Below are 274801 nucleotides of genomic sequence, written 5' to 3' on the forward strand. Positions count from 1 at the left end.
GCCATTGAATGTCCGCCGTGGTGATTCGTGGGTCATAATGTGATGGGCGTTGTTCTGTTGGCGTAACGGTGTGGGTGTGGATACCGCCAGTTTATCACTGACCTTTGGGCTGGGGGAATTGTGTATGTGGCTGAATAGTGACAGATTGGTGTGTGTGTGTCATAATATTTTGAAGTGATATCCGCGGCGCGGCAGTATTTTGGTGGCATTCAGCATGGCGGTATGTGGGATTTACCGCCAATGTCATAATGAGGGCCTATATATTTTTCTAAACACTGTGTGGTTTATTTTTGTGGTGTTCTACTGTGTCATTGCATGATTATTGCACAAATACTTTACACATTGCCTTCTAAGTTAAGCCTGACTGCTCAGTGCCAAGCTACCAGAGGGTGGGCACAGGATAATTTGGATTGTGTGTGATTTACCCTGACTAGAGGCATGGTCCTTGCTTGGACAGGGGGTAACCTGACTTCCAACCAAAGACCCCATTTCTAACATTGGTGGCAGCGGTGGGATAGGGCTTGTATTTGTGCAGTAACATACAATAGCTATGTGTTCACTACCACACATAACAATTTCAGGACCTCACTGTTGAAATGAGTTTCTTGGTCTGACTTTAGAGAAGTTGGAAATCTGAATCACAGAATCAATTCCCTACGTAACAGCTTTGCTACTGTAAGGCTATCATTTCTCTTAGTAGGGTAGGCTTCAGCCCAGTGTGAAAAAATGCATACAGTGACTAAGACATATCTCAGTCCATTGCACTCAGGCAGTTCCATGAAATCTAGGTGTATCCTGTTGAATGGTCCTCCTGATCTACCTATGTGAATCAGTGTAACTACTGTGCGTTTTTGTACATTTATTTGTTGCCATGTGACTACTCTGAATCAAGGATTAAATCAGGTTTGTCTAAAGGTTATGATTATTGCATCCATTCCTACATGTGTCTGTTCATGATAGTGTCTAGCCATAGGTGACACCAAGCTATTTGGTAACACTGCTGTTCCATTACTTGAAACCTAATATCATCTTCATCTCTCTTGAAACAACCTGCTTTGACCCAACTTTGCTGCTTTTATTCCGTCCCTTCTTCCTGCAATCTCTAATCGTCCCCCCACATATCAACAACAGTTATCAAGAATGTTGACTTGTCTCATCATTTTTCTTATTATTCCATACCTCCATTAAAGAGGTACGACTGAGGGCCCATTAGCTGGCCACTTCTTCTGCATATGTATTACCTAAGGTTTTATAATCTGTAGATTTCTTGTGCGCAGTGCACTTGAAGAGAGCAATTTTTGCAGGCAGCTGTAATGCATTCAACAGATTGTAAATATTATCAGTGTTTCTAATAGGGGATCCAGAGGAGATCAGAAACAGCCTCTGGACCACAACTGTCCGAAATCATGAACGATACCAAACCATACTGACTATTAGGGAAATTTGTCACTTTAAGCTGTTCAGATACACAGCATGGTCTAGTAAGAGCAACCAATTTGGCTACTTGGGCAGAAAAGACTCCTTGAAGTCAGGAGGCTTCAGTTGTACCTGCGACTCTGCAAACTGCATAACCAGCTCTTAGGGTGCCATCTTTGTCTCTTAAACAGGAGCCATCAACAAACATGACATAGTCATTTTTTTTAAAGGGACATCTTGAATGTCAGATCTGGGTTTAGTTCACAATTCAGTCACATTGAGACAGTCATGCTAAACCTCATCATCAGGTCATTTACATTTTCAACTGGATTTGACAATAACGTAGCAGGATTGAGAATAGTACACCTTTTGATATTACCATTGGGAGATGCAAGGATAACTTGCTAAAAGCAGATTAAATGTGCACTGGTCAAATAGTGTGTTTTTGTTCGGGTTTACAATATTTCCACTGAGTGAGGAATAAAAACATTCATGGGATGACCCATAACAAGGCATTAACATTGAAGGAACCTGGCTTCAAACAGCCAGGCAGTGCTGAAGCAACAGTATCATGTGCGGCAGAAAAATAAGCCACAGGCTTATAATCAGGCATTCCCAGAGCTAGGGCTCAGCATAAGCTTTCTCTCAGCTCTGTGAAGGCATGTATGCAGTTGTCATCCAATGGTACTGGATCAGACACATCCTTGTGTGTCAGCCTCTGTAAAGGCTTGACCAAAAGGGAAATATTTGGAAATACACTGGCAACAGTTGCCAACCATTCCCAGAAACATTCAAACTTCTTTCTGTGTGGCAGGGGGATTTATTTTCATGATTGCTGAGATTCTTTCTTGTGACACATTCCGCACACCTTTCTCAATGTGGTGACCTAAGTACAGGACTTTCCTTTTGCAATACTGGAATTTTGCCAGGGAAGCTATATGACCATTCTCTCCTAAATGATTCAGTAGAGCAATTGTGTTTGTCTTGCATGCTCCTCAGGTGTTTGATGCAACAGGTAGATCATCACTGTACTGCACTAAGACTGAATGATAGGGCGTTTTAAGGATTCCAGATTCTTCTTCAAGAGCTGGTCAAAAATGGATGGTGACTCTGTGGGACGCGGCACCATGCCAAAATACAATTGCCGAATTTGAATGCAAGGAGGAATAGACGTTCCTTACGTAATGGTATGGAGAAAACAGCATGACAAAGATCGATCACTGTAAACCATTCTGCTTCACATGGAATTTGAAATAAAATCACTGCAGGATTCAGTACCACTGTGTAATGCTAACTGTATTTAACCTCCAGCCCCTTCTTCACCACTGACTCCATTTTGTTAGCTGCAAATGCTATCACATTAGTGGCACAGGTATTTTTCCGTGCACAGCTTGTGAACTTGTTTTCGCTCTTTCTTACCAAGGTGAATATAACATGGGGGAGTACGGGAGGTAAGGATGTAGCAGGCTGAGAATGTTTTTGGTTAAGCAGGGTACAGCTCAGTCTTGGAAGTACACCTTGGGATTTGGCCAGTCTCTAATGTACTCTTTCAACATTGACCTGGTACGGCCAGCATTTGAACAACAACTTACCTGATGGGAGGGGGGTTTCTAGAACCTTTCTCTTAAGTTTGTGTAAAGTACATAAGTTAGCGGAAGCTTGATGACTAGGTAGAAGGAAGTCATCTGAGAAGGGACCCCTTGCTCAGAAAATAATCCAATTGCGGGTGTTCTCCCTCTTTTCAGTTGTCCGGGTTCCACAACCTGAAGTTAGCAGACAAAGGGATGATGTCAGTGTCAAGCCCTACGGTGAAGCAAAATCCTTATTTTTAGCTTTGCGTTGTGCATGCATGAATATGTAATATATATATATATGAATATCATATCCATTATTGAAGGATTATTCTACTGCTGTGAGTATTTTTAGAATTGCAGGTGTGTTGCTGCACTTGAAAGAAAAGCTCACGCTATCCTTTCCGTGTATGAAACTTGGGAAGTGCGTTAATAAATTCATTACTCAGACTAAGAGTGCTGCATTCTTTGCATTCCTTTCACTGCGTTCCCTCTCAGTCTGAAGCAGAACACACGAGACAACATGGAACAACAATCTCATTTACCTTTCTCAAGTTCTGGACTATGCGGTACTTTCCTTTGGGCTTCCACAGTCCTAAAATGGGTGAGTTACATGGACTTTCCATATCTCTTTCAGGATACCAGTTCAATCAATGTATTAAATGAGTTATTCCAGCAATTGCCTCTGGAGACATATTATATGGGAGTGTTTTGGGATACACTGGATTTGGATTCACTGTTATTTTAATAGGCTCATCTACTTTGAGTCCTATTTCCTTTCTTGAAAAATCCCAAACTTCAGGTGTCACTATGACTTTTAGTTCTTCCGGCAATTCATTACTGTCAGCATTAGTTGCAGTTTGACACTTGGATACTGCTCCACAGTTTTATATGGTGCATCTTCCTCGTTTGTTTGAATTGTGATTCCTCGAGACATGTAGCTAATTGAACAGTTTATCTTACGTAGCAGGTCGCATCCATGCAAACTTAAAGGACTTGAATCACAAACCACAAATCGGCACTCATCTTCAAATGAACATATTTTTACAGCAACATATTCTGTCACAGGGTTGGTCAAGTGCTTATTTGCGACTCCTACAACCTGGATTTTGTTTCCTGAAAAAGGCAAGTTAGGCACTTCTGCTGTTCTAACAGTATAACATGTACCTCCTGTGTCAACTAGGAATGACACATCAAGACCCATAACATTGGCATTTACATAGGGACCACGTTGAAGTACTTTTAAGGCTGCTTCTAGCATGCTATCCTCATCATCAGAACTATCACGCTGAAGAATTACTGAAAATTCCTCATCACTCAGGTCCATTAGCGGAAACTGTGATGCTATCTGATTCACATTTGAATTTGCAATTTGATTTAAATTCGGTTGAGGAACAACCTTTGCTGTTGAGTCATCGGGGCTTGGGGTACCTGCATCTGCTGTTCTGGGGACACATTTGCATTTTGCAGTCAGGGCCTTTGAACTCCTTGGATTTTAACCTGATTATTGCCTTGCACTTGAGCAACTCCAGCATTCTGCACCCGATTATTCACTTTGTTAAAGGGACACTCCTGGCGCCAATTACCAAAATGTCTGCACAGATGAGACGGATTCGTTCTCTCCAAAGCCTGAACATCAAGAAGACCTCACTTTGATCTACTTGAGCACCACGTCCTCTACCTCTAGGCTGGACAACACTTGTCACCCACTGTGGCACTCCTTGCATAACACCAGTGCTCCCCATCATCTCCGGACTCTGACTAGCTTTCTGTGAAGCTTTTAATTGGATGACCATCACCTTCTCTTTCAACTTTTTCTGCTTCAGTTCCAATTCATCACTAGAATACTTTGAATATTGCATACTTTCACCAATCAGTTTATTCTGCTAACAATTCAGATGCTGCTGAATCATTTCACTTATGTTTGGCTTCAATCCTCGCACAAAACTGAACACAAAATTACCCATATTTTAAGCTCATATTGTCTCTGTACCACTATGCTGTTTGAAAGCTTCAGCAATCTTTCATAGTAGGCATGCATCAACTTCTTTTGACTCCTGAGCTGTCCTTTCAATCTTCTGCCAATCAATATCTTTTGAGGACACCTTGTTTTTCAATAATTCATTCACTTTATAATACTTTTTCATCACCTCTTCAGATGATGCACACGTTACTGGGTCTTTCTGCGGTTCACTGTCAGGCCATTCGACATTCATCTTGCATTCAGTCCACTAACCAGTCGGAACAACAATGTTAAACAACGTATTTAAATCCTCTCACAGGCATTTTGAACTTTCACAAATTTACATGACCATAACCTCCATCTAGTGTCTCTCTCATGGGCATCATTTTCACATTGTCCTTGGCTTGATTTGCTCCTGCCTGAGGCCCATTTGGCTTTGCTTTCTTCGGACCTCTTTAGCTCCTCCATCTACCTTCCCACTAATCTATAGCTCCCCATTTTTGAGTTTATGCAGTCAAGTCTTTAATTTGCAATTTCATTCCAGGGGATCTAATGTTGACTGTATCTTTTGCATTGAATTTCAATCTGTAACTTCTCTTTAAGGGCTTTGATTTCTCTAAATCCACATCATATTTCTCAGCTACTTTAGCTAATCTCTTATAAGCCTGTCCTGCACGTTGAGTAACATCTTTGCACATGAATCGTAGTTCATCTTCAATGTAGGTTTCAAATAAGGCTGTGTCTAACGTTCCCAATATCATTTAATTAAATTCCAATTTCAATCTGAGCATATTTAAAGGTTTCTCTCTCTCTGGTGTCTCTTCTGCTCTAGCATTGCAGTTTCTCATGCCTTTCCCACCCTGGGGACGTAAATTGTTTAAGCAATATGTCAGCTGTTGTGCTGTAAAACTTCGCAAACCTATGTTATTATTCTGTGGTACTTCTGCTCTTAATGGTACTACAGTCTATCAATTTGCAGTATTAAAGTTTGACATGTTCTCTGGTGTGTTAAAGGATACTCCTTCTTGCGGAGTGCTGCAATTCAAATTCGGGATCTAATCTGGTCTGGGCACAAAATAAGGCGAGGCTCCTTGAGGAAACTTTGCATCAGGAGTAAAGCCTGTCTGACTTGCCATCAGTTTTGGGTCTGCAGTACGTATTGGGGTCAAGGGTCTCACAAGAGAAGCTGTTCTCTCCATCTCTGAGTTGTTAGAATGCACTGATCTCTGCATACCAATTGGTGATACCCCAGCAGTGGTAACTGGTGTATCAGGAACAGTCGGGACATTTATCGAATGAGCATTACTTCCAGACATACCTGAAGCATAAAAAACAACCACTTGACCTACAGTTACGGGAACTGTTAATGCATCTGGACCAATATGATTCGTCTGATTCAGAAAAATTGTCATTCCTACACTGTCCTGCTAAGACAGTACTGAAACTTTGGGGGTTATTACAACTTTGGAGGAGGTGTTAATCCGTCACAAAAGTGACAGTAAAGTGACGGATATACCACCAGCCGTATTACGAGTTCCATAGGATATAATGGACTCGTAATACGGCTGGTGGTATATCCGTCACTTTACCGTCACTTTTGGGACGGATTAACACCTCCTCCAAAGTTGTAATAACCCCCTTTGTCCTGTTTTGACTTGGGGTACCATTTGGCTTTGGCTGAACTGGACTAATCATTGGCACAGGTTGATTTGGGGTACAACTTTCCACAGGCACATTCACATAAGGTAATTACACCATCTGATTCACATTAGAATTTGTCACAACTTGATTCTCAATGGGACTTGGTAAAGGCAGTACTGCGTTAAAGCTCTGAACTGGTTGACTCGCTTTAGGAACTTGGGTCACTGAACTTGCAGGGGTACTTTGTACTATCTGATTCAGGGTTTGTGCAACTGGAGCAGTTGTCACCTTTGGGGTTACACTTTGGGCTGCTTCACTTCTTGCTCCTATCTCAACTGAGTAGTATGGAGATGGACAATTCATCAGGATCTGATTTATAAACTCATCATCTGCCTCACTCTCATATGCCACCGTCTTTTGGCCTCAGTTTCGGTTACATGTTGTGCCTTTCATGTCTTTTTCTTAGCATTAGGTTTAGGGGTTTCTCCATCTTCATTTGAAATTGCTGGATATATGCTGTCTCCCTCAATTATGTCAGATCTCCAAACTTTCTCTTCTGCATCCCATCTAGCCCCTGAAAGTGCCTTAATTGCTTTCTGCATTCTGTTCTTGTACTTGTTTATCATTTTCTCTCTTGCATTGAGTTCCCAGATACTAAGGGCTTCAAATTGTGTGGGTCCTGGGGGCAGTTTCATCTCATACAGTATTCGCCTCAAATTGTCTAAAATTCTCAGATTAAAAGTTCCATAATGGGGAAATGCTAATGCTCCGTATTTCTCAGTAATCTTACACCAAAGTTCAAGCCACAAACATGTATAGAAATCCTTTTACAGATGATACATAATGACCTAGAGTTCCTTTGGGTGGTGTCCCTGTACCCTTTCTAACTGGAATAAAGGCATCTCCTCTTAACGTACTCTTTAAAACTTTGAAGAACTTCATTTTAACCAAATTCAGTTAATCACAATAAACTTTAGATTGAATCAGGAAGTAACTTCAATCCCACAATTCTTTTCTCTCAATGTTCTTAAGCAATAGCAACACGGCACTGTCCACCAATACCAGCATGGCTTCACATCAACCAGCCTATACCAGTGCAGCACACAATTACGTCACACTCACTTCTTTTAGCAATGCAGTCGCTTTGCAATTTTCTTTCACACAATCGCTCACACTCACCTAATGCGAAGTATTGCGAGTAAAAACCATCAACCTGTCTGCACATTACATGATAGGAACTCAAACACTTCAAAGCTGTACGGAGATACACTTTCGGGCTGCAGCTTTCACAATCACATAGTGGGTGAAACTTGACCAGCAATTCTCACTCTGGTTGATACAGATCCTCCATGTGCACTCAGGATTCACTTAATGCCAACCAACTCACACTCATTCACGAAAAACTACAGGCACTGTCAATGACATCTCTTGACAAGTACCTCACTGCAAGTGATAAATTAACCAAGTGTCTTCTACACAAGGGACCCGTCAACAACAACAACTACAGACATTTTTTAGCAAAAAGTACCACAATCAAATGAGTACGATGACTCCACAAAACACTTTACAACATCATACTTTGCCACAATCTTCAAGCCAGAAGCAATGCAAACGCAAAACCGTATTAGCACTCACACATCCGTCTCTTGTAGACATGACACCGGAGCTTCAGCATTCTTCAGAACGGACCATGGAACAGAATTTGGGGTGGGAAAATGTAGGACTGGGCAATCGCATGGGACCAGTTCTATCTCTCTAGCACTACACTTGAATGGTTCTCCATTCTCGTGGGACAAATCATTCCTTTGCTACCAGATCTTCTGGAGCATTTTCATCCTTTGCAGTAATCAGTGCTCATCGAGGTTGATGGGTTTTGGACCCTGCATAGGGTGTGGTAGAACTGTACCACAGAATTTCAATACAGACCAATTAGGTTACATAGTATGACCAATTTGGCCATACAAGGAAAACTCCAGTCAAGAATAAAGTTAAGGGATTGATTACAAGCTCAGAGTCATGTAGACAATGATCAAAACAATATTAAAATGATACAGAATCACCAAGGGTTGGGCAATGCGATAAAATAAGTTCAGACGAACTAAACATTTGACAAAGACAACACATAACATCAATAGGAAAATTTGAGATACAGAGAATAAATGTTGCTCAGTTTTCATTAACATCAAAACAGTCTCAAATCATCAAAGTTCAATTTAGCTGGGCCTTGGGGAACCCTATAGGGAAAGGTATGTGTGGGGCAGAACACATGAGGAGAAAAACAAAAAGAATAAAAAGGACAAAAAGTATTTGGAAAAAGGTAATCCCGGGTAACAAATTACTAACTAAAGTGAGCAAAAGATAGGTAAAAGGAGACGCATCAGCATGATAGAAGCTCAGTCAAGAGACTTCTGGAAGTGCTAGGAAGAAACTCTCTCAGCAAGGCATTTCGAAGGAGCATATCAGTCAATCAGTCAATCAATATTTGTAAAGCGCGGCTACTCGCTCGTGAGGGTCTCAAGGTGCTGGGGGGAGGAGACAGGCCTCATCCAAAGAGTAACATCATGAAGGTTCTTCCTGAAGATGGTGAGCGACAGGCTTTGTCTGAGGTGCAGGGGGAGGTTGTTCCAGCTCTTTGCTGCAGTGTAGGTGAAAGATTGTCCTCCGGTGGGTGCTGCTCATGATGTTGACTGTTTCCTCTGTGGTAAGCGTGGACCAGTCGTGGATGGGCATAAGCAGAAAGGAAGATACCTTTCTAAGGAGCTTAGCGGGGCTCTTCACCTGCAAGGGTTCTGGTGGGATTCTTCTCTGGGGTCTGACCGAAGGAAAATCTGACCAAAGTCCAACCTAATCTATGCTAAGAACATTCAAGAACATCATACCCAGCTCAAGAAAGTTGTTCAATGCATCCATGACTCTGGTCTCACCCTTCACAAGGAGAAATGTGAATTTTTGAGAGAGGAAATACAGTCCTTTGGGTACACATTTTTGTCAAATGGGGTTGCACCTGACCCTAAAGTGGCAGACATAAAGAATTCTCTCCCCCGACGGCTGTGACTGAAGTCCGAAGCTTCTTGGGCATGGTGAATTACTGCGGTCGCTTTATCAAGGACCCCACGTCACTAACCAAACCCCTGAGGGACCTCACCAAAGCCATGACGGTCCTGGGGTCATGGGGTCCGGCGCAGGAAAATGCCTTTCAAACGACGAAAGAGGCGTTGTCGGCAGATACCTCACTGCGATACTTCAACCCCCAACGGGAGACCACAATCACAGTAGATGCCAGTCTGACGGGCTGGGGGCTGTCGTCCTCCAGAATATTCAAGCAGAAGAATGGGCTCCAGTAGCATACGCAAGCAGGTCATTGACAGACACTGAGAAGGTATTCCCAGATTTAGCGAGAAGCGTTCACCATTCATTGGGGGTGCAAACATTTTCACCTGTATGTGTATGGGCTCCGGTTCATTGTCACCACTGATCATAAACCACTCATCCCGTTATTCTAAGGCACTGCTTCCAAGCCGCCACCGCACATCGAAAAATGGATGCTACAGTTGCAAGAATACAACTGCAAGGTGGAGTATCGCCCTGGCGCAGGTAACCCGGCGGATTATCTCTCAAGACACCCCAGGCCGGCCACCCCTGCTGAAGAAGGTGAAGCCCTAGAGACCGAAGAGTACGTGAAGTGTGTGGCAGAGAGGTACAGACCCCTGCCCATCTCGATGGAAACTATAAGGCAATCTACTGAGGCAGATGACAACATCCAGCGAGCGGTGCACACCGTGAAGAATAACGCTTGGCATGCTGGGCAGAAACAGTGTCGGTTTCTCACCCCTGAAGCAAGATGACCATGGAAGGGCTGCACAGAGTTCGACAAGAATTGACAGTCAGTGATGATGGGTGCCTTCTTTGAGGTCACCATTAGTTATCCCTTCCAGCCTCGCTAACTGAGTGGTTCAGCTAGCTCATGCTGGCCAACAAGGAATGGTAAAGACCAAGAGCAGATTAAGAACCAAAGTGTGGTTTCCGATGATGGATGAGACTGTCGAAGAGTTGGCACGTTCCTGCCATTGGTGTCAAGCGACCGGAGAACTTAATGCACCTGTCCCAATAGAGACAGAGAAACGACCTCACAAGCCTTGGATATCAGTCAGTCTTGACTTTGGAAGCTTACCCAATGGAAATCACATGATGGTAATGATTGACGACTCTTCTCGCTACCCGGAAGTGGAACTAGTCAGAACCCTGACAGCAGCCGAAGTGATCCGTACTGCAGTAGCCAAGAGTGAAACACCGGAGAGGGCAGTGTATTCTTTTCTCTGTGGTTATCCCATGACCCCACACTCCACGACCGGAGTAGCTCCTAGTCACCTGTCGATGGGCCTAGTGGTGCAGATGTCGTACCACATCATGAGTCTTGGAAGCCCATCCCTATGAATGAAGACCGAGGTTATTCTAAGAGGAAGCGATCTAACGAGATGGCGAGCAGTCACAGGCGATCACGTCCGTCGAATGTCCGCGTTGGAGATTGTGTACTTGTCCGAGATAGGTTCCCTGGTACCAAATTGCATTTGCCATTTGAGGATAAACCCTGGACAGTTACTAGGCGCCAAGGATCCCTAGTGGTGGCGGAAAGAGGATCAGAGCAGATTGCTCGAAATGTCTCCTCGTTTAAAACTTTTCAACCTCCTGTGGTGGCACCTGGTAACGACTTAGTAAAGGATTCCTGTATGGCAGAGCTTGAAGAGGCTGTGGAGGACAATGAACCCGAGAAATCTCAGACCGATAATGACTCTGGTGATAATGACCAGGTACCATGGAGGCCAGATGATACACCAGTCATCAGCCTGGGTGAGTTGCTGTCACCTAAGGGGCGAGCGCCCCAGTCACGATTTCGGTTGAGAAGCAACCCCACACCTTCTACGAGGCTGCAAGATCATTTGGTATAAAGAAGTGAGGATTGTGAATTTTGTTGTTTCAGAAATGTTTTGCTTTACTTTGTTTTGCAATTTTGGGAGGGATGTAGTGTTGCGCCGGTGACGAAACGAGGGCACTGCTATTAAAGTATTGTAGCGTGGCCCAAAGGTCACGTGACATACGTAATAAACGGTGCTCGAACGAGAGATGTGGTCAGTAGAGAGTCGGGTCGGAAGAGCATGAGACCACGACCATCCGTTTGAGTGCCAGCACCATAAGCAACCGTGTGTATGTCTATTTCAGCGCCGCAAAGCATCGTGTGTTTAGACACGACACCACACCCCACTTATTATCACACCTAAATCCTATTAACATAATCTACCACAAATAAGTGATTGGATGATGAGAGTGATTGGATCAAGAGGTTTGATCGAGTGCAGAAGACTAAACCCATAACTAATAACAATAAACTGTGAAATACCACTGACCTTGGGACCCGGAACAGCGTTCATTCAGCCTGGCCTAAAGTACATCAGTGCCTCCTCAGGGTTAGTAAGCGCAATATAAATAGAATTACAATACAATATAATTCAAAATACGACGTTTAAAATAATTGTTTTACTTTCTAGATTATTTCAATGTTCCAAATATAACATTTGTTTCTAATCCTATACTGCCATCTGGTGGCTTTAATTATTATTACCGCCTGATTTTTTAAAATCTATATTATGTCATTGAAATTGATTACTAATAACGTTATAACGTTTGCCTAGAAACGCCTCGAGTTATAGCTAAACCTCTTAACAAAAATACGTGTCTAAAGTGGCGTTCTAAGTCAGGGTCCTTAGCTGAGGAGTTTTTTTTAAGCAGGGGGGAGGGGGGGAGATATGGGCTAATGGCCATAACTGTCGACTTTGGACCTGATGAACAATGATCGAGTTCCAGTGTTTGCTCACCATCCTGTGATTCTGGGCAAAATACTTAATCTTCCTGTACCTGAAAACAAAACGAATCTGACCTTGTGTTAAGTAATGTTGTGCTCGGGTAAAGAAGCGCTTCAATACTTTTAGGCAGAATTTGAGCAATTGTGGCCACTTTGAAGGACTTTTAAGTTGTGACACGGCTACACTGACAATTAGGGGCTAAGGCCTACATGATAGCGTCCACAGTTAACATACAGAGACGATCCTGCCCTCGAACCAGCAGGGATTTTATTTATCTACTTATTTTTGTATTTATTTATGAGGCACTTTTTCACTTGTGAGCATCTTGGCGCTATAAACAAATGATAACTAAGGTTGTGGAAAGTGGCTAGTTTGGCCAAGGGCGAAAATGCTGTTGTAGGACACACGAGGAAGGTTGATTCAGAAAGAAGGTTGATGCAGAAAATCTGCAGCAATGGAGAACAGTATTGATAACTTCAGCGCTCCTAGTAGAAATGTGCAAACTGCTTACGCCGTGTTCCCATCCTCTTATGGATCCATGAGCAAGAAGTGCAGTGCTGAGATGTCCCAGCCTTATAGCTGGTCCTGTGGTAAGGCAGTGTTGACAAGGTGGGTGTTGACTTTTGAACTGCTCTGTTCCCCACACGTATTGGGTACAGGCTGGTGCTCACAGGAGCCGAGCATCACTTGCATGAAAGAGGAGGAGACCACGTGACCTCCAACTTCATGTAATTGAGGCCCTGGTTTACTAAGGACTTGCATTGTCCTTGCATCACAAAAGGCCATGCATGACCATAAGTCAGAATTACTAAGCCACTCAAAGCCACCCTGTGTGGCTTAGTAAATCTAGAGTAATGCAAGCCAGTGCAAGTCACTGCCTTAAGTTATTCTGTGTTGCTCAGGTGTTCCATGGGTGGAGTGCTGGTGTTCCCATGTATCTACCCATGGATTTTAGTGCATTCCTAGATTTACTAAGAATAGAAGAGCTGGGAATATGTCAAAGTGGTACGCCATCCCAACAGAGATGTAGCGAGAAGATTCTTTTTCCATGTGCTCCATTCTGCGTTTGCATCTTTTTACGTGTGCTACATGCTGTGTCAAATGGAGAGTGCAGGAATGCATCATATTTAATGTATTCCTGCACTCACCATTTCATAAAGCACAGCAAGTTGACTTGCTGCATTGAGTCAAATATTAGTAAACCTGGGCCTGAGTTTACCCCTTTTCATCGCCACCTCTTTAAACGGACATCAGAGCATCCCATCATTTGGAGGTAATTTGTACAACATATGCCCACACTGCAGCCATTACACACATGTAATTACATTGTCCTATTCACCACAGTGACTACCCAAAAAGGCTACCAAAGTGCTTTACATTTCTCAGGCTTTAGCTCAGAGTGTAATTTCCCACAGTATATACATGTGCCACCTCTTCCCATCTTGAAAACAAACAAAATCAGGACAGGTACAGAGACAAGCCTTTCACCACAATAAGTGTCCCTCAAACCCCTGGCGACCGACCCTGCACTGGGTGGACACATTAGTGGGAGATCCCGGTCCATAACCTGGAGGGCAGCTTGGTGTGCAGGCTGAGTTGAAGCTATCAATGGTGCAGCAAGTGCAGTAGTGCTGCAGCCAAGGGATCTGAGGGTCCATACACACCCCAACTATGGCTGCATTCCATATTATTTGTAGTAGGAGGCTCGTTGTGCTAGGTTGCGCTAGGGCCCCTAGCATCCTTGCTGCAGCATTGTATGTAGGCTCTCACTACTGTTAAGCAGGCACCAGTGAGCAGTGCTTGGCAAGAAACTACACTGCAACCCAAAAGTGTGCCTTCTACCCTCCTCCATGTGTCTACTATACATGAGCTACTGAGTCAGCGACCACAGTTGTGTCCACCAGATGTCCGCAGCATCTCCAGCCTCTGCTTCCTGCTTCCCCAGTGTAGCTGGATCAAGTGGAAGGGCCACATCCCCATGTAGTCTCAGCATCCTCTCAGTGTTACCGTCCACGGATACCTGGCCAGTGCCTGATGCATCTCGAGGGCAGGTATGCAGTGACCTACAGGCAGCTTGCCTACGGATTTTAATGTCATGGTGCAGTGTCTTGGCAGTTGGATCAGTGAAGTAACAAAGGCACCCACAGTCCCCGCGGTGTGGGGAGGGGCGAGCTCGAGGGGTCCGCCTCAGTACAGAACACCAGTTCAGGGGGTGGGGGACTCCTCTAGGTACTTTGCAGGGGCCCCCCTCAAGTTTTGTTACGCCACTGAGCAAGATCTCAAAATACTGATCTCCTTTGTTATCTGTTGCTTATAAGAAACCATGCCCAGATTTAACCATACTAAACACTCTGGTACAAGAAGAATGCATATATAAAACAATTCACATATTCCAATTATTCACTCCTTTGTTGAAGCTACCCAAGTAAAAACACATTACTAGGCCATTAATGCATGCATGTATGGGGCCGCTGACAGAATTGACTTAGATTCTTTTTAGCATGCTTTATGTGTGTCACTGATAGCCATTACTTGCCCAACGGCACATTAAAGCTTAAAAATGCCCATCATATGACACCTTAATAGTTGGTTATAATGAACATTCTGACGTAAGCTTTGGTTTCCTGGTTGCCTTGTTCTGTAATATACCATGGAACAAACTGTTTCTGCTCATGGTCGTCTTACACAGGGACAGCTTTAGTGCTCGTTCAGTGCGACAATCTTTGTTGGCACCCCCAACCAAAAACCTCCTTCTCCATGAATTCCCTCACATCACCTCATCTCTCCATAGCCCCTCTCTCACATACATTTAATTTAATTTATAGAGCTACTCATACCAGTGTAGTGTGTTGGGGCACTTTACATCACATACACATTATATAGAGCCACAGAACCATGTCTGTGTAAATCAGTCTATAGTAAATGTTATATGAGAGAATGAGGATCACAAGGTGTAGGAATCAGATGTCATCCATACTAGTAGCCTGTATAGTTTATGTTTGCGGCCTTACGAACTAGAATGTATTTCTACCGAAATTAACCTTTTTTAGCAACATTAGGATAATGAAAGACGGGGGAAAGACATGGGCCCCATTATGACCCTGATGGTCAGTGAAAAAGTGGCAGTAATACCGCCAACAGGCCAGTGGTAACTACCATCAAATTATGATCATGGCGGAAAGATCCCCGAAAGACAGCCAATGTACCACACCGACCGCCAGGGTGGAAACAACAGGAACCATGGTGGTAGCCACCTACAGCCAGGCGGAAGTCAAAGTTCTGCCCACCATATTATGACCAGACAGTCTGCCACCTTTTCCGGGGTAGTACCAACGGCATCAAAAGCCTGGCCGAAACAGAGCTCAGAAGTGAAAGGACTCACCATTGGAGACACAAGGAAGAACCACGCCACCATGGAACCAGAACTGCATGTATTTCCGATGATATTCTACGTTCTGCTCCACCACGAACACCAACGCCGGTGAAGACGACGACGGTGAGTACAGCTACCTAGCACACAAGGGAGGGGGGAGGAAAACGAGAGTGACACACACTCGGACAACACACACCCCATACACCCACACCATACACACAACCAGCTGCACAAGACAACAAGTTAATCCCCCTAAATCGGATGGATAATGCAAGGACAACAGGAATGTACCAAGGTGATTGTAATAAGATCAACACAGTATAAATAATAATTTAGCCAATGCTACAGATATTTACAAATATACAGAAAAAGGGACACTGCCCAGTCCTCATTTTGCGTAGGCCACATGGCCACAGGGCAAAGTCCAAGGCCCCACTTTTCACCTGCATCAATATGGAGAGAATACTGCAGGGGCATCAGTTGGCAAATAGGCAGGAACCTCGAGGGGGGCACCTCAGCCGGAAGCCGAAACAAGACCACTCGTTCTGGAGGGGGGAACATGCCCATTACTTTGTCCTGGGGAGTGCAAGGGCAGAGTCTCTCAAGTAGGTGTCTTCCCCACCGGTTCTGGAGGGGGCAGTATGCCCTGTGATTGGTCCTGGGGAGTGATAGGCAAGTCTTTCGAGTGGGTGTCTTCCCCACTGGTTCTGGAGGGGGCAACATGCCCATTAATTTGTCCTCTGGAGTGCAAGTGCACATTCTCTCAAGTGTGTGTCTTCGCCACTGGTTCTGGAGGGGGCCTGGGGAGTGATAGGCCACAGTCTCCGGAGTGGGTGTCTTCTCCACTGATTCTGGAGGGGGCAGCATGCCCTGTGCTTGTTCCTGGGGAATGATAGGCCGCAGTCTCTGGAGTGGGTGTCTTCCCCACTGGTTCTGGAGTGGACAGGCCGCACAGCAGCCCATGGAGGCAGGATCACATTGCGTCCGCCAGCGGTGACGGTTGCACTGTGATGGTGCTGGTGGTGGTGGTGGGAGGCTCCTGCACAGCTCCTGCACCCTTGAATGGCTGCACTGTGCTGGTGTTAGTGGTGGGAGGCTCCTGCACAGCCCCTGCACCCTCGGATGGCTGCACTGTAGAGGTGCTGGTGGTGGAAGGCTCCTGCATAGCCCCTGCACCCTCGGATGGCTGCACAACCACGGTTGGTGGTGGGGGCTCCGTGACAGCTGCTGGTGCAGGCTCCTTGTCCTTCTTGTCTGTTGTTGTAGGCTCCTTGCCCTTCTTGCCTGCTGGTGCAGGCTCCTTCCCCTTCAGAATATGAGGCCTGGAATCCTTTACACCACGAGTAGATGCGGATGGAATTGGGCCCGTGGACTGTGTGGTTGAGGTGCTTGGCTGGGTTCGTGATACCCTGGCCATATGTGCAGGACGGGGGGAGGAGTAGGGAAGAGGTCAATGGTGGAAAGGAAAAGCTGTTTAGGGACATTGGGGCGGGAAGAGGGAGAAGTAATGGGAGTGGATGATGAGGGAGTGGTTGTTGGAGGTGTTTGTCGGCTGGATTTGGGTGCAGGTGCGTGGGCTGTAGGCTGTTGTGAGGTGGATGGCTGTGGGATTCTGAGTGCTTGTGTTTGTGTACTTTAGGAGGGGGGACAGACACAGTGGGAGAGGACATAGGGGACGTATGCATGGCTGTTGTGGAGGTGTCTGCCAGTGAGGTGTGCGTTCTGCTGTGTGTTGTGATGATGCAGGTAGTGGATAATGATGTAGTGCATGCAGGTGTGAGTATGGACGTAACTGGGTGGGAGGTGGAGGTGGAGGAGGAGGAAGAGGGGGAGACAGTGGAAAGAGGGGATGCTGTGTGTGCAACTGGATGGTGTTTGTGTGAGTGCCTGTGGGATGAAGTGTGGTGCTTGTGTTTGCCTGTCACACTCTTTGGTGTTGTCCTGTGTGCATGCTCGTCTGGCTGTGTGCTTGGGATGGGTTGGGGCTCAGGGGAATGGGACTGGGAAGTGGTAGTTGGAGGGGGGACGGTAGAACCAGGGACAATGGCTGCCATCAGAGAGGAGGCCAGAGCCTGGTTCGATCTCTGTTGGGCTGCCAATCCAGTGTGAATGCCCTCCAGGAATGCATTAGATTGTTGCATCTGGGCTGTCAGCCCCTAGATGGCATTCACAATGGTTGATTGCCCTACAGAGATGGATCTCAGGGGGGCAATAGCCTCCTCACTCAGGGCAGCAGGGCAGGGCCTGAGGTGCCTGGGGCGAAGGAGATGCCCACCCTCCTAGGTGAACGGGCACGGGCAACTTGAGGGACTGCAGGGAGGGCGGAGCTGCTACGTGGGGTTTAAACACATGGAACAAGCCTACGCACTATGCATTGCACCACCATTGATATTGCTAGCCACCAAGGCATGAGGAGGGGCACACACCAACAACTGCAGCACACCTGGGACCCATGCAGCCCTGACCAGTAGTGGATGGTTACAAGCTAGGTATGCATGATTATCCCTTCAGAACCCTAGCCACCAGAGGACCTACACTGCTATGTCAGGCCTGGCCCATGGGCACCCACTAACACACATCCGCCACCCGGATACCACCCCACCAGCTGTAAGTTGTAATGATAGCCACTGTACTCACCCCCTTGTGGCTGCTGTGATGCACTCAAGCGCCCATCCAACTCTGGATGGGGCACTGCCAGTATGCGGGCCATTGGGGGGTTAGGGTTCGACGGGCACCCCTTCCTCGTTGGGAGGCCATCCCAACTGGGCCTCCGCCGTCTTCCGTGCCCAGCGTCTTAGGTCCTCCCACCATTTGCGACAGTGGGTGCTCCGCCTGCCGATGGCACGCCATATAACCTTCTTTTGATGGACGCTGACCGGCAGAGGCAATACACACAGGAAAACACCATTAGACAAACAGTCCAGCCAGTTACACATATGGCCCACCATACCCGTTTCCATGACCATTGGCACACACTTAGCCCAGCACACAATATGTACACAGCAAAGAGGACATCCACCCACCCGCCTTACACAATGCCTTCACACACACCTCAATGCATTCATGCAGCATGAATCTTGCCCACAGTGTACTCTGTTGGTTTGGAGGCCCATACAGCAGTCCATACTGGGGTAGGACCCCATCCACCAGTCTCTCCAACTCCTTCGAAGTGAAGGCTGGGGCCTTTTCCCCAGTCACACGGGTCGTGGTAGGTTCCAGACACAGGTCAAGGCAGCACATGCAGTGTAGGTCCTCTCCTATGGAAGGTCAGGTAACAAGTGAGGATTATGATAGAAAATGGTGGTCACATCCGCAGCGCTGCATACCGTCACCGCCGGTGTAGATCAGCATTGGCCACTGTACCCCATAGGGCCCAATATTAACCAATGAGGAGTTGCACGGTGGTTCCTGACCGCCTCCCACCACAGCGCACATTTACCTCACTTCCACCTGTCCCTCCACATAGGACAGACGGACGCCATTTCATGGGTGGGGGCAGCCCTATGGAATCATGCTGCGTCACAGGAGAAATCAGGACATACTAGAGAAATCACACTGACCCATTACATGTTTACAGGATGCAAACTACTGTTGTGGCTCCAATGTTCAGTTTGTGACAGCCTCCTCACTCTTGTGTCCCTTAGATACCTACCGCTGCGGATGAATAGGAGATGGAGACATACCCCCATGTACAGACCCCTGGTGGACTTGGCTACACTGGAGGACAGGCTCATTATACTCACCTATAGACCGGACAGGGCCACAATCACAGAGCTGTTTGCCCAATTGGAGCCTGACCTGATATCTGCTATCCATCACCCCACTGGGATCCCCCCTCTTGTGCAAGTGCTATCTGTACTCCATTTCCTGACAACTGGTTCTTTCCAAGTGACAGTGGGCTTGGCAGCAGGTATGTCACAGCCAATGTTCTCAAACGTGCTGACAAGAGTGTTGTCTGCCCCGATAAAACATGTGCTGCTACATTGTTTTCCCCCAGGTTGAGAATTTGACCACAGTGAAGGCCGAGTTTTATGCAATGAGGCATATCCCCAACATAATTGGGGCGATTGATGGTACACATATTGCATTTGTCCCCCCCACCCCCGGCAGAATGAACAGGTGTTCAGGAATCGTAAGAGCTTCCCCTCCATGAATGTTCAGATGATGTGCTTGGTGGACCAGTACATCTCCCAAGTCAGTGCTAAGTTTCCTGGGTCTGTGCATGATGCATTTGCCCTGAGGAATAGCAGCATCCCAAATGTGATGGCCCAACTACAGAGGCACAGGGTGTGGCTAATAGGTGAGCCCTGGGTCCCACCCAGTAGATGTTGGTGTATGCCTGTGGTGTTGGCCATATAGGATAGTGTGTGGCTAAATGTTGTCCCTCAATATTTGCAGGTGACTCTGGTTACTCAAACCTATCATGGCTGCTGACCCCTGTGAGGAATGCCAGAACAAGGGCAGAAGAACGTTTTAATGAGGCACATGGGCGAACCAGAAGGAACATTGAGAGAACCTTTGGCCTTTCTGAAGGCCAGGTTCTGGTGCCTCCATCTAACAGGTGGATCCCTGTGCTACTCACCCAAGAAGGTCTGCCAGATAGTAGTGGCATGCTGCATGTTGCACACCCTGGCCCTCAGACGCCATGTCCCTTTTCTGCAGGAGGAGGAGACTGGAGATGCCCCTGTTGCAGCAGTAGACCCTGCGGACAGTGAGGATGAGGAGGCAGAGGAGGAGGATGAGGACAACAGAACATCTGTGATCCGTCAATACTTCCAATGACACACAGGTAGGACAGTGTAACTTTACATTTCAGTGACTTTGGTTGTAATCTGTGTGGCAATGGCATGCTGATATTTCCCACTTCTATGCCCACTTAATGTTCCCTCTGGCAATTCATTTTGCAGATGTTGGTGAATTGACAAATACTTCTGGTGTGATCACTACAGCCAGCTACAGGTCATCCATCTATGTTCATTCTATGTACAGTTAATTTGCAATGTTGTACCGGTTTCAAAGAATACATATTTGATATACATGATATGCTCCAAATGGATTTTTTTCAAATGGTGTTTACTTGAAGTGCTAATATATATGGGGAAAGTGCAATGGGATGGGGTGATGCTGGTAGAAGGTCCAGGGCATTGTCCCAATCTGTTTGTAGCACAGGTGCATTGTCCAAGGGGACATAGGAAGGGGAGCAATGGCAATTCAAGGTGGACAGGGTGACTGAGTGGGACACAAGGGGGACATTCAGGAGAGTCTCATTTCCTGGCGGTGGTCTTGGCAAGTGTCTGTGGCTTCTGTCTGCAGGGGGAGGGGAGCTGTTGGTCTGTGAGTCCTGTGGTGGGGCCTCCTGGTCACTGGCGGCAGCGGAAGTGGAAGGCTGTTCAGATACCTGGCTACTGGCAAGTGCCCACTGGTGTGAGACTGCCTCCCTCATAATGTTGGCCATGTCTGCCAGCACTCCTGCTATGGAGATCAGGGTGTTGTTGATGGCCTGCAAGTCCTGCCTGATCTCCTGGTACTGTCCCTCCTGCAGCCGCCTATTCTCCTGCACGTTGTCCAGGATCTGGCCCATCGTGTCCTGGGAATGTTGGTAGGCTCCCAGGATCTCGGAGAGAGCCTCCTGGAGAGTCGGTTCCCTGCACCTGTCCTCCCCTGCTGAACAGCAGTCCTCCCAGTTTCCCTGTTGGCCTGTGCCTCTGTCCTCTGAACCGTGTGCCCACTGACACTGACCCCAGGTCCCTGATTGTCTTGGGGGTGAGGTGTGGCCTGGGGTCGCTGTAGAGGTGGACACATTACTGATTGACATGTCCTCGGGACAGAGGTGTGGGTACACTGGGTGGGTGCTGTAGTGGTGTTTCCAGATGTGGGAGGCTCTGTGGTGGTGTGTGACTGGGCTTGGGTAACCGGCTGTCCAGTGGTCCCTGATGGGCCAGGTAGATCGCCAGATCCTGAAGACCAGAGTTACTGTCATCACTGTGGGTCTCTTCTGTTTGGGGACTGGATATTGTTGGAACCTCCTCTCCGCTGACATTGGTTGGGGTACCTGTGGGGATGTAAATGATGTGTTATGGTTTATGTGTATGACGTATTGTACATCCCTGGCTTCACCTCTATGGTTGGATTTGCCCTGCCAGCTTTCACTTGTGTATGTTAGTGTTTGGTGGGATTGTTAGTTCTGTATGCTGTGTATGCTTTAGTGATGAGTGTCCATGCAGGGCTGTGAAGGGTGTCCATGCATTGGTACAGCATGCAGGGCTTGGCATTGGAATATGTGAGATGTGATGGTGGAGTGTGTGGGATGTAGTGGAGTGATGGGAGTGAGGGTGATGGTATGTGGTGGTATGCAGGTAAGGGGGTGATTATGGTAGAAAGTTGACTTAACAGAGTCCAGTCCTCCTCCGACTCCGGCCAGTCCCTCCGGATGCAGTATTGCCAAGACTTGCTCCTCCCATGCTGTGAGCTGAGGGGGAGGAGGTGGGGTGTACCGCCAGTCCTCTGTATAGCGAGCTGGTGTCTTGCTGCTATGGAACGTGCCTTCCCCCGTAGGTCGGTCCACCTCTTCCTGATGTCAACCCTAGTTCAGGGGTGCGGTCCCACGGAGTTGACCCTGTCCACAGTTCTCCACCATAGCTCCATCTTCCTGGCTAATGATATTGGCTGCACCTGTGCTCCAAATAGCTGTGGCTATACCCTGACAATTTCCTCCACCATGACCCTTAGCTCCTCCTCTGTAAAATGGGGGTGTCTTTGTGGTGCCATGGGTGTTATGTGAGGTGTGTTAGTGAGGGTGTGTTGGGTAATGTGTTGGGATGTGTAATGTGGAGTGCGTGAGTGGTGTATAGGTGTGAGTAATGTGTGGCTCTAGTTGTCTCAGTGGTCTTGGTGTCTCTCCGGTGGAAAAGCTTTGTAATCGTAAAGGGTTGTGGGTACTGTGGGTGTGTGTTCTATAGTGGTGTGGGTGTGTGGGTGTGGTGTGTGTATGGGTGTCAGGTGTGTGTTATTTGAACTGTCCAATGTGGGTTTGTTTTGTCTGTGGGTGTCCATTCTGAGCACGGCGGTGTGTACTGCCAATGGTTTACCCCTGTTGAATGTCCCCCGTGGTGATTCGTGGGTCATAATGTGGCATAACGGTGTGGGTTTTGATACTGCCAGTTTATCACTGACCTTTGGACTGGCGGATTTGTGTCTCTGGCTGAATTCTATCAGAGTGGTGTGTGTGTTTCATAATATGGTGAACCGATAACCACTGCCGCGGCTGTAAGTTGGCAGCCGTCAGCGTGGTGGTCAGCAGGATTTACTGCCAATGTCATATTGATGGCCACAATATTCTAACCTATCCCATGCAGTTTGCTTGCAGCTCTTTGATGGCAGTTCATAAGCCACTGTGCTAATTTAGGGTTGTAACTTATGAACTGTAAGGAACAAAAGGATCTCTGTGATAAAAGCAGTAACCTACTGAACGATGCACATAACATACAGTTCGCTGATTGCATGGTACACGTTATTTCCAGCAGGCACCCTCTGCGCTACTTTATCATGAGTGGAAACTGCCACTAGACAAAACTCAAATCTATCTCCAGCAGAAACATTAATCATCAGAGTTATCTTGACATTTTCATTGTTGCCTGAACGCTGCTGGATACACAAGGAACTCTGCAGCAGGTGTGTTTTAAATCTGTGTTATTTCTAAACACAAGGGCCCCGAGGCCAGCGCCAGGTGCGGCTGCACCGGTCACACCACCTTAGAGCCGGCTCTGATCTTACATCATATAGTCCTGAGTTTGTTCTAGATCTTCCAAAGGCCATTCTAACGTCAGGCTGTGTGTGGGAACCATCATGGGCTTTCCCTTCCAGGTATGAAGGAGTCTGTTGATGCAGGAACTTCACAGTGACCTTCATATTCACCAACATATCATCTCCCTGCCACTTTTGTTTCTTGCTTCATGAATATCTATTGTGTCCATATAGTGCAGACATAGCTGGGAAACAAATGAATCATACACTAACGGTGTGTGTTGGAAGATGATACAAGACTACACATATCAAATGGGGATTTTGAATTGCACAATGACAGCACATTTCATAATTAAATGAGTACTACTGGAGTAATTCTTGATGTACTCTAAAATTCCTTTATGGACAGGCCTCTAAGAGATAAAGGGGCAGACATATTAGATAATTTAGGGGGTCATTACGACCCTGGCGGCTGGCGGTAAACAGTGTTCCGCCAGTGTATATTATGACCGTGGTGCATTAGCCACGGCCATACCGCCGGCCCCTCCACTTGACCGCCAGGCTTCTGCCAGGCGGTTGTAATGCAAGCAGCACTGCCCTGGGGATTATGAGTCCCCAACCGCCAGCCTGTCCATGGCGGTAAATGCCGTAAATATTAAGAAACAAACTGGATTAATAAAGAACGCATCAGACCGGATGCCAGCCTATATAAACACTATGCAAACGTTACATGGAATTTAAACTGCAGATTACATGTAGGCTAATGTAGACATGAAAACGTTTGGTGACTCAGTCGTCACGTTTCTCACCTAACAAGCATTGTTTGAAAAACATTGAATCAGTGGTAGGCCTAAGGAGTGACGTACTTGCTTTCAAAGTCGGTAACAGTGCGTACATACTGAGAGTCAGTTGCTTCACTAGTACATTACTAGAATAGCCAGTGCAGTACAGTGCACTCTTTCTTTCGATGAAAACCGCACTAAAGACCCTGGGTCCTTGAACCGAAAGCCGTTCTGCAGAATACCTTTGCACCTGAGCACATTGTAGGCAGAAGCCTGTTGGCATGGTTTAAAACCACAAAGGGTTTGGATTTTATACTTAAATAAACACTTTATACAGAGTGATATTTACTACATTCCTTGCCTGCGTACTTTTCTCCTGACATGGGCACTCGCCCTTTTAAGGGCCAGCGCCCAAGTGCTCTGATGTGTTGTAGTCTCTCTGTGGGGTTTTAAATATGCCCACCACACACCCATCACTATCACTCGTTCATGTACTTGTCTTTCAAAAATCCTTTATTATCATTGGTAAATGCTTTCCGTTTGTCCCTTCTTGGGGAGGTTTTGTTACCGCCTTGGACACCGACCTTGTTACATGGATAATTGCACGATTGCTGATACGTTTGACTGCAAGCAAACTTCATTTTCCTTTTTTGTCTCTCCTTTGCGCTTATGGTGGCCGTGCCTCTTTTGAATCAGCTCGCTTAAGTCAATTGTTTTACTTTTCATTTTCAATTTATGTGGCAAGAAACATCCAGTTTGGAATTTACAAAGCTAATAGCTCTAACTCGAGCAAACACAAGTCCCATTGCATTGCAAATGCTTGTTAAGTCTGGCTACAGACAGTTTTAACTCTACGGCAAACATGTGTTTACATATTTATAAAACTGTATTGAGGGAGGGCTCGGGAGGAGGACTTTCCTCTCACCACTATGCCACTGGCTGTTTGGTGTATCACCCACCCTCCTAGTGAGTGCTTCCATTACAATGCATTAGCTGTTTTTTTTCCAGAACAGCAGCAGATGGCAAAGACTACGGAGAAATGATCTTGAAAATAAGGATTTCCCCACTGAAACAAGACGTTTCATGCGACAAGTGCCTAACTGAAGTATGAAGTACATAAGGCTGTAAACTCTCTATATAGTTGAGAAAAAGGTCCTCAAAAATATATTTTTTAATTATGTTATAGAAAAGTGGCTGCAAGTATGATAGCGTGCTTACGTGTTTACTTATCTTATTCCGAATAAATATTTGTTTATATATTTATATGTATTTGTTTATTTTTAGTGCAGGTCTTTAGTGTGGTTGTTTTTGATGTTGCAAACCACCCTTCTGAGGTGACTTTGTTGTTTCTCCAGTTGTTTTTTTTTATTTACTTCATCCTTTTGATCATGACCTAGACTTGTGGCTTATTCCAAGAAGACCACTGTAGCACCTTTTGTTATTGTCTAGTTGGGATGGCCAGGCTTCAAGATGGCCTTTATTCCAATCATGACATTTCCTCCTCTTTTGTTAAGAGATCTTTGATGCCATAAGAGAATGCAGCTAGCCTACACAGACTTTTCCTGTTGGACATATTGCACTCTTTTCCATGTAACCACCACCTCTCGATTTTTCTCTAACCAGTTCTGCTGCCAATTGTCCGGCTCTTTGCAATTTTGCCTCAGCGCCAGCCACCGCTGCATCCACTTGCTCCCTTCCCACAGTTCCCTCTAACATGGGATTATTTTTTAACGCCCCACCCCTCGCTCCCAGCTGTGCTAACGGGTATCTCTCTCTCCACATCCCAGGCTCCAGCTGCGCTGAAAGACTGTCACTTGTGCTTGCCTTTATGTATTTCTTCCTCCTTCTTTTTCTACCATAGGCACAGTTTCCTAGCAGTAAGAAAGGCTAGATTTTATTAAAGACAGGGAGGCAAATATTTCTTGCGTTAATTGAATAGCACCCAGGAAGTAAAGAAGAAACTACATTACCCAGAAACCCTGGGAACAGAACTAGCCTTTTCTACACCAAAATCTAAATTTTATTTCAAAACCAGGGGCTCCTATAATGTATGTTTAAAGCTTTGAAATCACAGTCAGACAGATGAGTGATAGGTGTGCAATAAAACATTCTGAATGTATTAACATTCGATGAATCTGCAGATTTCAGAATGTCGTCCGGCTCCAGCTCAGAAAGCCTCAGAGGCCATAGCCCATCTGGGAGAATGGGCTCCAAAGAAATCAGTATTAATACCAGCTAAATACAATATATTTAACCCAATGGGCTAAGGTTGGAAACTGATTTTTGAGGTTTCTGAAATGAAATGATCAATTGAGAGGCAAAGGGCGTTCTCACTTCCGCAGTCCTTAGAACATAAGATTTCAAGCAATCCCCCATGCACAACATTGGTTTAGAAGGAAAAAACGGATAATGAGCAGACATCAAACGTGTTTTAGCACATCTGTGAACCTGATAAGAAATGCCTAGAGGAAAACATTGAATAGGGGGTACCTAAAGTGCTCTGACATCTGAAACACGCTTCAAAGAAATTAAGCACAAAAGCACTTTTAATTTTGCAGACACATGTTTGAGAGAACGGCCATATTATTTTACTAAGAGTTCAACATATTTAACAATAGGTTTAACATCCAACATGATATTATATTTGGGAACTGAAGGGTTAGAAAATCTTACTCCCTTTAAAAGACCAAAGGGTGTTGTCGGATAGGTTTTACTTCCGCTCTGACATATTTAGCAGAAATAGCTGATCTGTAAGTGTTGATTGTTTGATAAGCTTTCCCCTCTGTGGCCAAAGGAGCCAGGAAGTTGACGACCAGGGTTTCATTTGCTGAAAGGGAATCTGAACCCTTCACCAAACACCAGCTACTCCAAGCCAACCAGGCTGATTTGTAAAGTTTTGTCGCGCCAGGAGCCCAGGATTGTTAGCTAAGTTGGACAGCTTCCACCAAAATTCCTGGTGTTCTCTAGGAAGACCTGAAATCCTCCAAACGATGAGGAATAGATAATCATTTCGAATTGATGGAGGAAGCTGGTTCTGTACATACCATATCAAAGTCCAGAGTCCAGGGTTCTCCAGAGGCTCAAGAGAGGCTAAAGTAGATAATACTAAAGCTCTCTTTTGTGGTAGTGTGGTTGACTGGTTAGGCTTATCAGAGGGTAGTGCAAAGCATTTCTTGTACACACACAGACAATAGAAGAGGCACACACTCAATGACTTAACTCCAGATTAATGGCTTTTATATATCAAAAATATATTTTCTTAGTTTATTTTTAGAACCACAAGATTCAAGTTGCAGGTAAGTACTTCAACAGATTTGTATTTCACACATGTATCAACAGTACTTTCTTTGAAATCAATAAATTATACAGTTCTTGAATTATTAGCAATAATCTGTTATACACACTGTAATTTTCAGAAACAGTTCCTGGGGGGAAGAAATGTTAGTCCGATTTGCAGGTAAGTACAACACTTACGGTTTCAGTCTCTGGGTTTTAGGAAGTCCACCGGTTGGGGTTCAGGTTAACCCCAAACACCCACCAACAGCAACACGGGGATGGCCGGGTGCAGAGGTCAAAGGTGAGCAATTTTAACATGGGCTTCTATGAGACAGGGGGTACTCGGAATCAGGTCTGCTGGCAGGTAAGTACCCACGACGCGGAGGTCAGACCAGAGGGATTGAAGGAGCACTGGAGGGGCCACAAGTAGGCACCAAACACACACCCTCAGTGGCACAGGGGTGACCGGGTGCAGGGTGCAAACAGGACGTCGGGCTTCCAATGCTGGTCTATAAGGGCACCCCGGGGGTCACTCAGAGGCTGCAGACGAGGGCCAGGGGGGTGTCTCAGGCACACCACTGGGTGGACAGGGAAGAGGGCTGCCTGCTGAATGTTGCTGCACCGAACGTCGGGTTCTTAAAAGCCTGGGAGCTGTGGGTGCAGTGTGTCTTTAGGCATTGGAAATCTTCGTCCAGAGCTTCTCGGTCAGGGAGGTCCTCGGGATTTCCTCTACAGGCGCCGTCATGGAGGGGTCAACCCAGGGTGGGCACTTGCTCGCAATTGCCTAGGGACCTTCTGTAGCTGGATGGACCACCTGGACACAGGCCGTTTTGAAATGATGGTAAACCACAAAGTTGTTGAAAGTCTTTAAATTGATGGCAAAACGTTTTGTTTTTCTTCTGCACTAAAAATATGGTACTGAAAAAACCTGAAGGATTGAAAGAGGTGTACTCTATCACTTGCTTTGTGAAAGGAGACTGTGGCCTTCATTACAACCCTGGTGGTCAGTGATAAAGCGGCGGTAAAACCGCCAAAAGGCCAGCAGTAGCGAAAATGGAATTATGACCACAGCGGAAACCGCTCAGACAGCCGCTTTAACAAACCGACCGCCACGGCGGAATCAACAAGCACCACAGCGTCAACCGCCAACAGCCAGGCGGAAGACAGTGTACCGCCCACACTATTACGACCGCCTTTTCTGGGGCGGTAACAACTACATCAAATGCATGGGGGAAACACTGCACCGAAGTCAAAGGACTCACTTGTGGAGACTCAGGGAACAACCACAACGCCATGGAGTCCGAGCTGCACATATTTCCGATGCTCGTCTACCTTCTGCTGCATTATGAATATCAATGCCGGTGAAGACAACCATGGTGAGTACTGCCGCCTAGCACACAAGGGAGGGGGAGGAAAGAGAGAGTGACACACACACGCAATACACACACCTCTACCCCCAACACCATACACACAACCAGATGCACAAACATTACATATTCACCCCATACCCCTCAGGAATAATGCAAGGACAAAATGATTTGAAGAAAGTGAGTGTAATACGATAAAATAACATGAATAAGTGCACCAAAATCCAAATGTATATACATATTTACAAATGTTGGGACACTGCCCAATCCTCAATGTCTGTGGGCCACAGGGCCACAACACATAGGCCAAGGCACCTCAGGGGGACGGGCAATGGGGGGGGCACCTCAGCCGGAAGATGGTACAACACCACTGGTCCTGGAGGGGGCTACATGTCCTGTGCGATGTCCTGGGGAGTTCCAGGCCACAGTCTCTCAAGTGGGTGGTTTGCCCACTGCTTGGTCCTGGGGAGTGCAAGGCCACAGTCTCTCAAGTGGGTGGGTTGCCCACTGCTTGGTCCTGGGGAGTGCAAGGCCACAGTCTCTCAAGTGGGTGGTTTGCCCACTGCTTGGTCCTGGGGAGTGCAAGTCCACAGTCTCTCTAGTGGATGGCTTCTCCACTGGTTCTGGACTGGGCATTGTGCCCAGTGTGCTTCATCCTGGGAAGGATCGGGTGGGTGGATGGCTTCTTCCACTGGTTCTAGAGGGGGCATTGTGCCCAGTGTGCTTCGTCCTGGGAAGGATGGGGTGAGAGGATGGCCTCTTCCACTGGTTCTGGAGGGGGCTTTGTGCCCAGTGTCCTTCATCCTGGGAAGGAAGGGGTGAGTGGATGGCTTCTTCCACTGGTTCTGGAGGGGGCATTGTGCCCTGTGATGCAGATCTTGGGTAGTGCAAGTCACAGTCTCTCACCTAGGTGTCAAACACACAGGATTTGCAGGGGCCAGGATGCTCAACAGCCCATGGAGGCAGGACTATACACTGTCCACCGGCAGTGATGGCTGCTCAGTGGTGGCAGTGGCGGGGCTGGTGTCGGTGTTGGCAGTGGTGGGGGAGGCTCCAGCCCACCTCCTGCAGCCTCAGACGGCTGCCCACTGGGGCTGCTGCTGCTGGCAGTGGTGCTGGCAGTGGTGGGGGGAGGCTCCAGCCCATCCCCTGCAGCCTCAGACGGCTGCCCACTGGGGCTGCTGCTGCTGGCAGTGGTGCTGGTGTCAGTGCTGGCAGTGGTGAGGGGAGGCTCCAGCCCATGACCCTGCAGCCTCGGACGGCTGCCCACTAGGGCTGTTGCTGCTGGCAGTGGTGCTGGTGGTGGTGCTGGCAGTGGTGGGGGGGAGGATCCAGCCCATCCCCTGCTGCCTTGGACGGCTGAACCACCATGGTTGGTGGTGGGGGCTCTGAATGAGTCCCAGCACCAGGCCTCCTGTCCTTCCTGCCTGCTGGTGCAGGCCCCTTGCCCTTCCTGTTAGCAGCCGGGGATTGCCCCTTGCCCTTCCCTCCTGCAGCTGGTGGTGCCTCCTTGCCCTTCCCTGTCACAGCTGGTGGTGCCTCCTTGGCCTTCCCTGTTGCACCTGGTGATGACTCCTTGCTCTTCCTTGAAGCACCTGGTGCAGGCACACTTTCAGTGTTGCTGCCTGGTGCCCGGGACCCTCTCCCACCTACACTAGATGTTAACACTACTGTGGCCGTGGACTGGGTGGCTGAGGTGCTCGTCTGGGTTCTGATCACCCTGGCCCGATGTGAAGGACGGGGGGGAGTGGTAGGGAAGAGGTCAACGGTGGAGAGGAAAAGCTTCTTAGGGGGCGGGAAGAGGGTGAAGGTTTGGGAGTGGAGGAAGAGGAAGTGGTTGTAGGAGGTGTTTGTCTGCTGTGTTTGGGTGCAGGTGCATGGGCTGGATGCTGTTGTGAGGTGGATGGCTGTTGGGTGTCTGAGTGCTTGTGTTTGTGTACTTTGGGGGAGGGGGCACAGACACAGTGGGAGAGGACACGGGGACATGGATGTGGGGGTGGTGACTGCAGAACTGTACTGATAGGTGTGCTGGTGATGGAGGTAGTGGATGAGGATGTAGTGCATGCAGGTGTGAGTGTAGACGCTACTGGGAGGGAGTTGGATGACGAGGAGGAGGGGGACACAGTGGAGGCAGTGGATGTTGGTATGTCTGCATCTGGATGGTGTTTGTGTGAGTGCCTGTGGGATGATGTGTGGTGCTTGTGTTTGCCTGAACCACTCCTGTGTGTTGTCCCAGGTGCATGCTGGTCTGCCTGTGTGCTTGGGATAGGCTGGGGTTGAGGGGAATGGGATTGGGTAGAGAAAGTTGGAGAGGGGAGGCTAGAAACAGGGACAATGGCTGCCATCGGGGAGGAGGCCAGAGCCTGGATTGATCTCTGTTGGGCCACCATGCCAGAGTGAATGCCCTCCAGGAATACATTTGTTTGTTGCAAATGGGCTGCCAGCCCCTTGATGGCATTCACAATGGTTGACTGTCCAACAGAGATGGATTGCAGAAAGACAATAGCCTCCTCATTCAGGGCAGCAGGTCTAACTGGGCAGGGCCCCCCCTCCTGGGTGAGTGGGCATGGGAAACATGCTGAGGGACTGATGGGAGGGCGGTGCTGGTACGGGGTGGTGGCTGTACCTGTAGTTGGGGTGGACACAGAGGTGTCCGCCACCACCAGGGAGCTTCCATTGGAGGAGGTATCACTGTCAGAACTGTCCCCTCCAGTCCCCGCCGTGGTGCTCCCCTTGCCCTCTGTCCCACTGGTGCCCTCACCGTCGGTGGATTTGGCCTCCTGGGTCCTGTGGGATGTAGCTCAGCTCTCCCCGTCTTTGGTGCCTCTGCTCCTCTGCCAGATGATGCTAATGCACATAAGGACAGGGTGACAAAACAAAAAGGGGGGGGAGAGACAAAGGATACACTTGGTCAATGGCGGCAACAACACCACCGTTGGCGTACACGACACTCACACAGGGAATAGCCCTACGCACTAGGCAATGCACTAACAGTCACAGTACTAGTCATCAGCAGCCCATGGACAGGGATTCCTAACGCCAATTGCAGCATACCTAAGACCCACAGAACCCTGCCCAGTAGTGGATGCCTAATAGGTTGGTTGGAGGAAGTTTACATCAGACCCTGCCCAACATAGGACCTACCCTGCAATGTCCGGCCTGGCCTAGGGGCACCCACAGGCCCACATCCCCCACCTGGATGCCACCCCACCACACCACACGCAAGTAGTATATTGGGGCACTGTACTCACCCCCTTGTGGCTGTTATAATTCCCCCCAAGTGCCCACCCAGCTCCGGATAGGCCACTCCAGTATGCGGGCCATCAGGGGGGTCAGGGTTCGACGGGCAACCCTTCCTCGTTGGGAGGCCATCCCCAGCTGGGCCTCTGCCGTCTTCCGTGCCCCGCGTCTCAGGTCCTCCCACCGTTTCCGACAGTGGGTGCTCTGCCTCCTGTAGACCCCCAGGGTCCGCAAGTCCTTGGCGATGGCACGCCATATACCCTTTTTTTGATGGGCGCTGACCTGCAGAGAAATACACATAGGAAAAGGTATCAGTCAGACCGTCCTGCCTGTTACACTCATGGCCCACCATAGCCCTCACATCCCCTTACGCACAGACATTGCCCACCATATATGCAGCAAGCTGCCCTGGGCCCTTCCACCAACCCCCAGACATACGAGGCATTCACACACAGCACTCCGTGCATTCATGTCCCATGCATCGTGCTCACAGTGTACTCACCTGTTGGTCTGGAGGCCCATACAGCATTCGGGAATGGGGTAGGACCCCATCCACCAGTCTCTCCAACTCCACAGTGGTGAAGGCAGGGGCCCTTTCCCCAGTGACACAGGTCACAGCAGCACTTGCAGTGTAGGTCCTCTCCTGTTGAAGGTCAGGTAGAAAGTGAGTGAACAGATAGAAAATGGCGCTCACGTCCGTGGTGGTGCGTACCGTCATTTCTACATGTCCCTCCATATAGGACAGGCAGACGCCAGTTCAGGGGGGGCAGGCCATGGCACCTAACTGCATCACAGTACACATAGGCACCATTTGGGCCTATCCAACAATATACTGTTACAGTCACAACATGCAATGCAGTGTAGTGCTTGTAAATATGGAATACTGACCAGCTGATTACCGTTTTGCCCCCTAGATTCCAACCGGTGCGGATGAATAGGAGATGGAGACATCCCCCATGTACAGGCCCCTGGTGGCCTTGCCCACAATGGAGGACAGGCACATTATCCTCACCTATATACTCAACAGGGCCACAATCACAGAGCTGTGTGTCCAATTGAAGCCTGACCTGATAGCTGCTATCCGTCAGCACACCGCAGTCCCCCCTCCTGTGTAAGTCCTATCTGTGCTCCATTTCCTGGCAACTGGCTCCTTCCAAGTGACAGTGGGCTTGGCAGCAGGAATGTCTCAGCCAATGTTCTCAATAGTGCTGACCAGAGTGATGTCTGCCCTGATTAAACACATGCACAGCTACATCGTTTTCCACCAGGTTGAGGATGTGGCCACAGTGAAAGCTGATTTCTATGCAATGGGACATATCCCCAACATTATTGGGGCCATTGATGGTACACATATTGCATTTGTCTGCCCCCAGGCGAAATGAGCAAGTGTTCAGAAATTAAAAGAGCTTTCACTCCATGAATGTGCAGATAGTGTGCCTGGCGGACGAGTACATCTCCCATGTCAATGCAAATTGTCCTGGGTCTGTGCATGATGCCTTTATCCTGAGGAATACCATATGTGATGGCTCAACTCCAGATGCACAGGGTGTGGCTAATAGGTGAGCCCTGGTTCCCACCCAGTAGGTGTTGGTGTATGGGTACGGTGTGGGCACTAAGGGTTAATGTGTGTCTAACAGTTGTCCCTCGATATTTGCAGGTGACTCTGGTTACCACAACCTCTCATGGCTACTGACCCCTGTGAGGAATGCCAGGACAAGGGCAGAGGAATGTTACAATGAGGCACGTGGGCGAACAAGAAGAATCACAGAGAGGACATTCGGCCGCCTGAAGGCCAGGTTTTGATGCCTCCATCTAACAGGTAGATCCCTGTACTACTCACCGAAGAAGGTCTGCCAGATCATCGTGGCATGCTGTTTGTTGCACAACCTTGCCTTGCGTCGCCAGGTGCCTTTTCTGCAGGAGCAAGAGGCTGGAGATGGCTGTGTGGCAGCAGTGGATCCTGTGGACAGTGAAGATGAGGAGGCAGAGTATAAGGATGAGGACAACAGAAGTGCAATAATACGACAATACTTCCAATGACACACAGGTAAGACACTGTAACTTCACTTTTCAATGACAGTTTTGTGTTTGACATTGTCACTGGCAGGCTGATTTTCCCACTTCTGTGGCCACTTACTGTACCTTTTGGCATCTCTATTTTCAGATATTTGTGCCCCACTATCACTCCTGGTGTGTTGACTGCAGCCAACTACAGGTCATTTCTATGTATACATTACTGTACAGTTGTATTGCAGTGTTTAAAGCTTTTTAAACGAATACATAGTTCAAACATTTGACAGACTCCATACTTGTATTTATTCAAATGGTGTTTATTTAAGTGCCAATAAGTAGAGGGGGATGTGCAATGTGCTGGGGTGATGGTGGAGGAATGTCAGGATAGAGTCCAGTCTATGTGGATCACAGGTGCATTGTCCAAGGGGGCATAGGAAGTGGAGCAATGGCAGTTCAAGGTGGGCAGGGTGGGACACAAGGATGACAATCAGGAGAGTCTTATTTCCTGCTGGGGGTCTTGGCAATAGTCTCTGGCTTCTGCCTGGATCACAGGGGCTGTTTGCGGAGTGGTTCTCCTTCTGAAGGGGGAGGGGTTCTGGTGGACTGTTGGTCCTGTGGCGGGGCCTCCTGTCCACTAGCGGCAGCGGAGGTGGAAGGCTGTTCCTCGGTTTGGCTAGTGTCAGGGGCCTGCTGGTGTGCCACTGCCTCCCTCATGGTGTTGGTCATGTCTGCCAGCACCCCTGCAATGGTGACCAGGATGCTTTTGATGTCCTTCAAGTCCTCCCTGATCCCCAGGTACTGTCCCCTTCTGCAGCCGCTGGGTCTCCTGCAACTTGTCCAGTATCTGGCCCATCATCTCCTGGGAATGGTGGTATGCTCCCAGAATGTTGGTGAGTGCCTCCTGGTGAGTTGGTTGCCTGGGCCTGTCCTCCCCTTGTTGCACAGCAGTCCTCCCAGGTTCCCTGTTGTCCTGTGCCTCTGTCCCCTGAACTGTGTGCTCACTGCCACTGACTCCAGGTCCCTGATCGTCCTATGTTTGTTGAGTGGCCTGGGGTCCCTGTAGTGGTGGACACAGTGCTGATTGACGTGTCCTGGGGACAGAGGTATGGGCCCGCTGGGTGGGTAATGTGCTGGTGTTTCCTGAGGGGGAGGCTCTGTGGTGGTATGGGACTGTGCCTGGGTAACCGACTGTCCGGAGGTCCCTGATGGGCCAGGTTGGTCATCCAGATCCAGGCGTCCAGAGCTGCTGTCATCACTGTGGACCTCTTCTGTGGGGGGGACTGGATGTTGCTGGCACCTCCTCTCCGGTGAAGTTGGGTGGGGGACCTGTGGGGATGTAATTGCAGTGTTATTGTTTCTGCATGTGACATCTTGTGCATGGGTGTGTTGCCCTCAATGGTTGTTATTGCCCTGCCAGCTTTGCCTTGTGTGGGTAGTTATTTGGTGGGCTAGGTGATTCTCTCTAATGTGCATGCTCTAGTGATTGGTGTCCATGCAGGTCTGTGATGGAGGTCCGTGCATTGGTGTTACATGCAGGGCTTGGGATTGGGAGGGGTGGGTTCTGATGGTGGGGTGTGTGTGGGGTGGTGGAGTGATGGGAGTGACGGTAAGGGTGGGGGTTTGTGATGGCATGTAGGTAGGGGGGTGATAGTAATAGATATTTGACTTGCCAGAGTCCAGACCTCCTCATACTCCTGCTAGGCCCTCAGGATGCATGATTGCCAAGACTTGCTCCACCCATATAGTTAGTTGTGGGGGAGAAGGTGGAGGTCCGCTGCCAGTCATCTGTACAGCTAGTTGGTGTCTTGCTGCTGTGGAATGCACCTTCCCCCGTAGGTCGTTCCACCTCTTCCTGATGCCATCCCTTGTTCTGGGGTGCTGTCCCATTGTGTTGACCCTATCCACGATTCTATGCCATAGCTCCATCTTCCTTGCAATGGATGTCTGCTGTACCTGTGATCCGAATAGCTGTGACTCTACCCGGATGATTTCCTCCACCATGACCCTTAGCTCCTCCTCTGAGAACCTGGGGTGTCATTGTGGTGCCATGCGTGTAGTGTGAGGGTGATGTGTTGGGGTGTGTGATGTAAGGTGCGTGGATGGTGTGTAGGTGATGGTGGTGTGTGGCTGTGGTCTTGTCTGTGGTCTTACTATCTCTCTTGTGGCAATTGCTTTTAGTCGTAAAGGGTTGTGGGTAATGTGGGTGTGTGTTTTATAGTGGTGTGGGTGTGGTTTGTGTATGGGTGTCAGGTGTGTTATTCAAATTGTCCAATGTAGTGTTGTTTTGTTATTGTGTGTGTATTTTGAGCGTGTCGGTATGTACCTCCAATGGTTTAGCGCCATTGAATATCCGCCGCAGTGATTCGTGGGTCATAATGCTGTGGGAGTAGTTCTGTTGGTTTAACGGTGTGGGTTTTGGTACCACCAGTTTATCACTGACCATTTGGGCTGGCGGACTTGTATGTGTGGCTGTATAGTGACAGATTGCTATGTGTGTGTCATAATATGGGTAGCGGTAATCCACTGCGGCGGCAGTCAGCATGGCGGTAAGCGGGACTTACCTCCTATGTCATAATGAGGGCCTGTATCTCATCATGGACTGAGAACAGTAGAGGCTGGGGTAAGTGAAGTTGAACAGGATTTTGATAAAGCTCTATGCAGTAGTCTTGACTTGTTTGAATCATCTGCTGTGGGGGAAAAGCAAGCAGTTAGACATAAGAACAAACCTCCTCCAATGAGCGGATGCCCAGAAATGAACAGTCCTACCTGAGTATTGGTCTTCTTTTTTTCCTGTTTCCCCTGTTCTGGGTGCCTCAGTGGCGACATGGGTAGAAATGTGGCCTGTAATCCTGGTAGTCATCTTGTTGGGATCTTTGATTGAAGGAGCCTCTATTATTGGCATTTTCCCTTGAGGGATAGCGGTCAGCAATGCAACTCCTTCCTTTGCCGGCCCTGCCAAAAACACAAGAGGAAAAAAATCTTTTTTAGGAGAACTGAACCTTGTCAGTGGTGGCAAACGTGTAAACATACTTGCCCATCTCATTGATAAAGGCTTCACCAAACAAAAGCAAAAAAGAATAGATGATGGACGGAATCCTGAACAATGTCAAACATTCATCCCCAGTCAAAGATCTGGGCATACATTTTTAGTTTTTTCACTCACCGGGCCATTCCAGTTTGGACCCAACCATGTGCAAATAAGTCTTGACCATGTTCCCCATGGCTGCCAGGCCAGATCCTCTCTAGACTGGAAAACGAGCATTCTGGGATTCAGTTACAGGGTATCACCCCATATCAGCCAAGCTAGCGTATCTAGCATTTTTGAAGATATGTGGCTATTTTCTTTTTTTTCCATAATACTGGGAGCCTTTGGGTGTTGTTTCACCCTAGTTGGTAGTTAATATACACTAAATTCCTGCATTTACCATCTGCTATTCTGTAATTGCTATATTGCACTTGACTACCGCTACAATATGGCATGTGCTTCATATTAAAAAGTGAGGATTCACACTGTGGCTTACACTTTGTACATTTGTATAACCCTAATAGGTCTTGTCTGAAGTATATATCAAGCTCCAGGTGGTGCGCATGGGGTCACATAAATAATTGGTGGCTGCTATCCGCTATGATTCTTATGTGATTTATTTACGTAGCGCCTTGTCGATAAGTCAATTCTGTGAAATAAGTTGATTGTCTTTCATTGGCAACACAATGAGTTATATGGCATTTGGCCTTTTGTTTGGTTCCCTGGGGGGGAAGGGGGCATTCTCAATGGGGCCAAGTACTGCTGTGTAATTCATTTATCCATGGTTTAGGCCTTGTTGAAATGACATGACATTTGTACAAGGCTCTGATTCATATTTCTTTCTTTTAGGTGCTTCCTACTGTATTTATTGGTCCTTACGATGACCCGTTGGTAATTATCTACAGTTGGAGTCGAAACATTGACAATAATTTAATGTGGACTATTGATAAATACATAGTTGTTGATCAAGGAATCCTTTGACAGGCCCGTTTTTGCGTGTATATACCTGTAAATAACACTGGAGCACTTTATGTTCATTTACTCACTTTTGCCCTGTGCCGTTACCTTGTAGGAGCACCTTATTCTCATTCTTATGTTTTAAGAGTTTTATGATTACTTTGGATGTTGTGTGTTGTGTCTGTTCTTGATGTGTATTATTATCATTTACAAACAATTTACCAAGGAATTCGATTTTCATAATACAATAAAAAGAAGCATTTTTTAAATAGAATCAATCCATATTAACCTTACCTTCTGGGAGGGTGAATTTTGCTGTGGAAGTCAAGGCTGACACTTTCCCCACACAGACCAATTTTTGTTCAGAAATACTTTCAGAAAGTGGGCATTTCTCTACTCTTACTGCTCTGTGTGCCTTTCTGCCAGTCTCCAATACACGTCTAGGTTAGGTGATAGCTATACTTTATGTATTCCCTCTAGACTGCCACAAACACAGGAAGGGTAGGTGTCACAGAGAATTCATCTGCATTCTGATGGCTCTACCTGGGTAGGACGACTGGAGGGGGCTGACACGTACACCTGAATAGGCAGTGTCCTGTGTCCCACACAAAGAGCTGATTACCTCCCCTACTGATAGTCTAGAGCCAGAGTTGGAAAGAAAGGTGGCAAGCTATGCACTTCTAGGGCCTGCTCTGAAGTCACCCCCACTTCAAAGGCACAACTGGGTATAAGTACTGGGCATCTGACCCAACCAAGACAGGACCTGTGAAGAACTCTGCCAGGAGTAAGGACGTCTGTGCTATATGGATTGGCACTCTGCTGGGCTGCTGCTCTGGAAGGAATGCTTTTTGATTTTCTGAGCTGCCCTGCTGCCTGCTGATCTTTGCCCTGCTGAGGACAAGGACTGGATCCATCTCACCTGAACCCAGAGTGACTCCAAGGGCTTGCTGGCTTTAACCCTGTTCTTCTGTAGTCTCAGGTCCATCAAAGACTGCCTGCAACTCTCCAACAGCATCTGGGGTCTGCCATTTGTGAGTCCTGCCCTGCCAAGTGGTGCCAGTACAGCCCTGGGCACTTGAAAATGAGGTTTTCTGTACAGCAACTCTTGACGCTGACGCATCACCACAGTTACTGACACATTTCGAACCCGCCAACAATGCATTGGCCATCTATAGTGCTGCTCGTTGCTGAAGCGTCCGAGTGTGCAGCTAAATAACAATGCATCGCCATGTTCAGTTCTGCTCGGCGCCAAAGCTTTCTCCAAGTGCACGGCTCAATGATGACGCATCATTTACGAATCCTCTGGATCGACAACCATGCATAAGCGGGCTAGGGCTGGTCCCTGTATTCGACCCGGTCGCCATCGCAGTTTGCCTGAACTTTTGGATTTACCCCATTCCAGTGTGACCTCAAGTAACCGCTAAGCACTATTGACTTCTAAGCACTACTTTTTGATTTATTCTTTAAAAAATCATAACTCCTGTTCTACTAATTGGATTTTCATTGTTTTGGTCTTGTTTTACTGATAAAGATATTATCTGTATTTTTAACTCTCTGTGGAGTATATTTGTGGTGTTTTCATTGTGTTACTGTGTGTATGTTGCACAAATACTTTACACATTGCCTCTTTAGATAAGCCAGACTGCTGTGTGCCAAGCTACCAGAGGGTGAGCACAAGTTATCTTTAAGTGTGTACCAAGCTTACCCTGACTAGATGGGGTGGGTCCTGCTTGAACAGACTGCATACTCCAACAACCAGAAAACCCATTCCTAACAATAATAATTTCTCGAATATCAAGGCCATGGGTCACAAAAGCAGTGCTATGGATTTCAAGAGGCTAAGGAAGGGTCGCATGTACGACCCTTAACTGACATCCATTAATACCGGCAGGACTCTGATTCTAGCAGAAAATGCTTATCAATGAGACATTTCCACCTCAAACTAGCTCTCACCTGAGGGTGCGCTACAATGGAATGCTGTAAAGTAAACATTTTGTTGAATTGCCTAATACAAAAAATTCTACCCTCTAGTAGCCCATGGCAGAATTAGAAACGGATGTTGTAGAACAAACAATTATGTGAAATTACATCATAGGAAACAGACTGAATTTGTAAATTTTGCGTACCATACATTTTGCAGATTTACTTCACATTTTGTAAAGGCCAATAACCTCGCTTACTCAGCAGCTCTACTCCTGACAATTGTCATTTAGGCCCATATTTATACTTTTTTGCTCCGAGTTTGCTTCATTTTTTGACACAAAAGCAGCGCAAACTTACAAACTACAATTGTATTTTGTAAGTTTGCGTCGTTTTTGCATTAAAAAATGACGCAAATGTGGTGCAGAAAAAGTATAAATATGGGCCTTAGAATCCTAATGTCAACACCTTGATGAGTCCCTTAAGACACTATTACTTCTGATTAACATGTGGGAAAGAATCAGACTCCCAGAATGTCACTCTTTTACCAAAAGACTTGTGCTGGCTCCCAGTATCAGAAGGCCATTTTGGAGTGATCTGTTCAACAAAGTGTTCAGTAAATGTATCTCGGCCCATATCATTTTAAAACTATTTAAATGAAGGTCCACACAAAAGGCTAATTAATGAGAAAATGTTTCACTACTACCCAAAGTCCTCCATCTGCACAGGCATAGGGTGATCTGAGTTTCGTGACCTCACTCCTACAACACACTCGCCAGACATGTAGAGGAGTCATTAATTAACTTTTATTGTTTGATGACTTGTTGCAGTTTATATTATAGAATTAATATTATTTCCGTAAGTGGATGAAGAGTCACACAATTGCACTGAAGACAATCCAATTAGAATCATTTAAGAGGGTCAGTGAATAGGATCAGGACTGAGTCATCATAAGACTGTGCCCAAGCCAATTAAATAAACTTACGTGAAACAAAGTTCCAAGTTAACTCACTATAGGTTTAGTCAAAATTAAGATCATTGCAGAAGGCATAAAGTGGTTTGGTAATCAAAAGCAAACAATGCCTTAACAGTAAATCAAAATCAAATATTAGGAAAGGATCAACATAAAGTCTGCCTCTAAAGAAAGCAAGCAGCCACAACGAAGTATAGCTCAGCAAGCGGACCAACACAAAGTCTGCCTCCAAAGGTAAGCCAGAAAAGACTAAGGGGCCATAGCGCCATTCCAATGCCACATTAGTATAATTTGTTTTACATTAATGTGTCTTTAGAAGGCCAAAAAACGCTGCGCTATGTATACAAAGTGGCGCAATGCATGCATACAATGCATGCATTGCGCCACTTTGTAACCCTTTGCTCTACATTATGCCTATGCCAGGCATAATGTATGCAAAAGGGGTGTACCCCCATTAGGAGGGCAGCAAAAATGACGCAAGGAAATCCAACAGATTTCCTAGTGTCATTTTTTTCGGCACTGAGCAGGCGTTAAAAGGGGGCATGCCATTGAATACAATGGGCCCCTATGTACTCTGCAGGAGTAGCACCAAAATGTTGGCGCTACTCCTGCAGAGTAAATCAATAGCGTATTGCCCCTACCATGCTCCATGGTGCACTGTATTTTAAATATGGCGCACACATGTTGGGGGTAGCAGGGTGCTAAAGGGCGTTAAATATGCCCCTAAATATATCAATCAAATGGTTGACTATGTGGCATGTGCACAGTTAGAAATGCCAAGAAAGTTATGAAAGGCAAGGACGTCTAGGAAGTCAAAGAAAGTCTGTTGCATATCCCAAAACATCATCTTTTATAGGCCTTTAGACAGAAAAGCCACACACATTCAGAATGAGATGTGACATAATAGGGTTGAACTAGCAATGTATCATTCTAGTGAGCCAATGAATATTCTAATATATAAAACATATTTACTAGGATATATACAGAAACACCTACTTCTGCTGCATAATAACGAATGAGGAGTGCATAGCAAAGGAAGGAAATGCCATGAAGTTTAACTAATGAATGGCCCATAGGAAAGTCTCACAGCAAAGAATCTTGAGAGTTACAAAGGCAGAAACATTCTGGAGATGCCTTCCTTGAGAGGAACACAAACAAATGCAATTTAATAATACAGAGACCATGGATTAGGCTTCTATTTCTCAGATTTTCTGAAGTGGAAAAGAATACAGAGAAATACATATACATGGAAAAGCTGGTACACATAAAATAAGTAGACGACAACCTAAGGTTGCCACGGCCTAGTCCTTCTAGTATTAGCTTATCTAAATGCAGGATTAGTTTTCTTTTTTTAAATATATTTCTTTATTAACATTTTAAACAATTGCAGTATTGTTATAGCTGCTCCTCCACTCCGACAATGGTTACAGTCATAATCAACATGAATTATTATCTATCCATGGAGCGGAGCAGTGGAGGGTAGGTGGGAAGAGTGGGTGGGGGAGAAACCCCGGCGGTCCCGATGGAAGATTGTGCTAACCCTCCGAGAGGCATCTGCGACAAAAGGCTACACCAGCATAGTCAGAATGGCATATCACCCACAGGGGGGTTTGACGTGTGGCTGGGAAATTCTCCCAGATAATCCATCCTCTTTTCTCCCTTCCCCCAAAACCTCCACCCCCGGTCCACCATGTCATTCCACATCTCCAGGTCCCTTCCCATGTGTGCATCAGTGTGGACTTTCTGAAGACATATTTCTTCCTCTATTGCCCACGGTAGCACATCTGTCCTCTACTTGTCTCGTGTTGGGGGGTGCCGCACGTGCCCAGTGGATAGCAATATGGCATCTCGCTAGTGCCAAGCCTAGAAGGGAAAACCTGTATCTTATTTTCTCGCCCTCTTTAAGGAGTAGTAAAAGGCCCAAGAGGCAATCTCCGGCCATGTGGTTGAGCCGTGTTCCTGTTATCTGGGTCATCAAATGTATTACCTGTGTCCAGTACGAGTGCAGTTTACAACAGCTCCACGTGACATGGATAAAATCAGCAGGGGTCTCACCGCAAGGTAAGCAGTCAACTGACTGCATAGTGTAGATCCTGCAGATTCTCTGTGGGGTTAGGTATGCTCTGTGGAAATAATAAAATTGTGCTAGCTTGAATCTAGCATTGCTAGCAGTCTCCTGTACTTGTGCCTTGGCTCGCTTCCACTCGTCCTTCATTAGTGGAGTATCGAGGTCTCTGTCCCACTGAAGACGCCCCAATATTTTATCAATCTACCTGGCACATTTCTGGGCAGCATATAGCCTGTAAATGAGGACCGTATGCAAGCCTGTTTTCAGCAACACCTTCATCACGTGATTCATCCGTCTCATTCGGGAAGATGGTCTATATTTGTGAGATGTGTGGGATATACCAGTGTACTGCAAAAACTGTCCAGGGCCAACACCCAACAGCTCACTCACCTCTGCAAGAGTTATAAACAAACCACTTCAGTATAGATCCCCCCCTCTCTCGCAACTTCCATCCACCCATGGTGTCATATCCATGAAGGCCCTCATACAAAGGAAGGGTGTGAGACACCAAAGTGGGAGTAGGGACGCATAGGGTGCATGTTTCAATACATATGTTATCACCCTTTCTCAGGCCAGAGCGACCTGGTGTGCCCTTTGGAGTTCTTCGCCCGCCCCATTAGGCGTTTTGGAATTTCAGTGGTGGGCACCAATCCTTCCAGTAGTTTCTTTTTTCAATTAGGGCCCTCCTCATACCACAATGCCGTGTACTGAAACAATCCTTCTAGGTAATACAACTGAAGAGCTGAGAGCCCTAGGCCACCCTCCTTCAAGTCTAATTTCAAGATCTCCAGTCTACACTTGGCATCCCAGATTTATGAGACTAACATTTTATTGAGCTGTCGAAATAGTGCAGTTGGCATAATACAAAAGGAATTCTACATTACATAGAGACATCTGGGCAGCAGTATCATTTTACTAAGGGCCACCCTACTTATAATAGATAGTGGTAGGGTCTTTCAGAATGCAGCAGAACTAGTAGGCCTTCTACAATTTACCACATGTTCAAGTCATATTACATGTGTTTGTTGTGCATTATTTGAATCCCAAGGTACTGAAAATGATTTGTTTCCCTCAGGAGTCCCACCTCTGGGAGGCCACTGCTGCCCAGAGAGCCAAGGATGCCATAGGAAGTAATGCCGTCTGTTGCCTATTGACATGGAGACCCAACACTTCACGGAAATCTGCCATAAGTCGCAATAGATGCTGCACCGATTTTTCAGGATCGGACATGTAAAGGAGTGTCATCTGCATACATGGACACTATGTGGGTTGTGTCTCTCATTCAAATTTCCCCATCACAAAGTTTGTCGATCAGATAAATTGAAAGTGGTTCCATGGTGAGCACAAAGAGGAGCAGTTACAGAGGGCACCCCTGTCTTGTGTCCCTCCTGATGTTGAAGGCATCTGACACCACTTGGCCAGTGCAAACTGTTGCCCTGGGCTCTATATATATAATGGGCACACCCAGGACTAGTATTGTGGACCAAGTCCCATTCTCTGCAGTGCCTCCCATAAGTTCATCCAGGAGAGAGTGTCAAAGGTTTTTTGTACATCTAAAGCCACCAGAGCAGCCTTGTCTCTCACAGTCTGGGTGACATGCAGGACATGCAAGAGCTTCCACAAATTCATGTGGGTGCCCCTCCCTGGCATAAACCAACATTGATAAGTATGCACCAGTTGGGTAATCACTTGGCTCAGACGCTTCGCCAGGACCTTCATTGCAGCTTGACATCTACATTGAGCATAGATAATGGGCGATGCAATCTAGGGTCTCTATGGTCTTTACCAGGTTTTGACAGTTTAATTTTAAGTGCCTCCAACATGTGTTAAAGCAAGATACTGTTCGGGTCAGCCTCCTAGAGGGTTTCCAGGAGTTTAAGAAAGAGATCAGCCGAGTACACCGGAGCATCTGCCCCTAGCCATATCTCAGAGGGCCTCCCATAACACGTCCAATTGAATCTCTCCCTCCAGGTTCTCCCTACACTCGGCTACCAGCTGAGGGATCGCGACCCCATCAAGGAACATATCTATTTCGCTCAAACGGTTGCCCTAGAGGGCTGTGTTTTTATCTGCCAATTGCTCACGCAGAGTCAAGTTGATTTATGCTTGACCCATAACCACCTGCCCATCTGCCCTGGTCAAGGAGAGGATCACAGGGGAGCGGAGGGCGGGGTGGCTGGCTTTCCCGTTTCAGAAGGGTGGTCCAAAATACTGGCATTTTGTTTATGTTCATCCGTGAGATCTGCTGCATCCTCCTCCTATCCCATTATCTGCAGTTGGCGCCCTATTGCGCACTCCTCATCTCTGTAGAATTCCAGTTATTTTCATAAGAGCCCTGCAGTGCCAGCTTTATATCCACTTTAAATTCTGAGTCTCCCAGAGACTCTGGCCGGAAACTCCACAAAGGTACACAAGGTCTGTGTCTCCACATTGTAATACAAGGGGGATGTGAACTGAAAGAAATTGTACATGGAGAAGTGTGGCACAATGGTTAGAGCGGCAGACCCTGAAGCAGAGATCTGGCTCAAGACCAGGGTTCAAGTCCCGCTTCTGCAGGTCTTGGGCTCAATTCCCTTGGACCAGATAATTCTTGCCTCGGTGCCTAATCTAATAAATGAGTCCCACTCTGCAACTCTGGGCAATAGCTTGCTTAATCTCCACAACGGCCCCAACAGCGCTTGGATGCCTGGCTTCACCCTGGGGGTGCCCAGGAGTGGGCACCTCACAGGGAAAAGCCAGGAGGGGTTCCATAGCGGTATGAGTACAGCATCTTGAGACCCTGACGGGTGAGTAGTGCGCTATACAAGTTTACAGTTTATCTGGTAACTCACCTTGCAGACATTCAACGCTATGTCTGTAGTAAGAGAAATTGGTCAAGCCTACTATGCGCAAGGTGCGTGGGGGAGTAGCAAGAACACTCCATATTCAGCAGGTGGACCACACGCCATATATTAATCCACTGCAGTCTGTGTGTAGTGTCACATAACGTGTAAGTCAGGTTGGGTTTAGTTCCAAAATGGGGCAGGTGCCTGTCCATTGTACCATCAATAACGTAATTGAATGGAATTGAAATCCCCCCACCCAAACAGTGGCCATGCCCACGTACTGTAAAAGCTCATCCTCCAGGGATGCAAAAAAGTCACCATCATCTGTATTGGGAGCGTAGATGTTAAGGAGGCACATCCATCCAACCGACCATGTAACAGGACATACCTCCCCTGTATGTCTGCTGTGTGATTAAGCTGTTGAGATAGGAACCCAGACGCCACCCAGATGGAGAGCCCCCTGGCATTTGAGGGATAAGTCAATGAGTACAACTGCCCCTTCCACTTTTTCTACAATATCTGCGCCTTCCTGTCCTTCAGGTGTGTCTCATGTAACATTGCAATGTCGATTCCCATACTTCTCAAGCAGGTGTGTCCTGTATTGTTTTACAAAGGAGCCTAGGCCTCTCACGCTCCATATGAGAAAACAAGTGGAGCTACCCATCTGAAACAACCAGGAGCCTGAGCCCAATGCAACCCCACCCTCCTTGACATCTCTAGAGCAGAGTATACCACATACTGCAATAAATAACAAATTAACAAATGACAAATACACCTCCCCTGCCCACCCCCGTGTAAACTCACTTAAACTGAACATGTCTTCCCATCTGCAATATACCCAACCACCCGAATGTGAATCAATGAAAACTCGCATTTATGTATCAGAGCTGTCCCTCTCTATTTAACTTATAATATATCCCAAGGGTGGGTTGTGTGCTGGGCCCCCACATAGCGACCCAGGCTGCTCATACAGTCTCCTATTAACATGTTCACTCCTCTCACTTTTCACCATGATCCGGAGGGAAAAGGGGAATAACACTCACACCACAGGGAGAGGGGAAGGGGAGTAACAATCAGGCCATAGCCAGAGTCTAGGCCCACACAATAGTCCCTCCCAGAATGTCTGAGCCTCATTCAAAACAGATAATGGGCCAGATGTATCAAGGTTTTTTGCATTCGGAAACGGTGCGAATGCCTGTTTGCGAATGAAAAAAGCCAGTTCAGAATGTATGAAAGACATTCTGAATGCAATTTTAAGGAATCGCAAAAATAGCGATTCCTTAAAATTGCGACCCTGTTTAGAGAGTCGCAAATTACGACTCTCTAAATAAGAAATTGCAAATAAGGATTCCTTATTTGCGATTTCTTAGCACATGTAAGAAGCAATTCCTAAATGAGATTTGGGCATTTAGGAATCGCTATTTCTCACCAGGTTGAACCTGGTGGTAACCATGTGCAAATTTTAAAAATGCATTTAAAATGCATTTTTAAAATGTACATGTAAAGCACACATGCCCTTTTGGCATGTGTGCACCTTACATGTCCCAAAAAGAAAATGTGGGGTGCAGCAGAGGGGGCCTTAGGCCCCCAGCACCCTGGGGTTTTGCATTTCCAAAATTGCGATTTCTGGTTAAGAAATCGCAATTTTGGAAATGCAAATAATTCGCAGATATGGGCCAATAGGCCCATAGGTGCGAATGGGGACAAATTCTCTATTTGCGATTCGGTAATAGCATTTGCGATTTTTAAGAAATCGCTATTACCGAATCGCAAAAATCATACATACCTTTTTGCATTTCTGAAATTGCGATTTCTTAAAAATCGCTATTTGAGAATCGCAAATCGGTTGTAGGATACATCTGGCCCAATGTCTCTATACAGGAATGTCTCAAATCAAAATCGGGGTCTAAACATGCACCCCCAAGGCAACTGTTACATGTTGGCCTCATATAATACATATATTCTAGGCGTACGTCAACAGTAAAAAGGATACTTCACTGACCATTTTCCTCTGGTGGGCCCCAGGAGACAGGGAGTGCCGGCTCAAGTGTGATATCAGTTCAAAGTAAGTTCAGTGTCAGGAATCAGCGTCTCCTCCACTAAGTCCAATCTGCTCCCGGTCGAGTCAGCCGATTTGACTGACTCCATCAGGGCCATGGTCCGTTCTCATTCCTGACATTGTTGCTCCAAGTCCAGAGTGCCATCTTGCTGCACCACCACTCTGGCGCCAGACCTGGAGGGCTGCTGTCATCTGCTTCTCTTCCTCAATGTCAATCCTGTCTTCTGCTCCCCTCCAGGTATTCCTCTGGTGCCCCCTCCACCCCCCTCATCTGGCTAGATCAAGCCATCTCCGTGGATTTCTAACCAGCCCCAGACATCTTCCAGTTTTATGAAGATGTGTGAGTGATCTCCATGTAGCTCTTTCAGCTTCGCTGGGTGGAGGAGCATATACTGGAGGATCATAGCCTTTAACTTCTGATTGACTCCACTGAAGGTTTGGCGTTGTTGTTTGACAGTTTGTGTGTATTCTGGAAATTTCCTGATCACATGGTTATCTTAGGTAGATCGCCCCTCCGGCGCACTCCCTGCAGGACTGCATCTCTGTCTCTCTAGTTAAGGAGCTATGCAATAATAGTCCTTGGATCACCCCCCAGTGGCAGCAGGGGAGCCAGTGACCTGTGGGCTCGCTACACCACAAAGAATTGTGACAAACCAATACCTGGGAGCTCTGCTCTTATCCAGTCCTCCAGAAACAGTTGCAGCGTGGAGCCTTCTGCTTTTCAGGAAGTCCCACAACACCAGAGTGCACCTACGAGACCTTGCTTTGCCATCTTCTGCTCTCATTTCCAGTTTTCGCATCCGAGCTTCTAGTGTTGCCTCCATGGCTTTTAGAGTTTTAATTTCCGTCTACAGATGGCAGACCTGCCACTCTGTGGCAATGGTCCTCTCTGTCACTTTGCAAATGTCAAAGTGTAGTATTGTAGTGAATCCTAGTTCGTTTTAATGGGATAACAGGAGTTAGCTTAGCCTCTGGCTTGTAGACTCTTGCCCCCGTCACCTAGTGTTCGTTTTAATGGGATAACAGGAGTTAGCTTAGCCTCTGGCTTGTAGACTCGTGCCCCCGTCACCAAGTGACTTTTAACCTACTTAGCTTGCTCGGTCTTAGCCCAATTCATTATTTATTTCTTCTAAGATGGCTGCCTTGTTTATAGTTAGGCCACTTGTTATGAGTTACATTTTCAGTGTCACCGCACCAAGGTGTCAAGATCAAGCACCAAAGACAAACAAACAGTAGGTGTTCACACTTAGGGATTTTCCCTCTCTATACTTTCGAAGGATTGTTGATATTAATTGCCGTCCCAAGCATGCCTGTTATCTATTGTTTAGGAATACACCTACGTCAGGGGACCTTGTAGATTTGTATAAATACATCACACTTTAGACAGATAATCAGAGGGATTCCGACCAGAGGGCATCGCCACCATCGCTGATACCAATGCTGCAGTCATCTTGACGCTGACCTAGTCTTCGTGTCCCTACGGAGTCTGAGATAGAGACCTCATTCCAAGGTAACAAGGGTTGGGGGCTCCTCTCATGGACACGGCTTTGGCAGATTAGGTTTACCAAACCCAGCTCTCCTTTAGGTAGGAGGTTAGGCCTATTCACATTAGGGTATTAGGGCATATTCCATCTTATATATCTCTTTCATGTATTGCAAAATGGTGGGGGTCTTCATAACAATTACTCTCTTCTTCACAATACTGTTACTTGCTATATTCATTATCCTAATCATTGCAGTCCATGCAACTTATCGCAAATTGCAGATATGTTAAATAAAAACTATTATAAGTTCACTGCATCTGTGTTATTGCCTTTGTTTGTATGAGACATAATATATCTGTGAGAAAAGGGTCATCTCCGTTTAACCACGACATTCCCTGAGATATCTTATTTTCGAGTCCATGCGTAAACGGCTGCCATAAATCACCTTTTACTATTGTGTTTCTGGTGAGGTGCTGCTAGTGAGCCGGTAAGGTTGGGACAACAGTTGCGACTTCTTGTAGGAAAGACGCAGCCACCTACAAACAAAAGTAATGTCATCCTTAAACCAGCAGTCTTGCTCAGAGCAAGAGTCCAAACTACGACAGTATATTTACATCCAGGGCAATGGCTTCAATTTTTGCCTGCATCGCCGTGCTTGAGGCCTCAATGGATTTGTTCTCCCGTTAGGCCTTGTGACTCCTGAAATGCATCTGGGCTGTCTACCTGCTGGCCCCTCGTCAAGCTGTTGGCCGCAAACTGGTCTATTGTTGTTTGCTACAGGTTCCTAGGTTTCCGGTCTTTAACCCTTTTGACCCCTGGGTGCAATCTATCCATAAAGTTTCAACAGTAGGTTCTGGTTGACCGGCAACTAGTGTCTCCACCGCAAAGCCATCGGGATGCACTCTGTCAGTCTCAAACAGAGGCCAGCTGAAGGAATCAGGCAACAAATTTGGTGGTATAGAAAGTTACTAACATACAGTGCCAACCTCCCCCCACCAGGCCTGCACTGGATGTCTTCTGTGGCTTAGAATCCCATACATGGACTCCCAGGGCTTGCCACCTCCCCCCAACCACAAGGCACCAGATAGTCCCTTCTGTGAGGTGAGCTCACCTCACCTTTTGTACTCGGTTCACCGGTGGAGGGGGAGGGTTGAGAGTCTGCAGGTCCCATCAGCAAGGGGTCCAATCAGCGATTTTCACAGAGCCAGTGAAGAAAAAGTAAAAAGAAGGGAGGGCAGCAACTCAGTCCAGCCAGTCTCTCCCCCAGGTAATCATCAAGGTCCAATCGGGGTCGAGGGCAGGACCCCGGCTGCAAAGGATAGCAGTCCTTGCAGTAGGCGATGGTTACAGGGGACACTCGTTGTCTCCACCACCATCCCCTGTGTTTCCTCAATGGCAGTTTGTGTTCCCTTTTTTCCCTTTTTTTGTTGTGGGCTATAGTTATCATCAAGTTGTTGTCAGTGGAGTTGCGATGTTCTCAGTCGTTGGGAGCTCACTTCTTCCCGGGGGGCCTTTGTCCCCACAGCTCCCATGTCTTAGTCCCTCTCAGCCCCTGGAGATGCAGCAGGCTCAAGTCGATGCCTTGGTGTCCAAGGAGCGGAGGGGGGCAGGACAGGCGCCGCCTCTAATTATGGACATACCAGTGCCTGGTATGCAAACTGCAGGGGCCCTGACCTCCACAGCATGGGCTCAGGGTATTACATCTCCCAAGTGGGCTGGCCTCCGCATGCTGTGGTCGTAGATCAAGTCGTTGCAGCTCAGACCACCGCCGCAGTGGCATACAGACACTCCACTGGCTGATGCACGCCTCCTGTGCAATACAGGGTAGGTCTCCCTCCTCCGAGATTGAGATCAGCATCCACTAACAGGGACAGACACAGAACACCATGCTCCCGACTGAATATCTCCAGGCCTTCGCTCACTCAGCGACCCGTAGGATCAATATCGGGAGGCAGGGAGCGCAAACGAGCCCCAATGCATCCCCTCCAGGTGTACTGTTCAGGTCTCAGACAGGCTGGTGCTCATATGGGCTCCTGGACGGGAGGATCTTTCATGTTTCCCTCAAGAGGCTAAGAGCACTGGTTTAGTGGGACCGAACGGCCATCTTGCCGGCCACGACCCTCAGGGTTATGGTGGTTACTACAAGCGGCGGTAAGACCGCCAACAGGCCGGCGGAAAAAAAAATTGGAATTACGACCGTGGCGGAAAACTCCAACAAAGACAGCCACTTTAACACTCCGACCGCCACAGCGGTACAAACAAACAGCATGGCGGTCACCGCCAACAGACAGGCGGAGGACAATGTATCGCCCACAGTATCACAACCTACCAATCCGCCACCTTTTCCAGGGTGGATTTACCGCGAACAAAAACACGGCGGAAACAGGACTTCGAAGGGAAAACGCTCACCTCTACACACTCCACGAGGAACCAGGACGCCATGGAACCAGAGCTGCACATTTTCCCAGCCCTTATCTTCCTGCTCCTCTACCAGGAGCGCGAACGCCGGCGGCGAGGACCATGTTGAGTACTGCACCTACGACACAGGGGAGGAGGGAGGGAAAAAACAGGGACACACACACGCAACACCCCCACCCTCACCCACTACAACACACACACACTATTACAGCATGATACATTACAGTTACACCCCCCAAATTCCCCGGAAGAATGCAAAGACAAAAGGAAATGAGTGTAACCATTGTAATATATTAAAATCCAGTACGCAAAAATATATATACACTATTAACAAATATATACACCAAGAATAGTAGTCCAGATATAGCTCCATTGAAGTCCCTGGAACACTGGGCCCGCACGGCATGGGCGAGGCCCACACTCAATACCCGAACATGAAGGAGAGAACACTGCAGGGGCATCAGATAGCAATAAAACAGGCAACTCAGGGGGAAGGGAAAGGGGGGGCACCTCTGCCGGTTGAGTGCACGATGCCAAATCCACGAGGGGGCCCCATGCCCACTGTTCAATCCTGGGGAGTGCAAAGCCACAGTCTCTCAAGTCTCTACAGTGGGTGGTTTGCCCACTGTTCAGTCCTGGGGAGTTCAAAGCCACAGTCTCTCAAGTCTCTACAGTGGGTGGGTTGCCCACTGTTCAACCCTGGGGAGTGCAAAGCCACAGTCTCTCAAGTGGATAACAGTCTCCACTGGTCCTGGAGGGGGCTTTGTGCCTAGAGTGCTTCATCCTGCCAAGGACTGAGGTAGTGGATGCCTTTCTCCACTGGTTCTGGAGGGGGCTTTGTGCCCAGAGTGCTTCATCCTGCCAAGGACTGAGGTAGTGGATGTAAATCTCCACTGGTTCTGGAGGGGGCTTTGTGCCCAGAATGCTTCATCCTGCCAAGGACTGAGGTAGTGGATGTAAATCTCCACTGGTTCTGGAGGGGGCTTTGTGCCCAGAGTGCTTCATCCTGCCAAGGACTGAGGTAGTGGATGCCTTTCTCCACTGGTTCTGGAGGGGGCTTTGTGCCCAGAGTGCTTCATCCTGCCAAGGACTGAGGTAGTGGATGTAAATCTCCACTGGTTCTGGAGGGGGCTTTGTGCCCAGAGTGCTTCATCCTGCCAAGGAATGAGGTAGTGGATGTAAATCTCCACTGGTTCTGGAGGGGGCTTTGTGCCCAGAGTGCTTCATCCTGCCAAGGACTGAGGCAGTGGATGCCTTTTTCCACTGGTTCTGGAGGGGGCTTTGTGCCCAGAGTGCTTCATCCTGCCAAGGACTGGGGTAGTGGATGCCTTTCTCCACTGATTCTGGAGGGGGCTTTGTGCCCAGGGTGCTTCATCCTTCTCGTGGCGGACACAGTAGCGTCAGTGCCTTTGGCGCTCATGGGCCAGTGGTGCTTGTGGCGGCGGTGTCCTGTTCAGGTGCTTGTGGCGGCGGTGTCCTGTTCAGCGGTGCTTGTTGCGGCGGGGTCCTTGGCAGCGACTCAGCTGTTGTCTGGCCCAGCGGGGCTGGTGTAGGCAGTCCTTTCTGGCCCAGCGGGGCTGGTGCTGGCGGTCCTTTCTGGCCCAGCAGGGCTGGTGCTGGCGCTCCTTTCCGGCCCAGCGGGGCTGGTGCTGGCGGTCCTGTCTGGCCCAGTGGGGCTGGTGCTGGCGGTCCTTTCTGGCCCAGCTGGGCTGATGGCGGTGACCTCCTAGGCAGCGGGGATGAAGGCAGTGGCCTCCTGGGCAGCGGGGATGATGGCGGTGGCCTCCTGGGCAGCGGGGATGATGGCGGTGGCCTCCTGGGCAGCAGGGATGATGGCGGTTGCCTCCGGGGCAGTGGGGCTGATGGCGGTTGCCTCCGCCGTGCTGCTCTTCCCAGACTTGCTGAGTTTCTTGTACCCCTTCCCCACCTTGGAAGGTGTCGCAGCTGACTCCACACTCCCACCTGTACCCCTGGGAGCGGCTTTGGTGGCTGGAGTCTTCCCCCTCTCCCGCCGGGCACTAGCCAACTTTTGATGCTTGATAGGTGGGGGACTGTCCGTGCTGTGGCTCCTTGCCACACTGGCTGCCCTGCTGCCTGGTGCACTCCAGAATCCGGTGACTACTGGCACCACTGGTCCCGGAGAAGCTGTGGCTGAGGTGCTAGGTTGGGACCTGGAGAGTCGGGCCCTAGGAGACTGACGGGGTGGGGGAGGTGAGGGAAAGAGGTCAAGGGTGGACAGGAAAAGTTTCTTGGGAACATTGGGACGGGTAGCTGGAGGGGGTTTGGGAGTGGAGGAAGAGGTTGTTATTGTAGGAGGTGTTCGTTTGGTGTCTTTGGGTGAAGGTGCATGCACTGGAGGCTGTCGTGAGGTGGATGGCTGTTGGGTGGGTGTGTGCCTGTGTTTGTGTATCTTGGGAGGTGGAGTCACAGACACACTGGGAGAGGACACGGGACGTGTGAATGGTAGTGGGGGTGGTGACTGCACATGAGCGGGGTGTGGTGGTGTGTGTGCTGGTGATGGAAGTAGTGGCTGTAGATGTAGTTCATGCAGGTGTGAGTGGAGACGAGACTGGGAGGGAGGAGGGAGACGAGGAGGAGGGGGACACAGTGGAGGCAGTGGATGTTGGTGTGTCTGCATGTGTGTGATGCTTGCGTGAGTGTCTGTGGGATGTGAGGTGCTTATGTTTGCCAGACCTTCCATTGTGTGTTGACGTGTGTGCATGCTGGTCTGATGGTGTGCTTGGGGTAGGCTGAGGTACAGGGGTGTGGGTCTGGGTGGAGGAAGTTGGAGAGGGGAGGCTAGAGACAGGGACAATAGCTGCCATCAGTGCTGAGGCCAGAGTCTGAAAAGCTCGCGGAAGGGCTGCCTGACCAGAATGAATGCCCTCCTGGAATGAATTTGTTTGTTGCAACTGCCTCTCTACACCCTGGATGGCATTCAAAATGGTAGACTGCCCAACAGTGAGGGACCTGAGGCGGTCAATGGCCTCCTCACTGAGGGCAGCAGGGGTGACTGGGGCAGGGCCTGAGGTGCCTGGGGCGAAGGTGATGCCCACCCTCCTGGGTGAGCAGCGGGACGGGGCAAAGGCTGAGGGGCTGCTGGGAGGGCGGTGCTGGTAGGGGGGGTGGCAGCTGTACCTGTAGATACGGGGGCACAGATGTGGCCGCCACCACAAGGTAGCTCCCATCAGAGGACAAGCCCGTATCACTGGTCTCAGCTCCTGTCCCCGCCGTGGAGCTCCCCTCGCCCTCCGTCCCACTGGTGAGTTCTGAGTCCGTAGTCTCGCCCTCCAGGGCCATGTTGGATGCAGCTCCCTCCTGCTCTGGTGTCACTGCTCCTCCGCCTGAGGATGCTCATGCACACAAGAACAGGGAGACCACAAAAAGGGGGTGGAACGACAGAAGAAAGACATGTTGAGTGCATGCATTATGGCTACCGTTGGCGGACACGACAGACACAGAAGCCCCCTGCACTACACTGCGCACTTGGGGTCCACTGTTCAATCCCTGGGACATGGCCTACAAGGCTATGGCTGACATCTGCACACGTGGATGTCACAGGAGCCTGACTAGGTGTAGTTGGCACTGTACACAGGTGGGGTGGGGTGGCACAGGGTCTGCCAGAAGAAGGGAACCTAACTAGCAACTCACCCTGGCCTAGGGAATCCCACAGCCCACCTGCCCACCCAGACACCTCCACTGCACGCTGAATCAGCTGAATGAGAGTGTACTCACCTCCTTGTGGCTGCTGCTGTTATGCCCTCAAGCGCCCATCCAACTCCGGGTACGCCACCGCCAGGATCCTGAACATCAGGGGGGTCATGGTGCGACGGGCACCCCTCCCATGTTGGGAGGCCATCCCCAGCTGGGCCTCCGGCATCTTCCTGCTCCAGTGGCGAATGTTCTCTCATCTCTTACGGCAGTGGATGCTCCGTCTGTGATAGACCCCCAGGGTCTGGACGTCCTTGGCGATGGCACGGCAAACATCCTTCTTCTGGTGGGCGCTGACCTACAGGAATTGTACAGGAGAAAAAGAAAAGTTATTACCAACTGCACCGTCACAGTCATTGGCCCCCATCCCTACCCTTGCCATGTGGCACATGCACTCACCATCGTTTCATGCACGCCTCAATCTCCCCCCCCATCTTTCATCCACCACACTCCACAGAGGCATAGCCCATACAGCATGCTCCCAGTGTACTTACCTGTTTGTCTGGAGGACCGTAGAGTAGCGTGTACTGGGGGAGGACCCCATCCACGAGTTTCTCCAACTCCTCCGATGTGAAGGGAGGGGCCCTTTCCCCAGACGCACGAGCCATTGTCTCTTCCAGACTGAGGTCATAGCAGCACTTGCAGTGTAGGTCCTCTCCTGTTGAAGATCAGGTATCGAGTGATTAAACAGATAGAAAATGGCGGTCACGTCTGCGGCGGTGCGTACCGTCACCACCGGCGTACATCCTCATTGGCTCCTGGGACCCATAGGGTCCAATGTTAACCAATGCAGAATTTTGCTGCGGTCTTCGACCGCCTACCGCAACGGTGTACAACGCCAGCGCAGTTACCTCACATCCCATTGTCCCACTTTACAGGTCAGGCAGCCGCCATTTCAGGGGCCCACATGGCTTTATTTTTAACTGCGTCACACATACCTAGGCCTTGCCTCAACACTCATACATGCTTATTTCGGATTATGAATCGTGTACTGTTTAAGCTGTGGGTACGCACCTCTGAGTTGCTTGACTCTGTGCTCGCTGTTGTCCTTCATAGGCACCGTCCGCTGTGACATGTGAGGAGATGGCAGCATCCTCCGGTGTACAGACCGCTGGTGGACCTGTCGACAATGGAGGAAAGACATGTGATAATCAACTACAGGCTTGATCGTGCCACAATCCTGGAACTGTGTGCCAAGTTGGAGCCAGACCTTATGTCAGCTATCCGCCATCCCACAGGAATCCCCCTCTAGTGCAGGTGCTGTCAGTACTCCATTTTCTTGCAAGTGGGTCATTTCAAACAACAGTGGCCATAGCATCAGGGATGTCCCAGCCTATGTTTTCCAACGTGTTGTCCAGAGTGTTGTCTGCCCTGCTTACACACAGGCGGAGCTACATCGTTTTCCCTCAGGTGGAGGATTTGCCTACAGTGAAAGGTAATTTCTATGCCCTGGGACATATCCCCAACATCATAGGTGCCATTGATGGGACACATGTGGCTTTGGTACCCTCCCGCAGGAGTGAACAGGTGTACAGAAACCGGAAGAGTTATCATTCGATGAGTGTGCAGATGGTGTGTTTGGCCGACCAGTACATCTCCCATGTTAATGCCAAATTCCCTGGCTCAGTGCATGACGCTTACATTTTGAGGAATAGCAGCATCCCTTATGTGATGGGGCAACTCCAGAGGCACTGTGTGTGGCTATTAGGTGAGCACCTGGAAGCAAGTCAGTGGGAATGGTTGTCTGGGTCTGGGGATATCCCTACAGGTTAGTGTGTGTCTAACAGTTGTCCCTCGCCATTTGCAGGTGACTCTGGTTACCCCAACCTGTCATGGCTACTGACCCAAGTGAGGAATCCCAGGACAAGGGAAGAGGAACGCTACAATGAGGCCCATGGGCGAACTCGGAGGATTATAGAGCGGACCTTCCGCCTCCTGAAGGCCAGGTTCAGGTGCCTCCATATGACAGGTGGATCCCTATTCTACTCACCAAAGAAGGTGTGCCAGATCATCATAGCCTGCTGTATGCTTCACAACTTAGCTTTGCGACAACAGGTGCTTTTTCTGCAGGATGATGGTCCAGATGGAGGTGTTGTGGCAGCTGTGGAGCCTGTGGACAGTGAAGACGAGGAAGCAGAAGAAGAGGACATCAACAACAGGAACTCTGTGATCCTGCAATACTTCTAGTGAGACACAGGTAAGAATACAAACCTGCCTACTACATGTACTTTAACACTACTACCTCTCTACTGTCTGTCGTTTTCACCGAGTGTATGGTCACTGAGTTGTCACTTTCCCTTACGATTTTTAGATGTGGGTCCCACTGTGTGACATCTGCTTTGTTTCCTCATGGACTAGAGCTGTGTGACATAGGTATGTTGACATTACAATTGAAAGAGCATTTTGACATAGTGCATGTTTTTGTGCATTATTTTATCATACTAATGTCTATCCTTGCTCCTCACTTCTCATTACAAAGGAGTCTGGTGCAGTGCCAAAGTCACTTTGAAGACAACCAAAGCTTAGGGGTCCCCGGAACTGTGTGTTCTTCCTACACTGAAGATGGCGCAGTCATTAAGCACCTGCATTCAACATTAAAACCACCAACTGCATTAATTGCAGGTCTGTGCACTATGGAATTTCACAGATCTTAGGGGTTGTTTGGTTGTATGTATTTCGGCGTATTTATATAACACATTCCTATCTGGAAAGCAACGGGGAGCTGAACAGAGGTGCAAGAACAGAAAGAACATTTTAAAGAACGTTTACAAAGAGGCAGAAATGAGGAATAGCATGGTGGGGTGTGAACTTGAGTGAACGGATGTGTAGGTGGTTTCTTTAGGTCTGATTTTAGCCGAGACCTAAAGACATAGGCCCTCATTACGAGGCTGGCAGTCAACAGACCGCCAGCTTCACTGTGGCAGTCGTACCACCTCGGACCTGGTGGTAAAGACCGCTGCATTACAAGTTGTAGAGTTTGGCAGATGCCAAACCACTGCAACGCCGCGTGGCCTGCCGGTGCAGTCACACCGACGCAGCTGGCGATGAGCTCTGCCTGACGGCCAGATTACAAGGTTGCAGGCTTTCCATGGCGGTCACCCCGCCACGAAAACCCTGGCGGTAATGCACCTGTCAACAGGATTCCCCATTCCTATCACCAGCGCATGCACACCCACGTGTCCACACACATGCACACATGCACCCACACACATCCACACTCTTACAAACATGCACCACACGCAGTCGCTACATACATCCCCATTCATTCGCAGACACACACTCAAACACGCACACTCAAACACGCATTTGAGCACTTACACGCACTCAGGCACACCCATGCACACAAACACCCCATTCATGCACACACACGCACACATTCAATCGCATACATGCACACATTTACCACCCCCTCCACATACTCACACTCATACTACAACCCCCTCCGCATACTTGCACTCACTCATGCACTCACACATGCAGATGCTTCCCAACCCACCGCATTCAAACTACCACACACGCACTCACACATGCAGACACCCCCACATTCAAACTACCAAACACACACTCACACATGCAGACACGCACACACAGACACCCCCGCATTCAAACTACCACACACACACTCACACACGCAGACACGCACACACAGACACGCCCTCCCTTGTCGGACGATCATTTACCTTTTCTGTCGAGGAGGTCGTCCAGGAGGGGATGAATCCTCACAGTTTTGCACCGCCACCACCACCATGCCAGTAAGACTCTGCCGAGCCATATTACAGCTTGAGATACGGCGGGCGGAGTCTTGCTGGCGTGGCGGTGCTGGTGATGTAACTCCATCAGTCAGACTTCCACCCATAAATGGGCAGAAGTCTACACACAACTCCAAATATGGAGGTCAGTATACCACCAGCACTGGCAGAGGGTTCGGCGGTCTCTGAAAAAGACTGCCAAAGTCATAATGAGGGTCATAGTGTTCAGACGGAGCATTTTGTGTTTTGCCGATAACTTTTGTGCCACATGATGAATCTTCACAAAAGTTTCAAAACGTATACATTAGTCAGTTCAGCTGATGTCTTGAACTTTTGGGGTGATCCATCAAGCGGGGCCGAAAGAAAGGAGGGGGGTCCCAAAACTGTAGTGCGCAGCTTGGGTTTGGGTGCATGCAGGAGGGTTGGCTGCTGGGCCTAACCATAGGCCAGGCCCTGTGGCCAACCCCACTGCGCATGGCCAAAGGCATGAGCGGGATGTTTATATTTCTGACTGTCCATGCTAAACAAAAATACATAGAAATTCACTGAAAAAACAAAGGTTACGGGGACGTTATAGTTAGGTTCTGAATTTACTCACACAAAACCTTAGAAATTCAACAATTATAGTTATGGTTAACTCAAATAACTATAACTTGCGCCTTCGCCATGTACAGCTAATTACTCCACATATTACATCATGATGACACCTTCTATGGCTTCATTCATATTATTACTGCAACATCTGCAATACAATTATTGATGAGAGAACTGTGCATTGTGAGGGCGCAAATTATAGTTAACTTAGGGTGCGAGTTATAGTTACTTGAGTTAGCCATGACTATAACTGCTGAATTTCTAAGGTTTTGTGCGAGTAAATTCAGAACCTGTAACTTTTGTTTTTTTAAGTGAATATGGGCTATAGTGAATATAGCCAGCCCTATACATCTATTGGTCTATTGTTGTGCCATTCACATTTTTAATTCCACCCACTAACGCATACATCATGGGGCAGTTGGTCATTCTTCGGCAGTTACCGGCCAAGTTCACTGTGAGTGATGCCATTCTGCTCTTTCATTAAGAGCACATCCTCACACGTACTTTCCATCACTATCATGGACTGAAATGATAAAGTGGGCCTTTGAGAGGCCAAATAAATATTTTACCTTTTTGTAAATGTTTATGTTTTGTATTTGTGAGGGCTAGGCAGACCATCAAAAATAAAGTTTTACAAAAACCTTGGCAAAACAAAACAAGCATTGACAAAGCTAAAATGCTAGCAGCCAATCCAAGACCTACTGGTTTTGCCAATGTTTGTTTTGAATTGTAGGAGGCTTGGTGAAAGCCTGCAGCACCCAGAGACGTCAGCACCCAGAGACGCATTTATGGACGAACGATCCAAGATAGGTCTTCCTCTCACGAGAGCATCAGATACCTTTATCAGACTTTAAGCAATCACGTTCTCGTCCGTAATCAGGAGGTAAACATCCCAAGACACACGTTTTATAACGGCATTATTCCCACAGCTGGTATACTTTGAGCTTTCAAAGGACAAGGGTCAAGAGCATGGGAATGAGTAATTTAAAACCCCATTGTTTGAAAGAACAATAATTAACTGCAAGGATTGAGTATCTGGCAACTGAAAGGACAGCAGCCTGAAACCTCTCTGTAACTTGAGAAGATTTGCATGAGCACATAAATTCCGCAAGCGCTAAGGGAGACATCAGGTTTCCTCGGACCCAGGTGTATATTCCTGCTCCAGGAACAGGCAAAGGAGGAGGTGGCGCATGCTTAACCAATATCTCCCAGAGTGATAAAACAACCGTGGAAACTCCCTGTCCGCATATGCACCTCCAAGGATAGCTGGAAAGGATCATGGTGGGGAGCTGTTGATGACAAGGCAAGCTCGGGGTGGGAGGTGACGGCATCAGGAAGCACATCTCAGACCCCTGAAGAAGCTTTGCCTGGTTCCTCCTTCTCCAGCACGAACCACAATGATTGCCTCTAAGCACTGCGAGGTTCTGAGGACGGCAGCCGGAGTGGGGGTCTTTGTCGCAGTTTGCATAGCCATCACGGTTGTGTGCCTGACGGTGGGCAGGAAGCCCAGCACAGGTACCGTTTGCATCTCCTTCACACTTTCTCTCTGTGCCTTTCCAGTTTCCTCAGAGTGGTGTTTTATTTTAAATATCTTCTCAATTTATTTATAGTTTTAAGTGGGATTGTGTGATCTCTAGTTAGTTGGTGGATACTGGAAAGAGGCACCCAATCCAGCCCCTTCCCCCAACCACAGTTCTCCTGTGCTCCACGTGCCATTGGAAACTGCTCTCTTTATTGTTTTTTCATCTTAGAGCCAGAGACACAGAAACTCTCTTTAAAAACGACCGAGTTTAAAGTAATCCTTGTCCCACACCTGTTCTTTCAGACGCCCCACTTTGCTGGCGGTGGTGGTACTGTGTGTGCTGACTTACTAATTCATAGAATGGCTGAGACCACCAGACTGATTTCATAGTTCAGTGCACTGACTCAAGCTCCTATAGGTTCATACCAAGGTACCATTTTGTGTTGAGTCACATGTTAATTGTGTTTCAAAGCACGCTGTGGTTGTATTCTCGTATGACAACAAAATCACAAGTGGGCACAGGTTATCCACCACAGATGGGGCAGAGAAAGGCACATCTCTTGTACTTAATATATGTCGAGCGAGTCCAAGAAAGGTAGGGTAGATTTACTAGGTTTTTGAAGAATCTCAGCAGTGCAACAAACGCTGCTGCGCTGAATTGCTCGAAAGGAGGATGGCAGAACGTGCCATAACTACTAATATATGGTGCTCTTTCTCTCTCGTCCTACACAGGTGCACTTTGGTTTTCACCACAGTGAAGGGTAGGTGGGTGATGTCAAGTATAGGGCTTTCTGAAGCTTAGATATAGTTTTAAACACTTTCCCCACTTTGTTTGTGTCCACACATGCAAGGTTGAAAACGTTTTCAGAAAAGTAAACATTTCTCAGACTTTACACCTGCCTCGAGTAGATGTAAAGTTTTCTGTCCAAGTCCTGTCTACCTTTCTAGTACATCGTTTTTTTTTGTCAAAATCCATGGGTAGTTGAATGAAGAATGCCAATGTACCATCTACAGAAAGCCCAGTGATACAAAGTAGCACAAAGCGCTACTGTGTATTACTTTAGGGTTACTTCCCAGTGCAAAGCAGGTTCGGCGTTAAAAAGTAAATCCCGAAACCACGTTTTGCAAACTGCCGCAAAGTATTAGTAATTCCGCGTCGTATTCTCAGTATTCTTGTGTCTGATTCTGTATTTATGTCCTCACCTAATTTAGTCTGAGCAGCGGGAATGTGTATGCGGTATTCATGGTAAGAGATCGTTTCTGGCTTTACACTGGTAGCGGACATCAAAATACATTTAGTGCACATCTTGCCCGTAAGACAGGCGAGTTAGGAGCGTGTAATAGAGGAAACATTTCTCACTGAAAACATCAAGTGCACACTTATGCATAACTCAACATGCTTTCTTATAGTAACGGCGTACCACGCACATTTGTCTGCAAAATATTGCTATACCAAGAGGAAACCCCTCGGCCCCTCCCAGGAGTATATAAGTTTGGTCAGTTGCAAAGCAATGCTTAACAAAGAAAATGTATCTCACTCGATTATTGTATTGTTTTCAGCTCCTTGGCAGGTCCACATTCAACCTATCGTTTGCTTGTTAACAGTCCGATAATCAATTCTATCCAGTTTCCTTATGATGCGTTGGACTACTATCCATGCAACCCAGAGCGACTAGTGCCACTTTGTAAATCAATTCATTTATTATGTAGTTAGTTGGACAAATGTGTACACACCCATATCATTGCGACCTTAAAAGTGACATTGTGAAGAAATGTGTGTGTGTGTGTTCCCACAGTGCTCCAGGAAGTCTAAGTATGGAAACCTTTCACAGGGTTTCCATGCTGTAAGAAGAGGGAGTGTGGGGCTACCAGAAACTGTAAATTAGCTGCAGGAGACTTTGCCTCCACCCAGATCAAAACACAGATACCCTCCACCACTTCCCAACAAGGCCGCCAGCACGATTACCTATTTATTACAGGGGTAGCCATAAGACTAGAGGGCAGTGGCCAACATCAGCTATGCAGTGCGAAAACCGCCACGCTAAGGTCAGCCACCACTGTCTGGCTGACGGCCTCTGAGTTCCAGTGGAACCATTTAAATTCCCTCAGGCAGTACTCCACACTCACTGCAGTAAGGAACATAATTCCAGGGATTGACCAGAGTGTTGGACATTGGTGATTCCTAGGATTAGTTTTTCCTAGAGAAGTCTAGCACACTGCAGCCAAACAAAAATCAGCAAGATCTGTTCCATGTACCACACACACATGCACTGTACTTGTGACAGTATTGTCAGCACTTCCTTTTTGCGGAGGAGTATATTAACATCCCCTGAAGCGAATCTTCAGTACTACTCTGGTACCATGAGATGCTAGATGGATTTTCTCCTCCCTTAATTTTTGCGAGTTTCCGAGATTTACAGCACGGAATGACTTGGAAATGGAAATGTTAGTGATTTTGTTTTAGCTCTTAGAAGGAGAATACATGGGAAAGGTTATTAAAAGCTCAGCGCTGGTGGTCTCCCTTACCACCATGCCTACTCCACACATGATCATGTTGGAATAGGGCAGTGAATACTGCCATTACATACCTGATGGGCAGACTTTCATGGGTTGATGACAGAGATAGTGATTCCACCATCCAATGAAATTGAGAACTCTATCCCCATATTGTAATTGACAGTTTAGGTTGAATGGTAGTATTTTGGCAGAAAAGTTATTATTTGTCAGGGCATAGATTAAGGCAGTAATCTTTTCTCCTGACTTCATAATATCGTTATAATATGTGTTATGTTATCAACTCCTTGTTTGTTTCTATGGGGATTGCGATGCTTGAATATTTTATGTTCACATTTGTAATTTCCGGTACCTTCAAGTAGTTTATGGCACTTAGGGCCTGATTCTAACTTTGGAGGACGGTGTTAAACCGTCCCAAAAGTGGCGGATATACCACCTACCGTATTACGAGTTCCATAGGATATAATGGACTCGTAATACGGTAGGTGGTATATCCGCCACTTTTGGGACGGTTTAACACCGTCCTCCAAAGTTAGAATCAGGCCCTTAGTGTTAGCTTTAATAACAATAAATATAAAATTACAAATAAAAGAATAGAACTCTAATTTTAAGGCCTTGATTTAGGGCTTAGAGAGGACGGGACATCTACCACAAATTGCCAAAAGACCAGTCCACCCTATTTAGACTATATTAAAATGTATAAGCATTGTATATAGGGACTGTGGGACTTCTGCCAATTTTTTGCAGATGCCACACATCCACAAGATGCTAATTCAGGGCCTCAGATATTGATTAAGGCCAATATCTTATACAGTTTTATTTCCCCATGCAATCCTTGCACTGGGCCCATTTTCCATTTTTTACATTCTAAAGATTCACTTCATTTTCCCCAATTGCCTACAATGCACATATATGTGTTGAGGGTGTTTCTCTATTTTGTAACATAAATTAAGATCTTCTGGAGTCTGATCAAAAGAACACAAGATTCATCACTGAATCCAGAAGAGTATCACCAAAAGCACAATAATGTATCTAGTTTGCAAGCCCTTTCCAATATAAATATGTCTATAGTGAAAGCTTTATGGCACCCCAAGGGTTAGAACAAAAGGGTCAAGCTTTGTTAGCATCAGGCGTGGAAGTTCAAGTCTCAGAGACGTGTTCCAGATAACCAACTTGAAGTGATCAAAGAGAGGCTACTCTGGGTAAGTGTAGGAGGCTGGCCTGGTTTGTAGTGGGTACCAAGGGGTACTTACACTCTGCACCAGGTCCAGTTATCCCTTATTAGTGTAGAAGAGGTGTTCTAGCAGCTTAGGCTGATAGAAAAGGTAGCTTAGCAGAGCAGCTTAGGCTGAACTAGGAGACATGCAAAGCTCCTACTATACCACTGGTGTCATATGCACAATATCATAAAAAAACACAATACACAGATATACTAAAAATAAAGGTACTTTATTTTTATGACAATATGGCAAAAGTATCTCAGTGAGTACCCTCGGTATGAGGATAGCAAATATACACAAGATATATGTACACAATACCAAAAATATGCAGTAATAGCAAAAGGAAGTAATGCAAGCAATGTACAGTCACAATAGATGGCAATGAGAGCACATATATATAGGGGCAACACAAACCATATACACCAAAAGTGGAATGCGAACCACAAATGGACCCCAAACCTATGTGAGCTTGTAGAGGGTCGCTGGGACTGTAAGAAAACAGTGAGGGTTAGAAAAATAACCCACCCCAAGACCCTGAAAAGTAGGTGTAAAGTGCACCTATGTTCCCCAGAGAGCACAGAAGTTGTGATAGGGGAATTCTGCAAGGAAGACCAACACCAGCGATGCAACAAAGGTGGATTTCCGGATGAGAGTACCCGTGGAACAAGGGGACCAAGTCCAAGAGTCGAGACAAAGTCGAGATTGGGCAGATGCCCAGGAAATGCCAGCTGATGATGCAAAGAAACTCCACCGGATGGTAGAAGCTGTGGATTCTGCCAGAATGAAGAGGACTAGGAACTTCCCCTTTGGAGGATGGATGTCCCACGCCATGAAGAAGCGTGCAGAGGTGTTCCCATGCAGAAAGACCGCAAACAAGCCTTGCTAGCTGCAAGGGTTGCGGTTAGGGTTTTTGGATGCTGCTGTGGCCCAGGAGGGACCAGGATGGCGCCAATAGCGTGAGGAGACAGAGGGGGCACCCAGCAAGATAGGGAGCCCTCACAGAAGCAGGCAGCACCCGCAGAAGTGCCAGGACAGGCACTATGAAGAAGAGTGAACCGGAGCTCACCCGAAGTCACAAAAGAAGATCCCACGACGCCGGAGGACAACTCAGGAGGTTGTGCACTGCAGGTTAGAGTGTCGGGGACCCAGGCTTGGCTGTGCACAAAGGAAATCCTGGAAGAGTGCACAGGAGCCGGAGCAGCTGCAAATCACGCGGTACCCAGCAATGCAGTCTAGCGTGGGGCGGCAAGGACTTACCTCCACCAAACTTGGACTGAAGAGTCACTGGACTGTGGGAGTCACTTGGACAGAGTTGCTGAGTTCCAGGGACCACGCTCGTCGTGCTGAGAGGGGACCCAGAGGACCAGTGATCCAGTTCTTTTGGTGCCTGCGGTTGCATGGGGGAGGATTCCATCGTCCCGCAGGAGATTTCTTCAGAGCTACTAGTGCAGAGAGGAGGCAGACTACCCCCACAGCATGCACCACCAGGAAAACAGTCGAGAAGGCGGCAGGATCAGCGATACAAGGTTGCAGTAGCCGTCTTTGCTACTTTTTTGCAGTTTTGCAGGCTTACTGAGCAGTCAGCAGTCGATTCTGTGGCAGAAGGTGAAGAGAGAGATGCAGAGGAACTCTTATGAGCTCTTGCATTCGTTATCTAAAGAATTCCCCAAAGCAGAGACCCTAAATAGCCAGAAAAGGAGGTTTGGCTACCTAGGAAGGAGGATAGGCTAGCAACACAGGTAAGAGCCTATCAGAAGGAATCTCTGACGTCACCTGCTGGCACTGGCCACTCAGAGCAGTCCAGTGTGCAAGCAGCACCTCTGTTTTCAAGATGGCAGAGGTCTGGAGCACACTGGAGGAGCTCTGGGCACTTCCCCTGGGAGGTGCAGGTCAGGGGAGTGGTCACTCCCCTTTCCTTTGTCCAGTTTCGTGCCAGAGCAGGGCTGGGGGATCCCTGAACCGGTGTAGACTGGCTTATGCAGAGATGGGCACCATCTGTGCCCATCAAAGCATTTCCAGAGGCTGGGGGAGGCTACTCCTCCCCAGCCCTGACACCTTTTTCCAAAGGTAGAGGGTGTAACACCCTCTCTCTGAGGAAGTCCATTGTTCTGCCTTCCTGGGCCAAGCCTGGCTGGACCCCAGGAGGGCAGAAACCTGTCTGAGGGGTTGGCAGCAGCTGCAGTGAAACCCCGGGAAAGGTAGTTTGGCAGTACCCGGGTCTGTGCTAGAGACTCGGGGCATCATGGAATTGTCTTCCCCAATGCCAGAATGGCATTGGGGTGACAATTCCATGATCTTAGACATGTTACATGGCCATGTTCGGAGTTACCATTGTGACGCTATACATAGGTAGTGACCTATGTATAGTGCACGCGTGTAATGGTGTCCCCGCACTCACAAAGTCCGGGGAATTTGCCCTGAACGATGTGGGGGCACCTTGGCTAGTGCCAGGGTGCCCACACACTAAGTAACTTAGCACCCAACCTTTACCAGGTAAAGGTTAGACATATAGGTGACTTATAAGTTACTTAAGTGCAGTGGTAAATGCCTGTGAAATAACATGGACGTTGTTTCACTCAGGCTGCAGTGGCAGGCCTGTGTAAGAATTGTCAGAGCTCCCTATGGGTGGTAAAAGAAATGCTGCAGCCCAAAGGGATCTCCTGGAACTCCAATACCCTGGGTACCTCAGTACCATATACTAGGGAATTATAAGGGTGTTCCAGTATGCCAATGTGAATTGGTGAAATTGGTCACTAGCCTGTTAGTGACAATTTGGAAAGCAAAGAGAGAGCATAACCACTGAGGTTCTGGTTAGCAGAGCCTCAGTGAGACAGTTAGTCATCACACAGGGAACACATACAGGGCACACTTATGAGCACTGGGGCCCTGGCTGGCAGGGTCCCAGTGACACATACAACTAAAACAACATATATACAGTGACATATGGGGGTAACATGCCAGGCAAGATGGTACTTTCCTACAGTAAGGTCAATAGAAACCAGATTGTGTGTGGTAAACCTGGCATCCTTTGCATGGCTTCCACCCCTGACTTTTTGCTTTCAAACCTTTTGTTTTGCTGATCTCATTTTTGCTGGCTTTAGAACTCTGTACACTTTACCACTGGCAACCAGTGCTAACATGCTTGTGCTCTCTCCTTACAATCTGACAGAATTGGCTTATACCCAATTGGCATATTTAATGTACTTAGAAGTCCATAGTAAAGTGGTATTACCTGTGCCCATGGCCTGTAAGCTAAATGCTACTGGTGGGCCTGCAGGACTAATAGTGCCACCTACTTGAGTAGCCCTTTAAACCTGTCTCAGGCCTACCATTGCAGCCTGTGTGTGAAGTTTTAAACTGACATTTAGACCTGGCAGAAGAAACATTTTACCAGGCCAATACCTTCCTTTTTAATACATTTAAGCAACTCAGAGGACAGGGTGCAGGGTATTTAAAAGCTTGGGCATGTGCTTTTAAGTTTTGCATGACTTGGTAGTGAAAAACTCTTAAATTTGTTTTCTACTACTGAAAAGCCGACCTCTCCTGTAGGATAACTTTAGAGTTATCTTATATAAGCTGTAACCTCCAAATGGGAACAAATAACCAGTTCATGTTTGGTGTCTTTGGAATTGTAATGTAAAATCCTCTCTTAAGGTAATGTTGGATTTTATATTACAATCTTAAAAATGCAACTTTCTGAAAGTTGACATTTTCCTACCTTAGCCATTTCGTGCCTTCAGCTTTCATCTGGGTCATATGGCTGGATGTAGGTGACAGTTTGACTTTGTCTATTCCTCCTAGACAGCTACACACAATAGAAAGCATAGGTGTGCCTGGATGGGCCATCACTGGCAGGGTGGAAGTGTGAACCCTACTCAAACTTGAATAGGTTATGTTCTACCTTCACACAAAGGGCTGCATACCCCTTGTAGTTAGTCTGGAGCCAGGTCAGGGGAGTCAGGACACCTGTGCACTTCGAAGGAAAATCTCAAGAAGCTTTTCCCACTTCACATGAGGGACCTGGTATAAATATTGGACTTCAGAAACAACTTTTCAGTACACGTCTGGACCTGTGGACACTCTGCCAGGAAGGACTCTTTTGCTGCTGAAAGGACTGCGACTGCTGCAATGCTGCCCTCCTGCCTTACCGGAATGATGTTTTGATGGATTGCTGCCTTACTGCCTGGCTGCCCTCCTGTCTGAGTCCAAGGGATGGGACGTGCACCTGAACCCAGGACTCCCAGTGTGACTCCAAATGCTAGTCTGCTGGCCTCCTGTTCAGAGCCACAGGGACATAACAGGGTCAAAGCCCCTGAACCAGCACCCAGATCCAGCTGAGTAAGCACCTGACCCCCAAGTGGTGCTCCTGAGGTCCTGGACCCTTAGTGTGGCTTCAGTGGTGCTGAACTGAAGTTTGTGGGCTCTTCATGACCACAAATGGGTCCGTTGGTGCCAAAACCTCATCACTTGCACTGCCCGCCAATGTGAAGTTACGTAAACCTAACCGTTCGCGCTGGCGCATCCACCACTTGCAGGAAGTGCCACTGCGAAGCTCTGGCTCAACTGTTTGTGACAACAACAGGATCCTCACTGTACAGCAACAACTGTCCGTGATGGCAGGCTTGCTCTTTGAGTTACAACGATGATTGTCAGTGACGCTTCCTTGTTCCTCGTGGCCCCCTCATCCGCGAACAGGACTCTTTGCGTTGGACTGAGAAGGTTACTTTTCAGCTGGAATAAGCTGGTGCCTGTATGTGACCTGTGCTCTATCGTGATTGGCATGAACTTGTGACTTTCGCCAAGACTCGCACATCCAGATTGCCTCAAGTAGTACCAGGGATTTTTGGTGCGATTTTCACCTAAATCTTTAAAATTGCATATTTCCCATTCTACTGATTGGATTTTTATTATTTTGGTCTTGATTTATTTAATATATTTTGCTCTAGTTTTCTAAATTGGTGTCGGATTTTTCTTGTGTTGTGTTTTCACTTTATTATTGTTTGAAGTGCTACACACTTCCTCTAAGTTAAGCAGAGATGTTTCAAGGCATGGGAAAGTGAGCTGTAGATGATATGGGAGAACCTTATTACAGACATTTTGTAGAAAAATGACCCTGTGTCATGCAATATCCATAACAAAAAGTTTCTTTTAGATCAAAATAGGACCTCACACATGAGAAATTGGAGGGTGTCGCAGAAATTATTTGCAGTAATATTAGTGAGCTGCTACTGTGTTACAATATTGAAAAACACATGCCACTATCCTTGAATACTAGTTGTAAACACATTAAGAATTTGGACAAGTGTGCCAGTGCACTGTGAGTGACCTGGACAGAGAGGGCATGAAACAACTGAAATTTGATCATAAATTCAAAGCTTTTCCGACCACGGGTCCCCAAAATGCTTAAGATGGCCCCGAACTTCTCAAGATGGCCCTAAAGTTAAGCCTGACTGCTCTGTTTACAGCTACCACGGGTCTAGGCACAGGTTAATTTGGAGTTTGCTTCTGCCTCACCCTGGCAAGGATTGTGGTTGCTGCTTGAGCAAAGGTTTCACCCCTCCTCAACCAATAACAATTTATTACAGTGAGTTATCGCATATATTACATAATTCTGTATTTTGGGAACCGATCAATCTATAAACCTCATCAGCAGAGTTTTAGGAGCTATAAATGTGTAGCATTTGTAACACATCATCTTGAAGACACTTTACACGTTTTGTCCAATAATATATTTAACAGTAGATGGTTCCCATAACAGTAGTCGTCTTCGTCACAGTCCTTTTCTTTCTTTTTCTTAAGAGGGATCATATGGTCTCTATGGGACATGTTTATTTGGTGCAGTTAGCATGAACACCAGGATTTTAAACTAAGAGTTGACTGTTTATTGAAAACAGTACCTGAGATACTGAGTGGTACAAATAATAAAATCCCTTTTCCTATGAAGTTCAGAATTTGCATTTTTAGTAAAAAAACAAATTGGTTTATTGAAAATCACACCTTGACAGTGAAACTGAAAGCGTTTGAGAATTCTTTCTGCGCGGTACAGATAACAATGTGCCCAAATGCCAATTAGAGTGCCCAGGATTTGTTTAGATTTCATGTAACGAATTCTGATGAAACAAATGACACTGGCAAATCTTAGCGGAGTTGTTTGTGGATGTCTAAATGCACTGTCATGCTTAAACACTAATTAGCTGGAGCAGGGTAAATTGACCCCCATTGCATGAAATTTACATTTTAAAGGAAGAATGTCATTATCAGGCTGACACTATCACTTGAATTTCACCAGAAAATTGTGATTACCACAAAATAACATAATATCCTTTGAAAATATGGGGGTTTAAATAATTACTTTGTGTGCAATAAAAAGAACCACAGCTGTAACTTTGTATATGTATTCCATCAAAAAGCATAGTTAAAATCATGTTATAGTTACAGTGCAAAACTTAGAAACCACTGAAATTCTCTATACTAAGCTAAGGAAAATAGAACGCACTTACCTACCATGCACTTTTTATGAGCTTTTGATTAGCCTGAACCCTCTCTCTTCTTTCTCCTGTGTGTCACAGCGCCAATATATACTTGATTGTAGTGCGTAACATAACATGAGCTCACATAAGACTCCACTGCTGACATCATTGATGACATTAACCAGGCATTCTCCTGTCAAGCGCTGAGACTATGCTGTAGTCTACCAATAGACTTACGACTCAGCCTAAACCTTCTCCCATTCAGAAAAGACCTAAAAACTCACCTTTCAAAATCCACCTAACCAGTTAAGGCCCTCGTTACAAGCAGCTCCTGAAATCCCAGTTTGGGCAGTAAATATGACTGGATGTTGGGTATGCTTTCCCAGCAGAACATACTCCATTAATGGAACATTATTCTTCAATTTTTTTAATATTTCAAAATCATTTTGGCTGTTAAGTTTCAATTTCATTTAATATGTTTAAAATGTTTATTATTGAACTCTCCTAACTTGACTGAATTCAGATAGAGCAGTATAAGTCTCTACATGTTTTCGGGGAAATCCCTACAAATCCATTCCAGTGAGTGGCGTTGAATATTAAGAATTTGGAACATATTAAAGGAAACTGAAACTTAAATGTGTCAATGATTTTGAACTTGTATTAATTAAATGGTGTACATGCTGTTGGAAAAGTAAACCCAGCATCCATATTTACCCGATTAACCACCCAGAAAAATCAAAAAGCTCCTGCTAGTTAAACAGAGCATGTGCAGACATTTCTTTTCCAGGTGTGCTTCCTCAGTTGTTTTAAAATTTGCAATCACTTCAAAATTTCTGGTTGTGGTAACCAGAATTGTGGAATTACCACATAACATAGTGCAAAAAAATGATGGGCCAACTCTGAGGACCTGATTTTAGAAGTCGGTAGATGGGTTACTTTGTCACAATGGTGACGGATGTCCAACCTGCTGAAATCTAAATCCGGTTAGATCTATAGCTATATATTTGGGATTTAGATTTCGGTGGACGGGATATCTGTCACTGTTGTGATGGAGTAACCCATTTGCCGAGTTCTAAATAAGGCCCTAAGTCTTTAACACCACGTCCAATCTGACCTCACAAATGCTAACATATTCTTAACATCTGAGTACTCTCCTCTACTTGGAGCTGTTACCTGAGTAGACCCTATAATGCCTGTTGATAAACAATTAAATCTCTACATTCCTTCATATCACCTCCTGGCTGACCTCACAGACATTAAACAAGCTGATGTTGCCCTACCTTCATGTAAAGCCCACTCTGGCTGATCTCACAAATATTACTGAGCAAGAGACTGTTTTTACACATCGCATATTATTATTTTTATATTGTCATTATTACTATAAACATTTATAAAGCACATCTTTCACCTCAAGGGTATCTTGGCCCTTGCCTTTTAAAAACAATTAATTAAGCCAGAGGTAATTTAATCTGTTAAATCAGTTTATGCGGGGAATAGCCAGGTTTTAAGTGTTTTCCTAATTTGAAGCCTATACTAGCTCTCAAAGGGGCTGGTAACTTATTCCAGAACTGTGCAGCCCTTACTGAGAAAGCAGGCCCTCCTGTCTAGCCTTCTGAAATTTAGGGATGCAAAGGAGGTTTTCAGTTGAGAAGCATAGATTGCTTGATGGTATATATATCGCTTGAATTTCCTTTGAAGGGGTATGGGGTCATAGGGGCATTTTTCAGAATTACCCTAAAAACTACATATAAAGATTTAAATGCAATCCTTTCCTTTACTGCCAGCCAGTGGAGCTCTAGATGGGAGGTAACAGAAGTAAACATTTTGTTACATTACGGAGCAGTGTGAACCACGTTGCTGCTGTCTTATTGGCCTGGTTCTCCAAAAATAGCTTATTGTCAAATAAAACCCCAGGATTAGGGACCATCAGTGATACTTCTAGGTTACTACTGTTTGTCCATGGCCAGAAATTGAAAGGGATTCCATTGGAAGATTTATTGGCTGAGAATTTCTGTTTTATTCCCATTGAATGTTAGGGATTTGTTGCTCAGCTAATTCGCAACATCTCTCAGACAGGTATGAAATGACTTCAATGATTCTGGACTAGCATTATCTAAAGAGAGAATCAACTGGGTATCACCTGTATAATTAACAAAATGGATACCATGAAATCAAATGAGGGTCTTTAGAGAGTGCAGATAGATATTAAAAAGAATAGGGCTTAGGGCTGAACCCTGGTCTACTCCAGAATCTATGACTTTGAACGCAGAGCGAAAAGGGGGGAGTGAGATCACTTGATTCAATTTTTTAGATACAATTTGATCCATTCCAGTACTTGCACATCAACTCAAATGTTTGCTAATCTGTACAATAAGCTTATGTTTAACCATGTCAAACGCTGCTGATAGTTTGAGTAATAACAGAACACTGTTTGACCTCTACCCACTGCCATCTACAGCGCATCCATGGCCAAAACCAAGACTAATTCAGTGACATGGGCTGGTCTGAATCGAGATTGCTCTTTTTCTAAGAGATTATGGTATTCCAGATATGTTGATAATTTCTTGCTAACGTATCATTGCAGAATTTTCACTGGGATCTGTACTTGATATATATGTCTGTAGCTGCTAAGCACTGAGGGGCCCGCTGTGGGCTTTCTTTAATGATGGGGTTATTAGTGCTGTTTTTCAGGCATGAGGGACTCGACCTATTTCCAGTGACTGGTTACAAATCCTTAATAGTGATGGAAACAAATCATCTGCTAACAGTATCCAAATTTTTGGAGGTAATGGGTCTAGTAGAGAGCCCGATGAGATAGGTATCACAGTGGATCTATGGATGTCCTCAGTCATTAGCACAAAGGACTCCAGCTTACTAGTGCACACATCCATGATATCAACCACTGTAGTATCTTCCTCCAATGACTGACCGAGCATTAGTGAAGTAAATTTTAGGTCTACCATAATTTTCTTAATCTTATTTTGGAAGAAAATCGATAAATTAGCACAGAGCACTTGAGATGGCTTGATCATTTGTTTAGTACAGACAGGGTTGGATAACTCCAAAGTGATCTCAAATATCTTTTTTGACCTATTTGCAGCTTTCTAGATAGCGCCTGCACCAGTTCCTCTCCAGCTTTTTCCACACTAATTTATTTTCTTTTAATGGTTCTATATACCAGGGTGCCAAAGGCCTTTGACAGAGCCTACTTTATTTAAATGATATGACATTGTTTAAGGCCTCTGTTATCTTCTGCAGTAAGGTATCATAGTTGTCGTCGATTGTCCCCTTAACATCAAAATATGTTTCCAAGTCAAATACCTTCCCGTCCTCTGGTCTAGTCAGTTTATACCATGATATATGTAGAGTTGTCTTCATTGGTTCTTTATCCTGAGCTATATATTTTAGCCGCTTAATATGGAAGACCATCAAAGCATGGTCCGTCCAACTCAGAGGGATAGGGTCATTAACAGAGATCAAATCTTCCGATGAGAAAATAAGATCTAGTGTATGTCCACCCTGATGCGTAGGACCTTGCACTAGCTATTGTAGTTCAATTACCTCATATGACTCTCAAATGTCTTTAAAAATTGCAGCGCCTCATCCTCCAGTCCGTCCACATTTTGAAGTCTCCCAAAATTGGAGTGTAAGAGGGCCAAGTTTGAAATGAATTCAATAAAAGGTTGTGTAAAGGAAATTTGCCAAGTCCGGTCGTCAGTTACATAAAATTCCAGAAAACATGCTACAATTTTTCAACTGCAAGGAGAAACCTAGAATATCAGCACCCTATATTTTATCTAGGTGTAAAGTGGTGATATTTCAATGCTCTTTAAAAATTAGAGGTACCCATCCCCCTCTTTTGCCCTCCCTAGGTTGATGCAGAACCTTATACCCTGGGGGGACATGCTATTCCAAAATCAACATTCAAGTCTTATTTGGCCATGTTTCAGTTATAAATAAGGCGTCCCTGTCATTAGTCTTTAATTGCATGTTAATACCTAGTGAATATTTCATTGCCAATCATGCACTCATAAGCCCACATCTGAGCCCATGAGGCCTTTCCTAACAGTTGAATAGGGGATTAATGGATTCTATTTCCATGTTAATCCTTTCCCCTCTTAATTTCTTTTTTAAGTTTAAAGAAGTTTATTAAAATCACAAATAACATCTTTAAAATGGTGATAACAGTGATATTAAACAATTGGATAACGTTTAGGATAAAATAATTAGATTTTTACAAGTGTCGTGTTGAAAAGTATATTTCACAAGTCAAAATATAATGAGAAAATATGGGAAAAAAGAATAAGAAGCGAAAAGAGAAAAATAGAAGTCTAAATAAGCATTCCTTGTGATTAAAAAATAGCACTATAATTTGAGAAATAAATTGATAAAACCAACTCAACAATTAGCACTAAGGTAAGTAAAGAGGGATAGTCTAGGAGATTTTGAAACTTCATCAACGATGGTTTGATGTAAATTAGCCCTTAAAGCATAACAATTTAGCATAGTCGTTATAGGTAACCAACAGACTTGTCTGTTAATAGCTAAAGTTATTGGAGTAACCAAATTATTATCTAATCTCTGATTATAACAAACACCATACCACTATCCTTGGAAAGAGATGTTAAGTATATTTTTGCATTTTTTGTTATTTGTTGAAAAGCTACAGCAATTAATAAAACTACAATTTGCACATTAATTTCACAATTTACCCAGATATCAGAAATGCTTTCTAAAAATATATTTGTGAAAGAAAAGGGTACAGAGGTATGAAAGATCTGATCAATTTGAGCCCCTACTTGAAGCCAAAATTGATATGTATGTGGACATTCAAATAACACCTGTTTCAAAGTTGAATTAGAAATATGGCATGTGCAACATGTTGATAGTATGGTAGAGTTTGTTTTATTTAAAATATGTGGTGTAAGTAATAATCTGTTGCATATAAAGAATAATGTTTGAGTAGTATTAGCTGCCCAGTATGTTTAGCACATTTGAGCCCATATCTTATTCCATAAGGAAGTAGGAAATGAAGTTTGTAAGTCATTTTCCCATTGTAACTCCAATGATGCTTTCTGTCTGGGTTGAGGTACAGAGTTAATATGAGAGTATATTTTAGAGGCTGGGGAAAGGTTGGTAATATTAGTAATAAAGGAGAATGAGTAGGGTTTTTAGAAGTTACAGACAAGAGAGAGTTCTATGATTGTGCAATGGCTGTGGTTAAGAGTTGATATTTGTTTTGATATGAGTTATGAAAAAAACTGTTCAGCCTGTGTAAAAGGAAGTAATGAAATATGCTGTATTAACTGATATATCCATAATCAGCCTTTTTGTGCCAAGACTACCAAAAACACATGCATTATTAATCTTAATAATCTTATTATACCAAATTGAGGAATTAAGAAATTGGTCTAAATTGGAAAATGTAGAAATAAAAATTTAATAATTTACAAGTCGTTTTAAGAACAGGTAATGACATATTAGATGGGCATTGAGAGAGAGAAACAAATTCGGTAAACATAAAAGGTTGAATTAAATATCATTCTAAATCAACCCATAAAGAGTTTTGATTTAAAGCATCCTCTTGATGTAAATGGGATGAATGTTTTAGAAAAAAGGCAGTATGATAAAGTTGAAAATTTGGGAACTTATCTCCCCCATCTTGTTTAGACCATTGTAGCATAGTAAGAGACATTCGAGATTTTGTTTATTATTTTATTTAAAAAAAATAGAATTAACTTTTTTAAACACACACGAAGAAATATTAATAGAAATGTTTGAAAGATAAAAAATTATTATAGGAACCAGCATCTTTTTAATAGAATTGAATCTACCCCACCATGAAAGAAACAAAGGATTCCATCTTGTCGTTAGATTTTTAAGGGTAGAAAAAAGAGCATCAAAATTAATAGATATGGTATCTTTCAACAATTAATGGACCACATGCCCAAATATTTTATTTTTGTAGGATTCCAACGAAAATTAGAAGATGTAAATTCATGTTTAAAACACAGTTTATTAAGTGGACGAATCTCACTTTTATATGTATTAAGGTTATAACATGAACTTTTTGCAAAAACAGAAACTGTATCTAAAAAAGGCTTTAAGGAAAATTTGGTTGAAGATAAATATAATATATCATCTGCATATACTGAACATTTGATATTTATGTCTTCTATATTTAAATCCTTGTATGTTAGTATTTTGGTGAATAGAAGATGAGAAGGGTTCAATTACCAAAATAAAGAGCAGAGGCGATAAGGGGGATCCTTGTCTAACTCCTCTGTGTATAGGGAAAGATGGAGAAGTTGCACTATTAACAAGAACTGATGCTTTAGAGGAGCAATATAGAATAGATACTAGTCTGATGAATTTTTAGCCAAATCTGAACCAAGAAAGGGTAGCAAAGAGGTAATCCCAATGAATGTGATCAAATGCTTTTTCAGCATCCAAAAGATATAGCAGCTAAAAATTTCGAATATTTTTTAGATTTACTCAAAATATAAAAGAGTACTCTAGCATTATCTGAAATATATCTACCTTTAATAAAACCTGACTGTTCCTTACCTATTAAAATGGGGAGTTAAGCTTCTAGTCCAATTGCAAGACTTTTAGCAAACATTTTGTAATCAGAGTTAACTAGGGATACTGGATGATAGTTTTTACATAATTTAACAGCTTTACCTTCTTTTGGGATACAAGAAATCAAAGCATCTTGAAAAGTACCAGATGCTGTGTTGGTTGTTGCAAAAAAGGTGAAAAGTGTGTGTAATTTTGGAACTAAAAGTTTTGATTAGTATAAATAGAATTCAAGAGGGAAACCATCTGGTCCAGGGGCTTTATTTGTTTTAATAGAGATAATTGCTTTCTGAATGTCTTGGAAAGAAAGCTCAGGATCTTGAGAAGAAAATCTATGTTTCAGTCAAATTCTTGTTGAATAGATTTTAAATAATTTTAAATGGAGAATGTTGTTGTGTATATTTTTTTAATAGTAATCAAAGAATTCATGCAAGATATCTTTATCATTAATTACTGGGGTTTGATCATTACGTAGTATCATTTAAATTTTAGTTCTCTCTCTTTTAATTTTCAGATACTTTTCTAGGAGCTTGTTAGCTTTAGTCTGTCCTTTATAATATTTGGCACTTGATCTAAGAAGATATGAGGCAGCATTATCTGGTGAAAATGTATTGAATTGTAATTTAGCTTTGACTAACTCATTTAGACAGTCTTTGGATTTGGATGTGTAATAAGTATGCTCAAGGGATTTAATATGCTTAATAATGTTAAGTGCTTTTTTAGTGTTTGATTTCCTTTTATTAGAGACATATGTCAGAATAAAATCGCGTGAGGTGGCTTTGAAAGCATCCCATGTTATTTCAGAAGAGATTTCAGATGTATCATTTCATAGAAAATATTTGTGTATAATTTCTTGAAACGTTTTAGTAGATGTAATGTCTGTTAAAAGAGAGCTATCAAAGCGCCAACATTTAATTTTGGGAGTAACATAGGGTAATTCCAGATCTAGGGTGACTGGGGCATGATCTGAAATTAAAACGGTACTAATCTCTACACCTAAAATATGTTGGGATAATGATTTGGATATAAACAAGTAATCAATCCTAGACTGGGAGACCTGTACAGGAGAAAAAAAAAGTGTATTCGCAACATAGGATTGCTAAGTCTCCATGAGTCGATAAGAGCTCTCCATGTAATAGTCGTAATAAATTGTTTATGCATATAAGTAGGTATACAATTAGTTTTAGAAGAACAATCTAAAAATGGGTCAAAAACAAGGTTACAGTCGCCTCCAAAAACTAAATAATCATCTGTAATAGACATCAATCTATTGGCAATATTTTGCCAAAACGTTTTATCTAGATGAGTGGGTACACACAGATAAAAAATTGTTATTGGTGTATTATTGATAATAAGTTGTAAAAGTAGCCAACTGCCTTCCGTGACATTTTCTTGTGATAATAATTTAACATGTAAAAATTTTTTTATACATAAAACAACTCCATTACGTTTACCCATGTAAAAGCATCTCCTACCCAATTATGTGTAAGTTTACGAATTTCTTTGTTGACATGCTTTTCTTGTAATAACAGAGTGTCCGCATTTAATTTGGCTAAATGTGTAAGTACCCTTTGCCTTTTAATAGGTGACCCTAACTGTTTAACATTCCATGTTATTGTCTGGAGAAAGATAAGTAATACTTTATATTAAAATTAAGAAAATCTACAAGATTAACAATATATCCATAAACAATACATAAATAAGTATGCATAGAAATATTGAAAAGAAAAACCTTAGAATGAAAAAAAAGAACCTGCATATACAAAAGCATATAAAAGGACCATTGAATAATAATAATTACAAGGTAACCTTTAAGCATTAAATAATTTAAGTTAATAGTACACAGCAGTTGAAAAGACATAAGTAAACTAAGGAATGTGTTATTATTAAAATTAAACAGAAAAAGACAACAATATGTACAAATAGGACTATGAAGAAGGAAACTGAGAAAGGGAATAAAGAAGAGCAAAAGAAAAGAGGAAAGGGAGAACAATAAGAGCAGTAATAATTAAAAATGGGGGACATAAGCTAGAGACTAACAAAATGAATATACCTATAAAACACATAAGAAGTTGAGGGTGGTGACACCACAAAGGGAAGGTGGCGACTGGAACTTTGACGAAGTCAACAGGAGAAGTGTCAGACCATACACAGAGATAGCGACGAAATTGTATAGGTGTATAACAAACAGTACCTGATAAGAAAAACAAAAGGTCATTAACAGGTATGGGATACATGAGGAAAGTAATATAAAATGATACTTATACTAATATTAACTTTTAAATAAATATGAAGAAAATTTTATCTAGAAATGAAAGAAGATTAAAAGGAATTCAGGTTGTTTGGGGATGTCCAGCTTTTCCTCTCAAATCGTTGCAAAACTGTGGGATCCTCATATACTGTAGTTTTATTTTTATAAGTTACTTTAAAAGAGCATGGATGAAAAAGGCCAAATCTTGCATTGAAAGAACGAAGAGCAGGTCTCATGTCCAAAAATAGTTTTCACCTCTCAGCCGTAGGTTTAGCACAGTCTTGTGAGGAAAACAAATGTGAACTCTACCATTAAATTCTTCCTTTAGATTTAACAGCTCTGAGAATTTGAAGAAGTTCTACATATTCTAAAAAGTAGATAATAATACCTCTTGGTTTTCATGATGAATATACTTGGTGAGACGAATGCTGTAGTCTGTGGCCTCTTTGTATATTCAATAATGTTGTAGATGGAACATCTAAAAGCTTAGGAAGAAAGGATTGAAAAAACATAATAGGATCTGACCCTTCCGTTCCTTCTGATAAGCATAAATGCGTAGATTATTTCTTCTACTTCGATTTTCTAGGTCCTCAGCATGTTTCTTGAGGTGAAGTACTTTGGACTTAAGTGTTTGCAAAGACTGAACTGTTTCTTCGACATCACTGACTCGTTGTTCCACTTGAGTGACTCTATTATCTGTAAGAGACCAATGATCTGTTAAGGTCTGCAAATTGTTATTGGTTTCCTCCATGAAAGGTCTCAAAGCTTGGATTTCCTCCAACAATAGCTGTATTGAGATAGTATTAGGAGATTTAATTGGTGAAGGAGGATCCTTTTTAGCTCATTTATTGGCCGAAGTCATGCCAGCATTGTGTTCGGAAGATGATTTATTATTTTGTATTGGAAGCCCATTGGAAGAAGAAGGTGTAACAGTCTCCAATGTATTGCTTTCCATAGTTGTTGCAAGCACTGAGCATGAGTTAACAATATTAATTGAAAAATCCTTGGCAGCAGCGGCTAAAGCAGAAGATCGTGTCTGACTCTTAGGCCCATATTTATACATTTTTAGCGCCGCATTTGCGATATTTATTGACACAAAAGCGGCGCAAACTTACAAAATACAATTGTATTTGTAAGTTTGCGCCGCTTTTGCGTCAAAAAATGACACAAATGCGGCGCTAAAAAAGTATAAATATGAACCTTAGTTCTTCCCACATAAGTTGTTCATGTATATTTAAAATTATTTGTTTGGGGAAGACTGACAAAAAACATTATTTTCGCATATAGAATATATTGCAAGATATTCTGACTGAATCTAACATAGCAATAAACATGTGTTAACTTATAGAAACCATGGGGCCAGAATTATTGGAACGCATATTAAAAATGATATTCTTGAAAATATGAGGCACATTAAAGAGAAAACTTTGTTGTTTGAATTCAAAATGGTGGATGCAATGTTCTTGTCAGCGCACCCGCTCATTAAATAAACATAAAGAGGAGCATGTTAACAGAAAAAACAGACTTGCGGGCAGTAGAAATGGTCCTATTGTCTTTTCTGCATTATAAATATTTGTTCCACCCTTTATATAGTGAAAAATGGGCTGACTTCTCCTGCGATGGAGCTTATGAAGTTGCGGCCATCATGAATCGGTGTCAAGCCACGCCCCCCCCCTTCAGTTATTTTTAATAGTTCCTACCTATCTGTTTTAGCTGATTTCTTGAAGAACGGATCCTTTCCCTCCATACTTGCTCTCTGTGCCCAGTTGATTCAAAAGAGCAACTGGCAGCATGTCTGGCACTGTGCTCAGTTGGTGCGTGGATAAGTGCACCAAAAATGGCGGCTGTTCAGTGTCTCGCAGCTCAAAACTGACTGTACTGTGATTTTCCACCCTCAGTAATTCCCCAGTGCCTACATTAGAACAATCTCAATTCAGATTCGAAAAACACTTTAAATACACCTAAACCATTTGTCACTGTCTCCTCAATGATTTTTGTGCGACATATCCCTGGTAGCAGCTTTCTTATAAGGCAAGTGCAGTTGTGTCAGATTCTGCCTTAAATCTACCTTCCTTACTCAGAAACAGTAGATTTCTAACAAAAAAGTTTGGCGTCAAGTGTCTCGCAGCTTTGTATGAACCAAACATGTTTAGCATCAATACCTCCGACCACTGTGCTTTTGTAGGTGAGTTCATAATACACATAAAGCCCATATTTTAATATCTATTAGAGTATTATCTGCCTAATATAGTAACTGGCACCTGATGAATCATCCCTTGGAACACTCTGGTAATCCCTATCATGTGACACCAGTGTCATTGCCTCATACCATCTGTGCCTCGAAAGAATGCGTGGGTGATGCCTATGTACTCACCGCATAATCCTAACTAGATGGTTCTGGTGTGATCAGTGTATTTAGGACAATAAGAATCCTATTCACTGTTCCCACAGAACAACCCAACATCCAGCAGAGCATGTTAAACTGGTTAGGCCTGGCCCAGGCCCCAGATCCCTCTTACATGGATTGGTCTGATCCCACTTACCTGGACTGGTCCTCCAACCAGTCTAAGGCCCTTTCGAGCCCAGCCTCTCTGCCTGGAGACCACCTCTTTCTTGCACTCCTTTTTTCTCACTCTCTGCTTATTCCTCTCGTCTTTTTCTCTCTCTTTGTGTCTATTTTCCGCTTTCCATCTTTGTGCCATTTTCTACTCTCTCTCTCTGCCTCTTTGAGCCTGTTCTTTCACTTTTCACTCTCTCTTTGTGCCCATTGTCCACTCACCACTTTCTTTCTTTGTGCCCATTTTTCCACTTTCCACTCTCTCTCTCTCTTTGCATCTTTATGCCTGTTTTTCTTGCACCTGCTTTTCCTTTGCACCAGTTAATCCAGGGCTTTCCTCCTCCACCCTCCCACACTTTCCCACATCCTCCCACTCCTTACCTGCATCTCTGTTGCATGCCCTCCCCCGACCCCTGTGACCCGCCTTACCTAGCCCTGCCCTCCATCCCGTGCTTCACCCTCTGTTCTTGACCTACTTAATGGTAGCTGCTGAGTGACCAAATTGAGCCAGTGCCTAGGCCCTAGCTTCCACTTACCTGGACTGTTCTGTGACAAGTCCAAGGCCCTTTTGGACCTAGCCTCGCCACCTTGAGTCCCTGACTCATTCTTGCACTCATTCTTATCTCTTGCTGTCTGCTCCATCCTCTTGTCCTTCTCTCCATCCTTTTCTCTCCCTGTGTACCCCTGTTCCACTTTCCATTTTCTCTCTCTCTGTCTTTGTGCCTCTTTTTGCCCGTTTTCCTTTGCGTGTGATACTCTGGTGCTTTCCCACCTCCTGTGCTTTCCTGCCATACCTGCTCCTTACTTGCATCTTTGTCATGTGCCTTCTTCCGCCTTCTGCACCCTGCCTTTCACTATCGCTGCCCTTCTCCCCCACAGTCTTCCCTCCAGGGACCTACTTAATGGCAGCTGCTGTGTGACCCCATTGAGCAGGTGCCCAGGATCCAGCTCCCACTTACCTTGACTGGTCCTTCAACCAGTATAAGGCCCATTTTCTTGTGCCTGCTTTTCCTTTGTGTCTGTTACTCCTGCACTTTCCTGCTTTCCTTCTCCTGCACTTTCCCGTCTTTCCTGTTCCTTACCTGCATCTCAACTGCATGCCTTCTTCTGCCTCCTGCAACCTACCCTTCCTTCCACCTCCCCACACTTCCCCTCTCCAGGGCTTACTTAATGGCAGCTGTTGCATCGCTGATGCGCCCAAAGCACAAAGGCAAGACTGTCTACACTTGTCCATGCATGGACCATGCCCAGCACTACTGAGCCTGGTCCAACCAAACGCTACCGATACACAGCCTCCAGCCTGCAACCATATCAACTGTTTCTAATCCTCACTTCCCTCCATGGTAGGACCTTTCTCATGCACTCACTGCCATTTCACCTGCGCCATCATACACTCCCCACACGCCACACACACCTCACCCATCTGGCATGCATGCTGCTCAACACCACATCTCTCAGAAAACACTCCAGGAAGATCTAGGGCACCATCGAAAGGCACTCATCTTCCGCTAAACTGCATCTTGGCACCCACCATTGTCATAGCCATGCCACCTGGCTACAAGATCTCCTGCCAGGACAGACAAGCAAATTAGGAGGAGGACTTGCAGTCATACATAAGGATTCCATAATCTGTACCACCTCCACCGACAAGGACACAACATTCATGGAGCACATGCACTTCCGACTTCAGATTGTCAACCACGTGTCCATCAAAGGCACCCTAGAGTACCAACCACCGTGAACACATGACGCCTTCAGTAACCTCCTCACACACTTTATCGCCCCATCGCCATTAGCTCAAATAAATTCCTCTTTCTTGGCGACCTTGACTTCAGTCTCAACGACTGAAAAGACTAATGCCACTGCCCTACACAACGCAGGACACACCCTTGACCCAATTTTCACAGCCAGGAACAAGTTCAAATTCAGCCACTTCATTCCGCTCAAAAAGAAAAGCAAATGGGGTAGTGAAGCGTAAACAAAAGGTACACACTGCTTCCTGGATAAGTATCAACAAAAATCAACGGTAGTGCACCCACACCGTTCCCAGTCAGTCAGGTTTGCCTCAGGATAATAGTGAGACTTTCACTGGCTACTCTCCTTCAGTGGTTTATATACGCCACTGAAATACTGGTAGCCAATAGCATCATCATAAGCTCTGCCCTCCACTAGGAGGTACATTTTTTCTCACCAGAGGTGTGGTGGGAATTTATGCAAATGTGAGTTAAAAATACTTTAAGTCCCTGAAACACACCCTTTTTTATTATTACAGACAGGGACCTGGGCAAGATTAAAAAGTGTAGGACGTCCTCAGGGCGTGCAATATGCCCAATTAGTGAAAGTAAAAATCAAAAAGGGTCAACATGTTTCAGCCGTAAGGTCGATGGCTTTCATCAGGACCAGGTAGATTTCAGATCCCATTGTATATAGTAGGATATCTTCCTGGAACATCAACAGGTGTATTCACTCCATCACCCTGGGGCGTTAACTTTAATTCCCTGAAAAAATATAATAGAGTATTGACAAACACGCCCGCAGTCATCCTAAACATATTTTGTTCTCTACGTGACTATAGAAGTATGAGTTATACACCCCTCGCGTGAATGAGACTTATGAGGGTTATGTGATGCCGCAACAGGGTTAGTTTAAAACACTCTCTTAAGGCTGTGTCACTCATTATTAGCAGCAGAAGAACACTCAATAATGTCTTCTCATCGTGATTATGCATTCTCATTATGTTTCTTTGCTATGATAGGACCAAATATTAGAAATCCCGCCTTTACTGATTTCCTGTGAAAAACGTGAGTATGATCCTATTTACTCACATGGCAAGGATCTTAAAAAATGCCACAACTAGATTAAGGCTGAGAAAGAAAGGCACACCGGATGCTCGTAGCTAGAGTTTGTGGTGGGAGAGTGCAGAGTTTAAACTTTGCTACAGAGGGAAATACCATGTTCTTAGCAGCGTGCGAGCTCTTTTCATCGTGCTGTTTCCCAATCCGGAACTCGTCCAGGCATGGCGCATTTTTCAAGCACCTTTGTAAAGCGACGTCTGAGGAAGCTAGTGCAGGTCATAACAGGGCACAAGTCCTAAGTGGGGGTACAAAGCACGTTAGGCAGTATTCAAGTGACATCACAGTGCAACATCACACCATGACAGGAAGTGATATCACAACTCATGACCTCACAGGAAGTGACATCACAAGAAGTGACATCAGATCTTAACTCTTCACACATGTTTTGCGGTTCTATCATGAGTACATTTGATTGCATTATGGGATTTAACAAATTCGATTTTGTGTCTAGTTTGTGGCAAAGTCATGATGCAACCCGACACAATATGTGGTCCTCAATTTATAAAAAAAAAAATTTAAACTCTGCCACAAAGAATTCGCAACAAGGGGAAACATAACAGTACATCTATTCTGCTTAGTTGGTTACGTAGTCTGCATTTTAAAATATCTTGCGGGGTTAAGGCAACTACTGCAGAGATCTTTGTGTGCCCAGTAAATCCCAGGGAACAATAATAATGCTAAGATAACTTTTGAGGGTGACACATTTGCTGGAGAGACCTGTATTTTCTCTAGTCTCAGTTTTGAATCAAAGTAGCATGGAGGGGTAATGTGTCTCCTGCACAGCATCTGCAAATGACAGATTTTTATTTTATATCACTGAGTAAGCGAGTTACTGCTTTTAACACATTCTTTTGTTACTTGCAGTTCGTAAATTTACATTTTTCAAATAAAGCACAGCAAGCTGTGTAGGAAATGTGACTGCTACACCATCTAACCTTCACTGTCTTATGTAACACATCTTGTATATTGATTTATACATTTATAGAATTTATTGTCAATGTATAATGTGTACCTCTGATTTAAAGTGCTCTGACACCCTTCATTGAGATGAGTAGTGTTCTAAAAGAAAAAAAACGAAATAGTGGTATTTAAATTGTTGTCTTAATAATGGGACAGACTAATGCATCTGACCTTCTTACAGTGCATGCATATCTCATTTATAGGGGCTGAACAACGTAAAAAGTATGCTGTTTTTAAATATTTGTGAAGTGATAACAACAAGCTGTGCATCTTTGTTTCACCTCCCTTGCATTTGCATCAAGGTGTGAGGATCAGATAGCTCCCAGTCAGGACAGTGGAACAATCAGAGGCTTGGTGGCCCCTGAAATTTGGCCTTTGTTATGGGCCCAGCAGGAGTCTGAAATGTGAAAGCCCCCGCTGCCTGCACGTTGCTGCTCGAAACGAGAGCAGACAAGTTGCAGGTGCTGCTGAATGTGTCCCGGTGTCTAAAAATTACACCTGGACATGTTCAACATATTTCAGTGAGGCCCACTTCCTGCAGGGTGGACAGCATCCACCCTGTGAAAATAGTGGATGGACGCCGTGTACCTGCGTGTATCACCGACTTATGCGTGATACCAATTACTTGCCCTCATTAACCTGAAAAACTGAACGATGTTCATTAACCTAAAGGTCAGACTTACTGCTCGCCTGTTACAAAATGTCCTAATGATGGAAATGGAAAAAATTTAAAATAAAATAGTGGATTTATATATCAACTCAAACAAAATGAGGATGTCTACAAGCTCACTAAGTGTAGTGCTTATATCAAACACATTATTTTTACTAGTACCATCTGTACTGGTTACTGCAAGTAAAGCTCCTACCAAGAAGTATATATATGCTCACCCGGGCAAACCACTCCATCATCCACTTCTTCAGCGATGCACCCCAATCCTCCTCTGCCAAGACTACTTACAACCTCAGACGTAACTGGTACAAGATAATAGACACAGACTGGACCAACACTCTCACCGCCCACCAACCAAACTTCATTGGTGACCTGCATGGTGACATCAAAGCCTTCAAAAACTGGATCACTGCCACCTCAGGCACCTTAGCCCCCCTGAAGAACAACAGACACTGAAGAACCAACACACAAGCCAGCTGGTACACCGAGACCTAGGAAACTCCAAATGACCCCGCAAGCACTGGAGAGAAAATGGAGAACCAGTTGGGACATCACCACATGAAACAGAACAGAAGTCCACACTCGGTAAATACCACACCCAACTCAATGAGGCAAGAAAAATAACCCTAGCTCTCAGTCTGGAAAACAGCTCCAACAGCTGCAAAGAGCTCTTCAACATTGTCAAAGACTATTTCAGCCCTACAGTCGCCAACAACTCCATCACCCCTTCTCAAGACCTCTGCAAAAACTCTTCAATTTCTTCCACAACAAAAACCTAAACATCTACAGCAACTGTGAGCTCTAACATAAGACACAAGAACACATCAACCAGCCCCCCATTACCTGCAAATCGGTCCACCAGATCGCAAACTGGAAGCCCCTCACCCCAGAAGACAGTGCAGAAATCCTGACAACTATCCACTCCGGGGCCTCCACCTATCCCTGCCCCCACCATAATCTCAACTTAGAAGGAATTCTGGTCAGCTCCCACCTCACCCCCATCAAAAACACCTCCATCCTAAGTAGAACCTTCCTGCATACCTGGAAACATGCAGAAATCACAGCTCTCCTGAAAAAACCTACGCCAGACCCAAAAGAGCTCAGCAACTACATACCGATCTCACTCCTGCCCTTCCCATCCAAAATTGCAGATAAAGCTATCACCAAACAACTCTCCACCCATCTTGGACAACATCACCTACTAGACATCTCACAGTCTGGATTCTGCAATATCCACAGCATGAAAACCACTCTCATTGCAGCAACTGACAAAATCTGGACCATCATGGACAAAGGAGAACCCGCCACACTCGTACTACTCGACCTTTCTGCAGCATTTGACACCATCTCCTTGAAACTCTCATCACAAGACTCCACAACTCCGGAATACATGGGCCAGACCTGAGCAGCCTGCCTTACTTTCTCTCCAGCAGGATCCACCAAATCACACTTCTGTCTTACATCTTCAAACCCAAGAACCTCATCTGTGGAGTTGCTTAAAGATCCTCACTAATACCTGTCATCTTTAACGTCTACATAGCGCCACTCACCCACATAAGATCTCACTGAATCAACATTATATCCTACGCAGAAGGCATTCAGCTCATCCTCTCCCTCACAGACAACAACCGCATCCCCAAGACCAGCTTCAACACCTGCATGTCTAATGTAGCAAACTGGATAAAACAGAACTGGCAAAAGTTCAACACAAATCAAACTGAATTCTTGAACTTTGGGAACAAGAACTCTCCATGGGACTCTTCCTGGTGGCCATCAGACCAGGGACCAATGCACACTGACATCACCAAAAACCTCAACATCATCATGGACGACAGACTCACGATGGCCAAACAAGTCGCCTCTTCCGACTTTGTCATCCTACGTATGCTCCGAAAACATTCCATTGGCTCCCCACTGACACCAGATGCACAGTCACCAGGCCTCCGTCACCAGCAGACTACACTATGGCAACGCACTCTACATTGGCATCACAAATCAACTCATACAAATACTCCAGATCTTCTAGAACACCGCTGCCATACTCATCCTCAGCATCCCCCACAAAACACACATTATGCCCCACCCCAGAGAGCTACACTGGCTACCAATCCAGAAGTGCTGCCAATTCGAACTGCTAACAGTAGAATGCTTAACTTAAAGATAAATTAGTTTGTACAGGTTTCACAAATCTGGTAAGGGAAGAGGTAGAATGTGGAGATGGAGGTAGACTGTTTGATGAATAAAAGAACAGCTGCCCTTCATTGCTTTAATAATATGAGGAACCTGAAGTATGTTCGCTGAAGCAGATAGAAGGCGTCTGGCTGTACATAACGTTTGAAAACATTCTGGATATACCTAGCTCCAATTTGATGGATGGCACGATGGCAGATACACAGTGCTTGGAACATGTAGCATTTCTCAATAGGGGGCCTCAAGATGAGGCAATCAGCTGCCTTTTGAATAACCTGAAGACAAGTGAAATATTTAGTAAACAAAGGAATAGGCAGTTGCAGTATTCCAATCTATATAACCATGAGAGGGACAGGGAGATTATATGGTCCAGTGTACAGCCTCCCTACTAGTAGTGTAAATCAAAAAGGTACACTGTTCCACAAGAAAAGACAAGGATCTTCTAGGCACTTCTAAAAATAAAAGCAAAAGCCCTCACACATCCATTGGATGTCATGCTTCATCATAGGGCTTGCTCTTCATCATACTGGAGCTGCAATGTCTGACGGGCCCCACAAGGGGGCTCCTTGCTGGAGATCTTGATTAGTTCATGCTGTGGTGAGAGGATGCAGGAACAAATTTGAACCTACAGTCAGAGAATAGCTGGAGAAAAAAAAGCTAAAATTGGCTTGAGAACCTCAAATACCCACATTTTTATTGGTCATAAAGGGTCTCGGTCAAGGTTAAAAACACTAGGGAGTGGAATGGAGATAATGTTCCACGACACTACCAACACCCAGAAGGATGAAAGAAAAATCTCCCTTCAACCACTAGAAAAAGTCAACATGTTTCAACCCTAAGAAGTCCCTACAGATCAAATAGCGTTTTGTGAGGACCAAAATAAAGGGCATCTCCTAAGCTACACTACATACCAAATTGTGTAAGAGGGTTTGTGAAAGAAATTATGAGTTAATTTACTCAAAAAGCTGCGCATCTAACAGTCTAATTAGATAAGGATTTTCCTCTATTACGGATGGGGCTCCATGGGAAAATGCGTACCAAAGGAATGTTGTCTCTTTTATTGAAGCGACGGTCCGGCACCATGACCTACCCAGCGGCCTCATTCCAGAAATTTCCAATCTAGCCATTATGGTGGCCTGGACTACTGTTTCACAGAATGTAAAAGGAAGAATCTTTTTGAGAACTTTTTGGGAGAAAAAAAGCATATAGAAACAAGTTTGGAGATGTGAGACTGCAATGTTAAAACAAGAATTTGCAATGCAATAGGTCTCGCATTTGCAAGAGTTAGAGCTATTGGCATTGTAAATGAAAATGTCTTATACCCATGTGTTTTGGTTTGGAGTAGAGTGGATGTATGTGGTGTGGAGTGGAATTATGTGGGTTGGATTGGAATTGTTAGTTGTGGAAATGTGTGGGGTGGAATTATGTGGCGCTGTCTAGGCGTACCCTAATAACTATTATGATACTCAGTAACTCAACCTTTTGCATCTTGTATGTGCTGTAAATAATGGATGCAACTCCGTTCTTGTCTCAGAAGAATGAAAGACTATCTTGGCCCTGCTAATCTGATCTTTATGAATATAGAGATGTGTCTGCAAATATTGCGCTATTTTTTTTTATCATAGTGGTAAAAAATGTACTTAGTATTTCATTGATGGCTGCACCTACAAAAGACGCAATGCTGTTTTGAGAATAAAATCGTATGTGGTAAGGTTTGTAAACTTATTTAATTCACAAATAAAGTAGAAATGCATCAGATAAGGCAAAAGTTCTTGCTTAAAACAGGTGGGTAGTTAATTTAAATTTGCACAAAAAATGTATAGTCTCTTTATTTGTAGTCTTGGACAGGTGCATGGCAAAGACTATAAACATTAAAAATCAACATTAAAATTCGATACAGCTTCATGCAGTTCCCAAGCCCCGTTATACAGTCTGTACTTTATCCTTATCTGGTTGATGAGAAAATGTATTCTTTAAACTGTATGCACATTTTTAATCTTGAAATGACTGAAGAGATGACTGCCTAGGCTCGACCTAAAAAGACAACTCCCGGGTTCTTGAATGAGTGAATGTGCAGACCAACTGTGTAACACTGCATCATATTCTACCTGTGTATATATTTACAGGTTGCCTACCCCAAGAAAGCGCATATATGACTGATCACTAGGCACTCTTGTACACACATGACACCAATGCTCTATAGTTGGCAAAGCTTTTACTACCTCAAAGGACATTTATTGCCTCAACCAGATAGCCCTCATCTCACTCCAACACACAGGAAACATCACTTACAATGCCGTAAATGCAACAAGATGCATTTGCCACGATGCCTTTACAATGCATATGCGTTTACCATGCATGGCTTTACCACGCATGAATGGTAAAGGTTTTAAAGGTAAGTACAGGTAAGTATTAAGTGGTTTGAGTGATATATATATATATTGTTTAGGGTGGGTAACGGTTATTGGTGGTAAATGCATTGTATAGGTTTTTAGTGGGTAAGGGCATTTTTAGGTTTTCGGCTGGGTATAGGTTTTGGGGTGGTAAGGGCATTTTTAGGTTTTAGAGTGGGCATGGGTCTTCGGGTGGTAAGGGCACTTTTAGATTTTAAGATGGGCATGGGTTTGGGGAGGTAAGGGTGTCTTTAGATTTTAGGGTGGGTATGGGTTTTGAGGTGGTAAGGACATTTTTAGGTTTTAGGGTGGGTATATGTTTTGGGGTGTTAAGGGCATTTTTTGTATTTTAGGGTGGGTATGGGTTTTTGGGGGATAAGGACATTTTATAAGCTGTAGTGTGGGTAAGGGATTTGGGATGGGAAGGTGTGTTTAGGTTTTAGGCTGGGTTTGGGTTTTGGGGTGCTAAGGTAATTTTTAGGGTTTACAGTGGGTATTGGGAGTGGTAATGGGTGTTTAGGGTTTATGGTAGGTAGGGTTCTTGGGTGGAAAGGTGTTTTTGTGTATGTGTATATATATATATATATATATATACACACACACACATATATACATAGACATATATATATATATATACATATATGAAAGAAAAGATGTCCTGATCTGCGTGTTACGGCGCACTTAATTCTCCGGTGGTGCTGGTTTGAGGCAGGACAACCATATTTTCAAAAAACAAGATTCTCTTTCTGTTTTAGCAAGAGAAAACCGCACTCTGTTGTTGTGCCAAAAATACCTTAACTTTTAATACATTAGTGAGATCATAAACAAACAAACAGGAATCCCCTGACGCGTTTCGGTCTCACCAGACCTTGTTCACAGGTGTTTCCTGTGTGCTAATTTCGGCGCTTAAAATAAAGTACTCCAAAGTAACAGAAAAAATACTCAAGTTACACCACTTATCAAGGGTTACTCCATAACATCACTAAATATATATACTTTAACAAAGAAAAATTAAACGTGTCCATGGGACACACATCTCAGAGCCATTCAAGACACATTAGCTGAATTATACCACACCCTCAAGTGCACAATACTGTATCAAAACACTATGGCTGAGTTACAACGCCTGTCTTCTGAACAGTCTTGTCAGACCAGATAATAAAGAACCATCCACTCTGCTGAACAAAATAAACAACAAAGTGCGTTCCATACTAATTGATAAAAAGCGTTACTAAAAATGCACAGGATACAGCATTTTTATTGACCAAACTCAGTGGCATCAGACCCATGTGGTTAATGTGAATTCCCCTAACTAGTCCTTAATCATTGAGAAGGAGCCCTTTCGGTCTAGACTGTCTTGGACCAGCAACTCGCTCCCCCGCCTTCTCACTGTAGACTAGCTTAAATTGTTTCCTCCTCTCCTGTTTTAACATTGCTGCATATCTAGTACTAAACTATGTAAAAGCTCATACAGATATACATAAACACAATGCCATTTTGATTCATTCCAGTTGATTTCTGTCCCCCTGACATATTACTCAGTACATTTAGTAAGTTAAAAAAACATTTCCCTCAATTTCACATTGTATAAGGTTTGGTTTACTTTTCAAAAAGGTTTAGGTGAGATAGAAAAATACGATCCCTGTGAATGTCGTGTTTGTTCCCTAACTGTATACTTACTGTATATTAAACCGTTTAATTTTCCGGAGCTATGGGCCACATGTACAAAGCATTTTTGTAGTCGTAAATGGGGCGATTCACAGAATCGGCCCGTTTGCGACTAGAAAAATGCCTTTTGCGATGTACAAAGCCCAAACTGTGCTTCGGTAACTTGTTACCGAATCGCAATTTGGGTTTTGCAATTCGGTATTAGGAAGGAACGTGTCCAGGGCATCCCTTCCTACTACCAAGTCTAAATGGTATGTATGATTGTTTTGTGACTGAATGCGGTCACAAAACAATTGCAGTTAGCAGCAATTTCAAATTGGTGCTAACCCATTCGCAAAGGGGTCACTAAGGGTCCCCTTCCCCTTTGTGAATGCATGCAAAAATGTTTTTTAAGAGCAGGCAATGGTCCCATGGACCACTGCCTACTCTTAAAAAATGAAACTGAAACGTTTCATTTTTTTCTTTTTATAAGCAGCCTGTTTCCTTTATGGAAAACGGGCTGCGTTTAAAATAAAAAAGATTTCTTTATTTAAATGCAATCACAGACATAGTGGTCTGCTGGCCTCCATCACAGTGAATTTTGCGATTACAAGTGGGTCGCAAATTGCAAACTACTCTAATTAATAATGGAGGTCCAAGTTTCCTTCCTGTGTGAATGCCCATTAGGAGATTGAAAAGTTTGAGAGTGGGGAATCAAATAGGGGTATGGACCAAATTCCCCCTAAAAGAACAGAAGTTACTGAATATTGAGTTTGAGAACCCACTTAAATAGTGTTGTAAAAGTAGTACTGCATAATGCAAGTTTTATCCGCAAATCAAAGATCCTCCAGTCCATAAGTTGTGATTCTAATATATGTATTGATTTATTCGGTGATATCCGGCCTTTAAAGGCTTGACGGTTGCACACTGAACACAGCCGGCATGTGTTTCGCCCTCTGGGGTGTGTTCAGCTACGGCTTTCTCAAGGTTGCAAGTAATCAAGAATGAGCGGGTCAGATATTGAGGTGAACCTTCCAGATGTAGATAGGTTAGGGACATGTGAGAAACATGCTGTGCTCTCACCAGTCAGTGCAATTATTCCTAAGACTCCACGACAGAAGTGAGAGTAATGTATGAAGGAAACAGACAGGAAGTGCATCTTGTGATCCCGGTTTAAAGTAGCTTGTTTAAAAACAGTGATTAAAGGAAGAGTAAAAACGTATTTGTGTGTTAGCTCCCTATAGTCCATGTCCTGTTAGTCAGAGTTACATGAAAAATCCGAATTAAATCTATACACAAAGAATATGACCTCGTGGATATTAAATAGTCAGTGGATTAGTGTAGGTTTAACAGTGGTACTGGCACATCAGGCTAAGGTGAAGTGTGAAGCTAGATAGTATTAAAACTGTCCTAAAAAACCCACAAAAATAGTTAATCAAAACATACTTAATGTTGGTCAGCAAAAAAAATGATATCAAATGTGGTCTAAATAAGGAGAAAAATGGTGTCTCACATCAATGGCAAGTAAACATTGGAAGATCATAAATCATTAAATCAGCACTTGGTACTATAGTCATTTACAAAAGATTTGATTATAAATCGAAAACAGATTACAAATTAACACTTTAAAAAAAAGATGTTGAACAAGAAACTAATTCAGTAAACAATTAGCCAATATATGAGTAATTCGAAAAATAGTATTAAATCATGTAAAGAACTTTAAGAAATGTGTAGTTAGCAAGTGCTCCATAGAAAATGATTTAGGCTTGTTAGTGTGGTAGTAAAAGCACCCTTACTAAGTTATGAAAACTCACCCAAATACCGTTTGCAGTTTCGGAAAATAAATTGGCATGGAGCTGCCGAATCGGCGTTTTATTGCGGTGCCATATTGGAATAGTCTTGAAAAGCCACACACGCGGGACGAGATATAAATGGAGCGCGAGTTAGCAGGTCCTACTTTTGTTTCTAATAGTGTAAGGCGTGGAAAAAGGGATGATTCATATGGGCGCCATTTTAAACGAGGAAAAACCACAAACAGTTAGAAAGGGACAAGGGATTTATATTACCCTGGAAGATCAAACGGCTTAGTTAAGATTAATAACAAAATAAAGGGACAAACCTGAAAACAGCTATTGTATTGTTGTTGAGTATACAAATTCAGGGTATCATTTAGAAGGAGTTAAGTATCCTTTTTTAATAAAACATGAGTTTGCAAGTCCTTCTTTTAATTTGGTGACATGAAGTGTAGAAACAAGGATTAATTAATTGGGTGCCATATTTGAAGGGAGGGAAAAAACGCTAATATTAATAATGATAATACCCTTAAGGTAAATAAAAGCTTACTTTGCCCCAATAATTGGGGACAGGTTCAGTAATAACTAATGTATTAATATCAAGTGTACACTTTTAGATTACTTGTGAGAAAAGGATGTAGATCTTGTCTAGTCAAGTGTGTTGGCCAATTAAGTGTGAACTCTAATATGTTCTCTACCAGCGGTAATAATAAGAAAACTTACGCTCGTAAATAGAATAAAGGTGAGAAAGGAAAAGGCATAGTAGGTACAAATAACAATTTGATAATATCCATGTCCATGATAAAATGCAAATCGGGAATGACATGCACATATGACAAATAATAGTTACAGTTTATATGGTATTATTGTCAGCCTAATAATAAGAAAGATAACCCTATATATTCGGAGAGGTCCCAAAAGGGTCAACTGCTTCAGACTTGACTAATGAAGCCAATAATGCCACTCTGGATCTTTGTTGAGACCTCATTGTACGGTGTCATATTGAATGATGAGACGACTTTCATTTTGACGTAGTTGTAGTTCAAGGTTGCCACCTCTAGGGTGTGGTTTCAAATGCAGAAGTCCACAAAAAGTGAAAGTACGAGCATTTGGATGACACTGAAGAAAATGTTCAACCAAAGAAAATTTAATGTCACTTTTTTGTATATTGCGATAATGTTCTTGTATCCGAGTCTTCAAAGCTCTGATTGTTCTCCCTATATAGAATTTATTACAAGGACACAATTGATGAAATCTCGTAGAGCAAAAGGTTGATCATTGATCATTGATCGTGATGGATTTAGATTTTGAATGACCAAGATCGCAAATAGAGCACTTTGTACAGGTATAAAAGCCTTGCGTTCATCGTAAAAAACTTTGGTTGAAGTCAAAATAGAATGAAGAACACAGTTTGTCTTTCAGGCTGGGTGCTCTTCTGAACCCAATCTGAGGATGAGATGAGATGAATTGATTAATAGATGAATTGTTCTGAAGTAGGTACCAATGTTTACGTAATATTTTACAGATCAAATGATGACCATTATTGAAATGTGTAATAAAGCGAACAACAGAGTTCTTAGGTATAGTTTTAGATTTGTTGAGCATTATATTGCGATCTACTTTAACAAAATGTTCCTTGGCTTTCTTTAAGCTTGAGGGGTTGTAGCCTCTGGTAGATAAACGTTAAACAATTTCAGATGAAACTGCCTCATAGTCAGATGTATTGCTACAGTTTAATCGAGCTCTCCTGAATTCTCCTCCCGGAATGTTACGAATTATGCTAAATGGATGACAAGTTGAAGCATGTAGAATGGAGTTTGCTGCGGTACTCTTTCTATGAAGACGAGTATGCAATTTGTTATTTTCAATGTACAATGCAAGGTCTAGGTATTCCACTGTAGTTCTCGAAAACTGGTACGTGATTTCAATATTCCATCTGTTTGGTGTGAGAGAATCAAGAAAGAGTTGGAGTAAAGATTCCTGGCCTTGCCAAATTAACAGGATGTCGTCTATGTAGCAACCCCAAAAGATTATATATTGGGAAAAATGTTCAAAGTTATCATTCCAAAGCCAATATCTTTCTATGGCTCCCATAAGAATACATGGGTATGGCAGCGCAAATTTGGCTCCCATCGCCGTACCTTGTAGTTGGAGATAAAATTGTCCTTCAAAAAGGAAAAAGTTATTTTGGAGACATAACAACAACATTTCTGTTATCATCTGGTTCCGTTCAGTTAGGTGAACCAATCGTGGGGAGAGACAACTGCTAACTTCTTCAATCCCATCTTGGTGTCTGATAGAGGTGTATAAGCTGACCACATCTATGGTGGCAAGAATGTGATCTGGTTGCCAATCAATATTTTGCAGTTTTTGTAGTATATCCTTGGTGTCTTTAATGAATGAAGGCAAGTTCTGCATGAACGGTTGTAACTCTGAATCAATAAGAGTACCTAAATTGTAGCAGATAGAGTTGATTCCTGAAATAATTGGTCTGCCTTTAGGGGTGTGGCCACCTTTATGTATTTTATGTAACAAGTACAGAGTAGGTATGGTCGGATATTGTATGTAAAGAAAATTTCTTTCCTCAGAGGAGATGATTTGTTTAGAACACCAATGATCTAAAAGGTTCTTCAATTTATTCTGAATCTCACATGTGGGGTTTGATTAAAGCTTTTTGTAGCAGGTTGTGTTATTGATGTGTCTATGGACTTCATGTAGGTAGTCACTTTTATTAAGGATAACAATATTTCCTCCCTTATCGGCTTCCTTGATAACAACCATTGTGTTCTTTTTCAATTGGTTGATTGCTGTTTTGTGTTGGCAATTGATGTTTGATGGCAGGTATTGTTGTTTCTTGATATATTTGCGGTATTCCTGGTCAAGATCTTGAGTTACAGCTGTGAGAAATAAATCAATCGAGTTCCCAGCTGCCAGCACTGGAGCAAACGTGGATTTGATAGGGAGATCAAAGAGTTGGTGCGATGTAATCACAATATTTAACTCATAGGCTATTTCAGTAAGAGATACATCTTGTTCATCAACATTAGAAAGATTACTTAGTAGGCATATTGCCTCTAGATCTTTGACTGTAAGATCACTAGAGATCTGTGAAGGTTGAGGCGAGCAAAGTTTAGGTAGAAAAAAACGATTTAAGTTTGAGCTTACGAGTAAACTTAAATACGTCAATTTTTGTTTAGACGAGGTCCCCTATTGAGGATTTCAACTTGAGGGTATGATAGAATTGTATCGGATAGATTGACAACTAAGTCTTTGTCTGATCTCGATGTATCGCTTCCTTGCTGCAAGCTCGTGTTTGTATACTGTTTTTCAGTTTCTTCAGATGATTGAGCATCTGAGGAAGGTGAGGTCTCTGAACAACTTGGTAATTCTATGGTTGAGTTAGATACCTTGATATTATTATATTGTTTGCCAAAGGTATAAACTCGTCCTAGTTGGTAATCCGTTAGATCACGTCTACATTTTCTGTTTTTTCTCTGGATGATGTCTTCTTCATAGTGATCTATAAAATTGTTGAGGATTTCATAATTCTTTACAGTGATGTCACCCTTGTTAGCTTCCTCGATTCGTTTGTTAAGAGAGTCAGCCTCCTGTCTATATTTTTCGTATTCTTCTTGGGCTATATCTATAAGTTGACAAACCATATTATTGGAAGCCATCTGTAAGTTAGCTTCCCATTGTTGAAGTCTTACTTGGGACGTAGTGCCTGTTGGAGGAAAGATTACAATTCTTAAACCCTGTGGTATCAGATCGTGTTCCAATTACTTTTTTAGTGAAGCTACTTCCCACCATTTGGAGCTTTCCTTTTTGACAGCTCGTTCTAAGGCTAAGAAAGTGCTTTTCGCTGACAATGGATCAGTGGTAATAAATCGGTTTATGCCAGCACCTGAGGTACTAAAGACTTGATCAAGCTTAGTGCTTCGTTGTTCTCATCTGCTTGCCTGGTTCGCCATAGTGGTAAAGACAAAGAATTTAGTTTGAAAGGGAGCTAACACACAAATACATTTTTACTCTTCCTTTAACTACTGTTTCTAAACAAGTTACTTTAAACCGGGATCACAAGATGCACTTCCTGTCTGTTTCCTTCATACACTACTCTCACTTCTGTCATGGAGTCTTGGGAATAATTGTGCTGACTGGTGAGAGCCCAGCGTGTCTCTCACATGTCCCTAACCTACCTACATCTGGAAGGTTCACCTCAATATCTGACCCACTCATTCTTGATTACTTGCGGCCTTGAGAAAACCCTAGGTTAACACACCCCAGAGGGCAAAACAAGTGTCAGCTGTGTTCAGTGTGCAACCGTCAAGCCTTTAAAGACTGGAAATCACAGAATAAATCAATAAATATATTAGAATCACAGCTTATGGACTGGAGGATCTTTGATTTGCGGATAAAACTTGCATTATGCAGTACTACTCTTACAACACTATTTAAGTGGGTCCTCAAATTCAATATTCAGTACTCTCATTAATATTAATGAGGCATGTCTATTTATGACCCACCGGGAATTGCAAAAGAAACTCAATGGAGTTTCTTACATTTGGAATTGCGATTCCCTAATTGCAATTCTAATGGAATCGTAATTAGGAAATCACAATTACAAATATTTGTACATGTGGCCCTATGTACTTTGCGGAACAGAGAATGGATTCATTGAAGGATGCATTGACACTTTCTGCGTATACAAAGTCTGCACCATGGATTTACTCTGAGGTGGGCGATAATATTTTATTTAAGGAGGTGTCCCTGCAGAAGCTAAATGACACGGGGCACAGACTCGTAATGTAAGCTTAGGTGATCCAGCACTGTGGAGAGTCTTGTGCTCACTCTGGATGTTAAAACAGCAAAGTAATGACGTCTTTCTGCTGACTAATTGTTAACTGATAGCCTACGTGGTTTCAGAAGGATGCTTCTGCGGTATCAACGCATGGCTAATACTTCAGTTCACCTTCGCGAACCTAGGATGTTGAGAGAAATAGGAAGTGAAATAACCTATGTATTTCAGGGAGATCAAGCAAAGCAGTAAACCTAAAGCCTATATCTGAGTCCAAATTGACAGGCAGTTCACTGACAAACAGGTGTTGCACCCAAGTGTACTATGGAGACCTGTGGTGATTTTGCAACCTCTCCTGGCTATTGGGTCTTTTTCTCCTACTGCGCAGTGATGTGGACCCTGTGCCACGTGGCGGCAGAGTCGCACAGAGGGGAGATGAGGGACAGAGTGAAATTCAGCATGCATGGCAAAGGACAAGAAAAATGCCACGTTTGATCAGTGCGATCCTCCCTGGTCCATCAGCCCGGTCTTACATATATGCCCAGGCTAGCAAAAGGTCTCTGGGAGACCTATTGATGCAAAGCCATATGCCATCTTCAAAATCTTCTAAAATGAGTTGGGTTACAAAAATTGGTTCCTGGAAATGTGCAAAATGCAAAGCTTGTGAGTATGGGGTGAATTAAACAACATATGAGTGATACAATACCAAACAGCAAAACATTAAAGAATATATCACATGTGAAACAGATTACATTTACATGCTACACTTTTCTTGCAATAAGAATCATGTGGGTAGCACAACAAATAAAATAAAACTGAGGATTCTCCAACATATACGTGCTAGAAAGAATAGATATTTCGCTTATCCCATAGCAAACTATTTCTGGGAGAGACACAATGGAAACCCCAAAGAACTAAACTACTTTGGTATTAAACAAATTAAACAGGCGGAAAGGGTCGGTGTCCATAAAGTATATCTGAGAAGAGCAGATTCATATCTAATTATATATATGGGAACTGAAGCTCCCTTTGGTCACAATTTGAACACAGAGCTACATGGTCATCTGTGAGACATCAGTATTTGATTAGGAAATTAGAAAGTTTATTTTCTCACTCCCTAAAGTGCCTGAACTCTTGATATGAAGAGATATTGCACACGTTGTGTCTGGTTATAAGAAATGTGAAAGATTTCAAAAAATAGTTTGATGCACTTTATTGTCTTGAAACTAGGAACTTGAAATTAAATTAATGCAATACTTATCTAAAGGACTTTATTGTTTCCCCTTTATTGCCTGAAGCACTTTAGGATCATGTGGTTCCAGACCGAGGAAGCACTTTAATATATTTATTGTACTTCAACATATGCACTTTTCTGTATTTTAATATTATACTGACTTGATTAATAATTAGGCCTCAGTGGAACTCGCAGAGCTTTGCAGGATTCCGTGGAACTCTGCAAATGGGCAGAAGAATAGTTGTCCGCCCTTTTGCGCTGCTTCTTGAGGCCAGTAGCGTATTCTGTACTGAAAAATCAGTGCGAACAGTCCACTTGGTCTGCAAGGGCGTGGTCATTTTGTTTTCCTTGCTTCTGTCTTTTCTTGCTGGCTGCATTCCTTTTTCAATCTCTATCCATCCAACCCCATCTACTCTTTCCCATTCCTCCATCACAGCAATTTTATACTTATTTTGTTTTTTCTATTGTTGTCCGCGATTATTTTTGTGTTTATTTTACGTTTTCTCAACTTTTCTGCACTATATTTAATCCTTATTCCTTTAATGGCCTATCCTGTCTGTCCGCCTTCTGTTTTTCGCTGCAGCCCCACTCCTTCCTTCCGCCTCGACTCTCTCACGCTCTTTACTTTCTATCTATGGCAGAAGCAGGCAACACAGATGTCACCCACACCCCGCCTGCGGATGGCACAGAAGGGCAAGGTGTGACCATGCCCCATCTTTAGAGAAGCAGAGGTGGCAGGACTCATTTTTTGGGTGCAGCATGTTCGTCTCCGCATGCTAGCAGCATGTGGCAGGTCGAGCAAGGGCTATGCCTGCAGGAGTGTCAGCTGCTGTGGGGGTGAATGCGGCAGTGTGAGTGATGCAGCACAGGAAATTACTTGTCCCCAGCAACAGCTGACGCACACATGTCCTTGACCTGAAACAAGACTTCCTCAACCTGCTGGGTGTCAAGGTTGTGGGGCTTGGTGAGTACAGAATATAATAATATTTTTGTCTTCTAAAAATTCTAATGCATTTTTTTTTCAGGTAGCATGATTACAGGTAAGGCAAGTTTATGTAAGGGTTTTAATATATATATATGTATGTACACAATTACACACACACAATACATACATGACACAACACACTGGATTACATCCCTGCACAAAAACAATTGTTAGAGGCAAGGGCAACTCAAACCCCTGATAGAGTTCAGTAGTGGTGCATGGTGCCAACCTGATGGGGAGGATATAGGAAGCTGGTAATGTAGGAGGGTAGTGGAAGTTAAATGAATGACACTGTCAGGATTCTGTTCCCGTGTGAGCTAGGCAGATGCTCGCTTGGGCTGATTTAAGGCATAATTGTCAACTCGTCATCATGTCATTCACTATTAAATGATAATAAAGTATATCATGGCTGTCATGTAACTAATTTGCGTTCTTCTCTGCAGCTTTATCTCTTTATGTAGCTCATAGTTCCAGTCTCCCGGGTGTGCAGTACACAAAGTATGCAAAGGGGGACCGATTCGACTCCTCAAAGAGGGGTGGAGAAGCAAAGACCATTATTTGGAATGCATGAATAGACAAATTGTTATAGTTAGAGGTTTAGGATTATGAAAAAAGGGATAGACTGTCTGATTGAAAAAATGCAATTCTGTGCCTGTCAAAAAATGTGTTTGTACAGGGTACCATCAGCACTGCGACGGGTCTGACAACCACCACTTCCCCATCAGTACCGCAGCTGATTGTACTGCTACCTCCGTAAGTAATTTTTGTCCACAATTACTACAATTATGACCTTCTGTATACTTACTATTTTTTCATGTTGTTTGTTTGTTATCCCTGCATTTCCCTGTGTTTTTCTATATTTCCTATTCCCACAGCTGACTTTCTCCTGTCTGTACCTTTCTTCTGCTCTCATTTCTTAAGCTTCCCCTTGCCTCTCTTTTACAATTACATGCCTTGTTGTTGTTGTGTAGTACTAAGAGGGGAAAAAGTTTTTGGTAACATAAAGAGGGTCATACAGCCCGGCCTAAGTAGTACTCTAGTCACCAGACATAGTTGAAAAGCACAGGGGCAGAGACAGAGTGATCATCATTGTCATGGACCCCCAATGTTGTCCTATACTAGCAGTTTTCATGACAGTGCAGCACGGCAGGAATGAGATACCACGTCCACAACCAATACCATATGTCTTTGGCATTCCCTTCTACCCCTTATCCTTTCTTAGAATCATAGCCTAACCTTATCTTATGCCCTTCCCTTATTCCTGAAACCTCCTTATACTGATCCCTATCCCTCCATTAGGAGGAAATGTTTTTTTATGGCTGACCAATGACTACCTGGTTATTAAAACATTGTCAAAGAATAAATAACATAAACTTCTCAAATTGATTACTTTCCACAAAAAAAGGTACTGATAGATAGGTAACTTTACTTTTGTACCTTGTTAAAAATAAATACTTAGGTGGCTATCTGTTATCTAAAATAGGCGCATTATGTTTTTTAGTAGGCGCAGAGACCACCACCAGCAGTGCCGTCGCAGCTGGGACAGTGGTGGAAGTGCTGGCCACCAAGGGAGAGGGATTTGTCACATTGGTGGCAGGGACAAGTTGTAAGTCATCTTGCTTTCTTATTGACAATGTACTGTACTAGTTAAGTGAGGCAGATATCCCACCCATCACCACCAGTATCCAATCCTTTCTCTTGGTATCTCACCACTTAAAACTGAAGTGTGGTGTAATCTCTGGTGCTGCTGCTGCAGTTAGTGCAGGCGGTGATTGAATTCATGTGCGTCTGCTGTGGCACAATGGCACGAGGACCTCAGTCTGTAATGCACAAACCACAAACTGAAGACAAGGTGTGTTTCCCATTGCCCACTCAGTTGCCTACTTGTGCTTCACTTCATCATTCTTTTTTTTTTCATCCCAGCATGCCTAAAAAAGTCAATTATATCTCGGCATGTGATGTCTGTGTTACATTTCTCTACCCAAGTGAAGTTATCTTCCCTTTATGGATTGACAGTTTCAATATTTTTCCTCCCATCAATCAACATGAGATTCAAGTTCTTCTTCACATTGATTCATGGGAAGAAATCTTTTGGAACCATCAATCCATAGTACATGACCATTTATTGACACTCAACCAACCATTCTGTAGCTAACCCTCTACCTAGCCCAGTGCCTATAACTTACCTCCTTGTGGATTAATTTGACCCACCACCAAGTGAAGGTATTTCTTAAGAATAATCTGTGTTGGAGGCCGAAGTGTAATGTGAAACTAAGGGCTTGATTTATATTGTGGTGGATTGGATAGTCTTTGACAACTAAAAGATCCCTTTTGCTGCACTATAGTTAATCATATACTTCTATGTATTGTCTACAGTAATATGGTGGATGGGATATCTGTAATCTGCCAAGTGTGTGCCATCTGGTAGACTATCAGCCTAAACCTATAACCTAAATTTGGGTAGTAGAATGGCGGAGGGAGATAGAGAAGAGTAGGGTCATTGGAATTATAAGTTCATATAACATTCTACAATTGAGTTGCCCCAAAAACATGCTGCACAGTAACCAGACCCGCCAGCATGGCTCCATTAGGTTGCATAGTCAAGTATTAATTGTGAAGAATACATATAGATATGCCGTGCTCGTTAATGGCAGGTAAGGTAATCTAAATTTTTTAACACACAAAGTATGTCTTCTATTTCACTATGAAATTAAATCCTTTTAAAAATTCATGTTTTCTTTTCTTTTGATTATATGCTGGTGTTCTGGCTTAAAATTATTCCTTGCAGTCAGTGCTGTGATTGATTACCTAACTATGATGTAATGGATTGGTGGGAAAAACTTGTCCAGGTTGTGTGTGACTGACTGATACGACTACCAATATCATCAATCATCACATCCAAATAAAATTCCAATAGCCCTACAGGAACAATAAGGTTCTGCTACTGTACTGGGCCACTATAGACAGCATAAACAAGTGGTTGAGGTGAGCATCCCAATTTGTGTTTTTGTAATTTGTTTCTTTTCTTACTTTCTTGATATAGCTACTCCTGCTGATGGCGACAGGCAACCAGAGCCAGTCCACCTACCAACATGTAAGAGATAGCTGCCCTGCTGCCGCAGCAAAAGTTGGAGGCAGTGGCTGCCGAATATCACCAGCTGCGGGCCCTGAAACTTGAGGAGCAGGAGATGCATCACCCTCAACGCCTGGACTCACATCAGTACGGAAGAGACCAAAGCTACCATGAACTCTATCCACTCCGGTGCCCCCTCGGACCCCTGCCCACACTTCATCTTCAACAAAGCCGACGACATCATCGCCCCGCATCTCCAGACCATCATCAACAGCTCGTTTGCTTCTGCCACCTTCCCCGAGAGCTGGAAACATGCAGAAGTCAACGCCCTACTGAAGAAACCTACGGCGGACCCCAGCGACCTGAAGAACTTCCGCCCCATCTTGCTCCTCCCCTTCCCTGCCAAAGTCATAGAGAAGACCGTCAACAAGCAACTTACCAACTTCCTTGAAGACAACAACCTACTCGACCCCTCTCAGTCCGGATTCCGAGCCAATCACAGCACAGAAACCGCCCTCATCTCAGTCACAGACGACATCAGAACTCTGATGGACAACGGAGAACATTCGCCCTCATCCTCCTCGACCTCTCGGCTGCCTTTGACACCGTCTGCCACACCACCGGGATCCAAGGACAGGCCCTGGACTGGATCACCTCCTTCCTCTCCAACCGCTCCCAAAGAATCTACCTCCCACCTTTCCGCTCAGACCCCACCGAGATCATCTGCGGCGTCCCACAAGGCTCCTCGCTCAGCCCGACTCTCTTCAATATCTACATGAGCCCCCTCGCCGACATCGTACGCAAACACAACAACAACATCACCTCCTACGCCGACGACACTCAGCTGATACTTTCCCTCACCAAGGAACCCTCCAGCGCCAAGACCAACCTGCAAGATGGAATGAAAGACGTTGCAGAATGGATGAAACTCAGCCGTCTGAAACTGAACTCAGACAAAACGGAAGTCCTCATCCTCGGAAACACCCCGTCCGCCTGGGATGACTCCTGGTGGCCCACGGCCCTTGGCACCGCACCAACCCCCTCAGACCACGCACACAACCTCGGATTCATCCTGGACCCACTTCTCACCATGACCAAACAAGTCAACGCCGTATCATCCTCCTGCTTCCTCACCCTCCGCATGCTCCGAAAGATCTTCCGTTGGATCCCCGCTGACACCAGAAAGACCATGACCCACGCCCTCGTCACGAGCCGCCTGGACTACGGCAACACCCTATACGCAGGAACCACCGCTAAACTCCAGAAACGTCTGCAGCAAATTCAAAACGCCTCCGCCCGCCTCGTCCTCGACATACCCCGCAACAGCCACATCTCCGCCCACCTGAGACACCTGCACTGGCTTCCCGTCAACAAAAGGATCACCTTCCGGCTCCTCACCCATGAACACAAAGCCCTCCACAACAAGGGACCCGAATACCTCAACCGTCGCCTCAGTTTCTACACGCCCACCCGTCAACTTCGCTCCGCCAACCTCGCACTAGCCGCCGTCCCTCGCATCCGCCGCACCACGGCAGGTGGGAAATCCTTCTCCTACCTGGCGGCCAAGACATGGAATTCCCTCCCCACCAACCTCAGGACCACCCAGGACCACCTCGCATTCCGGAGGCAACTCAAGACCTGGCTCTTCGAGCAGCAGTAACCCCCTCCCCCTAGCGCCTTGAGACCCTCACGGGTGAGTAGCGCGCTTTATAAATGTTTTTTGATTTGATTTGATTGATGCAGGCCCAGGTCCAACATAAAGGTACCTCGGACAACCAGCCAGGCCTGCCTTCAACTCGGCCATGCCACCACCACCACCACCTACAGCCAGGGTCCTGCACTGCCACCTGTACCACCACTGTTCTCCTCTCCTCAGATGTAACAAACTGCCTCCTCCAAAACATCGGCTGGCACACCTTACGAGTGAGAAAGCACTGCTCCGGCAAGGGCAGCAGGACTTGGCCTATGAAAATGATGCCCTCAAGGCTGTTTTTTATTGATTTTTTGTTTTGGTGGGAGGGCATGTTGTGGGTTCAGAAGGTAGTTCCACAAAGTTGGGGAAAGGATTTTACATTGGATGTTTTGAGTTTGAACTTAACCTTTGGGGCAATTTGGCTTGGGGAGAAGGTGGGCCAATTGTGGGTATAGAGGGTGAGTTCTAAAAATAAATGGGTTTTAATTTTTTTTGTTGCAATTATTCATTATCTGTCTTTCTATTGCTAGTTGGCATATTATAATTTATTATAGCATTGTTGAGTGTACTGTTGTTCCCCTTGAACCTTCCCCACCTGAAAACCCTTGCCATGTATTATTCTTCAGTAGGTTACTTACCTCTCCCTGCAGTCCAGGTGTATCCTGCCACCAGAGTGGTTCTGTCTGGGAACAGAAAACAATCTGTTTCAATTGATGAGGTTTTGCAGCATCCAGCCATTAATCGATTATACAGTATAGTAGTTAGTGTAGTAACTGCCCTTGTCCTACTGCCTGTAACAATTTTCTTACTAGGGGTCTTTCAACATAGACAAAACTGTAACTTATCTCTCCTTTCAAAGAACAACTCAACTATTAAGTTAACAATTTCTTCTAGTTCTTTCTTATCTGAATTCATTAGGTGATGGTACTTCTTGAACATCTTCCCAAACTTTATTGCAGGGTTTCCAAAAAGGGTCTTCTTATTATTGATGGTGGTATTAGTGTTCTCTTCTTGTACTACCAGGGAAGACATCACAAAGCAGGGTCGCAATCCCACCTATTCCAGTGAAGTGAACTCCAAATGTTGGATTCATCAGAAAGATTATTTATTAATCACAGGCAACAAGACTAAAAGAAAACACATAGTTAGCAGGTTATTATCAAAAACTGAGACCAGACCACCATGACAAAAATGTCATGTACCAGTGTGCACTACAGTGGGACACTGGAACAGAGTCAGACAATGTTCTGACTCTTCTGCACTATGACAATGTGTTATTGTGTTATCCCTTTCATGAGTGGGTGGGTGAGTGGGGCTGGATTCGGGTATTGTATTGTTCAGGCAAGAAGATCCTGCAGTGGGTTGGTGTTACTTTCATCACATTTGCCCCACCAAGTGTGTGATCCATTTATGGTGTAAATTAAGTCACACCTCAATAAATTACACAACCTGGGGGAAGACGTTAGGAGTTTGATGAATGGATGGGAATGGAGAGCTGCGGAAAGGTGTGAACTAGACAAACACTACACAACAACAATCTTCATTAGGTTGATGAGCGGCACATCATCAAATCTGTTATGGAAGGAAATGAAGAATACAGTTCAATTAAATGCATTGGAAACAGTCCTTCAACCCCAGAGACTCAACGTATCATTAAATATCTAAATGTTCTGTCACCCACACAGTTCTAATAATTATGATTGGTAAAAGAAAAATTATACTGTACATGAATGCCAAATTGGGTGGTTGATCTGCATTTTTCTCAGAGAGGGCCGTCTTGGGTGCCTAAATAATAGAGGAGATTGACATGTAAGCTAGTGCACTAACTCTGCATTTCCCAAATCAACACACCTTTCTCCAGTCCAAAGGGCTGCAGAGGCATGATTCATCCTCATGTTGGTTTCCCTTTGAAGTAGATAACTTCCTTCTTCTGGCTGTTGAGGTAGTCCTGCCCTGACACCTGACTCTGAATAACAAATCAGTCTGACTCCAAACCCAAATGAGACTGAGAAAGATAGACCTGTAGTGCACTGCTGTTAATGAACATTAAGAGCAAAAGCATTTCAGCATTTTGGGTAGATTTGTATTTGACTGGTCTGGTCTCTGAGGAACACAAAAAAGTACAGCAAGGAGTGGACCGTGCAAGTAATTCTAGCTAAGTACAGATGGGAAAATCAGCACCCAAATGTTGCAAATCATCAAAATCAAGTTTACAAATTAGTTGAGCACCTTCACTGTCTGCCATCACATGAATCATCATCATGCACACTCACTCAATATATCACTAACTGTTGCAATAGTTATCTGTTCCAATCGATGCACGGTGGTAGCTCCATAATTGTTGTATTATGTCTCCTCTTTTCCCATGGAACCAACACATTGGCAGTCTTTTAATGATCTTTACTAGGGCAGCCCTGCTACGGAATGAACAAAAGAAGGATATGCATGGGACGGAAGCAGGCATTGTTTCCAATGTCCTTGAAAGGAATGAGGAGGCTCCTTCACAGCACACTTGGACAACTCCAATCTGGCCGTACATGAGAATAAATGGTGGGGCTGCCTAAGTAAGACACAGAATAATAATGTTCCTCTAGCTATATCAACTTTTTCCTGCAAAGCAGTTTGATGATAATCTGAAAGTACTATGGTGGCCTACTCAATCACGGAAATAGTGTTTGTCCTCAAACTCAGGGGGTTTGCCCAGACGTTGGTCAGCTAACACAGTTGAGACTGACTGATAATACTCACCCTCCTCTTGTGGTGATTCAAGAATAGAGTAATTATTTGGTATCAATTGTTGGTTCATTTTAATCATGGTCAATCTCCTCACATTTTGAGGGGAGAGACTGGTCCTTCTGACTGGGACAACTGCACCAGTTGCACTAAACACCTGTTCAGTAGACACATTGGCTACCGGAAAAGCCAGATACTTTCTTGTTTACCTGCTGAGCCCTCCCCATTAGTACATCTTCCCATACCAATAGACCAATGGGTTTTGGTCAAAGTAGACCTCTTTTGGGTTGTCCAGATAATCTTGAACCATCCTCTGGTCATTGGTGCTGCCACTTGCTTAACTTCTGTTGCCTTCACCTCTCCATTCGACTTAAGCCCTGCCACTTGAAACAAAGCCATTGCAGAGGTTGGGTCCAATTCTTCTGTTGCTGGTGGTGTTGCTGTTGTTAGCTGCTGTGAGATACCAGCACTTCACTCTTGGGAGGTTGAAGGCTGCGCGCCAGAACTTCTGCCTGGGATTCTAACTTCCAACTGTTTTCTTCCAGTTCTCTTGCTTGCTCAACAATCCACATATTATATAGTGAAACATTCCCTTCTGAAAAAGGATTTTTTTTGTACTGTGGATCAAGTATTGTGGCACAGATGTACTATTTGGAGGGCACAATCTCTGTTTGCAGCCTTGGATTAACAGAAGAGCAAAGCATTAAATAAGCTCTCAACCAACTCATGCATTTCTCCGTTCACTATGGCAAATCTTTGTGCCACCTTTTTTAACTGGTTTTTATACCAGATGCCACAACAGGATAGTTTGGCTCATCATACTGTCCTCCTTGCTGACTTCCTATGCGAAAACCTCAAAAGGAAATAGCATTTGAGTCAGGCATTTGACTAGGCTCCATTTGTCCATCATGGACATTCTTTCCCCAGTTGCATCTCCTCCTCTTTGAAGGACATAGTCAGTGATAGGTCTTTACTGCTCAAACAGATGTTGCAACATGTAGCAGGTAGAGTTCCATATTGTGGGTACTTCCTATATGAGGGCTTTAATTTGTACCCTATTAGCATGCAATGCTCCCCAACTGCTTCTGGGTTTTAAAAGAATGGATGAAATGAATGCAGATTCTTCTCCATATGGGTAGTATGTTACTGACTCTGTCTTTTTCTTTTTAGAAAGTCCTACACAATCAGTTTGATGCCATGTGGCAAACACAAGACCCTGAAATATCCATCATCTGCCATGGCCCTGACTATATTACTGCCATTGTCTGTGGCAACAAATCCAGTTCTGAGACCTCTGGGTCGCAGTCACTCAAACACCTTGTTAAAGTCTTCCAAGGTGTTTGCAGATGTTTGGGATTTCTCCATAGTGAACATCTCTACTGTTGCATGCCGCTGAATGTCCTTAAAGGTTTCTTCAGCGCTGAAACCTGCAGATAGATGTGGCCTAACCCCAACAAGAGAGAGCCAGTGTGCAGTGATACACATGTAATTAGTTGCTTGACAACTGGTCCACGTTTGTCATCAGGTGGATAGTGTGAATAGCACTGTGCTGCAAAGCTTGTCCAATCAATTGCAGCACACCGTGATAGAGCGCTGAAACAGCAACTCTGGCAAAATAGGTCTGGCTGGGAACCTCCCATTTCAGGCAGATGGTCACTACAAATTCTAGAAATCTCACTCCTTCCACAACAAAGGAGGTGGTCCAGCACTAACATTACAAAATAGTACAAATAAAATACAGGTGAATGCCCTCCATCAAACAACATCCTTATCCAAATGTTTTTTAACTTACTTGTTGAGCTGTCACGAAAACAAAGTCCTCAAAATCCAATAGTACATGTGCAGCAGGAATTTCAGACAAAGAGTGTGATCCCTTCACCTTGAAATCCAAATGGAAAGTGACCAGGAGATGGACAAAGTAATGAGAGGAACCCTTTGGACAGGAAGAGGAAGTTGAGTCTCTGACGCACTTCCATCCAGTTGAAAAAAAGTAAAGTAAAAACAAAATGCTTTTCACACTAAAAAACAACTTGACCCATCTGTTTGAGGAGAATATCAACTCCAAAAGGTATTTTTGAGTTGATTTAGCTATTTATCGAGAAGAAACTGCTTAAGAAGCAGCTGTAGTTGCTTGTGATCACCATAGTCACAAAATGGAGGCAGAAGGCTCAGTGGTAAGGCTTGGTGGCTTTCAGATATCGCTCTAGCAGGCCCAAATCTTGCATGTGAGCGCGCAGTTACAGAGCCTCATGTGCACCAAGGGAATATAATTCTGCCACCCACCGGGTGGAGGAAATTAACAGGCATTCCGTGTTACATGTGTAACTTGGAGTTACCTGAATTTCACCAACTCCACAAGCAAAATTATATTTCTGCCTGGGCTTATTGATGATTCAATTTGCACAATATCAAGGTAATATCATGAACAGTTCATGATGAACTGAAAGTTTATATTTGGAGTTGTGGGATATTAAATTGATGGTTTCAATCTCTCATTTAATGTTAAGGAAATCTGTATCAAAAGAGCATTTGTTTATTGGGATGAAATAGTTCAATAATTTATAAAATTGTAGCAAGCATTTCTTAATCACGTTGTTCATAATTATTTGTGAATGTACAGTGAAGCTCTCTCATCAAGAAAGAAAAAAGAAAAAACTGTTGTGTTATTAAAGATTGTAAAGACTGTCTGCTTGGTCTAAACTCCTGCCTGATATAATTATTGTAGGGAAAACATATTCAATCTGAGGATACACAGCGAAAAGTATTTTACTGTGAAGTTGTGGTTTGTGCCATTCATAGCTCACCCCATGCCCTAATGTTGTGTATGATGGGTGCCCTAGGTCAGAATAGGTTCAGGAAGTGGGAGGCCATGCAAACCCCTCCTCTTAAAAAAAAAACTGGCCCTGGAGATCGGGGTACCCACAGCCTAAAAAGGCTTGGGGAGGGCAGGCACTCACCTCCCCTTTAAAAAACATACGGGGATGGTGACTATCGAGGCTTGCTCTGGAGGTTATATATATATATATAGATATATATATATTACCTACTGGCAGTCGCCCGTAGGTACTTATAAAGAGGACCATGTTTCCATAGAAAAAGCGTTTTTTGACTTGCCTATATCTTTGGCACCGTTTAACAAATCTTCATGAAATTTACCCCAAAAAGTGTGCCAGTGATTCTTGTTGCACCCAGAAAGTTTCAGGGTTATCCCTCAAGCCGGGGTTGAGAAGAAAATGTGTGTTTCCCATGTTAATTCCCATAGGAGTTTTGAACATGACTACAGCCTGAACCGCTGGACAGAATTACACCAAATTTGGCAGAAAGGTAGCTTTTGGTACACAGATTATGCTTCTTGTTATTTGCTGTAAATGTGTTCAGTAGTTGTTGGGCATTTGAAGGAAATCCAAATTTGTATATCCCCGAGACCACTTCACAAATAATATCAAGCTCATGCAGGGATATGCAGAGCTCATATTGGCTGCCAACACTTCAACCAGGAAGTGTTGGCAGTTGTCTTGGGACTCACAGAGTCTCAGAAAAAAAAGATAATAAAAAAGAAAAAGGGCCAGGGTATAGACACCCTGACCCCATAACTCAGGTGCTGGAGTCCCAGAGGGACCCCGCCAGGGAAAAAAAGAACTTGAAAAAAAAAAAAAAAAATTGCCACACATTGGCAACAGCGTTGCAAATTTGGGGAAAAGTTTAAAAAAAAAACAAGCTCAGTTTCCTGTGCTTGTTTTAGTAAAGCCCCCAGGTGGGCTAGGTCCTGGGGGCACATCAAAAATAAAGGAGGGGGGTGCACTGGGGCCCCCTCCTGGGCTTATTTATGCCCCAGAGACTGCCACCTTCCCGGGTCTTAAATTAAATTGTTGGGGGTAGGGGGTGCGGCTCCCCCGCCCCAGGATCCTTCCACCTCCCTGGGGCAAAATATTTTAATTATAGTGGGCCCCACGGACCACCACCTCCCTGGGGTTAACTATTTTTTATATATGGGGGGCTGGGCTGCCACCCGCATCCCTGGGGACCACCACCTGAAATAATGAAGGGGGTCCGTCACAGACCCCCGGTCCTGGTGACCACACCACCTCCTGGGGCTGTTTAAATGTTGAATGGGGCTGCACAGCCTCCTTCGTGGAACCAGTAATGGCCCTTGGGATCATTACCCACAGCGGCCGGCTATGTCCCAGGGGGACCACCCCCTGGAAATAGCTGTTTGCTGTGACTTGGCGGGAGCTTTGACAGCTTCTGCCAAATCAGAGCTAGCACAACTCTCCCAGCAAATGAGAGATGTCAAACAGCTCTCGCTTGCTAGGAGTGGAGGTTTCCTCTGTTATCCTGCCTTCAGACATGCATTCCCGCCCTCGCCATGCACTGCTAAGTACCCCAGATATTACAGCACTCATGAGAACTTTTTTAACATCAATAAAAATATCAGTGAAACATTAGAAGTCAAATATTGAAGAAAAAACTGTGCATGGTGGGGGCGCAAGTTATACTTACCTTAGGACGCGAGTTATAGTTACCGTAGACCACAAGTTATAGTTACTTGAAATAACTTTAACCATAACTGCTGAATTTCTATGTTTTTTTGTGAGTAAATTCAGAACCTAATTATAATGTCCCTGTAAACCTTGTTTTTTAAAGTGAATATATGCACACACATATCAATACTTGCATTTAGAGGTACGACAAAAACATATTATATAACATATTCATCACAAAACCATGTGTTCTTTGCTTCATCAGCCTACAGCATATTGTCAGCTTCATCTGAAGATGAAACGTTTTCCTTCACAGGTGAGCCACAGAGGTCATCTCTTGTGCCTCAGCAGATGCCTGTGTCTATTATTCAGGTCGATGCCTCACTCTCTGACTTGCTATCCTTCAGGGTACCACCGTTTTTCAGCCTAAATTACATTAACAGTCTAGGACAGCATTTCCTAAACTATGGGTTGCGATCTACTGGTGTGTTGCCAGCCAATTACTAGTGAGTCGCAAAAGAGAAATTAATAAAGATACCTTTACATTTTGTATTTATCTTGTCACGTTTGCTGTGTCTCAAAGACAGAGGTCAAACGTAAAGTTGGCTTCTGAGAAATTGCTGCTTATTCTTTTAACACAGGGCTTGATGTTCACATTTCTTTCTCTGACTGCAAAATGAGACTAAAGTGAACACTGTGACAATATTGCTGGGGTACAGGGAGTGTGAAAGGAAAGGCTGTAATGTGTCCTTCTTTTTTTTCACACAACACAATGTAAATACCTATAAATGAACTGTACACATATTTCAGCATATATAAGCTGTTAAGAAAGCAAAAATTAAGTACATTTGTTGTAATTCTGAAGTGTCATGGAAACAGAGATTTTATTAGGATCAAACCAAATCAAGACAATTTTACTTGGTGATGCGCAAATGAAAATATTAACTGAAACTCCATTTCCACACGGTTTTATCAGAAAACCCATTTTTTTGGAAAATGTGCTGTCTTTAAATGACAGTGTGCTACCGCACAATGCTTCAGTAATATATTTACAACAGTGTGCTCCAAAATTCTCCACAAGCTACATACTACATGATTATCTCTCTTCTGCTAAATGCATTCACTATATTGTGTGTGAAGATAGAATTTTTCAATCTCCATAACTTCAGTGATTGATGTCACCACCCCCACTCAGAAAACTGTTCCAGCACCACTGGTGCAAAGCTGCTGAAGTATGTCCCCAATTACAGTTTTAAAACAAATCCCTGCAAGTATTCCCAAACAAGACTCCAGATGATGAGTCCAGTATTTTCTGATGCTGTGTTTTTACTTCATAAAGCCATTTCTACAGACAATGTGGTCACTCTACATGATCATTCACAATCCTCCCACTTTTGCCTGACTTCCACACACAATTTGAGAAATATGGTTGTGGCCTAATGGCGAGAGCTGCCAGATTTGGTCTGGGGAACCATGTTTGAGTCTTAACAATGGTTCTGAGTGGTTGCATGGCATTACCATGCATACCTTTACCATGCATGCTTTTACTACGCAGATGCCTTTACCAAGCCTGACAAGTATATTTATATATATGTATATAACAAATATTTTAATTCAATAAATGTTTTTATTTTTTTAGGGGAACCCCCCTTTTTACATTGAGCATAGCAGTACGTCAGTGCTGCGTTTTTAGACATGTTGTAATCTATTCTGTGGGCTTTAACCGTGCCCATCACTTTCATTTGTCCCTGGGCTTGCCTTTCAAAAATCCCTTGATGTCATTCGTAAATGCTTTAAATTTGTCCCGCCTTGAGGCTGTTTTGTTACCGCCTTGCAGAGTAACCCTGTTACATGGATTATTGCGCCATTGGCCATATACTTTAGTGTGGGTGTGCTATTTTTTTGTTCGGTCTCTCCCCTTTGAGATGAGCTCCATGGCAACCATGGCACTTTCAAGTTTTATACAGCGTGAACTACCAGTTTTTGCCTCTCCCCTTCGCGCTCCATGGCAGTCTGATGCTCAAACTTGAACTGAGGTTTTGGAGTGCTGAAGCTGTTTCATAAGTAATAACAAAGAAATCCTTAATGCGGCTCGCCAGGCACAGCAGGAGAGCCACAACTACAATATTCATTGTACTCTGGAAATTCACCCCATAATACTTTGTGGGGCATTCCTTTTACAAAACATTTTTGCAGGCGAGCAAGCATCAATGTTTTGTTCACTCTAAGGGAACTTTTTAGCGTGTCTTGTGGGAAGCCATTTCACTGTTGCCCTGACAGGCTTGATGCCAGTGTCTCACTCCCGGTAAGAAGTGATATTTGTATCTTTTTCAGGGTATTTCAGTGTGCCTGAACCCGTTAATGGTGATTTCATTGTGTCTGTTCTTTGTCAGAAGCTGTGTTAATACTTCTTAATCCATTAGGGAGTATATCACTTTTTCGGTTCATTTGATGGAAAGTGTTGGCATGTTTCACTTTATCTGGGTGTGGATAGGCTGTTTCTCCATAACAAGAAGGCTCCAGTTTCAAAACAGCACCATCTGGTATTTATAACACCCAGAAACGGTGTGAGGTGCTAAACAAAACGTAATACAAAAAGTAGGCATTACGGCTTCTGCATTGGATAATCCCCTCTGTGATGGCTACTTTTAATATTTCACTCTCTCATTAACAGTGTTAAGAAGTATTTTTTATTTTACAACACAACATTTGATCCCCCGGGGTTTCCAGTTACAATCGTTTTTTCAAATTTTATTTTACGTGTTAGTCTAAATGGTTCAAATTAGTTAAACTAAGACTACAAGACTCATATTGCACAGATTTCCTAACTGGTGCCTGAGACCGGAAACTAGTTGACTCATCTGCTAGACCTATCCCACTAGTGGTTTGTTTGTTTGATCTTTTGTTATTCCCCGCCTCTCCCTGCGAGGCGCCATTTTAGCACCTCATCGCCTGTATTGTATTGTAGCATTACTTTAGAGCTAATGGTAACACCAACTATGGTCTCAAGGCTCTGTGGCAAGGGAATCCATTTCCTTCTTGGTGACTCTACGTCGTAGCGCATCAGTCAGCTACGCTGTGCATTCTAGTGCTGTTACAGAATTGGAGTCATTTTATTTGGCTTTTGTCTCTCGCCTTGGCGTTCCATGGCAGTTTGAAGCGCAAACTCAATCAGAGGTATTGGAGCGTTGCAACCATTTCATAAGAAAAAAACAGGAATCCTCACCGCTCTCCTGGCTCTCCTGGGACAGCAGGAGAGCCAATATTACAATATTCACTGCATTCAGGAAACTCAACCCAAAATGATTTGCGGGGCGTTCCTTTTATAAACCATTTTTACACATAACTCAGCCTGTGGTGGGCCTAGGACAATGGGACCACCATTAAAACCTGTAGTATGACACTCTCTTTCTGTCTAGGTCATCTCTCGATCCCCACACTAGGTTGGTGGGGACCCGAAAGTAATAACCTCTCCCACAATTCAGTGTCTTTTTAAGCTCTCTCATGACTGGAACATTTGTTTTGCAGTTCGGCATAGGCTGTGTTTTAAGGTCCTTGTTTCAAATAATATTCCAGTAGGCCTGCTAGCCCTGAAAATGAATTTGTAAAGCACTATGCCCTGTAGGGGCTGAATATATGGTTACACTGCATTACTTTCTGCCATTCTATTTTCATGGATTTTGTGAGCCCTGGGCCAAACTTTTTTTTGGGGGGGCCTATTCATAACAGATTTGAATTTATGATCCAGTTCCAGCTCGTTCTGGCCCTCTTTGGCCAAGTCTCTGACAATGCACAGGCACACCCATCCAAATTCTTAATGTGTTTACATCTAACATTAGGGACAGTTTTGCATGTTTTCAATCCTTGTAACACAGCAGCAGCTCACTAATATTACTGCAAATAACCTCCGTGACACCCTCCAATTTCTCATATGCGAGGTCCTGTTTTGGTCTTAAAGAACTTTTTTTTTATGGATGGTGCATAAAACAAACACAATATCTTCTCTGAAAATGTCACTAAGAGTCCCTCACACATCATCCACATTAAAAGTAAATGTTCAAGGTAATCATGGCAAGACTCCCAGCAGTAAATGGAAGTGCTTTAGTTATATGCAGGATGACACTGTGTCAATCCTATGCTTATAGATTTTGCTGTACAAATGGCAAAAGACTTTGTCATTATCTAGCTCGGCGAGGATAGCACTGTGCTGATCCTATGCTTAAAAACTTTGCTAGATAAGGAGACATTTGAGGTGAGCAAATCTAGAGTGTCGCTGGTGTTGCAGGGTGCTCTTTACTAGAGCAGCACTCCACCTAAAATTGGGAACTTCCCAGAGTTCTCCTTTGTTTTTTGCATAATTTATGCGTCACTCTAACCCTGAAAGGGCCTTGGTTTGATATATATATATATATATATATATATATATATATATATATATATATATATATATATTTTGTGTGTGTGAGCAAGGCCATCGGTATGGCCAAAACGTGATTACGGTATCCATGCCTGAGTGGGTGTCTTATACTTCCTTGGATTCACTATTTGAGACCGGGGTGATCGTCCAGTCTGGCACCCCGCCCCTCTATTAGAGCAGTGGCCCATAACGAGCTGGACTGGGACTATATATACATTTATATGAAGTCCAAAATGAACCACCGGGATGGCCTCGTTTTAACACAAAATTTGATATGAGGTCTTACCAGATACACTGCTGCAGAAGTTTTTTTTTAATTTCCTAAAATCACTAGTATTAACACCAAGAGTTTTCAGAAGACTTGTGGTTTTAGTGAACAGATGCCAGCGATGAGCAGCCCACTCTGAAAAGTGTTCCAGCTCCAGTGCAGTTCGCCATCTGCTACTTTTATGGGAAGATCAATATCTTGGGCACAACTGTAAATAAGCTCTTTATTCTCAAATGATTGCAGGCTGTAGATCAAATGCATATAATGCCAGAAACTGCTACAAAAACAAAGGAAACCAGATGATATTCTTTGAATGTCCATTCTTGTCATGCCTGAATACCAAGCGGCTCTCTTGAGTTCTCACAAACTCAAGAATAAAATAGATGAATCCAAAGCCCATATTGGAAGCATACACCTTGCTGAACGCGACCAAAACGCTCATGCCCAGCACTCAGGAGTATGTCTGCCTTCACGAGGCAAGGAGTGCAGGTACAGCAAATTGGCCAAGTTTGAAGCATTTGTTGAAGCATTAAAAAGTCTTCATCTAACAATGCTTTCATGACCAAACCTGCATCATCGCCTCACAGAAAATTAAAATTTGACTCATTCATGGTACGAGTAAGAGAGGTCTCTGTCCACCACTTGTCACAATCCTCGTCATCTGGGTCCATGTTGACAGACTCAAGAATGCAAATGTTTTCTCCATTGAACTTAGAGTTGAATTTGAAAATGTTGACAGGCTCTCTGAGCTAGTGCTCAACAATTGTGCAAGTAGAAAGCTGGTCTTATTCCTAGCATACAAAAGTGTCAACATCATTGTTGTGACCCATGCTGATTTTACCAAACGGCCCCTCAAACCTGACCTTGTGATGACTTAACAGGTGCATCTATGCCTATGGCTCTCAATGGCATCTAAGGTGTCTCTGCTTTTTTCCTCCTCTTCTTGCATATGGCTTTCACACCGTTGTTAAGGACATTTATGCAGTTGAAACTGTTGCCATCAGGGGATATATTCCGTGAGTTTCAGGTCAATCAGATTTGCCCTGTTGCTGGTTTGAAAACTGAATTAATTACTCATAAATTTCATTATGATTAACTGTTAAGAAGTCACATAAATTAGAATAACATAGAGAAAATTGTGTGTCATGGAAATATGCCCATCGATGTGGCCATCATGAGATGTTTGAGAATCAATAATAAACTCACGTTTATAGTTTAATGATGTGTGCATGTAGAATAAAATGTATTAGTGGGTCGCATTAACATATTAGTGCTATATATTTGCTTAAAATTTACTTTAGGCATTGATTAGCTATGTAGTTTGGGCCTAGTCGACAAGCCTCATATTAAGTTACACAACAGAAATAATTAATTAAATATATATGTTCTGTGAAAGCTGAGAAATAATCTTGTCTATTGTTCACATGGTGCTGACCAAGCAATTTGTAAATGTCTTAAACTTTCTCATGAGAACTGCCTGTTAGAATGTCTTGCACTAGAAATGTTACAAAAGTATCCTTGATGCGTGAGACAGCGTTGTTCCCAGGAGCCAACAATGGATGCACTGACTACAGCTAGGATTGCAACAAAAAGGTTACCTGACAAACCTGACGATGGGAACAGGAGAAGAGGAGCCAGTCATTGACATGTGAAAGACTGTAGAGTTATACTTTAGATTTATAGTTTAGAGCTTATTGGCCCTACTGTAAATGTACGTTTTTCTAACCAATGACGTTGTGAGAAGATACTTTATGCGAGTTTAACTTAGCCTGTTCGCACTTGTATAGTTAGTTCCTTTCCTGATTTCTTTGAGTCCATTTTCTGATCCTGTTCGATCCAATCTTTCTCCCCTTGTTAGAGTCCTATTTATGGAGCACAGCAGTCCATGTATTTTGTTAATTTGTGTTAATGCTGATTCTTTAGCTTAATGTCCTTAAGAGGTTCAGTAAAATAGAGTCCAATTGTGGCTGAGCCATCCCCTTTCACTGTCCAATTGCTGATGTTGACCATACGGATGTCCACCTGACGAAGAAACCGCCTCTTGCTGACTCCTTGAGGAGAGGTATAACGAAATGCAATTTTATTGTGCTGTATTTGTGTTTTCTCTTTGGTACCAACCGTTATTTTGACAGAGACATAGTTAGATGTTTTCCAAATTAACTGTGACAGAATTGTTTTGCATGAAGCCCAAACATCCTATTCTAATTGGAAGGTTAGTTAGTATGCCAAAATGTTGACCATTGTCATTAACCAAGAATTGATTCTGTTCATCTGTCGAGTCTAGATGTATACTATTTCTGTTTTTCAGTTATTACTGTTATTGATCTGTACTATTACTCTTGAGTGTTTCATTATTAATGCTTTAGCTAAATTGAGATTCTTTTGATGCTTTGGTCAGCCTATGTTGTTTGTATACATTTATCATTTGGTTTTGAGACTAATCTATGTGATATTAGTATTGTTAATCTAGGAAAATAAACATTTAACTTTACTAAAAGGTGTGGTTATTAATAACCAAATGGGTAATGGTGCGTAAAGATTACTGACTTCAAAAGCATTGATGGTGTTTACTGATTATGTTGTTGTATTGTTGTTGAAGTTGTGGCATATGGTGGAATCACTCTAAGCGTAGTGAAAAGGTTCATTGAACCTCTGACACGTCCTCTTATCAAGTGAACTATAAAAGACCAAATAAGGCAAGATGCACTCACACTGGTAATATTCAGGATCAAAGATGGGGTGTCAGCTGATGCTCAGAATGCAAATAAACTCTTCTCTACAGATGCAGAGAAGCTCTTCCCAAACCTATTTCAAGGCATTGAAAACTAAAAGCGAGACAGATCCACCTTGATGTAAACAAAACTGTAAAACCTGTCACTAAACACTTCAGAAAGAAATCCAAAACCTTCTGGAGCAAGACATCATTCAAAAAGGTAGCAGGACCAATCCCGTGGGTTTCACCCATTGTCCCACTGCCCAGAAGTGTAACATTTGTATCTGCGTTGACATGCAACAACCAAATCTGGCAATTCAACTTCAGAGACATTTAGAACGAGGAAGAACAATTAACTCTACATGATCCTTCAGTCTTTCACTTTCACTTGGGTACTAAAATAGTCAATAGTTGCACCAGTCAATGTAATGTGGAAGCACCTTTCAGTCTGTCCAATATGCTATAATCAATACTCAAATACAGTACATTAGAATTCATAATAAATCCACCTGCAATCCTAAAGAGCATTTTGACTGCATTACTAATATTTTGTAAATCTGGGGTTCCTGTTTGAAAATGTCCAGTACGAGGTTTACACACGAGGCAAAAGTGAAAATGCAAATGTATTTGACATCTGCCGTCGTACATGCATTTTTAAAGGAATTGTTGGTGGTATCAAGAATGATATGCAACCTCGTAAGCTGGCATACTTGCAAAAACATTGGCATTGAATATCTCCAGGATAATTGCTTTCTTATGAATGTACTGCAGTGCAGTATGGTTTATGGTTACCCTGCAGTCAAGTGCTTTAAATGCAGCCCTGTGGGCAGTGATGCCCATGGACCATGTAACTTCATCTCGTTTGACATGAATGTTGAATGATGTGCAAAACAGTTCATCTGCAACCAAAACTTACATTTTGTCAGCAGCTGTGGCAGACAGTAGAGAAATCGGCCTTTCTTCGAACCCTACATTGTGCAGACGTGGTCTATATAACTTACAGAAATTCCTCTTCTCCCACAGAGACTAGGCATGTATGAGGAGAAAACTGGTTAGCCATAGGGTTAATCTCTGCTCTAATCGCTCTCCTTGTCAGCCTCTTCATTTCTGTATTACATTATATTATGTTTTGCCTTGTTTCATTATTCATGTAAGCCTATGCCTCTCCTTAACCATGAAGTTCCAGTCGCAAAGTATCAGCTTAAAGTGGCCCTACCGTGTTAACTATGCTTGTTTATCTCTGCCTCTTTTATTTTAATTAAGTACCAGTCACAATGTATTCGATCTGATGTCACTGTGACTAGAAGCAATTTAGTTCAGCAGCATGCAGATCACATGAAAAAAATAAACATAATGAGGTCTATTCACAAACTGCATTTCGTAGTATGTTTAGCAGTACTACAATAGTGCTACTAAACGTACTACAAATAACTGTTCATATACTTACTTGCAGAAGTCTATGCCTCCTCCTCTTCTATCTTTTATGTGTGGAGATCTCTGCACACAAAAGGTATACTTTCTGATAGTAAATGAAGGGAGTGACTGTAAAATGAGGAATACTTAGGAGAGGGGTTGAGGGAGAAGTAGGGGTGAGGGAGGGTGAATGGAGGGTTTCGACAGGTTTAGCAAGGGACAGGACTGACACACAAAAGCGTAAACCCCTTCCCATTTACAGACTGTCCTTCTATGGTTACTACAGCCACAAAGGACCCAAAACAGTTGCAAATGCTCAGAACTAGAGTAAGCCCAGCGCCTCACTTGATCACTCTGCAACATCTTCTCACAGAAAATAAGGCAGGTAAGAACTTAAAATAAACCCCCACAGGAAATAATGTTAAACAGATTAAATTACTTAAACTATTTAAAAAATAAAATTATATTTTTTTTAATGTATCAATAATATTTATTACAAATAATTAAGTGACTGTTAATTGACTTTTGATACTTGAAAATACATAAAAAATAAAAATATATATTTATGATCACTTTAGGCAAAAAAAAATTTCATTAAACCGCAGAAACAAAAATACTTTAAATGTAATATATTCGAAAGTATTACACTTTTTATTTTAAAGTGAAATGAATAATGCTGTAATGTGTATTTATTACACATTTAAAATAAATATATAGAATGAATTAAGATTTAACACAAAAACATTATTTCTATTTTTTTAAACTTTAATGAACTTTTAAACGTTTTCCTGTAAGGAGAGCTCCACCTAAATGTGAAAAACAACAATTAGTAACTTTACACTCATGATTAGGCTCCACTCCCTGCATTTAGGGCCTAGGGGTGGCCTGTCAGACTACAGCTTTGAGTAACTTTACACTTGTAAATGGCAAAATGTAAAGTTACTCAAAAATGAAAGAGGATGCTTATACATGTAGATGTACTAACATGTAAGTTTACCTTTGGAATTAGGCCCCAAGCATTTAGGGGGCTGTTTCACAAAAGCAGTACTACAGGACGTTCTCTTACACACCTTTGTGAATCAGACCCAAAACAACTAACTCCCTATTAATCAAAGTGCAAAGAGGGTACAGTCTTTTCTATTTGTATTATTTGTATAGAAATGTGCCTTAAATATTTTCCTTTTATACCCATTTTAGATGTTTTAGGCCCAATTCACAAAGACACTTAAGGGTACGTAAAAGAGTACTGTAGCAGAACTCTTTTATCTATTCTTGTATGCCTTTGTAAATCGGCTCCATAGGTGCTGGCTTAGCCTCTTCTGAATCTTTTGGGCATCAAAACCTGATGGGAAAGAGCATGTTAGAGCTAAAAACATGTTCTAACATGATTATAGCCCACATTTGTGATGTACTTGAGCTCTGAGTTATTATGTACCCCACCTCAGTACTGCGACCCTGCTATAGCCGGAACTTATTTTCAATGTTTTTTCATCACACCTTCCAGATGTTCCATTGGACACTAGCATGTTATGGTAATAATAAAAGAAGAGCTTTTTAAGATAATTTTCTCCCTTGTGTTTATTACAGACTTCCCTGACACAGTCTTCTTCAGCACTGATGACGACATGTTGGACTATCTATCCTACCAGTATAACATTGACAAAAAGGATGGCCTGCTCGCCACCTGGTACCATGCAGCAAACAAAAAGAGTGAACTGGAAAAGGCCTTAATGAGTAAGCATATAGCAGTAATGTTTATCTTTACAAGTATTTGTGGGGAGGTGTGGGGAGAAAACAGACTTACGGCCTCATTAAGAGGTTGGCTGTCCTAGGACCACCAGCCCCACAGTTGCAGTCGGACCCCCATGGCTGTGGTGGTCTGACCACCACATTTCAAGATAGGAGGGCGGACCCACCTACAGACTGCCGTCCCTGCCAGGATTAAATATGCCGGCAGGGTGGGAGGGGTCTTGGCTAAAGTCAGCCAATGGGTGCTGAACTCAGCATTGCCATGCTGATTACAACCTTGTTCTCCCTCAGCCTTTTCATGGCAGTTTCCCCACCATGAAAAGGCAGGCACAGAACAAGTGCATGGGGCCACAGAGGTCCCTCTGCCCAGCACCCTTGAAATGCGCATTGTCTACTGTGCAGACGGTGCACATTTCAAGGGTGCACCCTGCATGCGGCAGCATTGCAGCTGGCTCTATTATGAGCTGGGAACAAGGCTGCTGCACCTTTCCCACTGGGCTGGCGGGCGGGAACCTTGGTTCCCGCCCCTCAGCTCAGTAGTAAAGTCGTAATAAACCTGGTGAGAAGACCTCCATGTCCGCAGCGGTTTTCTGACCATGGGGCTTGCGGGCCTGCGGTTGGCCCATCAGCCTCGTAATGAGGCCTTAATGTGTATGTTGGGAAGCATGATATGTATAGTATTTCATTAATTTGACGCCGTTTGGAGTTTTGGTATTTGGTAGGGGCTGCCCACCTGTTTGATGTTGAGTGGTCAGTATGTTTGACTGGACAATGTATAGCAGTGGACCTTTGATGGCGCACTGGTACAGCTTTTAAGTCTGTACCTTATTGTCATTTCTTGTCCATATTGGCTGCAAGAAGCATAATATCCAGGCCTTTTCATGCCCTTGCCTCCACCAACTTACACCTGAGGTTCAGGCCAGCGGTTGTTTCTGCAATTTCTTTATGTGGTCTAGGACAAACAAGTGAACTTAATGTATGTATTATTTATTAGTATTTATAAAGCATGAACATTCACCTACAAATGGTCTCTTGGAGCAGTAGCAAAGTGAGATCGACAAAGCCACCTGTAATGAGAAGAGACAAGTTTCCAATTGTTTCCAAAAATGTAACAACTGCAGTTATGAATGATTAGGAAGAAGTGTGGAATTCCACGATTTTGTGTCTTGGACTCCAAAGCATTGTTTCCACAACGTGCCATAAGAAGTTTACGGACTGTAAACAGCACAAGAGCCTGCAATCTCTGATGTTTGAGTGGAGAGTATTTAAAGATTTTCTTACTCAACAGCAGTGTGTTCTGTGTCTAGTAAGTTTGGTACATGATACAAGCAGACATGAATAGAATGAGCTGGTTGACTGAGGACCAGTGTAACTGGTGAATGGGGTTACAAACAAGGCCAAACATTTTAGGTTTAATACCAGTCTTTCAGTTGCATTATGAATGTCCTGAAGTTTCTTAAGAGGTCCCTAATAGACTGAGTCAAAACAGGACCGGACCAAAGCATTGACTCTAATGACTTTCTCCACAAAGCACAAAAACAAACACACATGACTCAGAAGATGAAGGTGAAAGAAATAGAATTTGATGATTGAGGCAGTTTGCAACTCCGGGTTCAGCTATGAGTCCATTAAAATGTTTATGTTTCTCACTGCTTTGAATGGGGGAGCCTGGGCCCATGGACTGAGACCACGATCTGGAGTCCCAAGTATTAGAGCTTATGCTTTTTAAGATAAGACTTGTTTTCAATGGGTCTGGATTTAAAGGATTGTGGGCCAGCTACACTGGAAAGACTCCAAAGCTTGCTGAAAATTGAAAGTTACATTTTGATAATCTCTATGTACGTTAAGTCAGAGCTGAGTGTCATCAGCATACATAAAAGATGTTAGTTGGAGCCGGTGAAGTAAATTAGTCAGAGAGTGAATGTACAGAATGAAAAGAAAAGGAGAGAATTCAGATCCCTGAGGCACGCTCCGAGGCAAAAGTCCTAAATTCAGATGCATAGTAGGCCAGCCTATGCTACTTGTCTTCTGTTAGATAGAAAGGACAACAAAATCCATTTGAATGCAGAATGAAAGCTGATGGAATAAAAGCTGATGATTGACAGTGTTGGAAGAACACTGTCCCCACCACAGCTGGAGGAAGGGTTTCTTCACTTCCTCTCTTGGAGTAGTGACCTCAGAAATTAGGTACTTTTAGCTAACCAGTGCAGAATCACAATCCATGATGACCATTTTAGAATGCTGTAGAACTCAATATAATTGTTATAAATACAGTGCCACCATTCCCATCCATATTTTAAATAGTCCATATGAGAAGTCTAGCAAATAACAATGACCAATGTTTAAAGTCACTCTAAACAATATAATGTTTACTTATACAAATACGTAATACATTTTCTCTTGTGTACACAATATTTCTAGTTCAATGTCATACACTTTGGGTGCAGTTACCGGCTAACTAAACAATAATTGTAAAACTCAATGTTCATCCCAGCATAAATTGATGCACTTCTTTTTCGAACAAACCATTCTTTAATATAATACATTTACAAATATATTTTGTTGCAAAATATTCATCACGTCCATAACAATTGAATATTTCATAACAAGTATCTCATGATTACCCTGAAATTGGTAATGAAACTGTACATGTTTTGAAAAATCCAGCTGCTTGTCACAATATTGAGTGTATTGTATTCATACTATCGACTTGCACAATGTGAAGATAAGTATATATCAGGAAGTATAGATTTACTATTTTTAACTCTACTTCAATGTACCTTGAGGACACGTTAAGCCTATTCACATGGTGCATCTTGTAGTACTTCAAGTAGTTCTAAAATTGTACTACTCACATCCTACAAAATACAAATCCCAATCACATTGGCAAAGACCTCCTCCTTTCCTAACTTTTATGACTGTAGATCTCCGCCACAGTCACTGAGACATAATGTATGAATTTCAGTAGTAAATGTGGGAGGGACAAGGGGAGGTGGCTGGAAAATGGAGAAAACATACTTCTAAATGGGAGAGGTTTCATGAAATTTAAAGAGGCACTTGGGGGAGACATGGTAATGCAAAATACACCTCCACAAAAAGGTAAGGCCATTGCTACTCATAGACTTCACTTTTAAAGTTAATAATACTTCCCTAAAAGTATCAAAACAGCCCAGTCTTGGAGTAAGTCTAGCTGCAAACATGACCACTCAAAGGTACTAGGGCCCGTATTTATACTTTTTGACGCTAAACTGCGCTAACGCAGTTTAGCGTCAAAAAGTTTAGCGCCGGCTAACGCCATTCTGAAGCGCCATGCGGGCGCCGTATTTATTGAATGGCGTTAGCCGGCGCTAGCAGACCGGCGCTGCCTGGTGTGCGTGGAAAAAAAACACGTACACCAGGCAGCGCCGGCGTTGGGGAAAATGGCGTTAGGGCGTCTTAAAATGGGGCAAGTCAGGTTGAGGCAAAAAATTAGCCTCCACCCGATTTGCGCCATTTTTAACGACGCCCAGACGCCATTTACATGACTCCTGTCTTAGTAAAGACAGGAGTCATGCCCCCTTGCCCAATGGCCATGCCCAGGGGACTTATGTCGCCTGGGCATGGTCATTGGGCATTGTGGCATGTAGGGGGGCACAAATCAGGCCCCCCTATGCCAAAAAAAAACATTAAAAAAACCAAAATTATACTTACCTGAACTTACCTGAATGTCCCTGGGATGGGTCCCTCCATCCTTGGGTGTCCTCCTGGGGTGGGCAAGGGTGGCAGGGGGGGTCCCTGGGGGCATGGGAGGGCAGCTGTGGGCTCATTTTGAGCCCACAGGTCCCTTAACGCCTGCCCTGACCCAGGCGTTAAAAAGAGGAGCAAATGCAGGGTTTTTTGCCCCGCCCACTCCCGGGCGTGATTTTTGCCCGGGAGTATAAATACGACGCATTTGCGTTGCAGTCATTTTTTTAGACGGGAACGCCTACCTTGCATCTCATTAACGCAAGGAAGGCGTTCACGCAAAAAAATGACGCTCATTCCTCATACTTTGGCACTAGACGCGTCTAACACCAAAGTATAAATATGGCGTTAGTTTTGCGCTGAATTTGCGTAAAAAAAAACGACGCAAATTCGGCGCAAACGGAGTATAAATATGCCCCTAGGTACTGCAACACACCCCCATAGAAAGCAATGAAGGCATCGGAATAAAATAATCTCCTCTTCATAGAACTTAATATTAATTGCCTCATTGAAATACACACATATATATATATATATATATATAACGTTCAACACTCCCTTCAATACCAGGAGAACCAGGACACCTCCATTGTGAAAATTCAGTTTATTTCAGCTGGCTTTCAGTAGTAGTTTGTTTATAACAACAGAGTTGGTACGTCTACCCACTTGGGTAAAGAAGTCTCAGTAAACAAGTAGGATATAGTGAGTTGTCAATAAATTCTGAAATGATACCATTAACATGATAGGATTTCCTCCAGAGAAGCCATTTACGAGTATGTTTGCCCTTCGGGTGTTATAACACCTAATGGTAGTAATTTTGACGTGGGTATAATTATTAATGTTTATATTAAGTATATTGGATTTTAACTTGATAATATATACAGATATTTTATCCCAATGTCACAATGAATAATTTATAATTTAATAATTTTACAACTTTAGAATTTTGTAATAAGCTTTTATCTGGTGGACAGTAACATCAAGATTAATCCTTTTGACTAAATTTTGATATAAAGAATTTTACGTGAGATTTTTAACGAACTTTGGGACCAACAAGTTGCTAATTACTATGTATTGTAATTGAATGTGCACTTTAAAGATGGCCGCTACAATATGTGCCTTTGTTGAATGAATTAGGCCTTGTCTGTTGTTTATGTCTATGATTTACTTGGGTTATTTATGTGGAGCACTTTAGTAATGTTGTATCCATGAGTAAGGCTGTTGCCGAAACGCGTTGGATCTTTGTGCTGAAATAAACTGAATTTTGACAATGGAGGTGTCCTGGTTCTCCTGGTATTGAAGGGAGTGTTGAACGTTATATTAGGGCCTCTCGGAGCCCACCCGGGACCGCTGTGTTGGGCACCTGCATTCCGGGACTTGTGTACGAAATATATATATATATATATAGATATATATATTGTAAATAAATATATCTATATATATATATATATATATATACATAGATATATATATATGAGCAAACAAACTGGTCCTGCTTCTGGCGCGCTCTTTCATGCTGGTGCAGGTGTGAGGAATGGACCATTTCCTCTCAAAAATTCAAGAACAAACAGTTGCAAGCAACTTCACCACCGCACTCCAGGAGGAAATTATTTATTTTTATTGCAGTCAAAATTAAATCACCATCCTTCACCACCAACGCGTTTCGACCTACTGGTCTTCATCACAGTAAATTAGTCCTATCTCCATGTCCCCTCTTTATAGTGTCTCTCCTATAACCCCTATTAGTGCATTGTGGGACATGTAGTCTTTTAAAAAATAAATTAAGTGTTGTGCATTAAAAACCAAGATCCCCACCACCACAAAACCTGCCCAACGCTACACAAACTATATGAATTAATATGTGCAAAGAATGTCGCTGTTAACAACAATAATTATGTCCATTTCTCAACCTATCCTGTTGGGACTATAAACCTTATTTAATGCAATTGATTCTGTAATTCCTATATAAACCTGATGATAGATTGGTGCATTTATCTATTATTGTTTTCATACATTCTCATATACATCCTAAATTTACCTCATTATCCCCTTCATGTTTATCTATAAATGTCCTCTATCTATACATCCACAGGTAATCTTATCTAATAACTGTTAACAAGGGCGTTATATATCCTCAACCTGCAGATGATAATGCAGTTCTTCATCCCCATTCAGACCCCTCGGGCTTTTGGTTTTGAGCTGTATTATGAACCGTGACTCCAACCGTCTCAGTTGTAACTCTCTGTGTCCTCCCCTCTCATTACTATCTACACTCGCAATACCAAAAAATCTCGTCTGTCCATTTAGCTCCATCATGAGTCATAAGGTGTTTTGCAATAGCATAGGTTGTGTCCTTATTTTGCACGGCTCTAATGTGTTCCAAAATGCGTTTTTTGAAAGAACAAATTGTACTGCCCACATAACGCAGACCACATGTGCATTGAATTACATATACAACATAGTTGGAATTACATGTGATCCTTTTGTTGATAATCATCTTGTTACCACCAGAGTCCTCAAATTCCTTCACATTTATCCCAATGCAGCATGCTTTACACTTCTTACAGCAAACAAAACCAATTATTTGGCTTGAGAGACAGTTTGACTGTTCTTTGATCTGGAAGTGGCTATTAACCAAAAGGTCCTGTAGAGATGGTACTTTTTTATGGGTAACCATAGGTTTTTCCCCCACCAGCTTTCCCACCTCCGGGTCCTTCCTTATGATGTCCCAATATTTTTGAGATCAAATGGCTCTCCTTGGTATATGTCATTACAAATCTGATAGTTGTATCTTCCTGAGGTTTTATCATCATTGATTTGTTCAATATATTCTCTCTGGTTCAAGCTCTTGCTTTTAGTTCCCCAGCTCTAATATCTTTGTATTTGTATTTTCTTTGGAGAAACCTCTGTCTCGTCTCAGTAAATTTTTGTTCCATTTCACTCTCCGTGGAGCAGTTACGTTTTAGCCTGACAAATTCTCCATAAGGTATACTTCTTTTCAATGACATTGGTCAAGTTGGCGTAGCTCGGTGAGAAGGAAATGCCCATTGCTGTCCCGCAGATTTGGGCAAATATTTGATGATTGAATAGGAATATATTATTGTTCAGACATAGTTCTATCATCTTCAACAGCATTTGAGAGTTTCAACTGACTGATGTCACGTTGTTGTAAAAAATATTGCACTGCTTTCAATCCAATCTCGTGGTCAGTAGATGTATAGTGAGATACCACGTCAATGGTGACCAATTTATAGCCTTCTTCCCATCCAGTGTCAGCAAGAATACTCAGGAAATCACCAGTATCGTTGATATAAGAACTCAAGTTTTGTACTAACGGTGCCAGAAAATAATCCACATAAGTAGAAATATTTCCATATAGTGCTCCACAGCTCGAGACAATTGGATGCCCTGTTTTTTTTTTTTAGGCTTTTGTGTATCTTCAGGATACTGTAGGAATTGTCGGATTTTCATTTCTAAGGAATGTTTTCTCATCATCATTTAACAGACCAGCCTCATACCATGAGTCCAGGTATTTGTTTAACTCAGAGATCAGATCATTTATGGGATTTCTTTGCAATTTCAGATAGTGATTTTTGTCATTTAATTGACGATAAGCCTCCTGCATGTACTGTTGCTTCTCCATGATCACTATGTTCCCACCTTTGTCTGCTGGTTTAATTTCCAAGTTGTTGTTCTCCATGAGTGCCTTCAGTGTCTGCCCTTCTCGTATGGTGATATTTTCACTTTTCTTATTCTTGATCTTAACCAAAACATGGAATGTATCCATTCTATTACCTGGTGATGAATCTGGACAGAATTTAGATTTGGGCCTGAAGTCTGTACGACAATGTTTCGATGTTTCAATCTGCAGCTCCTCCAATATCTGTGTCTCTGTGAGCTGATCGTCTTCAAGATTACGCATCAAATCAAATGCAGTTTTAATATCCGATTTTTGTTGAATGATGAGACTAGGGCTGGTCAAACCTCCATCATTATTGATCGCTTTTTTAGGTACATTCTTTACAAAGAATTTTGCCAATTTTAGTTTGCGTACATATTTATATAAATCAACTCTAGTTTCTACATAGTCATAATGTTTATATTCACTGAAAAAACAAAGGTTATAGTAATGCTATAGTTAGGTGAATTAATGTTTTGAACTTAAAAAACACAGAAATTCACCACTTATAGTTAACGGCTCCCCTCTCCAAGCCATTTTCCGCAGCGAGATCCCATCTCCCAGGGCCTATGTATTCAAATAAAGGGGAGGTGAGCCACGTGGCCCCCCTTCACAAGCCTCTTTAGGGCCTGGTGATCCCATCCCCCACACTGTACATATATCTAAAAAAGGGGAGGGGGCTGAGCGTTTGGCCCCCCCATCCCGATAAAAAGCAATTTCAGCCATGGGGTGGGCTCCTAGGGGCTTTCGAGGCTCAGGGAGGGTGTCTGCACAGCCCCTTTCACCATACAACACATTTTGCCCTGGGGGTGGGCTCCCAGGGGTCTTTGAAGGCCCAGGGGGCTGGGCTACTCTGCCCCCTCCCCATTTTCACAAATTGTGGTCCTGTGGGAGGGCTCCTGGGGCCTCTGGTCTCACGAGCCCAACAGTCCACATATACAATACATTTTTACCATTAATTTCATAAACACTAAATGGATGTACACCAAATCACAAAGTGCAGAATCTACGGACCAAAATCTATCGTCCTGCCAAATTTGGTGTAATTCTGTTCAGCAGTTTTTGCTGTAGCCTTGTCTAAAGAAGTCTGTGGAAAATGCACGGGGATTTTGCGTTTAGGGCCCACCCCTTTTTTTCTCAGCCCCTGCTTGACGAATCACCCTGAAACTTTCCAGGAGGAGCTGAGGTGGATGACCTTTTTTTGGAAAGTTTTGTGAGAATTCGTCAAACGGGGCCAAAGTTATTAGCAAACCAAAAACACTCTTTTTGGAAAAGTAGACTTAAATATACGCTCCCTCAAGATTATTTGTTTAATACATTTTCAAATCCGCAAGATGGAGCCATGAGAAAGAAAGCATATTCTTTGTTTGGAGCTGGTGTCTGTATTGGCAGTGCGCTACCCTGGTTTCACGTTACCCACCCCCCTGAGTCTGTCTGGAGCAACATTTGGGTGTGTATATATAGAAATTATGGTTATTGATATGATAATTGAGGGCAAGGAGAAGGGTGCAGAGGCAACAAGTTGACCACGCTAGGCAGGCAGAAGGGGCAGTGGCAGTGCAACAGACCATGGAGGGTAGGGGAAAGGGGCCAGAGGCAACAAACCAACCGGGTAGGACAGGCAAGAGAGGCAGTAGCAATATAACAGACCATTGAGGGCAGATGTAAGAGGCAGTGGCAGTATAACCATACATGCCAACACACCTTTTTCAGGCAGGAGACTCACAATGTTTTTAAGCCCAAAAGGGCTTTATTTTACATGCCTCCTGCCTAAACTCTCCTCTTTTTCAATGTACATCAATGAGGAAAATCAATTTTCTAGATTTTGTTTCAAAATCTCCCTCTCACCAAGTTCAAAATGTTGGCAGGTATGGTACATTGGATCAAGAGGGGCAGGAGGAATGGGGTAGGGCCATGGACTTGGATAACAGAGGGCAGGAGGGACATGGGCAGGTGCACAAAACTGACCTTACAGTGCAAGCGTTAGGGGTTGCAGCAGCGCAATACACCACACAGGGCAAGCGGGATGGCAGTGCAGCACAACAGATCTTGGAAAGCAATAGGAGAGGTTGCGGCAGCACAGAAGACCATGCATGGCAAGGGGAGGGGTAGTGGCAGCACATCGGCCATGGTGGGCAAGAGGGAGAGGGCAGGGGGCATGCACAAAGGACCATACAGAACAGTAGGAGGGGTAGGGGCTGAACAGAGGCAAGAGAGGGCAGGGAAGGGGCTTCACAACAGACCACGCAGGACAGGCAGGAGGAGCAGTTGCAGCACAACAGAGCATGGAGAGCTGAAGGGAGTGGCAGCAAAATGGACCATGGAGAACGGGATGGAGGGGCAGGGGGCATGGAACTTGGACAGGCAGGGTAGAGGTGGCAGGGACAGGTGGCGTCCATCTGACCATGCTAGGCAGGTGGCAGGGGCATTGGCAGCTCAACAGAACACTCAGAGCAGATAGGAGGAGCAGTGGCAGGTCTATGGAACATTGTAGGCAAAAAAGGAGGGACAGGGGCATGCACACAGACATCAGAGGGCAATGGGAAGAGGGTAGGGGCAGCAAGCTAGGCACTGAGGTGAAGCAGGAGGGCCATGATTGGGCTTAGAATTGAGCACCAAAAGGCAGGAGGAGTGGGCAGGGACATCAAGCTAAATGGAAGGCTGTAGCAGCACATCAGACCAGGCAGGGTAGGAGGGAGGTGGCTGGTGTATGGACTTGGACAACAGAGCGTAGAGTGGTGGGCTGTAATGAGGAGGCAGGGGCATGAACTTGGACAATGGATGGAACAGAGGAGCGGGGGCATGACCAACAAGTTTGGGTGGGGACAGCACAATGTCAGTCCCTGCGTCCGAACCCCCCACCCCCACAGTGCATAGCAGTGGGCATCTTACTTAGCATTAAAAAAAAACTAGAAATCCACTGCAAAAAACAAAGGTTGCATGGACATTATATATTACATTGATATTATCATGATGTTATCAAAGATATCATGAGTGCTGTAATTTGTGGGGTAATTAGCAGTGCATGGCGAGGGCACAAATTATAGTTACCTTAGGGCACGAGTTATAGTTACTTAAGATACTTCGAACTATAACAGCTGAACTTCTATGGCAGAGGTCTTCAAACTTTTTAATGCCGCGCCCCCCCCAGTTGAAAAATAAAAATCATTGGGCCCCCCTCAGAATTTTTCACAATTATTTTATAAACATGGCAATGTTTAAATATGTATAAACCTATTTAAACATTGCAGTTAAGTACTGTTACCTTCTTAAAACTACAAGAACATGCTTCTGATTAAAACAAAGGCCTGTTATCTGTATAATATTTATTTTGGCCAGAGTCTGGGGCCCCCCCTGGAATCACTTGAGGCCCCCATAGGGGGGCCCGCCCCCCAGTTTGAAGACCTCCTTTCTATGGTGTTGTACTTTTAAAATGTGAGCCTAACTATAACGTCCCTGAAACCTTTGTTTTTTTTTTAAGTGAATTTCAATTTTGGTAAAACATCTATTTCCTAACTATAACGTCTGTTAGAAATGGGGTCTTTGGTTGGCTGTCAGGTTACCCCCTGTCCAAGCAAGGACCCTCACTCTAGTGAGGGTAAAAGAGAATCACCCTCAGTTAACCCCTGCTTTCCCCCTCTGTAGCTTGGCACGAGCAGTATACTTAACTTCAGTGTGCTAGGTGTAAAGTATTTGTACAAACACACACAGTTGCTTAATGAAAACACTACAAAATGAAACAACAACACATGCTTAGAAAAATAGAGAATATTTATCTAAACAAAACAAGACCAAAATGACAAAAATCCACATACACAAGTCAAGTTATCAATTAAAAAGCAAAAAGAGTCTTCATGTAGTTTTAAACACACACTAACACTGTTAGCGTGAAAATGTACCTTGAGTGCGTCAAAAATAACCCCGCACGGGCGAGGGTGCGTCAAAAAGGGCTTGCAAAGTGTAAATTTCACTCACGAGTGAGACCTTGGGTTGTTTCTCCTTTCGTCAGGTCAGGGTGCTTCGTTTCTTCTCTCCGATGCGTCGATCTGGTCAGCACTCTCGGGTCCGGGCAGGCATTGCGTTGTTCTTACACGCCCAGCGGTACTTGCGTCGGAAATCCAGCCGCACGATGATCCGAAAACCACATTGCGCGGATTGTGATCTCACCAGCCTCCTTCAGCGATGCTGTGCGTCGTTTCTCCAGCTCCATGCATCGATTGTTCAGTCACATTGCAGGCGAGCATCGACTTTCAGCCACGAAGTCGGCGGCGCATTGATTTCCCAGCTGCGGATTGGAGTTGAGTCGGTCTTTTCCATGCACGGCGTTCTGTGCATGGATTTCTTCCTCTTAGGCTGCCAGCTTCTCCTTTCAGGGTCCCAAGAACTGGATGGGCACCACAGGACAGAGTAGGAGTCTCTCCAGAGACTCCAGGTGCTGGCAGAGAGAAGTCTTTGCTGTCCCTGAGACTTCAAACAACAGGAGGCAAGCTCTAAATCAAGCCCTTGGAGATCTTCACAAGATGGAAGCCACACAAAGTCCAGTCTTTGCCCTCTTACTCTGGTAGAAGCAGCAACTGCAGGATAGCTCCACAAAGCACAGTTACAGGCAGGGCAGCTCTTCTTCCTCAGCTCTTCAGCTCTTCTCAAGGTAGAGGTTCCTCTTGTTTCCAGAAGTGTTCTAAAGTCTGTGGTTTTGGGTGCCCTTCTTATACCAAATTTCTCCTTTGAAGTAGGCCTACTTCGATGCAAAATCTCTCTTGAATGTGAAATCCTGCCTTGCCCAGGCCAGGCCCCAGACTCTCACCAGGGGGTTGGAGACTGCATTGTGTGAGGGCAGGCACAGCCCTTTCAAGTGTGAGTGACCACTCTGCCCCACCCTCCTAGCACAGATGGCTCATCAGGAAATGCAGACTACACCCCAGCTCCCTTTGTGTCACTGTCTAGTGAGGTGCACCCAGCACAACTGTCAAACTGACCCAGACAGGGAATCCACAAACAGGCAGAGTCACAGAAATGGTATAAGCAAGAAAATGCCCACTTTCTAAAAGCGGCATTTTCAAACACACAATCTTAAAATAAACTTTACTAAAAGATGTATTTTTAAATTGTGAACTCAGAGACCCCAAACTCCACATGTCCATCCGCTCCCAAAGGGAATCTACACTTTAATCATATTTAAAGGCAGCCCCAATGTTAACCTATGAGAGGGACAGGCCTTGCAACAGTGAAAAACGAATGTAGCAATATTTCACTGATAGGACATACAAAACACATTACTATATGCACAAACTTAACCATACACTGCACCCTGCCCTTGGGGCTACCTAGGGCCTACCTTAGGGGTATCTGATATGTAAGAAAAGGGAGGGTTTAGGCCTGGCAAGTGGGTACACTTGCCAAGTCGAATTTACAGTTAAAAATGCACACACAAACACTGCAGTGGCAGGTCTGAGACATGATTACAGAGCTACTTATGTGGGTGGCACAACCAGTGCTGCAGGCCCACTAGTAGCATTTGATTTACAGGCCCTGGGCACCTCTAGTGCACTATACTAGGGACTTAATAATAACTCAAATATGCCAATCATTGATAAACCAATTATATACACATTTTGTAGAGGAGCACTTGCACTTTAGCACTGGTTAGCAGTGGTAAAGTGTCCAGAGTAACAAAAACAGCAAAATCAGAGTACAGCACAAATCAACAACCTGGGAAACAGAGGCAAACAATTAAGGGAGACTACGCCAAGGATGAAAAGTCTAACAACGTCCCTGTAACCTTTGGTTTTTTAAGTGAATTTCTAAATAATAAAAATATTAATTCCAGAAAAAATCACCCCAGCACAGTGTGAGCCATCTCAACCTCCACTCGCTACAAATATCCTCTCCGTCCTTCACATGCTAAACGCGCTGCCCTGCACACAGCAAATGAACATAGAACAAATTGTACAAATACTGCTTGAGGTAACTGAACAATTAACATATTGAATAAAAACTACAACATGGGGAGAAGAAGAGGAAAGAGGGCCTCTCCCTGAATTACTGTCACCAAAGCTAAAGATGGTTCAGTGAAGGAAGTAGTTATCTCTTCCACACCAACTGCCATAGTCTGTTGAGGCAATTTGCTGGTCTGTTCTTTTTGACCCAATGTCTGACAAGTTGGTGTACCCATGATGAGGACAAAGGTCACAGCTTGCCTATAAAACGTGAGATTCGCAGATTGCCAGACCAGGTGAAAGCTAGTATCAAGGCTGAGGTGGCCAAGATGCTGGAGTTGGAGTGATTGAGCACAGTAGTAGTCCTTGAGCCAACCCAGTGGTACTGGTATCCAAATCAAACCCCAAAGGTTAGAAACTTCGGATTCAGATGAGGTTCTCTGTGGACTACTGAGGCCTAAATGCAGTCATTAAGACTGATGCCTACCACATATCTAGAGCTGATGAGCTCATTGATGAGCTGGGTCTGTAAAATATTTAACCACCTTTGACCTGACTTCAGGTTATTGGCATGTAGCCCTAACATGAGGAGCCAAGAAGAGGTATACTCCTGAAGGCCATTTTCAGTTAAAAGTAATGCCCTTTGTGTTAAAGAATGCCACTGCCACCTTCATTCTTTCTAAATGTTTGTTTTTCAGTCTTTTCCAGTTTATGGGCGACAGTTGCTGTGTAGTTTGCTTATTTACTGCATAAAATACATACCATGACTTTTTGGTCCCTCCAATAATGTTTGTAATCATCTTCAGTGAAACATTCTGTATTATTAGCAAAACTACGCTATAAAGCAGTTTACAGTCTACTTTCAAATTTTAATTGCTATCCAGATACTCCAAGTGTGTTTTTCCAGACATGCAATCTGTTAATCCCCTCCACCATTTTTGGAAACACCTAGGGAGCCAAGTATACCATGGAAGCAGTGGTATGATGCATTTGAGACATATTTGGGCGTTATTGGTGCATCAAGGTTCAGAGCAGAAAGAAAAACATGTTTGTTGCTGCATTCCTTAGGATTTGAAGGAAGATCTGTTTTTAAACACTCACCAGATGTTCAAATGGACGAAGGTGAAGAATTAGATGAATTTGAGGAAGCCCTATAAAAACTGATTACCAGATTTGATGCTCCACCTAGTTTGGTGGTAGTGAGACATATGATTTTTAGGAGGGAACAGGAAAGTGGAGAAGATGTGAATACTTACATGTCTGCGTTAAGGAAACTATCTTCAGAGTGTCGTTTTGAGACATTTACCGACCAGTTAATACATGATCAATTTATAAGTCACTGCTCTGATAAATCCATTAAACATAAGTTATTGTCCATGGGAGATCCATTATTATCTGATACTATTAGAGTCGCCAAGAGCATTGAAATAGCGAATAGATCTGCAAAGGAATTGGAACACGTACAGGTTGATCAAGTAAATGTTGTTCAAAGATCAGATGACAAACGCAAAATGAGTAAAGTGTCATCTAACAATTGGGATTTTGCCAAACACATTTTTTTCTTAAACAAACAAATATATGGTTCAGATGTGGGTACCTGCCACATCAGAAAGGAGGGAAAATGTGCCCAGCAAAGAATGTTCAATGTAGATCATGTTGCAAAACAGGGCATTTTGCTAAAGTATGTCAGAGTATCAGATGTAAAAATACTAATGGTAGTGCAGAAGTTGATGAATGTGAGGACAGGATAGATGATTTGATGAATGACATGCAGGAAATGGTTCTGGCTGTTGACGAAGGTGACCTTAAAAGTGGAAATCCTGACACTGTATTGATCTATACATTTTGGTAAAAAGTTGGTAAAAAACATTTAGGGTTGTTAGTAGATTCTGGTGCCAGAATCACTATGAATATGCAGGATTTGTTTGCGCAAGAGTGAGGTACACGTAAGCTAAATCTGCCAGATAGATCACGTGTTTCATACGAGGAAAGGAGGATTGATCTTGTGGATTTTTTTAAAGATATGCTTGTATTCAAAGGGCGACTGATTTATGGGAAGGTATATATGGCTGTCAAAGGGTTGAATATATTGGGTTGGTTCCATCAAGGTCTGTTTGGTACGGTGTTACGTCCAGGTACGTGTGAGCAAGTGACAGTTATTCGATATTTCTCTGATATTGAGAATTTACTGAATGAGTTTCTGAAAAAAAAAATCAGGAGAATTAGGCAAGATAAAAGGTTTAAAACACAAAGTAGAAGTCAAAGACAATACCATTCCCACTAAGCATAAATTGAGAGGCGAACCATTTAGTGTCAGGGATGATTTAGAAAGAGAATTGGAGAGTTTGCATATGAAAGGTATCATTGTACCTGTCGAGTCCTCTTTATGGTTGTCGCCTTTGGTGGTGGCAAAGAAGAAGAGTGGAGAGTTGAGAGTATGTGTTGACTTGAGGGCTCTCAACAGGGAAATCTGGGTGGACTTACATCTGCTGCCTAAAATTAGTGAAATGCCTACTTCTATTACTGGAGCGAAATTTTTCACTAAACTTAACTTAGCTTCTGTCTACCACCAAGTAGAACTGACATCTGATTCCTGTCATTAACCTGCATTTGACTCTCCTTGGGAGGCATATCAATACTACTGGATGCCGTTTAGGCTGGCATCGGCAGCATCAGTGTTTCAAAGAATAATGTTCTGTTGTCACATCTCAGAATCAATCTGTTCTATAAATTATCTTCGACTTGACATTCCTACTAGTTTTCACAAAATAAATTGAGTTTATTGTTCCTTTGGTTTTCACAAAACAATCTCTGTCTATAAGTAAGTACAAAGTTATAACTCTCCGATGCCTCTCACATAAATCACAAAGCTCTCATTGACAATTCCCAAACCATGATTCAGGAGCTTATCAGTCGTTGCCAGCAGAGAAGCTGAATCACGAGCACAAGTCAGGCAGTTATGCTGGTGTGTATAAATGGGCCTCACCTGATTACATAATCATCACGTGTATTCTAATTAAGTCACCCGAAGAGAGAAAATACAGTCAATTACTTGCAAGTCAATGTGTGTGCTTCACAGGATGTAAATAAAGGATATTTTTAAGTGACTCTGATATTTCTGGAATACTTGCTCTCTCTTGTTTTGTATTGCAACATTTATAAATTAACAAACCCTGATTCTCCAGTTACCACCACAGGCTGGGCTGATAATCATGATACTGAGGACATCAACGTCTCCTTTGAAACCAACTGAGTGTCCTTCGGGTCCATGGGAAAAGATTGGGATTGACTTAATAGGACCTTTCAGTTCTCTTCCATCTAAGTTATGATATGCTTATGTTATGGTAGATTACTATTCCAAGTGGCCATATGTGAAATTTGTAGGTGAGGCTAATTCTAAATTGGTGGTGTCTTTTCTAAAAGATATTTTCTTAGATGAAGGGTTTCCTAGGGAGCTGGTTTCCGATAATGGGGTACAATTTGTATCCGCTGAAGTAGAGTGTTTTCTGAATTAATGTGCGATTAAACATTTGAAAGGTTCACTTTACCGACCACAAACTAATGGATTAGTTGAACAGTTCAATTGTGTGGTTGGTGAATGTGTGCAATGGGCTTTAGCTAAGGAGTGCACGGTTGATGGTGCTGTGCAAATCATGTTGTGGTTTTACAGAACAACACCGCATTCAAGCACAGGAGTATCTCCGTTTGAAGCCCTTAGAAGAACAAAACATGCCACTTTATTTAGACCTGCTTGGTTGTCCAAATTTTTGAAACACTCAACATGCAAGGAAGATATTGAAATTAAGGTTCGCTCTAATATGAATAAAGCTCAAGCTAGACAAAAAACATACTATGATAAGAACAGAAGTGTGAAGAAAGTTCAGTTTGTAGTTGGTGACTGAGAATGGGTCAAATTGCCTAGTTTTATCAAGAAGGGTGACCCAAAGTATTCCGAACCATTAAGGGTTGACAAAGAGTATGGTAATGGTATTCGTGTGAATGGACGTAATTGGTGGAATGTGGGGAAAGTAGCCAAAATTACAGCAGAGGCTATAGATATGCCGCTCGGTGACCCACACAATAACTTGGGACACAATGTAAGTTTTAAAAAGTTCTTAAGTGTTCAAGGTGCAGTGATGAAAAAACAGAGTTTCATAAGGATGCGGACACAAAGTTGTGTGAAATGCCTGTTAGGAAAAGTGATACCTTTGAGGTACCATTAACTAAGAATGTATTTTTTTGCTTTATTTTTTGTGCTTAAGTTCTGTTAAAAAAAAATGTTAAAAGGAAAACTAACTGTAGTTTTTATTCAATATGTTCTTTGTTCAGTTGGCACGTACAGTATTTGTACAATTTGTTCTATGTTAATTTGCTGCGTGCAGGGTGGTGCATTTAGAATGTGAAGGACGGAGAGGGTGATTGTAGCGAGTGGAGGTTGAGACGGCTCGCTCTGTGCTGGGGTGATTTTTTCTGGAATTTATATTTTTAATAAACCATTTCATCTTCAACAAAGTTATGGGTGTGATCTCAGCTCATTTCAAATGTCTTCTATGTCATGGTAAAGTTTCTGCCTGCTAACATGGATAACCCTGTGAGGGTTTCTCTGGGTTTCTAGGCCTACAAGATAGGTGACTTCCTCTTTCATTTTTAATATAGGATAGGGCCCAGTCCATTTGTCTTGGACGGCCCTAGGTACTTCAGGCTCCAAGACCCACACCAACTGTCCTGGTTGGTATTCCAACATTAAGGACTTCCAGTCATTCCAGTGCCTAACAAGCTCCTGGCTCACCTCCAAATTTTTGTTTGTTTGCATACTTCATTTATTTGCCATTCTGAAGCAAAAACATGATCCACAATATCTTGCTTGGGCTCCTTGAGAGGTCTCTTCCAACCCTCTCTTACCAACCTTAGTGGACCTTTCATACGGTATCCAAAGAGTAGCTCAAAGGGACTGAAGCATACTCCTTTCTGAGGATCATTCTTGTAGGCAAACAACAGGCATGGCAGAAGAAAATCCCATCTCCTTCTAAGTTTTTCAGGCAAACCCATGATCATGCCTTTCATGGTCTTGTTCAACCTTTCCACAAGACCATTTCATTGGTGACGGTTGCGGGTGGTGAATTTATAAGTCACACCACACACAACCCTCATGGCTGGTAGATGGGCTGACATAAAGTCAGTGCACGGTCTGAGATAACCTCCTTAGGGAACCCAACCCTGGTGATGATTCCAAGGAGGACTCTAGCCATAGAAAGAGCAGTTCCTGTTCTAAGTAGGATAGCCTCTGGATTCCAAATGGCATGGTCCACTATCACTGGGATGAATCTATTTCCTGATGCTGTTGGGGGACTAGGTGCCCAACATTTCAAGCCCCACCCTTTCAAAGTGGGACCGCACCACAGATAATGCTATTATGGGAGCCTTTGGCTTGCCTCCTGTTTTGCCACTGGCTTGATAGGTGACACAGGAGTGACAGAACTCCTTCACCTTTTCAGACATCTGAAGCCACTAGAAATGGACAAACCTTTCTCATGTCTTGGCCGGCCCCAGATGCCCAACTAGCGGGATGTCATCGGCCAGGCTAAGAAAGAAAGCTATATTGTCAGAGACCACCACTCTCCAGGCACAAGGTCTTTCTTTTTAGGGTAAGGCTCCTTCTGGGCCCTAGGACTTTTGTAGGTTGGTCCACCAGCCTCCCTGCCCTTCAGGGTACTAGGTCCATGACCATTCTTCCAGGATCCCTTTACTTTTCCTCAAGATCTTTTGTGCTCTATTGGAGACACACACCCATTCAGAAAGACCCTGCATTTATTCATGAGTCCTTCTCTCCACTTCTGCCCAGCCAGAAGTCTCAAGGTCACTCCCCAGCAGATACTCAACTTGGATACAGGGGACACAGCTACCTTCTTAGGGATAATAAACACTCCCCACTCAAACTCTAACACAGCTAATGGATGTGACATTGTAACATTGTCAGAGTTGACAATCTGGTGCATCTCATCAGGGATTATTTGTTCTGGGGAAACCAGTTTGCCCATGACCATGGTTACGCCGGTATCTGTGTCCCCCAGAAACTGTATCTCAACCTCATTGAGTCTTGACCACTTCCTGTACTTTTCCATATTTGGAGGCCACTTGGCTAAGGGATTAACTTCCTCCCCATCCAGGGAAACTAACGTGGCCTTTGCATACCCTCTGCAATTCCTAGGGACCAATTCCACCCCTATCCCTACACCAGTAATGCCTTCGGAATGGACACCTGTGGGTGACCTTTTGGTGCACACAGCATCTCCACTCGGGTGCCCTGGCTGTTTGCTGTCATAGCACAGCCCAGCCTTTGACAGATCGAAATTATTTCCCAGGTACCCTCTCCCCTTGGAAGGGGCTGTTGCTTTTGTCTCCCCTTTGGCATCTTCTGGGGACCCTTTGAGAGATTCTCTCTTCATATCCTTGTCCCCTTCTTTCCCCTAAATGGGGGCATGACCCTCTTTCTTGGGATCACGCCATGGGTCATCTTGGGTACCCTATTGAGTACCCATTCATCAGCCATCTTTCCTTGCTCTCTAGGATTCAATAGCTTGGAATCCACTAAGTGTTGGTGTATCTTCTCTGAGGAACGGTAAGTTAACATGAGCTCCTTAACTATTAAATTGTAAACCCTGTCTCGATACTCAAACAGTGCACCCAAGTCTGCTCGACATGGGAGAATCATCGGAGTGCAGCTTAATCACCCAAGATGGACGCTGGCCTCCACCAGAGGGAACTGGTGGTTTCACTGTGACCGGAAACCAGTAGTCCAGTTTGCTAAACCAAAGAGGACTACAAGGGCTATTGACCCCTGTTGCCAATGTCACCTGGACTGTGGATCAAGAAGTAGCTCCAGGAAGATCCTCGTCAACCGCACGGCATACTCAGCGTCCTACAGCACCTTCAGTATGCTGTATCTCTTCCATCAGGGCCACTTTGTTAAAGTCTATGGCGGTTTTCCTATAGAGCCTGGAACTGAATTTGAGACTGCATTGATGACAAGGTAAATGTACATACTTGCACAAGCTATTTCTTGCTGCATATCATACTTACACTCCTCCAATTTGATTTAGAACCCCTCTTTTCCAGCAAGACAGCTCCATTCCAATTGTCTAATTTTTGGTCAACATACTAGCTTATCCACTGTTCTCAATCTGTTCAATGGCATTCAAAGCCATAGATCAACCAACATTTCTTACTGCATTCTCCACACTTAGCATCACCAACAAAGCCCTAAATGGGTTCATCATTCTTCCTACTTTGTGACAGTTACTTCTTTACTGCTGGCACTAGCAAGAGGGAATAGCTAAAGTCTCCAATGGGTGAAGGGCAAGGACGTATTTTTTTAAATTTGCCAAAGATGTATAAGTATGACGATACAGTCCAATGGATGGCTTTGTTGAGGGACTTGGATGAAACTCTTTGTCTGTTGGTATGTATGTACAGGTCTTTCTAGAGCACAATCCTAGCTGGAGAACAACCAGACACTTAACAAGGGCAAGGTGGTGATGAACATGCAGCCCTTTTGTAATTAACTCAATATTTGTTTCAGAAACAAAATATGAAAACAAGGCAAGGAATCAAAAATAATTTACAACAGGCCACATGTCACAATCAAAGCTTTGTACAATTCCAGTCCCTGTTAACCCCCCATTTCAAGCATCAGCTAAGTTGGACTTTAGCATGAAGGGTTCCACTTTGCTAGGATATCATGTCTACTTGCAAAAAGACATGCTGTTAGATCAGTTCTGTTCTTTTTTTGGCTGGTCATGAGATACACCTCATCACGCTCTTTTCTTCTTACCTGTCTTATTCATTTGTCCTATGTAAATCTGGTTATTTCTCCTGCTCTAGAAAGTATGGGCATCAGACAATTATTTGCATTAAAACTGTTTATGCAAATGCTAGTCTTGACCCACGACTGTCCTTTATAACAACTTGAGTCTCATCTCAAAACTGATGGAAAAATGTGGTCCCACAGTTAAATCACATTTGGGTGCCTCTGGCTGCCTGAGAAACATTCGTCCCCATCCTCCTGATTTAGCTAACTGAGAAGCAAGGTAGCAGTCAAGTGTAGCCTATATGTGGGACAATTTGTACTATAGATTGGAGCAAATTTATAGTCTAATTCTAGTAAATCAAATATAAAAGGTTTTCGTACAGCGCACACCCTGAACTTGCGTATTTGAAGGTTCTGTCACAAGTGATAATGGAGAAAAAGGAGGCTCTGTGAAATAAAATATTTGCCTACGATCATACACTTAAGTAAAGTGAGAAAGTTGGGATTAAGCCAGGCTTTCACCCTCCACCTGGGCATCCTTTTCTCTCTCCTTTCTTGCATCGAAGGTAAATGTTTTGTCTTTAATGTTTGGCTTCTGAGGGTACAACGTGGGTGGTAGACGGAAGTATATGAAAGCTCAGTTTGTTTGGGCTTGAGGATCCAAGAGGATGTTGCTAGAGCCCAACTCTAGATTCAGGATATGCCAGTGTAAAGCATAAGAGTTGGCTGAGAGGAGAAGATATTTAAATGTTCGACCTAGCAAGAGAATTGCCCATGAACCAAGAACTGTGCAGTTCATTGCTAGTGTGGTTGGTTTGTGTGGTTCTTCCTGTATTCTGGCCATGGGGAATCATACAAACTGAAATCATTCTATTTCTACAGAAATAGACCTCTCTACACTCCATAACACACGTATATTCATTGTCTTCATTCATCATCAATCAGTATGGGAATACTGCACTTAGGCCCTCAGAGGGTATTCAAGTGCCTCAATAAGACCTGACTGTTGCTCCAGATGTGGAGAGAAAAGGTTGGTCTTTACTTGTTACCCGCATGCTAGTGGGTTCCTCGGGGTGAATGGGTAGACAGTTACATAACATAGGGTATTGTGGAGCTGAATAATAGATGTTTATTGATATGCAACTCAATGGTACTCATGTTATCAACCTCAGAAGGATGAAAGGCTGAGTGGACCCACCAGGATTTGAACCTGTGACCATGAGGTCAAACACAGGCCCCTACAGTGGACGCATTGGTCTACTTAGCCACCATACCCAGCAGTGCCTTAGAGTAGTCTGTATCACAGCAAACACAGCTCCTAGCCTGGCTCCGATAACTCCTTGAAGTGCAATACATTATTTCCCTCCAGTGGGGTAGTTCAGTGAATCAGTACAGTACACCTTGTATAGTCAGGCTCTTCAGATAACAGTTATTGCTTTAAATGTTGTTGTCAGAACAGGTAGCCAATGCTTTCTACATAGAATAGGAGTAATGTACTTCTTTTGGAGCTAAATGTACAGTTTGAGGCACTCCCTCCTGTAGACGTTGCAGTTTGTATGTATTTCATTTAAAAGTGCCCAAATAGTGCATTGTATTAATCCAAGAATTTATTACAGCTTCCACTATTGCATCTTTTGTTTCTCTGCCAAGAACAGTGAAGGTCTTGTCAGTATTTTAAAGAAATGGCTAACAGAAGACAAAACGTGTTAACCTGATTTCTCAGAGACCCAGGGTTGTTATCATTGTGCGCCGGATTACTGTCACAAAAATGAGGCAAACCAGCACGCAAAGTGTGGAACCTGGACTTACTTTTTAGCACAAAACTTGTTTTGCACCGGAAAGCAGCCCTACATATACATTGTTCTGCGCTACCTTGCTTCAAGGGTGCGTTTCTTAGTAGATATGGCACCGTTCTGCCTGACTCAACGCAGTGCCGTAACTTAGGGTGCTGCCCTTTATTGTGTCAAATCTTAGTAATTCTGCCCCATAGTTTCATCGAAGTTCATCCCCAAAAGCTCCGTTTTGCCTGTAATCGGCATTTGAGATTTTCCTTTCATCATACTTTTATACAGAAACTCTAGGTTTGCTAACATATCAGATGTACTGATTTGAGAATTTGCATTTTTTCCATAACAGTCGAGACAATTGGACGCCATCAATTTTTCTATTTCTAAATATTCAGAACTAGTGACTCAGGCCCTGCCCATAACAGCCCTAAATGTTTTAAATATCTTAAACATGCCTCCAAGTGCAGGGATGTCTAATGAACTTAGGTGAACTCTTGCTAAAGGAATTCGCGTTGTTTAATAAGTTACATTATGTTTGTTGCATGAGCTACATGCCAAGTAGGTTCCAGGCACGGCACACCTAGAGCCGAGCCAGGCTGTTGTCTTGGCTCTAGCTCGGCCCTCCTTGACAACACGTTGGCTCGCCCATCAGCTCAAGCCTGGTAGCGTTTTGAGTGTGAGCCTGTTTTCCTAACCACTGTGGTTTCCCCGCCCCAGATTGTTATTGTCCTTGTAATCTGTGTTTTTTTAAAGGTATTTCCTGGAAACCCCTTAGGCAAATCTTCATAAGAATTTCTCCTCGTGGTGGGGAGTGTTCATTTCATTGTAGAAAGCAGAAGGCTTAGTATTATTCACACAATAATGTGCAAACACTCCAATTTCTTGTATTCAAACCCCATTATCCCTGCTGGTTTCACATCACTCGTATTATAGAAATCTAATATCTTTCCTTGCAGGGCGTGAACACCTCGGGCTTGCATTTCTTCTCAGAAGCTTTTTGTGAGGGCCCGTTCCTCGAGTGGTAGCCTATTTAGAGTGTTCGGGCTATTCGTGAGACAAACACATTGTTTTTTTAGCGTGAGAAATACAACCAGACAAAATCTATTTCTGGAAGATAATGAGTAAGTTTCTGTACACGCAATCACAACGGCGAAGTAAAGCTTGCGGAAAAGGAGGCTCTAGCGCTTCTGCGGCTAACCTGAACTAATCCACACTGACACCGGAAGTACAAATCAAAACTCTTCGAAAAGGAATCATTTAACAAAGAGCATTGTAATGTGTGCTGTAAGGGTATGATCCATATTCTGACAACGAATCAACCAAAGATTAATTTGTTGAAAAACATTGCAGAAGCTCAAACTTTTTCAGGAGACCATTCATTACCAGTGCTGCTGAGTGCCGAGGTTGCCAACTACCAAAGCTGGCTGGTGTTAAATCCACCGCAAGCCTCTTTCTTCCACCATGTTGCAGTTCCTCTTTCTGTCTCACTTTTGCAGATTTTTTTTCACCCCTGCTTTCATCTTGGTCACTGTTTTCTAATCTGGAGGAGGAGGAACCATTGAAGACACAAGCCAGATGTCAGGTTCTGGCTCAGCTGATGTCATCTTTAATTCTCGAGCCAAAAACGACCAAAGCTGGGCGATCTGTGGCTTCTGCTGCCCACCATCTAAAATCAATAACATTTTTCGAGAATGTCTTCTACTGTCAGCTTGATTTAACATGCAATGTGTATGACTTTAGCACACTAATGGTATAGCTTCACGGAGAAATAAAGACAGAGCATTAAAATTTGATATAAAACTAGAGGAAGAGATATCAATCTGTAATGAGTCAGTGGGCTTCGGTCTAGTTGACCAGCCCACAGGCTTCTGCGCTGTTCCCACAACCACACACCATGGTAAGAGCGTTGCCACCATTCAGCGAACTAGCTGACCCCCAAACCGCCTCCCCGTGACGGAAGATATGGATTGGTCAGTTAGAAAATTACTTTAAGGCCATTCGAGAACATGATGGGGCTGTTAAGAGGTCCTTGCTACTACACCTCAGTGGAGATAAAATATAAAAATTATCAGGCATCTACCCAGCACTTGTGCAGTAGATGAATATGATGCTGCCGTGAGAACGCTCAACGCATAGTTTGACTCTCATCTAAACTCCGACTTTGAGAGATTCAAACTCCGCCAAGCTCACCAATGCGAAGGGGAATCCATAGACCAATTCTATGCATGGCTGAGGGAATTAGCCAGCACCTGAATGGCTGATGACTAGCCCAAAGAGGTACGGGCACAGATTATGCAAGGCTGTCAAAACAAGACTCTCAGAGGGCTCATCCTAAGGCAACCCAACATCAGCCTGGATGACATCCTAATAATGGCAAGGTTGCTTGACAGAAAGTCCGCCGGGTTCTTGGAATCAGAGCGGTAAACAATCTCCATGTGATAGTGTTGTAGTTGTATGATCCAGCATTTTATTATGTGTGGTGAGGGGTGCGGAGCAGTGCCCTTGAAGAGAGAAACCGGGGGATGGTGATCTGTGACCACTTTGAAGGGCATCCCGCAGAGACAGAGGTGGATGTGTCCACAGGCCCAGTTGATCGCCAAGGCTTCTCGTTCAATCTATGCATAGCACTTTTCAGTTGGTCTGTGCGCTCTGCTTGCGAACACCACCTGCTGGGCTCATGCTCTTGGGTTAGGACAGCTCCAAGACCTACTGGGCTGGTATCCACTATCAATTCTGTCTTTTGTTTTGGTCAAAGTACACCATGGTGGTCTTGTTCAGAAGTGCTTCCATGAGGTCTTGGAAGGCCTTCTCTTCTTTCTTGCCCCATGACCATGGAGTCTTCATCTTTGTGAAGGATTGTAGGGGTTCTGCAATGGTGGCCAGGTTTGGTATAAACCAGCCACAGTAGGTGGCCATCCACAGGAAGCTACCCACCTCACTAACAGTCTTCGGAGCTAGGGCTTGTTTGATTGCCGGGGACTTTCCTGGGCCAGCCTGCACCCCATTCTGTTTGAAGATGTAGACAAAGAATTTGATGGACGTTTGAAAAAATTAACATTTCTCTCTTTGTGCAGGGTTAGGCCAGATTTTACCAGGCATTGGAGAGTGGCTTGGAGGTGTCAGTGGTGCTCTTCAGCAGTTGTGCCTTCCTAGGATCACAAAACTTGGTCATGCAGGGAAGCTGGGATTAACCTCATGTTTCCTGCTTCTGCAATTCAGCCACTAGATTGTGTAGCGGCCCGATTATGGGCCTATGCAGCACACATTGCAAGCGCAAACAATAAAACCACTGACACGCAGTATCGCAGTCGGGCTAAAAGAGCCGCGTGTGATCTTCCACAGTTTATTATATAGCCTCTGGTCTGAGGATGTTGTGAACTCCTTCTGGTGTGAAACCTGTGGGCTAGTCAACTAAACCAAAGCCCACTGACTCATTACATCCCTTCCCAACTTAGCTCTAAATGTTCATTCAGTCAGGATGCACACAAAGTCCCTGAGCCTTTGGCTAGGTTGTGGATTGGGTCGCAGTCCCTGTCGCCAGGGAGGAAAATGGTATGTGTCATCCTGGGTTCATGGTCGGCTCTTTCTGTTTCCCTGCTTGGCTCAGGTGCTGGACTCCTAGTGCCACTGATACACTAAAGTCATCAAAAATTGAAGAAAAGTCTGACTTTTCTTGTTTATCACAAGAAAACGAGTTAACAATATCTCCCAGTTCTCTTTGCCTAATGAGCCCCAGGCCAAATTCATTGTGAATACTGCTGCAGAAACAACTGTCCTGCATGTCTGAAGTAATTACAGAGCTGACTGTTACTGCTGATGTGCCTATTTGTTCTACAAAGAACAAAGTACTCTGCAGAAAACCTATGTTCTAAAGTGTGTGGCCCTTAATGACACTTCAGATCTACTTATTATTAAATGCACTCCACCAGAAACCAACTGCTTTGACTCTTCTTCAAATATCAATCAAGCTTTCAAAAGGAAAGACTTCAGGGCCCGTATGGGTATTAATACATGTTTTGCTCACTGGATGATTCTTCTGTGGCAGAACAGTAAACTTGTCAAGCAAGGTTGGTGTTGGATTTTCTTGACGTGGCTTTTCTTCTTCAAACTTCTTCAGCCAAAAGATTGCCATCTCTTTCTGATACAGACTGTGGGAGAGGGTATACTGTTAGTATTCCATTGTTCCACCTCTGGGGTAAACTGTACATGAACTATCTGCAGCCTGGGAATCACCACTGAAACTCATACAAAGGCCCTTTCTGACTCCTGCCTGCTTCCCATTTCTATCTTGCATGAAATTGGGGCTTGACTATAAACAGGGGGAAACAAGCAACATGGCAAATTAGCAACATGGAGAGTTCTGTCATTTAGCAAACAGGAGGACTGCGGTGGATCCTTGTAGGAACACTGAGGCTGTCTCTGCCAGGGCAGAACCCATTGGATTTATTAGAATTAATTAGCCAAGGCGATTACATAAAATACTGCACCAATATATGTGTAGATTGAAGTTGATAGATGAAAAAGTTACCTCCTCAACTATGGACTAAATCAGGAGTTTATTATCATTACTCTCATGTATCAACAATTTTTAAAATAATAAATCCAGCAATTTCCTATCCCTCGAATTGTATGTCTCCATTTGGAACTTCAAGGGTGAACAAACACTGCATTATTTATAACCAATGGTAAAGAAATATTTTGTGCAATCCATGTCTGGTGATAGGAATATTGTAGCACATCTGCCTATTCTGGATGGTCCCCCAGATGTTTCTTTTTTTCTGGAACCTATTTTTTCTGCCTTTTGGACTTTACACTGTAAATGTGGCCTATTTAAATTCACTATAAGTCCATTGTAAATAGTGCCTAGAGTGCATCTATGGTATCGAAAGTTAAATGTTATATTTGGGCTGCAGTATATGTACTCAGAACCCTAATATTTCCCAAAAAATGTATTTCTGCCAGACTCATCACTGTGCTCCTGCTAGGCTGCAGATTAAATCAACTGCAGTGACATATGTCAGGGAAAACTCTATTTGCCATGTATGAAGTTAAAAGCCTGTTTTTATATTCATATTGTAAACGCAGAGGGCAGGGTGTTATTATATAAAAATATGGGCATACTGCATATTGGGGTAAAGGTGCCCTCACCATGAAATAAAACTTGAAAGATATTTCGTTATGTAGGTCTGGATAGACTTTGTCCTAATAAGCCTTGGTGGGATTAAAATCTTTATTTTCCACCTCCACTTATGAAAGGGCTAGAAAAAGTTTTTTAAATCTGATTTAATGGTGAAATCAGATTTGTGATAATTTAAACAAAAAAGGTTACTTTGTAAAAATCTACTTCCGGCTGCCTGACCTAGAACTGGCCGAAAACCAGATCTACTGCTCATCACACTTCCCGGGTTGGAATACAGACCCTTGGCTGGGAAAGTTAACAACCCTGGCTCAAAGGTCAGTGGTCGCATGTGAGCTAAGGAAAGGCTAATCAGTGATAACTGCTGTTTACTTAGAAAGTATAGGCTATCTGCGAGTAGATGCAAGCAGTTTGCTGAACAAAGGGCAGCTTTAGCACTGCCTCTATTGAATTGAAGATATCAGGGAGGGCTTCTCCTATTCATTCCCATGAATCTACCAGACAGCCATTCTCTAGCCAGAGTACGAGGTAAAACCAGTTCTCTCACTCGTCCCTGCTCCAGAGCTGCAGTAAACATTGTTGACTGGGAGAGTTAACGACCTTGGTTCAGACAACAGCCTGCTTCTGAGCCCAGGAAAGGCCAATGAGTGTTAACCGCTGACCACTTAGCAAGGGTTAGCTGTCTAGGAGTGTACATAAACAGTTGGCAGGACAAAGGGCAGCATTAGAATGATCTATTTTGACTTGGAGATGCCAAGAGGGCACTCTCATTTTCATCCACAGGACCCCCTAAACATTCAGGCTCCAGCCACAGTGGGAAGGAAAACTAGTGTTGGCCCTGCCTGTTAGGGAGTGGCCAAGAAGCAGAAGACGTGTCATGATTTCTGACTTCTGACACTTGGCTGCTGATTACTGCTGGAAGAAGAGGACTCATACAAAGTAAAGAATTCCTGAATATTGCTGACGGCCAGGAATGGAACTCCAAGGGTCAAGTTGTTGGCTCCTGTGTACCTGCTTCATGGACACTAGAGAGGACTATACCCTGCAGGAGAGCTGTCTGGAAAGAGAGCTGATGTGCACAAGCCTGATCTGAAAACTATGAGCTGCAGCTTTGCTAGCAGTCAGAGAACCAAGTCTGAAGGTTAATCCTTTGACCAGGACAACACAATTGGTGTATCTAACCTCTGGCTTCTGCTCCATTGCAGTGGGCCTCAAATTGTACCAAGGCCCCAGTCCACTGCAATCTGTTGCTTTTCTGTAGTGCTTGAGATTTTGTAGACACTTGTTGCCTTAAAACTTTTAAAAATCAAACATCCAGTTCCTCTTCATCTCTTTTGATGATGTTGGCATCTATATGCTCATTGAATGTTTCTCTACTTCCCTAAAGTAGTTTGGGAATTTTAATGTCTTGTGTTCTTTACTTTAAAAGTGTTGGTAGTGCTTGAAATTAGCACGCCCTGCTCTGGGGATTGCCTGCTGCTTGCTTGTGCTATATCTATAACATACATTACAGTGATTCTACTAGAACTGTGTTTTGACCTAACTAGACTGGGTTTACTGAGTTGGTAGGAATCCCTGACTGTGAAATTAATGACCCCATTTCTGATAGCTATGAAAAAGCTCTATTGCTTCTCCAGAATGTAGCAACCCATCTGGTGTCAACGTTAGACAACCAATTGCTGTTCTTCAAGAGTCACAGTTCTGCTGATAAAGGAATGTCCTATGTAGCCTAATGAGACAATAAATTAGTGCTCTAACTTTCTACTTTGTCATTTTGGCAGGTAGCAGCATGGTTCTGGAAGCTGATGTTAACATTGAAGGCTTACACACTGTCAATGAGACAAACATTCCAGTCATGGCCCACCCGCCAGATGTGTACAGTGATAATACGCTCGATGAGTGGCTGGGAGCAGTCCTAGGTTCAAAGAAAGGTAATGCCTGGTGACTAGCGATAATATGGATTGTGTTTTTTCAATTTACTGATTATTGTTCTGGGTGTTATAAGTTTTTAATAAAATAAGAATGTTTACTAATAGGTACTTTCATATAATCATATTTTATGTTATCATGTAAAATATATTGCCAACAGCTCAGCCCCTGGACAATACTCCCATAAAGATTTATCAATTATTTTCCCTTTTCTTTCCTTAGTTATCTATGAGTTCATGGTTCCCCAAGTACTGTTAAGTCTCACTGAGCATTTCGGCTCAGTGTCAAATACTTCATCATTTCTTAATGCCCATTTCTGCTGAGACCATCCTCTCCTGGAAGTAGTCAGACACACATTTCCATTTCCTTAACAATATCTTAATGTCAGTCATAGTTCACAAAAATTTACCTGTACTATTATTATTATTTTAGGATAGTTGATTGCCTGTATAAGAATATCTGGGTGGAAATAAATTTATTGTGCAAAATGTATTGGCATTATTAATGAAACCCCGTTTTTCTTGAAATAACTAAAGTTCAGGGGAAGCTAAGGTGAGTAGTTGTTAATAAAGGATACAACAGAAAGCCTGGAAAGACAGCAAATTGCAGTTAATGAGTTATCAATCTTTTCTCCCCCATCATCATATATGAAAGATGAAATGGGATGAGAATGAGAGACTGGGACCCTGATTTATACTATTTTTGCGCCGCATTAGCATCATGTTTTGACTCACAAGCGGAGCAAACTTACAAAATATGATCGTATTTTGAAAGTTTTACCACTTTTGTGTCAAAACATAACAGTAATGCGGCGCAAAAATAGTACAAATCAGGGCCTGAGTGTGTAAGTGAATGACGTGAATTGATTCACAAAAATGCCAAGGTTAGTAGGAGTTACATGTGCACCCCCCTTAATCATCAGTTGCATTATAAAGTTGATCCTTTGTCACACAAAAAACCTGAAGGAAGGCTTTAGAGGAATGAATGGTAGATTTAAAAGCATCAGTGTCCTGATGTTTTGTTGGGGAAAGGGCAAATAATTATGACAAAGGATGGATGCCATCTTTACTCTGAGGAGTTCCACCCCTGGAATGAATGAACTGGATGAGCAGGTCATCCAACCCAAGCATCCTAGACCAGGGTTGATGTACACCACCAGTAAGAACACTGAAGCGAACTAGGCGTCCTCTCCTCCAAATACATCTACCAACCGTACTGCAAAAACTAAGACAGTCATAAGAGACGTCGCCTGGAAAACACCTGATGTTGTAGGTGGCTGATGAAGGAGAAGCCACCCCCTGTAATGCTTGGCTCCATAGTTCTATACAAGCCCATCAACTGAATTCCTTGGCTCCTCCAGTAATGAAGGTCAGCTATCTATACTGCACCTACTATACCCCGGCCCGTACAAGGGATTCATTGCAGTTTGCTAGATTGTGGAGTGAAAAGGAACTGAACAACATATCAGAAGACGTGTAACAATGCATGAGTGAGTAAAAAGAAGAGAGTGCCAAGGGTTGCAACTGTTGCCTGTTCGCCAGCTCGCTCACCAACTGAAATGAAAAACGACCTCAAAGAGTTTATGGCTTCCAAGTCCTTCTGGAACCCGAGTGGGCCTTTTGGAGCAAGATAGAGAACGTTCGGTGGACAAACTGCAACCATGACCTTGAACGACAAATTATAAAAATGAATCTTCGTGTGCGTTACCAAAAGCAGTGTTTTTTCTGCCTCACACAGGTGGGGATGGGAGTGGTAGAGTTTGGAGGATTGATAAAAAAGTCAGTCTTAGTCTATCTGGATTACCAAAACCAGCCACCGGAGAACAAATGAGACATTCTAAAGACTCGGAAGAGGAAGATTCTGTTTTAACCTTCCTCTGAAGAGGTCTAAGCTCCATCCTACTCTCAACTTGTACCTAACCACTGGAAGGCTAAAGAAGGGCCCGTCCTGTGTGGGAGAACCAGCTTTCAGCTAGATGGTGGAAGAAATACTCTGTCAAAACATGGAGAATGTTTAGCCACAAGCCAAAGCACTTGTCAAATGTCGGATGGACCATCTGTGGGCCTAGAAGAGATGGACTATCCCTTTAGCCCACTTTAAATAAAGCCTCCTGGTTCATACTTAGGCGCATTTGCACAGTCCTGAACACACATACTCGGGTTACAAGTATAACTGCACGAAGTACCAGCATGTATTAGTACCTATTTGTGCTATGGACGGGTCACGGTCCGCAACCAGACTCTTTGTAAAGTGCACACCGATACCGGTGCAGGGTTCAGCCTTAGGGTAGGATTGTGGTTGGAGGAAGGATTACAGTTATTATTTGAGTACCAGACAGAGGCATATAAATGCAAACTCACTCTAAGTTTGTCTTTGAATGAAAACATGCGCCTATTGCGTTTATGCTTGTTTCTATGGGAAGGATGTTTCCACTCTTCTCAGTGCCAAGCCCTCAATGTGGGTGGGATGTGCCAAAATAACCCTGCATACTCCATGAATATAATAGGTCTCCAGTTCTCCCTGACAACCAAAGATTTCGTGATTTTGTCCCCCAGATATGTTTAGATTTCCAACTAATACAGAAAATCTACTGAACAAATGTACATCAGTCCTGAAAAAGCAGAAAGAAGAAAGTGAGCTTCACCTGGATGCCAAATTTCGCATAATTCCACCCAGCAGCTGTTTTCTGTGACTCAACCTAAATATTCATTATAGAGTTAAAATGGAGAAATATGTTGAACCTCCACACTCCTTTCCCCTTCGACACATCAGTAAGAGTATTTAAATGATCAAACTAAGATAGAATCAGTTTTGTTAAATCTCGTGCAGATTCGCCCAGTACCCAGTTAATTCCCAAAATGAAAAATGCTTTGCCAATTTAAAGTGATTCCACTGTGCCATTTTTGCGGTCCCCCTAATGGGGGAACGTCCCATCTTGTATATATTATGCCTGGCGCAGGCGTAATGTGGCACAAGGGTTTACAAAGTGGTGCAATGCATTGTGCCAGTTTGTAAATATGGCATGGCAAAATTGTCCTCAATGGACCACATTTGCATCATAAAAAATTAAGCTCATGTGGCACAAGGAGGCACTAGGCCCTCTTAAATCTGGGCCTTTATGTCCACTTATGGCAAGCCATAAACTGGTACGGCTCATTTAGCCCTGACATGTACTTAAACAGTTGCGACCAGGGCCGACTTTAGGGTGGTGCGACTTGTGTGGCCACACTGGGCGCTGACCTGAAGGGTGGGCACTGACCTCAGTGAGGGGCGCTATGCTTAGCAATAAATTGCGATTTAAATGCACTTGCTACAGTTACTTGTGGTCCAGCTTTCAGGCAGAAATAAACATGTCAAGATAACTCTTGTGTTTAATGTTCCGGTAGAGGGAGATTTATTTTTGTCTAGTGGCAGTTTTGACGCATCATAAAGTAGCACAGAGGGTTAATATGCCTGCTGCAAAGAACAGATCTGTATTTTATGTGGTAACTGAATGGATTAGTAAAGCCAGCCTTTACCAGCGCTTTAAAACAAATGAAATGTACCTGAGAGAGGGGCTATGGAGAGATTAGGGGCACTTTTGCCAGGTGGTAGTGAGAGAAAGCAAGGAGAAGGCACCAAAAAAGTTTGTTGCACCAGGCACCACCAGCGCTAAAGCTGGCCCTGTTTGCTACGCACAATAGAAAATTCATGTGGCACCACTTTGGTGCTTTGCTAACACTGGATAGTTTACACCCTTGTTTTTAACTGGCATACTGTGCATACTGTGTGGTAAAACAGAAAAAACAATGATCTAGATACCATGTATCTGTCCCGAACTTCTAGTTTAAACGCAAATACCTTAGGAGAAAGTCCCTTAACAATTCAGCTGTTTGCTCCTGTAGATGATCTGTCATGGAAAATACTACTCCCTTAAATATCTTCATTAATGTTCCTGAGCCAGTCTTAATGTATGTAAGGGGGGTGTTCGCCCATTAGGGCTGGGGAGGGACGATGAAATGGGGCAAAGAAATCTAGGAGATTCCCTTGCGTCATTTTTTCCTGCACTTTTAACGCCTGCTCAGAGCACACTCCCCTCACGGAGCAGAGGTCGTATTCGTTGGATTTGGGGTTTGAGGGTGCATGAGGCCCGCATTGTTGTTTCTTTGAAACTCGCTTGCCTTTACAAGCTTTGGCCAACAAGTAATTACAACAGGAATTGCTCTCGGGCTTTGTCCTGTGAGTATTTAATAGTTTTTGCCTTATTGCAGTGATTAGTTTTCTTCTGGATACCAACGATTTTCTCCGTTTACTGTTCAAGTTCCCCCAGACACTCTCTAGACTAGATGAGACCCTTCTAACCTCCATAGGATCGAAACGCCGTTGGGTACTTTTGCAAAAAAAAAAAACACTTTTCCTATATGACACTGCACAATCTGATTACAGTCTTCATATCAAAACCGACAATGGATATGGTTGTTTGCTCTACCAATTTACTCTATATTGTTTATGCACTTTTTTGTTGATCATGGTCTTCACACACTTGGGGGTCACCAGTGCTTAATTTATAAATAACAAGGTGCCGGTGCTCAAAAGCCCTTCTCTTAAAGATGCAGCTGCTGCAATTAAATGTGAGAACACGGAATACTGAGACAGCATAATCCCGAAGCCATCTCGGGCCTGTTTAATCCATTTAAAACCACTCCCTACCCCTTCAGCTCACACTTGCAGTTTTCTGCTTTCTCTCATTGTGACGCTTTTTTGATTTTCTCTTCCTCCGTCTATCCCAAACGTGTCTTTTGCTCGCTGCAAATGCTTGAGGCAGAAGACTAAGCACCAGCCCTCAAAAATAAGTGCCGGTGCTCAGCACCGGAAACAACAAGCAAAACTTAAGCACTGGGGGTCACTATGCAACTTGGAATTACTGAGTTTACATTGTGACTGTTTAATGTAATAAACTTAGGGGGTCATTCTGACTCCTGCCGGCCGCGGTAACCGCAGGGCCGGCGGGAGCCGCCAGAATACCGCTGCGCGGTCAAAAGACCGCCGCGGGTATTCTGGATTTCCCGCTGGGCTGGCGGGCGACCGCCAGAAGGCCAGCCCAGCGGGAAACACCCTTCCATGAGGATGCCGGCTCCGAATGGAGCCGGCGGAGTGGAAGGGGTGCGACGGGTGCAGTTGCACCCGTCGCGATTTTCAGTGTCTGCAGTGACACTGAAAATCATGGTGGGGCCCCCAGGGGCCCCACGACATCCCATACCGCCATCCTGTTCCTGGCGGCCAAAACCGCCAGGAACAGGATGGCGGTATGGGGGTCGGAATCCCCATGGCGGCGCAGATGGAGGATTCCCCAGGGCAGCGGAAAACCGGCGGTACACCGCCGGTTTTCCGTTTCTGACCGCGGCTGTACCGCCGCGGTCAGAATGCCCTTGGGAGCACCGCCAGCCTGTTGGCGGTGCTCCCGCGGTCGTTGGCCCTGGCGGTCAATGACCGCCAGGGTCAGAATGACCCCCTTAGTCTGTTTTATAACTGAAACTCTACAGGTATATATTTATTGATCCTTTTATGACATTGCTGTGTTGTTCTATGTTGTTATCCATCTAATGGTCTTAATTAACTGTGCATGTTAAATAAATACATTCGAAAATTGAAGTTACTTGACAAGGCATTTGATTTTGTATTACAAGGCATTTGATTTTGTATTACAAGGCATTTGATTTTGGATTGGTTCAAAACGATGGGGGAGCAGGATATGAAAGTTGTTGTGTGTGACCGTACATATTTATCATTTTAGTGAGAATCACTGCTGCATATAAGTTAAGAATATATTGGAGATGTTCTTTGTTCTGAAGTTTAAAAGAGATGATGGCATTCATGGAGTGTTTAGAGTTTAATAAGGCATTTTACCCCAGCCTCAGTGATATGCCAGATTCCTGCAGAAGCATCATCATCACAAAGCCAGTCAAATTCTACTGCTGTATATGCTGTAGAATATCAGTTTGATTACAAAGAAGCACGTTTACAGGACCCTTTACAGGAACATTTACAGGACTATTAACTTTTTATTAAATTTTGCCTTAAAATTTTGTTTGTTACAACCGTGCATGATTTTGTTACATATTGGAGTTGTTTCTCCAGAAACATGTTTGTTCTTATGAAAACCTTTTCCCTCTTGTACCTACAGGCATTAAGTTAGATTTTAAAAGCATCAAGGCTGTTGCCCCATCTTTGGATATTTTAAATAAAACATCTTTAAAAATGAAGATCAACCGACCTGTGTGGCTCAACGCAGATATTCTCAAAGGACCAAATGTCAACCTTAATATTGCTATCAATGCAACAGAGTAAGTAAATGCATCTTTCTCAAATGTCACAAATTCCTTACATAGCAGTAGTGTATTTTGTTTTCTTATAGATGGTTGGAAATATCTGGAACATTTGTCCACAGGGGTCTTTCTTACACAGTCACAGTGCAGCAGTGATTTGCATTGGAAAATGATTGAAACTGGAGATACCTTTGTTTCAAAGAAGATAACTAGCAATTTTTCTAGAGCCAGACAAAGGTGAATTGAAACAGAAATATACATTAAAAAGATATATGGACAACCAATATTTGTCTTAAAACCTTTTGCAGAAAGAGATCACATAGTGATCCCACCAGGACAGGAAAATGTTTTCCAAGTTGTGTTTGTCAAGGTTCAGGGAAGAAACAAAAAGCCCAATTTAGAGTTTGGTAGAGAGGAACTCCACCATAAAGATGGTGTCAATCTATTCTACTAAAACTTGTGGTGACTGTAGGAAAGTACCCGGCTTTTGGCATGGCTACCGCCCTTTTTGCCTTTTGTCAGTGTGTATTGACTGTGTTCACTGGGATCCTGCTAACCATGACCACAGTGACTGTGCTCTTTCCCTCTAAATTTGGTTGCTTAGGGCTCAGCACATCCCACAATTGACATACTGGTGCCCCATATAAGTCCTTAGTATATGGTAATTAGGTACCCAGGACATTGGGGCACCAGGGGTTCCCCATGGGCAGCAGCATGCATTGTGCCACCCATGGAATCCCATGCAAACTATGTTTGCAGGCCTGCCATTGCAGCCTGCGTGAAAAGGTGCCCCAGGTCACAGTAAGTCACCCCTATTGCAGGCCCTCGTAGCCCAGAGGGAAGGGTGCAGGTACCTGTGTGTGAGGGCACCCCTGCATGAGCGGAGGTGCCCCTAGGAACTCCAGCTCCATTTCACTGGACTTCGTAAGTGCGGGAAAGCCATTTTACCTGTGTACTGGACACAATGGTAACTCAGAACCTGGGCATGTTTAGTATCAAACATGTTCGAATCATACCCCAATACTGTTGCCAGTATTGGTTGTGTGATTCCATGCACTCTCAGGGCTCCCTAAAGGATTCCCAGCATTGCTCCTACCAGTCTTCTGGGGTTTTCCGGGCAGCCCACACTGATGCCACCCCTCAGACAGGTTTCTGCCATCCTGCTGCTTAACCAGCTCAAGTCCAGGAAGGCAGAACAAAGGATTTCCTTTGGGAAAGGAAGGCAACACCCTCTCCCTTTGGAAATAGGTGTTACCCAGCTTGGGAGGGGTAGCCTCCCCAAGCCACCAGTATGCTTTAAAGGGCACATTTGGTGCCCTCCTTGCATAACCCTGTTTGTACCAGTCCAGGTACCCCCGGTCCCTGCTCTGGAGTGAAACTGGACAATGGAAAGGGGAGTGACCACTCCCCTGTCCATCACCATCCCAAGAGTGGTGCCCAAAGCTCCTCCAGTTGGCCACTTGATTCTGCCATCTTGAATCCAAAGTGGGCAGAGGCCCGTGGGAGCATCTGAGTGGCTAGGTCAGGTGAGTGACATCACAGCCCCCTCCTGATAGGTGATCACCCTGCTAGGTGACCAATCCCCTTCTTGGGCTATTTAGGGTCTCCATCTCAGGTGGGTCCTCAGATTCGACGTGCAAGATTCCAGAAGGACTCCTCTGCATCATTTACTTTATCTTCTGGCCACCGGGACTGCAACTGGACCCTCCAGGAACTGACAATCTGCAACTCCAGGGATGACTCCACTTTGCAACATTGTTTCTCAGGCTCTTTCCAGCAATTGCAACATTTCCCTGGCTGTGCATCCTCTGAGGGCAATGAGTCTTCAGTCTGCACAAGAAATAAGAAGGAATCTCCCTTGGAGTGAAGGAGTCACTCCCCTGCATCCGTAGGCACCAACTGCAATGACAACCAGCTGTGTGGATCCTCTTTCCTCCAGAACGGTGTGGATCATGCATCACAGGTGGTGGTCTGGAGTGGTCCCATTGGTCCTCTTTACCAGCTGTCCATCTTGGGAGACAGTAAGCACCATGACTCTTGCAGCTACCAAGGCTTGATTGTTCCTCCTCCAAGGGATCTTCAGGCTCCGTGTAGCCCTGGCCTCCAGCACTCTTCCCTGAAAAGCACAGTCTCCTGCCTGCTGCTCTAGCAACATGGGACTCCTCTTCAGGTGTGCTGAGTGGCCCTCACTGCAACCCCTGTGCCTGCTACCTGCTGGTCACCTGTGAGTCACTTGTGGGGGCTGCATCCTCTTCGTGCAACTCTTCCAGCTACTGAAGGTCCCCTCGGACTCCCCTCCTTGGGTCGAGTCCCCTGGGCCTTGCTGGTACTTTTCAGCCTTGCAAAACCTTCTTCTCCAACTCTTGCATTTGCCAAGGCTTGTTGTCCAGCACCACTGACTGACTGCATCGCAACTGTCGAAGTGGGACATCACTTGCATCACTTCTTGAACTCCTTTTCTGCTCCTGTGCTGCACTGTTGACTTTCTTCATCCACCGTCAACCTGGTCCTGCATCCACAGAAGGGTGGGTGGTGGCTCATGCCACAGCCGGACACTCCAACTCGAACTGGACTTGGCCCCTTTCTTTTGCAGATCCTCTTCTATTCAGATCCACCTTTGATTTCTTCCAGTCTTGCCTGGGTCTTGCACAGTCCTTTCCAAAGTTTTCCTGTGGGTTTGGGGAAAAACAGGTACTTACCTCTTCTCTCCTAGTCATTGAGGGGCACCCTGGAACTTACTTTTTGGGGTTCCTAGTTCCTCCAGCTCCCCTCTACTGATTCCACTTCCTTGGGTGGGGGACTGTCTTTCACATTTCACTTACTTAGTATATGGTTTGGTCTATTGCTTTCTATGCTAATCACTGACTTCTAATGTGTACATCCTAGTGGAGTATTGCCTATACAGTATTTTAGTATTTGTTTTACTATAATAAAGTACCTTTACTTTTGTAACACTGTGGTTCTTTCATATGTGTAAGTGCTGTGTGACTGTAGTGGTATTGCATACGTTTTGTCTCCTAGATAAGTCTTGGCTGCTCATCCACAGCTATCTCTAGAGAGCCCTCGCTTTCTAGACATTGTCTTCACCTCACTAGTAGGGGATACCTACACCTGGTGTAAGGTGATAACACTATAAGTGCTCACCACCCACTGGGCCAGCTTCCTACAGTGATCATATGTGAAACTCCCCTGATTATGACACAACTAATGTGGAAGATAAAGAGACCGCTCTCCGAGTTGGGGAAAAATGAAATTCTGAAGGATTGATAGGAAATGATGGCTATATGTGTGAGTTTGTATGTGTGGTGTATATGAAGTCGAGTGGATAAGGGGTTTGTGTTTGATTCTATGTCAATAAAAGGCTATTGTTTATCCATGAATTTGGAAATTTATGGTAACAATTGACAACATTTTTAGATAATGATGTATTTTCCTACATAATAATGTATTCATGTAATGTATTGGTACAAGTGAATGAAACAATACATTAATACTGACATAAAGGAGACTGGATGATTAAGAAGGGTTAACTTATAATTGTATGATTATTTCTTTGCAGAAGTAATACAATTCAATTTTAAACTTGAACTGAATCCAAGAAAAAGAGTCACTGCTATGCAACATCAGTTTTTGTCCTGATTCGCTGAGCAAATATGTATCTCATACCTGGATAGTAGGAAACACTAGCTATCAGGCTGTTGGCTAGCTCTATTTGAGTCTTAGGTCTAAGCACTCTAGAAAAGTTATTTCTTTCAACTAAGACACAGCTTATCATCTCTTACCACATTTGGTTTCTACATCTCTGATTCTTCCCAGCTACATAAATGTCTTCTGAAGTATGCAATACACAGATGGCATTGTTTACAGAACACTGCACAGATACTCCAGAAGCTGAAAAAATTAAACACATGGCTTAGGTCTTAATCACTAGCATTGCGTCCTCTACTTAGGAGGGCAATATTTAAGTCAACTTGTTTACTAAATAATCTCTTTCATGGCATGGTCCACCATTCAGAATAAATTAATGAACAACTATCCCTCTCAAACCATATTTTGATTTTGGTGGTTGGGCAGTCGCCCATCAAGGCGACGGAGTAAAATACTATGTTGCCCTGGTGGAGGCCCCAACTGCCAAATTTAGAATTGTACGTCAGGCCGACAGACATTTCTAGCATTCACAGGATCAGCCTAAATGCATTGTAACTTTGATGTATGGCTCCATCAAACATGATAGAGCTGTATAGCAAAGATCCTGTTTTTATTTCAAAAAGGAAATCCTGAAGCAAGATTTTTTTTTTAATAAAAAAAAAAAATGTCCCACTCTCCATTGTAGTTATCTCCCATGGCAGGGGGGGCATTAGTTTTCACTCCCGATTACCACCAGGGTTTTCCTGGCAGTGATGGGCAGTGAAAACTGACATATATGTCCACCCATCTAAATTAGGTGTGCAGACATACAGGTCAATTTCCAGCGGCCCTTACTCCATTGGGCCGTCGGAGAGGTGTAACCATAGTGGAGACACAGAAGTCACACCAAATGTCCTCCTGCACCTAAATAAATTTCTGAGGGTAGACCATTAAATTGGCAGTAAGCATACTCCATTACTGTTGCACAGGAGTAAGCTTGTTGTGGATATATAATTCAGGCCCTTGGTTATTTCACAATTTTTCTGCTAAACATGTTTCCTTTCCATCTGCAAAGATCTTGGGTTGTGCTTTCTACATTCTCCAATCAATCTGCTGACACTTCAGTACAAATGACGAGAAACCATTTTAGGGTGGTGATGCAAGGTTGCAAACAGAGTAGCCCTACAAAATTCTGTAGAACCATTTTGACTGTTTGAAGCGTGACTATCATTGAATAGATGGCGACAGCCTCCAAACGTAGGTCCTTTGTCAAGTAAGAACTCAGGTACTCAAATTCTGGACTATCCGGCCTGACTTTTTGACAGATGACAATCAGCACTGTGTCAAAGAATTGGTTATTTGTTCTATAACCTCATCCTGTTTGCATGTTTCTGGCTTTCCTCCTCTGCATTGCTTTAAATAGCGAAATCAGACATTCACAGGTCTGTTTCTTTTATAAATCCGTCATGTAGGAAGAGCCTAAGTTTGCTGCTGAAAACACAAACAGTATTGTTCCCAGTGCTCCAATGCCAGCCAAACCTGAAACCACACCTGAGCTAAACAGGTGCATTTAAAAATCAAACTATCAACACATTACCTCTATGTGTCAGTCGTGGGAGGTCACACATTTTATAATTTACCTCTATCATTCACCACCAGCCTTGCATCTCAAATAATTTTCAACTATACACACAATTTCACTCATAAAGTGGCAGTGGCAGATTTACTTATATTTGACGCAGTGCAGCACAGCAACTAACCAGTCCATTAGTACTTCCCATTGTCTCTGTCACATTCCCAACCCAGGACGTCATCTTGATATTAAGGGTATCAAAGTCCCTAAGTTCACCATTATAACAAAGATGTTTCCATTACAAAAAACCTGCCTCTTTCAGGGGAATAGCTAGGGCGTCTTTAGTCCACTCCGGGGAGCCAGGAGAGTCCCAAATCGCCGCATACTCATTATAATATGACAGATTCTCATCCCCCCTCATGATATTGTCACATAATTGCTTCAGAACTTTTAGAATGCTACTACCCAGAGCTCGATAAATCTCCATCGGTAACCCATCTGATTCTGATGCCTTTCCCAGTTTACCTGCTGAAATGACCCTTTCTACCTCACTCAGCTGCAACGGTTCATTAACCGCCCTTCTTTCCTCTTCATTCAGAGTCAGTAACTCTAATTCCCCAAGCCACTCCTTCAATATCTCCGAAGGCGGCTTCAAATCTTCAGTGTATAAGTCCTTAAAGAAATTGAAAAAGCCTTCTTCCACCTGCTCAGCACCTTTACTAATCTCGCCCGAGTCCACATCTCGAATTTCTGTCACCCGATTCCTGACCCTGTCTGATTTTATCTTCCAAGCCAACAATTTACTGCTGTTCTCACTAAACTCAAAATGCATCACCCTATTAGCTTCACATCTCAATCTAACCCTGCGATCCAAAAGAGCTGCCAACTCCAGACTGGCTGTCTGACGTTGCTTATATAAGTTGTCCAATTCTTCACCCTGCTCCTTACTTAACATTCCCTGCTCACAATGTTGTATTTGACTCTCCAGCCTACTTATTTCTTCATTATATAATTTCCTCCTATATGCAGCTATCCTAATTAGACATCCCCTCAAAAAGGCCTTAAATGCGTCCCAAACTATCGCTAAGGTAGCTGAACCCAAATTTATCCTAAAAAATTCCTCTGAATCCGCCCGCAATTCCGCAACCACCTCATCTTCCAGAAGCAAAGTTCTGTCTAGAGTCCACCTTTTTTCCCTCCTTTTTGTTGGCAACCTAAGAACTAAACTAACCGCTGAGTGATCTGATAAATGGACCCCAATATGTACTACTGACTCAACAAAGTCCCTCAAACCCGTATCCAACAGGAAATAGTCAATTCTGGACTGATGCCGATACTTATTATTATTATAACAGTAACCTCCCTCTGACCCCCTTTTATCCCTCCAAACATCATATAACCCCCATTGGGACATCATTACCTGGATCTGCCCTTGCATTTTCTCGTTTACTTTGGACCTACTACCCGCTGATCTATCTAATTCGTAGTTCAGTACAACATTAAAATCACCTGCCCATATTACAGGATCTAAATATTGTAAAAGACAATCTGAGAGTTCCCTTAATGGGCCTACATCATCCCTATTAGGACCATAGTATCCTACCAAGTTAAAGACATATTCAAAAGCAGACAGCTTCCCCACCACCCACCTCCTTAAGTTATCTATGGGGCCTTCCAGAAAAGTAATACTGGCATGTTTCTTAATTAGAACAGCCACTCCTTTACTACCACTCAAACAATTTGAGCTAGCTATTTGCTGAGCCCCCCTGCATGCCTTAAAAACTTCAAAACATTCCTCCCTGGGAAGATGAGTCTCTTGTAAGATCAAGACATCAAACAGGGCATCCCTCAAATATTGCACCAACCCTTTCTGCCTACTCTTTACCCTGAGACCATTTACGTTCCAAGACAGGAGTCTCAAGTTCTTTATTGCCACCTTTTGGCAACCCTAAATTAATACAAAGGCCTGAAAATTGCTTTATTTCACGGGGCAATTGATCAGCGAACATTAAAAATCCTTATAGCATTCCTGGTCACCATATGCCATCTCCATCTATATAGAAGTTTAGTTAGAGAGGGAAATACATTTTATAGGCAGAGGGTGGAACTTCATGGGATTAGCTAATTAAGAAATCTGGGTTTCCATAGAACAAATATGCTGCACAGATTTAGACTGTGCCGTATCTGTGGCTAATGAAGCCTGCTAGACTGATTCACTACAAGACCATTTACTGTGCAGCGGATTATAATTTTTTATCCATTTGTATATGACTTTAAATTTTAATAAATTACATTAATGTTTTGCAGATTTCTTAGACTTGTCAAAGAAAAGTACCCCAAGGTCACAATTTCACCTGGATGGATGACCCTCTATGTTCCTCAGTTACCAAACAATTCCTACACATTGGAAATGATCAAGGAAATGTACGACCTTATCAAGGACCTCCCGCAGCGCATCTCCTTTCCAGCAAGGGCCGTGATAGCGAAGTCCGCGTGGCCGTACTTCCGATGGCTGCTGCAAAAATCAGACAGGTAACAGACCCACAGAGGATGAACGTGTGAGGGAGCTGAAAGAGTAGATACTACAATATTCGCTGCACTCTGAAACTTGCCCCATAATGCTTTGTGGGGCATTCCTTTTACAAAACATTTTTTGCCCATAACTAACCCCACGATGTGCTCTTTCTGTCTAGGTCATCTCTGGGTCCCCACACTAGGTTGAGGGGGGGACCCCATTATAATAATATTACAAAATAACAAATAATGTCAATATTTTCATTTTTGCTGCAGATAGAGGAAGAAGGTCAAGGGAAGTGCTTTAGTTTAATGCAGGGCCACTGGGATTATGTGGCAGAGAGGATCACATTATGCTGCAGGGTTCACCAATTTATGTGTCCAGTTATGCTTTTTTAACGCCAATAGCTCTAACTCAAGCAAATGCGAGACCTATTGCACTGCAAATGCCTTTTCTTTTCAAGCAGCCCAAATATTTTAACTTCTTGCCACTGTCCCTGAAAACAATTGAAATTCCCTATTTGACCTGAAAACTGTAAATATTGACTTCCTCCATGTCCAACATTATCTGTTTCTGAGTTGTTGTTGTGTTGTGTCACAATAACATAGTTGTGGCCAATAGGCCTAAATTTTGGTGCAGGTTAAGCTCAAAAAGAATAATTACATAACCTAGAGAGGAACAGAAAACAACTACTGGTCAAATAGAGTCTGTCTGTTCTGCAACCTGGTGTGAAATAACAGTAGCCTTGGAAACAGTGCAAGATGACAGGATGTTAGCATTCTGGAATATCACCAGCTACCAAAGCGAAAGTTCTAAGACTTCCTACAAGGAGCATATTTATGAACACTTTGTGCCTCCGCAAAGTCACAAAAAATGATACAAAGTGTTGCTAAACTATTTCCTTGCCAGCGCAACCCATTTTTGGGGTTGGAAAATAGACACAAAAGAATCCTTTATTATTTTCTGCAGGTTTGTGATAAATGTACCCATTCCCATTCACCTTCCATAAGCTGTCTTCTGGGAATGCAGCCTCTGAATTGTGAAAAGCCCAAGCCCACAATGCAGATTTTACATTAGGAGTGATCTTTCTGAACCAGATCTTTAGTCTATTCATATGAGATGAATGTACATTTAACTAATCTAATTGAGAATTCTTTACATAGCCCATGGTTATTCTGAAAGTTTGAGCTGAATCTGGGCCTCATGCTGAAACATGAGACAGGATGATCCACAGGATGATCCACAATTTGTACTTGAAAACCATTATGAACAGGTCCACCGGAAGTAATACTATGGACCTTGAGGTCCTTGACATGGTTTTCCAGAGAAAGTACTTAGGGAACTCTGCTACTTTAAGGTACTGTTCTTAAAGTATTGCTTCTCTTTTTTAGGTACAGCATGACTCTGTGGCAAGGGGAAAAGGATCCCGTCACTGTGGAAGATCTTCTGTATTTCAGGGATAATAGCCAACCTGAAGAAATCTATTATGATATTTATGAGCCCACTCTCTCTCAATTTAAAGAAATTGCAAGTATGCGTTCATGTTCTTCTCCATTTTACTTATTTATGCTTTAAATATTTTCAATGTTTTTAAGTTATATAATACAGTGTTAAGAGATTACACATAACATTGAATGAATTTAACCATCTCAGCCCAGATCCTTCAAAGCTTTGCAAGAATGTTAGGTCCACTTCTGAGTGGGACGAATGAGGATAAAGTATTTACTGAATTGGGTAATTGCTGGCACCATGGGGTGAGATATTTCTAGAATGTGGTAAATAGTTCCTATTCCAAGTTATGGCTCAGAAAACCGAGAATTGCATGCAGAATTTGATTTTCATACAGCAAATTTCAGCAGCTGTGAACTGCCACAATGTGTCTTTGGAAAATAGTGAGAGATGCAGTAGTAATCACTGTCGCACTCAGAATTCCGATAGGTTCTGGAAAAGGCATTACGGAATAGGGCATTCAGCAATGCACCTGAAATTGGGACCTAAATGTCGTACAAAATAAGAGCAAAAGATACTGCAAGATAATTACTAAAAGAACCTGATGTAAACTGTTGAGATGGAAAATGTCCTCTTCATGGTAAAAGACGAGTACCCCTACCCTGACAGCCCAACTGTACTGTTGTCTGGATCCCTATTGCTGGTTTTTAAACTCATAGGCAAACAGGGATCATGAGAGTGTGCCATGAAATAGGCCTGTCTCATGGATTTCGGTTTTGTTGGACGAGGAGGGGCACCCAAAGCACTACCCTCATAGTGGTGGACGCCTACTGCCTTCACCAGGAGTTAAGCAGCACAAGCATAGTGGTGGCTGCATACCGTGAAGTAATCAGTAGGAATGAACAGGTCCTTTTTACCCTGTGCCACTGGAATGAGGCCTACATGCTCACTCACCTTTTTAAAAGTTTCACTGCTGTGTGTCTCACTCAGCACTGGCCTACATAATGTAGATGTAGAGTGCTGCGCTGCGCAGGAGTGGTGACCCTGTTCTGGATGTATGTGTGCCTGGAAAAGGTAAAATACAGGGATGGGCAGTGCTGTGCTGTTCATGCAAAGTTAGTGCATTTACTCAGTGTATGTATGACTGCAAGGAATACATTACATGGGAAGTGTAGTACTGTGCAGTGCGTGCACAATGAAATCAGATGCTGGGTGTATGTGTGCTTCCAAGAAGTATAACACATTAAGGGTGAAGTGCTGTGCAGAGTGCAAGGTAAGTGTGTGTGCTGGCAGTGTGTGTTTGCAAAAAGCACACCATTGCACCATGCAGCAAGGAATGAGTACTAAGCAGTGCGCACAGAGCTGCTGTATGTGCTTGATGGATAAGCACCAGGGATGGTGCAATACATCGAGGTGACAGTACTGGACAGAATATGTGCTGTGTATATACACTGAGTGCAAGTGTGCGTGCAGTGGTACATTACATGGGGGACCCTCGTTTCCATTTTAGGAAGCCCAGGCATGCCTGGTGAAGACACGAGAAGTAGAGGACTATCCCCAGACAGATTTGTGTATTGCTGTGCGCAGGGAGGGACATACTGAAGGAAAGGAGAGAGAGAGAGAGAAAGAGACTCCCCCTTTACACTTTAAAAGGGTGCTCTTTGATTTAGTAATAGATCACATGGAAAGGGCCGAGACATATCTCAGAAAAGAGATGGGGCTGATAAGGGAATTATAAGCAATAGGGCTCAGGATTAACCTTTTGATGTGCATATCACAGTGGCTGACATTCAGGTGTGAAATCTAGTTAATCCCATGACCTGTGTTGTGAGACTATCAGCTTCAGAGTCTCACCTGCTGTGACAGACAGCATTTGAAGAGAAAGAAAGTGTACACTTCAAAAGAAGCAGAACCCTAGCATAACAATTCAAAGACCCAGACCCTAAATCAAATTTGGTGTCTGGAAAAGGACTATAAAAAGACCTCAAAATTTGTCATCTGGAAAGCTGCCAGACAGGCTGTGTGAGGAGGGGACGCTCTGCCTGTGACCAGAACAGGGGATCAAGCCCTGCTAGTCTCCCTGCTAGGTGAGGGGACATCATCCAGGGAAACCAAGACGACCTGCCCTGGAGCCTTGACTACCAGCACCCGCCTGCCTGCCAAGACCAGTGTGCCCTGTGAGGAAGATTAGAGCGTTGAAGGGAGTGAGGTCCAGTGGGGAGCCCCAGCAAGAGGACTCCAGGGGAGGTGTGAGTAGACAGCTATGTACCGATCGGGTCATTGCCCATGTGCAGGAGTGACTCAGCAAACCCTGTATGCCAGGAGACGGCCACATTGCATCGAGAGCTGTGCAGGGATTGTCAAGCCTATACTGCCTTGTTGCGGTGACCCTATATGCCAGACGGGGCCACCCTAGATGTGACTGTGCCGGCAAATCGCCAAGACTTGTGTGAGTCTTAGCAGTGAATCTTATGCTAGGAGTGGCCACTGCGGTCTAGGTGATTGTTTAGGAGAGCTTGATGCCTTGCCAGTAGGTACTGCAGAAACGATGTATGACTGGAGGGCTCTGCTGGTACAGATTATTATCAAGTTTGGGCGGGCACTCAGGAAAACTGAAGCTGTGACCTGCAGGTCGAAATTGAACACTGAGACCTGCCCACCGACCAACCTTGTGCACTTCGGAGGATGCTGAGAAGACTTAGCTCTGTCACTGGGACCTGTTTGAGAGCACGAAGATCAACCTGTTCCGCCCATGCAGGGAAAAGCTGAACTTACGACGCCAAGGGAAGTCTGGAGCAGCTCCGATTGCTGTTGAGACTATCAACGCCACTGGGGAGAGAGCCTGCACCTGCCCAGTGATGCCACGTGTCTTGCAAGCAGCCCACCTCTGCTAGACTAGAGCATTGCACAGGTCTACGATCAGGGCACTTGCTGAAACAATGCTGTGCTGCTAGAGCATGTAAGACCTGATTTGGACCTTTCAGGTCACAGGGGACTCACTGCTGATACTGCTGTTGGCACCATCAACACTTGACTATTTTCTAAGAGTCAAAGGGGACTCTTGAGTAAGGCCTACTAGTGAGCATTTCTGGATGCAGCCACCAATAAATGTGAAATAACCCTAACCACATTGCAAGAAAGAAGGGTGGGACGGAGATTTGTCAGATAAACACTAGATCCCTAACCTCAAGGGGTTTGTGTTGTTGCTTATGAATGACAGGTACTTCTTTGAATGCATAGTTAGAAATAAAATACTTATTTTCATATAAAAACAAGTATTTGACTGGACATTGATTTATTGGAAGTACTGATTGCACTTTAAGATATTTTTTATCTTTTTATTTTAAACACAACAGTACAGATACAGTGTAGTCAAGAAGATTCAGGGTGCAGTCCATTGAAGGGGTATATATCATTCTAGCGTAGAGACACAGGCCCTCATTTTTAACCTGGCAGTCTTTTTGACGCCAGGGTTAATGTGGCGGTATCACCACCGACAGGCTAGCGGTGTATACCACCACATTATGAGTGTGGTGGGTTGGCTGCAGCCACCCACCACATCACCACTCATACCGCCATGGCCGTATCAACCACCAGAGATGTGCATGTCCGATCCGGCGGTCCACACATGACCACCAGTGGTATTATGAGCTGGCCTACTGCCATGGTTTTCGCGGCGGTACCACTGCCACAAAAACCATGGCGGTAGGGCTACCGGTGTCAGGGAATTCCTTCCCTGTCACCGGTAGGCGCCCCCGTCCCTCTCAGCAATCACCAAGCCCCCCCACCACACCCCCCTAGAATCACAGCACCCTCCACCCCCCTAGAATCACAGCACCCCCCTACCTCCCTTCCATGCAATCATGCACACGCACCACGCATACACCCATGCACAACCACTTCCATACATGCATTCACTCACACATACTCCCATGCATACACACTGACATATAGACACGCACTCACTGTAACATACATACACGCATTCACTCACAAGCATTCAACCATGTATACACCACAACACTCACAGACGCTTACACACATGCACACACACATTCATACACACACGCAGACTCCGCACACTCACACACAACACTCCCCACCCTCCCACCACCCTCCCCAGTTGGGCCCCTGACTTACCTTGTCCGGCGAAGAGGTTGTCTGGCAGGGAACTGGAAGGGGGTATGTTTGGTCAAAATACGGTTGGTGGCGTCCTACTGGCAGGGCTGTGCAGTTGGTAGCACTGCTACTGACGGGTTACCACCCTAAATGTGGCGGAAATCCAGCAGTAACCATATTATGGCGGGCGGAAGACTGCCAGCATTGGCGGTCTTTTGATGCCCATGGCTTTGGCGGTCTCGGTTTGAGACCGCCAAAGTCATAATGAGGGCCACAGTGGCATAAGAATGCATATACAGGTGAGTAACCCCAACTTCTTGGCTTCAGTACAGCAGACTTCTCTAACTTTCCAGCATCAAAATTTCTACCCCGAGACATCTCCATCGTCATGGTAAATACACATAGCACCCTACATTTTTTCAACTTTTTGGGGCATCCTCTGCTCTGGTAGACTTTTTTTCCAGCCTGACGACACCCTTCAATGTCTATTTCCCATTGTGAATCTTGGGAGGGGTAGAATTGTCCCACGATTTCACCATGTTGCCACCCCAACCCCGACCACAACTCTGTATATTTAGGCTAGTCACTCTCCCCGTGTATATTTTAAAGACGCTACTTGGCATCCACTGGGACCTCAATGGTTGCTACTCTTGACATCAATCTGGTCACCTTATCCCAGAAGGATTGGATAATTGGACATGCCCATAATATATGTAAAAACATGCTCTCTTTATAGCAACCTTGTAGGCAGTGATATGTAGGTGCCCTTCCTAAAGTGTCATTGCGCAATAGTAACTGTGGAGGATGAGGAGCTGGACCAGCCGAAACCCCACTCTTATTGCGATAAATCTAGGGCCTTGTAGCACTTCTCTCCCTTCCTCATCATCCAGGCCAGCCACTTGTTTACCTCATAGGGAGCCTAGTGTGTCTGGGGCATTTTTCGTAATCTTCTTATACATTAAGGAAATGGTCTTGTCTGGCATAGGATCAAGTAGTAGCCTTTCTTCCAAGGGGATGACTTCTCCACCTGTACCACCCAGTTTGTGCACTCCAAGGGCATGAACCATCTGTAAATAATGGTAATGTTTTGTGTACGCTTGTTGATACTCCACCTGTAGTGACTCAAAGGGCAAGGGCCCGTAACCTTTCATACAATTTCCATCCGGTCAATGCACTGGAGCCCCCAGCAAGAGAAATTCACCAGGCCACCCCCTCTGAGAGTAGATCGCTGACCCACAGGTGGGTCTGTTCCATCACCCTCCCCACCCAGCCCAGGTATTGTAAGGCCACTGACCACACCTCTTCCATTGTCCGTGTGTATCAGTAGAGTGTGTCTCAGCCCTTTCCTATATACTAACGCAGGGTAGTCCCTGGGCCCCATCGCCTCCCTGTCAACCTGGAGCACAGGCGATCTGCATTTACCCACTCATTTATTACTACAATCTGGGAGGCCCAATAATATGTAAGGATATCAGGGACAGCCAGGCCACCATCATAGACCCCCCCCTCTGAAGTTTGTGAAGGGCTATCCTGGCATTCCCACAAAAAAGACAGACTTCCTGAAAAGGGCCTGAGCCACAGGGAATGGGGTGTTTTGTAGGGAATAAATAAACCCAGACAGGGTTACTATTTAATACAAGTCAGCCCTACTTATAAGGCACAGCAGTAGAATCCTCCAGTGACTAACATCTTGATGGAACCTGTGCAAAAGCTCATATAAATTGCGTCTCAAGAACTCTGTGGCATTCCGTGTGACACACTTGCTCAAATATGTAAAGCCCTCAAGCGCTACTGGTATTGCATTCCTCTGCGGTAGGGCCAGCACCCCACCCACTAGTGGATACATGCATGATTTGCCCCAGTTGCTAGAGTGGTCTCCAAAGACACAATCTACCTGCAGCATCCTATCTACCGGAACTGATGGGTTGGAGAGGTATATCAGCATATTGCCTGCCTAAAAGAAGATAGGGTCCTCCCAGTCACCTCTTCCGCGCACCCTCGGAATGAGAGAGTTGCTATGAACCCAGGCAGCCAGTGGTTCTCTTGCAAGCACAAAAATCATTGATGACAGTGGGCATCCCTGCCGCGTACTTTTGCCCACGCTGAAGGTCCGCAACAGTGTGTTATTGACTCTGATCCTCACCACTGGCCTCATATATAGGTATTAAACCCAAGCACAAAACCTGGGACCAAAGTGCAAGCAACTTAGGACGGCAAAAAGGTAGTTCAACTGAATACTATTGAGTGCCATTGTAGTATCGAGGGAAAACACCATCGCTGGGTCCACATGGGCCTCCTACGTCACTGTGAAATACTCCATATAGGTGTTTCAGATTTAGCCATGTTCCTGTGCGGGACATAAAACCGGACTGGGCTGGGCGGATTACCCTGGTTATTACCCTGCGGAGCATGTTAGCTAGCATCTTGGCTAGCACTTTGGCCTCAACATTGAGCAATGATATTGGCTTATATCTCTTTTACATTGTATGAAGGACTAACCAGTAAGCAAATTGCTTTGTGTGGTATTAAGAAGGAGATATCGTACTGATATAGATTTACTTTTGTTTGTACTGCACAGGTTGATTACATATATCAACACTGAGTCCTGAGGATAGTCTTGCATACCTGATGGCCTCTTGAGACCGAAACGTCGACGGTGTCTCCTTAACACCACACAAAGCAATTTGCTTACTGATTAGTCCTTTATACTATGTAAGAGAGAAGGACCTATTGTTTAGATTGTGGATTGAGTCCTTATTCAAGTTAGGAGGAGTTCTTGCCTCTCCACGATCCCTGGATTCATGCCTAGTGAATTACATTAATGGATGATCTTGTTTCAAGAGGGGCAACAGTGTTGATGGGTTAATACGATTTAAATCAATTGAATGTTTCATTTTTCTGATACATTTGTTTCTATGTAAATTCACTAATAGATATTTGAAAACAGTACGCTTGTGTGTTTCTGTTAAGCATTTCGTCGGCTTTACAGTTGGACCTTTTGACCAACGCTAAATTAATATATGAAGAAATCCTCCAGGAACACTTTGCCGTTTGACTCTAAGGGACCCAGCACCAGACTCATGCAGACTGCCACTGGAGGCTGCGTGACAAGGTGCTCCAAAAAGTGAAAACATGACATGGCACACAGCCTGTGTGCCATGTCCTGTAACACTGCCTGTAAAATTTGTAAGCCACCATTACAGCAGGACTTACAACCCTAAGGCAGAGTGCATTATATTACAAGTCATATATGCATGAGCAGATATGCCCCTACTATGTTTTTTTCAATTCTTAGACATAGTAAGTGAACATGGAAGCCATTTCAAGTACATGTGCTGGATACTAGTCAATACGAGTTCCCAAGCTACATGATGGTTTCACTGAAACGATGTTTGGTATTAAACATCTCATATTAATAAACCCTCACTGATTCCAGTGATGGATTTATTAATACATACACCCAGAGGGCACCTTAGAGATGCCCCCTGAAAATATACCAACTGCTTGTGGGTTCACTGACTAGTTCTTGCCAGCCTGCCACCAAAAGATGAGTTTCTTACCCACAGGAGCGAGGGCCTTTGCTCTCGGGAGCCTGCTCTGGCCAGGGTGTTCCACACCCCTCCCAACAGAATAACCTGTGAATCTGCATTACAAGGCAGGAAGCTTCAAAGAAGCCTACCGCCTTTGCTATGCAGAAGTGGCTCACCTCAGGGGAGGATGCCGACAACCTGCCCAAGGGCCCATGTGGCACTTGACAGACAAGAAAATTAGCTATGTAGGAGGCATGTTGTATTTGAAGACTGACACACCCCTAGGGGGGCCAGCCTGAAGTGGACACAGCCTTCGAAATTCTGCCATCTTGTGAGTGGTGGAATAAGGAACTCTGGGACAGGTTGAAGCCCACTTCCCTCAGGAAGTGGTCATCTAGAGTGTATAGTGATAACAAGGGTAATTAACCCATTGGCTACTACCCTTCACTCCCCTTAACGCCCCATAAATTGAGTATTTAGGGGACTCCCTGATACCAGGAAAACAGATCTTTGCTGGACACAAAAGGAGTGGACAGGAAGCCTATTGACCCACGAACATGAGGAGCATGACGGACTTAGTGCCAACCTGCCTGCTGCACTTGACCCTTGAGGAGCAGCTGACCTGTCCTGCTGAGGCAGCATCCAAGATACCAGGACAGCTGCCAGTGCTTTGTAAATCAACAAGAAGAACTCCCTTGGAGCAGAGGATCTGCTTCCTTACATATGCAGACATCCAAAGAGAGAACTGTGAGAACCGGGATCGCCAAAACCCAATGCCGGACATCACCACTGCACCTGAGCGGCCTAGCCCGAGCTGAAGTAGGCCAACAGTATCAATGCGGTCCCAGAGCCCTCCAGAAGAAGCCCATCTTGAGTTAGCCCACTCTGGACTTCTCAACAGCGTCTGCAGCCTGTTTCTGCAGACCTCCCTGCTAGAAATGGGGTCTCTAGTTGGCAGTCGGTTTGCACCCTGTCCGAGTAGGGACCCTCACTCGGGTCAGGATAAGAGAGATACCCGTTCAGATAACCCCTCCTCACCCCCTTGGTAGGTTGGCACAAGGAGTCAGGCTATTCTCAGAAGCAATGAGTAAAGCATTTACACATAACACACAATAATAAGTGAAAACACTACAAAAGGACACCACACCAGTTTTAAAAAATAGCCAATATTTTATCTGTTTAACACAAAACCAAAACGATAACAATCCAACATACTGTGTTAAAGATGTGAATTTTGCAAGATTTACTCAAAATTACAGTTCCTTGAAGTCGATAGCTCTACCTGGGGCTATCACGGCGTCGGGATCAACAAAACCAACAGTTCAAGCCGGCTGCGGCGTTGCGGGCCAGCTACGGTGTCGGGTACCTTTGGAATTGCAGAGCGTCATGATCCTCGCGGTGAGCTCTGGAGAGTGGTGTCGCTGGTATTGCAGTGTCAGATCCAGAGTCGGTGCGGGATTCGTCGGGTCCTTGAAGTCACAAAGGGAAAGAGGGGAGAGAGAGAGGGCGAATACATTTCCTTCTGTTGATATGTATGTGTATTTTCTTATGTCAACCAAACTCTGTTCGATTACATTAATGTCTGGGCTTATTCGCCCTCTCTCCCCTCCCTCTTTCCTCTCTCTCCCCCTCCCCCTGCTCCCTCTTTCCCTTTGTTTCCCTCGTCCTTTTCACTCTTTCCGTTTTACCTCCTCTCGATACACTCATTCCTTTGGTGCACTTATGCTCTATGGGGTACCCAGTCAGTTTGGTATATATTGTCCTTTCATAAATTTCTTCGTTTTTTATTTAATTCACCTTAATTTGGCTGTTTTTTCCTTTGTCCTATTTTTATTTCTAGCATGCATCTGTTGTTACTATAATCAGCCCCAATATGGCGAGCTCGTCGTGTCCTTCTTTTATTTTTATTTCCAAGAGCCTTTATTTCCTCGCTTCCGGGTGCCGGGCGTCTTTTCTCGGCACACCCGGACCGGAGGCTTTCACCCACGGGTTTGTTTTTCTGGCGTCCGGCTCCACACTTGGGCCGGACGCGTACGATTCTTCGCGGTCGTTTTGATCGCACTGATGCAACCCCCTTTGAACGCGTGATATACCGCTTTTTAGCACTTGCGGTAAGGCTCATATTTTCCCCATTTATCCTATTTTTCTTTTTTACGCTTGGCTTCGTTTGTTCATTTAACTATTTCCACTCTTACTCTCTGGAGCTTTATGGATAGGTCTCCGGCATTTTGTCATAAGATTTATCTCATTGCCCCACGGTTTATCTGTAGTAATTGTAAGCACGTGGTATTTACATATATTTTCTGCCACTTTTTAAGCGATTACCTTACATAATTTTTATGACTTTTTTCTATATGGATGCATCTCCATTTATTCATCATTTTTATTCATTTAAGCTTTTCCTGGTTTCGTTTTTCCAGGCTATGAACCTACCCATATATTTGTTATCACTACTACTGACTGGATACTTTTGATGGTATGTTTCTCAGCATTTTTCTTTATTAACTTTACCTGACATTTGGTGACCCCCCCCCCCTTTGGGATCTCATTTCTTATTGGACATATACTAATACACCATGTATGTATATCTATATAAACATCGCAATCTTTTCAGTTAACCCAAGGTTTTGGGTATTTTTCGCGCACTTTTCATGATACTTTTCTCTTCCTGCATGGTATGGAACGGTTCATACTTGGGCTCATTACTTTTATCACTGTGTTGGTACACAGTATTTGTTTTCTCATCTCACTTTCATATCTTGCTTTTTATATACTTATTTAAATATTCATTTTCTATACAGTGGATAGCATAGTATATATTTATTTTTCATTACATTACAGCCCTGAAGAAGCCCCTCTGTTGGGCGAAATGCGTTGGCTATTCATCTCGAGTGTCATCTAATTTGTTTACAGAATTGCAACAACACATGGTTGTTATTTTATGTTACTTCTCTTGGCTCTAACTTTTTCATCCATGGAATAGTGTGGAATCAACACTTTGGACTTGTTATGAAACATTAAAAAAGGACTGTTCATCTGCACTACTGGAACTTTGGACTTCGGTTTCTTCCTTATATTATATATTCATTTGCTCATTTTGCGGTGCACCGCCTCTTAGAGCATTTTCCTGTGGGGCTGTTTCAGCCCTGTCTTAGTTCCTTTTTGCAGCAGGAACTTTGGTGAAGTTGCACGCTTACTGAAACTTAATAGTTGTTTTCTATTTGCATTTTTTCACTATTGGGCACTAATAGGGATTGTGCGTTGCTTATGAGCTTGCTGCAATTCTTGTTTGTTTGTCTTTTAATAACAACAACCCACCCTTATGAGGATATTGCCTTTGACATATACTTTTCAGAATAAGTAAGTAAGGCCTACCTTCTTTGTCATAACATTTCAATGGAAATTAATAACAATTAAGGAATCAGACATAACTATTTCCAGTGGACCAATAAGGCCTTTAGCTTTTACAAATGGCTTGACACTATACACAAAACAGGCCTACTTAAGTGCACATAAGGTTTAACCCCTTTGCTGCCAGGCCTTTTCCCAGGCCTTTTTTGGCAATTTGGGCCAGTTCGCGCTTAGGTCCTCATAACTTCTTGTCCACATAAGCTACCCACGCCAAATTTGCGTCCATTTTTTCCAACATCCTAGGTATTCTAGAGGTACCCAGACTTTGTGGGTTCCCCAAAGGAGATCAAGAAATTAGCCAAAATACAGTGACAATTTTGATTTCTTTAAAAAAAATGGGAAAAAAGGGCTGCAGAAGAAGGCTTGTGAATTGTTCCCTGAAAATGGCATCAACAAAAGGTTTGTGGTGCTAAAATTACCAGCTTCCCAGCTTTCAGGAACAGGCAGACTTGAATCAGAAAGCCCCATTTTTCAACACAATTTTGCCTTTTTACTGGGACATACCGCATTTTTGTTGTTTTTTGTGCTTTCCTTCCAGTTAGTGACAGAAATTGGTGTGAAACCAATGCTGGATCCCAGACAGCTAAACATTTCTGAAAAGATGACGCAATTCTGAATTCAGCAAGGGGTAATATATGTAAATCCTACAAGGGTTTTCTACAGAAAATAACAGCTGAAATAAAAAAATATTGAAATTTTGGTGAAAAAAACAGCAATTTTTCTCCACGTTTTACTCTGTACCTTTTTCCTGCGATGTCAGATTTTTTAAAACAATATACCTTTACGTCTGCTGGACTCTTCCGGTTGTGGGGATATATAGGGCTTGTAGGTTCACCGAGAACTCTAGGTACCCAGAGCAAATAAACAAACTGCACCTTGCAATGGGTTTTCCTTCTATACCAGGTATACAGCAAATCATTTGCTGAAATATAAAGAGTTAAAAATAAGTATGGAGAAAACCTTTGTATTTCCAAAATGGGCACAAGATAATGTGTTGAGAAGCAGTGGTTATTTGGACATCTCTGAATTCAGGGGTGCCCATACTAGCATGTGAATTACAAGGCATTTCTCAAATAGACGTCTTTTTTTCACACTGTCTTACATTTGGAAGGAAAAAAGAAAGACAAGGGGAAATAACACTTGTTTTTCTATTCTGTGTTCCCCCAAGTCTCCTGATAAAAATGGTACCTCACTTGCGTGGGTGGGCATAATGCTCGCGACAGGAAACGCAACATGGACACATCACATTTTTACCTTGAAATCTGACATGTTTTCTGCAAAGTGCCTAGCTGTGGATTTTGGCCTCTAGCTCAGCCGGCCCCTAGGGAAACCTACCAAACCTGTGCATATTTGAAAACTAGACACATAGGGGAATCCAGGATGGGGTGACTTGTTACCCAGAATCCTTTGCAAACCTCAAAATGTGGCCAAAAAAACACTTTTTCCTCACATTCTGGTGACAGAAAGTTCTGGAATCTGAGAGGAGCCACAAATTTCATTCTACCCAGCGTTCCCCCAAGTCTCCTGATAAAAATGGTACCTTAATTGTGAGGGTAGACCTAGTTCCCGCGTAAGGAAATGCCCCAAAACACTATGTGGGCACATCAAAATTATCAAATACAAAACTACCCCTTTTGCGGGGGTGGCACCTGCGTTTTTGGTCCTTGGCTCAGCAGTCAACTAGGGAAACTGACCAAACCCAGACATTTCTGAAAACTAGACACCCGAGGGAGTCTAGAGAGGTGTAACTTGTGTGAATCCCCCAAGTTTTGTTACCCAGAATCCTCAGCAAACCTCAAATTTAGCTAAAAAAATCAAATTTTTCCCACGTTTCTGTGTGGAATCACTGCACCGGGACAAATTTCCTACCACTCAACGTTCCCCTCAGTCTCCCGGTAAAAATGATACTTCACTTGTGTAGGTGGGCCAAGTGCCTGTGACAGGGAAGAGACATGTCGAAATTGAGGGGGAACCAAAGTGGGTCCAAAAGTGCAGTTTGGAAAAAAACATTTTTAGGCTGACAACTGCTGCAGAATTTTTATCGTTATAGATGAGACAATGCTGAGGTGAAGGAATATTGTGGATTCCTGCAGATTCCGGAAGGTTCCATCACGAAAATGTGGGGAAAATGTATGATTTCCAGCAAAGTTGGAGGTTTGCAGGGCATTGTGTGTAAGAAAATGGTGCGGGGTGCATGTGAAGCACACCACTCTTGAATCACCCAGATGTTTAGTTTTCAGATGTGTCTAGGTCTTGTGGATTTTTTTACACGCAGCGTCCCAAAGTCCAAAAAGTGCAGCCCTCACCCTTCCAAGTGGGACAATTTTGAGAGTTAGCCAAGCTCTCATGGCCCAAATGTAAAACCAAAACCCTAAATAATCAAATGTCCTCTTGCTTGAAGCGGGATAATATGTTTTAGTGTGCAGAGAGAGAGCTGAAAGACTGTTACCCCCTTCAGTTGGGGTGGGGGCATTACAAGGCCCATACTGGTTGGTAGCCACCACCCCACTATTATATATATTTTTTTAATCCCCTGGCATCTAGTATGCTTTCTGCCCCCCTGGGAAGTGGATCCGGGGTAATTGCCCCATCTGCCCACCGGTGGTAGAACAACTTTGGCCCCATTTATTTGGGGTGGGGGTATGGCCATACCCCCACCCTCTTATTTTGAAAAAAAAAGCTTCCCTGGTCTCTGGTGGGCTTTCTGCCCCCCTTGGGGGCAGATGGGCCTTCGAAAAATAGGCCAATCTGCCCGGGGGGAACAGATATGGCCAACAGTAATGTGCCACCCCAAGGGGGTGACCTTTGCCCAAGGGGCTGCCCCCACAAACAAAGCACACACATACACACACACCAATCCCTAGTGTCTAAGTGGTTTCTGCCCCCCCGGGTGGAAGATCGGCCTAATAGAAATAGGCCGATCTACCCCCCCCAAGGGGGGCATAAATGGCCTAAAATAATTTTGCCCCCCAGGGGAACGACCCTTGCCTAAGGGGTCGCCCCCCTTGCGTGAAATTGACGCAAAAAAGTAAAAATCCCTGTTGTCTAGTGGTTTCTGCTCCCCTTGGGGGCAGATCGGCCTAATAAAAATAGGCTGATCTTCCCCCAAGGGGGGCAGAAATGGCTTAAAAGTAAAATTGCCCCCAAGGGAGCGACCCTTGCCTAAGGGGTCGCACCTCACATACATAAAACAAAAAAAACCACAAAAAAATTATCCCTGGTGTGTATTGGTTTCTGCTTCCCCGGGGGGGGGCAGAAATGGCCTATAAATAAATTGACCCCCTGGGGAGCGGCCCTTGACCAAGGGGCCACTCCCTTTACACCATAAAAGAAAGAAAAAACATTTCCCTGGTGTCTAGTGGCATTTCTGCTGCCCAATGGCACTGCGATCGGGCAGCAGAAATGCTGAGAGAGACATGAAAGAAGAGGAAAGGCCTTTCCTCTCCTTTCATGCCTCTCTGCCCCCTCCAAGTGATCGGAGGAGAAATGCTTTTCCATTTCTCCTCCGATCCGTGCTGGAAGCTGACCTTCCAGCGCATTGGGGGCAGGCCTCTGATGAGGTCAGGGCGTGATCGTGCACTGACGTCATCAGACGCCACAGGGGGGTCAGGATGTGGGGGTGGAAGGGGAAGCAATTCCCCTTTCACTCCTGCCCAGGGGAAGGGGGTGCCAGGCCCCCGGGGGAGCGCTAGCGCTTCCCCCGTGGGCCCCTGTCTGGACGTAATGGTTACGTCCTGGGCACCCAAGCGGTGCTGCCCAGGGTGTAACCGTTATGTCCACGGCACCTGAGGGGTTAAGCCATCTGCATACATTCTTACATTTACAAATATAGAAAATAATACTAAACGATTTACAATCCCTCTTAAAAGGCCCTAACAAGAATCATCACAGTGACATTCTACTCTCTGGGTTCATCAGAGTGGGTGACCAACACGGGACCCTTTCCTTCCTTAAACACAATAAATCAGCCAGGCCTACTCCCTTTCTAACAACCTTTCATAATAAACAGTCCAGACCTATGGCATCTGGCATAACATTTCCCTGCACACCAACCAAACCTACAGCTGTTATCATTGGCTTGTCACCATAACCAACTCCGGCATACTGTACTGAACGTAAGATTTCCTACAAGTTCTAATGAACACGGACGCATTTTCTGCAAGGTGCCTAGCTGTGGATTTTGGCCTTTAGCTCCGCTGGCACCTAGGGAAACCTTCCAGACCTATACATTTATGGAAAGTATACACCTAGGGGAATCCAGAATGGGGTGTTTTGTGAGGATCTCACTGGGTTCTGTCACCTGCAATCCTTTGCAAACCTCACAATTGGGCTAAAAACACTCTGCAAAGCTCTGGAATCTGACGGGAGCCACAAACGTCCTTCCACCCAGCATTCCCACAAGTCTCCCGATAAAAATGGTACCTCACTTGTGTAAGTAGGCCTAGTGCCCGCGAAAGGAAATGCCCTAAAATACAACGTGGACATATCAAATTTTTCTAATGAAAGCGGACGTGTTTTCTACAAAGTGCCTAGTTATGGATTTTGGCCTCTAGCTCAGCCGGCACCTAGGGAAACCTACCAAACCTATACATTTATGGAAAGTAGACACCTAGGGGAATCCAGAATGGGATGACTTGTTGGGCTCTCGTCAGGTTCTGTCACCCAGAATCCTCTGCAAATGTCAAAATGTGGCTAAAAACATGTTTTCTGCACATTTTAGTGATGGAAAGTTCTGGGATCTGATGGGAGCCACAAACTTCCTTCCACCCAGCATCCCCTCAAGCCTCCCCATAAACATGGGATCTGACTTGTGTGGGTAGGCCTAGTGCCATTGACAGGAATTGATCACACAATGGTCAATGTTAGTCCTTACATGAGGGCAACTGTTGAGCCTGGGTGATCCATTTCTGATGCAGGCACTAGGCACAAGCACTCAAGTTGGGTAGCGTTTTTATCAGGACAGGTGGGGAAACACTGGGTGGTGGGAACTTTGTGGATCCCAGCAAATTCCTGTAGTTTGTGTGATAGAAATACAAGAAACAATAGAGGTTTTATTCAACATTTCATCTTTGCAGGGTATTCTGGTTAAGAAAACTTTGGGGAATCCACACAAGCCACACCTCTGTGGACTTCCCCGGGTGTCTAGTTTCCAGAAATGTCTGGATTTGGTAGGTTTCCCTATATGGCCGCCGAGCCGAGGACCAAAAACGCAGGTGCCTGCGTTACAAAACCAGGTTGTTTTGTGATAGATAATTTTGATGTCTCCACAATACAATATGGGTGGTGGAATTCGGAGCTGAACTAAATTTGGACGCTCCCAAGAGAAAGCTGTCTCTGTGCTTGCTGCTGCATGCACCCGCTCTCTGGGTTGGGCTAACCTGCTGTTGTCCCGCTGCACAGACTTGCGACAGCACAACTATCCCTAAGAAGAGGAGTTGTAGGATGGGACTCCGACGGCTGAAAAATCACTCCCAGAGTCTGCTCCATTGTCCTATCCCTCAAATGCTGTCTCAGTATCCGCTGTCTAAGTCTCTGATCCTACGTCAGAGCTGTCCTTCATAACCCAAGCTAGGGCTTGAGCAGCAGTCATCCAATGAAACACCATCCCTGCTACTGGCTAAATTGTCCTTCTAAAACACTAGCCTACGAAGACAGGCACAACATTGCTGGTGGGTTTGTGTGTGATGTGTGCAACAGTAAAGGTCAGTCACCTTAACTTCACTTCTTCCCTCAATCAGCAGGTTCTCTGAAGACACTGAAAAAAAACAAAAAAGACACACTATTACTTCACCTTGTCACATACCCATCATCACAGTCTTTAGCGCCTGTGGTTCCCAGTCCGACAATCATTTTTGGTGTTCCCAATCCCCATGACCTCTTCCTGGGATTCCCTCAATACCACTCAGCAAAAGTGCCCTTCATATCTACATAGCCCCCCTTGGACATACATTTCATTTGTATTATAGTGCAGGTCATGGCTGGCTTTACTAATCCACTCAGCTATTCACATAAAATACAGATTTGATCCTTGCAGCAGGCATATAAACCTCCTGCGCTCCTTTATAGCATCAAAACAGCCAGTAGACAAAAGTCCGATCCTTCTCTAGCAGAAACATAATCACAAGAGTTAGCTTGACTTTTTTATTGCTGCCTAAAAGCTATGGTTGAAATGCGTTGGTTGGAGTATGTGCATTGCTTTAAAGACGCACTCTGTGAGACAACTGGTGGCGAATATATGAATATGAATAAATATATATATATATATATATATATATATATATATATATATATATATATATATATGGAGAGAGTAATTCCATGCAACAAAATATATACATGTAGGCTTTAAAACTTTAAAATAGACTAATAATAATCCTCACGTAAATGCCTATTGAGTTTAACAAATGCTTTTCACAATAAATATGTCAGGCCTAGTGCCTTTATAATAACAATAACATTTGATAACAAACAGATAAGGCCTGTTGCCATGATCAATGGCTTGCCACCCTTACCAACTGAGTTCTCCTGTACTGAGTATAAGCTTTGCCACAAGCCAAAACGTGCAATGCAAGCAGTATTTTTAGTGGAAGCACACAAAATCTGCCAACTCAAATCATGTATTGATGGAAACTAACATGTGGCTGAAGCCTAAACCCTTCTGTCAGTTCTTCTCTGAAAGCTCATTTTTTATTGATCACATAAGGTCAGGCGAGAGATACACTATGAAGCAAGCTATGAAAGTCCATGTGGATTAGTGTAGCCCATGGCATCTCACACTGCTCTCAAACACTACACTCTGAAGTGTAAAGTTACTGATGGAAGGGGAGGCTGCTGGGCTACAATATAGTCTTTATTACTGCTCTCCTCCCATTTGTGCTGCTGCCAAAAAAAACAAGCACTGTAAATTATATAGTTATCTAATATACTTTTGAATTATTACAAAGCCATTTGTGCACCTCCAAAGGTTAAATGTCAAGTAACCATACTGCTGATGACTCAGGCAGCTGAAAAAATAAACAAAATAAACATATCTGTGTAGATTGGAAGCTTGTTTGTCTGTGGAAGCACACAACTTCTGGCCAACCAAAATATGTACTCCCTAGCACAAACATGTGGGTGGAGCCACAGCCCATCTCTGTAGTATTTCTGAAAATTGTTTTTTACGTTGATCGCATTACGTCTGCCCTGTTAAGCCCCACCTAAAAAAATCTGCAGTACCCGGAACCTTTCCCTAAACTTACTGTTAAATGATCCTTTTGTTATGGTTTTCACAATCAATATGTCAGACATACTGCGTTTATCAAAACGTTTCATATTCAACAATTACCCTTTGTGCTGGATATTAAAATATCTGAGTTTTAAGCTTTTACGGTATCATAAAAAATATATCACAGTAACAATGTCTCGCACTAAAATCACATCTCATTGGTTCCTGTCGCTGTATTAATGCACTTTGAATTAATTCCTGCCTCTTTTCTTGAATTAGGAATCTGCAGTTCAGCTTGTGTGGTGCACCAGCACTGCAAATGTGGCCAGTCCCTTAAGGGAAGCCTGGACCCAAACCGTCATGACGTCACCTCACCCCCTACTCTGCATGGCCTTTGATCTCTGGCCTTCCCTGCATCTAACCCTCCACTGCACACAACCCCCAGCAGCGTTCCAACATACAAGCTTTTCTATCAAAATATTGCATTTCTTTACGAGCACCATTCACGTGTTGCAATTTTTCACTCTCCCTGATTCTCTGTTTAATTTTATTATAAATCGGATCTTTGGCTCCTCATTCTTTTTCTCTTCATGCCTGTGTTGCTCAGGAGATAATTTCTCTCAATTTATTTTACCTTTTCTTTTGCATTTTGTAATGTTATGTTTGGATATGTTCTCCTCTTAAGTTTTTCAAGGCTTTCCTCCAGTTTTTGTCTGTACTGTTCACCTGAGGAACATTTCGGTCTAATACCAATGAATTCTCCATACATAATGGTCCATTGAAGTGACTGGGGTGTTTTTACCTGGTGAATGGTGGTCTGAACTATTTTCTACTCTTTATAGCCCTCTATATCAAGGAATAGTATTCTCTCTTCAGTAATATCGTAAGTAAATCTTAAATTTAAATACTTTTCATTCATTATTTAACAGAAATACTCAAAGTACAGCCCCAGGGCCGCATGTGGCCCTCTTGAACTTTACATGTTGCCTCCTGTTCAACAGCAGCACTGGGCTTCTGCTAAATAAACGAGCACACATTTATGTAAAGGTTCATTGGAGTTAAAGAAAGGAAATATGTAAGGTGCCCTGCACTGCTTAACTTAAGGAACCTTGTCATTTTTAAAGGCATCCTGCAGAAAATGTGTAAAATTATGACATAGGGGGTCATTCTGACCTCGGCGGTAAAAGTCGCTTACCGCCGGCCAGAAGTCCGCCATAACACCGCCGCGGTAAACCGCCACGGTCATTCTGGCCCACAACTGCCAAACCTCCAAAAACCCGACCTCCACTGAAGGCCGCCACATCAGCGGTCAGCGATAAACTGGAGATGACCAAACCTCCACCGTCACGCCAACAGAAATACGCCCATGCCATTCCGACCCACGAATCCACGCGGCGGTCTTTCAACCGCGGTATTCCATTGGCGGTACACACCGCCGCGGTCAAAATACACACACCTTTACAAAACCTAACCACATTGGACAATACGAAATACACACACCTGATACACATACAAACACCACACCCACACACCCATTACAATATAAAACACACACCCACATCACCCTCAAACCCCCACAAATCGAAATTCAGAGACAAGGCGCAATACACAGAGAGAGAGCACAGGGAACGCAAACCACAACACACACAGGAACCCAACATCATCACCCACACCACATCTACGCACAAAACACCACACACCACCACACTCATCACCACAAACACCACCCCACACCTCATCCACACCACCCCATGGCACCCCAAAGACACCCCAGGTTCTCGGACCAAGAACTCAGGGTCATGGTGGAGGAAATAATTAGGGTAGAGCCCCAGCTCTTCGGCACACAGGTGCAGCACACCACAATAGCCAGGAAGGCGGAGCTATGGCAAAGGATCGTCGACTGGGTCAACGCTGTGGGACAGCATCCCAGAAATCGGGAAGACATCCGAAAGCGCTGGAACGACCTACGGGGGAAGGTGCGGACGATGGTGTCAAGACACAACATCGCTGTGCAGAAGACTGGCGGCGCCCCCCCCCCCCCCCCACTCCACCCGAATTCACAGCATGGGAGCAAGAGGTCTTTAACATCCTGCATCCTGAGGGCCTCGCTGGAGTAGGCGGAGGAATGGATTCTGGTAAGTCTAATCTCAACTACTTCATCCCCCCCAACCACCAGCATGCCAACCCACACCCCCACCCTCACCCCCAACCCCCCTGCACACATCCTCCCTGCTAATGTCTCACCAGCACAATCCACCCAACCCAACACCAACCCCTGAATGCCAACACAAACCATGGACACCCATCACCTAAGCATGACCACTGCACATACCCATCCCCCCCCACAAACCACCCTCACAACTCCTCCCACAAGGGAATGCCAGCACTGGGGGACAAGGGCACCCACAAATCGCACGCCATGGCACACACAGAAGCAATAACCATACTCTTTTACCCCTGCAGGGCCCGAACGCCAACACACCGGCCAGAAGGGTCCAGAATTGTCCATCCCACCCCCAGAACAGGCCCCCAGTGATGACAGCAGCTCTGTCGACCTAGAACCTGATGACCAGCCCGGACCATCGGGGACCTCTGGACAGTCGGTTACCCTCAGGCAGCCACAGGCCACAGCAGACCTACCCCCCTCTGGAAACACCAGCACAGCACCCACCCAGCGGGCCCATGCCTCTGTCTCCAGGACAGGTCAAGCAGCGGTGTGTCTACCAGTAGAGGGCACCAAGGGTAACCCACCACCCCAACAACAACAGGGACCTGGGGGCAGTGGTAGTGGGCACACCATCCAGGGGACCGAGGCCCAGGAACAAAGGGGAACTGGGAGGGCTGCTGTGCGACAGAGGGAGGACAGGCCTAGGGAACCCACTGTCCAAGAGGCCCTCACCACCATCATGGGAGCGTAACACCACTCCCAAGAGACGATGGCGACGGTCCTGGCCAGGTTCCAGGAGATCCAGGCCATGCAGGAGGAACAGTACATGGGGTTCCGGGAAGAACTGCGCAGCATCAGTTCCGCAATGGGTACAATGGTGTTGGCACTCAACCAGATTGTCACCACATTGCGGGACCATGTGGCCCCCCAAAGGGCCCCTGCCACTAGCATGGAGGAAGAACAGCCCACCACCTCCGCCGGCGCTAGTGGTCAGGATGCCCCGACACAACAGCAACGGCCCACCCAGACCCCACCCCCTGCAGAACAAGAACCACCCCGCAAGAAAGGCCTGAGATCTAGGAAGAAGACAGAGTAGGATGTCAAGACCCCGCCATGCACGGATCCCCCCGGATGTCATCCCACTGTCCCACTTGTTCACCCTGTCCAACCTTGAACTGCCCCTGCTCCACCTTCCACAGGCATATGGACAATGCACCTGTGCGAACGAGAGTCTGGACTCTGCCATGGACATGCCTCCACCATCACCCATCACCCTTTTTGAACTATAGACCTATTTTTCAACTTCAATAAACACAATTATTGCACAAAAACCATCTGGAGTCTGCTATCTATTTATTTAAATCCAAATGTATTCGATATAACCAACCAAAAATTTCAAATTACATTGTGATGACAACATACCAGTGTCACACAGCGGTAGTCCATGGGGAAATAAACCAGAGGGCACTCCGTGGGGACCAGATCACTGAAATAGGAAGTGAAATACACAACTAAGTTACCATACATTGGGGTGAAAGGTTAGACAGTAGAGAGCCAGTACAGTTACAGATATAATACAATGCAGGAGTAGATTCTTACCTGTGTGTTACTGGAAATACTGCAGTATCACTCTGTCCCTGTTGTCTGTGTCGTCCTCTTCGTCTTCCTCCTCTTCACTCTCCGCAGGCTCCACAGCGGCCACAACACCACCATCTGGACCATCCTCCTGCAGGAAAGGCACCTGGCGTCGCAAAGCCAGGTTGTGAAGCATGCAGCAGGCCACGATGATATGACACACCTTCTTTGGTGAGTACATTAGGGATCCACCAGTCATATGCAGGCACCTAAACCTGGCCTTCAGGAGGCCGAAGGTCCGCTCGATCACCCTCCTAGTACGCCCATGGGCCTCATTGTACCGTTCCTCTGCCCTGGTCCTGGGATTCCTTCCTGGGGTCAATAGCCAAGGCAGGTTGGGGTAACCAGAGTCACCAATTAGCCACACACGGTGTCTCTGTAGCTGTTCCATCACATTAGGGATGCTGCTATTTCGCATGACGTACGCGTCATGCACTGACCCTGGGAACTTGGCATTTAAATGGGAGATGTACTGGTCAGCCAAACAGACCACCTGGACATTCATCGAATGATAACTTTTTCTGTTCCTGTACACCTGTTCATTGTCTTTTGGGGGGACAAAGCCACATGGGTACCATCAATGGCACCAATGATATTGGGAATGTGTCCAAGGACATAGAAATCACCCTTCACTGTAGGCAAGTCACCCACCTCAGGGAATATGATGTAGCTCCGCATGTATTTCATCAGGGCAGACAACACTCTGGACAATACCTTTGAAAACATAGGCTGAGACATCCCAGATGAAATGGCCACTGTAGTTTGAAATGATCCACTGGCCAAAAAATGCAGTACTGACAGCACCTGCACTAGAGGCGGAATCCCTGTGGGTTGGCGGATGGGTGACATCAGGTCTGGCTCCAGCTGGGCACACAGTTCCTGTATAGTGGCACGGTTGAGTCTGTAGGTGAGTATGACATGTCGTTCTTCCATTGTCGACAGGTCCACCAGCGGTCTGTACATGGGAACATTCCTCCGTCTCCTCGCAAGTCCCAGCGGACGGTGCCTAGGAAGGACAACATGGAGCACAGAGTCAAGCAACCCACAGGTAAGTGCCCACAGCATGCACAGTACACGAATCTCTCTGGATTGAATGGCTAGTATGATTGTCGGTGCAAGGCCTAGCCATGTGTGACGCAGTAGGAATTAAGCCATGTGGGCCCTTGAAATGGCGGCTGCCTGACCTGTAAAGTGTGACAATGTGAAGTGAGGTCATTGCGCTGGCATGGCACACCGTGGCGGTAGGTGGTCGCAGTCCGCGGCGCAAAGCCGCATTGGACAACATTGAACCTTATGGGTTTCAGGAGCCAATGGCGATGAGCGCCGGCGGTCGCGGTACGCACCGCCGCGGTACGCACCGCTGCGGCCGTAACCGCCATTTTCTCTATGCTTAATCACACGAGACCTGAGCATCCACAGGAGAGGACCTATACTGCAAGTGCTGCTGTGACCTCGGTCTGGAAGTGACAATGGCTGCTGCGACTGGGGAAAGGGCCCCCGCCTTCAGTTCCGAAGAGTTGGAGATGCTCGTGGACGGGGTCCTCCCCCAGTATGCGCTACTCTACGGTCCTCCAGACCAACAGGTGAGTACACGGGGGGCAATGCATAGTGGGCAATGCCTGTGATGAGTGGGGAGGATGTACGATGGAGGGGAGGGCAACGAATGACGAATGCATGGCACGACAGATGAGAGCATGTGCCACATGGCAAGTTTGGGGAGGAGGGGCCACTCACATCGAGCATGCAGAAAAGTGATGATGTTTCTCTTCCCCCCCTGTACATGTCACATAGGTCAGCGCCCATCAGAAGATCGACATTTGGCGTGCCATCGCCAAGGACGTCCGGGCCCTGGGGGTCCACAACAGACGGGGCACCCACTGCCGCAAGAGGTGGGAGGACATCCGCCGCGGGAGCAGGAAGACCGCCGAGGCTCTGCTGGGGATGGCCTCCCAACCTAGGAGGGGTGCCAGTCGTACCTTGACCCCCCTGATGTCCCGGATCCTGGCGGTGGCCTACCCCGATTTAGATGGGCGCTTGAGGACATCACAGCAGACACAAGGGGGTGAGTACCAGCACATTCAGCTATTTTACGCGCAGTGGAGGTGCCTGGGTGGGGGAGGAGGGCTGTGGGTATCCCTAGGCCAGGGCGATTTCTCTAGGCTAGGCCCCTCCGTGAGGTATGGTCTTGTGCCCCCGCCCCCCACCTCTGTAGGGTGCTTAGTAACGCTATTCATGGACCTGTGTTTTCTGTGTGGGCAGTTGTCGCCCATAGGCTTGTAGGGCATGTCCCAGTGAATGAATAGTGTACCCCAAGTGCGCAGCGTAGTGCAGGGGGCTTCTGTGTCTGTCCTCTCCGCCAACGGTGTCCCCAATGCATGCACTCAACTTGTCTTTATGTTTTCCACCCCCCCCCATTTTCTTTGTTTTTCTGTGAATGTGTGCATTAGCATCATCAGGCGGAGGAGAAGTGGCATCGGCACAAGAGGGAGCTGCATCTCACATGGCCCCGGAGGGCCATGCAACGGACTCCGACATGACCAGTGAGACGGAGGGCGAGGGGGGCTCCACCACGGGGACCCGTGCAGACGTCAGTGACACCGACACGTCCTCGGATGGGAGCTCCCTTGCGGTGGCGGCAACATCCGTGCCCACCGATACTACAGGTACAGCCGCCACCCAGCGCACCAGCTCCGCCCTCCCAGCAGCTCCTCGGCCTTCGGCCCGTGCCCGCACGGCCAGGAAGGCGGCCATCTCCTTCGCCCCAGGCACCTCAGGCCCTGCCCCAGTCACCCCTGCTGCCCTCAGTGAGGAGGTCATTGACCTCCTGAGGACCATCATTGTTGGGCAGTCTACCCTTTTGAATGCCATCCAGGGTGTGGAGAGGGAGGTGCATCAAAGCAATGCATACCTGGAGGGCCTTCATTTGGGTCAGGCTGCCCAGCAGCGATCGTTCAACGCTCTGGCCTCAGCACTGACGGCAGCGATTGTCCCTGTCTCCAGCCTCCCTCTTCTAACTCCCTCCACCCAGTCCCACTCCCCTGTTCCTCTGCCTATCCCATCCACACCTACAGACCAGCCTGCACACACCTCAACACCCAAGGGAAGCTCATCCAGACATAAGCACCACAGAACACACAAGCATTCACCCAAGCAACATACAGATGCAGACATGCCAACAGTCACTACCTCCTCTGTGACCCCCACCTCCTCGTCTCCCTCCTCCCTCCCTGTGACGTCTCCACTCACACCTGCAGGCACACCACCATCAGCCATTACACCCATCACCAGCACACCCTCCAGACCAGTCCGCACACGTGCAGTCACCACCCCCACTGCCATGTACACGTCCCCTGTGTCCTCTCCCAGTGTGTCTGTCACCCCCGCTTCCAAATCACACAAACGCAGGCAGACACCCAACCAACAGCCATCCACCTCACGTCAGCCTCCAGCCCAAGCACCTGCACCCAAAGACACCAGACTTGACTCTCCTACAACCACATCCTCTTCCTCCACTCCCATACCCACTCCAACTACCCTTCCCATGGCTCCTAAAAAAATATTCCTCTCTAAACTGGACCTCTTTTCCTCACCTGACCCACCCCCTCCATCCCGTAAGAGTTCCACAAACACCTCAGCCGCCACCAGCCCAGCAACTCCCAAGAACGTCGTGCCTGGTTTTTGGAGTCCGCCCTTTCCTTGGGCTGGGACATCGTCCAGCAGCAAAGGCACAGCCAGCCCCCCCCCTGGGAAGAGGAGCAAAAAACTGAAGGGCAGGTGCGACAGGCCTGATACGCCTGCCCCCAAGGAGGGTAGCCTTGCACCGTCACCTGCCACATCGGGTAAGGGAGCCAAGGGCCACGGAGAGTCTGCCAAGGAGGGCAAGGGCAGCAAAGCGCAAAAGGCAGGGAGCAGCCGACCTGGCCATGAGGGCCCCACCAGCCCCATTCCGGGGGTATCGGAGGAGAGCCAGGGACCCAGGACTCCATCACAGGAGGGCCCGCAACGGAAAGGTCTGATGCTGACTGAGCGGGAAGTATTGGCCAGGTGTGGTTCACTCGAAACACAAGACAGGCACCGCTGAACAGGGCCCGCCGTGAGAAGCACCGCTGAACAGGGCCCGCCGTGAGGAGCACTGCTGAACAGGGCCCCGCCGTGAGGAGCACCGCTGAACAGGGCCCCGCCGTGAGGAGCACCGCTGAACAGGGCCCGCCGTGAGAAGCACCGCTGAACAGGGCCCGCCGTGAGGAGCACCGCTGAACAGGGCCCTCCTGTCAAGCACCGCTCCGCTGGGCCCTCCTGTCAAGCACCGCTCCGCTGGGCCCTCATCTCAAGCACCGCTCCGCTGGGCCCTCCTGTCAAGCACCGCTCCGCAGGGCCCTCCTGTCAAGCACCGCTCCGCTGGGCCCTCCTGTCAAGCACCGCTCCGCTGGGCCCTCATCTCAAGCACCGCTCCGCTGGGCCCTCCTGTCAAGCACCGATCCGCTGGGCCCTCCTGTCAAGCACCGCTCCGCTGGGCCCTCATCTCAAGCACCGCTCCGCTGGGCCCTCCTGTCAAGCACCGCTCCGCTGGGCTCTCCTGTCAAGCACCGCTCCGCTGGGCCCTCATCTCAAGCACCGCTCCGCTGGGCCCTCCTGTCAAGCACCGCTCCGCTGGGCCCTCCTGTCAAGCACCGCTCCGCTGGGCCCTCCTGTCAAGCACCGCTCCGCTGGGCCCTCATCTCAAGCACCGCTCCGCTGGGCCCTCCTGTCAAGCACCGCTCCGCTGGGCCCTCCTGTCAAGCACCGCTCCGCTGGGCCCTCCTGTCAAGCACCGCTCTGCTGGGCCCTCCTGTCAAGCACCGCTCCGCTGGGCCCTCATCTCAAGCACCGCTGGCCCATTGGCAGGCCCGGTTCTGTGTCGGGCAGGGCTTCACGAGGCACTCTGCCCACCATGCCTCCTCCATGATCAGTGGACTCTGTAATCCACCTGATGGACTGTGGGTTTGCAACCCCCAGGATGGCATAGTGGGTAACCCACCCACTGAAGAGACTTGTGAGACTGTGGCTTTGCACTCCCCAGGATGGCAATGTGGGCAAACCACCCACTGTAGTGACTTGAGAGACTGTGGCTTTGCACTCCCCAGGATGGCACAGTGGGCAACCCACCCACTGTAGAGACTTGAGAGACTGTGGCTTTGCACTCCCCAGGATGGCACAGTGGGCAACCCACCCACTGTAGAGACTTGAGAGACTGTGGCTTTGCACTCCCCAGGATGGCATAGTGGGTAACCCACCCACTGTAGAGACTTGTGAGACTGTGGCTTTGCACTCCCCAGGATGGCACAGTGGGCAAACCACCCACTGTAGTGACTTGAGAGACTGTGGCTTTGCACTCCCCAGGATGGCACAGTGGGCATGGAGGCCCTTCGTGGATCTGGCGTCGTGGACTCATGTGGCTGAGGTGCCCCCCCTTCCCTTCCCCCTGAGGTGCCTGTTTTTTATTTTTGTGATGCCCCAGCAGTGTTCTCTCCAATGGACTCGATCTCGTGTGTGGGCTTTGCCCATGTGTTGCTGCACATTGGCCCACGGACATTTGAACTTTGCAAAACTGTGCCGGACTTTTGCTACTTGTATATATATAGTTCTAGATGTGTAATAATTCTTTATAAATTGCTAAGTTCGCTATACTTTATTGTTGCTATAATATATTTCTATTTTTACAATCATTGCCTTTTGTCTTTGCATTTTTGTTTTGGGGGTTTGGGGGTGTCACTCTGACTTTTTAATCTGCATTGGTGTGTAGGTATTTCGGTGGGGGTGAGGGTGGGGGTGGGTGTGTCGCGTATGTGTGTGCCCGTACCCTTTCCTCCTCCCCCCTCCCCTATGTCGTAGGTGCAGTACTCACCGTTGTCGTCTGCGGCGAGGTACTTGATCCTGGAAGAAGAGCAGGAAGGCAATGGCTGGGAGGATGTGGAGTTCGGGTTCCATGCTGTCCCGATTCCGCGTGGAGTGTGTCGAGGTAAGCGTTTTCCATTGGAAATGTCTGTTTCCGCCGTGTTTTTATCGGCGGGGCTCCCGCCCCGGAAAAGGTGTCGGATTGGTGAGTCGTGATAGGGTGGGCGGTACATTGTCTGCCGCCTGCCTGTTGGCGGTGACCCCCGCGCTGTTTGTTTGTGCCGCCGTGGCGGTCGGAGTGTTAATGCGGCGGCCTGTGTTGGCGGTTCCCGCCAGGGTCAGAATTCCATTTTTTTGACTGCCAGCCTGTTGGCGGGTTGGCCGCCGCATTAACACTGACCGCCAGGGTCAGAATGACCCCCATAGTCTCTTCAAAATTCCAAAACTATATTTTATGAAGATGTAGAACCATTTCACCTTAGGACATCAGAATATAGAAGTGCAGTGAGAAGTGATATTTTTCAAATATAAATTTAGAAACATTCATCCCCCCCACAACAACATCAGTGGTGAACTAAGAGGCAACTCAATTGTTATGTGCACCCTTTGGGTGGCCTGGATTGCTATTATACACAAACAATGTTAATGTTTATTAAATCAAACACAGGAGAAGGTTTTGTACAGCACTCGTCCTGAAGTCTAGTATTTCATGATCCACTTATATGTGAAACAAAAGGAGGGAAAGTGAAGTAAAACATTTGCCTAGGACCACACAATTTGGTCATGTTGGGAAGATGAGACTTATTTCAGACTTTCTGGTTTCACATTCTGCAATTCAGCCACTAGATGTACATGCTTTGCTTCCTCCACACTTTCCTTAAACCTCTCCCCACCCCGTTCCCCGGCTGCCAACCTGCTGCAATCATTGGGCCCTTGGTAACACCATCAAACTTTTTGGCCCCTGTTTAAATGTCTGCGAGTTGCCATGTGTTAAAATTTTCTTGGAATTCTTCAATTGAGCCATCCAATATGAAAAATGATTGTCAATGTAACTATAATGTTGTATTGTTGACAATTCTCTCATTTGTGTCACTCAGGATACTCGTTACCACCACTCCATAGCCAAGTTTGCATAACTGAGGAGAATTCAATTGCCCATTACAGTTGTTATTTAGGAATTTATTAAAGAGGAAATAGTAGTTGGGGAGTGGCTTTGCCCATCGACAAGATAGCCGCACTCGTGTGAGGCTCTGCTGGTCGGGGTAATTAATCTGACTATTATCCACGACATTGGAAGGTCGTTGGACACTGACCAGGTGGCCCGATGCCTCAGATGCTGGGTGGGCAGAATTGCGGCAATTGGGCTGCCTGAAACTGAGACCAGCCCGGGGGCAGCCTGATTTGCCGGGCGGGCTGCGTGTCTGCTGTGGTGCAGCCTCCTCACTGGAAACATAAACTTGTCACTCCTCTTCCTGCATCCTACTGAATTTTGCTTGGAAGTGGTGAGCTAGCTCATTATTGTGCCCACCCCACCACGAGCGTGGCGGCAACTGGAGTTAGCCTGTGGGAGCAGTGATGGGGAAGAGGATGTGCATATCGCTGGAGGCAAGACTGACCACAGTGGCTCAGTGGCACGGTCGGGCAGAGCAGTTGCTCCCCCGCCTGTTGCCTGAATTTACTGGGAGCTCTCAGGAGGCGGCTAAATGAAACATTGGGTAACCGTTTCTTCCCACCCCGCATAAACCGGAGCTGAACCTACCCCTCCCATGGGCATGATGCAATACACAACGTTTTGGCACCTGAGGGGTGAGGCCTGAACTGCTGGATAGGGCCTATTCATAACATACCCATCTGAACACTCCCCAGGCCCCTCTCCCCTGGGCGATGAGGCAGGGTTTCCCCCATGGTGGGGACCACGGACATCTGGGCGCCCCCAGGCTGCGGGTGCACCTTGAAGAACTTCCTTTCACGGAGCCTGGCGTCTGGGACGGCTGTGGGCCTGCTTGTGCTCTGAATCATCATCTTGGGGGCAGCGGGCCCTGCATGAGGTGGGCTGTCCCCCACTCCCTCATCTCCTGGGTGTTGTGTGGTGAGCCTGGGTGGCGTGGTCCCACAGCCCCAAGCCTGCAACGATCTCACACTCATCCCTGCAGCAACACTTGTGGGTTCCTTTTTCCGAGTGGCTGGACATTATTTTATCTCTCTTGATGAGTCTCCTGACGTGGCTCTGACACCCATGGTGCATAATTTCTACATCACCTGAGCCAGCAACATGGGGAAGGTTGACCACAGGCAGACAAAACTCTTGTCTGATGCCCGCAGAAAGGCTGGTGCTTCAAATAAGATGTGTGATGATGAAGACCCTGTGGACTTCCCCCCCAGAGGACGCGGCACAGACTGTGTTGATCAAAACCAGGTTCCTAGATTTAAAACAGAGCCCAGTAGGCATTGATACCAAATTGGACCAATTTACAGACCGGATGGACCGGCTCAAAGACAGGGATGATGATCATGACTCCAGACTTGATCAACTCGAGTGCCACACCTCAGACCTTGATGACGGGCACCACAACTCTTATGAGAGACTTTTGCAAATAGAAAAAGTGCCTAAGGTTATCCGTAATACAAATGAAGACCTAGAGGCCCACTCTCAGATGAATATTCTTCGCATAATATGAATGCCTGAGTTAATTGCTAAGGTTTGAATGGTGAACTATACAGAGGACATACTGCAATTGTTGTTCCCCGAGGCCTTGTCTACGTTGATGGTAGTTGAGCGAGCACAAGGATCCCTGGAACCGAGGTCCCATCCGGCCTAACATCGATTGACTTCTGAATTATGGGTACCGTGACACTGTACATCGATTAACAGCTTCCCATTGCATACCAAAATAATACGCTCACCATTTTCCCGGATTACATCCCGGCAGTCCAGGTGGTGTGCAGAGACTTTTGCCGGTGAAAATATCCTTGCTCCAAGCAGACGCTAAGAACTCCTTGATATACCCAGCAAAACTGAAAATCCAGTTTGGTGGAAAATTGCACTTCTTTACAGATCCCAAGGCGGTTGCCAAAGATGTGAAATCCTTCCCGAAAAGGTCTGCTGGCCCCAACCCGGCACAAGATGTTAGTGACGATGTCCACCTCAGTGACAATGATTGAACAGTAGGAGAAATATAACTTTGATATTGCCAGCTGGCAGTTGCTACTGAATATACTGTACTGGGCTGCCCGGCCAGCCCGATGACCTTCAAACTCTTCTTTCCTTTCCTTTTCTCCCCTGTCCCTTTGATGTGATGGGATGATACTGGCCTCTCCACAGCCCCCTGGGATGAGTCTATGGACACCTGAATGTTCCCACTTTATGGGAGCAGTTGTGGGTTATCAGTTGGGTGGGTTCTGGAAGTCTGACCCAATTAGGGATCGACGTGGGAGGCAGGAGGTATGTTGTGTTTTAATATGTTGTTTATAGTTGTTGCAGCCCTGTCCAAGTTCTGTCTCCTACCACTACACTGCACTCTCCGTTCTGTCTACACTTGACGCTACAGTTTCACTCTGATGCATCCCATGCATGACTCTACATTGCCGCATGCCATTAGCAATAAAATGAAATGCCTGTCTTGGAATATCCATGGGCTAAATGATGCACCAGACATTTTCTTATTTGAGGCGTCCTGCTATTGATATCTGCATGCTGCAAGAGATACACCTCACAGCTGACTCCAAGTCATGGCTGCTCACGGGGTGGATTGGGGAAAGTCAAATTGCTCACTATTCCTGTTGTTCCTGAGAGGTAGCAATTCTCTTCTGCAAAGGACTCCCAATGGCGCACAAGAGAGGTTATTTGCAGCCCATCAGGTCATTATGTCATGCTATCCGGGATGATGTTTGATCGCCCTTCCTGTTACTACCAGTCTATGGCCCCAGAGTTGATAGTCCGGAATGTTTCACTGAAGTGTGGTGTCTCGTGGGTGGGCTCGGGCCTGGCAGTTTGCTCTGGGGAGGTGACTTTAATGTGGTTCTGGACCCTGCACTGGACCACAGCAGAGATACGTGGCTCTGACACCCGGCTGCAGCAAAGGCGCGGAACACCATCATGACAGGGCACAACCGGGTCGATTTATGGTGTGCCAGGCATGAAAATCACAGGGAAGGCACATGTATCAATACCACACACAACAGCTGGCCCCCAATAGACTTGTGGATTGGCACCAAAGATGCGGTTGTCTGGACCAGTGCAACAACACACCACCCACAGCCACTCTCTGACCACTCCTCTCTGCTTTTAGAATTGCGTATACCTGGTGGCACGCAGCAAACATTTTCTTGGCGACTACTGGCGGGAGCCTTGCACGGCCTGGTGTTTAGAGACGAGATACTGGCAGCCATTGACGACTATTTTGCCCATACTAAAGGTTCTGTACAGTCCCCTGAGATTCTTTGGGAAGCATTTAAGGTTGTTATCAGGGAGGCCTGTCCAGCCAAACAACATGGTATCCTCTGTGCGCTGCGCCGAGATTTAACTAATCTGAAGCACCAGCTTGGGGACTTGGAGTAACAGTACTATGCGTCGAAGGACGTGACGCTTCTTGCTGAGGATGGAGATAAACTCAATCAGTTTGATGAACCGGCGAGCCGTGAAGTGTGTTATTTGGGGAAGGCTGCGAGTGCTAAACGATATGGGGAAGGGAACAGGGCTGGCAAAATGCTTGCCAACTTGCTTCGCACACCCTGGGTCAGTGAATATATAGATGAGCTCAGGACGACAGGATGGGCCGCAGGTGGGAACCGCAGTGGTGCAACAGGTAACAAAGACCTTCTACACTACCTTATACTCCTCTACTCGCTCCCCTGGTGTGGAGACATATACTATCATCTAAGTCATTCGTAGTCTGCCGGGTGATAAGGCGCCAGGTCTGGATGGACTTACGGCGGTTTTCTACAAGAAGTACACAGACCTCTTGCTGCCACATCTCCTTGAGATGTACGCGGAATCCATTTAGCAAACTCTTGCCCCCCTCGCTGTTCGAAGCACTTATTGTCACTGTGATCAAACCTGGTAAAGACCCCAGCAAATGTGGCTTGTATCAACCACTGTGTCTGATTAATATTGACAATAAAATCTTGGCAAAATGGATTGCCTCCAGATTGCTCCCATTGCTGCCAACTATCGTCCTGCCAGATCAATCTGGGTTTGTCCTCGACAGGTCCACTTTATATAACTTGTGGACCTATTTCGCAGTGGTGCAACTGTCGTGCAGGAGCGTTTTTTTTGGACGCTACTAAAGTGTTTGATTTTTGAATGGTCCTTTCTGTTCGCACTCCTGGTTTGGCTGCCCCTTAGCCTCAAATGTATTTGCCTAATCAAGCTGTTACATACCAAGCCCTCAGCTAGGCTGCGTATCAACGGCTCCTTCACCGAGCCATTCCCAAAGACACGCGGCAAGGCTGCCCCTCTTTTGACACTTCTCTTCGTGGTGGCGATGGAGCCCCTAGCTGTGTGACTTAGACAGCATCCTCACCATCAGGGCCTTGCTTTCAGGCCATGAGCGATCCTAGAATTTATGTATGTGAACGATGTCACGCTCTTATCTTCGAAAATTGCAAATTAATTTGGAACCCTTCAAACGTGAATATCTCTGCTTTGGAGAACTCTCAGGCATTAGAATTAACTAGGTCAAGTCTGTGATACTCCCACTCATGGGCGTAACCACACCTCTTGCTTCTGAATATCTCCTATGCTGGGCGATGGAACCGGTCCACTATTTTGGACTCTGGCTAAGTAGGGACCTGGGTGAACTATGGGAGGCCAACTATGAAGGGGCAATGTCCTGGTTGGGGGACAAAGTAGACTCCTGGCAATCTCTGCCGCTTTGCTAACAGGCAGGACTGCCATAGCTAAAATAGAAGTCCTCCCCAAATTTTATAATCTGTTTATTAACCATCCACTACCGCTCACCTATCATTTTAGGAGAAAGGACCACTCACTGCTGGTTTCCCTGGTTTGGGGTGGGCAAGAAGTCAGGGGTATCATGGGAATTACTTACAAAGCCCTTCGAGCTGGGAGGACTGGATATGGAGTTGTATCACAACTGTGCCTAGGTGCAGTTTGCGCATTTCTGGATCCACCCCACACAATACGTACCCCACACCGCCCTGGAACATAACTCGATATAGCCTTGCAGCTGTCAAGAGCTATATATCTCCCCCCGTGTCGACCGTATGCTAGTTTAGATACTGTTGCGTGTCCGATCTGGGCATGGCATGAACTCTGATGCAGGACTGGCGCACGCATTCTACATACACACCATTGATGCCCCTACTAGATCAGCCTACCCCCCATATTGTGCAAGTCAGACATGCGCACGAGGCTTCAAAAAAGGCAGCTCACTAACATGGGCTCCTTGTACCCTGAAGGTCAATTCATTACGCCTGATCTTGCACTGCGGGAGCCCCACAATGCTCCCCTATACAAATTCACTTATTTTCAACTGCGCGCTGCAGTACATGTACAGAATGGTGATTTCCAGGCTTTGGAAATGCTCTTCTCCTCCCTGACACCCCGCAGATTGATAGCCTGACTGTATACCACTATGCAGACTACTGCACCTTCCATATCCCCTGATGCCAGAGCGCTATGGTAACGCAATTTGACCATGCCTCTTTCATACGCTAGCTGGAAGTATTGTTGCGCACATATCCACGCACTCTCCCCAAATTATCACCTGCGCCTGATCCACTTTACGTTCTTACATCCAATATATTACACTCCGATGCATCTTCACCGCATGGGACTCCGCTCGGATTCGCGCTACCAGCATTGCTCGGCTGTGGACGCCCACATTTTACATGCTGCTTGGGAATCCCCTGAACCACAAAGTTACTGGTAGGAGGCGTTTGACTTAGTTGACGCCCTGACGGGAACGGTGATCTCCCGCACCGCCCTCGTTCCCCTCCTGGGATATGTGAAAGACATCTCGGGTGGAGTTAGGAAAGTGGTGGGCATGCTACTGTTGCTGGCCAAGTGTAGGGTATCATTGAGGTGGGGACGATCCCCACGTTGGTCTGATTGGCTGAAAGACGCTGCATAGTGCCAGGAACAGCTTCATTTATATTAGGACTTCCGGCGAGTTCCCCCCCCCAACACATTTGGGCCACCCTTATGGGATTTTTACAGGCACAAGCAAAGGAAAGACCAGCATAAGTGATGGCACCACAATCTTTCTCGAGGCATGAATGTTATGATCGGTACCGCCTGAGCAAGACATAACTAATAAGTTCTGCTGATGTGTTCCTTGTGGGACCGTGTGAGTGCGCTACTTCTGCCCTCCTCTTTTGAGATGTTATTGTTAAGTACAGCCCTGGAAAGTTATTTCTCGACAGTATGCTCATACCCGTTGCTCTGCTACGGGCAATTCAAAAGCTGTGTATGATATCAAATATGCACTGTTACCATGAGGAGGACGACTCCTGGTGTTCCGTTTTTGTACGTGTGTTACACTGGAAAACTCAATAAATACAACTTAAAAAAAAGAGGGAGTAGTAGTTATTCAGACACGTTTGTAGCATCCTCAATAGCAATAAAAATTCCTGTATGTTGGTGGTTTTTATCTGTCCTTTAAACAGCAATTATATGGTGTCATCCCATATTAATTTGAGATGATTGTATACAGTGCGGTTACATCATTTCTGCTCATTTGTAGGTCTTAATCTTTTGACCAGAGAGGCAAAGATATGATCTATAAATGTTGCTCTGTTCTCACAGGGAAATCCTATCAATGAAATTATAGGTGTCCCTGGAGGACCATCTTTATTCTTTTGTATCTTTGAATGAAAGCATGCTGCCAAGATGATGGGAAATCTCGCTGATAGTTGTTCTTTCTCACACCAATTTTGCAATTTTTGTAATTGTTTTCATTGGATTCTCAAATATTGTACTGTATTTGGATTTATCTCTAGGTTGTCACAGAGCCTCTTTTTCATATTTGTATATGCTCCGTACTACACCATTTTACCATTATCCTCAGGTTTTATTATGATCATTGGATCTCTTTGTAAGTTATTTAAAGCTTCCATGTCCATCGTGGATACTTTATTTTGTTTAGCTGATGTGTTTTTATTGCTTTGCTATTTATCAATTTAATTGCTTATCACTTCACAAAACAGATCTATTTTACTCCCTGCTGGTATTGCTGCTTTTTAGGTCGAGCCTAGACAGCGCTTGCGCTGTCAGGACGATCTCTTGTATTTAGTTTGTGGAGTTGGACTCCTCCCATCGCTCCTGATTTGTGTGATCGCTTGTCTTTTAAAATGCCTTGCTTTCCAGTGGGTAATATGTCTTTCTGGTTCCTCCTTTTTGTAACTAGTTCAGTCCCCTAGAGCATCGCCTCATGACTTGTCAACTTCTGCTTTTTCCATTATTGTTACTGGCTCAGCAACTTTTTTTTTACTTCGTACTTCCCTTCATTAGCGCTGTACGCCTATCACTTGATCAGCACGGCATGCTGCGCTTTATCTTTAAAAACAGCAGCCCCCTGCTTTTCTTATGTTCTGCACGGCACAGCTTGCCCACCTCAATTTCTAACTTTATTTTTTTATTTTGTTCCATGTTTGTGTTGCACGATGGATATCTTTGCAGGACAGGAAGTGCACCGTACACCGTATAATCCTTCTGCTTCTCCTTCGGGACGTAGTTGCAATAGATCCGTTTTCTCACTCTACTATTAAACATAGGAAGGAGTCCTAAGGAGTTGTTGCGTCCTTCTGATTCCACCAACCTTAAGGTCAGCTCTGTAGCTTTTCTACAAGCTCTTTCGCCTCAAAATTGTTTATGCAGCCAGACCGCTCTTGATAACGAATAGTGTGTGTATAAACTGTCTTTCGAATTGCACAATTCTGGACATGAGACAATAGTAATGGTGTATTTAAAATCCTGAGATCTATGCTAACTTAAAATATTTAGTTTTGGCAACTTTACTTTAGGTTCTTGCATTAGTTCACACTGTAAATCGTAGTGTGGACGTAGGGCGCAAGATACGCTCATATCTCTCTTGATTTTTAGCTCTGTAAAACTTTATTCATTACAAATTACGTCTCAACGGCATGTTACGCATTTATTTTGCTATGCTTAGCATTTCTAAAATACAGTATGATTTGCAATTATTATTCTGTAGGAAATGCTCCAAGAAGTGTACTTCAACAATGACTTGAGAAACATCAGATATGAATGTGGAAAGAAAAATACAACTTTAAAAATGTGTTAAGTTTAAGTAAATTGTAGCAACGGAGACTTTTTGTCGCAGAATTGAGAGCTTGGGTATGATTGGCTCTTTGGTCAGTGCCTTCGTTAGGGGAACCTCAGTATATCTACTTAGTGGTTTATCCAGAGTGTTAGGCTGTATATGGGGCCATTTCCTTCCTGCCCATTCCTTTGAGCCGGTTATTTCAGTGTCCCCATGTGAACAATGGCATTTTGGTTCAACCTAGAATTCCTTTCTTGTCCCAACAACACACTCCAATACTATTTGGCTGACTCTAATTTTGCACTGCGATAGTGTGAGCTTTAGTTAACCTCAGCTTGAAGGAATGCTTTAACTTTGTAAAGTTACTAGCGTTTTTATTTACTCTTTTCTTTTGCCATTCGCCAATCCCTGATCAATCAGGGCTGCATTTGCTGTACTGCCGCCATGAGAGTTCTTAAGTTTCTCTCCTGAGACTGTCGCTTGCAAGACATTTTGTTTACTTACATGGGGTTGCGTTGCCCACCCTATTGCCAAAGCTGATGAGAGCTCGCCCACAGGTGTGACCTATTGGCATGGCCAATGCTTGTTTTCTCTTGCCTCCCTCAAAGCTTCTGCAAAGCACAGGGATCCCCTCCCTCACACCAGCCTTTCTGGATTGCCATATTGTGCTCCATGTTGTTTCACTAATGTAATTTTCTTGAAATCCTACTTCAATGTGGTGCTTCTACATAAGCGATTATACCGAGGAGTGCTTCGACATCCTTTGATAAAAAGTGAACTAGTGAATGGTCCTTGTAATCAGTAACCTGTGACCGTTGCAGACTCCCGGATGCAGTGTGACAGATTCCAATATTCTTGGTGCCACAGAAAAAAGTTGTATCTTCACAAACGATAGTCAAAACAAGTCAAATGTATAACCTTATTTGCAGAGATGACTGTAATTCTACACTTCTGTATTGGTGAGCAGCACCATTGTCAGCCTAAGCTCACTGACTTGCTCTTTAGTGCAGTGGTTCTTAACCTTTCAACTTCTGTGGCACCCCACTTAATCATTACTGAAAGCATCGGACACCCACTGAAACACTATTGGAATCAGTGGACCATCGCTGGGTCATTACTGGAAACCAAAGACTCCGGCATCAGCATTTTCAATGATCTAAACCGCAAACAATACACCAAAAACCGACAGAATTAAGCATTCATCAAACAAACACACAGTGATGAAATATATTATTCAATTCCTAAATAAAAAAAACTTCAAAAATGTAATTCGAAGTTTGGAGCGTTTCTAAATTCAATTGAGGGCACTTATCGTCCATAATATATAATGGAAGATATTGAAGATACTCCTATTCAAGTAACACCTCATCCAAAAGTAACTACATTCATAGTTTACACACAGGGATGCGAATGAATAGAGCCCTCGTGTAGGGTGGGAACACCGAATCCTAAATATTGATGGGACAGAATATTGTTATCACAATATAGAGAAGAAATTGAAGATACTCCTATTCAAGTAACACCTCATCCAAAAGTAACTACATTCATAGTTTACACACAGGGATGTGAATGAATAGAGCCCTCGTGTAGGGTGGGAACACAGAATCCTAAATATTGATGGCACAGAATATTGTTACCACAATATAGAGGCATACAAATTCAAAAGGTAAGTTTCTATACATTGTCTAAACCTAACTCCACATATGCATACATTGGTGATATATGTATCTTCAAGGTACACAGATGTGGAGAAAGAACAGTAAATCCTTCCCTCCCTCTGTACACTTACCTTTCAATATTTTGTCCCATCAATATTGTGGATTTGATATTCTCTACTACAATTCCCCTTTAGGCCGGTCCTACTTTTCTTCACTTGTTCCCTCCCACATCTATTGTGCTGTGCTGTGTTGCTTCATGGGTAGATCTGCGCTATAAAATATATAACTTTGCTCTTCTGTCGCACTGAATTCTTTTTTTAAAGGGTGCTAAGCAGTACGTGAAAGAGTGCTAAATTAGTTTTCAAGATGTTTTTGTTCATCGACATGCAGTGCCTCAGTGTACCGTTGGTAAGCCAATTACTTTTTGAATAAGTGACAGTTTAATTTGATTATCTGTAAACTGTGTAATCAGGCGTTTCTGTTTGGGATGTGTTGTTAAGGAGACAGATGGAATGTGCCTTGAATGCTTTATTTTTATGTAGGAGCATCTGGGGGTGTATGAATGTGCTCGTGCATTGGTCTTGCAGTGTAGAGTAGACTGATCATGTGATTCAGCCTCTTGGCCGATGTCTGTGACGTCAAAGTACAATGTTGAGGCTGGCTGAAACTGATTTTCTCTAAGAAGAAAATAAAGAGGGAGCGACCCTCTGCTGAAGGGCTGCGACTTCAAAAATATTATTGAACTTTACAAAATACAAGATGTTGAACAAACCATCATCTTCTTCCAGGTTTCCATTTAAGAAATGGGGTCTGGAAAGGGACTAATAACTGAATGACGGTATAGCTATATAGAGCTGCAGACCTTATTTATATGAACAAAGATCAGTCCGAATAAAAAAAAAAAAACATGGTGGTGTCCACCTGACCTAACTTCTGGACATGTTGTGTGATTTGCCAAGCTGATGAGGAATGCCTGTCCTGACTCTCATCAGTGACACTTACGGCAGAGTGGAGGCTCTAGGAGACACCACCTATGTGGAAGACATGTTAAATGAGTTACAAGGATGATCGCAATGCATGACCAGCCCCCAACACCAAAGGTGGATCTCCATGGCATTCAGTCCAACTGATACTACAGTGAGCTGTGCATTTTATTGGTAATAACTCAGTTTGCTGTTTCAGTTGCAGAGAGGGAGAGATCCACCCCTCCTGTTTTGTAGGGGTGTCAAACACTGTGATAGTGTGCATACAAGAGGGCCGATAGCCCTTGCATACAAAAGCCGATTAGTTTGGAACCACTTACAAAGCACCATGGGGTTAGAGTTGGCACTATAAAAGGCAGGAACATTTTGTAGAATTTTCTAGAAGAAAAAATGGGCAGATGTTTTTAAAGGAGGTTGTATTCCCTCAAGTCAAACAGAACACACCACCTCGCAAACAAATTCTGCAGGTACGGAGCTACACCACTGATTTGCGCCTTGGAGGCAATCCATGGCAGGCATGCCTAGACTTAATATAAAACCTCTCCTAAGTTGTATGTGCTGCACAGTGCAGTACGCATGCAAAGGAGGAAAAGAATGGAGAAATGAAAACATTTCTCCTTTTAATGCCTGCTTGTCAGTGGCGTTATTTGTTGGCGCTAAAGCCTGTCTACTAGTGTTAGTAGGTAGGTGTAGTATCAAAAAGCATGGGTGGTTGCATGGGAACAGCAATGTACCACCCATGTAACGCCCTCTCGGCGCTAAGTAACGCAAAGCAGTGCTTTGAGTTACTTTTAGGGTGCTTCCAGCGCAAAACAAGTAAGTAAATAGTTAAAAAATAGATTTTGAGTTGATTTGCATCACTTTTGTGACGCAAACACAGGGTAAAATCTTAGTAAATATAACCCTTTGTGTCCACTTTATTGCAACGTCGCCACGGCCTAACTGGAGCCTTTTTTGTCAGATATGTTTCTTGAAAACTACTTGTGCACGTCAAAAATACTACAGATTACGCAAATACCTTGAAATTAACAAACGACATTGCTTTATTTACATTTTGTAATCTGTGTTTTTTCACAGTGAATCCCAAACGAAAAAGGATGTTTTATTCTGGGGGAAGTCTGCAGAAATTCTTTCACCCAGATGACTCCGATGCCCTGTTGATCGAATGGTACGAGGTTGACAGCAAGGTCGCTCTGATGAGGCTTCTTCAGAGTAAGTAGTACACTGATGTAAATGACACTTCTAACACTAAAAACAAGCACAAGGACACATGAGAATCAGGTGCCACTTAATGGGAACGTCTGGATTCCCCTCTCCGCAAACTGGGGTTAATTCTTTTGTCCCGTGGACTAGACATTGTAGAATAATCTGCTTCAGGTTAATCAACCCTCTGTAACACTGCATGGTGGTCACGTGCTCATGTGATGGCGGCCCGCTCAGCGTGCTTTTTATGTTTTTTTTCAGAAACAGGCCACTGAAGAGAGCCTAAAAAAATAAAACAAATCAAATGCCCCAGATGTGCAGGGAGATTCATCCTTCTGTGTTTGGGATATTTCTGTCTTTTCCTGCCCAGCACTGCCAAACTTGCTTAGCGGAAGTGGGTAGAAAAATGTATTTTGGAAGGCCCCCCTTCTTTGGGGCGGGTCTTTTGACAGGTCGCTTAGTGGTAGGTGATCTGCCAGTCAAAGCTTTCAGTTTTTGGAGCCTCCTGACGCTCTCTTACATCAGGAATCTGGCAGTTTTCCACCTCTAAATGAGGCAAAAGGCCATGGATTTAGAGGGGCAAGAGAAGTGACAATTTATGACAGTGATCCTGCTGTAATAACCCTAAAGAAACCTATTTATCTTTTAATTGTAAAGCAGTCTAGCATCCTTGGGCTATTTTTGTGCTTTATAAAATCAGAAGAAATAAATACTTAAATATATAAATACAGACAGTTTAAAATGCCAGTGGGCAGCAGAATCAGTTTTCCCAGGCTATACTATCAAGTAGTTGATAGAGCGTTAACATGAATACTGTGGTATATTCTAGAAGATTCCACACACCTTTCCCCCAATCCTACAAAAATAATATACCAAAGCTAAATTACTAATCCTAAGCAAATAACTAATAAAAATATACATTACTACTACATGAAGAGGAAAAGGAAAATAAAAAAATGTGATACAATTCCAAAAGCACATACAAAAGCTTTTGGAAAATCAAACATGGATCAACAAAATAAAGGCCATACAATAAAACTGAAAATTGATCATGGCATAGAATTTAATGCACAATCACTTACTTTATGAAAGATGATGATCGTTTAAATGTTACCACTCAGTTCAGGTTCCAAAATCTCCCGTCTTCTACCTTTACTGCATTGCAATATGTTTTCACTATTTTTAAGGGGACCCAAGAGTTTAGAGAGACAGTCAGTTTTCTCTGGCTTCTTTACCATTACTTGGTCACCCACATTAAAGTTGCATTGAGTGATAGCTTTACACAGATCACAGTTGAACTTACAATTTGCAACATACTTCATTTTCTTCCTCAAACCATTTTACACATCCCACTGAACACAATTCTCTTTTCCCCAAATCATCCACACAGGACACATTTCCGTGATGGCTTTCCTTCCTCTAAACATTTCAAAGGGAACCTCCCCTGTTGTAGAGTGTGGAGTAAACATATAGGTATACAGGAAACTCTTAAGACCATTTTTCCAGTTCCTATCAGCACCCAGCTCCAATTGCACATACTTCTTGATTGCTCTGTTAAATCTTTCTACTGTTCCGTTCCCTCTGAATGATACAGTGAACATTTTCTGTGTTTGATGACCTTCTTTTTGAGAAACTCTTCCATTTCCCTGGTAACAAACTGTGGACCATTGTCTGTGAGTATGGTGTCTGGCAAAACTTCTCTAGTGAAAATGTAATTTAGAAAATCTATAATTCTCATTGTCTCTATGCTACTCACAACTCCAATCTGAGACCATCGAGAAAACTGATCAATGAGAACAAAAAGATAACAGTACCCTTACCATGTAGCGGACCCACAATGTCTACTACAATGGTTTCCTGTGGTTTCATGGGAACCTCTCTGATTTGCGTGGGAGGATTCCTTGTTTTGTATACCACATCTGATAGAGCCTTCTAGTTGAAGAGTCCTTACCTTGGAAATTCCCCTGGCGTTAGAATGAATCCGGAGATTTTTCTTCGAACAGTACCTTTGTGCACTGTCAGGTGGGGTCGGTCGATTTCACGTCTGTTGTTGGCGTCTTGGTCGTCGTGATGACGTTGCGGTCATACATAGGTGCCACTTTGGCGCTGTGACATCAGTTCTTTTCTTTCTGCGTCACGCCCAGATCCAGAGAGTGCTACCCTAGTCATTTTTTTACTAAAATCGACCTTTTTGTTATGTTTTTTGTGACTTTTTGGTGCGTTGAGGGATGTCTCCGAAGACCGGTTTCAAACCGTGGGACGCTTGTCACTGCATGATTTCGGTGACTCACCCACACCTGGTCTGTTTATGGTGTCTGAAGCACGACCACGACCCGAAGTCGTGCTCCGAGTGCCAGGCCATGCACCTAAAGGCTTTGAAGGAGCGGTCCCTGAAGCTCATGGCAGCTCGGCGTTCAAACTCTGCGTCGCTCCCAGTCATGCTAGAGAGGAAGGTTTTGAAATCACTCGTCCTACTCCAAATCTTCGGGTCATTTGGGTAAGAAGAAGTCGAAGAACGGCAAGCGTTCTTCAACTCCACCCCGTAGCTCGGCTGATGTGATGCGGGACGATCATCGATGCTGGAGGCCTCCGTCCGCTGATCCTACTTCTGGGTCAACTCCGTGCCTCTCTGAGTTTCTGGAAGCCGGCGCGACCCCTGCCCAACTCAAAGAGTTCTATGAGGCCATGCACCTCATCTTTGGGCAGACCGGCCCCCATGTGGCGCATTTGGGGGTCCTTCCGGTTCCACAGGCATGCCCCTCCTGATCCGACATCGAATTTGAGCAGATGCTGGTCATACCATTGCGACCTTACCAGGCGCTGACACTCATGGCACCGGTTGGGCCCACAATCGGTGTCAGCCCAATCCTCATCCCCGACGCCCCGGAGCAGCGTCGGCCGACCACGCTTCCAACTTCAATGGGCCTACTCACCCCAGGTCGGATTCAAACCCTTTTCTTATGAGTACAAATACAAGGAAGGATTGGAGGGTTTGTTTGACCCTTTAGAATACCAGCTGGATAATCCTGACTTAAACTGGGCACAGGAATTAGGCGAGGTTAGTGGTCTGGATACTTCTCCAGATAATGGCATGCTTTCTCCTCCCATCGTGGCTACAGCAGAGGGAGCCCCTTACTCCATGGTGGTCAGTAGGGTGGCTGAGATTCTTGGCCTTGAGCTTCCCTCTGTAACAGTCAGGACTAATCTCCTGACAGAGGTGCTTCAGTCTGGGGCTTCCACTTCAGAGCATTTCCTCTCTTTTAATGAAGCTTTCACCAATGCCCTTCTGGGTCTTGGTCCAGACCCAGCACAGGGGCTCCTGTGAATCGATCATCAGCCCGCCCTGAATGACACTAAATTACTGTCCCAAAACCCCACACCTGAGAGCCTTGTCATCCAGGCTTCTTCGTCCTCTGGCGCATTCCCATCCGCTCTCCCGGATCGGGGATCAAAGAGACTAGACCAACTCGGGAAGAAGATGTTTTCTTCCTCCAGTCTGGCATTTTGGTAATTGAACACAGCATGCCTTTTGGACCGTTACACCCATTCCTTATGGGATACGGTTGCACAAGTCTTGCCATGGATCCTGGAGGAGGCCCGGGCCATCTTCTCCCAAGCTCTTACTGATGGGAGGGACGCGGCTAAGTTCATGATTCGTTGTGGGCTGGACACGACCGACTCACTAGGCAGATTGGTTGCATCGACAGTGGCCTTGAGGCAAACCTTCTGCACTCGCTGGGCTCACTATAAACATTCAGGCTATGAAATCTCTCTGACATGGTCCAGATCTTGGAGGGAACTGTGAAAGACCTGCAGCGGTGGCTTTTGAATCGAGATGGGGTCAATGGCAGATCCCTCTCCCTTCCCCAACTAGATCTTACAGTAGTGACAGATGTGTCACTCTTGGGATGAGGCATTCACATGGGAGAGGCAGACAGCAGAGGTCTCTGGTCTCGGGCGGAGTCCGGACTCCACATCAGTCTTTTGGAGCTCTGGGTAATCAGACTTGCATAAAACCTCCCCTCTCTAAAAGGGAAAGTAGTGCAGGTGTTCACAGACAACACTACCACCATGTGGTACTGCAACAAGCAGGGCAGAGTGGGGTCATGGACCCCTTGTCAAGAGGCTCTACGCCTCTGGACATGGCTAGCACATCAGGACCCAACCCTGGTGGATCAACATCTGGTGGGCTCTCTGAACGCCAGCTGTCAATGCAAAGTCGGTCACGAATGGCATCTCCATCCGGAGTTGGCGCAAGGCCTCTTTCAGCAGTGTGGCGAGCCTTGGTTAAATCTGTTCGCCTCTGCAGAGAACATGCAGTGACAACTGTTTTATGCTTTGGAGTCTCTAAGCCAGCACTCACTCAGCGACGCTTTTTGTCTCGAGTGGAACTAAGGCCTCCTTCACGCCTTCCCGCCAATACCACGTCTGTCCAAAGTTCAGAAGAAGATCAAGAGCGACCAGGCCCAAGTAATCCTTGTGGCTCTGGAAGAGGCACGAAGAGTATGGTATCCAGAGCTACTGAGCATGGCTACCGATCCTCTGATCAGACTGCCCCTTCGGGAGGATCTTCTGTCACAGCAGCAGGGGATGGTTCTCCACCCAAACTTGTCAAATCTTTGCCTTCATGCGTGGAGATTGAGCAGGGACAGTTCACAGCTTTTGACATTCTGCCTGAAGTGTGTTTTGTTATTTTGGCAGCTAGGCCTCCCTCCACCAAAACGGTATACACCTCTCATTGGCATAAATTTGTGGCATGGTGTTCCAACAAGTCAGTTGATCCCCTTTCTGCCACTCTCTCTGAGGTCCTCTTGTTCATCCTTTCTTTGACAGTGCAGGGCTCTGCTTTGGGGACCCTTAAAGGTTACTTGTTGGCTATCTCAGCCTTTCTTAGATTGCCAGACCAATCTTCCTTATTCAAGTCTCCCATATTTGGAAAGTCACTTAAGGGACTCACCCATTTGTTTCCTCCGAACCCGTTCATTATGTCCAGTGGGACTTGAACCTGGTCTTGACTTACCTTATGTGTACCCCTTTTAAGCCGCTGCACAGTTGTCCCATGAGGCTGCTCACAATCAAGACTGCTTTTCTGATTGCCATCACATCTGTTCACAAAGTGAGTGAGTTTCAAGCTCTGTCTTCCAAGCCCACATTTGTGTCTGTTTACCCTGACAAAGTGGTGTTTCATACAATGGCCTACTACCTTGCTAAGACTGTTACACCTTTTCAAGTAGGCCAATCCATCACTTTACCTACTTTTTACGCACCCCACATCCTTCTCATGAAGAGGAGAGAATCCATCGTCTGGATCCAAAAAGAGCATTAACGTTCTACTTCAATCTTACTAAAGATTTCAGGGTGGACAATCAACTCTGGGCTCTGCTTTGCATCAAAATGTGCTACGCTTTAGTAAAGAAGCAACCCCCTGAAGGCTTGCATGCTCACTCCACCAGAGCAACTGCTGCTACCACTTCCTGTTCTGGACATCTGCCAGGCAGCAACGTGGGCATTCCTGCACATGTTCAAAAGACATTACTGTTTGGACAGTCAGGTCCGTAGAAATGGCTACTTTGGTCCTGCAGGACTTTTTAGAATGATCATGGTTCGCAGCCCACCTCCAAGGATGGTATTGCTTGAGATTTATTCTAAGGTAAGCAATCTGCAGCTAGATATCTCTATTAGATGAAAAAGTTACTTACCTTCGGTAACAATTTATCTGGTAGGGACCTGCTATAGTTGCAGATTTCTTACAAACCCACCCATCCTACCCGCTTGCAAACTGATGTCTAGGGAAAGGTATTTCTCTTTCTGGGCCTTAGCTCTTGAGCACCATTTTTAGTGTACTTCATGACTCTGCGTTCTGGCGTGGAAAGTTGAGAAAAGAAAGTGACGTCACCGCGCCGAGATGGAGCCTAGGTACGACCGTGACATCATCACTGCGACCACAACGCCAATGACAGACACAAAGTCAACTGCCACTACCTGATGGGGCGCAAGGGTACTGCTAAAAAAAAAAATCTCTGGATCGAGTCTGACGCCTGGAGAAATTCTAAGGTAAGAAATCTGCAACCAGTTGAATCATTACCAAAGGTAAGTACCTTGTCCATCACTCCCCACACAGTCCAAAATCTTCCTAATCAACCTCTTAATTTGCAGATCCATGTCAGTAGTTCAATCTCACCCTCCCCTTTGTCTTACTCATACCTTGGTGTCCTTCATGTCCCAGCGCCATGACTTTCTCTTTTAGTCTTTCTGGAGCAACCAATCTCATACCTCCCAACACCATTCCAATCTCACATGACATTTCTTTTCTTACTTTACAGTATCCTTGCTTATCACTTCTTGAGTCCAAGGTACAGTATTCTTGCTTATCACTTCTTGAGTCCAAAGTCCATCCCTCACGCATGGTTCGAATCACCTTTTGCAATACAAAATCATTCTCCACTGCCTCCATCCAATCTTCTTCTGAAATTGCACCTTCAGAGACCACACACATGTTCACATGTTCTTCATAGTTGCCATCACACTCTTCTATTACTGAGGTAAGTCTAGAAAGACAGTCAGCTATACTGTTCCGAACTCCTGGAACATACTGGATATCAAACAAATAATCTTGCAATCCAAATGGCATCAAGACCTTTCTTCAGAAAACTTCCACTTGCAGTGTTGCGTCAAGATCCGTGATGAGAGAGCCCTAAAAAAAAGGGGGGGGCATACTGAGATCCAGGAGATTGGGGACAGTCCCACGTGCGCGTTCGCGCCGAATGAAGAAATAGTAACTCTACCTTTGTGTGCAGAGGTTTTTCCCCTATTTGACAACTGGTGACTAAGCAAAACTATTGCGGAGTACGCAACGTCGGAAGGCCACCCCAGTCGCATCTGCATGTGACGTGGCTAACAGTGTGTCACTCGCACTGCTGGCCATATAGCGTAAACGGGAGCCCACCCCGATCATCCTGAAGACGCTCTCCTCCAGGGTCCAGGAAGAGGCACAGAGAGCTCACCCCAGCTATCTCCACTCACCGTGATCCGGCCCACGGCAGCAGCACCCAGCATGAGGTAAGAGGCCCGACTTCCACAGCCTCTGGATAAATATGCTGCAAATCTCCCGGTAACTCCTGCTAGACTACAGCTTTCCCTGGCTGCCATCTTGAAGTGAGGCAGCTCAGCCAATGACAAACAGGGCCAAAGGAATTCCCAGTTGAAATGCTATCGCTGCGGCAAAGACTTCCAGTACCATCTGTGCCCAGCGTTGGGTCAGCAATGTCACCACTACGGCAAAGAAAACCACTTTGAAAAGGTGTGCCAGGCCTCACAGAAGAGCATACAGCTGAAATCACGAGAGCCCAGGTTGCGTCATCATGCGAAGTCTGTGTGCGACCGACAAGACTGCTCCACCAGCTCATCCAGGTCAAGCAGTCACTCGCATGACACATACGAATCGAGACGCTCTGACTCCTGTGAGTCACGATCTCTCACACCAATCTCACAAGACAGTGAGGAGTACATTTGCATGGTCGCCAACCAAGACAGACTAAAGAACTACCCAAGGATGCATCTCCAAATGGGAACACACTCTACCACATTTGGAATAGACAGTGGTGCATCACTCAACTATATCAGTGTTACAGAGTACAACAGGATGAACCCGAAGCACAAAATACACAAAGTGGCTGTGCAAGTCTACATGTGGATGTCCAAAGACCCTATGCCATGTTTAAGGCAGTTCAAACACCTCTCACTTACAAAGACAGGACCACACAAGTGGAGATTCATGTGATCGAAGGGTCTGAGGCAGATTGCCTCCTCAGCTTGCCCACTGCCGAACGATTAAGGCTGGTGGAGATACTATATCAAGTGGAGGACGAATCAGACATTGTACGCAGGCTTCCAAAGCTATTCTCGGGACTAGGCAAGGTGGCACATTCCCAAGTCTGCCTGCACATAAATGAACAAATAACACCAGTGACTCAGCATCACAGAAAGGTATCCTTTCAACTTCAACAGGCGGTCAAGGACAAACTAAGAGACCTCCTCAGGGCTGACATCATCGAGAGAACCGCGGGACCCACCCTGTGGGTGTCACCGGTGTTGGTGGTGGCCAAATGAGGATCCGACAGCAAAGTGCGTCTATGTGTGGACATGAGAGCTCGATTCCCCGCCATTGAATGGGAAAGACATCCAGAAAAATGATCACACTACTCAATGAGGCGAAGGTATTCTCCAAACTGGATCCAAACAAAGTCTACCGCTAGCTGGAACTCTGTGAAAGTTCACCACGTTTTCAACACATCAAGGGCTGTTTTGGTTTAAATGGCTCAGCTTCGGCATCTCATCGGGCAGCTGAGATATTTCAAGAAGTGATCAGGAGAGTAATCCGACATATTGCCAATGCCCTTAACTATAGAGACAACGTCCTTATGTTTGGAGCCACAGTCAAAGAATATGTCAAAGCCCTGGATCAGGCATGTCAGGCTCTTCTGGAGGCCAACCTGACCCTCAATAAGGACAAGTGTGAATTTCACAGGTCCACTTTGAAGTTCCATGGACATATATTCTCCCGGGGATGGGATGAGGCCAGACCCCGAGAAAGTCAAGGCCCTCAGCAACACCCCTTACCCCCAGGACGCGTGGGATGTTCGGTCATTTCTGGGAATGGCCAGTTACTATGCCCGTTACATCAAGGACTGTGCTACCATCAGCTAACCCTACGGGAGCTGACCAAAAAAGGTCAACCTTTTCGGTGGTTGACGAGATGTGATCAAGCCTTCAATGCAATCAAGGACACTGTTGAGTCAGCCAGCTATCTGGCATACTTCAATCCCCGTAAGAAGACCGAGATCATAGTAGATGCCAGTCTGGTGAGATTCAGGCCATCTTAGTTCAGTATGACAAAGACAATCAAAGACGCATAGTAGCATATGCCAGCCGCAGCCTGACTGACTATGAGATGGCATGTTTGCAGCCGGAAAAGGAAAGTTTGTCCATTGTCTGGGCCTGTGAGCACTTTCACATATTTATATACGGGAAACACTTCAAACTCATCACGGACCATCAGGCTTTGATAACCAAATTTCGGAAAGCCCCAAGCCATGATGCCTCTCAGAATCGAGCAATGAGGAATTCGACTGCAAGAATACACATACACCAATATACATAAACCCGGGAAAAGCAACAAACCCAGCAGACTACATGTCATGGCACCCCAGATCATCCTTTACAACGAGACCATCACTAGCAGAGAGGTACATTCACTTTGTCATTTCTCAAGCAAGACCACAAATGGTCCCCCTTGAAGCCATCCTTGAGGCCACTGCAGCAGATGCCACACTACAAGACGTAACACAATGCATAAGAACAAATTGGTGGGGCCACATGGAAGAATTAAAAAACAACCAACTCAGGGACCTCTAAGAGCTAACATCCTTTCGACATGTAAAGGATGAACTAAACATTGCAGAGGATGGTCTCCTGCTCAGAGAAAAAAAAAACTGTCATTCCAAAGAATCTCGTCAAAGGGTGGCCAAACAAGCCCACGAGGGACATCGAGGAGTAGTAGCAAGCAAAAGAGCCCCATGGGAGCGTGTCTGGTTCCCTTCCCTGGACATAATGGTTGAAGCTACACTAAAGGACTGTCCACAATGCCAACTGGTCAGCCGAGAAGAACCTCCTGCGCTGTTACAAACATCCAAATTACTGGACAGAGTCTGGCAACAAGACTTATTTGGCCCCCTAGAGTCTGGCAAATACATCCTCATTATACAGGATGAATATTCCTGATCGCACAACAAGTATCGTCCACCAGGGCAGCCACCACCACACCAGTGCTGAATGAAGTCTTTGAGGCATGGGAAATCGCCATGACAAGACTGACAAAAGCTTTCTGTTCAACAGTCAAGAGTTTGCTGAATTTGCCAGACACCTCAACTTCAGACATCGAAAAATTACTCCCCTGTAGCCCCAGGCCAATGAGATAGTGGAGAGGTTCATGGCCACTCTGAAGAAAACCATACAACAAGCTGAACTGGCCAGAAGAGATATCCAGGTAGCACTGAGCGAAGTGCTGAGGGCATACCAAACCACACCCCACAGCACCTTGAACAAATGCCCGGCCACCCTAATCTTAGGCTGTACTGTGCACACCAGAATACTCACCTGGGAGAACTCAGCTTGCCATGTCCAGCAAGCCACTGATCCCGACGAGATAGTGGAGATGGACAGAACTAAGGCATTGGACAGGCGTTGGAGGGCCCAGCCATCGTCAGTCTACGAAGGAGAATGGGAACCTGCAGGCAAGAACAAAACACAAAATCGGACAGTCGGTACCATGAGCACCCACTGCAAGTAAACCAGAAAGGCACAATGGTCACGGCTGTTTCGGATGATAAGAGGGTGACTTGGAATATCACCCACTTCAAGAAATGTAAAACAGCACCCAAAGAGGCAAAGTCAGGAGTGAACAGAGATGTCACCGAAGACGCTTCCACACCAGCAGCGAGATCGGTCCACCCCTTTCCTCGGCTGTGAAGGAACCTACACGTCCTACCTTAGCAAGTCGACCACAGCGTGCCCGTCGCTGGCTTGTACATCTCATTGAAGAAATATAAAGGACGCCTTTCTGAAACAAACTCATTGTGCAAGCGGGGGGGGGGGGTAGGGAAATGTAGTGTTGCGACCAGATCTGCCACAAGAGAGCACTAGGACCTTGGGGACCAGGAGATGTCCAGGGAGGCCTGAGAGTAGGAAGAGGAAAGAGAGGGGACATACTAAGAGGCAGGAAATTTGGGATGTTTGCACCCGTGCGAGAGCGGAATAAAGAAATAGTAACTCTACATTCATGTGCAGTGGTTTTTCACTGATCGTATATGGTCTGTGTAGGAAAATGTCACTGTTGGCATGGTTACCCCCTAACGTTTTGCCTTTTGTTGATGCTAGTTATGATTGAAAGTGTGCTGGGACCCTGCTAACCAGACCCCAGCACCAGTGTTCTTTCCCTAAAACTGTACCTTTGTCCCCACAATTGGTACAGCCCTGGCACACAGATAAGTCTCTTGTAAATGGTACCCCTGGTACCAAGGGCCCTGTGGCCAGGGAAGGTCTCTAAGGTCTGCAGCATGTATTATGCCACCCTGGGGACCCCTCACTCAGCACATGCACACTGCCTCACAGCTTGTGTGTGCTGGTAGGGAGAAAATGACTAAGTCGACATGGCACTCCCCTCAGGGTGCCATGCCCACAACCCACTGGCAGTGGCATAGGTAAGTCACCCCTCTAGCAGTCCTTACAGCCCTAAGCCAGGGTGCACTATAACACAGGTGAGGGCATAGCTGCATGAGCACTATGCCCCTAAAGAGTCTAAGCCAATTCTTAGACACTGTAAATGCAGGGTAGCCATAAAGAGTATATGGTCTGGGAGTTTGTCAAACAAGAATTCCACAGTTCCATAATGGCTACACTGAATACTGGAAAGTTTAATATCAAACTTCTCAGCACAATAAATCCACACTGATGCCAGTGTAGGAGTTTTTGAAAAAATGCACACTGAGGGCATCTTAGAGATGTCCTCTGCATGCCAGCCCAACTACTAGTGCTAGGCTGACCAGATTCTGCCAGCCTGCCACATCCAGACAGGTTTCTGGCCACATTGGGTGAGTGCCTTTGTGCACTCTGTGACCAGGAACAAAGCCTGTCCTGGGTGGAGGTGCTTCACATCACCCCCTGCAGGAACTCTAACACCTGTCAGTGAGCCTGAAAGGCCCAGCTAGTAGAGATGCCCGCCCCCCGGACACAGCCCCCACTTTTGGTGACAAGTCCGGAGGAGATAATGAGAAAAACAAGGAGGAGTCACCCTCCAGCCAGGACAGCCCCTAAGGTGTCCTAAGCTGAGGTGACCCCTTCCTTAGAAAATCCTCCATCTTGCCTTGGAGGATTTCCCCCAATAGGATTAGGGATGTGCCCCCATCCCCAAAGGGAGGAGGCACAAGAAGGGTGTAGCCACCCTCAGGGACAGTAGCCATGAGAATCCAACACTGCAGTGAGGAACCCCAGGCGACTCCCATGACGTGGACACTCTGAGACGACCTCCCTGTACCCCCACGGCGATACCTGCAGAGAGAATTCAGAGGCTCCCCCTGACCACGACTGCCCAGTAACAAAGAACCCGATGCCTGGAAGAAGCACTGCACCCGCAGCCCCTAGGCCTGAGAGAAACCAACCACCGGTGCAGGAGTGACCAGCAGGCGGCCCTCATCGTGGCCCAGTCAGTGGCTGGCCCCAGAAGCCCCACCTGTGCCCTGCCTGCATTGCCAGAGTAACCCTCTAGTCCCTCCATTGATTTCAATACTAAAGCCGACACCTACTTTGCACACTGCATCCGGCTGCCCCTGTGCCACTGAGGGTGTATTTTGTGTGCCTGTTGTGACCCCGCGCCCCAGTGCTCTACAAACCCCCCTGTTCTGTTCCGCGAGGACCCAGGTACTTACCTGCTAGCAGAATGGAACCGGAGCACCCCTAGTCTCCCTAGGCGCCTATGTTATTTGGACCCTACTTTGACCTCTGCACCTGACTGGCCCTGTGTTGCTGGTCCTGGGTGTTTTGGGGTTGCCTTGAACCCCTAACAGTGGGCTGCCTATGCCCCGGAGACTGAACTTGTAAGTGCTCTACGTACCTGCTAAACTAACTTGTACTTACCTCCCCCAGGAACTGTTGATTTTTGCAGTGTCCACTTCTGAAATAGCTTATTGCCATTTTTGCCAAAACTGTGCACCTTACTGTTTTACTTCAAAGTTCCATACTTACCTGTGCATGCCAGGTACCTTACAATTTATGTATTTACTTGAATCCTGAATCTTTTGGGTCTAAAATAAATTAAGAAAATAATATTTTTCTATATAAAAACCTATTGGCCTAGAGTTAAGTCTTTGAGTGCGTGTTCCCATTTATTGCCTGTGTGTGTACAACAAATGCTTAACTCTACCCTCTGGTAAGCCTACTGCTCGACCACACTAAGGGGAACCCTTGGACTCTGTGCACGCTAGCTCTCACTTTGAGATAGTATATATACAGAGCCAACTTCCTAAACTGGTGGATCAGCAGTGGGGCCTAAGAGTTTGCATTTCCTGGACTACTCAGCCAATACCTGATCACACAATAAAATTCCAAAAATTGTCATTAGAAACTGATTTTTGAATTTTTGACTATTTGTCTACATTTTTAAAAGTCCTGCACGGGCCTTGTGTAAGTCCCTGTTAGCAATTCTTTTTAAGTTTAAAAGTTTGTAAAAGTTAGGATTTAAGTTCTAGAAGTCGTTTTTAGTTTCTTAAAAAGTAATCCCAACTTTTAGAGTCATAATGAGTCACGCAGATGAGATGGTGATAGAACTCAACCTCACCCCTTACCTGCATCTAGGGATGTCAGAGCTAAGGTCTCTCTGTAAGATCAAAAAGATAAAGACTGGATCCAACCCTACCAAGGTAAAGCTCCAGGAGCTCTTGGCAGAGTTTACAATGGAGCATCCCTCTGAGATGGAGGACCCTTCCTCAGATTGGGAAATTAGTGAACAGGAGGATTAACTCACCCCTCCTATCCTAATTAGTGAGGACAGGGCTCCTAGAACCCTGTCCCAACAAATCATAGTCAGAGAGCCTGGTTCTTCCACAGGGGAGTCCAGTACCTCTGTAAGGATTGAGAGCAGCCTCAATGGAGAGGGCATCCTTCTAGCAAGGATGGCTAAGAGATTAGCTTTGGAGAAACAGCTACTAGCTATAGAAAGGGAAAGAAAAGAAATGAGTTTACCACCCCTAAATGGTGGCAGCAACTTAAATAGGGTCAGAGAGAATACTGACATCCTAAAAATCCCCAAAGGGATTGTAACTAAATATGAAGAAGGTGATGACATCATTAAATGGTTCACAGCTTTTGAGAGGGCTTGTGCAACCAGAAAAGTAAGCAGATCTCAATGGGGAGCTCTCCTTTGGTAAATGTTCACTGGAAAGTGTAGGGATAGACTCCTCACACTCTCTGGTAAGGATGCAGAATCCTATGACCTCATGAAGGCTACCCTGATTGAGGGCTTTGGATTCTCAACTGAGGAGTATAGGATTAGATTCAGGGGGGCTCACAAAACCTCGAGCCAGACCTTGGTTGATTTTGTTGACTTCTCAATCAAAACACTAGATGGTTGGATAACTGGCTACGGTGTAAGTGATTATGATGGGATGTATAATGTATTTATGAAAGAACATCTGTTAAGTAATTGCTTCAATGACAAACTGCATCAACATCTGCATCAACATCAACATCTGTTAGACATAGGTCCAATTTCTCCCCAAGAATTGGGAAAGAAGGCAGACCACTGGGTCAAGACAAGGGTGACCAAGACTTCCACAGGGCGTGACCAAAAGAAAGGGGTCACAAAGCCTCCCCAGGGAAAGGGTGGTGAGACATCCAAGGACAAAAACAAAGAGTCTTCACAGGGGCCCCAAAAACCTGCTCGGGGGGTGAACCCGAGCCTCTTCACAGTCCACAAATGGGTATAAGGGTAAAAACTTTGATCCCAAGAAGGCCTGGTGTCACAACTTTAGACAGCATGGACACCAAACTGGAGACAAGGCCTGTCCCAAGAAAAGTCCCACAACTACTACTCCAGTTAGCACTGGAATAGCCAGTCTCCAGGTGGGATCAACAGTGTGCCCAGAGCAAATCAGGGTTCACACTGAAGCTACTTTAGTCTCAGAGGGTGGGGTGGATTTAGCCACACTTGCTGCCTGGCCGCCTAACGTACACAAATACAGGCAGAAGCTCTTGATAAATGGGAATAAGGTAGAAGCCCTGAGGAATACAGGTGCTGGTGTCACCATGGTGACAGACAAACTGGTTTCCCCAGGACAGTATCTGGCTGGACAGAGATAACCAGTCACCAATGCTGACAATGAAACTAAAGTCCATCCCATGGCAATGGTGACTTTAGAATGGGGGGGGGGTCACTGGCCTGAAACAGGTGGTAGTCTCCTCTGCAATTCCAGTAGAGTGTTTGCTAGGGAATGATCTGGAGTCCTCAGCATGGGCTAGAGCTCAGGACCCATGCAGACAATTCCCCTTAGGCCCACTACTGTCCCTGAGGTAGCCAAAGCACTCATAGGTATCTTTACCAGAGTGGGATTTCCTAAGGAGGTGGTTTCTGCCAGAGGTACCAACGTCATGTCGGCTTACCTAAAACATATGTGGAATGAGTGTGGGATAACTTACAAACCCACCACACCATACCATCCACAAGCCAATGGTCTTGTGGAAAGTTACAACAAGACATTGAAGGGCATGATCATGGGGCTCCCTGAAAACCTCAAAAGGAGATGGGATGTCCTCTTGCCATGTCTACTTTTCAGAGAGGTGCTGCAGAAGGGAGTAGGGGTTTCCCCCTTTGAGCTCCTGTTTGGCCATCCTGTAAGGGGACCACTGGCACTTGTAAAAGAAGGCTGGGAAATACCGCTCTGTGAGCCTAAACAAGATGTAGTGGACTATGTACTAGGCCTCTGCTCCAGGATGGCAGAGTACATGGAAAAGGCAAGCAAAAACCTTGAGGCCAGCCAACAACTCCAGAAGTTGTGGTATGACCAAAAGGCTGCAATGGTTGAATTTCAGCCAGGGCAGAAAGTCTGGGTTCTGGAGCCTGTGGCTCCAAGGGCACTCCAGGACATATGGAGTGGCCCTTACCCAGTGCTAGAAAAAAAGGGTCAGGTCACTTACTTAGTTGACCTGGGCACTAGAAGGACACCCAAGAGGGTGATCCATGTTAACCACCTTAAACTCTACAACTCTACAATGACAGGGCAGACATAACCATGTTGATGGTTACTGATGAGGATCAGGAAGCAGAGAGAGAACCTCTCCCTGACCTCCTCTCAACTGACCCTAAAGATGGCTCAGTAGATGGAGTTGTCTACTCAAACACCCTCTCTGCCCAACAGCAACCTGACTGCAGGCAAGTCCTACAGCAGTTTGCTGAGCTCTTTTCTTTGACCCCTGGTCAGACACACTTGTGTACCCATGAGGTGGACACAGGAAACAGTTTACCTGTCAAGAATAAAATATTCAGACAGTCTGACCAAGTCAAGGAAAGCATCAAGGTGGAAGTCCACAAGATGCTGGAATTGGGAGTGATAGAGCACTCTGACAGTCCCTGGGCTAGCCCAGTGGTCTTGGTCCCCAAACCTCACACCAAGGATGGAAAGAGAGAGATGAGGTTTTGTGTGGACTACAGAGGGCTCAGCTCTGTCACCAAGACAGATGCTCACCCCATACCGAGGGCAGATGAATGAATTGACAAATTAGGTGCAGCCAAATTTTTAAGTACCTTTGACTTGACAGCAGGCTTCTGGCAAATCAAAATGGCACCTGGAGCAAAAGAAGAGACAGCATTCTCAACACCTGATGGGCATTATCAATTTACTTTTATGCCCTTTGGCCTAAAGAATGCCCCTGCCACCTTCCAAAGGTTGGTGAATCAAGTCGTTGCTGGCTTGGAGTCCTTTAGTCTAGAAGATATTGATGCCTTTAGCTCCAACTGGCAGGATCACCTGGTCCACCTCAAGAAGATTTTGCAGGCCCTACAAGCAGCAGGCCTCTCTATCAAGACATCCAAATGTCAGAGAGGGCAAGGTACAGTGGTTTACTTGGGACACCTTGTAGGTGGAGGCCAAGTACAGCCATTACAACCTCGGATCCAGAAATATACTATGGAAATATAAACGGTAGATAGCTGTATCCGCTTTTAATATCACATACGCTGCCACTTCCACTTCCACTTTTCACAACTCTTTCCCGCCATTAATAATGTTCCTACTGATGTTTCAAACAGTTCATGACAATTTAGCAAGTTTCAGTTGTAGGTGACAATGAAGGAAGGTAAGTATTGTTGAATAATGTGCTCCCTCACATCTTTGGTTCCCCACTGATGAAGACCAAAACATATGGCATGGTTCATAAGCATCTGTCCCGACCCACTACTTTTGGGTCAAAGAAATAAATGAGTGTTTGTTCTTCCTTTGTTCCACTACATGATAGTAGACGTACTGACTTAGCACTGGTCATATTCTCATAACCAACCCCTTCCGCCCCAAACCCCTGGTGTCTTTTGCCCTGAGCTTTGTCCGTGCAGTCTGGTAAGAACACCTGTCCGGTAAGAAAGTTTTGCTTTTATGAAAAAAAAAAAGGCAGTTCCGAGTGGACTGTTCCCATGGGGAGCAAGGTCAAGACTGATTTACATATGGCTGGGTCCACACTGGGGTGATGCGGCAAGCAAAATAACAATGATTAAACCCAGATTTGTGACTAAGGGTGAGTGTTTGAAAAATTTCAACACTCTGTTCATCAATTTATTTTGTGGTGTTGCTATGTGCACCCTAATGCCCAGACGTGGGTCCCTTGCTCGCTGTACCACTGGATTGAAGCTAGCCTGGCTGATGATGGGTGATACCCCAAAACCGGTCCCAGGATGCTTGTTTCCAGTCCAGGAAGGACCTTGCCTGGCAGTTAGGGATGCACTGTTCCCATAGAGAGCAGGGTCAAGACTGATTTGCATATGGAGGGGTCCAAACTGGGGTGACGTCGCAAACAAAATACAGATGGATTCAACCCAGATCTGTGACAGGGGGTGAGTGATTGAAAACTTTTTGATCATGTGGGCTTACAGACACCATGTCACCTTGCTGCGCTGTCTGAAGGGAAGAAAACAGTAATCTGCCATATTTAACATTATAGGGTGCATTTCTGTCCTCTCCTTGCGCTGGCATACAATGTGCTGCCTTGCATCATTGCAGGCACCCTTGTGCCATCGTGCAAGGAGGCCTGTATTGTAGGCAGGATTGATGTTAAGAAGGAAGGGACACCTTCCTTCACAAAAATAATCCTTAGAGGCATTTACCTCTTTCTAAGTGTGCTGCAGAATGCCTCATGATTAGAAAGAGGGAACAACAGGGAGACATAAATATATTTCTCCTGGTTGTACACCCACTGGGACGGCATAGAATTGACACATTCCCAGGTTTACCTGTCTTGGTAAATCTGGGAATGTGCCAAAATCCATGGGTGGATGCATAGTAACGCCCATGCTCCACCCATGGAAAGCCTCCCCATGGCAGAGTAATGAAAGGCAGTGACTTACGCTGCCTTGTGTTACTCCAGGTTTTGCCAAGCCAGATTTTACCAAGTCTCATTCTAGGTTTTGAGTCACCCTGCATTACCTTGCATGGGTCAAGGGCAACTCAACACCTTGATAAATTTGGCCAATGGTGTCTACTTTATAACAGTTTTTCTGCTCAACAGTGTTCATATATGATGTAGTTTAACTTCATGTGAAGTTCCATTATGTTATTTGTGAAGCACCCTATTAATCCTTGAGATGCAGATTCACTATACAAAACTGATAAATAAATAATGATGAGTGTAAAGAAGGGAACATTTCAGGGAGCACTCCCATGCAGGGTAAGGGGATTTGGCCACATGTGACTTACATCCACGGCACGGTATTTTGAAATGCAATGCATTCAGTTTCCGGTTCTGCTATTAGGTGGAGCTTGCTGTCACACTAGAGCTTGAACACAGGAATAGTGCCACAGTCCTCACCCTATGTGCAAACAAACAAAACCTCAAACTGAGAGAAAGGGGAAGCAAAGTTAGCAACTTGGATCCGAGAGTGACTGCAAAAAGTGGTGTCAAGAAAATGACCTGCAGAATGGGTTTTAGATCCAACAAATTGGTAACAATTTAGGGCTGAAAAGCATTCCAAAACAGGCTGAGAAAGAAATCTCATCTAAAAAGATCTTTAAATTACTCTGGATTGCAGCATGGCCAAAGGACAAGTGATCCTGGCAAGAAGATCGTAGAAAAAGTATAGAAAGGGTGCAGGCATATCACGTTGCCCACTAAAAGGCTTTCCACCATTATGATACAAAGTTAAAAACGAGATGAAGAAAATGTTGATTCTACAGGAAAATACATGAGTATTTATTTTGAAGCGAGTATTAAGTGTTAAATAAAGATTATGGGGGCACCTCATAACCAGTTGTGTAATGAAACGTTAGGACGCCCACTCTGCAAAGAACATGGAGGACCCCCCTTCCCTGGCCCAGCACCTACCACTTTTGCTGAAGGGGTGCCCTGGGGCTGCTGGGGCTTATGTTATGCCACTGCCCATAACTGTATAGGAGGGAACATCACCACAGGGACGGGTCTCAGTGACCCAAATTTCATTAATACATCCAAGGCATCATTCTCTCTTGTTCCAGTGGAGCCTAATTACTGAACTCATTTTACTGGACTTCTTGTACAAACTCTGGTGAACAGCCAAGAATGTATCCTGGGTATATGGTGCAAGCAGAATGCACTGTAGACATGTAAATCTGCGCACCACAAGCCTTATAATACTTCTAGAGTGACAGCAGCAAGAGAGTAGAATTCAAAGACACAAAACATGTAGTGGTCATTGGTAAGTTGAAAGGCACTCAAGCCCCATTACACAGAATATTATCCCAGAATGATTTGTGTTACAAAGAAGGTTAATTTATATCAATGGCTGTATGCTAAAACAGAGCACAGCTTGAAGATACTACCTTGGCCTCTGTGCCATCTCGGGTCCCTCACTTGTTTTTTAATCACATATAGTTATTCAATTTTTTTTGTTTGAAACGATTTCTTTGACAACGATTGGTTATAAAAAAAAAACGTTAGAGGTCAGAGTGTACTTGAACATCTTACTTAGCAAATTGTATTTTTCTAAAGAAAAAACAAACTCACTATATAAAGTAGACCTCAAAAAAGGGGTTGTGGCTGTAGGAAAGGGCCCTCTTTTTGGCATCGTTACCCCCACTTTTTGACTGCTGTCAGCGTGTTTTGACTGTTTTCACTAGGATCCTGCTAACCAGGAGCCCAGTGATTGTGCTCTCTCCCTCTAAAATTGGTTGCTTAGGACTTTGCACACCCCTCATTTGGCATACTGGTACGCCCATATGAGTCATTAGTATATGGTACTTAGGTACTCAACTGGGGCACCAAGAGTTCCCCATGGACTGCAGCAGGTATTATGCCACCCATGGGACGCCCATGGAAAATGTGTCTGCAGGCCTGCCATTGCAGCCTGCGTAAAAAGGTGCATGCACCTTTCACTACAGGTCACTGCTTCAGGTCACTGTAAGTGACCCCTAAGGTAGACCCGCCTAGACCAGAGGTCAGGGTGCAGGTATCTGTGTGTGGGGGCACTCCTGCATGAGCAGAGGTGCAAGAGGTGCCCCTACGAACTCCAGCTCCATTACACTGGACTTCGTAAGTGCTGGAAAGCCATTTTACCAGTGGACTGGACACACAGGCCCTCATTCTGACCTCGGCGGTCTTTTCGCAAGACCGCCGAGTTACCGCCGCGGTGAAGACCGCCGACCGCGGCGGTATGCCGCTGTGCGCATTCCGACCGCTGGGAGCGTTCCGCCGGGAAACCGCCGGCAGCCAGACTGGCGGTCGGCGTGAAAGTGGAGACTGGTCAACCTCCACCGCCACGCCAGCAGAACACCGCCCCCAGAATTACGACCCACATTTCTGTGTGGCGGTCTTCTGTTGGCGGTGTGCTGTCGGCGGTCACGTCCCTATGGCTCCCGTCGCCTCCCGGAGGACCAACGCACAAGGTAAGTTGATCGTCCGTGAGGGGAGGGGGTGGGGGGGTGTTGTGTGATGTGTGCGTGCATGGGGGTGTGCAGATGTGCATGTTGGGGTGCGTGCATGTCGGGGTGCGTGTATGTGCATTTCGGGGTGGGGGTGGGGAGGGGGTTCGTACCACCTCTGGGGGGTGGCAGGGGGGTGGAGGGGGTGGGGGGAGGACTCGGGGGGGCAGTGGGGACCCCTATCAGTGCCAGGGAAGGAATTCCCGGGCCCCGATAGTGCCTACCGCCATGGTTCGCATGGCGGTTCCCGACCGCCAGAAACCGCGGCGGTAAGCAGGGTCATGATACGGGTGGCGGTCTTGGGGCGACCGCCGGGCCGGAGTGCGCAAACTCCAGCCCGTCGGTCATGATCGCCGTGGCGGTCGGAGTGGGGAAGTGGCGGTCGATCGCGGCGGTGACCGCCGCGGTCAGAATGCCATTTTTTGGACCGCCGGTCTGTTCGCGGTCCGACCGCCGCCTCTCCGCCGACCGCCAAGGTCAGAATGAGGGCCACAGTGTCCAGCTACATAATGGTAGTTCCGAACCTGGGCTTGTTTGGTATCAAAAATGTTGGAATCATGCCCCAATACTGTTACCAGTATTGGCTGTATGATTCATTGCAATCTAGGGGCTTCTTAGAGGACCCCCAGTATTGCTCCTACCAGTTTTCTGGGTTTTTCCGGGCAGCCAGTGCTGCTGCCACCCCTCAGACAGGTTTCTGCCCTCCTGCTGCTTGACCAGCTCAGGCAGAGAAAGGCAGAACAAATGATTTCATGCAAGAGAGGGAGGTAACACCCTCTTCCTTGGAAATAGGTCTGGCATGGCTTGGTAAGGGTAGCCTCCTCAAGCCCTCTGTATGCTTTGAAGGGCACATTTGGTGCCCTCCTTGCATAAACTGGTTTGCACCAGTCCAGGGACCCCCGATCCCATCTCTGGTGCGAAACTGGACAAAGGAAAGGGGAGTGACCACTCCTCTGTCCATCACCACCCTAGGGGTGGTGCCCAGAGCTCCTCCAAGTGGCCACTTGATTCTACCATTTTGAATCCAAGGTGGGCAGAGGCCTCTGGGCACATATGATTGGCCAGGTCAGGTAGGTGACATCATAGCCCAATCCTGATAGCTGGTCACCTTGCTAAGTGACCAATCTCCCTTCCTGGGCTATTTAGGGTCTCCCTCTTGGGTGGGTCCTCAGATTCGACGTGCAAGACTCCAGCAGAACTCCTCTGCATCATTTACTTCATCTTCTGACCACTGAGACTGCAACTAGACACTCCACAAACTGACAATCTGCAACTTCAGTGACATGTCCGCTCTGCAACATTGTTTCTCTGGCTCCTTCCAGCAGTCGCAACATTTTACCAGCTGTGCATCCGCTGAGGGCGACAAGTCTTTAGCCTGTACAAGAAGTAAGAAGGAATCTCCTTTGGAGTGAAGGAGTCACTCCCCTACATCCGCAGGCACCAACTGCAATGGCGACCGGCTGCCTGGATCTTCTCTCCTCCGGAGCTGCTTGGATCCTACATCACAGCTGGTGGTCTGGAGTTGTCCCCTTGGTCCCCTCTACCAGCTGTCCCACTTGGGAGACTGTACGCCCTTACCTCTCTTGCAGGACAGTAACCCTGTGCACAGCGACTCTTGCAGCTACCGAAAGCTTGTTTGTTCCTTCTCCAAGGGATCTTCAGGCTCAATGTAGCCCCAGCCCCCAGCACTCCTTCCTGCAAAGCACAGACTCTTGCCTACTGCCCCCACAACATGGGAATCCTCTTCAGGTGTGAAGAGTGGGCCTCAATGCGACTCTTGTGACTGCTGCCCGTGGGTTTCCTGTAGGGGCTTCCTCTTCCTCTTGTGACTCTCCCAGCTGCTGAGGCTCACCTTGGACTCCCCTCCTTGGGTCGAGTCCCCTGGACTTTTCTGGTCCTCTTCAGCCTTGCAAAGCTTCTTCGCCGTCTCTTGCATTTGCCAAGGCTTGTTGGTGGTTTTCCAGCACCACTAACCAACTGCATCTCGACCACCACCATGGGACATTACTTGTATAACTTCTGGGACTCCTGTTCAGCTCCTGTGTTGTACTGCTGACATTCTTCATCCACCGTTGGCCTGGTCCTGCATCCACAGAAGGGTGGGTAGTGGCTCCTGCCACAACAGGACACTCCATCTCGAATTGACTTGGTTCCCTTCCTTTGCAGGTCCTTTTCTGTCAGGATCCACCTTTGGGTTATTCCAGTCTTGGTTGGTTTGGGGGAAAGCCAGGTACTTATCTCTGCTCTCCTGGTTGCTGGGGGTCACTCTGGTACTCACCTCTTGGGGTTCCTAGTTCCTCCAGCTCCCCTCTTCCAATTCCACTTCCTTGGGTGGGGGGGGCTGCCTTTCACATTCCACTGTTTTAGTATATGGTGTGACCCTCCCCTAGGGCCCTCCCTATTTGCAATTGCTTTTACCAATGCCTATTGCTTTCTATGCTATTTACTAATTGCTAATGTATACATAATAGTGTGTTTACTTACCTCCAGTTGGGGGATTGCCTAGTCAGTATTCTAGTATTTGTGTTACCATATTAAAGTACCTTCATTTTTGTAGCACTGTGTGGTTCTTTCATGTGTGTTGGGGCTGTGTGAGTCTTGTGGTATTGCATAAGCTTTGCATGTCTCCTATATAAGTCTTGGCTGCTCATCCTCAGCTACCTCTAGAGAACCCTGGCTTCCTAGTTACTGTCTACACTCACTAGTAGTACCAGGACCTGGTATAAGGTGATAATACCATAGGTGCTCACCACACACCAGGCCAGCTTCGTACAGTCAGGAATTGGGTTTTTGGTTGAGAGGAGTGTGAGCCCTTCTCAAGCATCAGTCAGAATCCTTTTTGGGGTGAACCACAAACAGTCACTAAACTAACCTGTGCTTAACCCTCTGGTAGCTTGGCACAAAACCAGTCAGGCTTAACTTAGAGGCAACTGTGTAACATATTTATGTAGACATAAACAGAAATAAAGTAAGAACGCAAGGCAAGAAACAAACAAGTAGAATTTAATACATTATTTGACAACAAAAAGACTGGAATTTCAAAGTTTTAGGGTAAGTATAGTGCCTAAAAGCACAAAACGCTAACTATGGTTATCTGGTCGCGCCAGACAGAGACAAGGTCACAGATTCAAGCCGAATGAGATTGGGCAGGATACAGGACCCTGTTAGTCCCACTGAGAATTATAAATGTAGTCCTTGTTTGGGGCAAGGAGTCAAGTTATGCTGTGTCAGTTCAGATGAGGAGCTGCAAGGGCTGCAATGCAAGGTCTTGCATTGAGTTGTGTCACACTGTGTTGGTTCCAAGCAAACCCACTGTTGAGTCAGGTGGAGTACACCCTGATGCCAGACAAGAGTTTAGGTCCTGGGAGTCACCTCTTGAGGATAAAGACTCACTCCAGCAGAGGCCAGCAGCAAGACACAGGCAAGTTCAGATGAGTCTGGGCAGCTGGGCAGGTGCATGGCAGATCTCTGTAGCTTGTTATGTCTCTGTAGCTTAGAACAGGAGGCAAGTCATCTAGCTCTTGGAGTCATTCTGTGGTTCTGGGTTCAGGGAACAGGTCTAGTCTTCCTTCCTCCGGCACCAGGGTATTCCTTCTTCAGCAGTGAAGTCTTTCCAGCAGCAGGGCAGTAGAGCAGTCTTTCTTCTGAGTCTTCCACAGGTCCATGTGAGCTGAAGAGTGGGTCTGAGGGTTCTACTTTTATTCCTGGTGCTATCTTTGAAATGGGACTAGCTTCTGGAGTTTTCCTCCCACAGAGGTGTTTGATATTTCCTGCCTCCCTGCCCTGGATACAGTCTGTCTGCAGTCACAATAGGCTAGTTTAAAGTTTTTGGTGTGTAAGCAGAGTAACTGTCTTTGAAGTGCAAGTGTGACTGGTGACAGTTCTGCCCCTGTCATCAAGTTAGGACGGCCCAACCTGCGAACACCCTTGGCCTCTATAGTGATCCTGTAGGGCAGGAATACACAAAGGCTAACTGCTAAGTACATCTAACCATGTGGCCCATGAAACAGGCTGCAGGCACTAAATAGTTAGGACTAGAAAATGCTAACTTTAAAAAAGTGGCATTTTCAGAATTGTGACTGAAAATCTACTTTACCATAAAACAAAGTTTTAAAATACAATTCCTCAGACACCAAACATGACTTTGCTCCTGCTTCCACACAAAAGATACCACTTATTATATGTAATAATGTAACTCAATGTTATCCTATGGTAGATGTAGGCTTCGCAATAAAGAAAAACAAATTTGGCAGTTTTTCACTACCAGGATATGTAAAACTTAAAAATACATGTTGGACTTTTTATTTACAATGCACCCTGCTCTACAAGCCGTTTAGGACCTACCCTAGGGGTAACAAAGGTATTAAAAGTGAAGGTTTAGGCCTGTCAAAAGGTTTATTTTGCCAGGTTGAGATGGCAGTTGAAAACTGCATGCACAGATTGCAATGGATGTCTTAAGGGGCTACTTACGTGGGTGACACAATAAGTGCTGCAGGCCCACTAGTAGCATTTAATTTACCAGCTCTGGGTATATGGGATACCACTTTACTAGGGACTTATAAGTAAATTACATATGCCAATCAGGTGCAATGTTTAAAGGAGCGAGCACAACACTTTGTGACTGAAGCAGTGGTAAAGGTCAACAAAAAACGAATTCAGCTAAATAGAAGGGGTGAAGGCAAAATGTTTGAGCTTGACCCTCCAGAGAGGGCAAAGTCCAACAAGGGTCAAAAGCAAAAAATCCTATATTTGCACCCTTGTCAGATTTATATTCATGCGTTCACAATACTGTTTTAACTAGTGCCCTTTGAAGGTTTCAACTTTATTATGAGCTCTAATGTTAATTGAATTGGTAACAATTACGTTACTAGAGATTCATAAAGTTCTCAATCATCCCAAATGCCCTAAATCATTAATTTAACTCAGAAATACAAGGGGGTCACTAGAACTGCAGACAATTGGTACCCAATATCGACAGAAAGATCTGAACATCAAGGCAGTGTCAGGCAGTATGAAGAAAGGTTGCATTACGGCCGCAGCTTCTTAAACACAGATCATCATTATGCCCTTCTAATTGAGGAACTATATACATTTGTAGTTGACACCATGAGAGATTTTTAGTAGTGCCAGTCTGAAACTTTAAAGTATTGAAACAGCCAAGGCTAGACTCCAGACTAGTTTTTAGGAGGTCCAGTGTGTTCAAGAAATGTGTGACAACATTTATGTAGTTCAGGAATGCTGCTTTCTTTATGAGTGGTTCTGTCAATTATCTATTTTCAGTGGGAGAGAATTATTGAATATCAATTCTGCAGTCAAGAAACTGTTTCAGAGCTTGTCACTGTTGTAAATACCACGACAGGGGAGGGGAGTGGGGGGTGTTGTGTGTTTGTGTGGGGGTGTGTACATGTATGTGTGAGTGTGTGCATGAATGCGTGTGTTTGTTGTTGATTGCGTGCGTGTATGAATGTGTGTGAGTGCGTGCACATATGGAAGTGTGAGTGCATGTATGGATGGAACTCGGAATGCGTGTCTGCGTGTATGTTTTGATGTGTGTGCGCATGCGTGCGTGAATGGATGAATGCATCCATGCATGTATGTATGTGTGAATGAGTGTGCGTCTGCGTGCGTGTGTGTGTGCATGGGGGGTGTGGATGTAAGGGGGCTGGGGGCGTTTGGAGAGGTATGGGGGCCTCCTATCAGTGACAGGGAAGGACGCCACAAACGCCACGAAAACCATGGCGGTAGGCAGGGACATAATACCGCCAGCAGCACAATGGCAGCCGCCATGGCAGTCGGAATGGTACATTGGCGAGTTGGCTTCAGCCAACCCACCAATGTCATAATGTGGCAGTAAGTACCCCCAGCCTGTTGCTGGTACTACCACCACATTAACGCTGATCGCCGGGGTCATAATGACCCCCATAGTTTGGTGATCCTGATAGTGCGCTAGCAGGATTTTAATCATTAAATCAATGAACAAATATTTATAAAACCACAAGAGATGTGTCAAAGTTCTTCAATTTCACTCCTTTAATAGTCAATATTTTATTTTTACAGTTTACATGTTTACGTGTTATCACTTGTGATTAGCTTCTTTTTTTCTGTTAGCTCTTGTTCACATCGAGCCAGATTTACAAACCATATGACTAGGAAAGGATGTGCACTGGATTGTAGATCTCGTGTTTTCTTGCAGTTAACACGTTGTCACAAGCACGACTTACCTGTTAACTTTGGGGCATGATTGGCTTCACTTTGGTTTATGTCTATGCTTTTGGTGTACTTAGTTGGGGTTCCCATTATCCGTTAATGACACCATATTTGAAAATGTAATTACAGTTAACCTGATGAAGGGTTCTATTCCCGAAATGCACTGGGTTTTTGTTGGAGCGATTTACTTTCTGATATACATGAATTTCCAGTGGATTTGACGATAGAATTTATTGATTGTATTCAAAGAAGATTGATGTATTTAATCAACAATTAAAGGACTGAAATTAAAGAACTTCAACACATCTATTGTGGTTTTATGAAGATTTGTTTATTGATTTAATTAATGATTAAAAGCCTGTGGGCTCACCTTGGTGCTAGTGAGTCCCGGGACTGGACAGCCTGTTAGCTACCCACAATTATTTTGAGTTTACTTTGTGTGTTCGGGGCAGAGCACACACAAAGACTGTACACCCATAAAAGTGGTTCATTTGGTTTAACGTTCAGTACAATTTTGGAAAAAGGAGTGCAGTTAACGACTAATCAATAGTGATAGTGACCGACATTCTTATGCTGTCCAAACAAATGTTTAAGATTAAGTAATCACTAGCTCTATAATTATCCTGAGTCAGAGTGTTGCCCAATTCAGGGCTGGTGGTGGCCATTTTTCATGCTCTTATCACCAATTTAATGGGATCTGCAGACCCAGCCCAAACACGTTCCCAAGTATGGCGCCGGGATATCCCTTGTCACCAATTGCGTGCCTGTCAAGATGAAATTAGGGTTCCAACTGAGTGGATAACACAGTTGTTCATGTTTGCACGTGGCCCCCAAAAATGGTAATGCATGTCCAGTAGTGCTATGCCTCCAGCATAAGCAGGCCTACATTAGGTTCTCAGGGGGTTCGAGGAGAGCCCCTGTCCCATGGTAGAGTGCAAAGTAGAAGACGTATTTAGGAACCCTGAATGCCAGTTTTGAAGCAAGTATAACAGTTTGGGTGGCATGAACATTTTGTACAATGCTGCATACTCAATGAGGGAGAAATACCGTAACATACTTAGACTGCCAAAGATAGGCTTAGCCCTGCAACTGAAACCTAGAACATTCAGTTTCTAAACAATACAGAGAAATTCAATGACTATGCTGAAAGCTTTCATTTTTTTTTGCAGACCAAAATGGTATGATTGCATTGGATGTTGACGTGCACAAAGATGGTAATCCACTGGCATACCTGTCCAACTCATCCACAATGGCATTGGAAAGCTGCCTTGATTTGCTCTACACCAGCTCCAGCGTCTGGGGTGTCTTCCTAAAGATCAAAACAAAAGCAGCACTTACTCCGACACTCAGACTCCTGAGCGGGTTGTACAGAAGTGACTTACTACTGAACCCTGTCTGGGTCAGCATGGATGTCTCTTACGGAAGCTTTCGCAGTGAAGGATACATCGACGGCAGACAGTTCATTGACACCATTATCACAGACTTCCCTTATGTTACAATAGCCCCAGGTTGGCCAAGAGAAGTACTAAACAATGGCTACACTGAGTCCCTCATTGAAGATATGTTGAGACTTGTTGATGGCCTCTGGCAGGATGTATCATTCCAACTACAAGCTGTTGCGTTGAGCAAAGCGTGGAAGCCTGCTACTAAGCTGCTGGAGGTTTCACCATCTTACACCATCACTGTGGAGCACAATCCTACCCAAGGGGAATTCAAGGATGGATATTCCGGACTCGTGGACATCAGATCTCACACTGAAACAAGTGTCTACTACAAACTGCCGAGGGACTATAGAAATGAGTTCATGATGTCTGTCTACAGCTCCTAAGACAAAAGGTGTAAATACGCCATCAGGCACCTTTCAAAAGCCAGTTCTAAATTGTGCATCTACTAAATGACAGACTAATGATTTGCTGCATGGATTGTGTGATGCAGCTCAATGATTTTACTAGGGTTTGTAGCGTATTGATTTTTGTCTCCTTGACAATTTTACACACAAATGATGTTCTAGTCAAATTTGTGCTAAAGTTTTGCAAACTCCACATCTCCATAACGACACTTCCTTTTTCTTTTTGGTAGCACTTGACTCTTAGACTAGTTCTTTAACTTAGAATACGTGCAGAGAGCTACGTTTGATTTGAATAAATTGTGTGTTTTTTATCATTACATAATTACATCTATTGTATTTGGTCGAACACCAGTCATAAATGTATCTCACTTAAATGTGGAATAAAACCTTTTTATTATTATTTTAATTAATTTGGTGGTGGCAGAAGCCTTCTTTTTCTTCTAAGGAAAGGTGCCAGTTTTATATGTTGGCCTTTATGGCATCAAGCATCAGACTTTACTGGGGGGCGTGGATGCTTTTAACTTCACCCTAAGAAACAATAGAGAACAGGAGACTGTTCAGCTCAATAGTCTGGGTCACTTTATCATTTCTGGGAAAGGCTGAGCATGTATGTGTGTATGTACGTGTAGAAGGCACTTCTATAGCACAAAGCTAGCCAGGAAGCAATGGAGCATTAGCCAGAGGAAAGGAGCACGGGGTACAAGTCCAGCTCGTGTACAGTAAGGCAGGTTATCTTGTGCAGTGGTAGTGTTCTTTAAGGAGATCTATTTCCAATTTATTTCCGATCAGCATGAGGGTGGAAGCAGTTCCAATATCACTTGAGAGGTTGTTGCAAATCTTGGCTGCATAGATAAGAAGTCCTCTCTACTGACCTTTTTTCTTCTTGCATTGCTTCATGTTCAGTCTGGAGACATCTTTGTGTGGCGCATACGTGTAGAAATAACTGGATCATCACTTTCCCCATATCTATAGGCCATTTAAAGGCCACTGGGGCTCTATGTATTATCCCTCTCTATATTTGATAAATCCAAGCTGCAGTGAAGCTGCTAATCCAATCAAAGCCTCTGATGCACACACTTCCATGACCACCAGAGGTTTATTTAGCCAAACTAGGAATGACGGCACATTATTACTCTACATTGCGTATTAAATGATTTTAGGTGAGGCCATCTCTCTCGTGCTTCTCCAGACTGTGCAGTAACAGGTGCAGTGAGGAGACGTCTGTGCCTGCACTTTTATATGGGCGGTCACACACTGTAGAGCACGCCTTCTCTCTATTGGTGCTTTTAGTCACTGAGATAATCTGAATCTCAATGGAGGACACATGGCCTTGCTCACAGTTGGGATCTGGAGGTCGGCAGAGTAAATCCAGTGGGATGGAGTGTGGTGTGTGTGGCACGCTGAGAGACGTACGGAAAGGGGAATTCCATGGATGGCTTTGAAAAGAAGCCTATATTATGCCTCGTTTTGGCACACAAGCAGCTTTCCTGGTGCCAATGCAGAGTGGTGGATGATAACCACTGTAGGCTGATTGAACTGTGTTGGGCCAAACTGATGGAAGCAGAGAAGGACTGAGGGGTGTCTCACTAATATATTTTTCAACAGCTTAATTTTATCATAACAAGAGTCTTGGGGGTTTGCTTTAGTAAGAGTACGTGGTACCTGACTGCACATTGAGCAAGACTGTATTGAAGTACGAAAATTAAAGACCTGCACAAAAACTGTAGAATGATGTCGACCAAAGCCAGATTGCAGTGGCTTAGTTGTAAATGTAATGAGAGAGTCAGCATTAGTATGTCTATTCCATTTTTGTATTAAGGTTTGATTCAAAACTACATAATATAGAAAAATTGGATTGGATTGTTGCATGAGTCAGTTGAACACTACCCTAGGGTTTTAGAAAAGAAGGGGAGGGGAAGAGGAACAGTGTCAGGATACAGTCGCGGGTGATAGTGTGCTTTACAAACACAACTAACATGACAGATTGGAGGAACCACGTTAGTATGGGAAAAACCACACCTGGGACGCTCACTGAAGTCTAATATATGTTTAATGTGAAAATATAGCAGGCAGCAAAACTATTTTAACTGCAAATTTGTGATTTCAGTGGACCGCTGCTTTACCATCTCAGCCTTTGAGCCACACAATTCTAAATATTTTTCAATTTTAAACTTCTTTTATACATTTTCTGTAATGCAGCAAGCAGGGGATAGAACATGTGGTGCAATATAAAACTCAAGATAGTGGTGAACGAGCAGGTGCCTAGCACTTCTCCTGGGAAGAATGCAAGGAGACCTTGAAACATAGATACAGTGAGGTAAAGTAGAAAGCCAGCCTCACTAAATCTGCATTTTTCTGCTTGCGTTTACAAACTTCAAAACAAGGCTAAGCGTACTCGAGCAGTCAGGCTAAATGTGTAATGTGTAACACCAAAATACAAGATTGTGGTACTTTCAAACTGCGCTTTAATGTGCAGTAAAGCAGGGCTCACCCTTTTTTATGGTGAAGTGAAAACTTACAATAAATCAACAGTGTTCACTCTAATAATTTCAGCATTAATTTCAACATCAGTACAGTTTTCCTATGTATATAATTGTTAGCGTCATCAGTAATCAATTGATACTTTGTTGGGAATACAAACCATGAAATAAGGTAACAAATGAAATACAATATAATTCATGCACAAGGCAAAATAACCAGTAAAAATATATCTTACAGTACAGCAAGCAGGCATACAAAAAGAAGCATATTAGACCATAGAATTCATGAGTCTATCTTATTCCTGATTCTAAAAGCAGTATAAATAAAACTACTGACACACTTGCACTCCTCAGTATCATCAAGTAATTGAAGAAAAAGCAGGGCGGGTCTACCCTGGGTAAAATTAGCAAATCTAAGTACTGGGATCAGGGATCTCCTTCTAGGGGATGCATAACATTTGCAAAAAATCATAAAAGGAATGGCACTTTGTGAGAAAGTTACATCTCAAAGGCAGAAGTTTAAAGTGAAGAAACTCATGAGCATGCGTTGCAGATGGCCACTCTCCTCTGAGCTCTTCTCAGTACCCAAGTGACGGCTTCCATTGATGTCGAAGAGAGAGTCTTGCCTACTATCATATCGTATCTGCTGTTTGAGAGCTTTCCTGGTTGCTTTTTGGGCTCTTTTGGTGATTTTTTTTTCCAGAGTACATATTCCGGCTTGTTATGCCAGTCTGTTACACTTTTGCAGCTGTGTTTCCAGTGAGAGGATGTGGGGTCTCTGATGGGAAAAGCGCAGCTTCAAATTATCCCTCTGGGGTCTGGTTTAGCTACTGCACAAGAATTTGTAGCTGGTTCTCATCATTGTTCAATGCTCATCTGCAATTGCCTGCTCCTTACTGAGGCGCAAAAAGCAATCATTTGCATAAAAAATTGCTGTTTCATTGCCTGTTCACTTTCAGCTGCAACTTTTTTCTTTAAATTATTCTCAGTAAATAGCCTGTATGGACAATAATAACGTGTACTCAGCGAAAACAGCCCATATCTGCCCGCCTGTAAAATCAAACATTCGTGAACCTACAGAGCCATATTCGAGCACAATTTTGAAAGATATTCTAGCCATGCGCTCTAACACTGATTCCATACGTATGGATATTAAAACGTTTGGAAGAGATTTGGCTATGTAGTAAAATCTGAGACAGTAAATCTAGAGACCAAATCCTTCCTACTACAATTAAAATTTTCCCCGTGAAAAAATCTCTCATTGATTTAGAGAATTGCAATGGACAATTCATCTAAGGATCTTCACCCTGCAAAAAACACATTGATTGTATCAACAAAATATCCTGTTGAACTTTGAGGAGAAATTTGAGCTAGGTAATTCACACCGCATGCCTTCTTGTCACAAACTGAGTCATCCTAAGCCAGACAAATTATTTTCAAAGTTCTTCACCATCATCATCCTGTTATGTTAGGAAGGGTGGCTAGAGACATTCCTTCTCTCATGATTGATGGTAATATTTTATACATCATGATTTTGCAAAGTAAACTGTTGCCATGAGAAAAGGGTTCACAGCCTAAGCACCTAGATTTAGCAATCTCAGTTTTTAATATGGTCTCTTTGATCCTTCCACCATGAGAATAGTGAAAGGAGAAACTTCTAAATCTTTCAACCACACTGGTGACCTAATAATATGCCTAGGTCAACTTCATCCTTTATCCCTGAAATCTTAAGACATTACTGACACTTAGTTCTATGCCTATCTCTGATCTCTATCTCATAGTACATACTGATGATTGAAGCCCTGATGGCCGATATGTCTAGTGGTATATGGATTGGCAGTTATTCTCGGATGTGCACAGTTGTGCACCAACACCATTGTGACTATTATGTGCTTTGTTTTATATGTCTTTTTTCACTTCTATGAGCTGCTGTACCGAATTGCTACATTGGCCATAGTAGAATAAATATTTATACTTGTTATATATTTTCTATGCATATTTACTTCATCAACTATGGCTAATTCTTATAGCCTTAAAGTAACTTATCTTAATGTTAAGGGAATAAAACACCCAATTGAATGTAAAAAAAAGTATCAGAGCTCCACTTCTCGATAGCCTGTCCTCTGCCAAGTTCAGGCTTCCTAAATCTTTTCATCTCTTTAGTACCTGTTTTTTTAATAATACCTAAACTCACATACCAGTGGAGAATTCTCTTCTCTAATTGTTTCTCTAAACCTCATTTCTCTCATTTTAAAATTGATTCTTTATTGTTGACAAGAAATTTATGTCTTTCATCTTTAACCCTACTTTTGGATAAAAAAACATCTCAGATCATGTTATGATCTTGATGGTTTAAAATTAGAAGACTTTACTATTTCACACTCTAGTTCAGGTATCTCCAATAGCTGGATCGAAAGATACCATTAGCTCACTGCCTGCCTCTCAGTAGCTTGCACAATTGCCTGTCAGCTTGTTTGAAAATGTGCAGTTGCTCTTTTGCTAAGGTAGCATTAGCACTGTGCATCCTTTTCCCTGAGGCCTGGGGAGCTCAGGGTTCTGTACTTCTTTCTTTTACTCCTCTATTTACCTCCTCCTCTTCCTTGCACTTTCTCTTCCCTTTTTTTAGCGTTTTGGCCATTGTGGTTCTTTTCTTCCTCCCCTCTTTCTTGGTTTCACTCCTTTGTCATTTATTCTCACTTTCTTCCCATGTCTTTCTTTGTTTACTTCTTTCCTTCATCCTTCGGCCTTGTCTTTTTTTCCTTCTTTTCTTCCTTTGTTTCGTGCTGTTGTTCATTCTCTTTATTTCCTTTCTTCCTCTACATTTCTCATTTCTCTTTCTTTACTCCTAATTTCTGTTTTAGTCTACTTTATTTCTTCTGCTTTTTATCTCTTCCTCCTTCCTTCTTTTTATTTGTATCCTTCTGCAATTTCTTCCTCTACTTTCATTCACTCAGTTGTGATTTTTTTTACCCTTTCTTCTATTTTAGTTTTTTTCTGCTGTTTTCCTCCCTTTTAAGTTTCCTTTCATTCCCCTTCTCTTTGTTTCTTTGTTTCTTTTTATTTTCTTTCACTGTTCCTTGTCTGTTGCTTTCTTCCTTTCTATTTTTCTGCTTCTTTCTTTTTCTCCGTCTTCATTTTACTTTCTTCATTCCTTTCCATTTTTTTTACCTGCACCTTTCCATTTCTTACTTTCTTTTTGGCTCCCTTCTCCCTTGCTTCCTTTCTGCCACTGTTCCTCCTTCTTCATTCGTCATCTTTTCTTTTCTTCTTTCTCATCTTTCCTACTTCCTTTGTGTTCTTATTCTACACTTTTCTGTCTGATTTCCTTCTTTTTGCTCCTTTCTATTTAGGTGCGTAGCCTCTGCATATGCTCTCAATGGAAATAAAAAACGGAATTCTTCCCATTACATGTTTACTGTACCCCAGATATGTTAAATAATACCAATACTATATGGAAAAAGAGAGCAGTAAATATCTTGGAATTTTATTTTCAAAATCTATTAGATTATACTATCTCTCTCAATGATGATTATATAATTTAAAAAATGAAAGAGTATTGATAAATGGTCCTCTTTATATATGAGGTGGTGGGGGTAAATGGAGTCCATTCAAATTATTACTGTTCCACAGGTGCTATGCATCGTGTCTATGCTTCCTTTAAGATTGCCAAATCATCACTGCAAAAATAGATTATTTCTAATTTAATATGGAACAATAAAACACCATGAATCATTTACAAAAAACTCAAATTATGTAAATTCAATAGTTGTATTGGTTTGCCAGATTTTGACTGTTATCACACAGCTTTTATTATTAAGCTAGGTTTGTTATTGGTTTCAAAAGAATTGATACATCACTAGCGCCTTAACTGATTCAAAATGAGGAAAATTTTGCAAAATCAATTCCTTTGCTTGCTTTGTCTATATCTATTTTTAATGCAATTGTTAAATCTTTGTCAATAATAAAAAACATTAAATCAACACTTCTTGAACTAGACAATTTATTTCATTTAACCGCAACAGCATGAAAAATGATTTCCTCATGGCATAAACTTCCAATTAATTACCTAATAATATAAAGCTCTGGAGACCATGGGTTAATGCGGGCATCTGTCAAGCGGATGCCTTTTTATTCTTTTCAGAATTGTAACATACATTTTCTTCACCTCATCATAAGTATGAACTGTTATATACATTCTTTTTAAATGCTTTCCAATTGCTTTACCAGGTTCACAAATTTCGGAATTAGATCTATGTTTAAACATGCTTAATTTATCTAGACATAATTGACTTAAAATTATATAAAGAGCATTATAACAAAGAAAATACAAACTTAGCATATATTAGTAATTTTTGGAATACTACACTCTCCATGTCATTTGCTCTTGAAGAATGGCAAAAGATTTGGCCCTATAATACCTCTGGCTGATTACCTATTTCTTTATATCAAACAAACATATTTCTTTTGTTTAAATGTTTTTGGGTCCCATATTAAGCCATTTAATGCCAAACATTTTGATAACACTGAATGTTGGCACTGTAATCTTAACAATGGCTCGCCAACACATAAATTATTTGATTGTCCGATTATTTCTAGCTTTTGGTCTAATGTATGGAGCATTATAACAAAAGATTTTGTATATCCTAAATTCTTTAACTTTCACTGTGCTTATATGCAAGTCGTTTATATTAACATGTACCTTATCTCTTCTACAGAATACATTATTTCATGTTTTAATATCTCCAGGTATTAAATCCATTACTTCCAAATGGAAAGATACGTCCTTACTCTTGGTGCATCCATGGTGGTCTTGGATACTATTTACTAGACAAGGTGCAAATATTTCTGTTAATGAAACTCTACAGCCCTCCCCACCATCTGAAGAATGCTGCAATATGTTTGCCAAATTCTTCATCAACAAAGTGAATGCAGATTTTAGCCTCTTATCTACAGCTGCCACCCCTAATGATGCCCCTCTGGTAAGGCTGGGGTGAGGGCCTACCTTGGCAGTGTTTCCTGCTCTGTACCATGTAACCATGGGCTCTACGCTAAAATCTATCAAATCGGATGCCCTTTGGATCTGATTCCCCCTGTTATTCTTGTTCAGAGCAGCCACATTCTTCTGTCCACTCTTATGGATATCCTTAATCATTCTCTGGTAAGTGGCAACATTCCCCCAGCATGGAAACATGATTTGGTAAAACTGTCATAGTTGGACTCTTGCTCTAGGCACCACTGCTGGTTTAGGGATGACAGCACTTTTGTTTGTAGACGACTAGGCCAATCCTACAACAAGTCACAACTGTCGGCCCAACCCTCCCGGCTCACAAGCAGTTCCTCACCAAAAACCCAAACAGTAAAAGGTGATTTTGGCAGCCATTAAGCATAGACTCTAGAGTGCGACATCTCAGGGGGGGTTGGGGTTAAACGGAGATTAACCTTTTCTCACATGAGCAATAAGTCTCATTCACACACAGACAATGAAAGAGATGCAGTAAACTTTTCAATAGGTTTTATTAACAAGACTGCAATCTACTATAAAATGCATGAGCTGCAATAATTAGGATAACGGACAATGCAAGAAGCAGCTTTGTGAAAATGAGAGGCAGACTTGTGAAAATGATAGTTGTGAATATAAAGACCCCCACCATCTTGCAATAACACGGAATGTAAAATAGGCCCTAATATCATAGCATGGAGAACCTAATCTCTAACCTAAAGAGAGCTAGGTGTGATAAACCTAATCTGCCAGTTCCATGTCCATGAGAAGAGCTGTCCCCGCCCAACTCTTGTTACCTTGGAATGAAGTCTCTAAATCAGAATCCTTGGGAACATGGAGGCTGGGTCTGCATCAAGGTGACGTGTAGCATAAATAGCGTTGATGGCATCTGATAGGAATCCCTCTGATAACCTTGTCTGCGTGAGATGTATTTATACAGATCTTGTAGGACCCCTGACGCAGGTATGTTCCCAAACAATAGCTAGCTTGGGGTGGCAATTATATAAAACATTCCCTCAAAAAGTACATTATGTTCCTGTCATATGTAAGTTGGAAAGGGACATGATGTGAATACCTACGTATATCTCTTGTCTTTGACGCTAATAGTGGCACCTTTACAGACAGGCACTGATAACGTGAAATCAAAACATCTTCCCAACTATAAACATAGCAGCCATCTTGGAAGAAATAATTAAATGAATGTGCTAAAACAGAGCAGGCTAAGTCGGTTAAAAGTCATTAGGTAACAGGGGCATGGGTCTGCAAGCCAGAAAGCTAGGCAAACTTTTGATTCCCAATAAAACTAAATAGTATCCACTACAAAAACATTACTAAAAAAAACTACGGCCAATCCTCTTCTGGCAGAGAACAATAGACCAATCTCGCTTCTTCCAATATCCAGCAAAGTACTAGAAAAACATGCTAATAAACACCTGTCAGGCTTTCTAAAAACTCATAAGATTCCCTTTCATATTCAGGCAAGTTTCAGATTAGGCAGAAGTATGGAGACTGCTCTGCTTGCAGCCACAGAGGAGCTTCGTTTTATTTTGGACCTGGGTGGCTCAGCAGCTATGATAATGTTAGATCTCAGTGCAGCCCTCGATACTGTGTCACACCCCACGAGGATTCAGAGGATGAAGGGAGTTGGAATCACTTGAGATGCCACCAAATGGCTAGAAGATTTCCTGGGAAATAGGAGCTTTCTGGTGATGCGAAGAAGCATTTTTCTCAAATGTTCATCCCCTATCATTCCGGATCCCACGGGGATCCTCACTAAGCTCTACTCTTTTGAATCTCTATGTAGTCCCCTGGCCTTAGTGTCATATGCAGATAGCACTCAGATCATCCTGGCTCTTACCCCTGATGTTAGTCGCACGTCTTCACAGCTCAATTCATGCCTCAAGGTGGTTACAGAATGGATGTCTGCCAAGCAACCTGAAACTAAATAGTGATAAAACAGAAGCACTGGTGGTCGGTAATAAAAGCTACAGATGGCTGGAATTGTCATGGCCAGAAAATCGAGGAGAAACACCAGAGCCTGACAAGGCAGTAAAAAGCCTGAGGTTCTGGATAGACGAAAAACTTACAACGGAAACACAGGCCCCAAAAGCTGGCTAGGTCCTGTTTTGGCTTCCTGAGATAACTTAGAAAGTTTCTATATCTGCTACCACCTTGTACTAGGAGAGTGGTAGTACAGGGATTAATCTGTTCTCGCCTTGACTAGGGAAACTCCCTTTCCTTAGGGAGTCCAAAGTATGTGACAAAAAAGGCTTTCATGTGGTCCAGAACGCCACAGCCATAACGCCTTACAAAATTTCTAAGTTTAAAACAGTAAGTCCAGCCCTAGCAGCACTACACTGGCTGCAGATTCAAAAAACAAATTAAGTTTAAAGTGCTCTGCAACGCTCATCGTATCCTACATGAGAAAGGTCCACCCATTATCCAGAAATTCCTTAAGCCCTATGTTCCATGGAGGCCTCTTCGTTCTGGCATCAAAGGGCTTCTGACAGTCCCTAAAGTCAAAGAGCAAGAGGTGGTGGTCGATTCTTTGCATAACTCATACCGAAACTCTGGAACACCCTCACTTAGATTTCGGCAAATAAATATGCATCAGAAAACTCCTTAAAACTCATCTTTTCTGAAGCTTAGCTTCAGCTTAAGTCCATGTAATTATTTTGGCTGTTTCGTTGCTATTAGCGCCAGGAGGCCTGGTAAGTTAGCTGTGCCCTATACAAAAAAAACACTTGACTCATAATAACTCACTATTTTTTCAACTATTTGGGAAACCAATTGATGGATATATTGCTAATTCTCATAACTGAATTCCATATTTGTTATGTCTTACATGACCGACTATTTCTATTTATTAAGCATACATAAAATTAGCAGCTCTATTTTTTCTGCTTTATTAATTATTGTATTTCACACATAATTAATATTGAAGTACCTTGTAATCTATGTGTAATTCTTGCATAGTTTGTGTTATCCTTGGTTGGTATCTTATTGTTATTAGATACTACTTGTTGTAATGTCTTATAATAATATACATTGAAATAATAAAAACTGTTTGAACACAAAGACGCTTCAGACGTCAATCTCACTTTTAGAAATGTAAAGGGAAAAAGGCACATTTTAAAACATGTTAAAGTGAAATGGTCCCAGGTATTTTGAGCATTAGTTTATTATGGCTCCAGGCATTTTTGTCTTTTGGACAAAACTAAGGATTTTACAGTAGGGTTCTAAAATTCGAGAGACTGTTTTCTTATTTGGTAAAAAGATTTACTGGGACAGTCTATCTCATCCAACAATGGTCTTTGCACTAGCAAAAAAAGATTGGGTCTGCCCAGCTCTTGACAAATTGATTTTATATAACTTAGCTCTATAGCATTAAGATGGAAATCCTTTGCTAAGCAGTCCTTGATTAACTGTCTAAGTTTGCACAAGGATTAGAGCAGATAACTAACCACAACAGGAGCGAGGAAGCTGAATTCTAGCCTGTAAGTAGGAAAACCCCAATTCTTAATGACCTAAATGATGCGGACTACTCTGTGGGAGCGCTAGTAACCGTCTCCAAAATCTGTTTCTCTCAACCTTTAAAACTTGTGAATTAGCAAAGCCGCAAGCACCTGCACTGAATCACACTGAAAAAACCCACTTTGTGTTGGATAAAGCAACCATATGTGGTAGAGATTTGTAACACAATCTGGAGGAAAATTTATCAAACTAAAGTTAAAAACATTAGCCTGTGGGACATGGCAGGGGCGTCTCCTCTCCCCACCTCTGTTTGCTCTCGCAATGTACCCTCTTCTGGTGTGGGCTCGGCAGGAGTTGCATGATTGGGGAGGAGTGCTCGGGAAAACACGGGATGTATTTACTCTCTAATAGGGTTCAAGCTCTGGTTACTGGATGAGTTCGAGCCATTTTGGGGCTATGTATTAACCGTAGAAAGTCCCTGTCATTACATCTTGGTGCCCTGCTGGGTTCCCCAATGGGTCAGCTGCCTACAGTGAGAATTAGGCCACTTTTACTTCCTGGGTCATGCTGATGCACTTATGGGGCAAGCAACTTCATCTTAATGTCGGAAGGATGATCGACTCGTTGCACATGTTGGTCGCATTATGGAAAACACTGTTACGGTCTTTGATGGGCAGGGTGGCGATTTCCAAAATGGTGCTTTTGCAGCAGTGTCTATATGTGGTGCAGAATTCCCTTTGTACACTACGCACCAGTGTGTTTCAGAAGCAGGACTCCATTTTGATTTTGCTTCTTTGGGCTGGGAGGCATAGTAGGGTCGCACTATTTAACCTGACATGCCGTTACGAAAAAGGAGACCTGGAAGTGTTGCGGTTGGAGTTTTATTATTATGCTGCACAAATGCAGTAAGTGGCTAGATGGCTGGAGAGTGGGGCTAGTTATGAGAAACATATATTGGTGGGGGTGGTGGAGATTGCGAATCTCCCAGCTTTGTTGATGGAGGGCGATGGTGCATCTATGGATTTACCTTACATGGCCAAGCAGACTACACATTTGGCAGAAACTAGTGAGGTTTGTACTTAATAGGGCCCCCTTTCATAAGGAATTACCGGTGTGGATACACAGCCCGGTCAGGGGCATGTCTGACAACATGACCTTTCAGGCCTGGAATTAGGGTGTTTGTGAAATATTTGGGTACTTGTACCCCAATTAACTATTTATCACATTAGAAGATGGATGGACGGGGTTTGAGTTGGGCCTGGGGCACTCCATGCACTATGCTGGTCTGGCCGAGCTGGCCAGGGAGACCTGGACCACTTTTCCGGAGGCGCCGGTGCCCTCCTGCACGCTGGGAATCCTATTGCCATATGGGTCTAGTTGACACTTGGTGTCCTTATTATACAAAGCAATGGTGACTAATGCTGTGGGATGCCTGTTTCGGGCTCAGGTGATGTGGGAGATTGACCTGGGGGCGCCACTGACATAGACACTGCGCATATGTACACTCACAAAAACAGTATCTACCAATGATCAATTTGAGCGGGCCCACTACAACTTCCTGCATTGCAGTTACATGACCCCACTGAAGTTGCATAAAATATTCCAGACCCGGATGGACATCTGTCCAGTACGCAGGAGTCCAGGAGCTGATTTTCTGCACTTGGCCTTTGGGTGTCAGACGGTGCAGGATTTCTGGGCACAGGTAGGTGAGAAACTAGTACATACTATCTCATTGCAGTGTTCTCTTATCTAGTAGTCTTGCCTCTTAGGCAATATATGCCAGCCTAAGGGGCGCAAGATGGCATATAAATACCTTCAGTTTGCGCTGGTCCTTGCCTGTCGCAGAGTGGCCATAACATGGATGGGTCATTGTGCCCCGGAGACTGGGACCTGGTGCAGGGACGTTGAGGAGTGGACACTAGCGGAAGAAATACACATAAATCTAAGTAGGAGGGATGAGAGCGTAGAGGATGATGTACAACTATTGAGGGCCATCAAAACCGAAACACAGGAAAAATAATGGACTGGGAAGGTCAGGACGAACCAAGTGACCAGCAACCACAATGAAAAGGGAAAAGAATAGAGAACAAAAGCCTGAAGTGGACTAGTTGCAGAGTCACTTTAAAAGGCAGCTGCAACCCCTCAGGTAAGTGATTGCCATTTTGCAGAAGAAGAGAGAAGGAGCAGAAGATATGAGAGGAACTTTCTCAGCCCGCAGCTGCAGACTTTGTATGATGTCTTGTGAGGTCCGGAATCACAGAACCGCACAAAGAATCTGAGGCTTTATTGGTATTGTGTGCAAGTTTCTATAAGGCTGAACAGTCTCTTCCTCTTTTTACAATACTTTCAGAGTCTCTGAAGCAATGTCCAAACTCAAAAACAATCAACTTGACTAAAGGGTTTCTCTGTTTTCTGGTGTAATCTCTTGCCAATAATAGTTTTGATAAACTTGCTCTATTTCCAAACTCCTAATTCTAAGGGGAGTGCTTGTTACAGGAAATATGTCTTTCCCTAATGTCTGTTTAGTGGTGTATTGGACTCCCACCCAAATGATAAATCATGCTAGTTCTTAATGTCATAAATCATGTAAAAGACAGAGCTCTATTTTGCTTTATTTAAGTGATTAATCTTTCTTTACCTTGAAATTAAGTTATTTGCTAGAAAATTTCAGAAGAACACAAACTGTTTTTTTCCACCTTTCTTATTTTCTATCTTTTACAGGAAATATGGATTAATCAGCAGAAGATGGAAAAATGAGAGCTGGAACCCCGCAGGAAGATGATCGGAAGGTGAAGATTGCCAGAACTCGACTGGAGGCTGCCTGGAGAAAGAGAAAAGCTGGGACTCAACTGGGAGTAGGTCGGAGAATGAGGAACACTGGAACTCGACTGAAGGCAGGCTGGAGGACAAGGACCTTGACTTGTACTGGAACTCGACTGAAGGCAGGCTGGAGGACAAGGAACTTGACTGGAGGTCTGAGCAGAGCAATAGGTACGAAGTCAAGCAAGACCTCAGACTCACAAGCCTCTTTAAATAATCAAATGCCACATGTGCCTTTTGGCAGTTGATTGCTTGTTAAGGAAATTAGCAATTATGCTCATGACTGTGGCACATGTTCAATACTGATCACATTGTGAAGAGCACGTGTTTTGGCAGTTACAGTTGGAGTAGGTGGAAAAGCAGTTGGTTGCTTGTTAAGGAAATGAGCAATTATCCTCCTGATTGTGGCACATGTTCAATATAGATCACATTGTGAAGAGCACATGTCTTGGCAATGACAGTTGGCACAAGTATAGCAGGTGGGATACAATGTGCATAATCAACATTCATTAGTTATCAAATCAAATCAAATTAAATCAGGGTTTAAAAAGCACAACTACTTATCCATAAGGGTCTCAAGGCATTAAGGGGGTTTGTCCCCTGAGCTTCAGTTGAAGAACCAGGTATTAAGGTCCTCCATGAATTGGGTCGCAATGGTGAAAGCCTGAGGTGCAGGGGCAGGATGTACAAGGTCTTTGCCGCACTGTAGGCAAAGGATCTCCCACCAGCCGAGGTCTTCCATATGCGGGGTACGCTGACTAGTGCTTGTTGAGCGGAGAGGTCTGGTGGAGGAGTAGAAGGTGATGAGGTGATTGAGGTAGGCAGGCCCTAGGTCGTGGAGGGCCTTGTAGACGTGGACAAGGAGATTTAAGTTAATTCTCTTCTCAATAGGAAGCCAGTGAAGGTCTATTAGGTGATTGGAGATATGTTCACAGCGGGGAATGTCCAGGTTGAGTCTGGCGGAGGCATTTTGGATGTGCTGTAACTTCTTGACGTTCTTCTGGGTGGTACCAGCGTAGAGGGCCTTTCTTCTGGGTGGTACTAGTGTAGAGGGCATAAAAAATGAGACATTTAACCAGCATTGGTTCGAGGATGTAATGAATATACCTAAATACATCTGAATATTGCAAGCAACAGCACCTTACTGTAATCAAGCTCTTGGGTGTGCTTGTCTACCCACAACAATTGGCCTGAGGCACTAGAAAATATATTTAAATAATGAATTTGTACTTTCAAAGTCTGTGTCTTTTAAACAAATTCATTTATACATTTTCTCAGGGAAGAACCTTCCCTGCTCACAGAAGTCAGGCTTGCTCACTTAACTTGCTCAGTGGAATTTAGGGCAAGAATTATGTCCCACGACTTTCAATAATAACCAGCTGTCACTGTCTGTGTCACAGAATAAACAGCTATTCAACCCTTTCCAAGAATTACACTGCGTGGTCCTTCATTAGTGACAAATGCTCTTATAGCTCATTGGACACTCTTTAAGGAGTGCAATTGGGTATGGTGTAGTGCTAACAGTATCTGAGAGGACCTTGTCCTTCACAGACATTTTTGGCTTCACTGCGACAGAGAGCCTTGCACTCTGACAAAGCAGTGGTAGCTAACTCATATGCTAGATGTGAATGTGCTCTAATAATTACCTTTGCCTAATGGCCATTGAGGAGAAGACACTCTTTCCGATTGCTGCTGCTTGATTTGATGTTCTCCATGTGTGTGGCTCCATAAGAAGGAATAATACAATATTTGGCACAGGGATTCAAGAGTGCATCCAGGAATAGGTGTGCACCAGAGAAATAAGTTATCATTCATCATATGAATAGGAGGATTTCAATTATGAAAATGTCAGGCCACCTAATACGTGCGTGGAAGCAGATTGGAACTCCTCACCTCCCGCGTCCAATAGGACCAGCTTCAAGACAAAGCTTCAAGGCGAACTGTGATAGGATGAAGGTGGAGGGAGTTGGGATAGGGACTGTGGGGAAGAGGTTCTGTTGAGTCAGAGATGATCTGATTATTCCACTGATCCAGTGTCTGTCAGCCACCTCCCCAAATTCATTATAGACTATAAATTCTACCTAAAAGAAGAATTTTCCTTGGTTGGCGAATGGGAATGAGTTTCTGGGAGCTATCTACTGCCTTGAGGCATTTTGAGAAGTGGGAAGGTAATCAAATTACACTGGTTAGCCAGATTTCAAATGAAAACTCTTAATAAAATTATCTTATAACTTCTTAAAGGTTCAACCAATCTTTCTTACCACCTGCTGTTTAGACAAAACTCACTCAAAATACATTGCATGAGCAGGTACCCTTTAATCATTGTTCATCCTGCTGTCCTCAGTATCCAGATTTAGACACAGTTATTAGAAAGTAGATTTAATTTCCAGCAATGAGGAATATGAATAAAAGTTAGTTACTCACAAATTTTTTAACTCAATATTCATGCAAAACGAAGAGGGTGTATTTATTGCAGCCAAGATGCTTTGATTGATAAAACTGACCTCTCTGTACCACTGTTTCCTCGCAGTGGCTACCTTCAACTGGTTTAACAATGATGTTAGCCCATGTAAAGATTCTCCAAAGAAATTTGTATCTCCAATGCACTCCCCCCACTTGTTTTTTGGTGCTCACAGTTACTTCTCTATTTTGCTTACATTTTTTCTAGCTCAGGATGTAGGCGCTACCTCAAAGCTCAAAACACAAGCCTCTCATATCTCAATTTCAATAATTAAACAAGGCCCTTGCTGATGAGATGAGTCCAAAAAAAATCCACTTTTTCTGAAGAGCTGGCCCTTGCTGCTGCTGCTTCACAGGAATAACTGCATTAACTAGCAATAAGACATTGCATGTGGACTCTGTTTACGGACCCCGCCCAGCTCCCCTTTGATCTCACTAGAGTTCAAGCAGCCTCATAAGGGCCAAGATAGCCACCATTGTGGCATAGTTTAACCCAACCATATCTGCCTGCACACCAGTGTTTCAAACCATGCTGACTCCTCCAACACTCCATCTGTGAACCAGCAACCCTCTGATGGATAAGTGGGAAATTACTTGGAGTAGCTGCAGGGCACTGCCCAGGAATGGGAAGATCACTGGTCTTTTTGAAATTACTCTTGCCACCCGATGGGATAGTGGGCATCAATGAGGTGGTAGGCATTGATTCTTGGAAATCCTGACAGAAAAAGACAGTGAAGCATTGAGCTGTAAGAGAATCTTCAGCAGGTTATTGCCCCTGTGCTGTGTACAAGAGCCGTCTTTGGTACCTTTTTGGGGTAATTACTCTCAAAACACTTGATAAGGCACAAGCGGGAGGGGCTCTTTCACGGCCACTTTATGGATGGAAAAGTTGATATAAGATGCAGGTCTGAAGCACAGGGGATTTTTTTCTCTAACAAAGGGAATGAGTTCATTAGACTACTGATGGCTGGAGAGGAGACTTTGAGGAAAACAAAAAGTGATGGCTGAATTGCATGAAACAAAACAAAAGGTGATGAATGGATTGCTTGAATTATTCTCAAACACTTGTAATTACTCTTGGACGTAGTCAAAACCCCTGTTTTTTTATCCACTATGCCACCTCAGATAGGAACCAGCCACATGTAAGCTTGGTCCTGCACGAAAAAGGAACAGTCCGCCCTAAACTGCTAGGCCACGTCTCTTTGAAGAAGACCATAAGTTACTCTAGATCTGTTTCGATCTCCTGGGTATTGTTTGTATGTATGTATATTCTTGATTTTCTCGAAAATATACAACAGTTGGCCCTTGCCAACCCAGGCAAATTTTCCCTTAGATGGACAATGTAGAAGAAAGGTGGTTAAGCATAGAATAGTTGTACGTGCTGCTATATTTTGAGGTAGGGTCTCTGCCTTCTGTGGCAGATTCAGTACAGCCCATCCTCTTTTGTGTGAGCTGTTTCGGTTTCTTCTTGAGGGATACTTGAAGGTGGAGCTGACAGCATCCTGCCACTTAAGCAAGAGACGAGGGCACACCTCCAGCTACTAAACCTAATGGAGAGTTGCAGCTGTGCTGCTAAGCGATGGAGAAGCTCATGGTTTGTCAGTATATACACTAAAAAATGGGGGACAAGGGAGATTCAATGTTCCAGTGTACGCTCTCCCTAGAAGTAATCGTGAAAAAACAAAAGTACACTGTTGAACATGCAAAAAAAGTATACAGGCAGTTCTTTCAAAAGAGGGAGGAGCCCTCACACATCTTATTAGATGTCATGCTTCATCATGGGGCTCACTCCTCGTCAGACTGGCACTGAAATATCTGATGTGCCCCACAGGGGGGCTCTTGCCCAGAGATCTTTACTGATAGTGTGTGCCAAAGGAAAGCACGTAGGAATTAATTTCAACCTAGTAAAGACGAATAAGAAAGTAGGAGAGAAAAAAGGGAAAGTTAAAATTGACTAGGAAACCTCCAAACCCTACTTTATTGAATGCAGCAGGGTCCCGGTCACAGTTAAAAACATTGCAGAGTGAAGAGGAAATAATGTTCCAGGACTCTACTTAGAAAATGGTGGAAGGAATTAACTTCAACCATGAAATAAGGCCAACATGTTTCGCGCCTCATAACAGTCCAATCAGACCATATGGCACTGCTTCAGGACCAAAAAGGCAAAAAAACCTCTCCTGAACTGAAATATAAACTATATGCATCCAATACCTGTGAGTAACAAGGCAAATCAAAACAAATGAGGTGACTTACTCTATGGGATGCAAATATATTGGAAATGGATAAGGAAAAGCCTATAAACAAATAAAAAATAAAAAAGTAACATAAGAACCACATTGATTTATAAATATACTAGCAAAAAGCATACCAGAAAACCAAAGTGTGGATATTTGGGTTGACATTGCACTCAGTGTAAATACGGTGCTTCGCTAAATAGTCAAGTGAACACGAAAAAGAAAAAAGAACAGAAAAAAAAAAGATGTACCAATGCTTACCATCCTCAATTAGGGATGGAACCTCATGTCAGTATATTGTTCTGGAAGGGTGGAGGTCCATTTTTGCATATGAAATGAATCTGCTGGTCATTAGGGAAGGCTGATAGGCAAGGTTTTACAAGTTCAGGTCTTACAGAAGTAGTCAGCCCGCTTCTGTCAAAGTTGGAGCACAGCTGGTAAATTCCTGTTTCTCACCCTCAAGCGGCCAGAGGCTTTTTGTTCAGCCTGCATTTTCTAGCCTTGGACTCTTTTCAATGCCATTCTAGGTTGGTGACCCACTTCATTTTTAAGAGGAAGGCTGAACCAATTAAGTGTCAACTGGCAAAGGTTGGAGGTAGCCCACAAAATTCAGGCCACACCTCTTGCCACACCATTTAGTTGACTGGGTCAAGTCTTACTGGGTCAGAGCTACCTTTCATGGAGGAGAGAGTCCTGAGTGAGTAGAAAGGAGCTTGCTGGAGCATATTTGCAATAGTAGAACGTCTCTTTCTTATCCATGAATCCTAGATGCAGCAAAGGAGATTATCTGCGCTGTGCATTCCAGTGTGCTTAGCAGTGGGAGGCCTCTAAACTGTTGTGATGAGTGTTTTTTGTGAAGTTGAGAATACTTGTAGCTGGAAGATGATCATTAAATTATGTGAGTTTCGAGATCCTGATTTATGCATTAACCCTCTCGGATATTTGGTGCCAGACTCATGAATAAAGTTCTGCTAACTGAAATGGCAGTGTGTGTAGGCCCAGTTGTGGTACAAAAAGGAACTGGGCTTTGCTTGTGCACTACTATTGACCAGAAAGCATGGTTTTATTTGCACATTTACCTTAATTGGGCGAGGACGATTTACAAGTAAATGCTCAAGGACTTTTAAGACAACTTCAGAAAACTGAACACACTCAATGGTTAAAAACGAATAGGGGTGAAAACTGATGACCAGATAACCAGACCTGACATGCATAGGATCACCCTCCAGAAATTCCTGTAGTTAAGCGAAAAACCCTGTGAACTAATATCTTTTTCCAGAAAGTTGCAGACTCAATGGAAGATGGGTGCTGTGGAGGTTAAAGAGTTGACGGGGGAGAGTTAATAAAGATGGAGGTAAAATGGAACTGGTTGCAGGAGAAAAAGGAATTTCCTATGGGAAATAGTTATATGACTGTGGGCCATCATATCACTGGGTTACCTCTCAAATTGCGTTCATGCTGGTGATGGAAACGTCGTTCTCCAATCTGTAGTCTTCAAACAGCTCGGAGGTTAAGACTTGGGTTTATCCAGACATTTATTTAGTTTGATATTGAGGTAATGTTAAGGAATACCTGGCATATAATAGGTAATAAGTAACTGGTAAGGATGAATACCTTCTTGGGTAGACATGACAGATAGGTCCATGCACTGTACTGGACCTGGATAGGGAGAACTGGCTGCTACAGCTGAGTGTTGCGAGTCTAGCACAAATGGGAAGATTTCCCTAAAAAGTTAGTAGAGATGTTGTGCCTAAGATGTTTCAGATATTAAACACAAAAGTGGGTGAAACAACAGCGGTGAGTAAAGTGAGAAATGTGCCTGGGAGCTTACAAGAGGTGGTTCCTTGTGAGCTCAAAGTGTTGTGGAATAAAAGAAAACAGAAAGCCAAGTTAGCGCACAGTAGTCTAACACGGTTATTCCAGAAATAGCCAGCAAGAATTCAAAATAAACAAAGGCACTATGCCAAATCAATAGACCAGACCCTCAGTCCCTAGTCAGCTGAAACACGTAATGCTTAGCCATGCATTTGGTGCTACATTTACAAAAGTGGTCCCAGTGCAAATGAAATAGAAACAGGAACACGTCACAGTCAGAACCCTACAGAATGAGCAGGTTGGCCTCTTGTCTTGGGAAGAATGCAACAGAAACTTAGACCTACTGTTGTTACAAGTTTCTAGTTTCTGGAGTGGAGGGCTGAATTTACAATTTTCTGCAGTCCTAGTTTCTTTGTGCCAACTTGTGAATGAGGACAGTGGAGCTTGATTGTGCCATGTACAACACAAGATAACAGAATGGTAGTTTGTTTAAAATGAATAAATATATATATATATATATATATATATATATACAATACTGCTAAAGCTTTAGTGAGCTTCAAGGAGGCATATCATCTAAATCACCACGGATTAATAAACTACATGATTCATAAACTTTGTATTAACACTTGTTAAGGCACATACGCGGATTTACGTTCTCACAGCGTATTAGCAATCGCTTAGCCAGTTGAAGCGGCAGGATAGCTAGAATCATTGTCCTAGACTGGAATGCCAGACCCACAGGGTAGGGGCTGATCACTTTCTACTTTCCTACTTTGCGCAGATTATCACTTTACAGTGCCAGTCACAATGCTGGACTTGGTAGTGGCTTATCACTGGGCTCAGCTGCTTCCTTCTTCATTTAATCTACCATTTTTATGACACCAGATCGGACTTATTACAGTAAAAGAATGGCGTTTGATCTGATGATCTCTATATTGCATTATGAGTGAAACTTTCTAAGTTGAAACTATTCTGCTTTTGCATTGTAGTCTATACACCCAGGTCTAACAGGATGACTTTAGAAGCCATCCCAGAGTCATTGGATGATCATCCAACTACTGTAGAAGTCATTTAGATGTCATCAGACATCATCAACCCCCTGAAGTCATCGACAAGGTTTAGAAATTTCTGCCTGATGATTTGAAAATGACTCGAAAATGAGCATCTGATGACTTCACCAGATGTAATCGTCCCTGATGATCTGAGGATGAGTATTTGATTACTTCTCAAGATTAGAGTATTCCTGATGACTTGAGGATGATTTGAAGATGATTATTTGGTTACTTCATAGGCATTAACAAAATGAAATTGGCCTTGATGGTCTGGGGATGATTTACTCAGTACTTTGCTACCCTTTTCCCACTTTGGGTTCATTTTGTTAGAAAAATTAAACCTAAATGATAATTTCAAAATAAATTGTTCATTAGTGGACAATGAACAGCATTTAGCTATTCCATACATTTTCTGTTATATGCAAATAAGCATACAATGTTTTCTGTACTGAGGGTTGTTGTAGGATAATATATTTATTGACTTTTTAAATTTTAAACTGGTTTTATAAGGGTGAAAGCAATCACCCAGTGTTAAATTGAGCAATACTTAATTTTAATAAAGATTCTAATTGAGTAGTATAGAAAGGGCATTTAGATTAAGTTGCACTGCTTCAGGGGTAACTTATAGTATGGACAGGCACATAATGTGGTTCATTCTGTGCTTTATAGCAACCCTGACATATTAACTAGTGGTGTGTGAACATCACAATTTATTTTAAAGTTCCCAGTTAGAGATATCCCCTTATTAGAGCCTGAGCCGCAAAAAAACAAAAACCTGCTCCATCTACCCTCTTTTTCCCAGGAAAAGGCACTTTATCTGAGCCATATCCATCTTCCCCAGAGCTTGAATCAGATACTCCAGCACTTGCATCGTCACCATGCCTCTCTCCCTGTAGCTCAGAATGCTACATGGCGTGGCGTCCTGCAGCGAGGAAGTAGTCTAGTGTTTAGGGCAGTGGTGATTTTTGTCTGTGTGAAACCAAGCAAAGTTGGGAACATTTGCCCTCCTTTGAGGTGACAAGAATTAGAACCAATCTCGATGAAACAGAAACTGCGATATTATGAAGAAATGAACAAGGGGCACAATAACTCTGCTCTGCATTAAACCAGCTTATAGAAGTTGAGTGCAAAGTTAGTGTGCTATGTTTGACCTGGTCTGAAAGCCTCACTCCATGCGACCCCCCCACGACTTTTTTTCTTACCCAAAAGCACAAGTAGTTTGATTTGTCCCCATTAAAAAATAGCTCTGCCAAGTACCACACACCTCTGGCTACATGAAAGAATATTCTAACATTCCCTGGATTATCACAAGGTCTAAATTAATCATGAATATCGGGTGCGCTCAGATTCTTTTGTTCGCTCCAAGCACCAAAGTCTGCGCCCCACCTACTTGCTATATGAACTAATCACAGGGCCCCCAATGTGAGGTAAATTTCTATCTGTACATATCTGAATTCTTTGCACTGTAATTCATGGCCTACACTCCGTGCTAGTCACATGTGCGCGAACCGTAACACAACTAACAGCCCTGTTGCTGTACACCCTAAGCTTGTAATGTGCCATGTTGGAGTGTTTAAAAAGGAGCTCACTGCACCTTAGTAATTATATGCTACATACGGCCGAGCTTCGCAGAGTAGAAATTCTGAGGCACAACCTTCACTAAGCCAGCTTTCGGAAATGTATTACTGCCAGAATTTGTCCCTCACTATGCCCACATCTCACAATTCTTGTCCGCTGAATCCAAACACTGCTAAGTTCTTGCAGCTCTCTCCTTTCTCTGTTAGCAGCAGTGAGGCACTCCCGACCTCGCTTCTTGCACTGTTACTCACCAGTTTCCTCTGAACTGGGGCAGAAATGCCAAATTCCACTCTGCAGCTCGACATGCCAGAAGCCTCCCTCCACCACCCGTGTGTACTCTCAGATATCTCCAGCCCTGCAGACGCATCGGGGTCTGAAAGAATAGAGCTGTAGAATGACTGCCACAGACACAGGATGAGGAGGTCAGGATACTAACTTGGATTGTTGTGGCTTACCAGTGAATCATATATCACACCTGGAGGGCTGTTATTATCACTCTACATGTAAATTAAATGAAACTACATGTCCCAAAATGCAAGGTACTCTTGTTAAAACGGTAGAATGGAAAATGTCAACAATGACTAGGAATCACACTTGTTACCTAATGACTGTTAAGATATTTACTCAAAAAGTTATTGCATGAGTGCATCTAGTCCGTATTTTTGGCTTTGTATTCTGGGGGTTGTAGTCCTGATTTTATATTGGAATAAAGAGCACAAATCCCAGAATGCAAAATGAAAAACCAGACTGGCACAGCTGTTCACGCAGGGTCTGGTATTGTGAGAGCACTGTTTTTCTTTAGGTTTTATATAGCACAGGCTCAACCCGAAGGTACAGCTTGAAAGTCAGCAGGTCTGGTTCTGCTGTGGGTGGATGAAATTAATCTGCTACTGTCAGTTCCTGTCAATTAAGATAAATTGTCAGTGAAAGCGTCACTTGTGAGACGTGGAAATGTCAGACATTACCACACTGGAAGAATGAAAATGCCACACACAAGCAGACTGGAGGCTGGCAGCCCAGTGCTTCATTCCTGGCAGCATCTCATTGCCCCAGTCCCACTTTCCTCGGAGTAGCACTATTGGGCTATATTTGGGCTATGTGTGGTTGGATTTGGGCTACCATGCCTGTTCCTTACTCTTAGAACCTGGCTGGAACGGAAGCGGAAGTAAAGTTGCAGTGTGACCCAGTGAGAAGACGAAGCGCTGATGTGCTGGACTGTGCGCCGATTCATTGAATGAGAGGGAAAAAATTAACTCATTGTACCATTTCATCTGTATTTTTTGGGGGAGTGGGTAATTTTGTTTTGGGGGAGGGGAGGGGGAAGACATGAACAGTGAGGTCGGTATAAGTTCCCGCCTTTTCTCGTTCTTTAGGATACTTTGTAAGCACCGCGCTCTGACTGAAACGCGGGAGCCTACCCCTCTCTATTATGCAGCGCTTTATTCTGTTGCTTTGTTTGAGAGAAGTGTATATACGAGTCAGCCTCTCCTCCGTGAACTTTACCACGTAATGTACTCTTTTTGTAGTTGTGAGAATAAGACCCCGTTGGAGCCAGGGTGCATGAACTCGCCTCTCATCATCAGCAGTTAAGTAAGAATCAGTTGAATTACGTGCTCTGTTAATGAAAAGTGTGCTTGTGTGGGAGCGGTTGAATGTGGGATTTTGTGTTCTCCAAGCCAGATCGTGGACATGGAATTTCGGTCAGATCTGCTGGCCTTGGAACATGGGACCCGGGTTGGAGTCTCCGCTCTGGTTACAAAGCCGGTGTTCTCTGCATACAGCACTGCAGTACCTTTGGGTTAAGTTAGCTGCTATATAAAACCGCAAGTAAAAAAAAAATACTGGGACACCTTGGAGTGTCAGACCCTTGATTCCAACCTGTTCTGCCATTTGATTAGTTTTGTTTGACCAATGACTTTGTGTTTCACCACTGCACATATTAGTTGTTCAATGTTCACCAGTAGCACATTGTATGTTTTGTTCAGTTGAGCCGCCTATTGGCTTTGACATGGCATTAGCCATTACTTTCTGTATTCAGTTTAGCCGCCTATGGGCTTTGACATTGCATTAGTCATTACATTCTGTATTCTGCCTATTGGCTTTGATATGATGTATTCAGTTTAGCTGCCTATTGGCTTTGACATGCTATTAGATATTACATCCTGTATCCAGCTCAGCTGCCTATTGGTTTTGACATGATATTAGACATTGCATTTTGTATTCAGCTTAGCTGCCTATTGGCTTTGACATGATAGTATACATTGCATTTTATATTCAGCTTAGCTGCCTATTGGCTTTGACATGATATTATACATTGCTTTTTATATTCAGCTCAGCTGCCTATTGGCTTTGACATGACATTAGACATTGCATTTGATATTTAGGTTAGCTGCCTATTGCCTTTAACGTGGAGTTAGACATTGCAGTTGAGAATCCAAGCTGTATTTTTCCAAGCTGTGTTTTTGAACCAAGATGTTTTTCTCACAGTAGACTAGACCCGATAAGAGAGGGTACATTGGTTGACCCCCAGTCCCTGCTCTGGTATAAAACTGGACAAAGGATAAGAGAGTGACCACTCCCCTGTCCATCACCACCCCCGGGGGGGTGTCCAGAGCTCCTCCAGTGTGTCCCTGTCGTTAGCCGTCTTGGATTACAAGGTGTGGGGACACTCTAGGGACCTCTGAGTGGCCAGTGCCAGCAGGTGACTTCAGAGACCCCCTCCTGATAGGTTGGCTAGGGTTCCTGGAATCTTCTGCAACATCTGCACTTGGTCTCCTCTCTTCACAGGTCTTCAGGTCCAGGAATCCACCCGTTGTTGATTAGTCCTGCTTGGTTCTTGCAAAATCTCTTATCACGACTCAAAGTGTGTCCTGAGGAAACTTGCAGTACTTTACTCCTACTTTCCTGGGATCTGGGGTGGGGTACATCACTTACCTTTTCTTACACTCCAAGTGCCCCTCTACACTTGCCTAGGGGGGGAATTTGTGATTCGCATTCCACTTTCTTAGTATATGGATTGTGTTGCCACTAGGCCTATTGCATTCTATTGCATTTTCTACTGTTTGCACTATTCTATGACTGTTTAATCACCTGATTTTGGTTACTAGTGTATGTATTGTGTATAATACTTACCTCCAGAAGGAGGTATTGCCTCTAAGATATTTTTGGCCTTGTGTCGCTATAATAAAGTACCTTTATTTTTGGTAACACTGAGTATTGTCTTTTATTGTGTATAAGTACTGTGTAACTATATTGGTATTGCAGGAGCTTTGCATGTCTCCTAGTTCAGCCTAAGATGCTCTGCTACATCTACCTCTATACAGCCTAAGCTGCTAGAACACTGTCTACATTTCACTAATAAGGGATAACTGGACCTGGTATAAGGTGTAAGTACCTTAGGCACCCACTACAAACCACGCCAGCCTCCTACACTAAGCTTCACATCTTCCCTCCACATGCCTTTTTCACCTTCTGCTGCAGTCCACCTTTCCTTTCCACCATTTATACATGTCCCCCGCCCCCATTTGTGATCCATACTGAGCACTCCATACCCATGTGCTGCTCCACCCTCCTAGTGCACTTTGTAAAGGGGCATAACTTTTACTAGTGTAGCAGGCGCACTGGCACCGGGGATGTGAGGGTACCTATGCACTCTAAATATGGCTGAATTACACTAACTAACTAGAGGCCAAGCTGCCTTTGTATACATTGGGGCATATGGAACCTGTGCTGCTATCCATGTGCAGTATCCACTTTCCACTCCCATTGTTCCACCCTCAGTATCCGCAATCTTAGTCTGTTCTCCACCTTACTCACCTTTCTAAGCCCTTTGCATCCACTCTACAAGTCCCACATTCACTTTCCGCCATGTAAATCTACTTTCTGCATCTCCTTATTCTATCGTCTGTCTGCACACCACATCCTTTCATATTACCGCATCCTTGAATATCCTCAATGTCTGTAAATGAACTGTGCACATATTTCAGAATATATCAGAATTATGAAAGCACCAATGAAGCACATTTTTGTAATTTTGAAATGTGGTGGAAATATATTTTAGTATGATCATAACAAATCAGTACAATAGGAGATGACATTTCCACATATTATTGTTTGTACACTCTATACTTTGATTACTAAAATTGTGTGCCAGAGCAAATGTAATTGTCATTTCAATTGAAAGTGTGTTGTCTGTAAACCCAGTGCGCTACTACGCTTTACGTACTCCACTCTAATCCCTTTTACTCCATGACAAGCCACTCCACTGTATCACTCCAATCTATGCTGCTCCACTCTGACATGTTCCTACAGTCTTCTGTACTCTACACTTTGCCCCAGCCCTCTACTCCACTCTGACAGTCCAATCTATGACACTTCACTCCACTCCACTATACGCCACGCCCTCCACTCTACGCCACTCCACCCTACTCTGCGCCACTCCACCCTACTCTACAACACTCTGCTCCACTCTGACACTATACGCAACTACCTCAATGCCACTCCATGCCTCTTTACTCCACTCTATGACACACCACGGTACAACAATCTACTCTACTGTATGCCACTCTACAACACTATACTCAACTCCCTCTATCCCAATCTACAACACTCTACTCCACTCCACTCTTAGACACGCTATGCCACTCCATGTCACTCTACTCCCCTCCACGACACTCTATGCCACTCCACTCTGACAACCTACTTCACTCTATATCACAACACTGTACTCCACTCTACACAACTCCCTCTATGCCACTCAACTTTACTCCATTGTATGCCACTCCACTCTACAACATTGGTTCCCCATCGTTTTAGAACCACAACCCAATTTTTAATACAGCAAACATCTGCGACCCACTTAGCTTTAGTGGACATGAGACAAGTGTTTTTATTTGTTTTGTTTTTAAATCAAAGTAATCCATCGTGTGGCAGCACATTGTTATTTGCAGGTTTCACATTTTCTATTGAAATTGTCACTAAATGTGGAAAAGCATACAGTTTTAGAGATGACACTATATTGCACACAAATGACGTGTGGAAATCGAGTTCAGGGAATATTTCTGTGCAACACCAAGTAGTATCTTAATTTGTTCTGATCCAACTAAAATATTTGTTTCTGGCACACTTAAGAATTACCAAAAAAGTGCTACAGTTTGCTTCCCTAACTGGTGAATGTGTACAGTTCATTGACTGATGTTTACATGTTGTGAGTTAGGTAAAAATCACATCCTCCAGCTTCTCTTTCACACTTCATGTACCCCAGGAGCACATCATACTCCTTTACTGCACACTGTACATCAGCTTTCACACCTGCTCATCCACTCTTCATCAGGTACAGCTGATCATCCATTCTCCACCAGGTATCTCCACATATCTCTCCTCCACATCGTGCTGCACTCTGTCCATGCGCTCCCCACATTCACTTTTTGTTTGTATGTTTGAACTCTACCACCCACATGTGTATTCTACCCAGCACTTGCACTGCTGGTGTGTATATATATTGTTCACCCACTGGATCCACCATCTCTATCTGTTGTTCACCTCGATCTAAGCCTTCTGCATCCACTCTCCAAGTTTCATATCCACCCAGAACGCTGTTTATCTGTTCTTGACGAGCCAATCCAATCACCAACTCGTCTCTCATTGCACTACATCCACCTCTGCACCACCTTATCTGCTAAATACTATACTTAGGGACTCACAGCTATTTTCATTCTCTCCCCATTACAACTGCTAATATTACCATCTAAGTTCTCTCTTTCTGAACTTTCTAGCCTTTAAATTCATCCTCTACATCCACTCTTTTCCCACAACATGAGCTTTCCATTTCCACTAAACAGCCATTGACACTCCACATCTACTCATCTATGGCTTCCAAAAATCACTCTCTATCTCTTAAAACTGCTGTACAGCTCCTGCCCCCTACTTCAGATCTGATCTTCAGTCATGCTCTTCAAAGAAGCTCTCGATATCCACTCAGTGTCCACTGTGCCCTGGGCTCTTTACATGCACTCTTTACATCTCCTATCCAAAACTGCTCTGCCCAACGTATATCACACACCATATGCTTACTCTTCTGTCCAGTGCTGCACTGTTCTACCATCTACAAACAGGACTCAGCTCCTGACCTAATTACTTAGCTTGACACTGGGACAACTACAGCCCCATACTCCCCCCCTTCCTATGTTAGTATCTTCTCTCCACAGTCAGCCTCTGCTATCTACATACACTTTCCACATGAATATCCTCTTACACCGTATACCAGAATAGTTCAACATCCACTTACACTTAAAGCCCATGTTTACTCAGTCTCAACACGAATTATACCATTTGCCAAATGTGATTTAGAACACTTCTCACTTTATGCCTTACTGCCACACGTGTAGCACTGTCAGAAATTAAAGCTCCCAAGTCCTTCACCCACACTCACTGATAATACTGAATCACCTAAATCCACTTAAGCCATATGCTTACCATTCATGCAATCCCAATACAGAGCTACACACTGCACAACTTTATAAACCACTCTCATTAACACTTGCCAAGAGATTAGAACACAACTTGAGACACCCTCTACTCTTTGACAACTAATGATGTTATTTATTCAAACTTTTCATTCACCATAGCAATGTAACACCATTCACCCCAAACAGCCACTGTAAAGACCACAATTTCCCTCGGCTACTCACTCCCACTCACTGCTCACACTGTACCATTAACCCACACAACACCATATACGAGCATGCCCATACACACCAAAGCCATTCACAATAAAACTCTCTGCTGTCACCCTACTGCATTGAGTATATTGCCATCTTAACCAACGCAGAACTCATATGAAGTCCTCCCACAATACTTAGCAACAGTCTCTCATCCATAGCTCCTCAGTGCTGCTCTACACATCTGTGAAATTAACATGATAGTTTCAATTTAGAGACAAATAATGATACTATACATCAATGAAAGCTGCTGTGAATCCCTTCAAATTGGGAGTGATGTATGAAAATGTGATTTTTGTTATTCCCAATTTATTTTTTACATTTACGGTTATCATAGTTAGTAGTTGCTATAAGTTACTAGAATTGTAGTAGTACCACAACATTGTGTCTGGCAGATGTCTGATATACACTAATTGTGGGCTTCTTTTTGCTTAATAGTACAGTTCAATGCTATTCAAGTCTACAGGAACTACCATGGGTGGGCAACCATCATGGAATCATGTCGGAATAACCTATTCGGAAGCGCTTGTGGCGCTATAGTTAAGTAATAAAGTGACATCCAGAAGTGGTCATAAAGTTACAGTGAAGTGATATAAACAAATCCTGAAATAATCATGAAGTCCTTATGGAGTAATCAAACTCCATCCCAAAGTTGTCATGGAATCATCATGACCTAATCTGCACCCATCCCCTAGTTGTCATGGAGTCATCATGAAGTAATCTGCACTCATCCCCTAGTTGTCATGAAGTAATCTGCTCTCATCCCCTAGTTGTCATGGAGTCATCTTGTAGTTGTTAAAGACAATCACACATTTTCCAAGGCAGTAATCAGAAGGCCATCCTGAAGTAGTTACTGTGATGACTCTGGAGTCATCTCATTTAAATATGTTGCCCTATAGGCATACTTCAGGATGGTTTGGGATGATGTGACTGGATAATTACAGGAGTAGCCCAGGTGAAGTCATCAGATGACCTCAAAATGACTCCAGGAAGATCTTCCTTTTTGACTTGGGCAGGTTCCAAAGTCAAGCTTGAGAAAAGGATGAATTATAACTTGATTTTTTGTGACAGAAAGGGCCCCGACCATCCAATGTGCGAATTCTAATTTTTGAGGAAAGATTCTAGAGTATCTTGGAAAGGAAATCTTGCAAGGGCCAAATTTGATGCTCTTGTCTGTTGTATTGGCGGCAATCATCATTTGTTCTGCATTTTTAAGACAAATAAGGAAACCTAATAATATTCCATTATAAAGAGACAATTTTGCGTGATCAAGTGACTGAAGGAATCTGACTGTGTTAAATAAAACATTCTAGAAGTACCCGGGGCCACAGTGCGTGAGGACAGTAGTGATGTCGGACCTGGTGTGGTGCAGAGGGAATTACATCACTATTGGTTTTGTTTGAAGGTATTAGGAGGTGCTGAGATAGTTAGATGTCGCAATGGAGGCACTCGTTTCCATGTGAACAATGTGGATATTTTGGTCTTCCTTAAGTGACACGCAGTTCATTAGATCATATCATCACAAGACCAACTTTATCAGTAAGGGATGTATGCTCTCTCAGAGAATATGTAACTATGTAACATGATGACTGTAGGAGGATTTATAGAAAACCAGATGGAATTCAGCAGGAATGAAAGAAGAGTTGGCTAAGCAGCCATCGACTTAAGGAGGGATTCTTGTTTCAGTGGGTTGAGAAAAGTGGGTAACAAAGGCCCCGCAGGCCCCACGGTTTGGGGGGGGGGGGTCTCGAGCTCAGGGTGGGGAGATCCCCTCACCACATACTCTGACCTAGAGCTCCTGAGTGAATCTGGAAGGGGATCCTCCATGTACTTTGCAGGGGGGCCCTTAAGTTTAATTACGCCACTATTTGAGAAAGGAACCAAGAGGTGATGATGTGCTTTGCGTTGCAGAAAGTATAGATTGCTGCCTCAAGCTGGGGGTGAGGACTAGGTTAGTTTGATTATCTCGTGAGGGACACATGGGTCACTTGTTTATGGTTGTAAATGCACGTAGTGGTAGACAGAGTAGTTTGGAGAAATGTTTGGTGCTTACAGAGCGTCTATTTTGATTCCTTTGAACGTGCCAGACCTGCCCTCGGAAGGGATTTCAGCCCATCAGTCCCTAAAGAACATATTTTCAAACAGGGCATTCTTTTGAAAGATCATCATTTACATTTACCGGAATTGTGCATTACCTTCTATGTGACCAGGTTTTGCACTGAGGTCCTCTCTGTGGGAATAATGACAGTGATGTGCAGCGATCTTTCAAAGTAATGTGTACCTGCTTAGAAAGTAATGTCATTGTCTTTAGAGATCTGCAATAACAAAGTGTAGGAAAATTGGGTTTTTGTTTGGGGGATGAAAACCCTTGTCAAGCAGCAACCACAATCTTTGTCAGAGTGAGCCACAAAATTCACTATACTAACTTGTGCTTAATCTTCTGGTAGTTTGGCACAAAAGCAGCCAGGCTTAACTCAAAGGCAATGTTTTAAGAATTTACGCAGCACTTAAACAGCCAGCAATAAATTGAAAACACAACATGATAAAACTTCCACACCAATTTAGAAAACTACAGCAAAATTTAACAAACAAAATGAGACCAAAAATGGCAAAAATCAAATCAGTATGACCAGAGAAATGCAATTTTAAAGGTTTAAGTAAAAATAGTGCCTAGAAGCATAAAGTGATAACTGTGGGCATCTGGTCTCGCTAAACCGGGACAAACTCACAAGTTCAGGCCGACTGTGATGGAGTGTGAAGCTGGATATAACAACCAGTTTAGTCCATCTAAAAAAGTTACCTTCTCAAAGTCTGGCACATAGAATTCAAAACTTCAGGAGTTCACAGAAGGAGCTCAACTGATGCCAACCAAGCATCCATTACCTGGGAAGGCATCTCTTGGTTACCAGGGATTCACTCCAGCAGAAGCTAGCAGGGCTCAGGCAGGTTCAGTTGCAAGCCCAGTTGCAGGTCCAGTCAGGTCCAGTTGCAGCAGGTCAGCTGGGCAGTTGCTTGGTGGTCTCTGGGGCTTGTTATATCCCCGTAGCTCAGAACTAGGCTCCCAAATGACTTTTGAGCTGGTTAGCCAAGGACGAAGGGAGCAGGTTCTGTCTTCCTTCTCGGAGAGCAGAGAAAGCCTCAAGCAGCAGTGCAGTCCTCTGAAGAACAAGGCAGGCTTCAAGCAGGAGGGCAGTACTTTGAGGAACAAGGCAGACCTCAAACAGCAGGACACTACTCTGATAGCAGCAGGTCAGCAGCCGAAGGGCTGTCATCTGGAGAAAAAGGTAGCCCTTTTTCTATAACGTCCACAGGTCCAGGAGTGTACTGAAGAGGGTCCAATATTTATACCTGGAACCAGCCTTTGAAGTGGGAGAAACGACTAGGTTTCCCCCCACTTCTGCTTCTGGAATTTCCTTCCTCCCCTGCCCAGGCTCCAAGAGGTCTAGGGTGACAATAGACTGATGTTAAGTTCTTTGTTCTGAGAGTATGCTGGGGCAGCCCCTTTGAAATGAAAGTGGGGAAGCCCCTTGGAAATGTAAGCGCCCCTTCTATCCTGGGAGGGGTGCTTACATTTCCTAGTCCTCTTTTATCTCACTGGCTGGTAGGATAAACAAAGGGTAACTCTCACTCTATTCACAGTCACTCGACCCAGGGTATAAGCACCAAGGAGCATATTTACACAGAAGTGGCGCAGCGCCAAAATTGGCTGCTGTGTCACTTCTGAAACGGAGGGATGCACCATATTTACACAAATACGGCGCACCCTAGTGTTTCACTTAGCGCTGGCGCTAAATTTAGCTGCCAGTGCCAATGCAGGCATCCTTGCATCATAGTTCAAGGGTGTCTTTGTTGAAGGGTATGATTGTTTATGTGCAGGAAGGTATACCTTTCTGCACATAAACAATCTACAATGGTGGATTGTTACTTTTATGTGTGCTGCAGAATGCAGCACACATAGAAGTGGCAAAATGTAATTATTGAATGATTATTTATAGAACTCCTTCCTCCACATAAACAATCATTAATTGTGTTTTGCTCTTTCGTTGTGTTGCAGAAGCAGCACACATAGAAAAGGCAAAATCGAGGAGAAATAAATGTAATCTTTCAGCGTTGTGCCATGCTAACGCTACCCATGGTGCTGCCACAGGTTTACGAATTCTTGTCAATCTGTGGCAGCGTCAAAAGCAATGGGTGTTGCAGTGGAACGCCCACAACAACACCCACTGCAAGCCTCTCTGTCAAGGAAAACTGCATTTCCTGGTCATCCTTTGTCTCACTGTCTGGTAGGAATACACAAAGGGCAACTCCCACTCCATTCACAGTCATGTGACCCAGGATACAGGGCCCAAGTAATTAGGTCAAGAAAATGACAACTTTCTAAAAGTGCCATTTTCAGAATTATGATTTAAAATCCAAATTTACCTTTAAAGGGGATTTTAAATTACAATTCACTTGAGTGTTAACATGACATTTCTACCTGCTCTCAATCAAAAGTTATCCATTATTATATGTAATAAGGTAACTTTATGTTATCCTATGGGAGAGAGGTAGGCCTTACAGTAGTGAAACATTTATTTAGATTTTTCACTATCAGGACATGTAAAACTTAAAAGTACATGTCCAAGTCTTTTACATGTACTGCACCCTGCCCTATGGTCTGTCTAGGGCCCACCTTAGGGTGACTTATACGTGTTAAAATGGAAGGTTTA

General features: G+C 44.5%; 1 protein-coding gene across 1 annotated transcript; it reads left to right on the plus strand.

The window, feature by feature from the left end:
• Positions 1-61144: 61144 nt before the first annotated feature.
• Positions 61145-240868, plus strand: FAM151A (family with sequence similarity 151 member A). Its single transcript, XM_069232621.1, has 8 exons — positions 61145-61541; positions 125040-125186; positions 155052-155201; positions 161363-161522; positions 169012-169236; positions 170611-170750; positions 211572-211706; positions 239779-240868. Exons 1-8 carry the CDS (start codon positions 61424-61426, stop codon positions 240435-240437), a joined length of 1734 nt encoding a protein of 577 aa, XP_069088722.1. The 5' UTR covers positions 61145-61423; the 3' UTR covers positions 240438-240868.
• Positions 240869-274801: the final 33933 nt, after the last annotated feature.

This window comes from Pleurodeles waltl, chromosome 4_2 (genome assembly GCF_031143425.1).
Source record: "Pleurodeles waltl isolate 20211129_DDA chromosome 4_2, aPleWal1.hap1.20221129, whole genome shotgun sequence".
Classification (NCBI taxonomy): Eukaryota; Metazoa; Chordata; class Amphibia; order Caudata; family Salamandridae; genus Pleurodeles; species Pleurodeles waltl.

Bases quoted from the DNA above. Each gene is read 5' to 3' on its own strand.
- FAM151A (XM_069232621.1), top strand. From the start codon at position 61,424: ATGATTGCCTCTAAGCACTGCGAGGTTCTGAGGACGGCAGCCGGAGTG. The intron at 125,187-155,051 runs GTAAGCATATAG...TCATTTTGGCAG, and splicing joins ACTGGAAAAGGCCTTAATGA to GTAGCAGCATGGTTCTGGAA. The intron at 155,202-161,362 runs GTAATGCCTGGT...TTGTACCTACAG, and splicing joins AGTCCTAGGTTCAAAGAAAG to GCATTAAGTTAGATTTTAAA.